Source organism: Pteropus medius, unplaced genomic scaffold (assembly GCF_902729225.1).
Source record: "Pteropus medius unplaced genomic scaffold, Ma_sr-lr_union100, whole genome shotgun sequence".
In the NCBI taxonomy this organism is placed as follows: Eukaryota; Metazoa; Chordata; class Mammalia; order Chiroptera; family Pteropodidae; genus Pteropus; species Pteropus medius.
Window position 1 is genome coordinate 19567606 of NW_024352787.1, and position 252481 is coordinate 19820086.

At 37.3% G+C, this 252481-nt stretch overlaps 1 protein-coding gene, 2 pseudogenes and 1 gene segment (V, D, J or C); 3 read left to right on the forward strand and 1 right to left on the reverse strand.

Annotated features, from left to right (window-relative positions):
• The first annotated feature begins 16436 nt into the window (after positions 1 to 16436).
• Positions 16437 to 213509, forward strand: AMPH (amphiphysin). Its single transcript, XM_039849175.1, has 21 exons — positions 16437 to 16739; positions 97313 to 97393; positions 119607 to 119661; positions 127406 to 127500; positions 130480 to 130575; positions 137065 to 137172; positions 138682 to 138767; positions 147361 to 147436; positions 148149 to 148231; positions 150474 to 150612; positions 151721 to 151849; positions 166177 to 166293; positions 169745 to 169768; positions 171762 to 171785; positions 174600 to 174632; positions 178694 to 178750; positions 182872 to 182997; positions 203572 to 203781; positions 205578 to 205820; positions 207653 to 207754; positions 212300 to 213509. Exons 1-21 carry the CDS (start codon positions 16671 to 16673, stop codon positions 212405 to 212407), a joined length of 2061 nt encoding a protein of 686 aa, XP_039705109.1. The 5' UTR covers positions 16437 to 16670; the 3' UTR covers positions 212408 to 213509.
• LOC120591973 (uncharacterized) lies at positions 112188 to 112305 on the reverse strand (annotated as a pseudogene).
• Positions 184386 to 184504, forward strand: LOC120591911 (uncharacterized; annotated as a pseudogene).
• A 17818-nt stretch (positions 213510 to 231327) lies between the features above and the next one.
• LOC120591807 (T cell receptor gamma variable 8-like) lies at positions 231328 to 232331 on the forward strand. The segment is given in 2 exon segments: positions 231328 to 231603; positions 231719 to 232331. Coding segments are annotated over 2 exon segments (387 nt in total).
• Positions 232332 to 252481: the final 20150 nt, after the last annotated feature.

The window sequence follows — 252481 nt, forward strand, 5'->3', positions numbered from 1 at the left end:
GGAGCAGCGACCTCAAAGCTGTAAGATACACCATCCACCAGAGTGGGAAGGAAGTGGTCATGTCTCCATAGGACCATCTAATGATGAAGCTGCAGGGGGGCCCAGCTAGGTACCTAAAGATCATTGAACAGCCACAAGAAAAAGCCAGTATTGAGTACATCCAGGGCAATGAACTGAGAGCAGCCATCAGCTGCAGTTGTCCACTGGGGCCAAGCAAAACTGATGAAAGTGAAGACGTACATCACTTCCTCACATTCCCCACCAAGTGCTACCCGTGGAAACAAACACTTCTCCCTGATGCTGCCCAGAGATGAGAACACCAAAGCCTGTGGAAATAGAAGCAGAATCAGTAGGAGGTGAGAGGAAGACCTTAGGATGGGAAGAGTTTGGGAGAAGGAGCCATGACTATGATTAAAATAATACTTCACTTCAATTGACTATTTACCTTAATGAGATGAAATTTTAAAACAGGAGTAACTAGAATAGCTGGAAGAGACAAGATCAATATCCAGTTATGTACTGCTGAAACAGAATGGGAGCTCATAAAGGGAAATGAGATCTACTAGGAAAATAATTTTATTTCTTTTCATACATCTGCTTTGTCACACACCTGGCACCATTCTCATTGCTTGTTTAAAGGGTAGAAGATGCTAAACTTCCAATTGACCTGCCTTCTTCAGTTCCCTCTATAACTTTGGGTAGAAACTCTTATGATAGAAAGCCTGTCCTATTGGGCAACATAGCCATATCTAAGACCCATCAAAAAGCAACTGTTATGATGAATAATAGTCTTTTTAGATATCTTTCAATTTTTTAAAATAGAGCCGTCTAGAGGTATTCCCTTTTAGCTGATATCTGTGAGTATGTAAGTGAGAATGGCTGCAGTGGGGAGGAGTTCACTGCTGGAGGGCCATACTTAGTGAGTTTCAAGCCACAGGACTCACCTCCCTAAGCTGTGGGACCACCTCCCCAGGTCACAGACATTGGGCTTAAAACCTCTGAGAACAACTTTGAATGAAAGCAGACTAAACTTTTGGGTTGGTCGCCACCCTAGTCCACATGAGCAGGGATTGCATTTCTGGGAATGCGCTTTCATCTTCTCATTCTAGACTGAGGGAGCCAAATTCATGACTGCTCAAAGAAACTGCTTATTCTAAATCAGCCCTGCCTGGAATCCCTGCCTTTATCCTTTAGTGCTGAAACGTAAGCTCTCCTGAATATGAACATTTCACTATGCCATCATCCCTGTAAATGCTCCAATGAACTTTGCTCTTGATTTATTTATGGGCCATGGAGCTGGTTTCCTCTTTGCTTTCATCGCCATTTCCAAAAATTAGACACCACCATCTCACAAAGTAAACAGAACAAAACTCTCAGCTCCTTGGAAGCTCACACCACCGGATTTATCACATTTGACCTGGGTATGAGCATCTGTCTAGCTCAAACCCAGTCCATCCATTTACTAGGATTTTGAAACCTGGTTGATAATCTTCAGCTCCATTCCAAATTCTGCATCTTGTGTGACTTCAACATTTCTTGGGACAACCCAACAAATTTACTAATTTCTCAGTTCTTTCACCACTTCATCTCTAATGATCTTCTCTTCCTTTCCTCTCAAGATACTGTCTCTCAAGGTCATGGTGTTGGATTGGAGATGGCAATAAATAGTCTTACAGCTTTCCTCTAATGAAGTTCTACACCAATTATAATATAGAGAGGAATAAGGCAGATGGAAATGAATTTCTTGTCTTCATTACAGAAAATAGCCTGATTAGAGATTGTGATTTAGTTGAGTAGCCAAGATTAAGCTTCCTGATAGTGGGAAACCTGAATAAGTACAGGTTTCCTCGTGGGGAAGTCAGAGGAGTAGATTAGAATGCACACTTCCTGGTATGGCAAAGGAAGTAATGGGGAAGGAGCTGTGTACTCACATTTAACTTCTCTCCTTCCCAACTCATCCAGAATAGAAGTGAATGAAAGATTCTGGGTTGTCTCACACCTACATTCAAATGATCGCATACTCTTGGCAAGGGACAAACAATAAAGCAAGTTAATTTCATTTAAAATATATGATCATCAGTCTCAAATGTGCCCTCTGCACTGACCAATGTACTATTACATTTCTCTGATCAACTCACTCTCCTGCTTTCAACAATGACTATTTAAAATCATGCCCCATCCTTCTTTGACACTTAGTTTTCAGCAGATTTAACCATTTCCTATTTTACTAAGAATTGTGAATCCATCAGACAAGACATTGATTTCAGGATATCAGATATCAACTTCCTGATACCAAACCTACATAACCTACCCACATTTGTACCCAGCTGTCCTTGTCCTTGTATACGGCACACACTTTCTCTTGTACCTTGGACCTTATTTGCTCCTGCTATCACAATCATGCTTTTATCAAATATCACTTTTCTTTCTGTGTATTCAACAAGTCCTTTTCAACTAGACCCTTCCTAACACCATTTAAATGTGCTCAATCTCTTCTCTCTTAAAAAATAACCTCCCTTCAGTAGGATGTAATTGGGGAGGGATGTAATTTGTATGTATGGATTTTTCACAATTAAAAAGGCCAAACAAAACAAAACCTTCTTTCAATCTCATTTTTTATCCCACCACTCTCCCGAACACACATGTAGACTTCTTGAAAAAGAGGTCTGTATTTTCTGTCTCCATTTTTTTAATTTCCAATCTCTCCTCCACCTATTCCAGGCTGGATGTCCTGGTTCCACACTCTCATCTCCCCCAGTCGCTCCTCTGAGCAAGCTCTGATAAGATCAGTAATGACCACCCTGTCCTCATACAGAGGATATTGTTCAGATCTTATATTACTGAATAATTCAGTATGTCCTTTAATGCTATTAATCACTTCCGATTTCTTGCAACTCTTCCTCCTCTTGCCTTCAATGCTGCCACATCTGCCTGTTTCCCTTCTACCTCCCTGCCTGCCTACTTGTGGACTCATCCTCTATTTAACCATTAGAGTCAAAGCTTGTCAAGGCCTAGGTCTTTTTTTCAATAACGTTTTCTTTCTAGGCAACCCCATGCAATATCATTTGTTTTGTAACTGCATCTCTAATCTCTTTCTATCCAGTCATATATTAGGCTCAGACTTTACCCTTGAGTTCCAGATGCATACATCCAATCACCTATTTAATATCTTTCCTTAGAATGTTGCAAAAGCACCCCAGACACCTCACATCCAAGACTAAACCCAGGCTCTTCCCCCATAAATATGGTCTTCTGTCAATGATCCCTGTCTCATGGATACCTTATACAACTTTTACTGGCCATCCTCTGTCCCACCAGAGGATCTTTGCACACCTCAATCTAGCTGTGTAGAGTGGTCTTCCTTTTTCTCTTTCCTTAAGTAATTCCAGACATTCTTTATATGTTAACTCTCTCTTCCCAAGAGAAATCCCGCATGTCCCATAAGCTTAGGTGAGCTTTCTATATTATATTCCTTTTCCTTGGAGCAGTTATCTAAATTTAATGTTTGCATTTATTAATTAACATGATTATTTGGTAAGTCTCTGGGGATTTCACTGGATTCTCAACTGCCTCCCCCACAGAACCACCTTTGTTATTGCTCTAGTATGTCACTAGTGCCCAGTGTAGTGCCTGACACTCATGGAGCAGGCATCCAATAACATTTGTTTAAAGTATGTGTGTATAATCATAAATGAATCAATGATTAGCATAATATAATTTACTCCCTATGTAAGAATTAAGTAATTTGGTTGCTTGTTTTATTTTGAAGTCTAGATTGTTTTATTTTGTGCTGCTTTTATTTTGTTGGCTGGCTAATGTCCAGAGAATTATGGATTTTGTTCACATACTAGACACTCTGAAGCATCTGGAATTGTTATAACACTGTAGGCACTGTAGGATAAGATGCCAGGAACCCACTGGTAGAATATTAAGAAAACTGTTATTGAAGAGGAACAAAAGTCCCTCCTGCCTTCCTCTCTTGCTTAAAAGGCCCTCTTGCTAAAAACTAAAATTATATTATGGAATATGGATATTTTGGTAACATGGATGCAGGCAGGTATTTGAGAAGTCGTTATAATGTAGACAAAGGCTTAGTCTATATAAATTTTGGGTGAAAGTCTCTTCTTTTGAGATAGGTTTTAAATTTTGCAATGCCTACTCTTCTAAATATCAAGAATCTCATGAGGAACATGAACATATTCTAAGGTTTACAAGCAGACTGATATCTCTTTTCTATCCATTCCATAGGTTCCCAGAAATATCACAAAAGAGACATCCTGGCAATGATAATAGAGGGGAATTGAAACCAGGGTTAGGCAAAGTATTCTATATTGAGAAGAAAGAGTAGGGAGTAAAACCCAGTGACAAACAGGATGAGGATAACATTTTTATGGCATTGACCACAATCCTGGCACTGTTCTAAGAGTTTAATATATATTAACAATTTTAACATTCAACACAATTTTATGAAATAAGTACTATTTTTTTCTCCTAATTTTAGAAATTAGGAAACTGAGGATGAAGCTAAGTAGTTGCCCCAAATTATTAATGTTTTGCCATGATTATTAACTTTTTTAAACAAAATGAATTTAAACATGAAAAAAGCATACTGTACTCCATAAAAATGAATAAATAATAGCTAGTGGGAGGAAACCTGCCGACAGTTCCAGAATTAAGATAGACTTTTAATGGGATGGTTGTTAACTTAGAGCTTAAGTTAACAACTTAAGCTCTAAGTTGTTTGCAAAGCTGCCTCCTCTGAAAGTTGCTTACATCTTAGGTGAGTATCTATGTCTATGTCATCTATCTATGTCTTTCTACAGATTCTTTCTGAACACATTGAAGATATAAAACAAATCCTTGTTGGTCTGTAAAACAAAATTGATGGACCTTTGTGGGACTGAATTTTTTTTTATTTCTAAAAATTGGGGTTGGAATGGAATTTGGGAGCATGGAGAGATTGTGACCTTACGTTTTTGATCCATTTGCACATAGATCCTCACCGTTTTACTTGGATTCAAGGACTATTTAGGTGATCAGCTATTCTCAGAAAATGTGATACTATAGAAGACCATTCTCCTCTTTGTAAACAGAAAGTGTACAGAGAAAAAATAAAAATATTCCCAATTTAGTTTGACTCACTTCTCAAGTGACATAGAGATCCCAAATTGAAGTGGCTCAATAAGAGACCAAAGTTCTATATGTTAGTGAAAAGAAAAATCTACTCAGAAAAATGCATTAGTGTTGCAAAAGTTGAAGGACAGATGTTTAAGGCATCTGTAACGGTCCTGTGGCAGCTTAGTAAACAAGATCCCAGAGATCTAGATAAATGCCAAAGTGTCTTCCACAGTGATTCTATCATTTTGCATTCTCACTAGCAATGAATGAGTTACTGTTGCTGCACATCCTCACCAGCATTTGGTGTTGGCAGTGTTCTGGATTTTGGCCATGCTTAATAGGCAAATAGAGGTTTGATGTTTTAATTTGCATTTCCCTGATGACATTTGATATGGTCTTCTCATATGTGTATTTGTAATCTGTGTATCTTCTTTGGTGAAAGGTCTGTTAAGGCCTTGGCCTATTTTTCAATTAGGCTATTTTTCTTATTATTGAATTTTAAGACTTCTCTGTGCATTTTGGATAACATTTTATCAGATGAATCTTCTGCAGATATTTTCTCCCAGTCTATGGCTTGTCTTCTCTTTCTCTTGACATTGTCTTTTATGGAGAAGTAATTTTTAATGTTAATGAAGTTCATATAATCAGTTATTTCTTTCATGGATCATGTTTTTGATGTGGTGTCTAAAATAGCATCACCATATCCAAAATTATCTAAGTTTTATCTTATGTTATCTTCTAGGACTTTTATATTTTGCATTTTATATTTAGGTCTGTGATCCATTTTGAGTTAACTTTTGTGAAGAGTACAAGGATTGTGTCTAGATTCATTTTGTGGTATGTGGATGCACAGTTGTTCCAGCACCATTTGTTAAAGATGCAACTTAGGGAATGGGAGAAAATATTTGCAAACCATACATCTGATAAGGGATTAACAGAAAAAATTGCAAATCATACATCTGATAAGAGGTTAACCTTCAAAATATATAAAGAACCCCTATAACTCCATAGTTCTAAAACTAATAACCTGATTTAAAATGGGCTAAGGACATTTAACCAAAGAAGATGTAAAAATGGCCAATATGTATATTTAAAAAAGTTTGATGTAATTAAGTATCAGGAAAATGTAAATTAAAACAACAATATCACCTCACACAATTCTGGAAAGCCATTATTAAAAAAGAAAGCCAACAAATGTTGGCAAGGATGTGGAGAAAAGGAAATCCTTGTACACTGTTGGTAAAATGTAAAATGGTGCAGCTGCCATGGAAAATAGTATGGAGGTTCCTTGGAAAATTAAAAAATAGAATTACCATATTATCCAGGAATCCCACTTCTGAGTGTTTATCCAAAGAACTGACATCAGTCTCTCAAAGAGATATAAGCACTTCCATGTTTACTATTCACAAGGGCCAAGATGTTGGAAACAACCTAAATGTCCAACCACAGAGAATGGATAAAGAAAATGGTATATACATACAATGGAATATTAGTCAGTTTTTTAAAAAAATTAAGGAAATTCTGCAATGTTCACAACATGTATGAACCGTGAAGACGTTATGCTCAGGGAAATAGCCAGTCACAGAAAGACAAATATTGTGCGACTCTACTTATATGAGGTATCTAAAATAGTCGAATTTATAGAATCAAAGCATGGAATGGTGGTTGCCAGGGGTGGAGGAGGTGGGGAAATAGGGAGTTATTAATAGGTATAAAGTTTCAGTTAAGCAAGATGAGTGAGCTCGAGACCTGTACAACATTTTTTTTTGAGAAACCACTACATTGTTTTCCACATGACTGTACAATTTTGCATTCTCACCAACAGTGAACAAGGGTTCCAATTTTTCCACTTCCTCACCAACACCTGTTATTTTTTGTTTTGATAATAGCTGTCCTAATGGGTATGATGTGATAGGTATCTCATTGTGTTCTTGATTTGCATTTCCCTGATGATGAGCGATCTCAAGCATCTTTTCACGTGCTTGTTGACCATTTGTATATCTTCGTTTGGAAAAATGTCTATTCAAATCCTTGGTCCATTTTTTAATTGGGTTACTTTTTTATGGTTGAGTTGTAGGAGCTCTTTATATATTCTGGATATTTATCCCTTGTTAGATATATGGAAAACAAATATTTTCTGATTCCATCATCTGTCTTTTCATTCTGTTGATTTTTTTTGATGCACACAAACATTTAATTTTGATGTGTCTCTTTATCTATTTTTCTTTTCTTGTCCATGCTTTTGGTGAGATAGCCAAGAAACCACTGCCAAATCCAATATCATGAAGCTTTCTCACTATGTTTTCTTATAAGAGTGTTGTAGTTTTAGGTCTTACATTTAGGTTTTGATCCATTTTAATTTTTGTATATAGTATAAAGTAAGAGTCCAAGTTCATTTATTTGCATATCAACATCCAGTTTCCCCAGGTCCATTTGTTAAAAAGACTGTCCTTTCTTCATTGAATGGCCTTGGCACTCTTTTTTTAATTTATTTTATTTTATTGTCAGTTTCAAGTATACAATACATTGGTTAGACATCTATATAGTTTATAAAATGATCCCCCGATTGCTTTTTCTCTACTCTGGCTCTACACCTAGCCATTACATTAATGCTAACTGCATTCCCTATGCCGTGCTCCCCATCCCCATGACCATCTATCAACTACTGATTTGTACTTCTTTAACCCTTCACCCCTTTCTTACACTCCTCCAACCCCTCTCCCCTCTGGCCATCACCAGATTGTCCTCTATATTTGTGAGTCTGTTTTTGATTAGGCTTTGGCATTCTTGTTGGAAATCATATTAGGGTTTATTTCTAGGCTCTCTATTTTATTTCATTGGTTTATATATCTGTCTTTATGCCAGTATCTCAAGTAAGTTTTGGACATAGTACTTTGACTTCAGTGTAAAGAAAAAAATGGTAAACAAATCTTGAATTCTTCTCGATAGGTTTGTTTGTTATAGTGGTATGAATATTATGCAACTATTTTGTGAGTATTGAAGAACTGAGCAAATTATGTTAATATGTTGAGGTTTTTGAGAGCTAAAGCAATATGGAAGATGAAAGTTACAAGCATAAAATGGGGGAAAGGCAAGCAAGAACCTGGGTTGAATTCAATTTAGATGTATCAGTATAAATTTTTTATTTCAATGACACCCAGTCACTGAGTTGCAATGAGCAAAGCCTGAGACCAGAATTTGGTTTTTAAATACAATTCTCCACAAAAAAAATGAACCAGGTGTTCTTAGAGAAATGGCTTATTCAAAGGCTGGGGCAGGTAAAATAGAAGATGAGCCTGGAACATTGTGTAAGAAGGTAAAGTTCTCAAAAAATGATGAAGATATATAAAAAAATGAATGTGTGTTCACTGACCAAATCTGAGATAATTTGAGCATCAAGGTACATAAAAACCATAATAGAGTGAATAAAACAGGAATCCACGAGACCGTATTGATAATAGATAACAAATTAAATATATAGGAAGACATTCCATACAGCAGAATACTGATTAGTAAATATAGTTGCACTGATGGAATTAGAAACCCACCATTTAAAAACCATCTCGGTAAAAATAAATTTAGATAAGAATCATTATGCTCGCCAAATTGGGGGAGAGAGAAATAGGGCATTTATTTGCATAGTCTTAGAGTATCTATGTACAAATGGAAAAATGGTAGTAATACAGTGAAGGAACCTGACAACACAGATGACTATAATTAATTTCATTAGCTAGGAGCAAATGGACCATGTTTAAATGCAAAAGCCTGGGCTTTGAAGAGGACGACCAAGTTAGTATTAAGATACCTTCAGAAACATCTCAGGGAGGCATGGCAACATGGACTGTGAAGAATCAAAAGACGGTATTTTGGAGAGGATGGAAGGACACGTGCTTATCATGTGCTATGAGCTCTACATTTGAACCACACAGAATAGAAGGCTGCCTACTGCTCAGACTCTCTTTCAAGGGCTTATTGCCCATCTCTGAGAGAGTACAGGCTCCAGGCAGCCTCCTGCCCATGCCCGCAGGGTGGGCTCAGCAAGAGAGAGCTGCCTGTTTCCATTTCATACCCCTCATAGGACACCTGCCCGCTGTGACTAGTGGGCAGGTTTGCAATGGCTCAGCTCCTGTCAGCTATGTGGAGACAATCTACAGGAAGTGCTCACAACAGAGTCCCCACCAGACTGTCCAAGGCTTGGTCAGGCCTGCCTGGCAGCCAGACTTCTTGCTCTGCCAACCCTGCTTTCTTTCCTTGCCTTTCACAGGTTTAATGATCTTTAATCGACTTGTATCCCAAATTCAGCCTCCACTTCCAGAGGACCCAACTTGCAAAAGGCTAGAAGTTGGGTTCTGTATTAGTTTCCTAGGTCTGCTATAACAAAGTAACATAAACTGGGCCACTTAAAACAACAAAAACTTATTCTCTCAGTTCTGGAGGCTAGAAATCTGAAATCAAGGTGTTAGCAGGGTCATGGTCACTCTCCTAGCTTCTGTGAGTGCTGTCAATCCTTGGTGTTCTTTGGCATGCAACTGCATCACTTCAAGCTCTGCTTCCATCATCACATTGCTGTCTTCCGTTTTTCCTCTGTGTCTGTCTTCCCATGGTATCTCCTTTCTGTGTGTGTCTGTCTCCAAGTATCTTCTTTTTTAATTTCATTTAATTTTTTTTTAAATAGAGATATCAGTCATACTGGAGTAAGGGCTAACCTTACTCAAGGATGATCTCATCTTAATTTATAGCTTAATTACATCTATAAAGATCCTATCTCCATATAAGGTCATATTCACAGGTATCAGGGGTTAAGACTTGAATTATCTCTTCTGGGGATTGAAAAGAAAATCCTCCTGTATGTTGTTCTCTACTTTCAATATTTCTAGTCACCGAATGTGTGGGAGCATGAGAGTTTCCCCACACCAAGCAACTTTGCAATACAAGCTGGGTGTTCTACAATTTAATTCAGTCCTGATATTATCTGGAGTTAGCATCAGATCCCACAGATTAAGGACCCAGTCCACGTCACCTCCAAACACACTTCAGATCCCAAATCCAGGTTGTCACCTATGCTTCTGACCAACTGGCTGTAAATCAAAGGTTCTTATGATCCCCTCCTGGATTCAGTTAATCTGTTAGAACTGCTCACAGAACTCAGAGAAACATTTTACTTATTAGATCACCAGTGTATTATAAAATGCTATAACTCAGGAACAGCCAGATGGAAGAACTGCAGAGGGCAACGTATGTGGGTAGGGGCACAGAGCTTCCATCCCGCCTCCAGGCCTGATACTCTTCTCACATCTCCACATGTTCACCAACCTGGAAGCTCTCTGAATTTTATCCTTTTGGGTTTTTATGGGTTTTTTTTTTCATTACATAGGTAAGGTTGATTAAATCATTGGCCATAACTAATTGAACTCTATCTCCAGCCTCTTCCCTTTCCCCAGAGATAGGGAGCTGAAAGTTCTAACCCTCTAATAAGAAGATTGGTTCCCCTGGCAACCAGCCTTCATCCTTAAGGTGGTGGTAACTTCCAAAAGTTACCTCGTTAACATAAACTCAGGTGTGGTTGACAGGGGCTTTCTTAGAAATAGCAAAAAACACTTTTATTGTTCTAATCACTTGGGAAATACAAGGGTTTTAGAAGTTCTGTGCCAGGAACAAAGACAAAGACCAAATATATATTTCTTTTTTAAAATGAATTTTTAAAAATTAGTTTCAAGTATACGGTACATTGGTTAGACATCTCTATAGTTCATAAAATGACCCCGCCAATTGCTCTCTCCCTCCCCTGCCCCTCCAACGTGTTAATGCTAACTGCATTTCCTATGCCGTGCTCCCCATCCCCGTGACCATCCATCAGCTACTAATTTGTACTTCTTTAGCCCTTCACCTCATTCTCCCAGACCCCCAAACTCCCCTCCTCGCTCTCCATCACCAAATTGTCCACTATATTTGTGAGTGTGTTTTTTATTAGTTTGTTCTTTTTATTCCTTAGATTCCACATATAAATGAAATCATATAGTGTTTATCTTTCTCTGTCTGACTTAAATACCTTCTAGGTCCATCAAAGCAATATCTTTTCCCATTCCCTTCCTTTTAGTCTGTGTGTGTCTTTAATCTGAAGTGAGTCTCTTATAGGCAACATGTAGGGGTCTTGTATTCCTTTCTATTTATCCACTCTATCTTTTAGTTGAAGCACTTAATGATTTTCCATTTGAGATACTTATTGATAGGAATGTACCATTTGTTATCATTCTTTATTCCTGTTTTTGATACATGTTTTTCTTCTTAAAGAAGTCCCTCCATCATTTTCTGTAATACTGGCTTGGCGGTGATAAATTCTTTTAGCTTATTTTTGTCTTGGAAGCTCTTTATCTGTCCTTCAACTCTAAATGATAGCTTCGCTGGATAAAGTATTCATGGATGTAGTTCCTGGGTCTTCATCTTGTCAAATATTTTTTGCCAAGCCCTTCTGTCCTGCATAGTTTCTTTTGAGAAATCAGCTGCCAATCTTATGGGTGTTCCCTTATAAGTGTTCATGGTGGCAGAAGACAGGGTGAGGATAGGGGAGCAGCCATGTAGTCAAAAATGGGCATATCTGGATAGTTATACTCATAAAATATAGATATGAACAAATTAACCAAAAATAAGTTTCTTGAACCAAAAAGGTCTCTGCCAACATATGATAAAATTAAACATTTGTTAAGAGATTTTGAAGTAGATCACTGTTAAGGTTTGTCCAAACTGGAAAACTTCCTAATAAAATCATCCAGCCATATAAGCAATTATTAGGGTACTCTCGGTAGGTAGCCCACACAAAAATGCTGATTCCCACATTATATGTGGAATTTTTATAGCTTATTCGTGGATAAAAAATAGCTTAAAATATTTTCAGGAACTTGTTCCTTTTTTCAGAAAGAATTGTGGTTAATTTTCATTTTGTTTTGCTCCCTGACCTCTAGTTGGCTTATAAGCTATTAAGTGATATTCAAATAATGCGTTTGGGGTATAGGAATTGTTATGCATCTAATTTGCATAAAAGAATTGAACATGGTGTTGAAATTTGTTAGTTATTAGCCATTGTTTTCTTTAGTGGCCAATGGCTCTGTTTATTTAAAACAAAACTCTTGCCTCCTATTTAGTATTTCAGGATACGTTAGTGATGCATTAGTAATGTAGTTAGGATGTTGTTATTTTTTAGACTCGGTTAAATTAAGAAAAGAAGAGTGTAGTCATGCAAGCTAAATTTAGTAAATATATGTGTAGAACTAAAATGTAAGTAGTTGGCATAATTTGAAGAGTTGACTGCAAATTTATACTTGAATGTTTTCACTTGAAATGTATAAGATAGTAAAAAAATATATATTTTTTACAGACCATCCTCCTTTCACTGAAATTTTAAAATTTGTGAGAGGAAAAATTTCATCTGAGTCTTTAAGCAAAGGGGCAAATATAAGGACTAGTTATAATTTGGTTGGGCTTAAAATTCCAATTAGGTTCAACCAAATGTTTAAAAGAAATGGCTTCTTAAGTATCTACACAGCAAATCATTGAATGTTTTGTTCAATGTTGCTTGGGTATAACATTGATGAGAGAAAAAATCAGTTCCTGGCTAGGGCCACCATCTGCGTGGAATTTGCACATTCTCCCCATGCCTCTGTGGGTTTTCTTCGGGGACTCCTGTTTCTTCCCACACCCCACAGATTCGCACATGAGGTGAACTGGAGTGTCTAAATTGTCCCAGTCCAAGTGAGTATGTGTGTAGGTGTGAGTGTGCCCTGCGATGAAAGATGTCCTGTCCAGGGTAGGTACCTGCCTTGTATCCAGAGCTGCCGGGAGAGGCCCCAGGCACCCAGAACTGGAATAAATGGGTTGGAAAAATCATTATCTTACTTGTTCTTATTAATTGTTCTTAAATGTGTGTATAATTCATATTTATTTCAATATTTGATATTAGAAGTGTTTTGGGTCTTTATTTAGAGGTTTGCTGCTATTTTTGTTACCAGAAGTATGCCACAGGAACTTAACTCTTATTTATATCAATTAGTCTATGGCAAAATTGATTTTGTTATAGAACCTATAGACAACTTTAAGTGAGGCTTTACTGTACAATGACAGAAAGAAGTTGTGGCTGATTAGAATATATAGCACATATATAACTCTAGAGTTAGATACATTAAAAAATGGATCTATAACTGTCCTTCCTTGGGGGCTTAAATTAGACTTAAAAGATTTAAAGATAGGCGAGAATCAACTTTTGTGCCATTAAGACATGGAAAATGAGTCTTGTGATCATACAGGAATAATTCTAGGCTTATTCAAAATTATCGAAACCTGTCACAATTCATATTTTGACTTAACCAATTTGAAATACAATTTAGAAGGAAGGAAGGTGATTTGAAAGTTAAAAGTAATTAATTCAGGAATTCTACGTTGCTTAGATGAAGATCTGGGGTTGGCATTGTGATGCTTTTCATGAACCTTACCTGAATAAACGTTAATTTATAATTTGACACCTAAGCTTGTCTCTGACATTGGGGAGAATTGGGGTTACTTTTCATTAATAATGAAATCTAGACGGAACTGCATGGACCACATTTTTCCTTGACTGACTGAGGAGAAAAATGGATGGCAACTCTACAGAAGAGACACAAGCAATCAAGGCATTTTGGTGGGCAGGGCCCAGTGGTGTTGGAATGAAGGAAAGGCACACACACCAAAGCATCTGTCCTACAACTTCGGAGTTGGAAGTGCCACTGTCTCCCAGAGTGTGTAGGGAGTTCTATAGCTCTCAGGATATTCCTTAGAGACAGCTGCAGAGAATAAAGGGGCTGCCCGATGGGTGGGACTTTGGGCACTGAACACTGTCCACAACCAGGGAGGGCCCATCTGATTAATATATTTGGATCCTGTATAAGATTTTGTGTGAAAAAAGACTCCACTGTATGACATAACAATGTCTTAAAGTCATTGTAGCAGAAACCCTCTTCCCCTCTACTTCCAGTAGCATTACTGCAGAATTATGAGAAGAAAGAGCTAAGGACGGATGCTCATGAGCTAGTCTCATGCATGCATTGCATTTTTTTCAACAAATATTTGCAAAGCATCTATTAAATACCAGCCAACGTGCTTCATCAATATTGCAGAGTGGCTAAAATGAGCAACATGGCAACCTGAAAATGGATACTGGTTTACCTCTCAGTTGGAGTAAAATGATTTAATAACAATTTGCACATGATAACTTTTTAATATGCTCAGCATGTATTCCAAACAGAATTATCAAGAACTGACAAACTTTCCTTTTCTACCCACAACACTGAACTAGATTTGGGTAACTGAATAATAAGAAAGGTTAACCCTTTGCAATTGTATTTTAAAAGATATTCGCTGTGTTCCAAAAGGAGAGACAAAGGCTAATACAGTGGGAACTGATGGCTTGAGGAAGCAGAGGAAAAGTAAACCCACTCCTTGGAACTCTGTCCCTTGTTTGTTAGAGAGGAGGCAGTGATGCCTGCAATGGGAGCTGTAGCCAGGCCCAGCACTGGAGCATATGGGGCTCATAGATAACAGTGAATGTACACTGCTACGCTCCAGAACATTCTGGTGTATTCCAGCATTCTAAGGCTTGTATCCTCATGGTTAAGATCCCAAGGCAGAGCAAAGGTTCTGAAACCTCTTATTTTAGAGAGCTAACTTAAATTCCTGGCTTCTGAGCTGTCTTTCCTACTGAAAGTTGACCAAGAGAGGAATTTAGTTTCCCATGACTTCACTCTGAAGTGATCTCCTTGCTTACTTAGGATGTTGGAAGTAAGGTTATCAAGTCATCTAGGTTTACCCAGGACTTTCCTGGTTTTAGCACTGAAAGTCCCATGTCCTGGAAAACTCTTCATTCTCAGGTAAACTGGAGTGAATAGTCATCCTAAGGAAACAAGAGTCGGGTGAATAGACTGGGTATTTCAGTAACAAACCATCACAAAATTTAGTGGCTTAAAACAACTATCATGTCCTTTGCTCGCCACTCTGTGCTCTGAGTGGGGTTAAGCTGGGCAGTTCTTCTGCTGGTCTTGATGATTATTTGTGTAACTGTACTCAGCCAGTGGGCTGACTGGAGGCTAGGCTTAGCTGGGAAACAGGGGCATCTGTGCCTTGCTCCCTGTCCAAGTTACCTCGAGGCCTCTCCCTTTCCACGTGGCCTCCCTAAGAGGCTTTTTACAGCAGGGAAACTAAGTTCTACATGGAAGCACAGGGCTCCTCAGAGTGCAAAAGCTGCCTGCCTTCTCAAGGCTTAAGCCTGGAACTGGCAGTGTAATTCCACCATATCTTATTGGTAAAAGCCATTCACGGTGCCATTCTAGAATCAAGGTGAGGGGACTACACAAGAAGTGAATACCGAGGGGCAGGTCATAGGGGGCTACCAATGTAGCAGTCTACTCCAGAGATGCAGTGAGATGTTTATATGGACTGCCAGGTGCCTGATTCACTCTGACCTGTTTGGGGGCCACCTTCCTTGCTCTTCTCACACTCTCAGAGAGAAATAAATATGAATAGTTTGCCCGTTAGTCAGAGCCTTCAAGAGCTCTAGGTAGGTGTAGGACAAGTTTATCCCTATTATTCTTATTTCTGCTTAGCGTGCTGAGGATGGTGCATCCCTGTTGAGGTTGCCAGAAGGTCTGCAAGAAGCAGCAGGTTAGGAGGGCTGGGTTTCACTATGCCGATGTGAGGCAATTAAAGGACCCAACTCTTCTCTTCCAGGTAACACTTCTTGGGGAGTGAGTGCCTATGTCAAGGTTTCTGCTCCGGGCAGGAATTACAGAGATCACCAAAGTACAGCACCCGGCTCAAAGGAACTGACCCTTCTCAATACGGAACCTTCCCACCCAGGCTCCCTTAAAGTTTAAACGAGTTTCAGGATTGGTCTTTCCCTCCTTTCCTCTCTACCATCTCTCTATTGCGTCTCTGCCCCCTGCACTGATCTAGTTTCCCAGTCAGCTTCCCTCCTGGGTCGTGAGGCTCCCTAGGGCAGGGCGAGGCTGGTCACTCTTCTTGAACACACGGATGGCAAAGGGTGCACTCTCCGGCTGGGTGGTCCAGCTGGCACTCGGGGGAGACCAACCTACCCACCTCCACTTCAGAGCAGTTCCAATCCTGTTGGCTTCCACGTCCCCCAGACATTCCCTTCCCTCTTCTCTCCTCTCCCCAACCACCTTAAAAGAGCACCTGAGTTGCCTCCGGGCTCTGGCTCTGCTGCTGGCTTCTCTCCCTTTTTTCTCCCCGCCTCCTCCATCACTGTGGGCACTATTTGGCATTTGACTCCCGGCTCCTTCTCTCTCTTTTTCTCCCCACCCCGCCCCTCGTCGCCGCCAGTGTCGGCGCGTCCTGCCTCCGCTCTACCGCTTTAAGCCCGTTCCCCGCCGCTGCGCCACTCCCAGCGCTCCGCTGCTCGTTGCCGCCTCTCCCGCTCCTCCCGCTCCTCCTCTCTAGGTCCTCCTCCTCCTCCTCGCCGCCGTCAGCCCAGCGCGCGCTCTGCTTCTCGCAGCCTCCGCGGACCCGCAGCCATGGCCGACATCAAGACGGGCATCTTCGCTAAGAACGTCCAGAAACGACTCAACCGCGCGCAGGAAAAGGTCAGAAGCTGGCGGCGAGGCAGGTGGCGGGGACAAGGCGGTTAGGGAAGAGGAGGAAGCTGGGCGACAGCGGTGCGGAGCCGGGCCGGGATCTCGGGGACGCCGTACCCTCCGCCGCGGCGACTGCAGCAAGGCTGCACCAGCGCGGCGGGCGGGGAGCGCGCCGGGAGGCGAGATGCCAGGGGCGCGCGGGCCGGTCCCCGGAGGCGCGGAGTCTGGGGGCCTGCCGCTCCCGCACCCCCAGCGCGGCTGGCAGCTCTGCCTGCTTTTCGGGCCGGCGCCGGGCACGAGCAGTCGCAGGTGCGGTGAGTCGCCTGCTGTCCCCGAGCTGAGCGCATCTCCCTTCCGGCGCCCGCTCTCCGCTCGCCCGCAGGCAGCTGGTAGGGACGCGCCTGCAGGTCGGGGCGGGAGATTGCGGCAGCTGTATTTCCTCCGAGGGGATTTCTTGGCTACAGGAGAGCAGCAGACAGGAACATTTTAGCACAGAAGATACCCCCAACATCTGTTTTGATCCATCGGACTGATCGCGAAAAACCAGCAGCTTTAATTCAGAGCCTTGGAGAGAATCCCGGAGTTCAAAACAGATCTACATACACACTTTTTCCTGTCCTTTTTGGTCTCTCTAAGTGTGTCCCTTTTGACGCCAATGCCCTTCTCTGAAAGGTCAAAAATAAATATGACCAGAACCCAATAATTCTCTGCACATTTGTGCACGAAGGAAGGTGTTTTATTGTATTATCATTATTATTTTTTAATCCAAATTGCACGGTTGGGTTCCGTGTTGTTTTACAAGCCTCTCAGTAAATTGGCAATGTTATTTATTTTTCTCACCCAAAGATGTGCACAAATGGATCCCAGATCCATACCGCACAACCCCAAACAGTTGGAGACATTGTATCGGGCACGGGGCTGGCCTGGCTGCCCTGCGACTGTTCGTCATCAAGATCTCGCAGGCACTGAGGTGCTCATTTGTGTCTGAGCAAAGGACATTATATGGTTGTTTGAGCACTGTACTTGAAAATTAACACCAGCTAATGAGCTTCATGATTTGTATCAGTGGAACTATGTTCTGTCTTTCACGTGGCAAGATTTTCCATCTCTGGGTTATTGGGAGTTTAGCATTTTCCTATTTTACTGGAAGTCAGATTTGTCACGTTCATTGTGACAGTGAATTTTCCTCTTCAGACCTAGGCTCAGGCTGCCCCTCACTTCCAGCTGACCTGAAGAACTCAGCAGAAGGGGGCTCGGGGGCCTTTTCCTGTCCACAGGCCCAGAGGTGTGGTGGCTGCCTCTGGTCCCTCCCTCTACCCATGCACAGTCTGGATGCATTAAGAGGATTGTATTTCTTTTAATATCTACCCAAGCTCATCCTGAAACAATGTCATCCTCTCCTGCTGCTCCTTCAGCAGCTGAATTAGCAAGGCTTCCTGCCCTGTTCCAGTCCCTAGTTACATGTCCAGAAAGTAGCCAGAATCTATTGGGATATGAGCAAGGTTATGACATAATTTTTTCATACCTCATTTTACGCACTTGTAGGTGTGCCTTCTCCCCTGCAAGCAATTACTTGAATCTTTGGTCTGAAGTCTGAAGCTTTTCATTAAATCCACTTTCCATCTGTGAAGGAATTTAGTGATGTAGTCTGCCTTTTCACATATTATTTCTTAATCTAGGTCACCAGCTGTTAATATGCCAAAAATAAAGGAAAAGACAATGTAATCTGTCTTACAGAACATTCAAGCCCTTATGAATTGTTGAAAACTCACTTTTTCATTATTAAGGTCAGGTGTATATTATGATTGCAGTTGTGGTTGATAGTTACTCTTCTGTGAGAATGAGGGTCTAAGAAAGCCTTGTGCAGGTCTTCAACTGACCTGCTTTCTTCCATTGGGAAAGTTGCTGATGAAAAATTCCTGTAGCATCAAGTTTAGGGGATTAAGACACTAAGAGGCTGAGAGTATGGGTTTATGCCCCTGGGTGGGTTCTGTGTCCTTCCTGAGCCTGCAACACAAGGGCAAAGGGCACGTGGGAATCCAGGTAAGGCAGCCCAGTCAAGTCCAAGGAAAGCCACTGAGAATGGAAAGCAGAGTATACTGCAGGCTTCATTAGACATCTCTTCTAGTGATTCCTTCTTTTTGCATCTTTGATCTCTTCCTCTTCTCACAATAACTATGCACCACTTATGTTTTTGAGACCCTTTGCTTTTTTTACGACCAAATTTTCTCAAAAGAGAGTCCACTCCCTTGACTTTCTTATGACCTGTGATCTGCCTAACAACTCATATGCATTTTGGGTCCAAATGCACCACTGAAACTATTCTGAGAGGTGACTTATGGCTTTTTATGAGTTTAAAATACATTTTTTTTCTTATTGAAAATCCATAAAGGTACATTAGAGACAGAATGAAATACACATATAATATAAAAAATCCCAACAAATTAGGTCACTGATAATTTCACCACCCAGAGATTTCGCTATCATTTGATGTGTGTCATAGTAGATCTTTTTCCATATGTATGTATTTATACAACTAAAATGCTGGCTTGTACTACAGTAGTCCCTGGTTTTGCTTTCTGTGGTTTCGGTTAACCACGGTCAACTGTGGTCTGAAAATATTAAATGGAAAATCCAGAAATACACAATTCATAAGTTTTATATTGCATACCGTTCTGGGTATCGTGATGAAATTGCACCATCCCACTCCATCTGCCCTTGATATGAATTATCCATTTGTTGAGCGCCTCCATGCTCTATATGCTCCCCCACCAGTTAGTCACTTAGTAGCCCTCTCAACTGTCATGGCTTCGCAGTGCTTGTTTTCAAGTAACCTTTATCATCAAAAGGTCCATAGTAGCTTAACACCGTGTTAGGACACCGCCATTCACCTCACTTCATCTCATCACTTAGGCATTGCATCATCTCACATCACAGAGTCAGGGTGAGTACAGCACAATAAGATATTCTGAGAGACACCACATTCAATTAACTTTTATTATAGCATATTGTTATAATTGTTCGATTTTGTGATGAGTTATTGTTGTTAATCTCTTACTGCGCATAATTTATAAATTAAACTTTATCATAGGTATGTATGCATAGGAAAATAAATGTAGTATCTGTAGGGTTCACTACTATCTGCAGTTTCAGGCATCCACTGGAGGTCTTGGAAAGTAAAGCTCACAGATAAGAGGGGGAATACTATATATGATTTTGTAATCTGTTTATTTCATTTAATAATCATGAACATTCTTCAATACATATATATTTTTTATCAGCATTTTAAATGACTAAACAGTTGGAATGTATGGATATTATCGAATCCTCTATATTTTGGACAGTTTTTAATGTTCCTGTTTATAAATATAAATTAATGAGAAAAATTACAGGGAAAATATTCACAAACACCCTTAAGTATCTCCTTAGGTTAATTCCTAGAAGAAGAATTACTGTTTCAAAGGTATGCTTATTTTTATTGTAGTTAGATTGCCTTTCAGAAAAATTGAGTTAATTTACATTCTCACCAGCAGTCAATGAGACACTTACCAACATCGGATAATAAAATTTAAAACAATCTTTAGCTATATCATTGGAAAAAGCTAATTTCTATTTATTTCATTAGTTTGAATTTTAGAAATAACATTATTTTTTGCATTTTTATTTTTTCATTTATCAATTACGTGTTTATATATTTGCCCGTTTTGTGTTGCATCTCCATCTTGTTATTTATAAGGACAAAAACCATATTAATCCTTTAGATTGAAAACATTCTTTCTTCCTTTTCTATATACTTCTTAATATTTTTGATGATTTTTATGATATAGAGAATGTTTATGTTTTATGCATATTTGCTTAAATCTATTGAATGATTTTGTATGTTTTCTCTTTTGTATGCTGAATTAGTCAACACACAGAAGAGAAAACTTGTAAGTATCAGAAAATTAAATTCAAACTGGCTTAAGGAAAAAGGGAATTTAATTGCTAAAAATAAAAATATGGTTTTGCACATGTAAATTTAAATGAGATTTTAATATGTAAATATATATATTAAGCTATATACATGTTTTTATACATATGTATCTGTAAAAATATATGCATAAGTATGCATGTGTATTATATGTATATCAACTCATTTGATTCTATAAGGTAGGTACTATTACCATCCTATTTTATAGATAAGGAAGAGATTAAATAATATGCCCAAGGTCACACAGTAAGAAGTAAAGCCAGAGTTTGAACCCAGGAAGTCTAATGCTTGGGTTCCTTTACACAGTACTGCCTCTTATACTTATGAAAAGAATAGGGGTAGACAAACTTCAGACCTGCATGGAACCAGGGGCTTCACCAGAGATATCAGGGCTCAGGTGCCTTCTCTGCTATGCATCCTGTCAACCGCATTCTTGGACAAGTTCTTTCTTAATGGCAAGACAGCTGCCAGCAGTTCCAGGTAATAGAATGTCTCTACAGAGAACTTTTCTCAATATAGCCCTCATTGCCCCTTGTGCCTGTCCCTGGAAGAAAAAAGTTCTCTCTGGACAAGGGCCAGGACCATGGGTTAGATTAAGTTTGACTCATAAGCTACTATTGAAGCTGGGCTGGAGAAATTCCTCCTGGGTCCTATGGATTGATGGTGGAGGAGGGAGGAAATTTAGAATACAGAAGGGGGAATGGATGCTGCACTGGCAAAATAAAAGGTGTCACTGAGGCATACTTAAAAAAACCTCTGCCTCATGTTTAAATAAATAATTGCATATTTAATAATTTAATATTTAAAAATTTCCCATTAAATTAATATATGCATAGTTAAATATCAGTAAAAGGCTGTTTATGAAAAATGACAATTCCCTATCCTCTTTCTCCTCAGCTTCCAGTCTTGTTTCCTAGAGGCAGCTATTACTAACCATAATATTCTCAAAAATATGCTTATATAACTACTTCTTGATCTATCCTTTCAAGTTCGGTAAAGATTAGGTAAAGATTTAGCTCTCTTACATTCATCCCTCTAATTCCACATCCTTCATTCATATAGCAAAAACTGTTGATAGCTGAGGATTATGTTTTAAAAAATTAAAGTATAATTTTTATTGAATAAAATATATAAACCATAAATATTCAGCTTGATGAATTTTTATGTGTATGGATATCTGTATAGCTACCACCCAGGTCAACTTATCGAACATTTCTATCATACCAGATACCCATCATCCCCCATGTCTTTCCTGTTCTTCGTCTTTTTATGTTCATACTTTTGAAATTCTATACTGTCATTTCCCTGGTGAGCATCTTTTCATGTACTTACTAGTAATTTTGATATTTAATTTGTGAAGTGTCCATTAAAATTTTTGCCCATTAAAATCTTTTTGAGTCCCTTGTCATTTTCTTACTTATTTGTAGAAGTTCTTTATATATTCCAGATGTGAGTTCTTTGTCAAACATTTTCTCTCAGAAAGTGACTTTCTTTTTTACTTTCTTAATGATGTTCTTTGATGAGCTGAAGTTTTAAATTTTTATGAAGTGGTATCTGAGATTATTTATATATGACTTTTTGTTTTCTCTGGAGTTATTAATTGCCTTTTTTTCCCATTGCTAATTTTAATGCGAACCATTTTAGAATTGTTTGGATTTTCTTCATCAGATCTGTCAAATGCCTCTCAATATTATTATAAAGGTTCAGTGTATCAGATAATGTGATGGTTCTGTTTTTTCCACCTGAAGAACTCCCTACCTCCCTGCACCCACCACTTTTTGGAGTCTCTCCCTTTTTGTTATGATCTAGGCTGATTTTTTTTCTAGGCTTGCTATGTCCTAGGTCTTTCCTTGCCAGTGTTGGAGTAGAGGAAGGGACTTGAACACTCATCAATTCTATATTCCCAGGTTTTTAAACAGTACCCTATTGTCTGTGTTGTGATCGATCCCCACATTCTAGAGTACTTGGTAGAACTAGGTCCTCAGCCTGAGTGTTCATGTGACTGTGTGGTGAGTATTGGCTACTTCTTTATTGGTTGCCCTGTACCGGCACTTTTTTTGTAGTTTCTCTGTCCTGCTCAGTTGTTTCCATTCTTCTGTCCCCTGTTTTTGCTTCTATAAAGTATATTGAACTCTCTCATCCACTAATAATGCCTCTGCTGTTTTTACCTTTTTTATTCTTTTACTGTCATTACTGTTGGATTTTGGGAGGAGATGAAAATAAACCCACGGAGTCAGTTTATCTAGAGCCTTTTTACTTAAATATTTAATCTCTCTGAGATTTATTTATTTTTGTCCATCTTCTATTTGTGAAATCCAGTGGCATTTATTTGCTCTTAACCTTCCTTGACCTCTATGCAGTATTTAAATCAGTGGAGCACTTTAAACATTTTTTAACATTAATATTTTTTAACATAACTCTAGTAAATAGGGAAATCTTTTGTATGTTAATGATACTAAGCACTGTAACCATCAGTTTTTTGGCTTTTGTTTTATAAGGGAGTTAAGCTATATAAATTCCAAGGACATGTCCAGTTTGATATTCTTTGTGCCAGTTTATCTGTCCCAAGTGATTATTATAAAAGAGTCTTAGGTGCAATTTTTTTTTCATGCATTATATCTTCTCAACTAAATTATAGGTGCTTGAGAACAAGGACAATATGTCTTGTGAATTGCATGTATTCAGTTAAAATGTGTTCATTTGATTTTCTATGTTCTTGCTTGTTTATATCCCATCCCTGTAAACACATTGTCTTAAAGCATCCTTCCACCTTATTCTTTATTTAACTTCTGTGAAATTGTAAGGGTTTCACTGTGTAGCACCGTTATTTTCATTGTCATTTTGTAAATGTAATACATTAAATATAATATCCTTATGGGATTTGTACATGGTAGAAACTCCATCAATGTTAGATTGAACTGTGCTAAACTGTCATTTTTGTAAGTCAAACATTCAAATGTTGGTAGAGTCATGTGATTCAACCCACTATTGATTGTGTGATATGGCAAGAAAATAATGTAGTCTTCTTCCTTACACCTAATTATATGACATTTGTTTTTGTGTTTTTTTTTTATTTTTTTTGATTGTTGCCTTGCTGATGCTTACATTTGGTTTGTTCTCAAAGAGGACAAATGTGTCTGTGTGCATGTGCTTGTGTGTGTGTGTGTGTGTGTGTGTGTGTGTGTGTGTGTGTGTGTGTAAATAGAATGGGAGGAGGAAGACCCTGTTATATCCAGAAGATTTTTTCCATGCAGCCCTGGTCCTTGTCAGTACAAGAGTAGCTTATATGACTGTATTTACAGCCAAGGACAATTTGGAGACAGTCTCTTAGGCATATCCAGGGATTCCCCTTTTAAGATCTCTGAAGACTTCCTTGTTGCCTGCTTCTAAATTGTACAAGCTTATACCTTCTCTTCCACTAAGATCATTTTCTCTGGCTATATTGGAAACTGCCAAAATTAAAAAAAAAAAAAAACCCACTTATGAGGACATTCTTGACAACTAAGGTTTCCTTCTTCAAATTTTCTTTTTACACTCAAACACACATATACCTATGCATCATTTTTCATCTAGTAATGAATACAGTAGGGAATCAGAATTGTAAGAACTTAGATTTTAACATTAGTAAAAGTTACTATTCTTTACAATATAGCATAATGTATGTGATTCAGAAGTAATATTATAAAAGTCATCTTCTCAGTGGACCAATACAAATTAAAATCTAAAATCCTCGTATAAACAATATGGCCCACTTTAATACCCATTTGGGGTACAAAATTAGGTCCCATTTATTTGACTATTCAATTAAATTACTTTGACATCCCATCCAATGCATCATGAGAACCTCTTACTCCTCTTGTGATATGTTCAGAAACCCCATGGAGAGTTTCCGTCTCTAAAAGAGTGAGTGGTTTTCATGGTGGCCTTATGGAAAAGGGTCTTAGAAGAGAGTTCAGCATTCACATATCACTCTGTCCCTAGCTGAGCACTAGTAAGTACCAAACAGTGCCCTCACTGATGGTTCTCATGGTTAAGGCATGGGTAGGAAGCCTATCTTCAGGGTCGTCCTCAGCTATGGTCACTCACTGCCACAGCTCCAAATGTATGGGCTCTTTATTAATGGTTTTATTGTTTTCATACTTGCACACATACACACACAGCTTCCCCTGCCCCAAGATTTCCTATGATGCCAGGATTCCCAAGTTAGGGACGTTTTTACCAAACACTCTGCCTAGAGTTATCCATTCCATTCCACTCCACTCTTTTTCATTTTTAAGAGAATGCTCATATGGACATACGAAATTGATTTCAAACCTGTAATTTGAAAAACAGTACCTTAAAGGACCTCTGGCATCTTTTCCAGTAAGATGAATTTCTTTTAGACCATTCAGTCCATCCAATGATGTGTGTATGTGAGTGTGTGTGTGTGTGTTTGTGTATGTGTGGATGTGTGTGTATATGGATGTAGTTGTGTGTATTTGTGTGTGTGTGGATATGAGAGAAAGAGAGAGAGGGGAAGGGAGAGAAAACACACACACACACACATGCTTAAGGCTAGCACCGACTTAATTATGTTGTGGGCATGGACTTGCTTATTTTGCAGGCATTGGTCTTGAATTTAGGAATAATCTGTTTAAAGTGATTTGCATCTTCGAAAGAATCTTAAATTTGCCAGAGACTTTTGTAGCAACAGTCTCTTCTACTTAGTAATAGTTACTAGCAGATGAATGGCATAGGTGGTCCTTAGAAGGGTCACCCATGTTGTGGTAGTACAGTCTCGAAAGTGCGATACCTTTTACACACCCTATAATTCCTCAGTGTCTGAGACATCTGTACAAGAAATCCTGCCTGTTAAACCCCTGTTTCTATAGCAAAATATTAATTTTTTGCTTGCTGTTTAGTGGGTTCTTTTCTGAATCTCTAGGAAAATGATGTCCAGACTTTTCTTTCCAACTCTCTAGGAAACGCTTGTGACCAGGCCCACTAGCATTCTGAAACAGTGAGTTGAGACATACGAGGGCTCTCCTGGGGACCTATATTGGCTCGTGCTTGCTCCTGTTAATCATGGAGATGAATCTAAAAATTAAGTACCTCCAGGGCAATGTTTTCTCAAAGTAAAGTTTGGAATAACTAGGGAGGGGGTGAGTTAAAATGCAGATTCCTGGGCCTAGTTACAAACTTACCAGAATCCCGTAAGGAAGACTTGGGAATACGCATTTTTAATAAGTTCCTCTGGTAATTCAGAGACATAATTAACTTTGTAAAGCACAATGCTTTAGGGAAGAGGGTTTTGTTGAGCTTGGTGGTGGTTATGAGTTCCTAGGTCCACTTCAGGGTTGTAATCTTAAAAGTAAGGCTTTCTACCACCTATGACTATAAATTTATTTCCAGTGAAATAAAGAGAGGAAGGTGAAAGCGGTGCCCTTATGGAATGCTTTAAAAATACCTATGCTTAAAATAGCCTACTTAAATTTCAAAGAAATCAGCCAGTTTAGTGGAGGCCAAATTGGAGATATTTCATCAAGGACCAAGTGGTTTCCTTATTTTTTATAGCATGGAGGGTTGGGTTTTGTGTAATCGGATTCTGTAAAAAACATGATTTTAGAGTAATGCTGGTGAATTCATCAATCACAAGGTAGAAAGACCTGCCTCAAAAAACTGCTGCACATTTTTGGTAGGTGGCAGAAGGAGACGGGGTGAGTTTGGGAGATTTATTTATAATTACATTCATTTCATCTGTTTTATTATGGAGTGAATAGTAATGAGATCGCTTAATGTGCCTAGTAGGGAATGAAACAAAAATCAAAGGATGATTTTGGTCTCCTATGGAAACAGCTTCATTTTCTAAGAACTAGACCATTAGATTCTAAGTTTAATTTTTTAAAAAAGTACTTTGTTGAAGATTTATGTGTCTGTATTCTTAAAGGATATTGCATTGTAGTTTTCTTGTGATGCCTTTGTCTGTTTTTCCTATCTGAGCTTCAAAGAATGAATTGGGAAGTCGCCCCTCTCCTTCTATATTTTGGAAGAGTTTGTGAGGGATTGGTGTTAATTCTTTTAATAGTGGTAGAATTCACCAGTGAAGCAATCTGGGCTTGGGTTTTTATTTGTGAGAAGTTTTTTGTCTGTTAATAAAATCTCTGCTTGTTTGAGATCTCTACAGATTTTCTATTTCTTTTTTTTTTTTCAGTCAATTGTGATACTTTCTAAGAATTTTCTATTTTATCTAGTTTGTTTACTTAATTTGCTATCATACAATTGTTCATAGTATTTCTTTATATTGTAATGTGACTGTATTTCTGTAAGTCGGTGGTGATGTTTTCTGTTCATTCCGGATTTTAATAATTTCAGTCTTCTCTCTTTAGTCTTTAGTCTTCTTTTCTGGTAACTCTACTTAAAGTCTTGTCAATTTTGTTAATCTCTTGAAAGAACCAACTTTTGGTTTCATTGATTTTCTCTATTGTTTTTTTATATTTTCTATTGCATTTATTTCCACTCTTATCTTTATTTCTTCCTTCTGTTTGCTTTGGTTTTAGTTTGCATTTAGTGTTACATGGAAGATTAGATTATTGATTTGACTTTTTTTTTAATAAAGGTGCTTGCAGCTTCAAATTTGTCATTAAGCATTTTTTAGCTGCATTCCATAAGTGTTGGTATTGTGTTTTCATTTATCTCAAAGTATATTCCAGTTTCCTTTATGATTTCTTTTGTCCCTTGGTTGTTTAGAAATGTGTTGTTTTGTTTCCACATATTTGTTGATTTTTCTTGTTTGTGATTTCTAATTTCATTCAATCATAGTTGGATAACATACTTTATGTGATTTAATTCCTTTTAATTTATTGAGGCTTTATAGTCTAACATGTGGTGTATGTTGGAGGATGTTCCACATACACTTGAGAGGAACTGTAACTGTTGAATGGAATGTTTTATATATATTCTATATATGAGTGTTAGGACTACTTAGTTTATAGTGTTGTTCAAGTCTTCTGTTTTCTTATTGATCTTCTATCTAGTTGTTTTATCCATTCTGTCTAGTTGTTTCCTTTTTGAAAGTAAGGCATTTGAGTCTTCAGTTATTGCTGTTGAATTGTCTATTTTTTTAATTCTGTTTGTTTTTGCTTCTTGTATTTTGGCATCTCTTTATTATGTGTATAAATGTTTGTATCTGTTATATCCTCTTTATGAATTTTTTTTGTCATTTTAAAATCTTTCTGTCTAATAACAATTTTTGTCTTAAAGTTTATTTTATCTAATAGTATAGTCACTCCAGCTCTCTTTTGTTCACTATCTGCATGGTGTGTGTGTGTGTGTGTCTGTGTGTGTATTCCATTCTATTTGTGTCTTTGAATCTAAATTGTGTACCTTGTAGAAAGCATATAGTTTGATCTTTTAAAAAATCCATCCTGCCAATCTCTGCCTTATAATTGGAGTGTTTATTTAAATTTAACGTAGTTACTAATAAAGTATGATTTATGTCTACCAGTTTTGTTCCTCTAATCTTCATTATTACCATCTTTGTATTAAATAGATAATTCATAGTGTGCCATTTTAATTCCCTTGTTATTTTGTTTACTATATTTTTTGAATTATTTTTATATTGCTTTCCCTGAGATTAGAGTAAACATCTTAATTTGTAACAATCTAGTTCAGATTAATGCTAATTTCAGTAGTAAACAAAACTTTGTTTCTGCAGATTCCATTTCCTCTCCCCTCCTTTGTGCTGTGATTGTCACACAAATTACATCTTTATATACTATATGTCTATCAGCAAGATTTGCAATTATTGCTTTGTGCACTTGCCTTTTAAATCAGATAGGATTAAATTAACTTGTAAAGAAAACATACATTTATACTGTATTTTACATTTACCTATGTAGTTACTGCATGTTTCAAAAATATATTTTTTATGAAATGGACTCGATTTGTTGAGCAATAATTAGTTCATTCCCCCATTTTTAAGATGACAGCAATATCATAGTAGGAGATATCCAGTGTTAGCACATTTATTACATATAACTCCAGCTAAAACAAAGTAATATAAATTAGTATTTTTAGTGAATTAGCTAGTCTTTAGCTTTATCGTAAATACGTGTACACCTATGCTCTGTTAGACTGTTTGAATTATTGAGAAAAGGTTTCAGACTCCTTGTAATAGTTGTATAGTTCTGTGGTTAGGAGCTATTAGGTATTAAGACAACTTGAAATATATGTAACATTTTATGCTTTTTTTTTTTTTTTTTTGCCCTGAGTCCTCATAGCTTTAATCGGATTCTCAAAAATATCTGTAACCATAAAAAACTTAAGCACTGAGTCTAAAGTATTAAGGAACTCTTTTGGTTTAAACATTTCTATAAACTCTTTGAAGAGCTGAGAGAATAAATTCATTGGCGGACACCAGAACTACTGGCAACGAGGCACCCATTGTGGTTTGTTCTGGTTTTGGTCATGGTCTTTGCCCCTTGGAGACTCAGATTAACTGGATCCCTCAGGATTTAGCTCGATTATTGTGATTGTTTCAACATGAATGTGTGGCACATGCCCTCCACAGCTCCACGTTCTTCATCTCACACATTTAAAGGAATTATTTTTATTTGTTATTTAAAGGATAATAAAATTTCTTAAATTGATTTAGACTTTAAGACAATGTAGCCTACATCTTTCTAATTGCCCATTTCATGGCAACTAGAGATCCAGATGTAAAGGTGGCCCAAGTAAATGAGTGAATCTCTATCAGAGATGTCTAGGGAAAAGTCTGCATTTATCCCCGGAATACATTAGATGAGACTCTGCAGAGTGTAGGTAAAGAACATCCTTTTTGGGGTAACATAGTAACTCCTTTCACCACTAAAGACCCTGCTTCCTCAGATGAGATAGAAAAATCATCTGCATGTATGTATGTATGTATATATGTATGTATGTATGTATGTGTATGTGTATGTGACTGCCACTCAGATGGTCATAAAGCATTTCCAGAACCCAGTAGGCTCCCTTATTTCTCTTCCAAGTGAATACTTCTTCTCCTCTGCTTACTTCCTCCCAGGTAGCTACTGTTCTGATCTTATACCCATAAGTTAGTTTTACCTGTTCTGTATCTTTGTATAAATGGCATAATACAGTGTATACTCTTTCAGATCTTTCACTCATCATAATGTGGATGAAATTTATCTAAGTCGTTGAGTGTATGCGTTCATTCTTTTTACTCACCAAAAATGTTACTCTGAATAATGTCCCATAATTTATTTATCCATTCTCCAGTTGATAGGCATTGGATTTTTTCTGATATTTGGCTATTATGAATAAAGCTGCCGTACATATTCTTATACATGTCTTTTGGTAGGCAAAAGCACTAATTTGTCTTGGGTTAATATCTAGGAGTGGAATTACTGATTCATTGGGGGTAAGCATTATTTAGCTTTAGGAGATAGTGGCAAATAGATTTCCAGAGTGGTGTACCAAATTTATGCTCCCATCAATGATTATGATGGTTTAGAAAGCCTGTATCTTAAATTAAGTTATATTTATTCACTGCTACATCCCCATAGGACTCATATTGTTTGATGAATGAATGATTTTATTTTTATACATCCTTCTCTCAAGAACCTGTCAACATATCGTTTTTAAATTATGTGGTAGGGGAGTTGTCACCATTTTTAACTCATATGTGCAGAGGAAATGTATAGTTGGTATCTGCATATGTGAGGCGTGGGAGAGAGGAAGATTATGGTGCAAATAGTATCATGGTAGCAATCGTTCTTTGGTGTGCTGTATTCTGCCTCCTTTTCTCTGGGAGCAGTGTCCCTGGCCCATATGAGTGGCTTTTGATGCAAGTATATATGGTTCAATAATTTATATTATGCATCCTTGGGGTTGAGCAAAGCCCAGTGTCATGGTATGCTCCACCTGGTTCAGCCTCACCTTGATTTCTCCTGCACTGTACATTCCTGGCTGAACTAGCCTTCGGTTCTGATTCTCAGCTCTTGCTACAGAGTCACAGGGCCACTGCCACATCAACAAGTCATCTCCTTTAACCTGGTGAGTCTTCTGGCCATACTTCCAAGTAACTATGTCTTCACTATATGAGTATCAAAGGCAGCTTGGGGAATCTCAACTTCAGGGTCACTTTTACCTGGCTGCATTGTGCATCCACAGGGATATAGCCGTGCCCTAGGTTCGTGAGAGGGCAGCCTGAGAAGTGATCTTTCTAGAATGCTCTAGGAGTTGAGGGCTAAAGCTCTCCTTTGCCCTGACATTATCCTCACTCCAAAGGGAGGAGAGGAGAAAATTAGAAGACACTTTTCTTCTGCCTCTTTTTCTCTTCTCCATGGAGAGGAAGTCTGTCCTCTTCATTCTATTGTATCTTCCTGCCACACAGCTTGCCAGGCTGTCATGGTTAAAGGGGTTCTCTTTATCCCACTGTGGAAGCCACACTATGAGCTGGGGCTTTCGTACTTTATTTCTCTCTTTAGCATTTAACATACTGAAGAGAGAAATGAAGGATTGTGAGGAATTTGCACTCAAGGCATCCTAGTTCTTGTGCCCGGTCTAGTTTGCATTAAGATTTGTGTGTTCGTTATTTGTTAGGCACTATTACAAGCGATTTACATTAACTCATTTAACCCTCATAGAAAATCTGTGAAGCAAGTGTTCTTATTATCTCTAGTTTATGGATGAGGAGACTGAATTGCAGAAAGAAAAAGATTAGGCAATTTGTTTGAGATTACTTAGCCAGTTAAGAATGGCATTGGAATTTGCTGTTGAAATCTGGTTCCAGAGAGCCAACGTTTTCTGAAAACTTTGTAGTGCAATATTCTTTTGATCAGTTCTGGTAATGTTTTTCTGAAGTGTTGAATTGAGAAAATGTCAGGTCTCATGGAGTGGCTGAGAGTGGGGGAAATATATCATGTGGTCTGATACCTGAAAATGTGTCATTCATTGCTTTATGTATTATCATATTTATATCCCTGAGACCTCTCAGTTACCTTCTTCTTAACTTTTGGAGAAGATATTTTTTATATACTGGTTTTTCTTAAAGTGGCGCAAATTAATGTAACAATCATCTGGTTTTGGTTATATAGTAGTTTTATCCCAGTGGCTTAAATTACTTTAATAGATATGATACTCAGAGTATTTGGGATCTGGGAAGGAAGCATTGGTAACTTGGGGTCTTAGTGCCTCAAAAATGAGTTTGAAAAAATCATAAAGAATTATTAAGTATCTGAAATTATTTCATTTCTTAACAAGATGAAAATCCTACAAAATCTTCACAGCTCACTCTAAAGTTGAGCACCAGGAAAAGTAAGAGAAAGATGTGCCACTAAATGTGATCTCACAAATTACGAAAGAGAGAGCAGAACATGGATGTTTGGGCTGTACCAGATTGACAAAGGGAACTTTCTCCCAAGGGGAGAGTTTTCCAATGCCATCAGTGAACTTGTGAATGTTCTATAATTGCTTCCTAGAAACTTGCATATGCTAAGAATGCTGATTTCCTCTTAATTTAAGCTCACCTGAATAACTCCATTTTCATCTTTCCAATGTTTATCCAGATTCTATCTGTTGAAAAGATTGAGCTCTTTAGTCAAGATCTCCTGGGAAGCATGTAAGGTATTTTTATTCTAATTAGTTGGAAGGCAGGCACCTCAGCATCCATGTATATCAAAGGTTAACCTTGAAGTTTGACCCAAGGGTGGTATTTTCACTTGAATTGTGATGCAAATGATCCACTGATATTGTGTCCTCTGCCCGCGGTAGGCTCTGATGATGCTATTAGGGCACTATTTGGAGCTGGCCATGGTACTTTAGAAAGAATGTCTTTGATAAAAGATAAGCTGTGCTGCTAGACTTACAGAAAGATTTTGCTAGGAATTGGAAGCAGTTCAGGATTGTGGGAAGAGATTTTGGAATTAATCACATGTGAGTTTGAATCCCTACCTATTCTCTTCCTAGCGTGTAGTCTTAGGGCAAGTCTCTCTGAATCTTTGTTTCTACTTTGGTAAAATACAGATAATGATGCTGATTTTTCAGACTACAGTTAGAATCTGAGCTAATAATTTAAATATTGTCATAGTATGTAGTATTTCCATAGCATATAAGTGGTAGGTATTTTTATTTTCTTTGGATTTTAGTGTCTTTTTCAAGGTGACAAATTAATGTTATATTTGTATATTTTTAATCTTCTTTCAGAATGGATAGTAAAAATAGGATCTAAGTATGTACTCCACACATCTATTTGAACCAAATGGGGAAGTGCCTTTTTTAAGCAGAGCACCTAGAACATAACACATTTTTTTTTTTGGTCACACACAAGAGTGCTAAAGAGTTGACCCAGACCGTAGATGGAGACAAACCATTTGACATCATTTGCCTACCCTCAGGTACTTCACAGGCAGAGCGTGTAGCCCTCATCCTCAGCCATGGGGAAATGGACCCATGGACTCTTTTGAAAATCCTGATTTCTGTTCATGCAGAGAACTAACTTTAAATTAGACCAAGATAGACATACACTCTCTCTTAAAGTTCCCTATATATCAATGGTTGTGAAGCCCTTTGAGAAAACTGTACAGATTGTAAGGGAGAACTTGATCCTGTGGGTAAAGTAAGATTCAAAAGAAATCAACTTCACCTTCTACTTAGATCCCTTTTGAAACTCTTGTGAAATTTTCACAGTGATGGTAAAAAACAGTCTTGCTAGTGTCTTGTTTGAACTTAAACTCAGAAGAAATGTGGGAAATCAGATGTGTGTTCTCAGACCTGCGTCATTTGTTTAGGCCACTGTTTAAGTTGTGTAGACCAACCCTGTTTGGGATCTATTACATTTAGTATCAAGGCTCATATCTTTTTCTGTGATTCGACTATTTCATGAGTATGATCAAGGTTTTAATCCTATTACCAACATTCATGAAATAAGGAATTAAACTCTGTTCCAGTCCAGTACATAGGAAATATATTTGAGACACCTGTAGACAAGATGAGCTAATCTAGGTGAGCACCATTTGTAGCCAGTGGGCAGAACTCAGCTGCTGGTTTCATTTCTTCTGGGCTGCTGCAAATAATAATTGCAGAGTTATTACACAAGGTAGGGTACAGAAATTGAAAGAATATTTTCTATTGTGGCCATGCCTTCCACAGCAAAGGCTAGAATTTTAGAAATCAGAGCTGTACACAGGGATTAGTCAGATAATCATAGTTTTGTAGAACAATATGATCCTAGGGCCCAGATAAGAGAAGTTTACCTCTTTTAATATTTTTCTTTTATTGTGGTAAGAACACAAGATGAGATCTACCCTCTTAATAAATTTTTAGATATATAATGTTATTAACTATAGGTACAGTGTTGTGCTGCTGATCTTTAGTATTCAACTTGCTTAACTGAATCTCTATGGCCATTAATTAGCAATTCCCCAATTGGCAATCACCATTCCACTCTTTGATTCCATGAATTTCACAAGTTTAGATACCTCACAGGAGTAAAATCATGAAGTCTTTGTTCTTCTGTGACTGGCTTATTTCAGTTAGCATAATGTCTTCAAGAGTCATCCATGTTGTCACATACTGCAGAATTTCCTTATTTCCTTATTTTTTTATAGCTGACCAATATCCCATTGTATGTATATACCACATTTCCTTCATTCATCCATGGATGGACATTTAGGTTGTTTCCACATCTTGATTATTGTGAATAGTGCTACAATGAACAAGAGTGTGTGGACATTTCTTCAAGATTCTGATTTCCATTCTTTTGGATAGATAAGTACCCAGAAATAGGATTACTGAATCATTGAACCTGATATTCAACTTAACATCTGAGTATTGCCTCCCACAATTCTGGGGTTTTTTTTTTTTCCCTTTCTGTTCTCCTATTCTGCTGCTCTGTCATTATATTCCTTGACTTTTTTCTATATGTGATAAGATGAAATTAAATTATATTTTTATTTACTATATTATTGAATATTTAATGTACCCTTTTTAAAATTTATAAAGTTGGTAAAGATAGATGGACTCATGTTTAAAATGTGGCTCTTGCAGTTCATGTTGTGTGGCTAGGGAGAAGTCATTTAGCCTTTGTAAATTTCACTTTCCTCATTTGTAAAATCTATAAAACATTTAAATTAAAGGATTATTGAAAATGTTAGTAAATAATGCAAGTAAAATGTCTAGCACAGAGCCTGAGACAGACTAAATTCTTCCTACATGGTAGATATTATTTTTAAAATCATGTAAATTAAGCATTTTACGTTTTTCTTAAAATAAAATCTCAGCTAAGTTAGTTTGCATTTTACTTGCATGTGCCCTTTTATGGACTTTTCTATAAGCCACTGGATCGCTTTTATGTTATGCTATTTCCCCCCTTTCACTGGTTTTTGAACAGAGTAAGTTTTTAGAAAATGATTATGCAATAAATATTTTCAGTCTGATCTATAACTGAGCTTCCTTTTTAAGAAATAGTTACTTTATAATCATGAATGTAATGCATGTTTACTTCTGAAAAGCACCTACAATTTTTTAACGAGGGATAACCACTCTCTAAAGGCACATATACTCTATAGCATATGATCCCAATTTTGTTAAAAAAGAGAGAAGTTTTAAAAATTGAGATTATACAGATCAGAGCTTTAGATCCAGCTTTTTTTGCTCCATATTTTTGCTTCTGTACACTTGTAGAGTGTGGTTTTTATGGCTGTAATAAGGATGGACCATTACTTGAGCCAGATTCTTCACTGACTGTGCTCATGGAATTCAAGGGATGGCCTCATACTGTGCCAGATATTTCTGAAAAAATATCCAGAACTGTTCTGCGCCAGTGGCCACTGCTGCTGAATTTGGGTAGGAGAATTTCTGGGTCTCATCAAGCATCAGGAGGATGTCTAGCAGATGTCTCTCAAGTTGGTTTCAAGGGGCTTCATTGGTACTGAGTGAAACATTAATAAAACCTCTATCGAAGAAGAGAGCCCTTGTTCATGCAAAGACGACTGTGCCTTTGTCTTCATGTGTGCAGCACATGTGTTCTTGCTTACTATTAACTGGCACTGAAAATAATTCCTATTTAAGAGTCAAGACTGAAAGCAGGGAGCTGATTTCAGCATTCTGTCTCTCCCTCAGCCTTGTAATTTGATGATTAGCCTCTTCTCACCAGTCATCTTAGCTTTCAAGTGAATGGGTTTGGTGCCAAGAGCCCATGCTCTTTTACCAAAGCTTTGCTTTTGCTCAAAGATTTGCTTTATGAGGATTTAAAATTGACTTGATACAGTAACAAAAAGAGAAAAGCTCATTGAAGCTGCCCATTGTGTTGCTCAGAAAACACATATCTTCTTCATCACCTGTTCTTCTGTACGAACATTCCTACTGTAGGTTTGTCAAGGGGAAATGAACAAATCAGAATGATCTTTGCATGATTTTGATTGCTGATGCAGGCTGGATATGTAGATTGGAATGATTAGGTGCTGCGGCATTTTTATCATGCATAAGAGGCAGGCTAGAAGAGGACTTTAATCTACTGACGATAGCATTGAGTGACCAAGCCTTCCACCCTGATTTATCTCTGTATATGCTCCTTAGCCCTGTTTCTCCAGTTTGATGTCAGTATTGATAATTGGTGTTGGTAGTGACAGTTAGTGGCATCAATATATTGGGGGATAGGAGAGATACGTGACAGAGACAAAACTATCAGCCTTTCTTTTAAGTCTGGGGTTCTTGGGGTTGCTGATCAGAATAATAGTTACTGCTACAGAATTGAAAATGCCTCGACAGAGCTCAAAGTGATATATAAGGAAGTTGGTGAGCTACTCAGTAAAGAAAAGGCTAAAGAAAGGAGCAATAGAGGAAATTTATAATTTAAATTTTAAATATGGGATGATAGAGAGCTTTACCTTTACTTTTACAGTTGAGAACACCAAGGTGCAGAGTGATAAAGTGGCAGATAATCAGAACATCTGGCAGTGGCCATGAGGAAGCATCTAGGAAGGCTAGCCCACAGATTCATGCTCAGATGCTCAGAGGCTTGCACAGCATCACACCTCATGTTTTATGCAAGCAAACACCCATGGAAGCTCTGACCACAGGGATTTTATGAATAGCCCCCCTGCAAAAAATTAAAAAATCACTGATTTATATCAGTCTTTTCGCCAAAGGAGAAAATAAAGTTTTATCTTTTAAGTAATTTTCATAATGCTTTATAAATGGAGTTTTTAATAGCTTTAATGTTTGAACTAACCAGGAATTAGTTCCTCAAAAGCCTAGATGTTAGAAGTCTTATATCCTATTTTCAGTACTGTTAGTAGTATATGCAATTAAAATAAAATCTATCAGGTAAATGATGCAAGTTTCTGATGTTTTTCCATGTAGCCTCTAGACCCTCTGTACTTTCCTTTCATTTTGCACTAAAAAAACAGATGACTTAGCGACATTAGACCATAATTCAAATATAGAAACAAACCCTCGTAGTTTCTATTACCTTCCTTCCTCCTTTGAGCTGTTCTTGCTTCCCTGGAGACCCTGATGTCTCTGGAAGGGCCTTCTCACACTCCTGCTTTTGACTACTATAGCCTCTCTGATGCTAGCTTGAAACAGAGCATAAAAACACTGTGCTTCATTAATGTATAACCCAATGCACATATAACATATTTTAGCATTTTGGGTGTTTTGCTTTGGAAAATTTTTTACAGTGGAGTTTGTAATTAAGAAATGAGGAGACTTTAAGTGCTGGCTTTGTTCTTTGGTATTGGGTGCAGCTTCTATAATTATTTAGGAACTTCAGAAATTAGTAGTGAAATTGAGAAAGTTTCAGTTGGTAGAATTCAGGATATTTTTTTGAATGTGTCATCTTTAAGTCACTGTCCCATTAACAAATACTTTCTGAGCCTCTATGGACACCTGGAAGCATAGTGGTTGCCATGGGAATCAGTCTCATTTTGAAGAGCTGGAGCAGTGCAATGATTAAAAATATGGGGTTTCCCAAAGAAATTGAAAACAAGTGTTCAAACAAAAGAACTAGTACATGAATATTCATAGCAGATTATTTATAAAAGACAAAAGTAGAAACAACTCATATGTCCATCCAGTGAGGAATGGATAAATAAAATGTGGTATAGCCATTCCTTAAAAAAGAATGTTGTTCCGATACATGCTACAACATGAAGGAGCTTAGAAAACATTATGCTAAGTAAAAGAAGCCAGATAGAAAAGGCTACTTATTGGATGATTTCCATTTATATGAAATATCCAGTATAGGCAAATCCATAGAGTCAGAAAACATATGGGTGGTTCTCAAGGGTTGGGGGAGGAAGGATTGGGGTCTTATTGCTTAATGAGTACGAGATTTACTTTTGGGATGTTGAAATGTTCTGGAACGTAGATTGTGGCGATGTTTTGCATGCAGTATAAATGTGCCAAATGCCACGAAATTGTCCATTTCAAAATGGTTAAAATGGTGAATTTTGTGTTATGTGAATTTTATCACAATTAAAAAAAGCAACAAAACAGAAACCCAAAACATAAGTGTTGAAGTTGGACAGACCTGGGTTTGAATTTTGCCTCTACCATTTACTTACCATGTGAGCTTGCACGTATTATGTAGTCTCTATGAGCTTCTATTTCTTAACGTGTAGTAATAGCATTTTCTACACTACCCAATTGTGAGTGAGATTACATAAGATAGTACATACAAGGGAGAGTAAAGGCTCATGATGATGGGGTTCTTTTTCTAGTGACTTTAGGTTGCAAGCACTCCAAATAGCACTGTAAGTCCAAAAGGAATATTGAGTCAAAATTCTAAAATAAAAAGAAATATTAAATACATTCTCCCTTTAGGTTTTCATGGAGAACTAAGTGTGACCTCCAGAGACCCTTAGAAAGTATTAGAAGTCTTTGCTAGGGTCTCTCAGAAAGGTGTCAAAGGGTGGGGGGAGAACATTGAATGATATACGACAGAATGTCCTGGAGGTGCTTCTCACCTCATCTGTTTTTCACCATCCCGTTTAAAATGGTGATGTGGCCCCCGAAAAACTCTGTTCTCTTCCTCTTACCCTATTGTTCCACACCCAAACTTCCATCCATGCTCCTCTGTTGTCTCTTCACCTTTCCTCTCTTGCTCCCTTCTCTCACTCTTTCTTCACTTCATAGCTTTCTTTCTTCTGCTGTGTACCACTTTGTCCTCTGTTTTGGCCTTTTCAGTTCTGCAGCTCTACCTACTAACGCGATCAGCAGCCCCCAAACTCCTCAGACTTCAAAGAAGAAAAGTAATTGTTTTATTCCTGTCACAGGAAATTTGTATTTATGTGGTAAAATATCTTTCGTTAATCTCCACTAGTCTTAAAATGAATCATCTGTGAATCCTTTGTCATTTTTATGAATAATAGAAGTATTAATAAATAAAAATGATAATCTATTTTGACAAATTACCTTGTATCTTCAAATAGAGAAAACCATCAGAAAAAAAAAATGAAAGAAAATACTATTCTTAGAATGAGAAGAGAAAGGAAAACTTCAATGGTCTCTTATTTGCTTTAGGCAGAGTCAGTCCTCACAAGACCAATGGAAGGATGAAGGGTAAATGTAGTTCATGTGGGATAGAGATTTTATTACAGAATTCTTGGTCATAATTATAAGAACTAGGTCTTTGGATGATGATCTCAATCAGATTTCAGGAACTGTAGGGGCAGTTACTGAGGAAACTGAGGCTCTGGGAGGTGAGGTAAACATAGCTCATGACCAAAATATGGCTGAGGCAAGATTCCAAGCCAGGTCATAGGACCCAAATCCTATGGTATCGCAGGCTCTGTGCAGGCGTTGGGCCAGATTTGCTCATCTCTATTCCTATGTTTCCTTCCTTTCTCCATCCCACATCCTGCATACTTCCCAACACAGACGTAGTGGATGTGCAGAAGGAGCAGAAGCTTTGGGTATGGGAGGTTGGAGGGTTTATTATCCCCATTCTCCAGTCTAGGAAGAGGGCCAAGTGGATGGGTCATTTGCTACACACCACCTAGGAGGGTGCCCAGCATGATCTTATGACCCTATTTCTCAAGGAGTTTTTGGGATGCACCCCTGTGCTTTTGTGTGGGTCTTTTCACTTGTTCTCTATCTTTGTCTCTTAGGCCTTGATAGTTAAAGTTTGGCTGCCTGCTCAATGTGTAACTATTTTTAGTTTTCTGGATCTGTTTATTATAGTTTTTTTTTTTTTCTGTGTGTGTATTTTTGGGGACAGTGAAAATTTCTTTTTTATTTAGAAAGGTTTTAGTGCACAAGTGAATGAGGACCAGCACTTGAAGGTTCATCTACCAACTGTGGTCTTTATAAACGACCACATGAGCCCATTCCAGGTAGGTGCAATTGTACTTATTTACCTAGTTTTGAAGCTTTCTGGAAATTCACTTAACATCTTAATCAGCACAGAATATAATTCTGCTGAGCTAATTCTTTCAGCCATATAACCTAAGTCCTTTATGCTTTAACCTTTGTCCACTGAAAAGACATTGCCTGTCCCACATTACACACTGCCATATTTTGTGATATTTTCAAATAATTACTCCATGGTGCACAATCAGGAGGCTTTAGAAACCAACTACCATATTCATTTTAGGCCACCACGGAAATCTGTACATTCGTAGCTGTAACTTATGCCTAGCTTATTACCAAAATGGTTTAGGCACTAGAAAGAATCTGGCTCCCATGGAGTCCAAAGGAGGGTGAGAGAATAGAAAATAATTTTCAGTCTGGTTCGATTAGTGTTCTCTTTTGCTTTGGAATTCTGATGCATGAGAATTGTGTTTTTTAACATGATTTTTAATGTGATATTTTTCTGTCGTATTTTTTTTTTTATTTTGACATAGTTTCAGATTTGTAGAAAAATTGGAAAGTAGCACAATATTCAAAATCAGGAAATTGACACAATACTATTGTCCGATCTTTAGACCTGATTCTTTTGTAGCGCCACATATTTTTAGTCTCCTTTGATCTCAGGCATTCCTCAGCCTTTCTTTGTATCAGGATATTGACAGTTTTGGAGATCCTAGGTCAGTTATTTTGTAGAATGTTCCTCAGTTTTGGCATGCCTATTTCCTAATCACTCTAAGAGTTTTGGGAGAAATAACATAGAAGTGATGCGATGTTTTCAATGTGTCATTTCAGTGCATCACGTCAAAGCCTCAGAGATTATAGTAAGCAGAATAATGTACCCTCAAGATATCCACATCCTAATTTCTGGAGCCTGTGAATATCTTACCTTACTTGGCAAAAGAGACTTTGAAGATGTGATTAAGTGACGATGGGGAGATTATTTTGGAATATCTGGGTGGGCCCAATGTAATCACAAGGCTCCCTTATAAAGGAAAGAGGGAGGTTGGAGAGTCAGAGATGTGACAAAGGAAGCAGAAGTTGAAATGATATAGGACCTTGAGCCAAGGAATGTGGGCAGCCTCTAGAAGCTGAAGACAGTGGAAGAGATGTTCTTGTAGAGCCCCTGGAAAGAATGCAGCCCCTGATATCTTTATGTTAGACTAACAAAACCCACTTTAAACTCCAACCTCTAGAACAATAATGTATTTATGTTGTTTTAAGCCACTAAGTTTGTGGTAATTTATTATAGCAGCAGCTGGAAACCAATAACAGAGATATGCCTCAAAAGCTAGGCTACTGAGATGACATGGAGAAGGGGTCTGAGGGAAGGTTACCTGGTGGTCAGTATGGGCCTCTATGGCCCTTGGAACCCGGTGTCCCATCCTCCTCGATGGGCTCTGCTGCACAGTCCATTGTTGGCCAGTACAGTGGTCCTGGTCACCCTTGGATGACTGTTCTTAACATTTTCCATTATGAGGAGTGTGGGCAGGAGCGAGACGACCAGTGGGCTACAAGAGTGTTTATTTGCTGTTTTCATTTGAGCTGTCCTTTAGATCCACATAGAACATTTCTGGTGGTTTTGCATTGATACTTGCAGGTAATTGTGGTTTTACTATTGGGATCTAAGCAATATACAGGGTTCTCTGCTGCTTTCTGGGGTTCTTTGTAGGATGTTAAGATGACATAGGGAGTTGAGAAGATGAGGAGAATCCTCGCTCTTTGTGAGGCACTATACTTTATTTTCTTCTTGAGAATTGTCAGCAATATGAAGATGCAACTAGGATTAGCCCATATTACAAAAGTGGAAACAGACTCAGAGGGCTGGAGTCACTTGCACAAAGTCACACGGGGGAACCGGGGTTTCAAGGCGGTTCTCTGTGACTATGAGGTCCTGGTCTCTTTCTTATGCTACCTGACCTCTGAGAAAGGAGACTATGTTAATGTTTTTAATCCAGCAAATATTTAATGAGTAGTACTATGCTCAAGACATAGGCTTGAAAAAATAAAAAGATGAATAAAAAACCACTTGGATTTTCAAATATCTTATAAATTTGATTATTAGAATATAAATTTGAGTACCCTAAGTCATGGAAAGAATAACTGTATGAACTGAAAGAACCCTTAACAAAATGGAATTTAAGTTGGATTCAGCAAAGAAAAAAATGAATTTAAGTGGGAAGTTAAGACAAAGGTTTCTTGCCTTGTCTCCCAAGAAAGGCTGCTTCTTATGGGGTATTATTTTAGCAGATCCAGACAAAGGAGTACAATGAGACACCTGATTCTTAAGGATGAGTGCTTCCGATAAGTGTCATTATGAGTTGCGGGGAACGTTCTTACGATAGTGACAGAGAGGAGGACCAGCAGTCATGGCTGTGGACTGTGCCTTGGCATTTGGATGTCTAGACATTCTCTCTCCATTTCCATCGCAACAGGACATGTCTTGCCTGGGCATGGCCAATAAGGTATGCCCCATGCTGAACGGCTGCCTTGGAGCTACAGAGGAGAGCCAGTGGATGACAGGGAGTCTGGAGAGAGATTAGAATCTCACTGCTAATGAGCTTCAAGGAAAAGATGAAAATCAACATAATGAGCAATCATTTATAATGGCCTTTTGAATACCTTCTTATTTAGCAGAAAAACATGCTGTACCTTAGGATCAATGCCAGCATGGGGAATGTTTGTTTATGGTGGTACCTGTCCCTTTACAAATATCTTTTATTTTTTTTTAATTTTTCAATTACAGTTAACATTAAATACTAGATTAGTTTCAGCATAGTGGTTAGACTTTTATATAACATATGAAGTGATCCCCCGATAAGTCTAGTACCCATCCATACCATACATAGTTATTACAATATAGGTCCAGGCTGGCCACTTGTGTGGATTGGCTACTGAAAGAGGTTCTGGTTGGTTTATGATGAAGGTAGGTTGGGGTCTCAGAGAATCACCAGAGTGGGGTGAGCAGTGTTAACCAGGTTGATGGAGACTTAGATTTTGTGCCAATGCCTGCAGGCTGGTAGGGTACAGTCTCAACAAAGGCACAGTGGCACCTGCAAGCAGTTCTGTTCTGGAGAGAGCTGCCCCTCCAGCCTCTGAAGCCGGACAATTTAGTTCTTCTCCATATGTTTCTGGCACTTTTTGCGCTGTACCCCGAAGCCGGACAATTTAGTTCTTCTCCATATGTTTCTGGCACTTTTTGCACTGTTGTCTTTTCATTGTCTGGAGCTTAGGGTGAGTGGGTGTGAGTGAGTGAGTCTGTCCATGAGCCCTTTAAAAGGATGCCTGGGTCTTTCGCAGCCCTCCTTCTCACCCAGACAGAATCTCCCCTGATTCTTACAGCCAGATATTGTGGGAACTCCTCTTCCTGGCACTGGTGGTCCAGGCTGTGGAGCCCAGTGTAGGGCTGGGACCCCTCGCTCTTCAAGGGGGACCTTTTCAGCCAAGAGATCTTTCGATTCACAATTGCCACATGTGGGTGTGGGACCAGACTGTTTTGCATCTCCTCCCCTCCTACCAGTCTCCATGTGACTTCTTTATATTCTTTGTTATATATAGGAGTCCTGTTTAGTTAGGTTTCAGGTGGTTCTAAAAGGTGGTTATTCTATAATGTAGATATAATTGTGATGTGGTTATGGGAGGAGGTGAGCACAGCATTTACCTACTCTGCCATCTTGACCAGACGTGATAAGTGTCTTAATATTTTATCTGAATGTCCTTAAAACAAGATTGAACAAAGAATGTTTAGCTTAAGCTCATTGTTAAGTGTAGATATCGAAGCACCACGTACAGATATTGACAATTTAGAAGAGCATTAAAGGAATTATCCTTTGATCAGGTAGGATTTGTGTCTTAAGTGAAGGAATGGTTTAATATTTAGCATATCTTTTAATATGTTACATTGAATGATAAGAATTACCATGTTTTCTGGGTAAAAAAAAAGTCCAAAGATTGGCATTTTCCTGTGGTTAAACTTAAAAATGTAGCCAATCAATAGGTAATAATTTCAAAAGGTATATAAATGTGTATGATAAAATTCACTACCCATTCCTGGTTAAAACATTTTTTCTTTCTATGACAAAAACTATTACTATTAATTTTATGGTGAACATCATAGCCATTCTATTTAAAATCGGGAATCCCCTAATAGTATTATTTAATGTTGATCTGATATTTCTGTCTAATTCAAAGAGGCATGAAATGGAAGTAATATTATAACATGAATGTGACATTATTAACAGATACATAGACAAATTTAAATATTTAGCTAAAATATAACTATTTAAATCATTTAGTAATAAATTTAGTACTTTGGTACATATGACATGAAAACAAAATTGCTATTTTCTTATATATCATCAATATTTAGAAGACAAAGTAAGAAAAAATATTCTATCTAGCATAACAGCAAAATATAAACTCTGGACAACTCTACTAAGCAATGTGTGAGAATTATATAAAGAAAAGCATATATTGAGAATCATAGCTATAAGCTAAGTTATGAATAGAGAATGCATAGTACTATGTTCTTTTAGAAAGATAATATTTTATAGTTGGCAGCTTCCCAACTTAATCTCAATTTGAAAAAATTCCTAGCATAACATTATCAGATGAATGTTTTGGATTCTTTTGTACCATCAGAGGACTCATCCTCTTCATATTTAATATATTATTAGAGTAAAATAATTAAAAAAATGGGAGCATTTGTTCAAAAATCTATATACATATTAGATTAGAACACAAATCCCGGAAAAAGGCAACCCTTCATGGGAGCATCACTATGATAAAGGGAAGCATTTCAAAAGTATATAAAATGAGTATTCATCAACGGTCATAGAAAAAGCAGTGAATTGGAGAAATCAGCAATTATGTCAAAAATATTTTTCAGATAGATTACGAAAGTGAAATCAAGTAAAAGTATAAAAATTAAAGATGAATATATAACTGAATATGTGAGGAGGATGAATTTTCTAAGCATAAAAGCAGCAAAATAATCATATAGTTTTGATCATGATATAATTTTGTTTGAAATGTATTAAGAACATTAAAAAGCAAATAACTAAAATATATTATTTTTAACATGTGAGCTATTTTTCTACTACAGTTCACCTTTGAACAACATAGGTTTAAACTGTGTGGATTTACTTATACACAGAATTTTTTCGATTGACTCTTGCAGTTCAGTTGACCCTCTCAGTTCAAACCCTTGTTGTTCAAGGATCAACTCCGTGGTTGGGAACTTGAGTATGCTGAGGGCTGACTGTACCTATATGCAAATTTTTTATTGCATCAAAGGTCAGTCCCCCTAACCCTTAAGTTGTTCAAGGGTCAACTGTGCATCACAAGGTCTTGTAAGTCAAAGTGATTTCTTTAAAATTAAAGTGAATTATTTAAAATTAAAGCAAAATATTTGAAACAGTCTAGCAGGGAGATGGACCAATCACTGACTTGGGTGGTTCTTAAAAGAAGCAATATATATGATTTAGAAAGATATGAACAAGGTTGGATTAATGGTAATAAAAGAAATGCATTTAAATTAGGTTTTTATCTTATTTTATTAGATTCTTGAAGATAAAATAAAATAAAAACAACTCATTACCCTTTTGTGAAGGCCCAATCAAAAGCTCATTCTCCCAAATTGCTTGTTGCAAATGCAGTCCTTAAAAATGTTTTCAAGCTTTGATTTGGTAATTCCACTTTCAGGATTATATTACAGTAATCCTCCTGTATCTGGGAGATATGTTCCAAGATCAAGTGGATGCCTGAAACCTTCGATGGTACCAAATCGTATATATACTATGTTTTTTTCCTATACATATATACCTAAGATAAAGTTTAATTTATAAAATAGGTACAGTAAGAGATTAACCACAATAACTCATAACCAAATAGAAGAATTACACTAATAAAATGTATGTGAATGTGGTTTCTCTCAAAATACCTTCTTGTGATGATGTGAGAAGATAAAATGCTTACGTGATGAGATAAAGTGAGGTGAATGAGACTTATTAAGTAAAATAATGGTTACTTGAACATAAGCACTGTGATACCTCCAGAGATGGCTAGTGAGTGATAAATGGTAGGGGAACATCTACAGCATGGAGATCTTGGACTAAGGGATGATTCATGTCTGGGGCAGGGCACGGTGAAATGGTGAGATTTCATTACACTACTTAGAATAGTGTGTAATTTAAAACTTATGAATTGTTTATTTCTGGAATTTTCATTTAATATTTTCAGGCTATGATTGATAAAGGGTATCTGAAACCACGGAAAGTAAAATAACGGTTAAGAGGGTACTACCATATAAGCAAGTTAAAAGCTACAAAGACATTATATATAATAATGCTTTGGTAGGGAAACTTATGATAGTGAATGTTAGAATAAATAGTGTTGGAAAATCAGAGCTTTGTTAATTTGTTAGATCCATTATTATGTTATTATTAAAATAATATGTACAAAGTTTAAAGAACCATTTAAAATATTTCAAAATATTAGACTAAATATAATATATATGTACATATAATTTTATATGTATAAACATATTTATATGGATCTAAGTTCATATATAATCCTATATGGATCATTTATTGTGTACTATATATCAAGTATATATGTCCTTTCACAGTGATTCGAGAGTATTTGCACAAATAATACTATATTAAATGTAGTTTTGCTATACTCTACTTGAGTTGTTACTTAACAGAATTTTTTGTAATTTTTCAAGTGATTGCATTGTGATTATCTTTTGAGTTATTTTCTAATTCTTTCACCTGTGGAGATAGGTGGTCTGTGCGATTTCTGCTTTTAGCAGTGTAGTGAGGTGATCTTTGTAGTTTAAGGCACTATGTGGAAATTAATGGTAGTGAGCACATTACATACTAAAAATCATGTGATACGTACAAAACTATACTCAGAAAAATCAATTTGTTTTATATGCTTCTGTATTAAACAAGAAAGGATGAAATTTAATAAAATGAACTTCTACTCAGTAAGCTAGGAAAGTATAATTTAAGGACAGGAGTAAAAAGGAATAGGATTAAAAGAAATTAAGGAATAAAACAAAATAACACCATAAAACTGATATGTTAAAGTAAAACTTAGTTCTTTGAAAAGACTAATAACATAAATGTAACTCTGGGACTACCAACCAAGGACAAAATCTAGAATACACATCAAGAAAATAAAGAGAAAGGGGATGGAACTACAGATATAGGGCTGATAAATGTACAACATTTACTCTATAAGTTAGAAAATTTTGGTGAAAAGAAGTAGACCTCGTTTTATCAGATGTTAAAACATTACAAACACAAATAATGACTTAAATTACCGACAAAATTTTAGTGAAAGGAAGTGAACCTTGTTTTATCAGATATTAAAATATAAACATAAATAGAAAAATCAGTGGGAAATTATAGAAAGTTGAGCTATAAGGCCAAAGCTATGTAAGAATCATTCAGCAATCTATTGAGGCCAATGACTCATCATTTTTAGGAAAAAATATTGCATTTATTCTATATACTATGTACAATAATAAGTTCACAGATCAAATGCGGATTAATGTGGAAAAGATAAAATGTTCTAAGAGACTTAAGTGAATACATATTGATACTGAGGGAAGGGAAGTCTTTCTGAGCCAGGTACCAAGGCATACACCATACCAGAAAAGACTGACAGATTTCACCTTTTTAAAAACAAAAAGAAGAAAATTTACCACAAACAATATTAAGAGATAAATAAAAATATTTAAAAATTACAAGAGAGCTTACAGCATGTGATATCGTATTCTCGAGTTTTGGTGGGTAGATGTTAATACTAGCTGTTCAGACATTCACGTATCTTCTTAGTATTTGGTTGGAATAGTTTCTGCCTCTGCTTATGAGAGATGATAAAACTATATTTTAATTGTGGAAAAAAATTAAAAAGATAATTCACCCCAGCATGGGAAATGTATATTCTGTTTAAGGAATTCCAGACAATACATTACTTTGAAGTATATCTCTTGAATTAAAACATTCATAATTGACTATATAAAAATGTTTGTTTGTTTTTTACCTCTCACTCCTAGATACAGAGCTGATTCAGATTCATCTAGGTCAAGTGCATGATCTGCTGAACTCAGTGATTCATTGTAGCCCTTGTCCTGTTCCTGTTTGTGGCAAATACTTAACAGAGGGCAATAATTTAACATAATGTAACACTCACTATGATGAACTCCTGTTAAATAGAAATAAAATAATATACTAAATCTATGAATTCCTATGATTGTATATGTCATACAGTTTCAAAAATAAGCAAAAGGGATGACTGAATCTGAACCTTTTATTATTTATTGTATCAAAACCGTAGGATGAATGTTGTTTTTTTTCTGCCTATTCAGTTTACTGTAAGAACTACGTATGCCTTTTAATATTCAGTTAAGATATTAATCCTAAGACTAAAGGTGGAGTAGCATATGTAGAAATGATTTAAAATAGATTTTTTTCATTTATTCTATGACTGTTGTGTTCTTTCTATGGGCTAGGTGGCGTTGGACTTTATCTTGAAGTCAATAAGAAGCTGTTGAAGCAGGAAAGAGATGATTAGATTTTGAGTTTTAAAAGGGCCATTTGGACTGTGGTATAGAGATTGGATTGGGGGGGTAAGTAGGACTTGAAGCAGAGAGATGAATACATAGGTGAAGGGACAGATGATAGAGGTCATCTTCCCAGGAGTAATGGAAAGAGGTGGATAGGATCGAGGGGTTTTTTGGGGGTAGAACTGACAGGATTTAGTATGTGAGAGTGGGCAAGAGGGATAATCAAGGATAACTTCATACTTCTGATTTGAGAAAGTAAATATAGAAGGAAGAAAATTGGACTGGGAGTCTTCTCATCCTCCTTTCCCATCAGCAGTTTCAGTTTCATTTGATCTTGCTCAACTGCACCATACAAACATGGAATTCTAAAGCCACGACATGAAATCACACCTCTGAGCATGTTTCTAAGTCTTGCTCTTGTGTTCCCCATCTCTTAGTAGTGTCTTACCATATATAGCTTTCACCTCCTGTTACCCACACTTCTTGCCTGGGGCCTCTTTTTCTGATAGGTCTAAAAATTCCCTGAGCTTTTCACTTATGTCTAAAGGGCCAGTCCCATATGTGCCAACCTGGAACTGGAACTGAGACAAGAGGCTGGAGAAGGCCTCCATTGACTGCCCCTAGAAGGCGGTTGCTTGTGAACAAGCTCTACCCTTCTGTAGAGAAGCTCTACTCCAGTGGTCCCCAACCTTTTCAGCACCAAAGACCAGCGCTCCTATGAGAATCTAATGCCTGATGATCTGAGGTGGAGCTGAGGTGGTGGTGCTAGCGCTGAGGAGTGGCTGCAAATACAGATGAAGCTCTGCTCATTGGCCTGCCACTCACCTCCTGCTGTGGGGCCTGGTTGGTAACATGCCATGGACTAGTACTGATCCATGGCCCAGGATTTGGGGACTCCTGCTCTGCAGGAAATTCTCATCCCTTCTTTCGCACAAGGCAAGTATTTCCTCCTACTTCCTACCAGTTTTCAAACCTCGCACATTAGTAGCTTCTCTTTTATCCTTATTCATGTCCAAGTTAAAATCGGGCTTTTCTGGATCCCTTGACTTATATTTGCTCTAAATTCTTTTGGGACTATTTTTGCTCCTCTTTGCAGCCTATGCTCTGTATTTGGGCTTCACTGGCAATTCTAATATCCTTTCTGTCCACAAGAGAACCATGTCAGGCCCTGCCCTACTGGCTGTCAAGCTCCTCAACCCAGACTCTGGACACTCTTTTTATACAGCCTGTTTTAAGCATGATCTTTGTCTTCCCTAGCACCTACCACTGTGTATACCAGCACAGACCGAATGCCTGTACTCACCACTCTGCCTGCTACTGAGGGAAAAGCAGGAAGCAGAGGTGATACATGGAGGAGAGGGAAGGAATAAACATGGATATGGAGCTCTGGGGAGCATTCAGCTTCTTTTAGAAAGCTGGGGTCGGATTTAATATGTTGAAGGTATAGCTGGAGGGCTGCTCCCCTCTGTCTCTTCAGAGTTCCTGCCCCAGTTTCACTTGGCAAGTTTCTGTCTTGGAGGGGAAAGGCCATTTGTGTCCTTTTTCTTTTGCACATTTGGTGTCTAACACATACCACTGAAGTGGCCCAGAAGTCAGTCCTAAAATTCTTCCTTCCTTTTATTTTTTTTTCTTTTTTGGTGATTCATCTCATGTTTCATGTTTCTTAGATTCTTTGGTTGTCTGCATAAGCTAGGATGATCATTTGAAAAAATATTGCTAACAAAAAAATCTAGAAAGAATTTAGAATTAACAACACTGACTTTTCTGTCTTGCTCCTGTGAACTGCTCTTAGGTGAAATTCAGCATGCAGGTGTGTTTGTTTAGCTCATTTAGTGTCAGTTTTTAAAAACTACACATTTAAATATCAGAAGATTCCACATAATAATCTGTAATTTGGATTTTTCTGGAGAAATAGGAAGATGTGGCAATATTGGCCTGGCCTTCCCTCCTGGCAGCACACTACTGAAGCAGAGCAGATGTGCCCTTCAGATATGCCCCCTCCTCCCTGCCCAACTTTGGTCTGATCACCCAGAGCCTCAGGTGTCTACCATAAAATAGGCTAATTGTCATTATCTCACACATTTTTTGTGTGTGGATTATGTGCACACAAAGGACCTATCGCAATGTCTGATATGAGGTAGATAAGCAGTAGATGTGAGTTACTGTTCCCCAAAGAACTAGCTTACAGAGGTAAGAGGAGATTGTGTATTTTGGGAAAGTGTTTTGGAGACATTAAAAGAGGTGCTTGGAAGGAGCTTGGAATTCACTGGGATTGTACATTTATCTTGTGTACAGATCTGGCAGAAACCTTGTCATCCTAGACTCTTCTCTCTCTTTCCCCACATCCAGTCCATCAATAAATCATGTCAGCTCTACTTTCAGAACTTGGAATTTGACTACTCACCACTCTCACTGATCTAGGCCACTGTCATCTCTTACCTGGTTCTGGGCCTAGTCTCCCAACATGGCTTCCTGCTTCTGCCTTTGACCCCTGCGGCCTGTTCTCTATACTACCACCAGAATGCTGAGGTCAGAGTGTGTCAGGCCTCTGGTCAGAACCATCCAATGGCTCTCTGTGTTCTCATCACACCCCACAGACCCTCATAATCTGGTTCCCCCTTACTCCTTGATCTCAGTTCTTACCCTACCCCCAGCGCTCTCTACTTTGTCTGTCTCCTCTCTGGGTCCCTTATTGCATCTTGAGCTTGTCTATTATCTAATATACTACATATTTTTCTTATTTGTCTTATTATTTTCTCTCCCTAGTTGCATGTAAGCTTTGGGCAGGAATTTTTGACTGTGTATTCCCTGCTGTATCCCCAGTGTCAGGAACAGTACCTATCACTTAGTGGGTGTTCCACAAATGTTTGTTGATGAAGGAATAAAAGTCAATGAACATGTAACCAAGTAGGATCTAATGTGGCATTCTTTCCAAAGCAAAGCTATAATGTAACAAATTAACACTTGCTGTTTTTATAGAGGCCTTTAGCTCCTGTGACAGAACTGAAAGCAATAAAAGGAAAATTACAGGTCCTTTACAGCGGTCCCCAACCTTTTTGTCACCAGGGACTGGTGCTTCTATGAGAATCTAATGCCTGATGATCTGCTATGGAGCTGAGGTGGTGATGCTGGTGTTGGAGAGCGGCTGCAAATACAGATGAAGCTCTGCTCACTGGCCTGCCTCTCACCTCCTGCTGTGAGGCCCTGGTTCCTAATAGGTCACCTACTAGAACCCGTCTGCAGCCTAAGGATTGAGGACCCCTGCCTTAATATTTTTACTTGATTAAATGTAAGAGCCACCCAGGAGTACCACTTGTTATCCCCTGGTGCTGTGGATGTAACTTTGGTTAATTTGGCAGTGTTGCTCCTTTAGAACACACATTCATTAGAGTGCCCTGGGAGCTCCTAGAGTTTTTTTTCTTGAAGAATGTCAGAGCAATTTAGTGGATATGCTTCTACACTGACAAAATAGATTCTGTTTCACTAGAGTGGAAATACAAAAATAATTACATGTTTACCCATTGTTAAGATACTTTATGATTTCTTTCCTCTTGAAAGCCTTTCATTTATAATCACTTAGTCAACATATTTATTATGTCCCTACTGTGTTCCAAGTGTTCTGTAAGATATAAAGAAGTATTAAAATGGTATCTGCACTTCAATAACTTGCAATTCAGTCTGAGAGGTAATGCAGGTTCATAAGCAGCTGCGAGAGAAGATGTGTAAGTACAGGAAAAGATCTAGCTTAATGGTCACTGAGGACTTAGAATATGCCAGACACCATCCTCAGCATAGGTCAAAGCACATGCCCTTATTTAATCAGCTGTGAGGTTAGTATTCCCTCTTCATTGATTAATGAAGTGAGATGCAGAGAGCTTAAGTAACTGGCTCAAGATCCTACTGCAGGTAGGATCCTGCAGTGGGAGAAACTGAATTTGAATCAGTGTCATTAGACCCTAAGGTCGTTTCTCTTTCCACTCAAACATGGTTAAGAAGGTGCTATGGTTTATAAGGAGGGAAATATGTGCATTGAGAGACCTCAGAGAAAGTTGAATGGGGGGACCTCCAGCGTTAGGGCAGTGAATAGAGAACAGAGGTGGTAAAAAGGCATGCTGAGTACAACTGTGAGGCTGCCTGCAGCTTGGTTATGGGCTTCTGGTCAGCAGGGTAGGAGAAGGGTGATAAGGAGTTGGGGAACTTTAACTGATAGCTTTGCTGGATAAAGTATTCACAGATGTAGATCCTGGGTCTTCATCCTGTCGATCATTTTTTGCCAAGCCCTCTGTCCTGCATAGCTTCTTTTGAGAAATCAGCTGCCAGTCTTATGAGTGTTCCCTTGTAGGTAACTATCTACTTTTCTCTCACTGCTTTTAATATTCTTTCTTTGTATTTAACCTTTGGCATTTTAATTATGATGTGTCTTGCGGGCCTCTTTGGATCCCTAATTTTTGGAATTCTCTGAAGTTCCTGGGGTTTTCTGTCCATTTCCTTCACCACATTAGGGAAGTTTTCCATCATTATTTCTTCAAACGGCTGTTCAACATCTTGATTTTCTTCACGTACACTGATCAGATGGATATTTGGACCCTTAATAGTGTCCCATAGCTCCTTAAATTATTTTTATAGTCTTGATATCTTATTTCTTGCCATTCTGATTGCGTGTCTTTGGCTTTCCCATCCTCTAGATAGGGCATTTGATCCTTTATTTGCTTTATTTCTTTGTTTATTCCATTAATGTGTTCTTCATTTCAGACTGGTTCTCTTTTATAATTTCTATTTCCATTTTTATGTTTTTAATCTCTTTGTTGAAGTTCTCACTGAATTTATCTATACTTCCCCAAAATTCACTGAGCATCTTTATAACCAGTGTTTTGAACTCTGCATCTGTTAGATTACTTGACTCCATTCTATCTGGATCTCTGTTCTGTTCTCTCATATGGTTTCTGCTTCTTTGTCTTCCCAGTTTGGCTGCCTTTCTGTGTTCATTTCTATGTACTAAACAAAGGTCCTAGTCTCCTGGTCTTATTAGTGCGGATTTGTGAGTTAGGTGTCCAGAGGTACAGTCCTGAAAGGGATTCAGCTGCAGGTCAAACTTAGCCCAAGCCTCTGCCCCACCGGGGCCACCTGTTAAGATTCAGCAAGCAATCCACAGATGTTGTGCTTGTAGTTACCTCAAAAGGCCACACCAGAAACCAAGGCCAGCTGCCTCCAGTGTGAGTCTAGGTGCTGCTCAGCAGGGAGCACCTGACTCACTGAGGATATACCTGGATGTGGCTTGGGAGGGGGCCGCAAGTTGGAAGAGGCAGGTTTTCAGGGGATCCTCTGGGCGAGTGACCTCTGTTACCCAGTTTGATGATGTCACAGCTGAGGCGGCACTATGTCCATGCACTGGGAGCGGGGAGGGCTCAACAGGGAATAGAGGATACTGCCGGCACTTCTGTACAGAGCAAGTCTCACCTGGACCCTCACTCTGACAATATCTTCCTGTAAGTTCCTGTGCCCCCTGCATGCAGCCAAATTGGCACTGGTGCTCAGAGTGAGCAGGTCCATCACTGCAAAAATCTGCTCGTGGATGTGGCCCTTTAAGAGGCCTCTGCCACTGCCACTGCCTCTGTCTCACTCAGCAGCTTGGGACTGGACTGCCCTGCATCCTTGCCCCGTCCTACCTTCTGCCATTGCAGGGTGCTTTCTTGAATTTCTCCATAGTTGTATGGCTTGTTCATCTAGATCCCAGGCGATTTTTCCTTGCTGCCGCTCCTTATTTCGGTCACAACTTTGATTGGTCACCAGAGGAATGAACAGAGCCTTTATCATCTACACTATTTTTTTTTTTTTTTAATTTGCAATTATTTTTTTTTTAATCTAGGGAACCCACATTCAGTGGAAAAGATCCAAGAAATAAGGAACTTCATATGTGTAGGTGATTGAGAGAATGGCGCAGATCTAACGTGGAAAGGAAAAGACTCTTTGAGATAAGATGGAAGATATTATAGAAAATGATAGCTAACGGTAATTAATAAGCTGTTTTAAAGTTCAGAGTTTTGAAGCCGAGAAGCCTAGCTGTTTACTTAAGACTATTTTAGGGGCTATATTAGAGTAAAAATCATTCGGGGCTTAGAGAATGAGAATAGTGGGCAGTCACAGTAATTAGGAAGATTTTCTTTTGGAATAGGCTGAAGATACTGAGAGATATCTGTATCTATATAGAGATATATAGATATAATCTGATGTTTTAGTATATCAAAGTAGGGTAATCACACTCTGCCACTTTTAAGTTTCTTTCATTGTTTGAGACATGTTAATTAAATATTTTGTTCAAAGAATTAAGCTCAGAGGACTTTGCATTTCCCAACCCCCATTAAATAACTTGGGTTATAACGGAGTGCTTTCTCTTTTAAAAGCTTTCTTTAGTTAACTGTCAGAGTCTCCCCAAACATCTTTCAGTTGATTTCAGTACAAAATGTTAAGTATTAGAGGTTCTTTTATTATATGGATTTACTCACTACTGATAATTCAGGAAGTTTAAGCTGATAATTTCCCTTGGAAGCACTTCCTCCGAAGCACTTCCAGGGTGATGCCAACATTGTTTTTGATAGCAATGGACAGTCATAACTTCCTAACCTTGTGTCCCACTTGCTCTAGGAAACATTGACACCCAGAGCTGTTTCTTGATATCTAAGGTGGTCTGAAGTGCAGTAAAGGGTATGGCATGGCTTCAGCTCCTTGATTATGTGCCCTCTTAAGGAGTCATTAAAAAGTTATAAAGTTATTAAAGGCCCTCATAGTCTCAGACTTTTACCAGATATCACACAGGTACTCCTCATTCCATTTGTGAACACCCAAGTTTCAGAATAGGTGTAGATTTTATATATATGTGTGTGTGTACATTTATATGATTAATATTTAGGTCAATATTACTTGAGACCCAAGCGTATTATAAGGAAAAGAATGCAGACTTTGAAGTCAGAAGGACTTGGTTTATAATCTAGATTCTACTGAACAAATAACATACTCTCTCTAAGCCTCCATTTCTCCACCTGCAAGTTGATAAAAGTGCTGATTTTATTGGCGAGTAAAGAGACGTATAAAGCGCTTAGCAGAGGATGCAGGGTAAAGTAGGTTAGCAGTGAATGGTAACGGTGAGGGTAATGATGATGATAAGTAAAATTTGGACCTGTGGTCTCGACTTCGGCGTGGTAGAATGTAGACTGTTTTTGTGATTTGAGGCACATGCTTTCACCCCGTACACTGCATCAGCATTAGACCACTCTTTTCATCTTGGACCTTTTATTTTCACATGGATGTGGTAAATGTAGGTGAAAAGATCAGTCCATGTTGCTTAGAGCTGACTCACTAGCAATTAGCACTTTCATATCTTGATTTGTTGCAAGTGTGAGTTACTATCTAGGGTAGTTTCGAAACTGAGCAGATGCTCCTGATTTGTGATATTTCATGATTACTACCACAAGATAGAAGTCTGAAGAAATCACTGTCACTCACATCATGCTGTTACTAAATACCAAATTTCAGACACTAATGGCAAGCTAACAGAAAGCTTATTGTGCTCAAAGACTGCCTTTTAAAAATTCTGATGAGAATGGGATGGAGAGGTGACACAAAAATGGCAGAAGCCGGGTAATGGATATATGAGAGTTCATTATATTGTTATCTGTACTTATGTGTATGTTGGAGAATTTCTATAATAAAAAAATTTCACATTTAAAAAATTCTGGGATGGTTGCCTTTCTGTTGAAATATTGGGAAGTAATAGGCATGTTTTACTCCCATGTCTGGAATTTGTGTTGTTTAATGTATTGTGTCATTATTTGTAGGATGTTTTAAAAGGGTAAAAAAGATGAAAGCTGATTTCAAAAGAAATTTGAGACCATTATCTCAGTGCAAAGAAATGAAACTTAGAAAAAAAATCTCTCAGGATAGCTGTAATCTGCCTCCTTGGTTTAAGAGGTTATGTAAATGAAATCCTCTATGTATCCAAAATTCATACTTAAACATACATTTATATTTAATTTTCTGATCAGGAGAAGTAAGCAGTGCTAAAGCATTACTGAGATTTAGAAATTCTACCATATATGGTGCTTAAATGATGAAGAATGTTCAAAAATAGCCCTCACTGCATTTAAATAGCCTGTTAGAGTAGATAGGAAAATTCCACTGGCACAGTGGACTGTGAGACAATTTAATAGATCCATACATTAAAAGTTTAGGCTAAATTTAGGTTCCCAATGTATAAAAGAACATCAAAACCTAGTATAAAGCATGTTTGTTACATTGTTTCCTTAAGGATGTTTACATGTCAAGAGAATGTATTTTTCTTAAGCCAGGTGTGTGTCTGCAGGACCTGGTATCTCAGGGCTTGCTGTCACCATCAAGCAGCATCTCTTATTTTGAAAGAGACCCATGAGTGCCCTGCCACAGTTAACAGGGTTTGTGCATCTCTTCTCCCCTTCAGCTGAAAACTAATAGTCAACTTATATCTCCTACCCTCTGTCATGCCAACTGGAAAAAGAATGTTTGTTTTCTTCTTTCCCAAGCAGTAGTGTTTTAGAGCTTGGACCTTGAAGTCAGACAAACCTGAATTTAAGGCCCTGGCACTGCTTCTTAATAGCTATGATACTTGGCCTCACAAAGGCTCAGATTCCTCACTATAAATTGGGAATTTTAGTGGTACCTACCCCACAGCTGTGTTGTGAAAGAAAATAAGACACTGCTCTTCACTTAACTGGTACCCAGTAAATGTGTGAATAACTGTTTTTATTATGGTTATGAATCATTGACTTAAAAGTCATAGTGTTTGAACATGCTTTCCAAAGCTGGAAATTGCCATCTTTCTTGGTTGTCATGGAGAATTCAAAGATGTCTATTTTGTAGTTCTTTCTTGGAATAAAGAAGAAATTTTAGTCTAAAACCTGAAGCACGTGAGGGAAATGTAGACCTAGTGGCTATTTTGCCAAGTTACACATATGCCGTTCTACACTGGCCATTTACACAATGGCCATTTTATTTAGGTAGAAGTCCATCTGCTCAGGTCTCTGCTGAGGCGGCAATGGAATCAGGCTGTGTGCCCAAGAGAGTGCAGAGGAAAAGCTTCCAGGAAGCCTGCTGCCCATGAAACGTTGATTTCCCAGGGCTCTCATCACAAACTCAGCCTTCTAAACCCCTAGGAGGTCCTTTCCCTTTGCTACCACATAACGAGATTCATGGTTAACGGCCAAGTTTTGCCCATCAGAGAGAAACAGCATAATTCCTAAGGAGAACTTTAATTTTTGGCACACTACCACCTTCAGGAGAGAAAGCATCAGGGATGGCATTGTCTGCAAAGGATGATGCTAGCTGCCAGTAAATGACTAACCTGCCTGCAGAGACATCTTATGAGTATGGCCACATCTAAAGAGAGAAACAGCTGCCTAATGAAGAGGTTTAGAAGCAATGACATCAGTGCAACATCCATTTTCTACTAAAGGAACCATTTCCTACTAAAATTTCCTGCTGCCAGGGCTCCATGGAGAAATAGCGATTCCATGTGTGGGCAAGAAATGTACAAGATGAGTCAGGAGTATTTTGTGATCCCCTAAAGGAAGGAAGCTATCCAAGACTAACTGGGGTCACTTCCAGAGGACACAGACATCAACTTGAAAGTGTTCTCAGTTGTCTGAGATGTCACATAAGAGTATCAAAGGGATAATGACTACAACATATTGAAACACATCAAATACGGTCATTTGCATAATGACATTTTGGTTAAAGGCAAACTGAATATATGATGATGGTTCCATAAGATTATACTAGAGCTGAAAAATTCCTCTTGTCTATGATGTCATATCATAGCCATTTTAATATTGTAGTGCTAAGGTTTCCAAAATCAACAAGGCTATGGTTGAAATGACAAACAATTTTAACATGAGTATGTATAAGGCTGACATTGAAGAGCTCCTGGAGTGGGTTCCCGGGGAAATGACTAATGAGTTGTTGGAACTGGAACAGGAATGCATAGCTAAAGAAGAGACAAGAGAAAACAAAACTGCAGGAGAAGAAAAAGAACCCCCAAGAAAATTCACAGTGAAGGGTTTAGCAGAAGCTTTTATGGATCTCCACAAGCTTCTTAAAAAGTTTGAAAACACAGACTCTAAATTGAAAGGTTTTCACTAGTTATAAGCAGATATATGACGAAAAAAGGAAACTTAACAAACTGCCCGAACATATTCTGAAAAGAATGACACCTCCTGAAGAAGGGCCTCAGGCATGTCCTTCAGGATGTATCCCAGAAGAAGACATTGTTATCATAGCAAATGACAGCTCCATGCATGTTTTTACCCTTGGAGAACTTCCCTTCTAATGGGACAAGATGTCAAGCGATATTGACGATCCTGACCCTGTGTACCTAAGCTAATGTGTGTGTTTGTGTCTTGGTTTTTAACAAAATTTAAAAAGTAAAAAATACAAAGTTTTAAAAAGAGAAAAAAACTTGTAGAATAAGGATATAAAGAAAATATTTTTGTGTTTTAAGCTAAGTGATTACAAAAGAGTCAAAAAGGTAAAAAAATTGAAAAGTTTTTATAGTAAAATAAAAATTTCACAGTAAGCTAAGATTAACTTTATTATTGAAGGGAAATATTTCTTTATAAATTTAGTTGCAGCCTAAGCGTACAGTGTTTATACAGTCTACAGTAATGTACAGTAATGCCCTCGGCCACTGTACATTCACTCACCACTCACTCACTGACTCACCTAGAGCAACTTTCAGTCCTGCAAGCTCCATTCATGGTAAGTGCCCTATGCAGGTATACCATTTTTAATCTTTATATTGTATTTTTACTGTACCTTTTCTATGTTTAGATATGCTTAGATACACAGATACCATTGTGTTACAGTTCCCTATAGTGTTCATTACAGTAACATGCTGTACAGATTTGTGACCTAGGAACCATAGACTGTACAATATAGCCTAGGTGTTTACACAACAATGAAATCACCTAACCATACATTTCTCAGAACATATCCCTATTGTTAAGCAACTTATGGCTGTATATAAGAACTAATAGGCTTTTATTTATATTATTTATATTATTTATATTTATTAATTTTTATTAAATTTATTTGAGTGGCATTGGTTAATAAAATTATAGATTTCAAGTGTACAGTTCAATAGTATGTCACATGTATATTGCATTGTGTGTTCACCACCTAGAGTCAAAAATAGATTTCTTATGATTCTAAAAAATGTTTAAAAGATATATAAAAATAAACTAATTGCAACCAGGTCATTTATCATGGATTCAGGCAGATGAAGATCAAATTCTAAACCCTGAAAATACAGTCCCACCTCGCAATGACTTTGTCATTATAGAACAGAATTTATGTGAGCCAGATTGATGTGACAGTGGTGATGGGTGGTGGGGGTAGTTTTTTGGGTTAACTTTCAAGGCCTGTTACTCATAGACCATAGGTCTTGGTAGACAGCAAGCAGTGCCATGGCTCAGGGATCCTCACTCTGCCTTCATGGGCCTGCTGCATGGCCCTCAAAGCATTGTCTCTCTGGATTGTAGTTTTGTAGAGGATGTTTCTTTATTAGACCATAAGTTTTCCAGAGGGCAGAGGCTCTGATTTATTATCTTCAGCATTCCCATTGTCTACACAGTGCCTGGCATGTCACAGCACTTAATAAATGTATATTGAATGAGTAAGTACCTCATAGAATATGTCTATGCAATAGAGAGAAGTCATCCTCAGAGTGATTGCAGGAAGCTTCACTATGACTATACATATGTATTTTTCCATAAATACTTTAATGTATTTTTTTGCTTATTATGAGTGTGTCCTGATATTATTTTACTATTTAAAGGTATATAGCTTATGCTCTATTACTGAAATACTTTTTAAAAATCCATTCACCATTTATTTAATATCTACCATATGCAAGACTCTTTATTAAGCACTTTCTAAAGCTTGCTGTATTTGACCTTTGAAACCGCTAAAATCCCTGTTTTATAGATTGGGAAATTAAACTTCAAAAAGTTAAGTAACTTGCCAATGTCACTCAGCTGGGGAGTGGCAGAGCCCAAGTCTGTGGAGCCCCCAAATCTATGTTCTTTTTACTGTTCTGAGATACAGAAATGTAGTCTTGGGCTCATGGATATTTTAGGTGAAAGGGAGCTCTAATGAGTATAATCTCTGAGAATATATAAACAAGACAGTGGTGATTCTTTTAACTTTGACATTTTATAGAAAGAATTCCCTATTCTAATTAGTAATAAACCATGAGATTGCCAATGCATTGTCTACTATTATGTATGGAGAACCATCATAAACTAAATTTCCTCTTAGACAAAATTATAATGAAGATAAAGAGAATTTGAATCTGTGGGCCAAATTGTGCTTGAGTGTGGGATGGTCATATGCATTTTAAAATAAAGTCCTGAATAAATAAGATTGCTTCAAGATAGAGCCTTTCAGGTAGTCATTGATTGCACTGTCTACTTTTGACTACAGCCCTGTGTATCTTCCACACACCTTCCTTTGGACTAAAGTTTTGCTATATGCCAACTCGTGTGGTCACTGTGTCCTCAAGCTGATGGTTGATTAGTAGTTTAAGAAATGCATTAAGCGACTTAGAACTTCAGACAGTGGAACTGGGAGAAGATGCATTGTGGGAAACTATATGGAGGAGCATGACATTCATTCACACTTTTAGTATGTGTACATCTGTCTATCTAATCAGTGGTTCCCAGAGTTTTTGATCTCAGGACCATTTTACATTCTTAAAAACAGTTGATGACCCCAAAGAGTTGCAGTTTATTTAAATTATATTCACTGATATTTCCCATATTAGAAAATAAAAAATTTAAAATATAAGAATACAGAGGCACACATTTCATTAGCTCTCAGCACAAAGATGTCACACGTTATGGAATCTCTGTAAAACTCCACTATACTCTCTTAAAAGAAGAAGGATGAAAATATTTTTGACTCTGTGGACCTATTGGAAGGTCTTGGGAATCCCCCATGGATGCCTGGACCACACTTTGATAATTTCTGATCTATGTATTTTTAATTTCTTCTTTTTTAAACCCACTCCAGTCAGGCTTTCTATCTGACCATGCCACTTAATGTTGCTCTTGTCAAGGTCATCAGTTACTTCTCCGTTGTTAAATTCAGTTGTTGGTTCTCAGCCATCACCTCACTTCTCTGGACCTTTCAGAACCCTTTGACACAAATGGTTTATCATTCACTCATCCTTGAAATATTTTATTCATTTGGCATATAGGGTACCAGACTCACTTCCTCTTATGCTGATTCCTCATCATCTTGACCTCTTAATGTTGGGAGTTCCCCATGGCCCAGTTTTTAAACTTCTTTTTTATTTACATTATTCATTTGTTGTGGATATCATCCAAACTCGTGTTTTTAAATATCACTTATGTATATATATTCTCAAGCATATGTTTCCAGCCTTGACCTCTTTCCTGAACTCCAGATCTGCATTTCAGCTATCTTTTGACATCTCTTCTTTGGTGTCTAATAGCATCTTATACTTAATGTGTACAAAACTGAGCTCCTGAACTTCTCCTGCAAACCTTCTTCTCCCATAATCTTCCTTATCTCAGCAAATGGCCATCTTTCAGGTTGCTCAGTCCAGAAACTTAGAGTCATTCTCAACTCCTCTCTTTCACACTCCTTATTCAGTCCATCAGCCAGTTTTATCTGGTTAAAACTCTAAAATTGATCTGGAATTCTGCTACTTTTCACTACCTCAATTGCTATCACCACCAAAATATTTTGCCCAAGAGCCTCTGAACTGTCCCCTCGTCCCTCCCTTGATCCACTATAACCTCACACAGTAATCAGGTTGTTTCTGTTAAAAGGTGAATAAAATCACATCTCTCCAAACACTTCAGTGACATCATTTTCATTGTAATAGAAAGCCAATGTCTTTAAAAGGAATGCCTGAAGCCCCATGTGACCTGTCCCCTAGCTCCGTTATCTCTTTTGACTCTTTCCCTGGCTCACACCCATCTACCCACTCTGACATCCTTGTGGTACCTCTGGGGTTTTGCTCTTAAAGCATCATCCCCTTAGAGTGCCCTTCCCATATATCTGCAGAATTTACTCTGTTATCAAAAGGGGGGATACCAGGGAACTTCGGGGGGGCATTGGAAAATGTCTACTACCTTGATACGATGGTGATGGTATCAAGTTTGTTTGCATATGTCCAAACTCATCAAATTGCACACATTAAATATGTGCTTTGTGTTCAATTATACCTCAATAAAACAGTTAGAAAAATAACATAAGGCCATTATTCAAATATCCCCTTCTCAAGTGAGGCATTCCCTCCCTGCTTTATTTTTTTTCTCCATGGCACTTTTAACCATTTAATATACTATATATTTTACTTCTTATTAAAAAAAAGTGGTCTGTCTTCTCTTCAACCACAACTGAAAAATCTATTAAGGTAGCAGTTTATTTTATCTGTTTCTTCTATTGTCGTTCAGTGCCTAGAGTGTCCCTGGCATATCCTAGATGTTCACTAAATATTTGTTAAGTGAATGAATGAGTGGGAAGTAAACTATTTCATCTGCTCAGGTTGAGAAAAAACTTATTGAAAACATCAAGGAAATCTAAACTCCAAATTTTCACAGAGTACTTAAAATAATGTGTAATTTAAAGAATATATTTTCAAGTAAGACATGACTTTGATCACAGGTAGGCCCAAATTTTGTGGTGAGTTTAAAATATAGACTCATATTTGTAGGTGCCATGGTTATAAATTGATTTGTAGTGGAGGAACTTCAGTGTGGGATTCTGCTTAGAGAATGGGTACGGCTATTCCAGGGCTCTCAGCCTTATCACATCACCACCACCACCACCATCATTGTCATCCTTTCCATCTATCTTGAAACTTCTCTACTCAGATAATAGCATTGATAAGGAGAGAGACCATGTCAGGCTCCTAAGGTTACTGGCTGAGGGAAAGCCTAGCTACAGGTCTGCTCTGTACCTCAGGGGCATCATGCTTAGTACTCCTGAGATTTTGCGACTCCAGGGTCGACATTAGAGAGTATATAGTCCAGACAGCTATAGAAGCCGGCATTGTCAATAGATGTTATGCAAAGAGAGGGGAGGGTCAAGGTAAAATAATTTGGTAAATAATCAAAGTTTTCCTTTTCCTAGGACCTTTATTTTGCTGTAGTTCATTCTAAATCTCTAAGAAGGAGATACAGGATGCATTGTTTCATACACTTAGTGGAATACAGAACCTTTTGATCTTGTAACATCTCACTGAAGGTATTCATTGGTATAGTAATGCTCCTGTGCTATTTATATATGTTGTATTTTTTCATCTTTCTTTTGGCCTCCAATACTAGGAAATTACATAGAAAGTTCTTGTTATTAAATGTTTCTTCCAAAATGGGAAAAAAGTGTAGGAGGGTATTTTACGTACATAGAATTAGAGCAATGTTGTTATGAGAATCTGGAACAGTGTATGAATATAAGTCATTTTGGAGATTCACATTAGGCTAGCTTTTTACATAAATGTTTATTTGTAAGTCAGAGTTTGATATTATATTTTGTGCATTCTCTTGGTTCTTTGTGCTTCTCTTTCCCTATGCATTATTAAAAGGTTTGATGAAAGAGGAGCTCAAAGTTAAATTCAGCTGTAGGGATTACCAACATTACTTCAGATTTGGCTATAAATATAAAAATATCTTCCTGTTATTAATTTTTATTATCCCTTCATCCTCTAAGGAATTATTCTGGGAGTAAATCATTGATATAACTGTTATTGTACTCATAACACAGTTATTGCTTCTTTTGTAAGAAGAGTTTAGGACCAGGAATTTCTTAAATCTTAGACAACATTAACTTATCTCTTAAGATCTCAGTACATACTAACTGATCACTGAACATAAGTCAAAATGATACACCTCAACTAAGGTAGCCATCACCCGGGAGAAGACATTCTACACTTGATGTATATTATATTATGAAATAATATATTGGAAGTACAGTTGTCACTCATACCTACTTTGAGGCTTAAGAACACTCTTCTCCGAAGAATGGTGCTGGAGAGGAAAGCAAAGTCAGTGGGTGGTGAAGAAGGTCTGACCATGTTCATGCTGGAACCGGTCTTCCAGGGGAGGGTGACCACTAGAGACAGCCCTGGATTGGGGCCAAGAAGAGGCATTTCTATTTCTCCTGCTGTGACACTCAGTTACTCATGGATCACTGCACACTGTAAACCAGCTAGAAGCAAGCGGCGGGCACCAACCTATTCTCTTCTTAGTGTTTTGTAGTCTTTCTAATTATCCTTGTTGGCTTAGAATTGTAATTCTCAAAAGTGCGGTCCAGGGACTCTGGTAGAGCCCAAGACCCTTTCAGGGGCTTTGTGAGGCCAACATTATTTTCATAATAATGCTAAAATATTATTTGCTTTTATCACTCTCATTCTTTTACAAGTGTACATGGGATTTTCCAGAGGCTAGTACCTCAACAGATTGAATACAGAAGTAGATGTGGGAATCCAACTGTTTTCTATTAAGCTAGACAGTAAAGAGATTTGCAAAAATGTTTTAAAAAAGCCATAAGAATCTCATAAAATTTTATTTATGTTGACATATAACAGGCTTATTATTTTAAGTGACATCATAAATATTTAAAATAGTTTTCAGTTAAAATTCTAATATGGTAAATGTTGATAAGATAGAACTTTTATAAACTAAAGATCTTTGTAAAATTTTTTTAGTGTTAGTATGTCACAAATATTGCATGTGTTTTTTAGTTGTTAAATCTGGCAGTCCTTACTGCTCATGCCTTGTTCTGCAGGGAGGGCTTGTTTTGGCACAGATTCTTTGTCTGGGTTAGAGGATGGAGAGACCACAGCCTCCTCTTGCTTACTTATTGACTGCCAGCTCAGCAGGTGGTGAATCCAGCTTTAATGAGTGAGGAGAGCACACTGGGTTGTTCTTGATATCTTTCCAACTTTGCAGTGGTGGGTTTGATTTTTCTCCTGGAAAGAGTTGAAGATTATTTCAGAGGCATCACCCATATGGATGCAGGGCTTCCCTGGTTCCATGTGGCAGTGTCAGCGAGTGATCTCAGCCCAATCTTTGTCATTTATTACTAGGTACAGTGTTTTTGTGTCTCTTGTTACTCATAGCGGGGCCTGCATAGCTGGGGCAGTGATTATGCTTGTTTCCAAAGTTAAGCCCTTGAAATTTTCTAAGAGTTTCTATAGGGATGGATCCCAGGAGCTATCACAAGTATTACTTGATTGACTGACTAATTCATTCATTCATTCATTCATTATTTCTCCGTCCTGCATTCTTTCCACTCTTCCTCTCTTCATTTCTCCTTTACTGATTTGTCTCTTTCTCATGTGTCTCTGTTTCCCTCTGTCTCTCTGTCTCTGTCTTTTTCTCTCATTTGTTCAACAACAGTTCATTGCATTCTGTAGCATATGAGGCACTGTGCTAAGTGCTGGTTTTCATGAGAAAACCAAAAAAGTGATGTTCCTGCCTTCAGGAAACTTGGTCAGTATCTCTAAATTCTTTGCTGTTGACTTGTGCTAATCGAGCTTACAAGGGAATGAAGAATATAAGCCAGATCATCAATGTTTTAGTTTATAGTGGAGGACTATTCTTTCCAGTGGATTTCATTTCTTAGCATCTGGTACTATGGAAAAGGGAAGACTTGTATACAAACCTGTAACTGGCAGGGCTAGGACCAGGACTATGGTCCAGAGAGGAAGAGGGATGCCACAAGAATGAGGTGGTTATCTCTACTGCATGCAGTTTGAAAACCTGGTATGCCATGAGGGTACATTCATTTACACACGATGTGTCTTATTCCTCTTGCTGCTTCTGATTTTTTTTGTTAAATGAGTTTTGGGATGTCATTACTTTAATAGCATTTTTTTTTTTTTTTAGCTATAATAAAGTTTTATGTTGGGAGCAGTATATCTTCTGCCTATTCCTGCTATATAAACATCTTATTTCCAAGTTCCTCACGCTCTAGTAAAGCTGATTTGTATGTAGACTAGAACAGTGGTCCCCAAACTTTTTGGCACCAGGGACCGGTGCACCTATGAGAATTTAATGCCTGATGATCTGAGATGGAGTTGAGGCGGTGATGCTAGCACTGGGAAGCAGCCACAAATACAGATGAAGCTTTGCTCGCTCACCCACCTCTCACCTGCTGTACAGCCCAGTTCCTAACAGGACACAGACTGGTGCTGGTCCACGGCCTAGGGGTTGGGGACTCCTGGACTAGAAGACAGTAAGATGGAAGACCAGAACCCCATACAAATCTTTAAGAAATAATAACGGTAACTACTAGTTGTTGAAAACATATTGTGAGCCTTATATGAATTATTTCATTTGGTTTCTCAAAGCAACCCTGTCAGATAGATTTTATCATTTCCATTTTATAGGTGGGGAAGCTATAAAATGGAAATAAGAAAGGTTAAATGACTTGCCTCAGGTCACACAAATTACATGGCAGAGTTGGAATTCCGTCTCTAAGTCCCTGTTCATAATCATATGCAGTGCTTTGCCATGCTTTCTTTGTTCTAGACACAGGAAAGAGTAGAGATCACTCAGGCATGAGTGTGTGGGGGGGATGTCTGCCCTAATCTTTAATCTTTTCTTTAGAAACATAAATAGAAAAGACCAATGAGTGACCTTCCATGTCTCTTTTTTTTTTTTTTTTTTTTTTGCCTTTTGTCTAAAATGCTCTGAGTTGGTAAATAGGACAAGATCAGAATTGACTAGGCATCTAATTCTCACTCCAGACAATTTCCTGGAATACCCTAGATGGTTCATTCTAGGTATTCTCAGGCAGATAAGTATGAATACAAAACAAAATAATGAATATAGAATAGCAACACATTATATAGAAAATTGCTATAATTTAATATCTGAGGGTATTAACTCAAACATTTGAAGGGCTGTCATGTGAAGCAAGGATTAGTTCTGCTTGGATGAGCTGAACTAGGAGAATCAAGCATGAGTTATAGAGTTTATATGAGGAAGGTGTTTTGTTATGTATCGTCCTCCTTTCTTCCCTTTAGTTAAATTTCCCAAAGTGGTATGAGTTCCTTTGGAAGGTGTGAATTCTCCAGCATTTGATGGTCACTTCATAGGCTTGTTGTGAAGGTATTCTGTTATCAGTTGTGTCCTTTAGAACTGTGCTCTTGCATAGTGCCACATCTCACAGTGTTGAGACATTGTGGCAATCTAGCCCAGAAGCTTGCAAAGTGTTTGTCAACTTAGAAGGTTCCTTGTAAGAGTTATTTAGGGAAGGTGAATAAAAGCTACAACAGTGTGTAGGAGAAGTTACAGGGGTGCCTTTGCTACTGTGTTACCATCAGATTTGGAGAGGATAGGCAGGAAGCCACCATCTCTGTTGGGCTCTGATCCCAGGTGAATGTCTCATAGGCCCAGAGGGAAGGTGGGTAGCAGAGGCTGGAGAAGTGTGGGGCAGGCAAGGTAGAAAGAGCATCAAGCTTCCCTTCGATAACTTCCCTTAGAATCCTGACTGAGATATAGAATGTTCACTCTCCATTTTGTACATTTATAGACATTTAAATAATTAACAATTAATTTTACAAATATTCATGACTATATTTCCTAGGCTAAAATCAAATTATTACAGATAAGACTAAATACTTTTTATTCTCTATCCTCAGTGCCTGATGGAGGGTCTACGTAGAGTAGGGCTGAAAGCACATTTATTCACAGATGAAGGATGCTGTAGGAAACCTAGGACCCAGACTTATACTATTCAGTCATTGTGAAATAGTTTAATAATATTTTTTATTTAGGTAATAGTAATGAATGCCAATTATAGAATTTTGGAACACCTAGAAAAAATAGAATTAAAAACTTACTGGTAGCCCTTCCATGTGAAGGTAACATTGGTAACAACTATCATTCTTTTGTTTATCTCGTAAATGTTTATTTTTATAATAAGTGGCTTTTTTCTTGTCACATTTTTCAGGCCAACTATTCCTCTAGGTGGCAAGGCTGTATGAACATCAGCTGCTGATTGTGAATCTCATTTCAGCTTCCTAAATCTTGTAATTATAGGAAGTCCTAACAAGAGAGCAATAGTTGGCTGGAATTCTAATCCTCAGTGTTGTTACGAGTGTTTGCTTGTGTTTTGAGGACCCTGTTACCTGAGCAGGACCTCACCAGAGGCCGATGCATTCCCTGGCCAGATGCCCTGTGGGAGCAGAAGTCTCTAGCTGTGAGAGTCTGATAAATCACTTTCTCAGTGATTTCCTTAAAGACTCTGTAAGTGTGATGGGAATAACACTTACAGAGTTGCTTATCTCTGTCGTCTCGCACATTTGTGATGTCAAGGAAAATGATAATATATGGGATAAAGTTGGCGTTACCAACTGTAGGAAATAAAGGTGATTCATTAATGTCACTAGGATTCTTAGCTGACTACTCAGGAAAGAAAAAATAACTTTAGATCTTTGCCTTACGCTTTACATCAAAATCCATCTCAGACACAGCATGGCTTGTATTTGGACACTGAGAGTCTAGAGCCCACCTGCACAGGTTCAAATCCTGGTCCTGCCACTTACTAGCTGTGTGACTTTGATCAAGTTATTTCAGCTCTGTGTGCCTCCATTTTCTCATCTGTAAAATGGAGATGACAATAGTAACTATTTTAGGGTAGTTGTGAGAATTAAATGTGTCACTATATTAGTTACTACTTAGAACTATAGTTTAGAACAATATCTAGCACAAAGCAGGTTCCATACAATTACTGCTATTATTATTATGATGATTTAAAGCATTAAATATTTTTACATAAACCATAAAACAACCAGGAGGACATATAAATTAATATTTTAGGAAACCACAAAGACAGATAAATTTAACTACATAATGTCTACATAGTATAGGTTAATAAACAGCAAAAATATGTATCGTATTAAAAAGTAAATAAAAACAGAATAAGTAGTAGCAACATGTCTGACAAATGAAGAGATAGTAGAGGCTTCAAACCCAATTTGGCATGATACCAAAGCTCAGGCCTTGGATTTATGTTTTATTATATTATGGCTGCTATTAGCAAAATGTTTGTCAATTTAGAAGGTTCCTTGTAAGAGTTATTTAGGGAAGGTGAATAAAAGCTACAGTGGGTAGGAGAAGTTACGGGGGTGCCTTTGCTACTGTGTTTCGATTATGCATGTACACTTATACGAGTGTATGTGTTGTGTATACATGTATGTATTCCTTTCCTGCTTGTTCTAGAAATTATTTGTCATCTTACAGTAACATAAAAACTACAAAATAGCAAACATTAAAAATAAGATAAAAGAAGAAAATGTAGAAACAGTATAGAGAGGACTGAGGTTGAGCCATGGTGTAGCTGCGATCAACAGGGCAACGTAGAAAGCTGGAGCAGCTTCGTCATCTAGTGACCATAGCCCAAGTCTGCCTAATTACATAAAGAATGTAGAAATAGGTTTGATACTAAGACTAAAAGGAAAATTTCTCCTCAGAGTCTTCAAAAGAAGGTACTTGTAATGTAATGAACAAGAATCTTGACATCATTTTGTCAATGGCATTACTACTTCTAATTATGATGGTACATTTTGCCCAGCCAAAAGAGCAAAATGTACCATCATCATTAGAGCAGATTATAGGAATATGACTTCTAGAAGTTTAGGATGGTGAGACTCTGATGCATTTCGGGTGCCGCATGGCTCCTGGGCCTGCTTGCCCTCAGATGCCTTACTCTGGGGCAGATGCTCCCCTTCCTCTGCACTTTGTGTTGGAAGTGGCCGGACCCTGCAGGCTACACTTCCCAGACTCTGTCTATTGGCTTCCAGCCAGGACCAGCCAATGGGCAGCACTGTTAAGAGGCTGGAGGGTGAGTGGAAGGGAGAAACCAGAGTATTTCTTCTCTCTCTTCCACTTCACGTGAGGTGGCAACTTTAGCAGTCGCTGTGTGTTCTCCTTGTGTCCAGTTTCCCATGGACTAGCCTACTATGGTGCCAGCTTTTACCAGGTGACCTTGACCCCTTGGCTTATTAATGACATCATCTCCTCCCCATGTTTCTGCAGCTCAGGCATGGGAACAGCTCTCCACAGTTGGTAGTCTTTAGAATACCTCACTGTGCACCTTTGGCTTCTCAGTTTCTCTATGCCTTATGTTGTAAATATGTGAAATGGTTTCGGTTTTTCTGACTCATACAGACATCAGATCTCAAGTGATCTGGTGGGTTCTGGATGATTATATATCATCTCACTAATCAGCAAAGTAAAGCAGGTGAGAAGACTGGTCTCACCAGCTAGTCTCCATTGCTAATGTGAAATATATTACTTATTGTAAAAGTCTTCTTTGGGTTATTTCTTTGAGCATGCTTTCTTCACCAAGGGCTGTTTTGGGTTGAGATTGAGCCTTGCTCGGGGTCCAGGGCCTCCAATTTCCAGGACTCATTAGGGCAATTTCCAAGAAGTCTTTGACGTTAGAATCTACTTGAACATTCATTTGCACTGTGCACAGTGTTATGTAAAATTTGTACTGTCATGGAGAATTACCATTTAGATTGAAAAATGTAATTCAATTGTTTCAGTAATTTATTTCTAAGAAACTTATGACCTTACAAATGTAACATAACTGGAACATTTTGGTTTTCTGTTTTATGGAAATTGCTTCCATTTCTGCATTTATAAAAAGAAAGGACACCTACAGCATATCTCAAATGACACACACATAAAACCTTTCAATCACCTTTGGTGCTGTGGTCTTCCACTCCAGGTGGCACTCATAACCATCCCCTTACACTGATTGCTCTGTTAGGACTGCCCCACCTGCCAGACTCTTGAGCCAGATGCAGTTTTTATCCCAAGCCTTTCTGAATTCTGACCTCCTTGCAAATTTCTTTTTAAAAAAGCACTATTTCATATTTCTATACATAAGCTGTACCAACTTATTAGAAAATTGAAGAAGCCCAATCTCAGTTATTTTTATTCTTTATGTTACCTGGCTGTTTTCTTCCCGTTTCATTTTGAATCTACTTTGCACCAATGGCAGGTACTTCTTTCAGGCAGCTGTTTTTCATATAATGTGAGCTGGCATTTATTTTCTTTTGGTACAAATGTATAAACACAGTAATGTAATATTTATAGTACAAATAGATATAGATACACATATAAACTTAAGCCACAAATATTACAATGTCAGCTAGCACTAGACATTGTTTAGGTGTATAGTGATTTTAAAAATTTACTTTGTTTTTACGCCTTATTGAAATAGAATAGACAATTAATTGCTCATATTTACAGTGCACAATTCAATGAGTTTTTTTCAATTATAGTTAGCATATATAATAATATATTAGTTTCAGTTATACAGCATAGCGATTAGAGATCTGTATAACTCACACAGTGATCAACTCACTAAATCAGGTAACTCTCTTCCCCCTTACATATTTATTACAACATTGTTGACTATTTTCCTTATGCTATACTTTATATCTCCATGACTATTTTGTAACTATCCATTTGTACTTCTTAATCTCTTTGCCCTTTTTCACCATTCCCCCAACTCTCTTCCATCTAGTAGCCCTCAAAATATTCTCTATATCTATGAGTTTGTTTTCATTTCTGTTGTTGTCATTGTTGATTTTGTTCTTTAGGTTCCACATATACATGAAATCATGTGGTATATGTCTTTCTCTATCTGGCTTACTTCATTCAGTGCAATACCCTCTAGGTCCATCAAGGCAATATCTTTTTCCAACCCCTTCCTTTTAGTCTCTGTGTGTATCTTTTAATCTGAAGTGAGTCTTTCATAGGCAGCATATGTAGGGGTCTTGTTTTCTTATCCATTCACCCTGTCTTTTGGTTGGAGCATTTAATTCTTTTCCACTTGAGATTCTTGTTGATAGAAATGTAGATGTTTCCATTCTTTATTCCTGTTTTTTGATACATGTTTTTTCTTCTTCTTAAAGAAATCCCTCCAATATTTCCTGTAATACTAGCTTGGTGATGATGAACTCCTTTAGCTTTTTTTTTTTTTTTTTTTTTTTTTTGTGGGGGGAGGGTATCTGGGAAGATCTTTATCTTGCCTTTGACTCTAAATGATAGATTTGCTGGCTAAAGTAATCTTAATTGTAGATCGAGATTTTCATCACTTTGAATATTTTGTGCCAAGCGCTTCTGTCCTGCAAAGTTTCTTTTGAGAAATCATCTGCCAGTCTTATGGGCGCTCCCTTGTAGGTAACTAACTGCTTTTCTCTTGCTGCTTTTAAGATTCTCTCTTTGTATGTAACCTTTGGCATTTTAATGATGATGTATCTTGGTGTGGGCCTCTTTGGGTTCATCTTTTTTGGGACTCTCTGAGCTTCCTGGGGTTATATGTCTATTTCCTTTACCAGATTAGGGAGCACTCACTTGTCTGGTGGTTGATCTATTTTTGGCTTGGGCAGTGGGAATGACTTGGCTGTGTTTCTCTCATTAGCCAACAATCTAGCCTGGGTTTGTCCACAGAGACGTGGGCCCAGGGTTTCCAAGCAAAAGAAGGCACACCTTTACGTAGGGACTTTTCGAGCTTCCATTTGCCTAAAGTTTATGAAATTCTCTTTGGCCAAAACAAATCACATGGCTAAATTTAAATGCAAGAGACAGAGAAATAGTTTCCACCTCTCGATGGGAAGAGCTGCAAGGGAACGTTCCAGAGTTGCATGCACACAGGACAGGAAGGATTTTTGAGGGCATTTTTGTCACAGTATTTCAATGAGCAGAATTCCATATGAAACTGAAGAACTGTCTGTGGACATACACTTTATTATATTACTTTTGTACTTCAAGTGGACTTACAGTAACGTAAGCAAGGTTTGGTTGAGAGAGCCCAACAGTCCCTATGCAAAATGTCATGGATGTTAGCTGCACAAGGAACTTGAGATAATTCGTAAGTTCAGCGATGTGAAAAATAGGTTATCAGGAGCACAGACCTGGGATTCTAGGACTAGCTCTGTCACTTTCTAGGTGTGTGATACTGGGCCATTTATTCAATGCCTGTAAGCCTCAGTTTTCTCATCTCTAAAATGGCAGTCATAATGGTACCTCTTATAGGGTATTCATGAGGGTTAAATGAAATAAAGCATGTAGCACAGTTCTTGGCACAGTGTAAGCATTTAGAATTAGACATCCCCACTTGTCAGACAAGATGAGACTCCCAGAAGTTCCTATTTAATATGGCTCAGGGATCCAGATGGCCATCTGAGCCTGTTGTCAGTAAAGGCCAACTGAGCATGTTGTTGGGATCCCTTGCTCCCCGTTCCATCTGGAAACCCAGTGCAGCTGAAACCACAGGTCTGTCTTACTTCTAGGACATTCTGTAGAAGCCAGTCTCTTGTTACCCAGATCAAACATTAGATCTGCACCTCTTTGACTTTCACCTATATCCACATTGCAGGGGTGAGCTGTAAATTCGGCAGGCCTTTGACTGCTCTGTCATTTGCTGTTGTCATAATCAGATGAGATGAGGAACTACAGCTGGGTACCTGATTGTGATTTCAGTGGAATGACTGCTGGGTCTGCCCATGGGCGATATTGCAAAATGTGAGCAGCTGGCAACCTGCATAAATTGTGTCCTCTAGGAACCTGAGGAGTCTGGAAAACACATGAATTATACATTCTGACAATGTGAACATGCAAAGGGCATGTCCTCTGTGACTTTAGTTTTTTATGAAACAAAACTGTTCTTGGATTCAGAAGCTATATACATTCCTTACATCTCATGTTTCCTTGTTGGTGTGTCACTGCCAGAATAAATTAAGAGGAGAGACAAACAGAAGAATGCAAAATAAGCTGCAAAATAAGCTGTCACATAGATGCCTCATACAATAACAATTTGTTATTTTCTTTCATCTTTTCCTCTCATGTTGAGCTCCCAAGTCATTGGAGCCCAGAGCGGCTGTGGAGTATCACAGGACTAACACCTGTCACTCACCATCACCTTTTGAAGGCAACTTTCTTTGAGATGTGAAAATTGTTATATAACATGTTTCACCTCTCTTAACCTACGAACATTCCTTTAAGAGAAAACACTTTATGTCTTCTCATCCAGATGCTTACCAACCAGGCATCTCCCTCCTTTATGTTGTGTTCTTTTCTTTCCACTACTCTGAGGACTAAAAATAGTATTAATCGAAGTGTTTAAAATGGTTCCTCAAATGTAATCTGAGGAAAGGTTGGCAATGGAGACTACTTCTTAGTCCAGAAAAGTTTCAATTCTCTGAGTTAGCCAAGATGCAAATTTAAAACTAGGCTTCTAATTGCAGGACTAAATTATCAAATGCTGAAGTCTTTCTTTTGTGTCCCAGTCAATGATATCGGTACAGGTGTACCCCACCTGCCTTTATCATGTTTGGGTGGTATCATATGACAGCCCCAAATCACCACTGCACGCACCTGTCTGCTCACTGCCCTTGAACTGTGTGCTGTGGAATCATTTTCTCTGAGCCATTTGTCACATGTTCTCATTTGGATGGATTTTCTTTAGGATCTATGTTTAGAAAGGTATCAAGAGATACATTATTTGCTTCAGCAGTAAGTCAATGATGAACATTCTGAAAGTGCCTAGGCAGCCTAGTGGTCACCTTGTCTTGCAGTTTTTACCTCTTAAATATTTCATGTCTCTTTTCTTCTTTCTTTTGTTTTTCTTCATATCACTGACTACTTTCTGAAATTATTTTTATTATTTTTTACTGTCTCTTGCAATAGAATGTAAATTCCATGAAGAAAGGGCCTATGTCTCTCTTGTTCATGACTATATCCCCAGAGATTAGAACAGTGCCTAAAATAGAATAGAATCTACTGTACTTAAAGCTACAATAATAGCTACTGTAGCTGTACCTACCACATGCAGTAATATGGACGTGCAGTAATTGTGGAGTGACTGAAGGGATATGCCCATAACTACATCTCACTTTAGTCCTCCTTTTTATTCCTTGCTTGCCTATTACCATAGCCCTCTCATTGTCCCATGATTCTCTCATTTTCTACCTCTCGATCTGTCCTTTACACTGCTGTCCTAGACCATATCATTCCCTTGTTCCACACCTCCTCAAAAGGTCCCCATTGCTCTTGGGATAATGGTGCTTGGAACCTCCATCAGCTGACACACATCTCCTTCCAGTCTCATCTGTGTCATGGTCTGCCCCACACTCTGACAACAGTGAACTGAAGAATAGTATTCTGTACTCACGTTTTTGTTTCTTTCCTCATGTCTTTCATTTGTTTATTCAACAAATGTTGGAGCACTTGTATGTGCTAGACCCCGTTCTAGATGCTGAGGATACAGTGGTACACAAGAAAGAGCCCTTTCCTTCATGAATTTGTAGTGGAATGGGGGAAGCAGGTAAACAAGGACACACTGCATAAATATAACGTTGGATAGTGATATTTTCTGTGAAGAGAATCCGAGGAGGGGAGATGGAGAGGAAGAAGTAGAAGAAAGTGAGGATGACATGTGTTTTCCTTTGCCCAAGCACCTTTTCCCTTTCCTTCTGCCTCTGAGAGTAGCTCCCATTCAGCCTTTAAGATGAAGACCTGGTCTCACTCCCTACAGAAAGCCTTCCTAGACTGCTGGCTCAGGCTGAGGGAGGTGTTTTCCCAGGTTTTCCTCAGTCCCTGGTGTATGAGCTTGTCATGCACAACCAGGTTTTATGCTTGTTATGTTTCTAAATCCTGTGTAAGCTGTGAGGCCCTGAAGGCCAGGATTGAGTCTCATACATATTTGTTTTTCTTTTGCCTAGCAAGGTCTGACATACTGCAGGTGTCTAATAGCAGTAAAAGTAAAACCTATTTACCACAGGGTAACCAAAAGATAGCAGGAATAAGGTAAGATGTTTTATTAAAGGTTAGGATGTTCTTTTCCAGGTTGTTTTGCTCTGTAATATTTTTTTCTAATTTCCAAGGTATATGTATATTGTAGAAAGTGTGGAAAATAGTAAAAATTTTGAACATAAAAGTGAAAAACTCATAACTCCAGCTCTGCTAACTTTTAACCACTGGTAACATATTTGCTACATAAACGTCATTATGTATTTTATTTACATATAAATAAAATAGTCCAATAAGATATATGTTGGACTGTAATTTTCTTATTGTCCTATAATGTTTTTTACACAATAAAATACTGTGAATATTTCTTCTTTTTTTGAAGACTCTGGACATGTATTTAAAATGAATTTATTTATTATTAGGTATACATGATATTGTGAATTCTAATAAGAAATATATATTTGACGTTCATCCCAGTTCCTGGCACAGAGTTCCCCAAACCCTTAGAATTTCCAAAGTGATCAGAGCAACAAAGGTGTCTTTTCTTATGTTAATGAGGTTACTTTTACACCACAACTAAGAATGGAGGCTGGTTGCCAAGAGAACCAACTGGGTAATTAGAGGGTTGGAGTTTTCAGTCCTATTCCGCTGACACCCTAGTGAAGGGAATGGGGCGGGATGTTGAATCAGTCACCGGTGGTCAGTTATTTAATCAGTTGTGCTGGTGCAATGAAGCTTCCATAAAAACTCAAAAGGACAGGGTTTGGAGAGCTTCAGAGTTGGTGAACTTAGATGGTGCTGGGAGAGTGGCATGCCTGGAGAGGGCTTGGAAGTTCAGTGCTACTTCCCAGATACCTTGCCCTATGCATCTCTTCCATTTTGCTGTTTCTGAGTTATATCCTTTTATAATGAACCAGTAATACAGTAAATAGAATGTTTCTCTAAGTTAGTTCTGTGATCCCCCTAACAAATTAATTGAACCCAGGGAGGGGGTTGTTGGAACCTCCATTCTATAGCCAGTTGGTCAGAAGCACAGTTGACAACGTGGACTTGTGATTGGCATCTGAAGCAAGTGGGTAGGGAGACAGTTTTGTAGGACTGAGCATTTAATCCATGGGATCTGACACCATCTCCAGATAGATAAATATCAGAACTGAGTTGAATTGTAGGACAACCATCCGGTGTCGGAGATTTGTTTGGTGGTGTGGGGAAAACACCCCACATCCAACACACATTGGAATTGGTACTAAAATCACTAATATTTTTTTCTCATAAGAGTCCTTAGAACTTAACCTGTAGGAATTCTCTAAGGATACGATTGAAGTTAATTCCTCCAGAGGGGATTTATGGTGGCCAAAGCCAGGCACCTGGGTATACCATTAATGATGGGAACCATGGGTCCATCAATTCGGAATTGCTTTGAATTAAATTCTAAGCTTGAGATTTTGTCCATTTGACCCCACACCCCAGATAGTGAGTGGGGTGTGGGCTTCAAATATAGTGAGGCCAAACTTAAAGGAATGGGTTTATTTCCACTACCCCCAGTAGCAAGGTTAAACAGATAATTTTTTAAATGTTCTCCTTCTGGGGACAGGTATAGTTCTAATTCATCACGTCATTGCAAATGTAGCCTTTGGGGTCTCAGCCTTATGCAGGAACGAGGAGAGAAAGGTATGGATCTCCTGACAGACTCCGCATCCTGGGCTAGTCATGTTTAAGCTTTATCTCTGGCTATTCCAACCACTGTAGCTATCAGGAGAGTGGAAGATGCCCTCAGGGCTAAAGTCTCAAATCGTTCTCTTTGTCCTCTTGGAATTCCTTACTGCTTACCAGCTTAGCAATACATTGAAAACAATGTTTATTTTTTGTCTGGAAATTTGAGGTTGGGATATTGTTCTAAATTTCTAGACTACCAAAATGTGGGAAATAGAATTGCCAATAACATATATAGTTAATAATTTCATATTTTTGGACATTTAGTTTGTCTCTACCATTTTGCTATGGTAAGTAAAGTTATAATGAACATTCTTATAGAGATATCTTTGGAAATATCTCTGATTAATTCCTTAGTGTAGTCATAGATATAGAATTGCTAAGTCAATGAGTATGGACATTTTTAAGGATTTTGATAGATGATACCAAACTATACTCCAGAAAGAATGAATGAGATTATACCCTCTCAGCAATGCTTGTTTATTTAGGCTTCTAAGAACATGACTGAATTCTTCTGAGGCTTGTATATGGGGCAGACCATAGGCCCTGGGTTCCGTGGGTAGTGACCAAGTCTCAGATTTACTCAGTCTTTTATTGAACACTGGAGACTACCAGAAATCATCACTGACACAAATCCACATTCCCTCTTCTTCTTCAAAGGGAAAAAGGCTTGGTTAGGCTTGATAATAATGCCTAGAACATGAGTCTGTGCATCTTCTTGGTGTGAGAAAGCCAGGCCCAGCCAGATGGGCAAAGTGGAAGAATATGGATAATGGAATGTGGTGTAGCCCTAGGTATGCAGGTCTCTACCACCTCCAGTGTGCTTTGAAAAAAGCTTCTTCTGAGGACAGAAACTCTTAGGAGAACCAGAGCTCTTTGACCGTTAACTTCAATAAAACTCAGTACTCTTAACTTGTAAATGACCTGTTGTTTATTTTGTAGCAAAAGCAAAACCCTTTCCAGCTTCAGAGTTGGAGAATGAGACTTTTAGCAAGTGGTCTGGTCACCCGGAAGGCCTTGCCTTCGAAAACCACCAGGCTCCATTTTATATCAGTTTGAATTTGGGAATTTTATTTTATAGAAGTCAAATTCTGACAGGACTCAAGATTCCCTCAGCTTTGGCAAAAGCTCATGACAACAGTTTCTAAGGTCCTTCATCAGTAAATATCTGGTACCTTTTCTTGGGCACAGACTTGTTTTACAACTGGGGCTTTAGAACTTCAACTCAGCATAATACATATTTAAATGAACACTAGTTGCTGTGCATAAAAATGGCGTTTTTGGACCCTCAGCAAACTATTCTGAGAGACCAGTTTTGTTCTGTGTCTATGTATATGTGCATGTGTGCTTTAAAACCGCAAACATGCTACCCCTCCCCCAAGAGTTCTGGATGGGACACAGGGACAGTGATCACCATGACCAGGAATGGTCCTGTGCCATCTGCCAGGGCCTGGCAACAGGCAGAGTTCAGCTTAGATGGTTCAAGAGGCGATAGTGAATGGAGTGTTTGTACAAGTGTGGGAAGTGTTAAAGGAATCAACCAGAGACTAATAATGACAGAAAAAAGCTGTAACAACTAGTAGGCCTAAAGGGGCAAGGGGAGAAAATGGTGCAGCCAGACCTAGTGAGAGTTAGAGTCATAAAAAAAGGGTCTCTGGACAGGAGCTACAGAGGTAAAGGGACATAAGCACTGCCAGAAACACAGCTCAAAACTGGGACAGAGCAGGGCTTGGCCTTTTCTTTCCTCACCCGTTTTGTCTCCTGCTGGTGCCTCCCACTGGCCCCAGAACTTGGAATCAAGGGAGCTTGGGCGATTCAGTCCATTGATTGGGTCGGTCCTGCAATGCACATGGATCTGTAGAGAATGGACATGGGGCTGGTGTATGCTTAGGTCTCTGGAGGTCTCCATGTGAGTGTGTTACAGACATGATTTTATTTAATTAGTTGTCACTTAAATGGTGAAAGAGCAGTGAGAAGAGGAGGAAAAGGTGAGAAAGCTTTAGCTCATTATTTGAGCCTGGTTTGCATTGAATTATTCATACAAGTCAATTAGTGATATTGATGCATGTATCCTAGTAACCTGAACTAAGCCTGGCAGGGGTTACAGTGTAGGGATTCTGTTTGGGAACAAGTGATCTTCATGCCCCTTTGTGGGGCCTCTGGTAAATAGATGAATGAGAAGGGAGACTCGTGGTTTCTCAGTGATTCATCCAGGTGATAGAGCTTGTGCTAGGCTAAACCAGGACATCTAATTACTTATGTTCCTGAAAGATGGTTCACTTCCGGGTATTATGTAAATTTGGTATAAAGAATAAGCTTCAGGCTTTGCCCACATCTGACAAATCAGATTTCTGCAGACCTGCTATATCAGAAGCCTGCCAGGCAATTCCTGGTGTTAGCCAGGTTGAGGAGTCCTGTTTTAGAGGTGCCGGGGTTCCTGGATCAGATCTCTGTGGTGTGGCTCATTGTTTCCCCTAGTGCATGTGGTAGCACATCAGTCCTATGAGATACTCCTTTGACAAAATAGTTCTCTGATCAAAAAAATTTTGGACAACAACTACATTCCACATCTCCCTGTTGGAGATTCAAAATGTACTTGGCATATTGCAGCCATATGAAGTCATCTAATTTCCTGAATAATTTTATTTAAGAGTGAGCTATTATTTATATTTGTATTTATTTAAATTTACATTTTGTCTTTCCAACTAGTTATATAACCCTTTAGTTTGGCCCTCCACACCCAGAAGAGTGCATCTGTACAGTCCATATTCAGAAAGAAGGTTCATTTTAGTTGCTCAGGTGTGTACTTAAGACCTGAGTATGGTACAGACATTTCTTTTCCTGTTTCCTAAGTTTTTAGCTTAATATTTTGTAAGCAGCCTAGCTGGGATGTGCAGCTTTGCATCCTTCTCTCTCTCTCTCTCTGTCTCTTTCTCCCTTGCTCCCTCCTCTTCCTTCAGGATTTCTTTGGCTCTTCCCCACATTCTTAGATCATGCGTGAGAAGTGGGGATTTGAGTTTCTGAGATCCTGCACATCCCTAGAAGAGAATTAGGCCCTTCACATTTTTTAGAGAGATACTTCTTCAAAATAAAACTTCCTCTAGCTAATACTGGCTGTTTTTCACAGCATAGTTTAAGTATATTTTATGCTGACAAAGTCTGTCATGAGATTACGAATAAGAAACGAGGAGGAAAAGGAAAAGAAAAAGCAGTGATGAGGAGAGAAAATCCCACTTGCTACAATAATGTTTAGAGGAGTCAATGCCTATTGTTATTTGCGGATACTGAGCACAGGGCTAAACATGATGTCCTGTTGACAGCCCGGTGCTGAGTGAGCATTGGCTTACTATTGCTAGTTAGGTTTTGGAGGAAGAAGCAAAAATTGGTTCAGTGCTAATGATGCTATGGCATGCAAACTACTGGGTTAAAACATATTATTTTACATAAAAAAACATCATAGGACATTTCACATAGGATTAGATTTGCTCTTACTTACAGCTATGATTGTCTGATGTTAAAATCCCTTGTTTGCAGCCTGGGTTACTTGAAACATTGGTTCTGAAATCTAAAACCAGATACTGCTCATCTGGTTTCAGTTATTTCTGCATGGAAGGGCAGGTACATCTATCAAGGGATTTGAGCAAGCCAGTTTCATCAGTGTGAAGCTGTTGAATGTCACTGAGCCTGAAATTCAAGTTTAATTCACATATCATGGACAAAAATGTGACTAATCAGAATAATTCTACTTCCTATGGAGTGATTTGCAGAATCATCTTTTTATAAAAATGTAATTGTGATGACTTCATTAGAATGCAAATTAAACTGCAAAGAAGCAAGTCGACCATCCAGAACATTTAACCATTTGGTAATTTTTTTAGTCATCTGCTTTCAGAGAAGGAGGGAAACACTAATCAAAAATCATGCATTCATTTTATTAACCAGCATTCCAAGTGTATCCTATGGTCAGAGTTTACAATTTCAATCTGATAATCTTGAATTTTTTCTGCATCTACAACATTTCAGAATAATGACTTTGGTTCTTTTACTGACCTGTAGGATTTTACATTGGCTTTGTAATTTTTAGATCAAGCTTCCCAAACTTACATGTGCAGTTGAATCACTTGAGGATGTTGTTAAAACACAGAGTCCAATTCAGTGGGTCTGGGATAGGCCTGAAATTCTGCACTTCTAGCAAGCTGCCAGATGAGGCTGATGCTGCTGGTTTAAGGACCCACTTTGAGTGGCAAGGACTTAGAGAAGATAACGTAAACAAGATGAAAAAAACTTCATCAAATAATTAGTTTTACTTATTGCTTAATAAATTCATCAAGATGGCTAATTCTTGAAGCTATGGAATAATGAAATTTGAAAGCATTTATATATTCTTTCAGTTAACCTAGACATTATATTGATCAGACTACAGTACCCTTTCAATTTTCTGGCTAATTAAATATAAGAGATTATAAATTATTACTTTAATAGGTATATAGGAGCAGAAGGAAAAGAACTAACATTTTACAAAGCAAACTCCTATCTAGATCTTTTTAAACAGAGGACAAAGAAATACTTCTATAGGATTGCATATAATAAGGCACGGAACCAGTGTACCAGTGAATCTAAAGTAATTATGAGAATGCAGAGGTTTTATCCTAGGAACATGGCCGATTATTTTTCCAAAAGCGCAGTCTTAGCTTTTTTCTATGTTGACTTCTATCTTAAACCAGGGCCCCCTATGGGATTTGATTTCCCTGGGGACATGGAAAAAGACTTTCATGAAGCTGATTTTTATAGATGTTCTTTTATTTCACTGTGCTCAGGATTTAGTAGTACTAAGGCCGAAGATTTTAAGTGAGACTACCATTTTAGTGAGACAGGAGAATGTCTTTTATATTTACATTTAAATTTTAGAATTAGCTTGTCAGTTTCCTCAAAAATGCCTGCTCGAATTTTGTTTATGAAAACCTTGAATTCTCAGTGGAGGAAAGTCATCATCTTAACAACATTGATGAAAGGATGTTCTGCAAACTCATGTAATAAGAGTCCTGAACCTTTTAAAAGGAAAACAGCTTCTGCCCTTTGAGATACCTTCTTCAACTGAATGCTGAAAACATCTGACTAAACACTTTTTAGTGATAATTATCCTTTGCCAACTGCAGGGCTTACGTTCCTGAAAAGTGTCCTCGTTGGCAAAACCCCATTGTTGTGGAATTGGTATACTTAGACTTGCTTACTGTGCAAATTGCCTCTGGTAGGACGAATTGTACTGGTTTGTTTTTACAGCATCCCTCCAGGATGACACAACTGGCACTCTTCTAGAAGTGTGGGATTGTTTTCATTCATTATTTGTCACTGTTGAGAGGTAACAAGTGGGGATTTTGAGCTAGGAATTTTAGACCCCAGTTCCATTCCAGGATGCCCTTCAGAGAGTGTTATGGGAACCCACAAGGGATTTGGTAGAGGACCTTAAGCTGCTAACAGTGGAGGCTGCTCCGTGCCTTTATCTCCAGGCCTGCAGAAAGAAGAGGGAGGGAACTGTTATCAAAACTCAGAGAGAGGAGATGTGATTGTTCGAGGGACCACCTGAATGGGAGAGGGTTGAGGCTGCTGTGATGGTGGCTGGCAGGGAAGGAGCCAGGGGAACCAGTATCCCAACCTCTCCCTTCTCTCATCCTTCCATGTCTTGCTGGTACTTCCCATTAGTTGACTCCAGGCAGAAGCTAGAGTGCCAGGACAGGATGCAGCCCCTAGAGTTTCATTTCCTGTCATGCTGAGCAGGAGGAGAAGGGTGAAGTGTAGATCTGGAGGGGTAAATACAGAGTATGTACCACAGAAGTGTCTGCAGATGGTATGAATAGCTAGTGAAAGGCTGTTAGAGAAGCAGCTTTCATTTATGTAAGTATTGTGTGAATATTTTCTTTCTGTTGTGCCTATGCTGTGTCTCAGAATTCAGAGCAGTGGTTCTTCATCTGATGGAAGCTATGAGCCCCTCCTAATAGAAGGCACATCCATATTATATTAGGTGTATAATCTCAGGTCATTCATGGACACTTTGGAATCTATCCATCCACACCAGATAGCCCCTTGCCTAGGGAGAGGCCATGATCACTTTTGTTTGCCTCAAGAGAGATCCACAGCCTGTCTTTGTGTTATTCAATCTGCAGATCTCAATTGGAGATGCTGTGTTGCTATGATTGTTCCTGTAGTTGTATCTTCATCAAAGAAAGAGAAATATACCTCTGGGGAACAGTCGTAGAATCATAAGATCTCAAGGTAGATGTGTGCCTCAGGAATCATCCACAAGCCCCTTCAAATAGTTAAAGATTGTTTAGTATTGTGTGTTAGCACGTCAATAATTCTAAGAGCTAATATTCTTGGGCACTTATTGGTGGGCATTGAAACAAAAGTTTTACATATATTTTATCATTTAATTTTCACATCTACACTATGAGTTAGGTACTAGTATTATCCTTAATTTAACAGATGAGAAAACTGCCATAGGAAGACGAAGAGCCTTGCCAAGGGCAGATTCTGAGGGACAGCACTGGGGAGTGAACCTGCACTGTTCAAACCCACACCCTCTTTGTCACTTTGATATGTTGCTTTATGTCACTTTGTTCTACCCACAGAAAACATTCACCATTTTAGCTCTCGGCTGTTTTTTTTTAAACTACTCCAAAACCAGAAAATTTACAAGCTCAATGGAGCATATACCTGAGCTAATCAATCAAGAATTAATTCCTCCCACAATCTGAATTCCTCTGTCTCTTAAATTTGTTTATTTTCTTTAGAGAAGTCTGCTATGAACAAAGAGAATCTCCTTACAAATGACCTGGAGATTTAGGATTCCTATGTAATTCTGCACCTGTTTTTGTAGAGAAGACCTGAGAAGTCCACGAGATGTGTAGGGAGAAGAAACTCAAATTGTGTTCCTTTGAATAGTAACCTTATAAGATATAAGTGGATGTCATGTGAGCAAAAATTTGTAAGAGAATCACGGTTAAATAATGTTACACAAGTTTCTTTATTGCAGGACTTCTTGGAACCTTTAATATGTTCATAGTGATAGGGAAAACAATGAAAAACTTATGAATTATGTCAGGAGGTTGCAATTGACTATTGTCAATTTTCCATCTCAATGTAAATTCATTTCAACTTTCTTTATTCCCTATATATGTGGGTTCTTTGAATTCTTGGAACTGGTTGTAACAGTTTAGCAGTTTTCTTATTAGTTAAATAAATTAAAAAATAATCTTTGACACATACTCATTTTATATTTTTATAGACATTGTGATTTTCCTATTTTAATCTTTTAAAAGTATTCTTTAATAATCTAATGAGGGATATATAGTTTTTAGTATTTTTCAAACAGATTTGATCCTGGAATTTTTTTTTTTTTTGTATAGATTTCTGACATTATTTCCCACAGAACATACTTTGGGAAATGCTGCTTCAGAAAGAACATGGTAAATCAGAAGGGCAGCTGAAAACTAAATCTCAGCCTTATGTAAACTTAAAACATCCTTGCAAAGTAGGAACGGGCAGGCATTTTTATTCTGATTTTGCTCCTGATTCATATAAGGTACAAAGCAGGTAAGCTCAAATTCCTACAAAGAAACAGTACTTAATCCTATCTATTACTAAAGATTTTAGGCCAGACCGGAAACACACTGCCTTACTGGTTTTTTTAAGCCATGCCTCAATTTGCTCATCTCAATCCACCTACTGAAATATAGGAGAAAGATTGTTGACAGAGTTAGAACAAAACTTCCAAAAACCTTTCCTGTGATTTCTAATTAGCAAATACTCTTGGGCATGTAAACTGTGACCCGCATGAGAGGGAAGTTGGCTGCATTTGTTGAAAATGTATTTTGGGATGCAAAGATTACGGGCTTAAAGACCTCCTGAAGGTGAGTGGTGGCAAGAGCAGGACCTTTAGTGTTGTTGGGTCAAAACAAGTTTAATGAGATTGGACCCTCGGGGCAGCCAGATGGGGAGAGCTGTGGTGAATCCAACTCTGCATTATGTTCCCTGAGAGTTTATTGCTTGTCCTAAAGGAATGATCTTGTCTTGATATCTATGGAATGAAGTGAGGTTGTTTCTCCCCCGCCCCCCCACCCAGTGACTCCTGTGAGTCACTCTTTGTGGCCTGATCTATAATGATCTCATAAGGTAGTGATGTCCTTCTAGGTCTTCTGCTAGTCAGAAGCCAATTGGAAGTTTTCTTTCCAAGGGAGAGTAGCATGGGGAGAATATATCTTATATAACCTGCATTCATTACCAGGGTATTTGAATGAATATAATAAACTATTGTAGATGGATATGGCATCAGAAGGCTTTCATTTAACAAAAGTGTGGATCAAGCAGTTATAATAGTAGCATTCCTGCCAATGTGGTATAGTTAGTGAGAGGGTAATATGGAGGGAAATGACTTAGTTATCAAGGGAGGAGATTGGCCACCAGGCTATATTTCTTTCCCTGTTGCTATCTTTAGAGAATTATAGCCTAGTGGTTAGAAGTTGACTCTGGAATCAAACAGCTTTGACTCTCAGCCCAGTAACATACCAGTTCTGTGACGGCAGTCAATTACTTGTCCTCTCCAGTTTTCAGTGTCTACATTGGAAAAATGAGAATAATCATTATAACCTAACTCGTAAAATTGTTGAGAGGATTAAATTCATTTTTTAGATATAATGCATTTAGAACTGTGCTTGATCTATTTTAAATTTTCATAGATGATAGCTAATAAATTAGGGAATTATGGAGGTATCAAGGTAGGACATTTATACAGGAGGAAGAAAAGCTAGAACATTTTTTTTTCTTTTTCTTTTCTATATTCCCTTTTTCACCTGTTTCATACCTATTAGGCCTAACAGTTCCCTTTTGCCGTAGACAATTTACATTCCCAACTGAAATCCTAGGTAGGATTTTGTGGACTCTGTTCTACCTAAGGCAACCTCTAACTTCATAGTTGTACTGGAGGTCAGTGTTTTCAAATTGTGGATTCATCTTCACTGTACAGTGGGTAACAGAGGCCATGGAGATTGCCTGAGGAGTCTGTATAAAGGAATCAGGCACAAAGCTGTGCCTGAATTCTTGGTATAGGGCCCTCCCTGGCTTCATAGCCACATGCCTTCGCAGTAGCTCCTCTACAGCTTGGCAGACATGTTTTCTCTCAAACATGTGGCCGGTGGTAAATGGAAGAATATCTTCCTTCCCCTACCTAAGAGTATGAGGATTAAATTAGCCTGTGCAATATTGACGTAAGACAGCACTCTGTCCTTAAAGAAAGCTCCGGAGAAGCAAAATCCAGTTCCTCTCAGAGCCTCAAGAGATGACTTTATCAGACTTTCACATCACCGAATTTTGGTGTAAATGTTGTATTCTGGTTTGGATACTGGCGGTATCATGTTTCATAGAAAAGTAGTTCTGAGACAAGGTGAGCCAACCTGGAGGGAGAGAGCAGGCACCTGACTACCTGCAGGAGAGGAAGGCATTGGATGCCAGGCCTCATGATCCGTTCTTCTTTGCCAGATCAATATTCCTGAAGCTGTCTTTTTCCAAATGATTTTCTTTTTTTGTGCGTAAATCAGAAGACTAAGATATTCTCAACTTTAAAGACTGGAGAGGATAGAAGACAGAATTCTGGTACCTCAGCAGGTAGATGCATTATCAAAAGCAGCTTTGGCCAGTGCTTACTTTATTCTCATTTTGGGGGCTTCTCCCACACTATTTCCTTTCCAGGCTCTTGGACTTTCTTTCCTCCATGGATTTCTAATACCCGGTTGCCTCTGTCTCACTTAGAATAAACCTGCTCATGTCTGAGACTTGTATTTTCTCTTCACTATATGTTATCCTCAAACCTTTTAAAGTCCTCAGGTCGGTCAATCAGGAGGCAGTGAACATTCCTTCTCATCTATTCTTGCTTACCTTTCTTAAAGCATTTCCCAGAATTAGCAGAAAGGCTCATGCCAGCCTCTGAGAGCCTTTGATGATGCAATGGCTAATGTACTGTTGAAATCTACCAGAGCAGGAGTGGATGGCATTATGGCACAGAAATAAATCCCACAGAGAGCCGGATGGAGGTCAAAGTGTAGGAACTTGATGGGCACATGAACCACACCAAAGGATGTTTTATCTCATTTCTCTCAAATTAGGTCACATTAAAATCACTTCTTTAAGTCTTGAAACTTACCCAGAGGAGATCAAAGGATTAGTGTCCTGAAGTTTGAAAAACAGTGCAGTGTATATCTATAGGCCTCTTCAAGACAAGTAGCCACTGTACTTGCATGCACTTGATGGCCTCCCTCCAGTCCCAGGTTATGAAACTTTGTACAGTGTCAGGGAACACTTGATAAATGCCCTCTTATTTGCAGATAGATAGGCAGGTATATGGACAGAGGAGTTTATGAATCATCTGGGCGTGGGCAGAATGGAAGACCAACTCTCCATGTCCTGCCCAGAGAGTCCATGGTCATCTCATGTACCTGGATTCAATGAATAATGTATACAGAATTTTATGTGCTTTTTTTCTTCTTTTAAAAAATAAAGACAAAGTGTGATGAGAAAGGTGCCTCCTTGTTCAGAGAAGATTAAATAAATAATGTGATTCTCTTCTTGACTTTTAGAGTCTGGCTTAAGATAGCATGAATCACCCAGAGTAGAAGTTTATCTAGTCTGAACCTTCATTTCATGCATGAATCTCTCTAAGGCATCCCAGTACCAATCCTGCCGAATTCTTTTAACCAGTACTTTTGTCCCAGTATCTAGCTACACATAGCCTTCATCTCGAATTACTTTATTGTCTGGATACTTTCCTCTTATCAGTTTCCCACTTCTGATCACGGAATTAGTTTTTTCATTTGGGGTCACACCTCATCATAGGTTGAGCTTGCTTTGATCTTTACCCCGGATTAACAGAAGTCATTTCCGTGTGGAAGGGAAGATTGTGAATTTTTCTTTGACTTAAAATGCTAACTACTTTTTTGAAAGTTGCCAAAGTGGTATTCCATTCCTTATTTTAGAATATTAAGAGAGGTCACTAATACTGTAATAACTCTATATAGTGCCAGTTGGGTACTAGACCAATCAGGGGATCACTTTGTAAATTATATAAATGTCTAACCACTATACTATATATATGAAACTAATATAAAATAATATTGAATATAAACTCTAATCAAAAAAAAATCATGCATGTCAGAAGAAAATGTTGTGGCTCAGTGTAGGTTGGTGTGAGTGGAGCTGCTACCTGAGCCGTTGGGAAATTTAGCCCCTCACTCTGCTGCAGCAATTAAGAAAAGTACAGGGTGACTGGATGTGCCGTAAGCAGAAGACTCAGCCACTCCATCTGCACATCACATTCTGCTCAAAATCATTGAAGGAGTTACATCAATATTTTAATTGACCAATATGAACCGTGAATATTATTTATCAATATAAATAAATTGCCCCCAAAGTATAGTTTGCATACAGTTATCCCCTTTTTATGACTAAATCTATTTATTAACATAAGGAATATAGTTTTATAAACCATCTTGCTTTCATTGTCCCTTTTTGTAAAGCATCAAATGATAACTCAGGAATCACCGTCTCATGGAGAACCACATTCTTAGCAGAAAACCAATAAAAACAAAGACTTGAGCAGTCCTTGAACAATTCCCCCACCCTCAAGACCCTGCACACCTGCCATTTTCCCTTTAATTGCGTGGCCAACTCAAGGATGTGTGCACGCTTTAGTGTCTGAACAAGACAGATGTTGCAAGCATCCTAATTCCTGTTTTTACTCTGTCGTTTAATTATCTTTTTTTGTTGTTGTTGTAATCCATGCGATTTGGGGAACCACTTTATGTTCTTTGCTGGTACAAGGCAGGGTATAAGTAGATATGATGGAAATCATGGGAGACAGCAAAAAATATTTCAGGCTCTTCAGCAGCCAATATTGGAAACAGACAGGATTTCTAACTCCAAAGCAAAGAAGACCCATCACGAATGAGAAGAGGACAAGTCTGGTAGAGAATGAAGCCTGCGCTGGAGGCCAAGAGAGTTATGTTGTGATATAACCCTATGGTAGCCTTTGAAGTTTATGAAAATGGGACCATTCATTCATTCATTCATCCATCCAGTTAACAAACCTTTACTGATCACCTACAACATGCCAGACACTGTGCTATGACTGGAGATGGTTAAAATATGAGTGTTCTAAAGCAAAAAAAAAAAAAAAAAAGTTCAAAAGAGACCTATTGCAATGATATTGCCATAAAAAATAAAATAAAATACTAAGAGAGGACAATTATTCTCTTACTATTATAATAGTCAGTATTTAATTTGCACTGGACTATGAGGATTTGAAACTTGATCAGAATTTTTGCTTTGCAGAATGGGAAACTGCCCAAATCAAAGAGTTCTAAATATTTAGGGCCCTTACTTGGGCCCATTGTATATGAGCAATTACTCTAGAAAATGTGAGATGTGCATCATTGGAGCAGCCCTTGCAACCCAAGCTGAGGAACTATTTTAGGAGACAGTGAAAGAGGATTTTAGATGACATATTCAAATTACCGCATTCCTGCTTTTCTTTCCTGTTTAACTTTTTAATTTGCCCGTGTCATGATGTCTTTTAAGATAAGTTTAGAACTTCCGAACTCAGGGCTGAGATGAGCACACAGCCAGCCCTAGAGGAATATTTCAGAATCTCATTGAAAAGAAAAGCAGTTTGAAAAAGTTTACTTAACTTAGAACATTCTTTTGAATTTGAAAAATAGCAACAAAAGTAACAACAGAAATCTTACTGTTTTAAAATAGTAGAGTGTCAGTGCAGATGAAATTATCATTGAAGGAGAAGACCTACTAGGTCCTGAACCAAAATGCCTAAGGCACAGCATTTTCTTCTTTTTGCCTGTAGGTGATCGATGTGTCATGTCAAAATCTGAATATTAGACGTATGAATATATAATGATCCTCCTGTGCTATCAATGCTGCCAAATTGTTCAGGCTTAATTGGTATTTTCTACATAGCCAGTGGAGAGGTGAATGAGAAGCCACTTAAATTATAAACTTGTCAAATATTGTGACATAAAACAAGGTAAAAGATAGATTTTTGTCATCTCATTCTAGGTTCCAACATCTTTGGTGCCTGAAGATATTTTCTGTGTATCATATCAATCTCATCACCTATGTGGAAACTGCTGGAGAAAAATCACAAAACTATTAAAATGTGGGCAAGGGCACATCCGCGGTTTCTTCCTCATCTGGGCCTTCAGTTCCATCCAAAAGTCCTGTGGTGTGGTTCTGGGTTTTACCTTTCCCAGTCCCACATCTAAACCATTTCCCTCTCCCTTCACCACAACCTAGATTCTCTGCAGATCATCTCCTCGGCCTCCACAGCAGAAATCTCAGGTCATCCAGTCTCTTTCTGTTCCTCACCCTATTCATCTCCTAAGCCATTAAGTGCAGTATATTTACTTCTTAAGGACTGGTTTTACCTGTTCCTTAGTTTAGGCTCTGTCATTTATTGTCTAGACTATTTAAATAGCCTCTGGTCTTACTCTTCAGCCTTGCTCTTTTCTAATCTGTCCTTAGCCTTGTCACCAAGGAGGACAATTCTAATCCTGTGGCTGCCTCCAGGGGAATACTTCATTGGCTCCCCATGGTCTATGCAAGGAAATTAGAGCCTTTAGTCTTACAGACTAAGCCTTTCCATAATCTTCCCAGTTCCTCAACTCCCATCTCTTGCATCAAAACTGTCACATGATCACAGTCCCTAGACTGCAGCTTGCTTTTCTACATTTCCTAGCAGAGTGCTTGGCATGCAGTCTTCAGTATGTTAATATTTAAGTTAGAGACAGAATTGAACAGACATCCTTGTCTTCTTAGTACTCATTGTGATTTGCATTTTTCTAAAGGGAAAATGTCTAACGTGGTAAATTTATTATGGATTCAAGAATTAGAAGATATTTGAAATATAACTCATTCCGTTCACCTGTTTAATGAATAAATCTCTTCTCTAGCACTTCTAACTATTGGTTAAGCGCAAATAACTCCTAGGATAGTGTGCTTATTACCTCTAACAACAAATTAAATTCCAGAAAACAATGATAAATGTTTTATGCAAAATTTTTCTTTATATAGCTTTTATCTGCTGATGCCGATCCTTCAGATATTTAAAGACAGCTGTACTCTTTTCTCTGTGGTTGCCTCTTCTCTCCAGTAATATACCAATTGTATCAAATCATCCTCCTACCTAATGGTATCAACTCTCTTGCCTTTTTGGGACTCCCTTAGCTCGCTCCAAGTTGTTCGCGTGTGTTTACCAATCTGTCCACTGCAGAGACGTGTTCAGGACTGCTCTCCTGGTTGCTCTCATGCTTATTAGTGCAGCCTGAGATTACAGTAGGTCCTTTGGCAGCAACATCATTTTATTGAGTCATTTTGACTAAAGTCATTCCTTATTTCTACTTAAGGGCAGAAACCATGTATTCCTAGCATCCATCCTGTTGCATTTTGTTTAAAAGTTGGTACATAAATCTGGTACTTGAGTAATTACATTTTTGAGCTAAATTTTATCCCTGCTGAATTTCATCTTGTTGGAGAAAGTCTTTTTGTGAAACTTGGTTCAAATAATGTAACATAGCCAATATCCTCCCTAGCTTTTTGTTAATGTAAGTTTATGCCATTGATGAAATTATTCAATATGATTAAATAATAATATCTGTAATAATAGTAGATATTTATTGAACATTAAATATATGCCAGGCATCATAGCTCAGCATTTCCATATGTATCCTCGGTAGTTCCATACAGTACTGTGAAGTAGATACCGTTAATACCCTCGTTTTACACATCAGCCATGAATCAGGTGTAGGTCCCCGAGGGCCGCTTCTGAAATCTTTCTTCTAGTTGATATTAATTCACACATCAGTATCTTTTGAGGAGAGTCTTTCAACCAGTTATGAACAAATAAACTTACTTGTACTAGAACCTAATACATAAATCTTTTATATACAAGATATCAGTATAATAAACTCCTGTGTATTTATCTTTATGATTTTTCCTGATTAGTAACATAAAACCATTGAGAAATTATAGAAACCATACAAAATTGTAAAGCAAAGATAATAATGACCCTGAATCTTACCATCCAGAACAACCACTGTTAACTTTAAAGTATTTCTTAGCCTTCTTTTTGACACATATACATAATCTCATGTTTCTTGTCAATTCTTCCCTACATACAGTGCCCAATTCTTTCAGAACTGTGGCATTATCTGCTGCTTTTCAAAGAGACTCTTCTATAAGTGAGGAGATAATTAGTTAATATGAATGATTATTTGACTTTAATATTTATGTTACTGGATCTCTTCAGCTTTTTAAAATAATAAATTTGTAATGAGGAGTAATATGTGTTTTGTATTATTCATATGTAATGTTGGCTTATGAAATGAAATTGAGTGATGTTGAGTAATTGGTAATGTGAGTGAATCTCTATTCAATTTTATTTTAAAAATGTATCTTTGTTTATTAACCACCATATGCCTTTCTATCTTTAAATGACTTTCTAAGGACTAGGACCTCAGTGTTTCACCACTCGTCCAAACCACTGCTCTTTCTGTTACACTCTGCCTCCCTTGTATAAGAATGTCAAGAAGGCATTGGGCTTTGTGATCCTTTTTGAAAAATTAGGGTTTGATTCAAGAAGCCATAGTAAGACTTAAAAGAGGGAAGTAACATATCCAAAGGGGCATGTTAGAATAGAGAGTTTGGGAAAATGAAAAGGAAGGTGATAATGGTAGAATCTGATAGTTCAGCAAGGTAGGTCTTTAATCTCAGGTAAGAGATTAAAAATACATGGACGAAAAGAAACATAAATTTTATTATTATAAGAAAGCTCATCATGGTTTTTCATGGTCAAATTGAATATGTGAAAATAAAGGCAAATAATTCGGCAACTGTTCTGGATACCACTTTCTATGACCACATTAAAATTTTGATATCTAGAGAAGTTTGGCATTTATATTTCAGGACAATATTATAAGCATCTATTTTTTGGATGGATCAGCCCTTTGGTCCTGTCTTTGTGAGGAAGGCACCGTGAGGACTGGTTTAGAAGTACTGGGTTTGAATCTGGGTTCTGCCACTTACAAGTTGCCTGACCCCTCTCAGTCTCAATTCATTCATCTGTAAAATGGACATGAGCAAGCTAGTGTGAGTATCAGCTGAAATAATAGATGAATGTCCCTAATATATGAATGGCATGGAGAAGGTTCTCAGCAAAGGCTAGATCACTTCCTGCCTGTGTCCCATGTCTTTCCCACCTCTCTGTGGCTGCTGCAGTTAGGCAACTGATATTGAGATGTGGGTGTATAACTCAAGGAGCTTGGATTCTTTATTACTTCCCTTAGAAGAGAAAGTGTGGGCTTATAAGGTCATTCAATGATAATTCTTTTATCTCTCTTTACACCCAGGATCAGCTTTTGTTATTTTGCTATTTTTTTTAGTTATACTGTACAGTTGCTAGAAACATGAAAAGCAAGGAATTATGATTTTAAATTTATATAACAGACTTTCAGCAAAGGGTCTGCAGAAGATTCCCTCCACTGTTGTAGATGTGCAGCCTAGGAGATGTGCTATTCTTAGAGTAAAGTAGCTTGTAGGAATTTTGGATGATTTTATGAGAATAAAAGTTTGATGTATAAATCCTATTTGCTTCTCATGAGAAGGAAAAGACTGGATGTGGGTGATGACAGAGGTATCAGACCTCAGAATGGGGATTTTCCTGATGGTTTCCAGTAATCCACTTACTGTGTGGTCCAAAATAAGTTTCAGATAGGAGTGTTGCAAGAAACAAAGAGGTAACGTGTAAATCACTTTCTGCAGTTTTGGCACATACTAGTTCCTCAATAAATGTTTGTCTCTTTTTTTCCTCCCACTCTCTGAGAAAAGAGTTCCTTTTCACTAACATGTAAGTTGTAGAACTGAGCATTAGACTGTTGCTGCTTGCTCATTAGAGTTTGATAGCCTACTCTGGCCTTTGTAAACTGCTACCATCAGATGAGGTGTTGCTGGTTCTCAAATGACTTTATCTGATCTAGAGAAATTAAAAATTTATGAATTAGTAGATTTTAAGAATTAGGAAAAAAATATGTGGTAAATACTAGGTGTCTTTACCCTGATACTTTAGTCCCCCGCCCGCCCCCCCCCCCCCCCACCTTTGTTTCTGTGGTAGGAGATCGTTTGGGAGAACTTTTTAAAAAAAAACAAAATGCAATAAAAAAATTCTTCTTAAAGTTATTAAACTTAGAATGAAAATATGGGAGTAGATAGGGGGAGACCGTGTAATAGGGCCAAGAATCACTATGTCACTGAATTTTACTTCTCTTGCAAGCAGCCTGTGTAATTTTGCTTTGCCTTATCTTTCTTACAATAGTAATAAAAATAATAATAACAATACTTTGCATTTGTATAACACTTCCAAGTCGATCTTGTTGTTAAAGTGTGATTCTGCAAAAGCTAAAGACAAAGTTTTCATATAAACATGAAATAAACATATGTCATAGATTTATTCAACTCGTTAAATAGTGAGACATCCACTGAGATGTTAAAACTGATTCAAAGTGTATTTGAGGAGCCGAGTATTTATGGACTATTTAATAAAGGGATTTTAGAATAAGATTGGTAAGTTAGATCCAAAATTGATAATGTCCTACAGGATCGTCAACTATAATCTTTGGGGTTAACTTTTCCATTGGACAGAAACTATTTGCATTTATTCCAAACAAAAATCTTCACATTAACTCCTGTCCCTATGGAATAGTAAATAGCTCAGACAATAGGAAGTTAATCAGAAGTGTAAGTCCAGCACTGCACCAAGGACACGCAGGGATCTCTTTTGTCTCTTCTCACGTTTTAGGTAACTTTTCTCACTCTGTCTTTGCGTTGAAAGGCATCATCAAAACTTGTTAATTTGTACAAGGTTATGTCTTTGATTTTAGGAAACAAAGTATCATAGTCTGATATAAAACCTAGCCATAGAAAGTGCTTTGTGTGAGTGTATGTTTTAATGACCAAATGTTTATGTTTAATAAAAATATATTTAGTAATGCCATAGCGTATGTGTATTCTGAGAAGGTAATGTTTATGGAGTTTTTTATATTACTGAATAAGTTAGTGTTTTAGATATTAGATATGGGAATATTGAATAGTGAACCCAATTGTGGCTCTCAGGATCCTTCTGCTCTCTCTTGAAGTAACTGTCTGTGGTATCTCTAAGAACAGCTTCTCCTGGTACCAGTCCTGTGCTCTAGAACAGAACTACTGCTTAGTCCCACATCCATGATGAGATTTCCAATGATCTGTGCTTAGGCTACTTCTTTGGCTGAAATGTAGTCTGACACATTCCTGTCTGCTGAAAGTTCCAACACAATTGAAATAGCCTCCACAGAGCATTCCCTGAACTCAGCTGTAAGGGATGTTGTTAACAACACTTTGCAATTCCTCATGTTTCTTATTATATGTTGTCTTTGATTTGTTATCTGTGAATCTGACTTTGTCTACTCCATTAGATTATAAATTTCTTAAAATTAAGTGCTGGGGCCTTGTTTTATTCGTCTTTGTGTTTCTGGATAACCAGAGTTTAGCATGGGGCCTTCTGTAGCCCAGTGCCCTTGCAGGTGTTTATTCAGTTGATGGGGATGTCAGAAGATGGTGGGGGGAGAACTTACCATGTACCTGGTTCCAGTAATTCTAATACCATCCCTAAAAAGTGAATTAATACATTAGTCAAATAACTTTGGCTTGCTGTTTAACAAAAAATTGAGTACCTATTATGTATCAAGCATTGTTCCAGATGCTTTGGATAAAAAGAGAAGACATAGCTTTTATCTTTAAGTCATGTGCAGCCTACTGGAGGAAACAGATATGTAAATTAATAAATGCAATCTAGCATGACATTTGTTCAAGGTCACATAGCCTGTGAGTGGTGGAACTGTAATTGAAACCCAAGTGTGTTCAGCTCCAAAGCCACCAAAGCCAAGATGCTTCCAGAACAGAAAAACTAGCTGGGCTAAGAGTGAAGTCTCCTCAGAGGAGCAAAATAACAGCTTTGCTCTTCCTATCATTTGAAACAATTATTAAATCAAACCATTTTGTTTTATTTGCAAACTAGGTCCTTCAGAAGCTTGGGAAAGCCGATGAGACAAAAGATGAACAATTTGAAGAATATGTCCAGAACTTCAAACGGCAAGAGGTAAATTGCACTTGTTTAGTTTCTGGAGTGGGAAATGGGGTGATTATGTGTGTGTTTTAGCATATCTAAAATGCTTTAAGATTGAAGAAAGAACTTTATTAGACGTGGTGTTAACCTGAAAGTAATGCCTACTAGTTCTGTAGATTATGGAGCGCAAAGGACAAGGCAGTAGGCACTGCAGGAGAAGATTTACGTTTTAGAATCTCAGGAGATTAAAACATTGCTTCTCTGGAGCTTTTCAATATAGATTACTGAGCTACAGGAAAGATGATGTTTTTGGTGATTTATATTCCACTAAGTATTAGCAATAGTTAGATACTTTTGGCAAAATTACTTCAATTGCTGCCTGCTTCAAGATCATGCATTCTCAGTAGGGATTATATCTCCCCCATGAGGCTGAAAATTGGTTCTTGGTGGGTGAAAAAAATCATATTCTTTATCATGTAAACAGATATATACTCTATCTATGGCATTAAAATTTCATGGGGGTGGTGATATTAGGGAAAAATCTAAAACAGCTCCTTAGGGGAGGTGATAATGAAAAAAAGGTCGAGAAACACGATTTGTGATATTTGTTCCTTAAGTGGTCTAATAGACGCATAAATTTAAAAAAAACATGTTTTAAATTATTTGTTTATATCTCTAAGGCTTGGATAATTGGCTAGCATGCATGAATGCCAGGGAGAGGGAAGCACAAGTGGGCTCTCTGAGGTTAGAAGCTTCAGATCTGGAGGTCATTCTAGAGGTGGGGCGGGAAGAAGGCTGGGCCAGCAGGCTCTGGAACATGGGGTTTGGACACGGGGAAAATGTAAGGACATGGATTTACTTTCCTGTTGTCATTGGAGCTACCAGTGTCCACAGAGGAAATTGTGGCCTTAGGGATGAGTATGTGAGAGAAAAGAGAGGAGTGTTAGAGAAGAAAACAGTAATAGAGATAAAAATAGATTATGTCCAAATAACCGAATAATAGATTTATGAAGATAGAAAGGGAATTCCTAGAGAATGTTGGATCTAGGTCCACAGAATAAGGTGTCTCCCAGTCTCCTCCAGGAGAATAGATTTTCCATGTCTTCTGATGTTCTCATTTATTGAGTTCTTACATACTCTCTTGTGCAACAGGATAGATAATGTCCATACAATAGGAAAATGTTCATATAGGTCATTGTCTTGGATTGCAGTAACTTCCCACAGAAAAAAATTTGTCAAGCAGTACCCTGTTAATTTTCAGGACATTCCCAAATGTTTGCTTTAAGAGATTGGATTTGAATAGAAGTGACTCATATTTAACCATTTTTCCAACTTGAAAATTTATACTCTATCCTTCGAAACCTAGTTATCCAGCTTGGTGTGTCCCTATGGAGCGAATTAGTTCTTTACTCTTATTTTTTCCTCCATTACTTTTATGGTATTATGATGTTGTCAGCACCCCAGAAGGCTAACCTTGAGAAGCATCAAGTTCAGAAATGCGTTAATGACTAGGAAGCATTTTGCATTTTGCAGTTACAGTAAATTATTATTTCTCTTTTTTGGACTTTGTTGGAACCAGGTTAAGATTATTATTATTTTTTTTTTTTGTCTAAGGTACTAGAGAAAAGTACAGTTGACTAAATCATCAACTTCATCGGTTAAATGATCTGTGCCACAAGGAGCTGCAGCATGGGGTGACTTTATAATGCTACTCTACCATCTATTCCTGTGTAGGAATATCAACTATTTCATTTGTATAAAATGAAAATATATATGATTTATACATTTTCAAATAGTATGTTATCATTTTTGAAGATCAACACCTTAGTTCTCTCAAGAATATTAGCATATTTCAAGATCTGGGTAAAACATCAAAATTTGGGGAAATTTGCACAAGCAATTTTACTTTATAAAAGTGAAACAAATAGATTGGAAATGTAGAAATAGTATTTATCAGGGAATCTTCTGACTCCCTTTGGTTCTCTTTGAAAATAATTTTGCATCAAAAATATCTTGAATTGCACATACTCATTTCAATGTTTTTTATTTGTTTATGTCAAAAAAGTAAATTTATAGTCATTTTAGTGCGGTGAGGAGGAATGGTCCTTTAACTATCTGTATATTAGAAGGAGAGAAGGACAAAAGGAAGGGGGTGGGAGGAGGTATGGAGAGAGATTTATTAATTTTTTTATAGAAGCATATTAAAGCTTGGGAGGAAGAGCCAAACTGACTTTATTAACACTCTATATTGGGAAAATTGTGTCCCTTTAATCCCCAGTGTGTATTTGTGACCAATTCAGCATGGGTCACTGAAAAAGATGAGTTGTTTACATAAAACATTAATCTAGGAAGTAAGATTGCCCAACATGTGGTGACCTCTACAAGGCCTATGATTTTAGTATTAACATAATACCCGAAGATACTATTTACAATATGAGACAAACCATATTTGAATTTGTGCATTATGTTACAGTCATCTGATAACTCTCAATTGTACTTAATCAAAAGTAGCTTATTCTAGAATGCTCTAGAAAGAATTTATCTTGCTTTTATATTCCTTTTAATGCAATCATAAGGGTTGTCGTAATTATTGATTTATTTCCTGCTTGTTCATGTTGGAATCAAAGGTGGCAGAGGGTCTGTTTGAACTCTAGTTGAGGCTTAGCTTATATTTTATTCCAACCCCAAATTTTCTTTTTGATCCCAAACCTCTTTTTTCTAAAAGGTGGTTTGTGTTGGACCAAGAACATGGATAATGGGTCTGTACATACTCTCTCCATTGCTGTAGTTTTTGTGGTCTAGCTTTTATAAACTGCTCAGTTAGGAAAAGAAGGAAACAGTGAACTCCTCTACCAAGAATTTGGGATTTTCTGTGACGATTTAGTGCTACGGAGAGCAAAGATTATAGAAATCCAAAGGAAGAACAAAGTCTGACTTCAACATTTCCTCCCCAGAGGTTTATTTTTCTTTGTATTTTTCGTCTCTTAACCAGTGTCACTAACGAGTAGCAGAATTGGCTGGTGTGAATATTGGCTGCTTTCAGTGCACCTGGTTGCTGGCTGACGGATCTGTTAATGATCAGAGAAAAGGTCCCACAGTGGAAGGAAGAGCTTTGGCTTCTCTCCCTCCTTCTTGTTAATAACTGCCCCCACTAAGCCATGCCTATGACAGCAAGTGTGATTGTCCCCACTAAGCCATGCCTATGACAGCAAGTTACTAATTAAAACAAGTAACTAGTAAGCGAAAGGCTGGTTGGGCATCAAAAAACCGACTATTTGATCATTTTCAGTGAGTACAGAAAGGTGCTACAGAAAGGTACAATCTGAAAACAATGCTTCAAATAAAGGAAAAGGGAATATCAATTCTCACCATCTGCAGAGCTTCTCATTCTCTCTTTTAAATACCATAGCTGTGTAGTTCTGCTGCTTTTCTCCATGTCTGCCACCAAGACACAGCCTAACTTTGGTGTTATACAAATGAAGAAGAAAAGGAACATTGGGACCTTGAAATCCTCTCCAGTGGTGAGAATTCGGAGGCAGTGATTCCAATTATTAGGATAATCCACTGACTGAGTGCTGGAGTCATGTCTTCTCTCTGATTGCTCCTCAGCCCAGGGATACTGTCTGGCTGCTTTCATCTTTTAATCTCCACGGGATCCAGGATTTGCACATAAGCTTAAAAATTTGTTAAACTTGAAGTGGAACTGGTGGCAGAAATCATCGTTTCCAACACATTCCCAGAGCAGGTTTTTATTTCTGGCATTGAAGAGATGTTGAATATTATATGAAATTTGGTATTCAGTTTCACAACATTTTTTAGTACATATGTACATAAATAATTAAAAATAAAACTTACAGAATAGATGTTTTAAAAAAATATAAATACAAAATATACTCCCACATTGTGTTCACATGTAGATAAAATTTTTATTTATAGCAAATCACATTTACATTCTGAAAAATTTTGCAATTTGCTTGAACCAATAGGCCCAGCAGATACCTTAGGACTTTTTTTTTTAAACCACAGATAACCATGATGTGAATATGAATATGTTACTGTATCCACCTTTCATTATATTAATAGTGACTTTTCTCTGAAATAACTGTTGCCTTGACTACATGTGAGCCCATGAGGTCTCTTTTGGGTAACGATCCGGTTCTAAATGCCAGCATCCTAGCCCAGAGTGTGGAGAACCTCATTCAGCCAACAGAGCCTCCTGTCAGGTCACTACACCTTCTGGACTCTGAGTCAGAACCTCAGGTGGTGGGTTTTGTACCCACCAGAACAGTGTTTTTCAAATTGACAGCTCCACCAGAATCACCCAGAAGGCCTGGGTACAGCATAGATTGCTGGCCCCGCCCCTGGAGTTTCCAATTCTATAGGTCTGGGGTGAGGCCTGAGAATTTGCATTTCTGACAAGTTTCAAGATGATGTAAATTATGCTGGTCTGGGGACAACACATGGAGGACCAGTTCTTTGTTTCTATTCATACAGTGTTTTTTTTCCAAGCACTTCCTCTGACTAGCTCTTGAAACTTCTCATTATATGTCTGGTGTCTATTTTTAGTGTTGTCATGACAAAATATGGTCATGCTCTGACTTACCTGTGATCTGCATATCTCAAATCTGCTATGAGGATCTTATCTTTACCAGGCATGATTTTGGATGCAGTGGCAGAGTTCCCTTCTTCCCAAGGTTGTTGATCTTGGAAACTGATGCCCCTGGAAGAGATAAAATATGTGCTGCTTACACCTTAATGAGTTTAATAGGCTCTTCCTAGGTACTCGGGCTTAATGGGGGGAGCATATAGAAAGCATTAGAACTCTAGATGGAGGATCCTGAGAAAAAAATGAAAAGTACTTATCTAGGGTCAGATAAGTGCAGCAAATATAAAGCCTTGAAAATGAAAAGATCTTTCAATGCAGTTGAATTAGCCAGTTAGCTTCATGTGCTCATTCCTAGCAGGATCACCACAGAAGTGACGCTGTGTTCTTTCCAGTCCCCGACATGAGAAGGCACAGGACATTGATTTGCACTGTTACTACTTTGTCAGCTTTTATCACTTGGTTAATAGAATGCTGTCTTCCAAGTTTCTCAAGTATAAAGTTTTTGTAGTTTTAAATTAAGTAATTAGTAAGTATTTGGTGAGGATATACTTTGAGACTATAAATATCCTGTTTGTTATCAAACTTTCACCTACTAGTTTTCTCATTGAAGCTTCTTGTCTGAAATCAGTTATTACTCTGATGGTTGCTAAATGGTGATTTTTTTTCTAATTCTTTCTGCATTTATTAATTAGCCTTCTATTCTATAGTAAAACTCTCTCTTCTCTGTTGATTAATTATCTCAGTATAGACTTATAGATTCCTATTTTATTTAATGAGTTATAATACATTATTATTAATTTTGAAATACAATTGCCCAAAAATTGGCCAATGGAAACTCTTAGGAGTTGACTCCTGTGTTCTTTTCACATATCCCCATCATTCTTTTCTTACTTTTGGGTACAGGATTTTCCAGATTCGCATTATGCTTTTCTTACCCACCCTTGGAATCAGTGGTTTCTCCAAGGAGTCTTGTTTTCTGTTAGTGGATAATGGCATTTAGAAACCAAGATCTGGGTGCTAGGTGAACTCTTTGCTTCTAGGGTATTATGCTTCTAGGCCTTCTAACAGAACAGAATATACCCAAACACACACACTCACACACAGATTTATATACATAGACATCTATATTTTTTATTTCTCATCTATCTGAAGCCACGATTATCTCCTGCTTTACTTGAACCTTCCCTCTTCCCGTATTTATACCTCCTTTGAGAGTGAGAGTTCTGGCTTCCATTATTTTCAATGTATGTATTTATTTGTGCAGTCCCCTTTATGTAACCTGTCTTCTGACCATGTGGGCCATCTCTTCATCTCCTGTGTTGCACCAGCCAAGAGTGTTTTCTGCTCTCTGGCTATGGGCTGATTCATATTCGCCTGTACTTTTCTCCTCCAGGCCCATTGGCCAATACTCACCACCCACTCAGCACACCAGCTGAGAGTTCCTCCTTGCCTAGTGGCATGCCTGTTAAGAGTTCTCTCTACCCTGGCTTCTGGCACCATGCCGTCTGAGAGTTTCCCATCACCCCCAATAACTCTGGCAGTGCAGCAGTGGAAATAACTCAATTATTGAATGTTGGCACCTAATGCAGTTTTATAATGGGGGTCTATTAAAACATACATGTCTATGGAGTATACTAAATGATAATCATTATTAATGTCCTAAAAGAAAGTTAGCAGTTATATAGTCTTTTGACTTATTGGACAATCTGCTTTTTACACTGTAATAGGATGATACTCATTAATTAAAATGTAAGGAAATTATAATTAATTATGTAAAAATGTAATTAATTAAAAATGGTTTATTTGCATTTATATTTAAATAATTAAAATGTGGCTCTCTCACCTTATCAGGAATTTAAGAGAGATGTAGTAGTAGTAAGTTTCACAGAATGGTAGAATTGACCCTAATTACCCTTGTTCTTTTATGGCCATTGAGGGAAATCACAGTAGAATTCTCAATGGTAGGATGAGGGCTTAGTTGTGCCAGGGAAGCTCTGGTACAAATTATGGGTTTATTATTTATAGAGCATATTCCTCTTGTTGTCTATTTTAATGTGTTTATCTAAAATAGACATTATTCCAGGTCACATATTTGAAAAATAAAATCATTTGTTCAGGGTGAGGAGAAGGTATAAAAATAAAATATTTAAATTATGTTAAAAATATTTAAAATTATGTTTAAATATTTAAATTATAGGTCTCTTTAAGATCACAGTAGTCAAAGTATTTGAAATTCAGTGCCATGACATTAATTAACTATGTTATAATCAGACAGTGGGACTGTCTGATTGTCTTCATGTTCAGTTTATTGCCCATTGGTAGACACCTTTTAGCAGAACACACATGCTTTAAATTGAATCAGTCTTACCTTTGGGTCCTTTATATAATGAACAAGGCTGTTAAATGGTGAGTGTTAACCTAAAAATAAAAGGCCTTTTAAAGTGAGAGGCAGCAAGCATTTATTGATCAATAAGAAGAGCTACTTTGGAAGCATTGTTTCAGACAGAAACCCAAATGATGTTATCATTAGGCAATAAAGACACTATATTTATGAAATGAGGAAGGGGAATAATTACATCAATAGAAGAAGGCAAATAACAGAACATAGTGATATTCATTCTAAACAGTGTTTTTAATTTTCGGTCCAGTAGTCTTCAGAACAATAGTCATAATAACTGCTTTCTTGATACCTTTGCAAACAGTTCTTTTGTGAGACATAAGGTTCTCAGGCCCAGTCCAAAGGTTATTTTGTCCTGTTTTAACATTCTAAAGGCTTGAGACATAAGTCATACAAGGCAAATCCTCTGGCATTGCAACTCTTGCTCCATTTTAAAGTGGCTTCATTTATATTATTGCTTACAAGGGAAAGGAAAGTGTTTTGATGGTGGTTGAAGACTCACCAAGGTCTTAAGTGGACATGACAGATGAAGAGGACAGAGTTCCAGTGACATTTCAGCAAAGTGTATGAAAGGGAAGCTCCTACTGAAAGTAACGCTTCATATGAAACCTCTCTAACAGAGAATGAGTAGTCTGTAGATCAAGAAAGGAACATAGAAATGGAGTGGGTGATAATTTTTCTTTTCCTTTAATAATGTGCAATAAAGCAAGACATGAATGCATAGAGAGGTGTGTTATACTCAGTCTGTATTTATCCAAAAACCTCTCTAACCAATAAGCTTTGCCATTCTTAAAAAATATGTCTATTCCACATATACATCTTAACACAAAAATGTCTCTGACCTTTATTCTGGGATAGTTCCCTTAAGTTACCCTCTTAAGAATATGTATTTTCATGACTTGGAGAGAGTTCTTCATTGGTCTTTGTCTTTAATCAGTTCCCTGCTCTGTAGCAGGAGTCCCCAACCTTTTTGGCACCAGGGACTGGTGCTCCTATGAGAATCCAGTGCCCGACGAGTTGAAGTGGAGCTGAGATGGTGACGCTAGTGCTGCAGAGTGGCTGCAAATATAAATGAAGCTCTGATAGCTGGCCCGTCACTCACCTCCTGCTGTATGGACCAGTTCCTAACAGGCCATGGACCAGTACTGGTCTGCAGCCTGGGGTTGGGGACCCTGGCTCTACAGGACACAGGTAATTTGTAGCTTCAAATTATTTTGGGCTCACATTCAGAGCACTAAACCTTTCTTTAGCCATATCCTGATTTGGTCACACTACCCTGTATAATATTTAGCAGATACAGCCTGTCAGTTGTGCAAGTGGCTTTTTACTTTACATATCACATTAAGAAGGCTGCTCAGAGTTAAGGTGCTCTGGTGTAATTAAAGGCAGAAAGGAAATTGGTGGAGTGAATAGTTGGTGATCTGTGTCTGATGGTGTCATTTAGGGACTGCTTGCTTCTAAGCTCTTCTTCCACTTTCTTCACTGCAAATGCTTCCTTATCATTGGACTGTCCTTGCCTGACTGGCATCTCCATCTGTCCAAGTCCCTCCCATCTTTCTTTAACGTCAACTTACAAGATATTTCCTGCTTATTGTATTTCTAGTCCCCTCAGCTAAGATCTCTCTTTCTCTGTGTACTCTAGTAGTACATTATTCATGTTCATTAAAATAGCTTGTCTCAGTTTTCTTATATGAAAGTTATTGTGTATCTTTGTCCTCATTAGATTATAAAATATTTAAAGGAAGACATCTTGTCTTAGTCATTTAATAAAAATCTTCCATACACTCTAGCACTTGCTAGGTGTTTAGTGTATTCTTCTTTGTCACACACATTCTCTGTGTTCACTCTTTATCATGGATATTACATGCCTCCTGACTCATTCAATATCAAAGCCCCTCTTCATTGTCATTTATTGACCTCTTTTATTTTAACTTTTAGCAGCAAAATATCCCTTAGAGAATGTCTTACATAGCCTGAACTTGATTCTAATATGTGTTGTAGAGACTAGAGCAGGGATCTGGTCCCTCTGTGGATTATAAAACTGCCCTGGTTCCATGCTACTTCATATCCATCTGCTGTGACTTGTAGGATTTACAATCTTTTAAGAGCTTTACTAACTTAGTATATAAGTAATTTTAATGTTTTTCAATCATCGAATTCCAATTATGTTCTTCAATTTGTAGATTTTTAAAAAAGTGTATTGTGTTTTGGAGCAAGCTCATTTTTTTCTACTAGGATATTTTTACCACATATATGTAATTGATAACAGCAACAGCTACTCGTTTCTGAGAAGCTTCTGAGAGAATTGTGAGTCTTTTCTGAATTTATGCTAGATTTCCATTAAAATTTAAATTTAATAACCATACAGAATTCTATAGGAGAATTTGTATATGTCTGCATTTCTGGAAATAATGTTTACCTAAAGGTACTACTAGTTCTAGCTAGCTAGAAGTTTCTGTGAAAATTCTGTAATATTGGAAACTGTCTTAGTGTGCAAATATTTTCCAACATTTAAAATATTTTCTCTTAATGTCAACTTTCAAGGGCATTTTTAGGTTATTTGATAGATGACAGCATTTGAATGCCTGTTTATAATAATAATATGCAACTATCTAGACATCTATTTGCCTTATATTTATTGAATATCTTCTGCATGCCAGGAATGGATCTAGGTATTGGGTAATCTTCACTGAATCAGACACACAAAAGTTACTGCTATTGTGGATCATATATTCCAAAACAGGGAGCAGACAGTAAATAAGCAAAACACAATAAATAAGCTGATTATACTGTCTACTAGAAAATGATGAGAGCTATGGGGCGGGGGCGGAAACAAGTAAATAGAGAATAAATAGAGCAAGATGAAAGGTATCAGGAGGCAAATTTCAAGTTTTGCTTCAAAAGGGAGTGAATAAATAAGACTTGTAGCTGGGGGAGGAAGTGAGGTCAAGAAAACATTTTCTTAATATGTCAGAAACATATATTTACTAATAGGACCCATTTAGTAGAAAGGAAAATATGATGAATCAAGGAGGAGATAGGATCTGGGGGGATTGACTTGAGCCGTGAGCAAGATACTTCATTGAAGATAACAGGTTGAAAGCCAAGTATAACTTCCCTCTGGATAAGTGTCTATCAAAAGCATTTCTTGGCTGACTCACATATAAGTATTTAGTGTCTATTAAGCACAAGGCATTGGAAACAAAATGATAAACAACTCAGACATATTTCCTGTCCTTATTAAACTTGTGGTCTAACGTGCTAAAGTCTTTTTTATTTTAAGTAATAGAAGTAGTAGAAAAAAGACAAAATTCTGAGATGATGTTACTGTCCTATCATGTTACATTTTGGTTTCACTGGTTAACATTAACACATGCATGTATTCTCACCCCAATTGATAATTTTAGAAAAAATGATTTCTACATCTTCCCACAATCTCATTTCCAGCTAGACTCTGCAGGCTCAATGGATGTCTACTGGTTGTTACTGCAAAGGCTTTTCCTCTGTAGAGCTGCTTGAATGGTATACTCGATGTTCATGAAATGGTTATATGATTGGCTTTGAAATTCTTAACTTTACTGATTTGTATTGTTATGTTCACTGTATGGCAAAAAAGTAAGAGATTATAATTTGTCCACTAATCCCCTAGTTAAGACTGTCAGTCTCTTTTTTATATTATTCTTATGGAAAAATACGTATTGTACATATAGAGTCTTGATTTAGAGTTTCTTTTTGATAAGTTTAACCCACCACAATTGCCAAATCAATTGACTTCTATGGGAGGAGGCAGATAGTAGAAACCAGTAAATGTCACAAGAATGTGCTGGCCCCTGTTCTTCGAATTTCCCTTCATGTTTTATGGTCTCTTCATTTATTTCATTTATGGCACATCCATTAAACCTCCTCCATTAGGGAGTTGCTGTTGATGGTGCAAGATGGAGGAAAGAAACTGAAAACGTTCATTGGAGAACTTGTCCATCTTTTGTCTTCTTTACTTATTTCTTTCATTCCATCTACAAGATATCTCTTCGGCTATGGCCTACATAAATAAAAAGCTTTAGCCGAAACCTAACTAAAATTTGACCCAAACTACCAATGTTCCAGGCATCACTGTTTGTGCCATTCCCTATGGAGCCATTTAAGAAATCACATCTAGTGGAAGCTCTTTATGTTATTGCTCTAAAGGTTTCCTTTCATCCAGCCTATTCTGCTACTTATCTTTAACTGTGTTTTACTTTACTATGTTAATTAACTGGGGAATGTTTAGCATCTCATCCCTCAGCATTCATTTCGAGACCTATTCTATATATCTTCTACTTCTTGTGAAGTGAGCTTATTAGCTAGTTTAAGTGCTCCTCTCTAAATAGTCCCCAGATTGACTGTACTGTTCTGATAATGGGATGTAGAGAATTAAACATATCTGTCCTCAAAGCCTAGGGAGACTTCTGAAATGTTGTGAACATCTGCATAGATGAGCTGCAGTTGATGCTCAGATTTGCATCAGTATTGTTGGTTCCCATTGTGTGCAATGCTCTTACTCATAAGTTACTCTGTAGATTCCCATGGCTGATTTTCCACTGAAGTAGAAACCTAAGTGATGAAGATGTGTTATCAGGAATGTCTATGGTAACTGACTGGAACCTGGAGGCAGACCTTTTTTTATTATTATTTATTATTATTCATGCCTATAGCATCTGATCTTCCTAGGTGGTCTCCCTTCCAAGTACTAACCAGGCCCGACCCTGCTTAGTTTCCAAGATCAGACATAAGGCTTGTTCAGGGTGGCATGGCCATAGACCATGGATTGTGGCTCCACTGGGGTGCGAACCCAGGATCTCTGTGTGTAAAGCAAAGATACATAGTATAGTGATTGCACTATACTATGGAACACATCCTGGAGGCAGACATTTTTAAGGGTCTTTTTGGCTATCTCATACTAGAGCTACATACTGGAGTGTCCATCGACACACTGGTGTCAGTTAAATGATAGACACAGTGAAAAATTATAGTAGGTGTGCCCAGATAACCATTAGAAACAGCTGGAGGCCTTTTAAAAATACTGATTCCTGGGTCTTACTTTACACTTCTGAATCAGGTCACACATTTGACAGTGTCTCTGAAGAGTCAAATGATAGTTAACAACTTGGATGCAAGCCTGAGATTGCACCAATATAGTAAATTCAATGGTTTCCTTAATCATCTATTTGAATGTGTTCCTAAATCTGGATAATTATAAGAATTTTCTCAGGAGCTTTAGAAATTTATAGATTCCCAAGCCATACCTGGCTGGCTTAGGTAAAAGAAGTAAAGTCTTTTGCTAAGACTTTTCCACAAGTAGGCTTTGGCATTTGCAAAGTGTTTTGTACACTGTTTCACTTGATTCTCATAGTGATTATAACTATAATTCTGCTTTCTGTATGAGAAAACTGAGCATATGCCACAAAAGCTTTTAACTTGGGAATGATCTTGATTATCCTTTTGGCCATTGGTATTCACTGCTTTTTTGTTTCCTCATAGTCATTTACTATATTGACTTGGTGTTTCTCATATGTATTGTTAGGCAATTCTTATATGTCTGCATAAATTATTTCTGTCTACTTTAGGATCATTTATTTCTGCAATATTTAAAGACATAAAAAACCTTCTGAAAAACATAAATTAAAAACAAGGAAGCATTCTAAATTTCCCAGTAGCTTGTTTTGGGGGAATTTTTGTGTATTCTTCATAAAGATATTTCTTTGTAATATGATGTCGCAGACTTTGTTAAGTCAAATATTTATGAAACACCCACTCTTCACACAGTTTATCATTTAAAAAGTATCAGGTAGAGTAATAATAGTGACATCCAACATTTACTGAATGCATACTGTGTTCCTGCTTTACATGAACTTATGCATGCCAGAAATGGATCTAGGTATTGGGTACTTTACATGGACTTTACATGTACTCTCCCTCAGATTTCATGAGAGCCTTCGGAGTGAATGGTATTATCACCTTTATTTTACAGCTGAGGAACCAGAGGCCTTGAGAGGTTAAATGACTTGCCCAAGGTTATACAGTTAGAAGGAGTAGAGGGCAGATTTTAAAGCCAGGCAGTACAGTCCCCAAAACCACTAACTTAACCACTGTGTTATATGAATCACATTGAATGTACTCTATGGAATTGTGAGCTATTAAGAAAAGTAAGTGAACTATTAATATTTTTATTTGTATATTAGGACTGTATCATGAGAACACAGAAAATGCTGCCTTTAGTTAAATTATTCTCCTTGATCAGCAGTTGATTCTTCTTGGATGGCTTCATGAATCATCAGCTGACATACATGCCTTTGCAGCCTGGGGACATAGAGGACAGTGGTCAAGCATTTGGTCTCTTGAGGCAGACTACGGGATTTAAGTAAGAGACTACCCAGTCTTCGTGTGACCTTTGGGCAAGTTTTTCAGCCTTTGTGCCTCAGTTTTCTCATTCGTAAGAATGTGTCAACCTCATAAAGTTATTATAAGGATTATGGGTTAATAGAGCTGTAACACTTAGAACAGTACCTGGAACAAAGGGCCCACTCAGTGTTAGACTTTGTTATTATATTTCTATATTAATGTCTTGCTTTGAGGACATTGTTATGACTGATTGTATCCCCCCTAAATTTATATGTTGAAGTCCTGACCTCCCCAGTACACCTCAGAATATAAGGAAAAAGGGCCATTAAAGGGGTAATTAGGATCAAATGAGGTTATATAGGTGGATTCTAATCCAATATGACTAGTACCCTTATAAGAAGTGAGAAAGATACAAAGGATGAACACATACAGAAAAAAGGTCATGTGAGGACACAGTGGGAAGGAGACTGTCTGCAAGCCAAGGAGAAACCAAACCTGCCAACAACACCTTGGTCTTGGGCTCCAAGCCTCCAGAACTGTGAGGAAATAAATTTCTGTTGTTTCAGCCACCGTGTCTCTGGTATTTTGTTTTGGCAGTCCCAGCAAACTAACACGGACATGATAAATGTCAGTTTAAAAAAAAAAACATTCTGGATGTTATATGATGACTGGAGTAATGAGAGACATGGCACTCCCTTTCTTCTCAGTAATGCATCTCCATAACTTGACATAGCAGTTGTTCTTAGAAAAACACTTACCCCTGTCCATGTTAGAACACTGTAGCTAGAACTGGTATCCATATCCATAGAAAGGGACACTGAACAATAAGCCTCAGGGAGTGTTATTGTTGGGGTGTGGCTACTATGGAATTTCCCTTAATTTCTGGATTAGTAGTACCCTCCCACCGACACACACACACACACACACACACACACACACACACACACACACACACACACTGTACTGTGCTCTAGGTATTAAGGCAAAGGTTAAAAATTTATTTATATAATACCCCTAATGCACACACAAAAGGAAAAAAAAATTGGAATGGCTTTTTTAAGGGTCACAAACTCTACTACCTAACACATATCTTCAAGTTGTATACAGCCTTCATGCTGTGGTGAATTTAATGGTTCTAATGAGGCAGTTCCATCCCTTTTCACACCTGGTAGATTAGATTTTCGAAGGACCAGAATAGAGATCTATATAAACTCAATTTAGTTGCCTTAAGGGAAATATATGGAAAAATTACACATATAATTACTAACTAGCTTTCTAATTTTGTTTTGTTGAAAGGCAGAAAGTGTATGTGTGTATACACACACACACACACACACACACACACACACACACACACATATATTTAGATGAGGCAACCCTTGGCTAACCTCACAGATTGTAAGGACCTTGTCAGCTTACAATCCCTTATTTATTTATTTTTTTTATGCCTACAGCACCTGGTCTTCCTAGGTGGTCTCCCATCCAATACTAACCAGACCCGACCCCACTTAGCTTCCGAGATCAGACGAGATCGGGCTTGTTCAGGGTAGCATGGCCATACACTAGAAAGTATATTTGATTTGGTTTTAAGCATAGGTGTTCTCGGAGTTGATGATAGGCATAATTGGATAATGAGTAAAACTGTAGAAACTGAGATGTTCTCTTTGATATCTATTTGATTTTTTCCATGCACCACTTCCTACCCCAGTCAGCTCAGGAATATGATTTCAAAATCCACTTCGATTTCCTGCTTATATTATATCTTTTGCCTTCATAGCTGACAGAAAGAAATTTTTAAAAAGAAGAAATTGTTGTATGAAATCAGCGTGAGTTTCTTAATGACAGCTCCTGTTACTACAAAGGGCTTAGAGCAAGGAAAAAAAATGAAAATTTTAGAGACCTTGGTGCTTTTACCTTTGAAAATCTCTTGTCTTCCAATTTAACGGCATTTGAACCTGTGATAAGGAGAGCTTTATATCTTAGTAAAGCAAGAGTGCCTGCAGTGTTCAGCATCCTAACGTTGTCTTTGATCATAAGTGGACTCCAATATTATGCCTTATTAGCCACCTGTTAATCAAGGTGCTCATTATGGCCTCATTAAATTTTATCTCCTTGAGTATCTAATTTTCTTCTAAGCTTCAAAAGTAATAATAATAAAAAAACACTAACATTGCTTTCAGGATTGAGTGAACCTTCTTGAATCTTATCCAAAATTGAGCCAATTTTAATTTGATATATTACTTAGCCTTTTCAAAAGAAAAGTGCCAGTAAAGGCAGAAAATAATGTAACAGTGGGAACTTCTGTAGGCTCGTGATCACAGATGAGATAACAGGACTTACCTCTCTGAAATCACAACTTTGTGAAATTATATCTCCTCAGATCCAGGTTTTATATATCTGTTAGTATTGTTAGCTTTCCACCTGAGCCCCCTTCTAAACATCAATTCAGTTTTTGAGTTAGAGAGGAAATTTAATGAAAACATTTTTCTGTATTGTGTATTTTGTTTTCTTTCTGCTATCTTTTTCTTCTTTTTAACAAAAATTAGCTGTGAATGTAAATCAATACTACATTTACTATATTTTAACAAGTCAGTTCTACATATTCAACAACCCATTTCTTGTTTAAGAGGTATTAAATATTTTTTTAATTTCAATTTTTCAGTTAAAGTTGACATTCAATATTATTTTATATTAGTTTCAGGTGTACAGCATAGTGGTTAGGCATTTATGTAATTTACAAAGTGATCCCTCTGATTAGTCTAGTACCCACCTGACATCAAACATAGTTACTACAACATTATTGATTGTATTCCCTATGGTGTATTTTATAATTACCAATTTGTACTTCTTAATCTCTTCAACTTTTTAACCCAGCCTCCCAGCACCTCCTCCCATCTGGCAATTATCAGTTTGTTCTCTGTATCTATGAGTCTGTTTTTGTTTTGTTTGTTTCTTTATTTGGTTCTTTAGATATTAAATACTTAATGCTTTATGGTGATTTGCCAGAACTGCATAATCTTACAAATAAAATCCACAGGCAGGACTGCAGTAATATATGCCCTTGCCCAGGAAGGAGTGTCATGCAAATGGTATTATGTGAACATGGTGCCCCTGAATTTGCAGTGGTTGCTGCCCTGAGTTCAGTTTTTTAGAAATTACTAATTCATTTTATACATGGTGTCTACAATTCAATCAAATTGATGCCTCAACTATGGCTTCTTTCTTCTAAGCAGAAGTAACTAAGTTAAAAGTGAGCTCACAAAACTGTACCTCCTTTATCGGCTCCTGAAGTCCTCAACATAAAGTATTTAGTAGTATTAATATATATTTTAATGCTTCAGAATATAATGTACCTAAACAATAAACAACTTGGCTTATTAATATTCAAATATTATTCATTACAGCTTAATACAGCCCTGTTTTTAAGCCCCAATACTAGAGTCTATTTACCATAGAGCTAGGATTTTGAGACACTCTTCTCGTGTGTCAGTCTATGGTAGCTCTTCTTACCAGGAAATTGGCTCACTTTGGAGGACACCTGTCTGTAACTCTTCTACTCTTCTATGATCTCATCAGAGTATAGCAGGAAAGTTTGATGCAGTGGCATTTGTACCTGGTCCTTTGACACTACATAGATAAAAATTTTTAAGTTTCAGAACCAATGATGTGTCTGGGATCTGTCCAAGGTTCTGAAAGAGAGACGCAAATGAGAGTTCTCCAGGTGCCCAGCATGTCTGGAACTGATCCCCTTCTTCCCCCACCCCCACCGCACCAAGATACACACAACACACACTCATCATCATCATCATCATCATCATCATCATCATCATTATTTATTATTATTATTATTAAGAAATTGGTGCTACTGAGGACCAATCTGGAGTAAAACAATTTGGAAATATTTAATTATGTTTGGAATTTAATTTGTATTGAGTAACACAAGATTTCTGAGACCTTCCATGATTATGTGCCTGCTGCATTCTTTCTCTATTTAGTTAGATTTTAAACTTCACTCTAATCCTTGTGGGAAGGATATCATGAGCAGTCCTCATAGGAATAGGGAAGAAAGCAACAGCTTCAAGATACCACTCTGGAAGAGAATAAAGGGATTCTTATGACCAGAGGCAGTGATTCCCCGACCTTTGTAACATTTTAAAGTCATATGTACTTTTTTTTTATTGTATTCCTGTTAATTTTTGATATCTTCATGATGAAACTCAAAATGACCCTGGCTTGTTTTTCAGGACAACCAGGAAGTAAGGAACTGGGGAGATTGCTTTCTTCTCCCCAGCCCTGCAAAAGTGTGATTGATACCCAAGGGAGGGTGTGGGCAGGAGTAGTTTTAATGAGGAAGAAAAGGCAGGCCTACTCTTTCAGGCTATATGGGAAGAAAGCTGGGCCTGGGAGACTGTCTGGGCTGGAGAAGCAGCAGTTCTTAACACTGATAAATGATTTAGTTGAAAAAAATAAATGAAGAACCTCTGACTAACACCAGAGTTATTATACTATATGCCAGGGCAAACAATTTTGTAGATGGCAAATCCTTCTTGAATCTTGTCCAAAAATGGAGTCTGAGTTAGGAATCAGACAACTTAATTATGATAGAATCGTTTGTTCCCAGGTTGCTCTAAGCCCTGAGAAGAGTGTGACCAGGAGTCAGAATAATACTTTTATCTTATTTTGTAGAGAAATAAAAAAATTGAAGAGAAAATACATGCATATAGTACCAAGTTTGTAAAATTTTAAGTTTCTTTTCTGCACACACATACATGCATAATTCAAGGTTACATTAGTGAAATGTTAATTTTCAGAGGAATTTGGAATAAACTTCAGATTCAGTGAAATTGGAGCAGCGCTATAAGAATTTATTTCAAACTTAAAACATCTTTATGATTCACAGAATAATTATGTTAAGAAAACTTTAATATGCAATGCGTTTTGTGCAGAACTACTCTGTGGCATGTTCTGAGAGAAATTTTCTCTCAAGAAATTTTCTGACTCTTTTTGATTCAGGCAGAATTTAAGTGAAATTTAATATGGTTATTACCAAATGATTTATGAACCTTAATACTCATGAGGAAAATTAAGAATTTTAGTAATTGGAAAATAAAGTTATTTAAATTGTCTCAGTTTATCTGTTTAAATTGAACTTATCTATTTAATGCATTCTTGTGAAATTTGAACTTTCTTCCACTCTTATAATATCTAAAAATCTGTTCTGGGATTCTTATTTCATTTTTAAAAAATGTTTATTTTTTTCTCTTGGGCTAGATGAATGTAGTGTGTGGATTGGAGCCTGAATTATTTCATTCCCTTTCTTATTCTGAAAGAAAAAACAACTTGGTTGTGGGCTTAATTCGACATGCTTTATTCCTTAAATGTTTAGGAAAAGAAAAGAGTCTCCTACTACTCTTTGTCTAGTTCCAGATATTCTGGACAATTATGGTGACTCATAACCATACCATAGTTGACTTTGTATTACTTTCTGAGGGAAAAGTATCCTTCTGGGTGAGAAGTGAGCCCTGCCTTAGCTCAGTGCCTCTCATACTTTTTCAGGGAAGGACCAGTAGGAGAAATCTGAAAGCAAGAGACAGCTGTGAAGTTCTGTTTCGTCTTGATGCAGTTTTTATTTCCACATCATAACAGTTGGCTTAGTGGTTATAAAATAATTGCTTCTCCCCTATTTAATCCCCTCCAACCTCAATAAATTGATGTTCTAGAAAGGCGCTTTAGGTTTATTTTGTGACTGTACATGCCCTAAACAAACCATTAAGTACCCCCAAGGCCTATACTTACCCATTTTGAGAAATGTTGCCTTATGGGATTCCAACCCTATTTAAATCCTAATTGCACATTTTAGAGCTGCAGGCTTTAAACTGGTCTAGGTCTAGATCTGTCAGGTAAATCACGTCTGATTACAGATATTATCCTCTCCAAATTATCTGCCATCTCTTGGGACAAATGATTCTGGGCTTTGCTGTCTTCTCTCAGTGCCATTTTACCTCTTTTCATCACTTGACCAGCACCGAGACTTCAGTTTGCAAAACCATCCACTTTATCTTTAACCTTTTCAATTTAATTTCTTTTCTGAAATGTTTTTGTAAAATTGCCTTTAGTTCTCTCCTGCTCACTATTCCATTGCCGTTTTTTTCTGTTAAATTTTAGCCTTCTCCATTTTTCAGCATTTCCACTATTGATGGTGCACCACTGTGTCAGGCCATTTGGATAGGTTGTGCTGTTGTAGCAGTATCTCAGTGTCTTTCAACAATGGATAGTTATTTCTCAATTATGAAAACACACGTGGTAGATGTACTTCATGTTCCCTTTACTTTATGATGCAGTCTGGAGAAACAACCCCTATCATATAGGTAGACCTATATGATGACCCTTACATCTTCTGCTCAGAGCAGCACATATCACTTCCACTCACATTTCACTGGCCAAGTCAAGTCCTACAGCCAAGCTTGATGTCTATAGGGCAGGAAGTATAATCCTCCTCCCAGACAGATCTAATAGGGAGATGCAGCATAGTTATGACAAGAATAAAATATCTCAGAACCATAGCTTTTCAGCTATTTCTGTACTCAGAATCTAGCACAGTACCCGTCACATAATAGATATTCAGTAGGGGAAAACCTATTTCCTTCTTCCCAAAATTCTTACTTTTCATGATGGTATTGAGGACCTTGGCCTGATTCTGCCTGTTTCTTCCCTGGATCCTCTTCATCCTCTGCCTTTACAAGTGTTTATTGTCAACATTTTCTCTTTGGTCTCTATCCTTCCAGATAGTTTTCCACTGCATTTGATGTTTTAGAAATCCATCTTTTTTTTTTTTTTTTTAATTTAGCTCATGGTAGTTTACATTCACACTATATTTCTGAATGGCTCAGCAAGACAAGGGAAAGCTAGAATTTTGATTTTAAACCATACTGAGACATGAGAAAGGGAGGCAGTTATTTAGAATTTTGATGATTTCTGTTTTGCCATTCTGAATAAAACTATCCTGGAAATGAATGAACCCTAAGCTTTTATCTGATAATACCTGGGTTTACAAAGCTGACAAAAGTAGCTTGAGATTAGTGCAGATAAAGAAAACCTCACCTGAGCTTTACATAGATTTCATAGAAATAATGTCACTATACCTGCACTATACCATACAGAAAAAATTCTCATACAGAATTCCTTTTGGGGTCCAGCATAGTCTTGAACACTTCTTTTCAGAGTTTCTTTGAATTAATCACTGTCTTTAAATGCGATGGGTATTTTGTGTTTGCTTTGTACTCCAAACATCTTGAATGGCTGTTAGCTAAATGTAATCTTTGCAGTTTTTCTATTTAGATATTTTAGTTCTCATATTAGATTGTAATTTACTAAAGGAAGTAGGTTTTTTTTCCCCTTAATCCCTCCCCCTCCTTTATGGTAAATACTGACAAATGAATGTGACTTAAATATGACTATTACAGTTGTTATATTATTAATAGTATTATATATTATTATATTACGTGTATTATATATTATTATCTATATTATGATTCTAACTCAATGGTTAATAATACATTTAATAATATAGCAACTATAATAGTCATATTTAAGTCAATCATTTGTTATATTTCATATATAAAATAATATATATGATATTTAACATATATTATTAATTATCAAGGTGGAGTTATTCAGTATGCTAGTTCCCTGCAATTTTGTTAAATGATTATGCAATTAAAGTGTATATATTTTTACATTTTCAGTTGCAGTGTCATAGCACACACTGTGGGTGCCCTAGCACCTACCTTTTCTGAACCCACTAGATTTATTTGCAGCTGCCAGCAAGGGCAGCTCTTTGCCTGAGGGTTTTTTCTGGTTACCAGAGATCTCTCTACCCCTGTATGGACATAATGGGGGTATTAATGTCCCTCAGGAGCAGCCCCCAAACAGTGACTGACAGGAGTTAATAGACAAATGCCCCAGCTCCCTTGCCCCTCAGGGTGTTTGACGCTGTCTCCCAGAGTTCCCCGGTGGGAGTAAGACTGGTTGCTCACCATGGAAACTTGCTTGATATTGTACCCTGTGATGGCTTTTCCAGTCCCTGCTTCACTTCTGCATGCCCCTATTGCCATTTCCTGGGTTAACTCCATATTAAGCTATGATCTGATCCTAGTCTCAGCATCTCAGAGTTTGTAAGAGTAACTCAAACCAAAACTAGGATTCATATGTCAAATTTACATTTTAACAATTTCTCTATTTCAGTAATGCCCGATAGAAATATAATTACAAACCATGTACATAATTTAAATTTTACTAGTGTTTCCACTTAAAAAGTGAAAAGAAACAGGTGAAATTAATTTTAATAACAGTTGTTTACTTCAATATAGCCAAAAATATTATCATTTTTAACATGCAGTTGATATAAAGCATGTTAATGAAATCTTTTGTACTAAATCTCTGAAATCTGGCATGTAATTTACACTTACAGTATACCTCTATTCAGACTAGTAATGTTGCAAGCACTCAAGAGCCATGTGGCTAGTGGCTACTATATTGGACAATGGTGATCAGTTCCCTACCATTGTAACCCATGTGTCAGAATTTAGAGACTTTCCAAGTCTTGAATATATGGGAGACTGTATGGTGAACCACAGTTTCCATTCTTAGCAAAATTGTATTTGCCTTGTCCTTTTCTTTTAAGCTGAACAAAATCTCTAAACATCTGGACTGATGGGCACCTTGTTTAGTCTGTGTCTACATATTTATGTTCTTTTAAGAATGAGCCTCTGGCAATAATAACTCTGAGACTTACTGCTTTGTACATATTTGTATGTAAAATATAGGCAAAATGCTTAATATCTCTGCTTTTGTGTGTTTTTTAGGCAGAGGGTACAAGACTTCAGCGAGAACTCCGAGGATATTTAGCAGCTATCAAAGGTAATGTGTGTGAGTTGCTTACTGTATGTTACCAGGCACGGGTTGATCTTGGAATTCATGAGTGACAGGATTGAGAGTTAATTATAAAACCGTTTGGCTTTCAGGCAAAATGGTACTTGAGCACAGGTTTTGCATTCTACCCGCTCCCAAATTCCCACTGAATATGAAGCAAAGAAATGAGACCAGGCGCAGAGGTTAAGAGAGAGTAGTAGGGAAGTGGACTCCATCTCTGCCTGTGGTAATCCAGCTCCCTGCACAAATCCAGGTACACTGATGGGTGTGATGGATCACAAGGCAGATTTTGAGATCAGTAGGGAGAGAATGGATTGTCTGACAAGGAGTCTTGGGTAACCTGGCCAAACACTCAGAAAAAGGTGAAATTCCCAACCTCACACTCTACTCCTTCTTTCTCAATTCCAGATATAGTAAAAATTTAAAAATGTGTACAGAGAGATGTTCTAGATTACTAGTATAAAATACAATAAACTTAGCTTTTAGTCTTGGGTGACAAGGTCTTTACTGGAGTAACCCAAAAAACTGAAAGCATAAAGGAAAGAGAAAGGTTGAGAGAGATTTGACCTTGCAAAATGTATATACATATGTTTAAAAATATTATATTGACAACACACTTAATGAAAATGAAACAAGATATAAAGAGCTCATTAAGTCAACTAAACAAGGATCAATTAATTGAAAGAAAGAATGGGTAGACATATGAAGAGAAAATTAGCTGAGGAAGAACAATAGATGGGTAAGAAATTGGAAAATGCTTATCCTCACAAATGATTAAAGGATATTAAATAAAAGCAAAAGGGAGATGCTGTCATTTTTCTTTCAAATGTTCAAAGACCAAAAAAAAAAAAAAAAAATCCTACCTAGCATTGCCAAAGCTGTGGGAACAGATCCCTTTCAAACACTGCTGGTAGGATAGCCTTTCTTGGTGAACAATTTGGTAAAAGTCTTTAAATGAATTGTTTGCTCAGCATGCCTTTTGACATAGTAGTTCCATTTCCAGAAATTTATTCTAAGAGTTTCAGTGTCTGAAATTTGATTACAAAGACAGTGATAAATAATAAAATAATGAAAATCTTAATAAAAATTAATCATAATAATAAATTTAGTGAAATTGATTTTTAAACTAAAATATAATTAAGTTATATGCAAGGCATGTAATTTTAATCTTCATGACAACTCTGTGAGGCAGGTAGTTTTATCACCTTTTATAGATAATAAATTTTATAGATAAGAAATTATGGATAATTTTATATATAAGAAAAGTAAAGCACAGAGTGTGTCTAGTAAACACCAGAGCTAGAAAACATACTGTGATCTGTGTGTCTCCTAAGGCCCTACTTTTATCCACTCTCTATACTGCCTTTGAACTAGATGACCATTGGTAGGGCAGCAGTTTCACAAAACAAAGTTCATTTATACAATGGAATGATGATGACTTACTATTACTTTCTGATGAGCACTTATTATGTGTTAGGCTGTGTACTAAGCATTTTAGACATAAAACCACCCAACACAGCTGTATGGTAAATGATATTAGCCTTATTTTATTTTTGCAAAGAAAAGTCAGAGAATTTAATTTCCACAAATTCATAGAGTTCATAATTAACTGTGCTAAAAGAATTAACCTTAAGTATTTATTATTTATGATAATTCAGTCAGAAAATAGAAGGCACTCTAGGTATTTCTTTAATTATTGATTTAAGATTTGATAAGATTTAAGACAAGAAGTCATAAATTATTTCAAGCACAGGATTTTTTCTATCTTAGCTGATTTTTTAAGAAGTGAATACATTTGTTAAATGAATGAGTAAATTAGATCTCTTTCCCAAGTCTATATATTTTGGTCTATTTTACTGCCTTAGTATGGAGAATGCTGTTTTAAAAAACTGGCATAATTCTTGTCCTTAAGGTGAATCCTCTGAGTAAAGCATTAGCTCCACAGAGGCATTGGATGCACCATCAAAGCAGCCTTTCATTCCACTTCTGTTTTTTATTTTAAATAAAATTTATTAGGGTGACATTAGTTAACAAAATCATATAAGTTTCAAGTGTACAATTCAATAATACATCATATATATGTGTATATATATATATATCTATATCGATCGATCGATAGATATATCTTTTTTTTCATTGTATGTTCACCACCCAAAGTTAAATCTTTCTATTACCATATATTTGACCCCCTTTACCCATGTCTATTCCCTTCCCACTCCACTTCCCTCTGGTAACCACTAAACTGTTGTTCATATCCATGTCTGTTTTTGTCATGTTCATTTGTTGCTTTCCAAAATATACAAAGAACTCATACAACTCAACAATAAAAAACAAGCAATCTAATTAACAAATGGACAGAGGACCTGAACAGACACTTCATTTTACTTCCAAAGACCACATCTCCACTTGAAGGAAAAAGGACCTAACATCAGCTTTTCCCCCCAATCATCCCATTTGCTGTTTGAGTGATATTAACAAATGATACTTCATAAAAGAGATCAACGTTGAAATTACTTTGGCCAGTGCTGGTTGGAATGAATTTTTAAAGAGGTTACTACAGAGTTTATCAGAGCCCTTAATATGTTAATGTAATCACCAGAAGACCTAATGGGGTAGGCAGCATTTCCCAGTTATTTGACTGTGAAATACTTAGTCTTACAAAGATTTGGAGTTCCTCGGAGCACATTTTGCGTTTTGAGAACACACTTAAAGACAAGGTTATATATTAAATAGATCACAATTTGCATTTTCAAAGTGTTTTCATGGCCAATTTTTCTGTTTTTCATAAAAATAACTCTAACCAGCTAGTTGTACTATATTGCAGGCAGCATTATAGAGAAATGAGATCTGGCCCCGAAGAGTGAGGGGCCCTGGGTCTGGTCCCAGGAACAGCAGTGGAAAAAATCATCCATCTTCTCAGCTACTTTAGTTTCCTCATCTATAAAGGGTTCCATTTGCTCTTAGAAGCTCCCAAATCTCTATCACTGGGGTTCTGTGAAATTGGGTTCAATGAGCTCTACTCACCATCACTAATCTCTGGGTGGCATTCACCTCTGTAGGTCTGTATTGTTTTTGCTGATGCTTCGGCTTTGCAAGGTAGATCTTATGCTCTCATTCACCTTAGCAGCAAACATCACATTGAGCCTCATTTATGTTCTAGGAGATTGAGATGCAGGGATGAACAGGACACAGTTCCTTCTGTCCTGGAGCTCACAGTGGAGATGAGAAAAAAGTTGGATAAACAAAACAGCCAGATATGCATAGTAATATGTATTTTAACAGAAGTGTGCATTGTGTACTGCTGCATGAGAAGGCTGTGTATGCAAAGCGGCCCCCAAATGCTGAAGGAGCTGAGAGACCAAAGAACAAGGCAGACAAGCCCAGCTTATAGATTTAGAGTTTAATGGGGAACTCCCATACTAAAATTGGCTCTGGGCTACTGTAGGACAATCAGATCTCTGCATCTTTCACCCTCTAGACCATTCTTTTATCCTGGCTTAGAGATGGGCCTATGTGCTAGGAAAGGAGTGTGTGAGTAGTCAAGAGGAGACCAAAAGACCAAATACCAGCAGGTACCGGCACCAGGCTAAGTTAAGGGATAGAAAACATCTAGGGCTTCTTGCTTCAGAGGAAGGAGTAACAAAAACTCCATGAGTAGCCCAAAACATCTCTCCACATTCCAGAATCCATCCAGGTATCAAAAGTCTGGGCTCATTCATTCAAGATAAGCTAGCCAGTTGAGTTCAAGATGGAGTCAGCTTTGTCCACACATGTGCCATCACAATGAGAATAGACCCCCACTCTACTTAAGGGACAGGATACCAGGTCAGGAATTGTCTTTCCTAGGGACTTACACCTGAATGGACCCAGGAAGGGGGCATACCAAGTCATCAGGTCATAAGATATGCCAGAGAAAGAGGTTGATGTTGGAAGGACTTTCCAGGTAGAAAAGAAGCAGCAACATGTACAAAGGCCCAAGGAGCAGGAGGGAACATGAGCTTTTTAGGGAACAAGTGTATCAGTGAGGGCAAACAGGACACTGAGATGGATGAGACACAGAAAGGTAGGCAGCATTTGTGTAGAGATGTACTTATGTGTCATATCATATTGGGAGTTTATTAGCAGTGGGGAGTTTATTCAGTTAATGGGGAAAAGTGTCCTTATATTATTATAGGCAAGAGAATGAGTCATATGATAGATTAGCATTTTAGAAAAGTAATTGTTGTGGTTGTGTGAAATTCAGGCTAGAGGAAATGAGAGTCTAGATTGATAATAATAATAGCCACCATTTATCGAGAGCTTATGTGCTAGGCACTTACATAAACTTTTACTATTTTATTTTATATAATTCTCACTACAACCTATGGCATGTACTATTATTTTTTAGTAATGTACCTTTGGAAAAATGAGACTTAGGATAGGTAGGTAATTTGCCTAAGATCTCATAGGTGTTATATGATAGAACCAAGATTTTAACAAAGTCGACTTGATTGCGAATAATAATCTTAATTGTTATGCCACATTGCCTCCAAAAATAGTTTTCATTATGGCTGATATTTGAATGTTTGCTGTACTTTGCTCAACCATTTATGTGGATATTTTATCTAATCTAAATAATAGATAATGGGTGCCTAATCGAAGACTGTGGTAGTGGGCATGGAAGGAAGGGACTTCTTTTGAGAATCAGGCAGAATTGGCCTGTCTTGCTGACAAAGTCAGAGTAGGAGGATGCTTATAGGATGATTTCCAGTTTTCTAACTGAGACAACTGGGTGATATTCATGAGGATTAGAAAAAGAAGTAGGAGCAGGTTTTGACAGAAGAGTTCCCAATTTCCTTTGAATATGTGAAGTTTGAGGTACTGGTAGGACATCCGAGCAGAAATGTCAAGTAAGAACCTGGAATTAGGAATCACGGGCATGTGGGTGGTGGTGGAGGCCAGACACAGGGATAATGAACACACAGGATCATTCTCTAAGAGGAATGTGTCCCCACTGGTATAACTAATTGTATGTGACTCATTATGTATCAGCCTGACCCCAGAGGTAGGGTTGACTGTTCTTGAGCTGCCTCACAATCTGCTGTTTTCCCTCACTCCTGTTCTCCTCTTTGAAACGGTAGGGAAAAGACTTCCTTTCACCTGAGGCAGCTGCTGCCTTCTTAAATAACTCACTTCTAAACAATGGGCAAAACTTGCAATATTTTTAGATATTTTAATGCTCCATAGCTGCTGCTGGTTATTATAATAATATATTTTAATTGATGTTACTTTTAACTAAACACATACCCTCATACCGCCCAGGCAAAGAAGACTCGTAGCAGTGCAATCTATGCAACAAATCTTAGAGGATTAAAATAGAAGCTCACAAATTTGATTGCAAATGCAAATAGAGGTTGTTACAATAAACGCTTTGGAGAAGGTTTAAAATTTTGAAGAGGGGGAAGTGGTTCCTATCCAGTAGTAAAATAGCAATTTTGTGAAAATCACTAATCTTTTAAGAAAATATTGGATATTAGATATTATTAAATGCCGTTTAGCATCTATTCTGCTCTAACATTGCCAAATTGCATTGAAGGGAACTTGAGTTTTAGCTTTTTTTCCCTCTTTTATGTCCTGTCAGCAGAGTAAATTCTAAATCCTTGAAATCTCTGCTAGTCTTTGTGCTCCTTAAGAGCAAAGCCTGTGGTCTTGTTTACTTGTGTACCCATCAGAGTACTCCCTATGAAGTGTTCTAGAAACAATTATTATGTCAAAATGGATTCTTTCCAAATTATCCATCACTACTTAGCCACATAACAATTAGTAGTTATTTTTGGCTGTTAATAGATATATTACTGCAACATTGTGCTTTTAACCTCAATGAGTAAGGACTCATATAATTTTATTTTAAGCCTACATTCACCATTTTATTTTCACCACAAAGATTATTTTTCCTATAATGCCATTGTTTCTTTTTCTTCCTCTTAAGACATTAACCTATCTATATAGCTGTGCATAATTTACATCAGATGTAAGACAGAGCTTTAAAAGAAAACTTCAGAAGCTTTTTGGCATCTGAATTACAGAATGGGGTCAACAAGCAACCAACTTTTGGTATGAATTTGAGGGGTACATTCTTAGTATAGATTTGCTTGTACTTAGGGTGGGGTGAATTTGGACACTCAAGATCATATTGCTACCACCTCAGCAATGACAACATGTATAAGAGAGAGCATCCTCACTTGATTAGATTCAAAGTGCTAGGGGAAAGATACAGGTTTTTGCACTACTTTTTTGGCCTTCTCTACACCTACTTGATTCTTATTTCATCAGATACCCCAACGACTTGAGTCATCACTATTTTTTCCCTCTCTAGCCTACTTTTCAGCTGGTGTGGCTATGTACCCTTTTTTAAGGGGCTCTTTTAACATGCTTACTGCTATACTGCATGGGGAAAAGGGTACAGGGTTTCCACTTCACATGGCCCTGAAACACGTTCAAATCTCTAATGTGCAAAGACCAAATGTATATCTCCGTTTTATCAGGGGAAGGAAAGTGAGGATGGTCTGTGCCTAGAGAGCGAAAAAGTGCTATGAAATACCAAATTATATGTTGACTTTTATAAGACTTCTATCATTTCAGACACCTTCCTTTATTTTGTTCTTTTCTCTCACAATCGAACCCAGAAGTAGTTCCCTTAAATTCAACAAACACGTGGTTGAGTTTAGAGTGTTGCAGCTTTCAGTTTAATGAAAACCTCCATCTTTGACTCATTGGCATTAAGTTTATGAAATGCTTTTTGTTTTTTTGTTTGCTTCTAATGATGCCACTTGGATTTTTCTCTCCTCTTCCTTTATCCAGCCCCTTTTCATATTCCCTAGTGACAAAAGCCAAGAAACCAAATCGGCCAGGTCTCACTTTCCAGCTGTTAGGGAGTCTGCTGCCAGAGAGGCACTTCTCCAAGTCGCCAGCCAAAGAATTCACCTTATTTTTTTCTCAGGCTGAGCTGTCTTCATGGTAATCCACACATTACTTTCCACGTTTTGAAGGAGGAGCGGCGGGGAGACTGGGAAAGACTTGGTGATATTTTATATCACCATGTGGCACTCAAAAAATTTATATCTTTCCTATTATTAATAACCAGTTTTTTTAAAACCTGGCAAATGTACTTCTAATGAAAATTCTAACCCATAGACTTAAGAATGCTAAGCCTGATTTAAAACTGTCTATATAGCTTCCGATAATATCAGAAAAAGAAAAACTTTTTTTCTTTTGAAAAATTTTTAGGCCACTTAAGCTACTTTAAACTGAAATCCTGTTGATTTTGCTTTGGCCTGCTTCTAAAGTCATTTAGGATTAATTTATTCTTAGAACTCTGTTGTTTTATGAACAAGTGTTCTAGGTGTCCTATGCATTTATGGTTCCAACATGCCATTTAGCAAGTGACAGCACACATAATAAGACACAATTTTATTGTTGTTTTAAAAATAGAATACCTTGTTGATTTTATTAAAACCTAATATCTATCATTATCATGTAAACTATAAAAAATGCACAATGTAATCAGATAAGTCTTAGAGACCTTCAAGTGGAGATGTGATTACAGATACAATTATCAGTTGTGCCCGTCACAGTTTTTCCTTAAATATCTAGTGAGTGCTCAAGATTTTTCTCTCACTTGGAAAAGTGAAGGAAAGAAGAAGAGACTTCTCACCCATTTATATCTAATAGGAATTGTTTTCTCCAATGCTAGGCATGCAAGAAGCCTCGATGAAGCTCACCGAGTCTCTGCATGAAGTCTATGAGCCTGACTGGTATGGGCGGGAAGAAGTGAAGATGGTTGGCGAGGTAAGAGCCAGGATGACAGCACACAGGAGGTCTGGTGGGGGGCTTCTTTGAGGCTCCCACCAAGTTTTGTGCACTCAGCCTATCCCTGACTCCTCTTAGCACTTCTTGGCCTTCATCATGATAGGACACTATGTACCCACAAGACACCATGCAATTCTGCTATCCAGAACATCCCAAATTCAGTTATTAGTGAACTGATTATAAGACCACTTGGATGGAAAGCTGCGGGTTCAGGATTATTTTCCCTCCAAATAAGAATAGCATGTTTTTGTCCCTTACCACACATCTGAACAGCCTATTTCAGCAGGAGAATGGGTACATAGCATGCCGATTTTGTGTACTGACTTCACCTCTGCACCCTTGCTTTCCCCATCCCTTCCTGAAAGCTGAGACAAGAGCTGGGAAGGGCACCTATTTCGCTTAAACGTCAGCTAGTCCATTTGCTGGTCTGCAGAGCCTGAGGACAGATGCAGTCGGCCTGCTAATAGGAGTTTAACTTCTGGAAGGCTTTGACCCTAGACATCTACTAACACCTGAAATCCAACTGCTAGCCGAGGGCCATATGGAAGTGATCAAGTGGGTATCACTCCTTTGAGAAAGGTAGGATGGGGCGGAGACCAAGCACGGCTCTGAGTGATGTTGGACGAGTACTTAAACCTTCTCAGGCTTTAGTTTCCTTATCTGCAAAATGCAAATAATAATTGTAACACATTTAAAGATTTTGTACTCATGTCACAGACATAGTGTGCACAGTGCATGTGATTATTACTGATAGTAGAAAGCCATCTTTCAGGGTTTTCTCATGTCCAAGTTCTTAAAACAAAGAGCAGTTTATCACAGTCCACTTCACGGGAGCTCATTGCTGCTCATTTAGGCACAGAAGACCTAGGAGATGCAGCCTCCACAGCTCAGGGGAAGGTTTGAGATGTGATGAGCTGACCATCTATGTAGGCTGTGGAAAGATGGGTTAGTGCAAACCCAGGCTACTCCATGAAAATTTTGGCATTCCCCACTTTGATCTTTATAATCTAGTTACGACTGAGAAAAAAAACAGATTTATTTATGAGGAAAGCTCTTATTAGTTCTGTTACCTCTTGAAAATGTTCAGGATATGAATTTGGCAAAACAAGCCTCCACACACCATTTTCCAAAAGCAATTATTAAGTAATTGTATCTTCTCACATTTCTTCAATAACAAAAACACTGTGTTCTAACATAGCGTTTGATGCTTGACTCATTTTGTAAATTTCTGATTAATCATGTATAATTGAAAATTTGTCATGAAATGAAGATTTTTTAAAGAGAATAATAGACACTTCTGTTACTGGCTTTTTAGAATGCTGTACTATATTCTTTGTGTGGCAGGTGCCACTGTTGACATTTATTCTTAAGGAAACAGCTGCTGTCCTACTTTGGTCCTTGTGGCTGCCAGGAGTTTTGGAATCTTCAGTTGCAGATCCAAGTATGGGTTCTTCTGATGGTGAAAGAACTGAACACTGCATGTTCAGAGGGTCTACTCATATCAGAAGAGGAGCCTTTTTATACAGAGGATTTAAATTTTTCTGTTTGCGTAAAATTTTTTATTTGAGATCTGTAACAATTAGGATTAGTTTTTAAAGTGTGAAAGAAAAAAAAGGAAACACCCCCCCCACACACACACACACACAAGTGGTATTCAACAGGATAGAAACTTACATCTCTTCTATAAAAGACTTGGGAGGTGGGGAGCAGAGGCATGGTGGAGCCACGGCATCAGGGGGCCATTTTTGCCATTCTTGCTGCCTCCTTCAGGTTCAAGATGGTTCTCTGAGCATAGCCATCAGCTCCCATTTCTGCATTCTAGTCAGCAAGTAGGAGGACTCAGGGAAGATAAACTTCCCTTTTAGGGACACTTTTCTGAAAGTATATCTCATTAGCCAGAACTTAGTCTCGTGGCTACAGTTAGCTGCAATGGAGGCTGAGAAATATAGTCTATATACTAGCCATGTACCGGCAAAAACTGGAGATTCTATTACTAAGAAAAAGAAAGAATAGATACTGGGGAATAAGCAGCAGACTCTGTCAGGAGACCCTAAATGTCGTAACAGGCGAAATGTGGAGATTATGTTCTTTCACACCTGCTATGTGCCTGGTGAAGCACATTCTGTGAAGCACTTTACATTGTCAACTCACTTAACCTGAGGAAATTGAAATTCTGGGGGGTTCAGTTTTCCAGTCACACAGCTGGGATTTGAACCCTGTTCTGGAGGGGCAGCCTGTGTAATAGATCGTGAGCTTCGAATTCAAGGAGACAGACCTGGGTTGAAACTGGAGTGTGTCATTTATCAACTGCATGACCTTTGCCAAGTTATGTAACATCTCTAGGCTTCAGTATTCTCTTTTGTATAGTGGTAACAATAAGACTTTCCTCATAAAGCTATTGTGAGAATTAAATGACCATGAATACTCATACTCGTAAAGTATTTACCCAATGCCCAGACAGTAGTAGTAATAATAATACATAGTATTTATTGTGTGTTTATCATAATTGATACTCCATAAATGGCAGAGCCTTTCCCAATATGACTAAATTTTCTGCTTTCCCTGTAGAAGCTGAAACAATGGTTTATTGTTTATTTGAAGCAATCCATGTGGGATTCTTTACAGTCTCTTAGCCCCAAAGGCCATCTCTAGGGATCTGGAGACATTTTGAAGCTTCTATATTCTTTATTAATGCAGAATCAGAAATATACTTTTTAATGAGCTGAGCCTTTAGATAGCCTATATTGTAAATTAAAACTGGTAGCCAAATTGCCTAAAAATTTTATGTGTTATTTCAAAAGATATTAAAAAAGATATTTAAAAAGTCTTTTTAATATCTCCTACTGGGCAAATATTACTTATCTAATTTTTTAGTTTCAAAAGTTTTTAGAAGTTCAATGAAATGTATCCAATTAAACTAATTCAGTAGTTATCTCTTTATTTCTCCTTTTCTTTCAGAAATGTGATGTTCTGTGGGAAGACTTCCATCAAAAACTAGTAGATGGGTCCTTGCTGACACTGGATACTTATCTGGGCCAATTTCCTGACATAAAGGTATTTTACTCTGTGTCAATAAAGGGAAGGATTGAATGATCCCATAAATTTATTGAAACATGGGAAATCAAAAGTCAAATAGACTTGATAAATTTTCATTTATTTAAGTATGGGATTATTATCCTGTTCTTCTCAGTTTTAAATGAAATGTAGTTACAGAAATCACATTTTCCCCTTTAGTGAACTGCTTCAGCTTTTATTTTTCTACAGAAGTCTTTTTAATCCTATAGATGTAAAATCTGAAATCAGATATCAAAAAATTCCAATCTTCTTTATATTCAAACCTTTTTATTATATATAGCATTTGATAAGAATTTCCATTAGAATAAGCAGTGATCAAAAGCAAAGGAGTGACTTCATTGCCCTTGTGAGAGCAAAATCTGATCTTTCCTTGTGTACTGTTTATTTGCTTATGTTCATAGCACACCTATATATTTTTTCTCTTCTTAAAATTTTCAGGTTTAAAGTGAAGTACAATTAATCCTTGAACAATGTGGGGGTTAAGTGTGCTGACCCCCATGCAGTTGAAAATCCATGTATAACTTTTGACTCTCAAAGACTTAACTACAGTTGTCCCTTGATGCTTATGGGGGATTGGTTCCAAGACCCCTATGCTTACCAAAACCTGTGGATGCTCAAGTCCCTTATATAAAATGGCACAGAACAATTCATATAGTCGACCCTCTGCATCTGCAGATTCCTAGCAGCAGATCAAAAATACTGGGTTTTGTCCGTAGTTGGTTGAATCTGCAAATGCGAAACCGGAGGATATGAATAGCCAATTGTATATTTATTGAAAAATATTTGTGTATAAGTAGGCCTGTGCAGTTTAAACCCATGTTGTCGAAGTGTCAGCTATATTAAGATATAGCATTTCAAATTATGTTTCATCTGGATCTCAACAAATCTTTTCTAAAACATTTGTTCTGTGTGACATTTGGATCCATTGAAAAGAAAATATACACGTGAAGGTTTGAATAGCACAGATTTGGAATTGACTGTAGAGGTAAAGATGATTATTAAACCACCTGGGCTGTATATAACAAATGTTGCATTAATAGAGCTGCTCCACTATCCCCATTGTTTTCCCCACTCAAGGTGGAGTACCAGGGAAGATAGCCACATACTGTCCTTTCTGTAGGGTGAGAAGGCCATTAACCAGCATCTATGGGCATCTGTAGCATCTTATAGGTGACTTCTGATGTGAAGTTCCACTCTTACCTGGCCATTGCCAAACACTAGAGAACTATCTGTAGTAATGTGCACTGGCCTTGGCCATGAAACATAGTGAAGCTTCTTGGCCAAAACAATACTCATATCAATAATTTAGTTTCCTCAAGCCCACATAGAATGCCTAACACTGTTGGCCAACATCCAAAATGTGTTTTGGGACACCAGGGGCACCAGACAGGAATCATCAGTAGACCAGACTAAATACATTAGTTTTGTTGACAAAAAGGCACAGAGAACAAATCCAAATGATGGATTCTCCATGCTGTTATCATAATAGGCAGCATAAGGCTTCATTGAGCTATTCCATAAAGTAAATACATCCTAATTAAAAGATATGTCAGTTTTTTAAATTTTCTGGGAAATTAAAAACTTGAAAAAAATTTTAAATTCTTTAATATTGCATGTACTAGCCTATAGGAGATATGTTTTGGGTTATCTTCAAATTATTAGATAGACATTCCAATTTTATCTTGGAATTTATAGCATTTGTGGAGCAAACAGTCTCAGAATCATTATAACACTTCAGAATATCATTTACTGAATGACAATTTAATCTTCATAAAGATCAATTCTCAATAAATCAGAAGTGACTAAGGGAAAATTTTCTTACTTGAAAATTTCAAAGTAGCTTACAACTTATTTAAATTATTTATGTAATATATATTCATAGTATAACTTAGCTAAACCAATGAAAGTGGTGATTGACTAAAGAACAAAACATTTGAAAAGTTGTTGAGCTTCAGAAACAAAAACAGTATCATCAAAAAAAATGTGAAGGACCTTAGTTATTATGGTATTGCCTAGCAATAGTTATTTGGAGGTTGGCCATATTCTCTAGGAGCATATAATTTCAGAAGGCAAATACACAGAGAAGTACCTGCATTGAAACATGGAGAGATTAAAATAAAATCATAATGGATCATTTCAGCTAGTATTTTCTATTTGTTCCATGCCAGAAAAATGAGGAACTCAGTAGAACTTTTACTTAAGCTGTCCTTTTTTGGGGGTCCATGGGTTAGGTCATACACAAAGATGATCTTCCAGTTACTGAACCATCTTTACACTAGAGATTTGGGAATATCTAGGTTGGTGCACTAAATATAAATGAAATATATGTCATGGTTTTACCTACATCACAGAAAGAGGCTGAAACAATTTCTCTCTTTCTCCGAAGTCACATTTAGAATGTCATAGCATATACATATGATTTTAACCAAGATAGAGAATGGTTCTTTTTGGGAGGAGGGGGGTTATGTGTCAATTTATTTGTTTATTTATTTAAAAATTATTGAAGTGATATTGATTAATAAAATCAATAAGTTTTAAGTGAACATTTAAACAATATGTCATTATATATGTGTGTATATATTCATACACATACACATACACACACATATACATAGTATGTATATATATATATATATATATATATATAGCATTTTGTGTTCACCACCCAAAGTTAGATTTCCTTCTGTCACCAAATATTTGACCCCTTTTACTCCTATGTACCTCCCCTCCCTCACTTCCCTCTGGTAACTACTAATTCACTGTCTGTGTCCATGAGTCTCTGTCATATTTGTTTGTTGCTTTCATTTTATATCCCACATATGAGTGAATTGTGAAACTGTTACATTTGATGAACAGTTGAGGAAATAGTAGTTTAACTTGGAAATGAAACAATTTGAGATTAGGGGAGAATAGCTATTTCTAATATTTGAAAGACTTTTTATGTGAAAATATGCTTAAGCAATTCTGTGTTCCTTTATTCAGTGGATAGAAGTTAGAGTGGGTATAGATTCAATTACTACATAAACTTAGAGTTGAGTGATTATATAATGAATGGGTTATTGATGGAAAGGAGGATTATGATTAAGAAGTTTCAAAGCATGGAACACAATTGACTTCCTTCACTCCCGTTAAAATCAGCAAGCCATGTGTAGTTAAAACTTCAGACAAGTTTCCAAATATTTACTGCAGCCCATCAGTGAGAGCTATGGAGTACCATTCATGAGGGGGTGATGTTTGACTTTTCCAACTGTGATTGGCAGGGCACCCGGGTGTTATGGTTCTTGTACAACACTGGTTCTTATACAGCACTGACATCTGAAATCAATGTTGTAATAAGAGCCAGCTTGTCACTAACTCAGGCTTACAGCTGTGAGCAGTTATTGTAAAATGTAGTTTAGATTCTATCTTGAGGCTATGCATGAGCAACTAAGCATATATTTACAGCAGTGTGCCAAAATGAATCCTAAATTGGGGCTATTATAAAAAATTTTTAAAAATACAATACGTTATTTTCTTTACTGCATAAGGTCAGTGCACAATGGGGAATTTGAGGAAATTTTAATTAAACAACTTGGTTAAATTATTCACCATTAAACTAGTAAGTTTATTTAATTAAATTTACTCAGTTAGATGGTGAAATAAGAATGATATCTTTTTATACATATATATAAAAGCTAAAGTGTATTAACTTTACTTAGGAGATTTGGTTCTTTTCTTCAAGTTTCCCACATATCAGGTAGGTAAGAAAATAAGATTGATTTGTTTTTCCAATGCAAAAATTCCTGCATCAAAATGAATGATGGCCTTCCAAATAGTTGCTTCTACATGGAAAGCTGTACTCTGTAATTGACTTGTCAATTATACAAGAAAGTGAGTCACATTATTTACTTCTTGTTTTTAAACAAAAAATGAGATGACCCAGTGCACTCTTCCAGCTTATTCACAGACTTGGAAGTAACTGAATTTTGGCTGTTTTCAAAAATCAAATCCATCTTCAAAGAATCAAGATTTCCTTCTTGGAAGATATTAAAGGAGAGCCACCCCCACCTGGACCCCCACAAGTCCATAAAGCAGAGCTTCATAAGAGTTTGTGTATAGTTATGTAGGAATAATGTTCCTTTGGGAGTAACAGCTAAACATTTGCTAAAATAATTAGTTTTGTCAGCTCGTAGGCATACTGTCTCCACCATACGTTACTCAAGGGCTTCTCTCTACCCTGCCTGGGCTGATTCATGCTTCTTGATCTTCATGCTTTCTAGTACTCATTTATTTTTATAGTTCCACTTAATATTAAAATCCTATGCTGTCAATGAATTTGCTCAGCTTTTGTTTTCTGAAAAAAAAAAAAAAAGCTTTATTTCACCTTCACTCTTGGAAGATATTTTCACTGGGGATAGAATTCTGAGTTTGTAGGTTCCTTTTTATGTTTTATTTTTCAGTACTTTAAAGATACTTCTTGATTGTATTATGGCTTGCATATTTTCTGAAGATTAGTGTTCTGTAATTCTTACTTTTGTGCATTATGTTTTTCTTTATTCTTGATTTTCAGCAGTTTGACTTTAATGTATTTAGATATGTGTTTGGTATTTATCCTTCTTGGGTTTCTTGGATCTTTACTTTGATGTCTTCATTATTGTATAAATTTTTCAATCATTATCTCTTCAAATATTCTGACTTCTATTTTTGAGACTCCAATTACACTATCTTGACCATTCGATATTGTATTACCTAATTCTGTTTTTTTTAACTCTTTTTTTCCTCTTTATATTTTAATGGGAATCATTTCTCTTGATCTACTAAAAAGTGCACTGTTTCTTTCCTTAGCTGTCAAAGAAATTTTTTCCCTCTCATATCACATTTCATTTTTATTTCTAGAATTTCCATTTGATTTTCAGTTGACTATTAAAGTTTCTATATCTCTGCTGAAATATCCCATCTATTTATATATATTGTCTGCCATTTCCAACTGGATACTTTAACATATTAGTCATAGTTATTTTAAAATTCCTATTTGATACTTCTAACATCTGGGTCATATCTGAGTCTGATTCTCTTGACTTCTTTATCTTCTCTCATGGGTCATTATTCATTTTTCTGGCTTTGTGTTAGGCAGAGTTTACCTCATATCTGGGGTTGGTCTTCAACAGGAGTTTTCTGCCCCTGCCCTAGTGGGAACCCACCTCTCCTTGTTATAGGAATCATATCTTGGACCCAGGAAGGTTATATGTCACTCCTCAGTGGGTAGCAATCTGCCCTTCTATGTAGCAGTTATCTCTTCATATATCCTAGGGGCCAGAGGGGCTCCTTTCCCTCCCCAGAGCCAGACTGGTTTTGCTTCTACTCCTCCCCCAGCAACAGTGGATCTTTTCTTGGTCTCCGTTGGCAGGAGGATTTGGCGCCTCGAGCAGCTTAAAGCTCTTGCTTGGTAAGAGAAAAGGTCCATGGAGTTGGGCAGGACTTTGTGCCCATCCCCAGCAGTCAGATCACCTCATTCTCACTGGTGCCGCAAGGAAATGTCTTGTCCTCAAGCTTTCTAATATCATCCAGTGGAGGTCCAAGGAAAGAGCTTGCTCATAAATGCAGTTTTGTGTCTTGGACTCCCAGCTATTCCAAACTACATGTTAGCCTACACTAGGCATTTAACAATTTGTTAAAATTTAGCTGACTTTTTTTACCCACTTATATAGGGGCCACAATTTTTACCTGTTCACTGCCAAAAGTGAAATGGTTTGTGTGTCTCTTCTCTCATTGAAACAACTTGTCCCTGTTTAGAATTCAGATTACTTTATTGCCTTGTGACCTCGGATCTCTGATACAATCAAGAATTATGTTTTTATAGATTATTCAGCTTTTTTTTTGGTTAGTGTGGGGGTAACATTCTTTTCAGCTCTCTATGTCCTAACTGAAAGCAGTAGTCTCTAGAAATAAATATATTTTTAGTTTCTCAGACGGTTCTAATGAACAAAAGGATTGAGGATCACTTCTAGGAAAGGGGATTTTTATTCCTAAGAATTTGCTTTATAAATATAGAACTGTTTCATAAATCTACATTATAGAACTGTGGTTAGTGCGAGTGTTATTAGAATTACAAAGCCTATCCTAATATAGTCTTCTAGCTTGAAAATGGAAAATTTGAAGATTTAGAACTGAGCCGAATAGAGGGTATAGGTTTATCTGCTTTCCTCAGCCAGTTCTGGAGTGTTTCTGGTCTTTAACTACAAATTCTGCTTTTTACTCTTCATGACTGATCTAATTATTATCAGAAGGGAAGCTGTTTATCTGAGGATTTTTACACAAAGGATCGAAGGCTGTAGTCTGATTTCCAAGGATCATTTGTTCACTGAAATTCCAGTTCACCTTGATCTCCAGTCAAGATCCTCAGCTACTCTGGATAAGAGAAGCATTCTAACAGTCAAAGAAAATCTGCGACCATGACTCTTTCTTAATGCATGTGTTTGCCATTGGCAGAACCGCATTGCAAAGCGCAGTAGGAAGCTGGTTGACTATGACAGTGCTCGCCACCATCTGGAAGCTTTACAGAGCTCCAAGAGGAAGGATGAGAGTCGAATATCTAAGGTAGGGTTTGATCCAACTGTTGACACCACTCTATATTCTGTGACCTATATTAACTTTGCTTTTAAAAATTAAATGTTTCCTTTTCAAAGGAGATTGGAATCAGGATAGAATTTAAACTGAAACATGTTGCTTGTGGACTGCTTTCCAAAATTTGTAATTAAAATAAGGTTTTTCATATTATTATAGCATTCACATGGGTGACACTGACTCATACATTTTTATCAGAATAAACTTTGGCCCCCAACAACACTGTATGATCAAAGAAAGTAATACGTGTTTCTGTACTTCTTTCTATGGTTGTAGTCCATACTTGATGCTAAAATGCAGATTCAGATAGTGAATCAAGTTTGAAAATTTTAGACATAACTTGTGATTGAGAGTACAGACATGTGCTAGACTTGCATAACATTCATTTTGTTTTAGAAAACCCATTTCAATGGCTTTTACTGTATAAGTCAGTCATTTACAGATGTCAATTAATTGATGACATCTGCTGACTATTCCATTTGCTTCCAGTCTTGCTTCCTCCTATTTGCCTACACATAGCTGCCTGAACGACCTTTCTACATCACATATCTAGATATGTTTCTCCACTGCTTAAGTCTTTTAATGGCTCCCATTGCCTGTAGAAAAAATTTAACTTCCTTACCACGGCATATACAACCTTCTCATTTTGGTTATGACTCACCTATCCATCCTTATCAACATTCAGTGTCTTCTTTCCTCTCCTCTCCTTCTTCCATACACATATACTAAGCTGGTGCCTCCATGACCTACACATCACTTCTGAGCAGCTGCAATAATAGCTGTTCTTCTTGATGTGAGACCTCATAGATGTCAGACACCATGTTCAACACTCATCTATATCACCTTTCCTTAATACTTACAAAATCTGTCAGATGGGCACTTTATGGATAAAGTATCTGAGATAAAAAGCAATCTGACAAGTTGACAAGGTTAATAAACTAAAATTCTAACCCAAGGAACCACTACCTTTATGTATTACAATGCCTTATCCCTTCTTTAGCAAACATTTGCTAATTCTTCAAGATTCAGTTTAAATATTACCTTTTCTATGGAACCTTTCTGTTCTCTGTACCATCTCCCCCAGGAGATGCTCAAGAACAGATTAAAGGCACTATCTTGCAATTTAATTATTTAGGTTTCCCATTAGACTGAGAATTTCTTGGGGAAGCATCCATATTCAGTATCCAGAGCAGAGCAGTGTATGATATAGTCAGTCAACATATTTTTGTAGAATGTTTGAATCTGCCAAAGACTGTAAGAGCAACCATTATAATCAATTCAGTTTTCTTCTTTTAATAAAACTTATTATTTCACTTTTATTGAAAAAATTATGCAGATATTAAGCAGACTAAATTTTTACCTTCCCAAAATGTTTCCAGGATGCCATAAAGCTATTCCTATTAAATGTTTTGTTATATATAGAAATGGCTTGTGTTTGTGTGATGTTTTTTAGTATAAACACATGTTATGTGTCATTTTTAGGCAGAAGAGGAATTTCAGAAAGCACAGAAAGTGTTTGAAGAGTTTAATGTTGACTTACAAGAAGAATTACCATCATTATGGTCAAGGTAAAGATGTTTATGTACAGGTTGTACATATCTCTTTTAGAAGTTCATGAACAGTGAATAATCCATATCTTGTCTTTGTTGCCAGTGATGGTTCAGCACGGTCCAGTGGAAGTGTTCTATAATCTATGTTTTCCAATAAGGTAGCTATTTGCCATATGTGGCTGGCTGTTGAACATGTGGAATATAGCTGAATTTTAAATTTAAGATATTTTGTTTTAATTCATTTAAATTTAAATAAACTTATGTAGCTAACAGCTACTATATGGGATGACACAGTTTTAGACCTTGATATAGTTATCAAGTGGAGACCCAAATCTCAATTAGAGGAATTAGGAGAACTTCTCACAACCTTGAACTTTACAAGGATACCCTTTTAGTTCTTGACAGAATTTCCTTTATTCCAAGATGTTATCTAGACTTCTGGCTTTGATACTAAGCCACTACTTTCAGCCCTGAACTACCTATTCACCTGAACTTCATTCTTATTTTAGATACTAATTATTCTTATTTATAGGTACTTTTCATTTCTTATGGCATCAAGTGCTTCTTATTTATAGATATTCTACATTTCTCATGTAGTTAAATGCAGTTTTCCTACTCAGTGGTAGAACCAAGAAGTTCTTAGGTGGAGTGGGGCATTAGGTCTCTCAATTTCCATCAGCACCTCCTATGCCACCACCCTAAATAAGCAGAATTGTGCTTGCCATGCAACATTGCTTTAAGTCAAATCCTCTGACCCAATTTACAACCAGATTGTTTTTCCTAAAACCTTCCTATATTAAAATTCTAGAGCTTCTACTTACCTTCCAAAATTATAAGCATTTTAAGGATCAAGACTGGAATTTGTCCATTTTGTGTTCAGCCTTAGTGCTGTTGATTTTTTTTGTCAACAATAGGCACTCAGAGTTTAATTTTGAATTATTGAAATATCAAGAGAATATTTTGGTTAATTCATTATAAAACTAGCCTATAGGACATGTCCAATTCACTGTCTAGCCTTAACCAAAATATGTGTGAAATTACCTCACTGCTCATCTGAATTTACCTATTCTTTCAACATCTACATTTCTCTTTTTTGGATACTATCATTCCTGGGATCAAAATTTTGGAGCCATTAACTATAGGAAACCAAAAAACCATCAAAGAAAACAATTCATTCTTTTTCTGTTTAGTCTTCTGGGTTGATTTCCCTCTCTCTATTCTCATTGCCACCACCCTGACCCTCATCATCCTCTTGTGGATTATAATGGTAGTCTTGCTCTCACATTGCTGTCTTTGAACTCATCCTGTACACCTCTTTATTCAGAAGCTCCACTGTAACATCTTGTCATTGGCTTAGGAACTTACTGTGTGTGGCCAAGGAAGACCTCACCTCTCCCCCGAAGAGGATTTTGAACAAACTGAATATATAAACTTCTAGGGATACAGATAAGACAAATATCTATAATTTTAATTTATTTAGTCATTTATACCATTTAAAATCACAAATTATATGAAATTGTGTTTTTAAAGAAATATTTTTTTACACTCACATTTTAAGAAATACTTATATCCAAATCTTTATATATATCTTTGGCATCCATGTCTTTGTACTCATTAAAGACACTCATCGGGTCAGCCAATAGTTCTCCAGAGCTTGTCTTCTCCCTCAATAGATATTCCATCTGAAACACAAGTTGTCATTTGCATAGAAGTAAGACAGTTTATTTTCATTTCTCTTTTGAAGGAATTTTTTGTGATCTCAAACATAGTTACTCCATTGCTTTTTAAACTGATCTTTTAAAAGGCTCGAGCACCACAATGTTTAACATGTCCAATTATGAGACAGTACTCCTGGGAAAATTGCCAAAATTGTCAAAAGTCTGGTACATATTATTTGCCTTATATGTATTGGATATGTAACATTTTTTTTTATTGCTCTATCTAAAACTAACATTGATTGATGTAGTTTCTGGTTTATGTGTCCTCCCCAAATAGTACTTGTTATTCAAAAAAAAAATTGTCAGAATATCTTGAATTTTAAAGACTTTGTAAGGACTTAAACACAATGGGAATATTTAAGGGACAAATTTTAGAGAGACATCTTTCCAAAGGTATATATCTGGTCATATACAATATAAATGCTTCAGTGCTTTTTAATCCAGTCTAACTTCTTATTGCAGCACTCAATAGCTGTTCTCAAGTCTCATTCTCTTTATGTTAATCAGATTCTGTTCTTTGGTCAAAACCAAAGCTTAGGCCTTTTTTATATACAATGTGTTCCTTGACTAAACCCAGATTACTCAACCACAGTAGTGTAAACTGTGTGTGTGTGTGTGTGTGTGTGTGTGTGTTCTATGAAAGAGAGAGAAATCATTCATTGAATACTTTCTATTTGCAAGGCATCATTCTGTATACTTTACATGCATAATCTCTCATCACAATTATAGATATCCCCATTTTACAGATGAGGAGGATAAGGGTTATTATCACTTAAACACCTTGCCTACGATTATAAAGTTTATAAATCCTAAAGCTGGCCTAAGGCTTAAAGTTTGTAAATCCTAAGCTGACTTAAAAACACTTCTGTGGTTTTTCCTATAAATTATGCTGTCTGTATTTAGGGCTTGTATTCAGTCTTTCATAAATAAAATTGATTTCATAAAGTTATTTCAAAAATACATATATTTTTCTCCCAGCCGTACTGCTCTACCTTTAGCCGTACTGCTCTACCTTTAAATTGAAGTTAATACTTTGTATCTTCTATGCCTCCCATGGTGATGCATAATACTGGACATATAGTTATGAGTATTTATTAACTGATTTATTCATGAAATCCTGCATGAAACTATTCATAACCATTGAAAATGTTGAAAGAAGTGTTCCGTATATATTGTTATGTCCAATTGGTGTATAGTGGTATTCAAGTATTTTCTTATTGACTTTCTGCCTACTTGTTCTATTCATTATTGAAAGTGAGATATTGAAGTCACCAACTTTAATGGTGAATTGTCTATATTTCTTCAATTCTGTCAGCTTTTATTTCATGTATTTTGAGACTATATTGTTAAGTGTTTATGTTTATAATTGGTGTATCCTCTGATGAATTCACTGTTTGATCTTTATAAAATGTCCTTTGTTTTCAATAACTAATTTTGCCTATTTTTGTCTGATATCACAATAGCCACTTAATTCTCTTTTGATTACTCTTTGCATGAGTGAACTTCTTTTACTTTCCACTTCTTTGTGTCTTTGAATCTAAAGTGTGTTTCTTATAGATAGCATATAGCTAGATTGTGGGGGTGTGTGTGTCAACCTCTGCCTTTTAATTGGTGTGCTTACTTCATTAATTTAATTACCAACAAAGTAGGGAATATGTCTACCATTTTATTAATTGTTTTTAGTATGTCATATCTTTTTTGTTCCTCTGTTCTCTAATTATTATCTTGTATAGAAAACGATTTCAGAATTTTGGGTGCATAAGGGAGAAGAAAAATGAAGTACTACCTAGAGGGAGATATAGGTTCAATTTTAAAAGAAGAAGTATTAGAGTATGTTTGTTCCAAAGGAGCTGAAAATTTATAACAGATGATAGAGAAGTAATCCCAAAGAAGGAAGTATTCCAAAGAGAATGTTTGAACTAAATTTTTAAAAATGATTAAAATCACAATTTAGTGAAAAGGATTTTCTAGGCTGAGGTAAAGCATGAATAAAGCCATGGAGATTGGAGCAGATGTGTGGGTTTATGGAACTTTATTTAGTTTGTTGTAGCTGGATGTCAGAGTGAAAGTGTCCAGGAGGAGAGTTGTGGTGATTAAGCAGGAGAGAGGCAATGGTCAGATTCATTTATAACTCATTCAGCAAATATTGATTAACCACCCACTACGTGCCAAGTACTCTTTTAGGTGCTCAAGATCTTGTACTAAAGGTTTTTGTTTTCTTGGAGCTTCCATTGAAGTATAGGGAAAGGCAATTACCAAGAAAAGAAATTAAGAATAAAATATTTTTTAAAAGTTTAATACAGAAAATAAAACAAGATAATTTAATAGAGAATGACTTGAGATGGGATAACTAGTATAGATGGGGAAGTAAGGAAAGTGTTCTCTCAGAGAGATAGATAATATATGAGGAAAAGAAAATTTGGGGAAAATAACTGAGTTTTATTTTATATATGTTGAGATTGAAGAATCATTAGGAGGTCCAAAAGGTCTAATAAGCTAACTAGATCCTGAGTCAAAAGAGGTTTGAAAGTCATTATTATATGGGTGGTGGTTGATAACATGACAGTTGATGAGGTGTAGGTAGTGAGATAGATCACATGGCAAGATGAGAGCCAAAGACAACCTTCGGGAGCACCAGCATTTAAGGAATGTGAAGACGTACCTGCAGAGGAGCCTAAGAAGAAATAATCAGAGATGTAAAAGGAGACAGGGAAGGGACCTAGAAGAGCAGTATCTCAAAAAGCCAAGAATAGAGAGAATTTTAAAAGTGAGGAAGTGCCAGGAGTATCACTTACAATAGATCAAGTAAATGAGGCTAAAGATGCATTTTCTTTGGTGAATTTTCAGAGAAGTTCCAATCATTGGGGGGTGGGGGGTAGGGTGAAAGCCTGATTACAAGCCTTGGAGATTCGACGAAAGATGAGGAAGCAGAAATAGTGGATATCATCAGTTATTTTGAGGATCTTGGCTATTATGGGTATGAGGAATCTTAGGAGATGTAGGGGGATGACAGGGCAATAGAAGCCTTTTAAAATAACTTTGGTCATTTTGAGAAGATAGAAGTGGCAAAGGTGAGATGATTTAGGACTGAATATATATGGGGCAGGTAAAGGGTGAGGTCAGGGGGTGAGGATGTTGACAGAGCTTGCCAGAGCATGTTGAGGGGTGTACCACAGGGTTTGCTTGGTAGAGCAAGATGTTGAGCCTGAGGGGACAATAGCCTGGTAAAAAAAAGGGGGGGTCCGTTATCTCAGATGAAAGAAAAAAGTTAGACTCTATAATTTAAAAAGCACTTATTGAGTCAGGTACTAGGGGAGCGATAGCAGGGGGTTACATATGAATCCCTCCAAAATAAAAATAAAATAATTTTTAAAAAAGCAAACAAATGATATTAATTCCACTCTTCTTTCTAGAAAACTAGGGTCCTTCTGACATATGGAGCAGGTGTCAACCCATCTGTACCTGCCTTCTGTTTAAATCTGTCCTGTTTTTCAGGGCAGCCTAAATTTGTCCTCTCAAACAGTTGTTTGCATCTGGTACAAGGCTCATTAATTCCCTCACCTCTCAATTCCTTTAGCTGTTTCTATCAGATCTACTCATTTAAGATATTTAAGATATTTACATATATGGCCTTTTGTGATAACTTTGACATTTACGTTCTGTCTTGAAATCTGCTTTTTTCTTTTAACCAGTATGCTCCAGTATGAATGGAGCATATGTTCATTAATCAGCATCTACTATGGGATTGTTAGTTCCTGGAGACATCTTAGCCCATCACTAGGCATGCACCTAGAGTTGGATAGGCCCTTTGTTTAGTAATTGAATGAAGACAGTTATGAGGAATTACTGCCCAGTTGATTGGGGTTCTAGAAAAGGGATCCTGGGTTGCCACTTAAAGAGCCCAGGAAGACTATGCAAACTATGAGTTGCGTCCCTTTGTACAGGGTTGTCAGGGAATCTGTAGTCTCTCACCTATCCAGCTGCTGCCTTAGTTAGCTTCCCAAACACAGGCCCAGACCCTCCCCTTTCCCTTGTTTCAAACATGACCAAGGTCTGTAAATAACCATTGCCTGCAAATAAACACTGTGCTTTGTGGTCTGGAAGGTCTGCATCACCGGGCTCTCATCTTCTGGGTTTCTGGTCTGACTGTCTCCAGTACTTACTATTTCCCAAACAGATTATGCCAGGATTTTCTTTATTAATACATGTTTATGTATATGTATATTCATATACATATATTCACATTAACATGGATAGAGAGATATGTATATCTCTACATGGATGTAGAGATATGTATGTACATATACATATGTATATATGTATATGTATATAATTCTAAATCAAAATATGTTACAAAATATGTGAAATTTGGAACGCATGATCACTTGTAGATACAAAACATTAAGATTAAGTGAAACATTTGTCTTTCTCTGCCTTATTTCACTTAGCATAATGCCCTCGAGCTCCATCCATCTCATTGCAAATGGCAGGATTTCCTTTTCTTCTCATGGATGAATAAAGCATGCACACAATAATATTCTTTCTATCTATCTATCTGTCTATGTATCTATCTCATCTTCTTTATACATTCACCCATTGATGGACACTGAGTTATATCTTGGCTATTGTGAATAATACTGCTGTGAATGTGGGAATGCAGATATCTCTTTAAGATCTGGAATTGCTGGGGTCATATGTAGTTCTATTTCTAATTTTTTGAGGAACCTCCGTACTATTTTCCATGGTGGTTGCACCAACTTACATTCCCACCAACAATGCCCAAGTGTTCCCTTTTCTCCATACTCTCACCAACACTTGTATTTCTTATCTTTTTGATGATAGCCATTTTAACATATGTGAGGTGATACTGTGTGATATATGTGAGTCTCAAAAAAAAAAAAAAAAAGGCAAACTCATAGATACAGAAAATAGAAGAGTGATACCAGGGGCTTGGGGTGGGGCAAATAAGGAGAGGTGGCCAAAAGGTACAAACTTTCAGCTATAAGATGAATAAGGCCTGAGGATGTTATGTAAAGGAGGATGATACTTGATAACACTGTATTATATAATTGAAATTTGCTGAGGCAGTGGAACTTGAAAGTTCTCATCCACACAAAAAGATAAATGTGAGGTGATGGATGTGTTAATTAATTAGACGGGAGAATTCTTTCACAATGTGTATGTATGTCAAGTCACCATGATGTACACTGCAAATCTCTTAGTGATTTTATTTGTTAAATATACCTCAATAAAGCTGAAAAAAAGATGAAAGAAATACAAATAAACTAGTCTTATAAAGTTAAAAAAAGATCGAATGGAATACAGCAGAAATTTAGGGCAAGGTTAAGTTATAGAAAAAGCAAATCTTATTGGTGAGATGGATTTATCACTCAACTATTCTTTTACCTCTGAATCTCTAAAATTGGACTTCTAGCTTTTATTTTGTTACAATTACAAACCACCTAGTTCATGAGAAAACACAAAAATAACACTATGCATGCTTAAGGAAAATTTCTTGGCAAACATTTCATGCTTTTCTATTGTGTTTTCCTCATTTTGGTTCCAAATACTGGTTCTCTGATTATTAATTGCATGACCTTGGACAGATAACCTCTCTGTGCCTCAGTTTTCCTGAATATAAAGTGGGAACCATTACCTTGAGGATAATTATGAAAATTAAGTGAGGGAACATATAAAAGTGCTGAGATGGCTGTTCTCTCTAGTGACTTTAACAATGATGGAACGTTTGTCCAAATCTGCTTGTTGAACTCCTACACACAACAGAGTACAGCTAAACTCCTCAAAAATCCCTTTTCTCTATTTTTTTTATCTCATTGTTTAAATAAGAGGCATGCCTACTGTGTACAGGCACATTCCTGTTCCCCAGTAATAATTGTTCTTATCATAAACTCCCTGACTAGTGTTCATCCCATATTTTAGGCCTATCTGATGTTTCTGGTATGTAAGTCCTTACTTGCTCTTGATTGAGATTTGGAATCTAATTAACCAATCAGGACTCTGGGGTTATTTTTGAGAATGTTATTGAAGCAGAAACATGAATTAAATCAAAGTATAATTTACTCAGATTCAGAAAGATTGATTTAATTCAGAGCCCGAAGAGCCCTCATTTAGAGCAGAGGGAGCTCATTGAGGGTACTGGGCTGAATCCACTGGGCTGACTGGTGTGCTTACTGTGAGGGAGCTAAACAGATGAAGAGATTTTGCTCATGTCACAGAACATCCCGCACCCCATGACTTTGTTTTACAAACATGTTTGAGATATTTGCAAATGGACAGCTTGGATTTTTATTTGCTCAATGAAGGCACACTCTTATTTTATCTGAATAATTGTAATTAATTTGTAGGTCTTTTATTTTCTTCTGTTACACAAACTTCAGAATCCAAATACATGATATCAAACCAGACCATTTATATTTTATAAAAATTAAAAATAAATTATCTCAAAACCATTATAAGGTACATATCTAAAATACAAATAAATTCTTAGGCAGTGATTCCAAAAGTGTTATCTCTGAACCAGCAGCAATGGTATCATATAGAGCTGATTAAAAATGCAAATTCTGAGTCCCCATCTCAGACCTACTGAATCAGAAACGAACCTCCAGATGATTCTGAAACACACTTGAGTGTGAGAACCATTGTCTTGGGTTGTTAACTACATTTTAGGAGAGGTTGTGCTTTATGCCAATAGATGTTATTTTTATCCATATTTTTGATTAGGAAGGTTGGGCATGTCTTGGGTCAATTATCCTATTTAACTCAGTGTTACTCAAAATTATATAAATAAAACCTGCTTTTAGTATATTTCATTACCATTAATAATACAATTTTGCTGACCGTACTTCTTTCTTCCTTGTATCTCCACATGATAGGCGAGTTGGATTTTATGTCAATACTTTCAAAAATGTCTCTAGCCTTGAAGCCAAATTTCATAAGGAAATTGCGGTGGTGAGTAATGTTTATTTTTACTTGTGGAATATAGAATAAATGAACATTTATTCGGGAGGCAAATGAAATGGCATAGCCTTAGGCAAAATATTCACTCACTTGCATGTTTTTATTTAAGAGTGTATTTTTACTCTCAGTAGTATTTCTATAAATTTTTTTGTGACCACTTAGTACTCTATGTCTTGCAAAAATTTTAGTTTGTGCATATACAAAAATGCTTTCATGAATCATTGGCTGGTTTTATTTCTTTTCTGAATTTATTTTTTTCATTGTCACAATCTCACAGGTTTTTTTTCTCCAGTCAATTTTTAAAGTTAGAGTTCCATGTGGTGCTTTAGGCTGAGGAAAAATTGGTCTTCATGTATTCAGATAATCAATAGTATGATCAACTCGTATTTTCTTAGTTTAGCAGAGTGGTCGTATGACTTTATTTCTAGTATAGTCAATGTAAACAATAATTTTTTGTTTTCTGCCCTGTACTGTGGTTAATAAATATATTTTAATATTGTTTTAGTTTATTTGTGTTCGTGGCCTTTCAATTTTGACATGAATTTTAAATTGGACCATATACAGAATTTAAATTATTTTGAGACTGTCCATACTATTATGAGATACTTAGCATTTCAATAAACAGTTCCTTTTGGGGGGCAATAACCTAATTAGGCACCAAAATGACTTGCAGCTAATAGACAAGTGGCCTCTGTCTCATTAGCTTTGCCACAAACTGTATGAAGTGATGATGAAACTGGGTGACCAGCATGCTGACAAGGCCTTCACCATTCAAGGAGCTCCCAGGTAGGCCATGTTCATCAGAGCCAAGTTTGTGTCTATTCACCTTAACGAAATGCTTGTTGCAATTTATGAAGTGTGTACCAGCCAATACTATTTTACTCATACTATAAAAATCTAAAACAAAGGAGCCTTTCCTTGTAGAAGCTGACACCAGCCTTAGTTCTATGCTTTTATATTTACCGTTAGCCTCCAAATTTACCCACCATGGGCTTTTGCCATTGTCAAAATTGAATTGACTATCTGCCTATCTCTTTTCCATGGGACTTGAGAGCAATGGTATAAATTTTGACATATAATTTCTTGTTGTGCACTTGTTACTTTCTTTGGAGAAGAAATTAATTCCCCAAACTCACAGCAGTTAGTCCTGATAATTATTGATGGTGATGACATCTTTAATGAATCCATTTTAGGAAAGGAAAGACAAAGTATGTAAGACCTCACTGTCATCTTACCTCCTAACTCCATCTTGCAGATATTGCATTGTTTTGCTTTTATTGCACATGGTTTATTTTGAGTATGCCAGTCAAATGCACCAAAGGCCCAGTGATCCATAGGAGAATTGTCTCTGTCTCCACAGTTCGGCTTCACACCAGCTTTCTTCTGTGATTTTGAAACCCCTTTTATTCTATCCTTCTCAGACATAATATACTCAGGAAATGCAGGCAAATGAGCCTTAGCCTGGAAGTTGAAAAGACCCAGTTTTCAGTTTTATGACTCTAGTTAACATGCTTTGCCTTTCTTGAGTAAGTCCAATAACTTCTCTAGTTAAAGATCTCATTTTTTTAATCAATAAGAAAACAGATGCTATTGAACTAAATGGCTTTATGGTAGTATGTAGTCGTGACAGTCTATATTTGCAATTTTAACATCAATGTATATACTTATACACACATATTTATACAAACACACATACTCTTACACATGTACCACCATTTGCATGTGTCAGTGTTTGGATCTCACTGGAGATAGCTAATATTGTTATTCTTTGCTCTTTGGATTAGCTGTACTGAGCGTGAAGTGTATCTTCTCTTTCTCAGGGAAAGAATGTTGCCTAAAAGAATATATGAAAGGAGTGCTATTTCCAATACAACTAGAAACAAAGGAAGAATTGTAATATCAAAATAACATTTGGATGTTTTAGAAATGAAATACATCAAAAATTAAGGGTTGCTCCCTTATAAAGAGATGAAAGGGACAAATGAATCTGAAAATTTCAAAGTTGCTGAATCAGATACAGTGAAGAGAATGAGGCCACTGGTCACTTAACAAATCTTCCTTTCATTTTTTTTTCCAATGTTCCTCTGCAGAATGAGGTGGTGAGTGAGCTCTGCAGGATCTATCTCTATTAAGCATAGATTGGGGCTATGCTTCTGACAGAGGCCATGATTGTTGGCACATAGCCCCAATCATGTGGTGTGTTCTGTTTTCTCTACAGGACCCATTACTTTGTAGACCATGCTGCTTTGTACATGTTCATTTATTTTGGGGTGCTGATCCTGTTTTCTCAATCTATACACTTGAAATTCTTAGCGAGCAGGGTATGTCCCAAGAGTCTTCTTAATCATTGCATTTGGACTGTTCACAGGCATCTGGGCTGGTGCCAGGGATGTGGTAGATTCTTGGTAAATATTTCTGACTCTTCCATCACATAATTTGTTAGCACATTTCAAGGTGCCCGAGATGAGTCTTTGTTCCATAAGGTATAGAAGGAGAAACAGTTAATGAATTAATTTCCACATGTTATCAGAAAGCACTCCTTAAAATCTTAATTAACACTATCCTACAGATGCCTTATAACATAAAATTTATAATTTGCAGAGTAAGTTTTTCTCTAGTTTATGACAGCATGATTCTCTTGTAAATCAAAAGTGAAATTATTTTAATTCAGTTTATGTTTGGATGATTCTTGCAGAGCCTGTTTGGCACAGTGGAAAGAACAGGAGGTTGCATTACTATGGCCTAAATTCAGATCCACTAAATTGCCAAGTCACTTTAGAGATTTTTAACCCCTCTGCAATCATATTGTGATGATTAGGGATAATATATAAACAGGGCCTGGCACATGTAGTAGTCAAGAAACATGTAGTTACTACAACACTGTTAATGCTATGCAGAATTAACCTGGAACGGGGAATAGATAACAAACAGTACCTGTTATATCAGGATGTCTCTGGGATGGGGGCCTCTGATAAATAAGTACTACTCCTTAGAAGTTCCTTTGCTTAAATCTTGTGTGTTCATCTAGTGATTCGGGTCCTCTCCGCATCGTGAAGACACCATCGCCACCCGAGGAGCCTTCCCCCATCCCGAGCCCGACAGCTAGTCCCAATCATATACTAGTGCCTGGGTCTCCGGCACCAGCACGGCCTCGGTCACCTTCACAGGTAGGAAGAGATCAAATACATTGGAGCGACCAGCGAGATGACCTCATCTGGGAAAGCCCCACAAATGCTGAGGCATTGAGAAGAGTTTCTGGTGGGAGACTTTGAGGCGGGAGGCTTTAGGCATTATGATTGTCACTAAGGAATCGACTCATTTTTCTTATATGGATTTTTTAATTTTCTCACACACCCTATGCTTGAGTGTGTAGAGACTGTTCCACAATTTTAGCTTCCTCAGTCTTGTATGGTGTCCTCTCCCATCTCTTGTTCTCAGAATCCTTTCCTTCAAGGCTCTGTTTAGTCCTACCTACTCCATGAAACCTCCCTCCTGTAGCTCTTTAAGCGAGTACGACCAAGAAAAGCTGTTATGTGTATATGACATTTCACATTTTTTTTTTATAACCCACCATATTTTGCATATGAATATACACTCAATAAGAGTATAGGAAACAAATGATTGAAAAAAACAGTAAGGGCCAGAGAAAGGTAAATATAGAGAAAAATTGCCATCCTTATCTCCCCTACTTTGAGTGAAAATGAAATTTCTATAAGAAAATTTGGAAGTCCAGCTTGAGCTTTCATGTGTGTGGTTGAAACTAAGGGAAGTCACAGGAAGACATATGTAACAGACAGAACTCTATAAAGTTTTTACTTTAGAAAATACTGAAGAGGAAAATGAAATGTATGCTGCTTACATGTGGTCTAGTTGATTCCAATGAAAAGCTTGCTTGATTTTAATTTTAAAATTCTAATTTATTGCTGAAGTGAGAAATAACTTTCAGTTTACTTCAGAGAAGGTATTGTCTCAGTTTACCTTAGAGGCATAGGCACCTGGCCTTGCAGCCCTGTGTGTAGCCCTTGTGTTAAGACGAAGGGAACCCCTGAGCCTGAATTTTTCTCATTGGACCAGTGCTTGTCAGTGCTCAGAGAGCCACCCAAGCAGAGAGCATTCTTTGCCTGAATCATGTAGGCTTATTTCTATATGCATATATGAATTTCTATCAGTGATCAGTCTGTCATCTCAGCTCTGTTCACATGACATTTCTACATGTCTCATACATTATCTTTTGGCTGAGTTAACTACTGTTTGTTTGTGTTTAATGCTTTGTAGACAAGGAAAGGGCCTCCTGTCCCACCTCTGCCTAAAGTCACCCCAACAAAGGACCTGCAGCAGGAGAACATCATCAATTTCTTTGAGGACAACTTTGTTCCAGAAATCAGTGTGACGACACCTTCCCAGGTGAGTTCCTAGTACAGAGGGGGCATATCCATGAAGTACCATGGCAGAGTGACTCTGAGGGGTCAGCTCTAAAGAAAGTGACAGACGTTAAAGTCAGCAATATAATTTTAGTTACCATTTGGATTTGCTTGGTATGTCTATAGCATTCTCAAATGGGAGATGTATATATTTCAAAATAGTGATGTTATTTTTGATTATTAAGAATAGTACATACTTATTGTAGAAAATTGGGAAAATATCAAAAAGTATAAAGTGAAACATTTTAATAATCATTTAAATCATACTTTGGTTTATTTTCTTTCAGTCTTTTTTCAACCAAGTATATATTGATTTTGCACCACAAAATTTAAATTTAGATTTTATTATGTATTCCTGACTTTTCTACTTAATCTCATTGAGCATGTTTTTGTGTCATAGTATTATCTTTTCAAAAAAAACTCTGTTTAACCAGAGCATTCTATTAGATGTATGTAGCAATCTCTAATTGTGACTACAGGTGGCGTCCAGTTGTTCCACTATATCACCAGCACTTTGGTGAACATCAATGTATATGAATTCATGTCTGCATCTTCTGTTATTTCTTTCATATTGCATCCTAGTAAAGAATAGGAAAATGAATTAAAGGAGGTGAATATTTTTAAGTCTTTTGCCCTTCAGCAGGAGTAAATGTATCCATTTACATGATTTGGCAAATGGAAACATCATCATTCCCCCTGCTTTCAGAGACTCCTGGATGCGGGTGCTCCACCTACAGTTACCCTTAGTGGACATGTCCCTGTGAACAAGTTGGTAGTCCACTTTCTTCAAGAATGGTCTTGACTTTCAGAGCTGCTCTAATGTCATCAAAGCCACTCTTTGTTTTAAGAGTGTAAGTCCCCAGAGAAGCCATGCCAATATCATTTTGTCTCAGTGTCCCCAGGGTCAGAAATAATATTTACATTTTCCAAGAGGTACGAACACAGTACTGTAATTACTGAGCACATAGCACATCAATACACCATCCCAATTACAGTCCCATTCTATTGATAATAACAGAAGTAATGTACTGATATCAGGGGGCTCAGAAAATGAAAACTCAGAAATAATGCAGTGGCAAATCATAATTTGTCATTCCTTTCAAGTCCATTTATCAATAGATACCATGCTTTTAGTTAATCATTTTCCTTCTGTTGTTTGTATGAGATGCTGAATTTGGTAAGCTAACGAGAGCTTGAAATGTGATTAGCAGCTTCTTTGAGGAGGGAGAATTGCATGTTTATCAGTGCATGGACATATTATGCCTGTGGATACACAGACACCACCAAGAATAGCTGTCTTGAACCAAACGATCTTACACAGCATTCAGTGTTGCCCTGGCACTAAACTTGAGCAGTTTTCGTTTCTAGGTTGTGCTGCCCTTTGTATTGGCTAATAGCTCAGCTTCATTCTCTTTTTTGCTACATCAGTTTTCAGTTGAGAGTGTTTTAGGGCGATAATACCTTTACTTTCAAGCTGCTTTCTCCGGGACCCTCCAAGAACATCCAATTCTGTCACAAATAGAACATGTGGTCATCTGGAAACCATGTGTGCTTAGCTGTCTCCAGTTAGCAGTTGAGGCAACTGAAGTAGAGAAAACATGACCTGTAGACTACTTGTGAAGTAAAGATGGAGTTCAAGAGTGTTCTTTCTTTTTTAAAACAGTTTTCATTTGCAGTTTGCTGGCTCATAGATAAGGATCCTTCATGGTGGGGAAAAAAAAAGAGTCAAAACACTTTTTAAAATCATAAATGCCAGAAGAGGCCCATTAGGGCTTCTAAGAGCATTAACTTTGCTGGTATTGCTGAGTGAGCATGATTGGAAAAGTCAAGAGTTGGGGACGAGGGAGAGGAAGTACCTTTCAAAACAGAGCCTTCTCTAGTTGCTGCTGCTGCAAGGACACAATTAGGTGGTAGAGCTTCTTGCCCCAACTTAGCTAGTCTTTATGTACAGCTCCAAGGCTGTTGAGAGGGAAGGAAAAGCACCTTTTATAACTTACTGGCTGTATGTCACATCCGTGAGCCTACTAGGCAATTTTGTAAGAACTACCCACCAGAGACATTACGGGAGTACATTTAGGGGTTCAGCTTCATTTATATAGTTTTCTTTTAATCCGGGGAAGAGGCAGAAAGGGGTTCTTTTTTTTATCATTTTTTCCAAATCTGAGAAGCAACATTCCTCTAGCACCAGGGTCCCCAACCCCCGGGCCCCAGACCGAAATAGGTCCGTGGCCTGTTAGGAACTGGGACGCACAGAACAAGGTTAGCAGCAGACCAGCAAGCAAAGCTTCATCTGTATTTGTGGCCACTCCCCAGCGCTAGCATCACCACCTCATCTCCATCTCAGGTCATCAGGCATAATACTCATAGGAGCACCAGTCCCTGGTGCCAAAAATGTTGGACCACAGAGCATGACTCAAAGCATTTCCATTGACTCAATGACTGTTGGCTTCATGTCATGATGTCAAGAGACGGAGTGAAGCAGGATTTATATTTCAGTCTACTTTTTAGCTTATCAAGTGATACAATCTAGCTTTATTGTAAATTTCAGAGGCTGCCTTTTCCTGAAGCAACTTAATCCGCCCCACCCCCCACCACTTGCCGAGTTGTGTGTTCCTCTGTAAATACAGATATAGCCATTTTGTGTTGCTTCATTCCTTTTGGGTTCCACCCAGCAATTTCTGATTCAGCAGGTCTGGGCTGGGGGCTGAGAATCTGCTTTTCTAACAAGGTCCCAGGCAATGCTAATGCTGCTGGTCTTGAGATTTCACATGAGAACCACTGTTTTAGACCATCAGGATTCCACATGGTACAAGTTTGTGGCCATGAACAAAGTACCACAGTGAATTAACAGATTTTTTTTCCAAAGAAATATCCAACTGAGTGAAGTGTATGTTATGATTAACCATTCATAATTGCTCTACTTAAAAATAATGCAACTTAAAATGTTCCATATTCAGGATTGTTGTACTTACACACATGTGCTTATGGTAGTAGCTGTGTTAATCAGATTATATGTCAAGTTACATATTATAAGTGAATAGATTGTCTCATCTGGATAGTAATGTTTTTAGACATGCACAGAAAAATGATAAAGTAAATAAATAGAAATTCCAGGAGAAAATGAGATACCAGCCTCCAGGAAGCAGAGTATTGAAAGCTAGAAAGCTGAGATGTATTGAAAAGATTTTCTCCCAGATACATATATTATAATAATATAGAGTGGTCCCTTTGAATTTATTTAATATTTTAAAACCATTTAATCAATCGTTCTACATTTAAGAGATAGTTTATGTCCTCAGTTCGCTATTTTTATCATATGCTTTATGGGGAAGAAAAACATTTGTATTAATCCTACTTTTAAACTCAAAATATAATGTTTAAAATATTTCTCATCTCTGGTGGCTTTGGGTGTCTCGTACACCAAGGCTAATCACAGAGATAATTCTCTCTTGAATGTGTCCGGGATTGGAAACAGAAATCTATCAGACCTCCAGAGCCCTCTAATGGTCTCAAACTTTTAATACATCATAGACTCTTTGGGAAATACCCTTACCTGCTTAGTTATAGAGAGATGCCAGGTATCCAGACCAAAGGACTGAACTTGCTTTTCTGGTCCTATTTACAAAAATAGGACTGCCAAAGGACAAATCCATTGTATTGTTCCCTATTTTTCCCTCCCAAGAACTTAAATGGAAAGAAGTCCTTTGTGTGTGTGTGTGTGTGTGTGTGTGTGTGTGTTGTGTGTGTGTGTGTGTTCCTGCATTTTTCATCTAGTCCCATAAGATACTGTATAAAGGGGGTCGTTGATTTTTGAGGCTAGGAGGGGTTGCATCTTCTTTTGCTTTTTCATGGTTCATGTCAGCATGTTCAAGGTTCTGAGTTCTGCAACAGAAGCCATTTGTATAATTAGAGTTTCTCAAATAGTCTCCCCTTTACCCCAAAATACCCTGCTCCTAGAAAACAGGTGTTCTGGTGAAACACTTTGAAAAGGAAGTTTTAAAAGATATTATGACTCTGGAAACCAAATTTATGGCATATAAATAAGATTTTAACAGGAAAACAAGACCAAAAAAAGGCAATCATGCATATGTAAACATATCTATACATTAAGTTTGTATATCTATACATTAAGTTTGTAAACATATCTATACAATAAGTTTGTATAAGTTTGTAAGCATGCATATGTAAACATATCTATACATTAAGTTTGTTTCTTTTTTTCTCCAAAAAATGTTTGGACTGCTTTCTATTCTGACATGATGACTTAATGTTAATTCTGATGTTCACCCTCCCTTCCCACCAGGACTTTCCCTACCTATTGTGGCCCTGAGCAGATATTTTTGGAATGGGGCCTCTGTCCTTAAAAACAATTTGAGACACTTGAAATATCAGCATATCAGCAACATTCTGGTCACTAGTGTCATGGGATTCCATAAATGAAATGCCATGCTGGCCAGTGGGAGAAATCTGCTCACCACCACATTCTTGGAAGCAAGCCTGGCCATCACATTCCTGGACAACTGGGTGGATATGAGTCTCAGAGTTCTTGGGGCATATGATGGGGCCACAGCTGGTTCCCATACCAGAGGAAGACTTAGAAAGTTTCAAGAAAGGTGCTCAAATGTATGGGCCCCACCCTGAGGTGCAGGGCTAAGGGCAGGGTCTATGCTTGTCCATTTTTTCTGGCATAGAAGAAAAGATTGCCCATTTTAGGATTTTCTTTTTTAATAAGAGACACACCCAACTATTTCGCCTAAATCTTTTCCCAACAATGATGTTTCATATTTTATGTCTTTGATATAGCTTTCTCATTTACAAATCTAGAGGGATTATCTTTAGAGCATCCAAGAGATTTAGAGCAAGCAAGAGATTGCTTGCTGTGCTAGAAGGCAAGACAACACCAACTTTAAATCATGTAACTGTCAGGATCAAGTTAGCACCATTAACTTCGCTGCTCATATCTCTGTTTCCCAGCCTAATGCTGCATATTGCATTTTAAATTCATGAAATCATCCTATTTTCCCCAGCCAATCAAACTGAAATAGATTTTGAGCTTGCAAAATAAGTTTATGAAATGACTCTTTTTATCTGTGCAATCTTAATGAGGCTAGCCTACAATTAGGTGCACACACACCACTCACTTCCTGGGTAATGGCCACCTGGTTTTAAATAGCACTGTGGCTTTTCTTTTCAATGCAGCATATATCTGGACCAGCCAGCTCTTCTTTAAGTTGATATATTTTTCAAAGTAAACATGTTAACATTGTTTTAAGACAGAAAAGATTAACTAGTAAGATGAAAACCGAAGGAGGAAAAATACACAGTGCATTTCAAGCCAAAATTTAGTTTATTGCCCTTGTGCATTACCCACAGCATTCCTCCATTCCTGGAGCAAGGATAACCATGAAGTACAGTTTATCATCTAAAGTTCTGAAAATATTTTTAAATCATTGTTATGTGGCCTCACACCTTTTAAGATTCTCAGACTCCAGAGATTCTAATGATCCTAGACTTTTTGCATCTTATAATCCATCTCATAATGTGGACTCATTTTGAGTTTTTATATTTTTTATGTGGTTTGAGATATGGGTTATGGAGTGGTAGTTAGCTGGCACAGAGAGGCAAGCAGGAGAAGGTGGGAAGGGAGAAACAGAAGAATGAGAATGAAATGAAGATGAGGAAGCATGAGAGTGTGAGTGATAGTGAGAAAAGAGTGAGCCACACAACAGAATGGGAACACCTACTTATTCATACAACTTAGTATGTTATATGCAACATCTCATTCAACTTAAATTTTACATCATTTTTGTGATTTGGGAGTCATTATACCTACTTCAGAGATGAGCACATCAGTCATCTTTCTGCCACACTGGTGCTTTTAGTGCAGACAGGGACAGCAGGATGCTGTAGACCATATGTGCCGGCATTTTAACCACCTGAAGGATAGCAGATATTAGACTGCCGGTAAATAAACAAATCTACTTTAACTGTTTTTATCCTTAATATTCAGGATGTACGTTCTCTATCATGTTGTCTAGACTTCTTTAGGTTGTTACATATCACTGATATTATTGGTAATACCAGGAAGTAGTGGTAAGAGGGTCTTCACTCAACCATTTTGGACATCTCTCCATCCATTAGTCATAGCAGAATCCCATTATAAGCATAGGCCCTACCCACTTTCCCTGCTGTCTCTATTCTCATTACTGTCAACTTTTCCACTCCTCATCATAGTGTATGTAAGGGCAATGAGCATAACCCATTACACGCTACACTAAGAATGACTTTGCAATCTAAAACTTGTTTCAATAATAAACAAACAACCTAGGGAAATAGTTCCCTAGCATGTTTAGTTTATTGTCATCTCATTTGGGCATTACAGGATTGTTTAAGTGTAGGTAGGCACATAAAGTGAATATGGCAACAGAAGAACAATTGACAAGTGTAGGGCATGGGTAAATGGGTCTTCATTGTGCTATTTTTTTTAACTTTGCATATAATAAAATAAATACTTGACAATATCATTTTAAATGATTGAAAGATGTCCTATTCTAAGATTGCAAATATAAAGCTCTTGAACCCTGTAACTATAATGTACCATTATTCACATTAACTGCAGTGTACCATCTGTAGTGGTCTTATCGGAAGCTTCCAATCACGAAGTTAAATTTTCTTAGGCCACTGCTTCATCATAATTGCTGATGAAATGCTAAAACTTTACTTACTGTTAGAAATTGTAGTTATTTTGTGCTCCTGCAATAAAAGTTATTTCAATTACATGAAAAATAACTCCGATTGGCATTTTTTCTAAAAAACTTTATTTAACTTTTCTGTCTTAAGCTTCTTTATCTGACTTCCCCTGCCTCATTAGCAGTTGTGAGTTAAGTGTCCAACATAATACTTGAGACATAGTAAATGTTCTCAAAATATGTTTAATGAAAGAATAAAAATGAAAAAACTCTTTGGAAAAAGTAGTATTTATGGCCTCAGTGTATTCTGGCTCAATGTAATATCATATTATAATTAAGAAATCATGCGTATGTGTGTGTGTGTGTGTGTGTGTGTGTGTTTGTGTGTGTGTGTCTGCATGCAGCCCTGGGGATGATTTAGAGACTATGTTTTACTTCTAAAGTTGAAATCTCTGTTACCTAATGTGTTTATAAAAATAATACCCCCAAATACTGCATGGTTAACATTTAAAAATACTAAATTCCAGAGAAACAAAAAGTAAAAATTGAAAAATATAATCAATTTCCTAGCCTCCCCCCCTCCGAAAAAAACACTCTTACTAATTTAATTTGTATAATGTCACAATTTTTTTCTTTTTGACTAGTAATTGAAATCTATATTTTTGGAAATTTGATCATTCTGTATCAGTTTTGTAACTTACAGTTTTTTTACTACAAACATCATAAATATATTTTCATGTCAATTTAATATATGTCTTACCATTTTAAATAGCAGCAGAGCACTGTATTATGAGGATGTGCCATAGTAGGTTTAACCAATTTTCTATTGTTAGGATATTTTCTGGTGTTAATCAAGTTTATTGAGGTATGATTGCTATACAATCAACTGTATATATTTAAAGTATATATTTTGATAATTTTTGAAATATGGGTACACCCATGAAAACATACCAGAATCAAAATAATGAATATATCTATCATCTGCCAAATTTTCTTTGTGTCTTTTTGTAATCCCTCTCCTCATCTGCAAGTAGAGCACCATCTCCAGACAAACACTAATCTTTCTAGGGAATTGAGAGAAATAGTTACAAACCATATATCTGATAAAGGGTTAATATCCAAAATATATAAGAAACTCATACAACTTAACAGCATAATAACTAGATTAAAAATAACTGGATTAAAAAAATGGGCGAAGGACCTGAGTGGACATTTTATCAAAGAAGACATAAATATTGCCAACAGGCAAATGAAAAGGTGCTCAACATCAGTAACCATCAGAAAAATACAAATCAAAACCATAATGAGCTATCACCTGTTAGAATAGCTATTATCAAAAAGACAAAAGATAAGTCTTGGTGAGAACATGGAGAAAAGGGAACCCTTGTACACTGTTGGTGGGAATGTAATTTGGTAAAACAGTATGGAGTTTCCTCAAAAGTTAAAAATAGATCATATGATCAAGCAATCCCATTTCTTGATATATATCCAAAGGAAGTAAAATCAATATCTTGAAGAGATCAGTGCACTCCCATGTTCGCTGCAACATTATTCACAACATTATAACCAAGACATGGAAACAACCTAGGTGTCTGTCAGTGGATGAANTATATATATATATACATGTATAAATATATATATACATGTATATAAATATATATATACATGTATATATAAATATATATATATTTATATATATATATACATGTATAAATATATATATACATGTATATATATATATACATGTATAAATATATATAAATATATATATTTATATATATTTATATATATATTTATATATATACATATATATTTATACATGTATATATAGAAATATATATAAATATATAAATATATATACATAAATATACAAATATATAAATATATATATACATGTATAAATATATATATTTATACATGTATAAATATATATATAAAATCCATGTATATATACATGTATAAATATATATATATAAAATCCATGTATATATAAAATCCATGTACGTATATATATATATATATGTGTGTATATATATATATACATATATACATATATATGTGTGTATATATATATACATACATATATATATATATATATATACATATATATATATCTGTGTATATATATACATTTAGGGAGCTCTTCATTCCTTTGTATAGATCCATATTTTCATCTGGTATTACTTCTTCTGCCTGAAAAAAGATGTCCTTTTACATAAGTTGTAGTGCGGATCTGATGGTAAAGAATTATTCCTTCTTTTGTGTGTATGAAAAAACCTTCACCTCAGTTTTGTTTTTAAAAAATATTTTCTCTCAGTACTTCAAAGATATTGCTCCATCTTTTTGCTTGCATTATTTCTGGTGATAAATTTGCTGTTATTCCTATGTTGCTTCTCTGTAACTGACATGTCTTTTTTCCTCTGACAACTTTTTCTTTTTTAATTTTATTATTAGTTTCAAGGATACAGTACATTGGTTAGACATCTATATAGTTTATAAAATGTTCCCCCTAAATGCTCTTTCTCTCCTCTGGCTCTTCACTTAGCCATTATATTAATGCTATCTGCATTCCCTATGCCGTGTTCTCCATCCCTGTTACCATCTATCAATTACTAATTTGTACTTCTTTAATCCTTTACCCCTTTCTCCCAGCCCCCCAAACTCTCTCCCCTCTGGCCATCTCCAGATTGTCCTCTATCTCCGTGAGTCTGTTTTTGATTAGTTTGCCCATTAACAATTTGTTCTTTTTGTTCCTTAGATTCCACATGTAAGTGTAATCATATGGTATTTATCTTTCTCTGTCTGATTTATTTCACTCAGCATAATAACCTCTAGGTCCATTCGTGTTGTTGCAGATGGTAAGATTTCATTTTTTTTTAATGGCTGAGTAATATTCCATTGGTTATATGAACCATAACTTCTTTATCCAATCATCTGTTGATGGGCCTTTAGGTTGCTTCCACATCTTGGCTATTGTAAATTGTGCTGCCATGAACATAGGGGTGCCTAGATGTTTACATATTATTGTTTTTGTTTTCTTTGGATAAATACCCAGAAGTTCAATTGCTGGGTCGAAAGTATATCCATTTTTAATTTTTTGAGAAACTTCCAGACTGTTTTCCATAGTGTCTGTACCAATTTGCATTCCCACCAACAGAGTATGAGAGTTCCTTTTCTCCTCGCCAACACTTGTACTTTGATTTATTGATGATAGTCATTCTGAATGTGTGAAGTGATATCTCATTGTGGTTTTAATTTGCATTTCCCTGATGATTAGTGACCTTTAGCATCTTTTCATATGTCTATTGGCCATCTGTATTTCTTCTTTGGAGAAATATCTATTCAAGTCTTCTGCCCATTATTTAATTGGATTGCTTGATTTTTTGTTGTTGTTGAGTTGTATGCATTCTTTATGTATTTGAGATATTAACCCCTTATCAGATATATAATAAGCAAATATCTTCTCCCATTCAGTCAGTTGTCTTTTTGTTTTGTTGATGATTTCCTTTGCTGTACAAAAACTTTTTAGTTTGATGCAATCTAAAAAGTTTGATGCAATCTCATTTGTTTATTTTTTCTTTTGTTTCCCTTGCCCACAGAGATATGTCCAAAAATAAATACCTACTAGCAGTATCAGAGAGATTACTGCCTGTGTGTTCTTCTAGAAGTTTTATGGTTTCGGGTCTTATATTGAAGTCTGCCTGAAACTGTCTCCAAAAAGAGTGCACACAGTGCTGGCACTTGCCTCAGATGTTTGGCCCTGAATCAGTGCAGGGCGTAGCAGCCATCCAATAACAAAAGCCCCGGGGCAATCTACAGGTTGGGTGGGGTAAGCTGATCTCCTCAGTCCAGTGCTTCCATATTGGCCCTGTGAGAGGGATCTGCATGCGCAAGTTGGCGAAGTCTGTGGATGGCTCCTGCGGAGGCCTGATAACGCACAATGGTGGCTGCCCATCCAGCCCTCGTTCTGGCACCAGGAAATGTAGTCTTTCTCTGTCTGAATCTTGTAGGAACCTCTGACCCACCACCAGTGCTCCAGGTGAGCGTCCACAGGCAAGAGAGCCTGTATGTGTGGGCCCTTCAAAGAGGTGTCTAGGGTTTCAGTTTCTTTCCATCTCACCCAGATGACCAGAATCCCCTCTGGTTTTCACTGTCAGAATTTTTTTTGAAACTCCTCTTACCTGGGCTGGGAAGCCCCCGAATGAGGCTAGGAATCCTCTGTCCTTCAGGGGGAGCCTCTGCAGCCTCATTCTCCCTCCTGGTATTCCTCTACCACCCACTTGTGTGGGTCCAGCCCAGTTCATGACTTTGCCCCTCCTACCTGCTTCAATGTGGCTCCTTCTTCATATTATCAGACATACATGTTGTGATTAGCTAGACTTCAGGTGATTCTCCACATTGATTATTTTATATTTTGGCTGTAATTTCAATGTGCCATTTTCCTCTTGATTTCCATAAATTGTGTTTCCTCTGGCCACTTTTAAGAATTTCTCTTTAAAACTGGTTTTGAGAAATTCAGTTATGATGAGTCCAGGTGTGCTCCACATGCCTCCCTTCCTCATCCAGTGGCTACTCAAAGCTTGTACTTTCAGGGTGAATGGCAGGAACATCAAAAAAGCAAGTCAATCGTGCAAGTAAATTTCAAGCCTTTGCTTACATTACATTCGCAAGCATCCACTGGCCAAAGCATGGCACATGATCAATCCCAAGTGAGGGGATAAGGAAGTAAACTCCATCTATCATGAGTCCATGACAAGGTGTAAGGATTATGCTCAGTTGCACACCTATACTAGAAGAAGTCCAGTACCTTGACTGTAAACTTAGATGTCCCTAGCAGAAGACACGTCATGAAACAGAGCGCAGAAGATTGTTATAATTGGTAATATTTTTCCAATGGATATTTTCTCCCACTGTGGTTTCCATATCTAGTCTCCTTTCTCAGGAGCACATTTCAGGTCACCTCTTCCAGACTTTTGATAGTAAAACGTAACTTAAGATAAAGCCCCCCAAAAGCTTAAGAATATTGAGACCATATCAGATCTACTCTAATGGTGATTTACTGTAAATGAGAAAAAATGTTAAGGGAAATTATATGTCACTGTGTTTCAATATGATTTATGAGTGCTTCTCTGCCCTTTTATAAAAGAATACTACATAAACAGGTGGCCCTGTTTGCTTTTTGTGTAACTCTATCAAATTACTCTTTGATGTGAGTGCCTTAAGGGATAACTCTCAAGGTTAAGGGAACAAAACCAAATAGACATTGAGCCTGAAGAAGCCAGCTACACATTTTGAAGGCAGCAAAACTGGTATTATAGGTACTTGATGACAATTCTATGCAAATGTACATAATTATTAATAGTAATTACCATTAGTTGCCATTTCCATTTGAACATCTCATATATATTATGTACACTGCATCTATTGTCTTTATTACTTATGGTAATCTTACTAGGTACTTTTCTCATTTTATGCATGAAGAAATGAAGGCTCAATGAAGATGAATTAATTGCCCAGAAACACACCTAGCAAGTGGCAAAACTGGTGTGCACACCCACATTTATCTCAATAAAAGTCTCAGCAAGCCCATTATAGCTCCTTTTCATCCATGATCTTTAAGTTTCCATTTGTTCTTCCTTAAGGGGATTAATTAAATTTATAAGGGAATGATGGACATATTTGTGCTGCCTAAATTTTTGTGAAGGATTTGCAGAACATTGAGAACTCCTCTTCAGATCCTCAGGGTCCCTGTTAGAGATGTGGGTCCCAGTCTCAGCAGTAGCCGGGAATAGTGCTGGTGTCAGAGATATCTTACTGCAGTCCTGCCTCAGCTGCGTTGCAGCTCAGGGACCCAAGGCAGTAGATAACCTCATTTAGCCCAGTTTCTTCATCCCCAAATGAGGAAATGATGCCATCTGCCCCTCATTTTTTGGAAGGATTAGATAAGGCAGATAAAATACAATTTGGGGAAATATAGTAAAGCAATTCTTTAAAGGCAGTAGTAGTGTTGTCATCATCAGACCACAACAGAGTACACTAATATGAGTTAATGTTCATATGTATTCAGTTCTTAGAACAGTGCCTAGCACATTCTAACTGTAATATGTCTTTTTGAAATATTAAAAATATTATTTGTACCAATATAAAAGTAGTGAAAAACAAAACTCATCCAGATTTTGAATAGGGGCCAAGGGAATCAGTTAACAGTTTTGTGATTGTAGATTAAAGAAAGAGAAATCTCAGAAGAGCATTATCCTTGTGAAATTTAAATTTAAATATATGAGGAGTAATCATACTGTAAAATAGATAACTCAAGACCAATTTCATAATATATAAGCAGATTTCCTTCTACAATCAGTGCAGGTATACTAAAAAAAAGTACCTGTTACACTCCCAAGCTGTCTATACATTTATAGGTTTAAAAATTTGGAGCAATTAGGGGGATCATTTTATAAACTATATAAATGTCTAACCAAGTACTGTATACTTGAAAGTAATTAAAATAAAAAAATTCTACAATTTTTTTATGTTTATGACCAATTTAATTAAAATAACTCCTGTTCTTTAAAATATTTCTCTAAACATGTGTTCTTATATAATACTTTATTTATTATTGTAATCTTAATTTTTTAGACAACAGATAGTCAAAATTAAAGCTTATATCAAATACCAAACATATATAACTCGAATTGTGTGAAAACTAACCCCAACTCTCTTCACTGTAGTATAGTTTATGGGGACTTTATTTTGGCTCTGCCCCTTACTGCGTGACTTGAGGCTGGGTTAGGCCAACTTCAAGCCTGTATTGTTTTTCCTATATCACAATACCATAATAAATGAACAAATGTTAATGTTTAGATTTTAATTTTTTTACTATTATGGTAGCAGCACTTTTGTTCCATGTTTTATTTGACTTACCTTCTCTCTATTTCAAGAATGTTATTGGAATGGGAGCTCATTTTGTAGTGAATGTTGGAGGAATATGGTTCTCTATTTTTTCCTCCCTTTTTTCACTCTCCATTCCTCATATACACAGTTAAGACAAACAATATTATGGAAGGAGAATGGCTTATATAATAAATAAACCCAGGTGTAGGGTGCCTCTGAGGAGATGAGGCAGGTGGGATGTGGTCACAGTAGACAATTACCCCTTTATTTTAATATAGCTTCACATCTCAGCAGTGAGTTACTGTAATGGGTCCAAGCCTTGGCCCATTTTATCCATCTGATCATCTGTAATTCTTGGTATGAGATTTATGAACTAGCAAAGAAGGAGATTTCTTAGATCTTGGTGGCATTAGAATACATCTTTCAGATATTGTTGGCTGGACTTGGAGCTGGACAAAGGACAGGAACTAAAACGTGGGCCACATTCTTAGGTGTCTTAGGCTATGCTTGGCAAGAATTGGTATCTCCTCTCTTATTACATTTAGTTAGTGACTCTGGAAGCACATGGATGAGCCACCTAAATGGTAAACTATCAAAGCATGTTTTAGGAATATCAATTGATATGAGAGGATTAGGCATGGATTATCTCATGAAGCCTTATCAGATTCAAGCTGTTACATGTTTTGCTTTGTTTTGTTTGTTTTGTTTTGTTTGTTTTGTTTTGCTTGAACAGAATGAAGTTTCTGAGGTGAAGAAAGAGGAAACTTTGTTGGATCTGGACTTTGACCCTTTCAAGCCTGAGATAGCCTCTGCAGTTTCTGCTGGAGTGACCCACTCACCTATGTCTCAGGTATCAAGTGGTTTTTATGTTTGGCGATGCTATATCATAAATTTTAATAAGCTCAATAAGGCAACAGATGCACTTCAGCTACCCCTCTCCCTTTCAAATGACTGTCTTCTTTTTGATTGACAAATATTTCCTACTGGGAAAGAAGGGTATAAAGGAGACTTTATCAATATCAATTATTCTAAAGCCCCCCTGCCAACCTCCCCATTAATGTTCTCTATCCATGGGGCTGGAATAACCATACATTCCAATTTCCCAGGAATCATCTATCTCAGAGTAATTATTAATAACACCCTTTTTTATTTGCACTCAAAAGTACTTGCATTTGGATGATACATTTTATAACTTCTCTAAATAAATTTCTTTCTTTTGGCTTTGGGTTTAATCTTCTTCCAGTTTTCTCTACTTTCCTTCCTCATACTTTGCAAATTAAAGCACGTTTGAAATAACTTTGAGATTATGCCCCAGGAGAAATCTTTTTCAGTCTTGATAGTTTTGAACTTGATGATGTTCTCCTGACATTGCAGAAACTTTCTTAGTAGATCTTGATTATGTCTTGATGCAGAATTGGGCTTAGTTATCCAAACCTATCCTTGCTCATCACTTCTTCACTCTCAACATTTTTCTCATTTTAATAGTTATTGCAATAGCATTCCCTGTCAGAAGAATACTGGTGGTGGATGCTATAAGGACCTGTGGATGATTCCTCTGGAATATATAGTTACTTCAGAGTTGTCTATGTTCATAGAAAGAAGTTAACTCAAAATTTAGGTAAACAGAAGTTATTTATATAAGTATTTTTGTTGTAGTCGAGGCCTCACATTTGAATTTAGGAAAATCCAAAGATGCTAGAATATACTTCAAATTAATTAATGAAGGTTTATTGTGAAATGCAAGATAAGAATTGAGACCCAGCTCAATTTTCTGGTCTTTAAGCCTTCTTGACACCTTACAGTAAACCACTGGGGAACAGACAGCTCAATATAAACCTCAATAAATAAAACTTTTCTTTAATCCATCCTTTGTTCTAGATGATTGGTTTTCTATAGGCCTCCCTGCTGTAATATAGGAACAATAGAAATCTGAAAAGTCAATACAGCAGGAAATCAAGTAGATCAGACACTAGCCTTAGATATATTTTGCAAAAATGGAGCTCTTAGATGAATATTTTAGAAATTTATATTAATTCCCTTTTAGAGGATTTGTGATGTGCATTAGAATGTTAAAGCCTCCAAGAAGTCCTGCAATTAAAAGAATAGCCTGTTTAGATTTGTTTAACTTAAGAATTTCTCATTTATTTGACCATAGAAATCAGTTTTAATGAAACTTTCTTAACATTCATTGGAATATGCTCTAAAACATACTTTGGGAAGTGCTAATGTAATGGTCAGCAAGTTTGTAGGTTCTGCCTTGCTTGCCAATAAAAGTAGAAAATGAATGTAAATGTCATTCAGAATATTTCCTTCTCAGGACTGTCGTGTAGACAGCCAGCAGATGTCATAGGACTTCCTCTGCCTTACTTACCAACATTCATTACTTTAGTGGCAGAAGGAAAATTCTGTAATGGATGCTGTGATGATCAGTGCGTAAGATTCCACAGCATTTCTGTCTGCAAATTTGAATCAAGAGAGAAACCTCTTTTATATCAATTCATTATTAAATTAATCCATAAATCATGGAACTTTGTGTGGATTTAGGACTGAGACTCTCTCAGAATTTTTTTTTAAAAAAATGACTTTGGTTAAATCTTCAAAAGTTTAGTTCTGAAGAAAAGCATTACTGCAGTTAGGAAAAGCTGTGTGTGCCCCTGTGTTTGTTCTTCCCTGGCAGGTAATAAGCTGCTCTGGCTTCCCAGTGGCCATAATTGAGTCACCTCACTGCAGAGTTGTCCTGTCATCCAGGTCTAATCACATCTCGAATCACATCTCTCTTCTTTTGCTAAGAAAAATTCTTAGTCTGAGATAACAAAAAGAATAGAGCCATTAGATTCTGCTGGCCTTTCCCCTTCACTCAGTGACCTACCGTACCCATCACCTGATGCCATGTTTTAAACCGCTGTTCTTGCTGCCAGCAGAACACCTCCCCTTGTGATCTCTGCAGTGTGCACATGAGCTAACACATCCTTTCACAATCCTGAGGATTGATAAACACGGCATTTCACATCACTGCCTTCCTTTGTAGAAAATACCACTGGGGACTGCATTATGCAGGGATGTGTGGTAGCTTTTTGGAGCTGTGATTCTTAAGGGGCAGTGAAGCAAGAAAATATAAACTATCTGGATAACCAGAAAATGTATAATAGATGCAAAGGTGTCCAGGTACAAATAACTGTGGCTTTCAGTGGAGCTGTTCTACTCTTCTTTCTTAGTCATTCTACAACTAAATGCTAACACAGAGACCAACCAGGCACACAGCAATGCAGAGTGGGTGGGATAGTACAGTTGGAACAGGCCCAGAACAAGCAGGTGGGTTTAGTCAGAGCCACAGGACTTAGAAGTACAGAATTCAAACGGTATATTTGTAGTCCTATCTAGAAACTGTCATATTCTTAAGATGAGAGTGTCATGCTCTCTAATTTTCTGTTCACATTTAGTGATTCAAAACAAGTGCATAAACATGGATCAGTTCTAGTCACAAAGACATGAGCAGAAAAGGATGTGGCTTAGCATTAATTCTCAATCACAGAGGAAATAAGAGAGGTCTCCCCCACTTTCCTCACAGACAGAGGAAGTCATTTTTGAACCATGTGGATTCATTCCGCAGATCAATAAGCTTTATAATTAAAATGTCAGTAATAATTATAAATCATTTATATGTCTTAGAGGGAACCCTACTAATTTAGAAGATTACCAATTAATTGAGCTGTGTATTACTTAATTCACCTTATTGAAGAACTATTTTTCTGGTGTTCACTTACCATCAAACTGGTCATAATGCAACCTCTTCAATTTGGTGTGAGAGGAGAGAAAATAGTATTAGCAATGATTAGGATCCACATTTCCTCAAAGACTGATAAACACTAATGTCTGGACACCTTGTTTACTTTGTGTGTGTGTGTGTATGTATATGTATTAAAGTAAACTCATTCATCATGTTTCAGATATAATTTTCCACTTTTATAGCAAAAGACACATTGATTAGATCTGTGCTATCCAATATGGTAGCCACTAACAACATTTAGCTATTTAAATTAAATAAAATTATGTAAAATGAAAAATTTGATTCTGTTACACTAGCACATTTCCATTTCTCAATAGCCACATGTGACTTGTGGCTACCATATTGAACAACACAGATATGGAACATTTTTATCACCAAAGGAAGTTCTACTGAACAGTGTTGTACTAAATATCTCAAAATGTTTATGATTTTATTTTAAGAACTTTTATCATCTCACTATATTTTACAGTCTTGGGATTTGTATACTAACATATTTTTGTTTGTTTGCTTTCAGACCTTGCCCTGGGACCTATGGACGGTAAGAGTACTAAGAACTCTGTATTTTGATGCATCTGGATCCCTAGAAATTTGGAAACCTTGTTATATTTGATTTCATCTGTAATAGAAAGGAGACCCAAACATTTTTAATAATAATGTAGTCTCCTAGAATAATCTCCATCTCCCTGATGGTTCTGAGTATTACCAGCACCTGGAAGCAATGGTGAAGAAGAGAGTGTCAGTGGTCCATACTCCTGGATGAGCAAGAATTTGGTGTTGTGCCCCTTTATGCTTCTTCCTGTGACTGTTGGCAGCTAGAGGAAATGTTGTAGTGAAGGACATGCACATTTGTTATTGTTTTTCAATAGAATATAAGAAAAGTATGGGTGAGAGAATGTAAGGCATGGGCTACTCTGTACAGGGAATCTTCTTTTTTTCATTTTTATTTTTAATGATGCTTAATAAGAATTTGAGCTTTAAAGCCAGACAGCCCTGGATTTGAGTCCATACTCTACTTCTTATAACAATACAATTTTGAATGATTCCTAAAACTCTTTAAGCCTCAGTTTTTCTCATCTGTGAAATAAGGGTAATGACACCTATTGCAGAGGATTTTTTGAGGATTAAGTGAGATAATAGTTGTAGAGTATTTAGCCCAATGCCTGGTATGTATCAATAAAAGGTAGGTATTACTACTAATGATATTTATTCAGCTAATATGATGTGCAAGGATGAGTACTTTCAGAATTTTGAGTTGGGAAAAAGACACAAACAGCACTTTGTGTTGATAGCATCTGTGCTGTAAAATTAGGAGACTGGCTGCATCCACTCAGAGCTTTACCTCCCTTTAGGTAGAGCCTTTGTGTACTGTCTTAGAACAGCCTTGGTTACGTGGTCTTAAGAAGTCAACTTGAGTTTCATGTTTTCTTCTTTTTTAGTGAGACAGCAGCAGGAAAGTTTGGTAGATCTAGCTATTTATGAGCCTGTGGTCTGAACTGGCATTGCTACTTTTTTCCCTTAAAACAAGATCACTGCCTCCTTCCCTACCACAGCAGCAGATTTATACTATACCGCTTAGGACTCTTAAAGCTCCATGGAAAGCTCTCAAGAGAAAAGCTAAAAAATGTTGTTTGAAAACATCCTGTATAGTGAGCTGGTTTGACTTTGTATAATCACAAAAAGGATTGACATCCAGGACATTTGAATTCTAGCCTCGACTTTGTTTTAATTTTCTTGGAGATTAAGAGGACGATGCTAATTTTTTGTTATTTCAGTATTTCATATCTTTAGTTGCAGCTATACCACATCTTTCCTTCCCTGGCTTTGGGGAAGGAGATGGTAACAATGAAGGTGCTACCTATAAGGAACATTGAATAATTTAGAGGACAAACCTGCTAGGAATGGTAACAGTGACAGGATTACAAAACAAAACAAAACATAAAACAGCTTCCTGAACATATGTACTTGCATTTCTTGATCCTCTCAGCTAGCCAGTATTGTTTCCTTTTGTCCAGACAAAGTTTCTAGACTGCAAGGAGAAGCTGAGGAGAATCCTTCAGGCAGAGTGGCTGGTATCAGATCATCCTCCATCTGAAAACCACCTCAAAGGCAGAAACAAATGCAGGATGAGTTTGGGGAAGATTTTACTCTGGTATTCAGCTGGAGCAGATGATACTGTGTAATTTTGTGACTGCTAGGGCTTAATGTTATTCTCGGGTTAGCAGGCTTGCTTATTTATTTGAAACTTTGCATTTCAGAATCTGCTAAAACAGAAGTCAGATAATAGCCATAAAACATTCTTACGGACACTAGAAAATGACAAATGCTTTCTTCAAGTTTCAATTGTGTAGTCTTAAATAGTGTTAGAACAAAACTCATTCCTATCACAAAGAAGTTGTAAAATTTAATCTCAAACCAGTGAAAGCCACAATATTCAGCAGAATGTCGACTCCAGACAGCATAGGATTTTTACAGTGCTAGTGAATTTTCTTTTCTTGCCTTATGATTCTGTTATTTCTTTTTTACTCATACAGACAAACACTGATTTGGTACAGCCGGTAGGTAAATATCCGGAAAATTCTGGATATTTTTTGTATTTAATATGCATTATATACACAGTATATTATCTAAAATGAGCTTCTTTTCTGTCACAGCATTGCTTGTCACAGATTTAACCTTACGCCATTTAATTTAAATACTCTCTAGTTTTGTAAATTGTTGCTACCTGACTCAAGAGCTTTGTGTTTCTCATCAACTCTTACCATAATCTATTTCATCTTATGTTTTTTTTGTTTGTTTTTTCCTTTGCTGTTATGCACACTCTAAAGACTGACTCTTCAAAAAGTCTTTCCCTTTGTAACTTGATCATGGAGGAAACTCCAGACAGTGGGTTGGCTGAAGAAATTCAAAGATGTCAAATTGATCTAGGTGCATTTATTTGGGGCCCAGATGCTAGTACAGACAGTGTCAGCCAGGAAATTACCCGCGATGGGTCTCAGGAAGACTCTGCATGTCTCTCTGAAGCAGAGCAAGAAATGAGATTATCCACTGGGATGCTTCCTTCTGCTGACTGGCACACTGTAGCTGAACAGGGGAAGTGTGTCCTGGGGCCTGCCCCTCTGTGTGGAAATGAACAACTGTCTCCAAAGCTTGTGCTTGCGGTTGAATTTGCCATTGCGGCTTGTATGGAAATGGAGCAGCCTTATGACTTACCTGACTCTGAGAAGCCAGCCATGGAAACTGGTGGCCTACTTGAAGAAAGTGAAGAAGTTGTTAAAAAGTCAGAAGAAGAGGAAGAGAAACAGAAGATAGAAGATTCTTTGTGGGAAGGTGTGGAGACATGTGAAAAGGTAGACATTGGAGCTATTAATATCAAGATCCTAGAAGGTACAGAGGAATTAGAAGAGAAAGTGTGTGAAAGTACAGGACACAGGGTAGAAGAACTTAAGACAGTAGGAAAGCAGGACCAGGAGACCTTAAAAAGCAATAAAGAGGAAACTAGGAAAGATCTAAGAGTTAGATGTAAGGAGAGTATAAAGACCAATGAAAAGTATTTCGAGAAAATTGACATATTAGAAAAAGACATGGAAAGGATAGATACGGTGGATGAATTTAGTGACAGAGACAAATGACTAGATGAGAGGATTTACATAGTAATAAATGATTGTGAAATTATAGAAAGCTTTAGAGCTAAACCTGAAAATTACACAGATATTTTGAAACCGCCTCTCCAGACTGACTCTGTATCTAATATTGAAGATGCCAGCCCTGAGGGATGAGATAGAAAAGACATGAAAACATTTTTAATAGACCCTCTTAACTGTGATATAATATATCATACAGCACAGGGCAGTGCAGATGATAAGATTAAGTGTGAGGCTGTGTTACATGCTCCTGGAGGTGACAAGGATGAAAATCAGGCTGTTGTTTTATCAGTAAAACATGAAGTAGCAGCTCAGTCTAGGACAGATCTCAATTATTCTCTGGAAACTAATGCAAACAGAAGCAATTGGTGTTTATGTAAGGCAGAAGATTCATTAATAGAGGGGTCTGAAAGTATGGTGAGTGGGAACTGTAGTCATACCATTACCTTGCCAGGAATTGCAAAAACAGACTCTTGGGGAACAGATCCAGGTCAAATATTGCAGCCAAGCTTTGATTTAGCAATGAATAATATGGATAAATTGGAATTCTCTGGTATACCAGATGGCTAAGGAAGTAGATTTGCCAATTGGCTTGATTCTATTAACCACTGGCCTATCAGAAATATGGGAGCCATAGACAATTGCTGGGAACATTTAGATATAGTTGAGAGCAAAAAAAGGCTGGAGGTGGATTTATTGGCAGATATATGGGAGGAACAAGCCATTGATAGCTGTTGTTGGGAACAAAGCCAAGAAAAAGTTAGACCACTGGTTTTGGGAACCTCCCAGGATGCTAACACCGAAAGTTCTGCTAGTCCCCAAGACAATGGCATCAACAACTCAGATTTATCTGAAGATGAAATTGCTAACCAGAGATATGGAATGTTGTACCAAGAAATAGAGGCTGATAAAGAAGAGGTACTTATCCTAGTGTGTAGTATAGACTAGCCAAAGACTTCTGTAGGTTCTGTTTTTCCTGATATTTCCCGCCCACTTCATTTTTCATCACTATCTTCTCTGAGGCCTGCCTCATCTCCTTGACAGATTGTCATTCATATACCTCTTATCTCTTGAAATCTGTTCAAACCAAATAAGTTGACAAAATAAGTTGACAAAAAACAAAAAACTCCACAAAAAAGCAAAAACACGTAAAGAAGGATGATTATGTTGGAACTAATGAGAGTTTATTTAATCACCCATTTACTGTGTTTATATTTTATACTTTCATTTTTACTGTTCAAGTACCAAAAATATGTAGAACAGACTAATTTACTGTTCCTGAGTGATTACCCCAATAAAAACACATTAAATGCTTCTACCTGAACCTACTGAAATTGTAGAATCTCATAATAGGTGTTCGTCAAAAATACTAATAAAATGATGTGTTAGAGAAATACTGGAAATGCTTCTTCTAGATTCTATTTAACCCCTCATGGCATTTCTACAGAATTATCTCCTCATTATTGAAAAAGTGGATTTTGGTTAGCACTGAGCCACACACCAGCAGTGATTGTAAAAGTAATCTTTCTTTTTTTTTTTTTTGTCAGCCTATTTAAAATAATACAGTATAGCCTTTTGCATTTCCTAAGCACTGCCGTGCACTACACCCTTTTGTATTATTTTAAAATTTGTGGTAGTCTTTACTTTCCAACCTGCCTAACAGACATTCACTGATTCTACAAAAATAAATGAAAAAAATAATGTACTCTGATTTCCATTTCTATTTAGGCTTCAGGTGGTTCATTTAATGGATTCACCCAGGTAAGAAACAGATTTATTATCTATTTACTATCAAAATCCATCTGTTGAAAATAATGCAAATTTTTAAAATAAGGACCTCTTGCAACTGGTATGGCATAATGATTAAGTATGTCTGCATAAAACTTCACCCTACTACTTACAAATTCAGTAATGAAAACAGTAATAGTATCAACATTGTAGAATGTTGTGAATATTAAATGAGATATGCCCAACAGCACATACTAAGTCCTCCATGGTGTAGTTAGCTGTTGTTAATGTTATTAGTTATACCACAGATTTCTTCCTTCTGCTGATTCCTCTCCTGAATCTAGAAGTTGCTCTGATCTTAGAGATCCACTAGATTCAGCTTGTTGGAAAAGAGGAAACAGGATTGTTTTGAACTAATGAAATTGGTCTTTAGAAAATATGAGATGTTTCAGGAGCATTTTTCTAAAGATTCATGTAAGAGTCATACAACACAGAAACTTCCCTCTTCAGTGGTCCTCCAAAAAGGAACCATTGGAAGATCAGAAATCACAGGTTGGCTCTGGCCAAAAGGCAGTATTTTCCTTACAAGTCAGTTAGTGGAAGAGGAGCCACAAGATGGACTATCCCATTCACTGTATATGTCCCAACAAGTGGACAGTTGTAACCCATGTAAAGGCGGACCACATGTCTATCAAGCTCGTGGAATAAGTTCTGAAAACTTCTTAAAAGGAGACTTCAAATAGAAGCTCGTCTGTGATGAATGCTTTGTTTTAGAATATTAGACATGAAAATTTTCAAATTTTAACATTTAGAATTTCTTGATTGAAAAGTTTGATTACTTTTCCCATGTTACCTATGAAAATATAAAACCCACACACAAACCCACACCTAAATACAGATACACGCAAACACAAAGAGAGATGACAGTTTATCTCTTCGAAGACAACTACATAAAAATCTTGAAAGTTTGGGTCATAAGAATTGTTTTTCATTTCTCATTTTTAAATTTTGTATTTTTATCAGTTATAAATGTGCAAAATTTAAAAAGTACAAAATTTTATAAGATGTTTTTTGTTTAAAAACTTTAGACTATCACATACCCCTTCCATTTCCTGTTTCTTAGAGGTAAATATTTACACTTCCTTTAACAGATTCTCTGGTTTCACCCACCCACGTGTGCATGACTTTCTTATAATGCTATTTTTTGATATCTAAAGCGTTATCTATTGACTCATCTCTCAGGAAAGTGAGGACGTAAAGCACTTTCAACCTCCTACCTTTGCAGTCCACCTTGCTCTGATATAGTTCCGCCATCGACAGTCTGTAGGAATAATGATATAAATGCTATTAGTCCCCAATTCATGAAGTTTATATTTCCTTTTATGCCAACTTTTTGTTTTCCTTTGAGGAAGTAATTGTAGTGTCTTTTTGTTTGTTGGTTTGCTTAGTTTTCTACTCTGATTTCCCCATACTCTGTAGTTAGATAAATCTCCTCTCATTTTGTTGGAAAACAAATATTCAAACAGTTTTCTCTTCTTGAAGAACTTGACTGTCTGCCTTCTGGACTGCTCCAGTCTAAACTGAGGACTCTGTGTCTATGGCACAGCTGATTCCACAGGTTCTCCTGTTACGTCTGCCTGGGGATTTCCTTCACTTCTCTCTTATGTCAATCCACTCTTCTCTGGACATAAATCTTCCTCATTTAAGTTTTAATTTCACAAATCAAAATATGTCTTCATCCACAAATATAAAGCACATCCTTCCATAGCTTCCTGAGAAAAGTGTGCATGTTATACATCTGAAAATGTCTTTATCTATGTACATATGGACTGCTTGTTTGGATATTATATTAGAAGTTGTAAATTGTTTCCCTTAGAATTTCGAAGCCATTGCTCCACTCAATTCTACCTTCTAGTGTTGCTACTGAGAATCTGTCCTTTTGATTCTTGATATTTTGTGAAAAAATATTCTCCTTCCTTCTGTCTGTCTCTCTTTCTTTCTCTTTCTCTTTCTCCTCCTTCCTCCACCCGCTTCCTCTCTCTCTCCCTCCCTCCCTCCCTCTTATACACCCCTTCCACTCTTTTTTTCTCTGTTTCTCTCTGGAAGTTTGTAGAATTTTTTTCCCCCAGAGTTTCTGAAATTTTACAGAGGTACACGACGATCTGAGTTTATTTTCATACATTGTCCTAGGCCCTTTTAATCTAAAAATTTATGTTTTTAAGTTTGGGGGATATTTTTTATTTATCAATGTTTTCTCTTTTGTTTTCTTTGTTCTCTTATCCTGTCACACTTCTCTTTTTCATATGTTGGCTTCCTGAGCTAGTCTTCTAATGATTTTTCTTTGCTATTTCCTTTACTTTGTCATCGTTCTCTGCTTTCCAACTCTTCTAACAGACTTTTATATATTTTTCATTTTCAAAAGCTCTTTTTGTTTACTGAATATTTGTTTTTAACAGCATCCTCTTATGTCATGGATAAGCCATTGTATCTCTGAGGGGATTATAATCATAATTTTCGAAGAATTTTTTTCCCCTGAAAGTCTTTTTTTTTTTTTTGTCTGTTTTGGTTTTTTTTGCTATTTATTTTCTCCTTTTGATATTTGAGACTTTTCTTACATGTCTGGTGATCTTGGCTGTCTACTCATACTAAGAGTAGGAGACTAAAAAGCTGGCAGGAAACTTGTAGAGGTAAGTAGAGCTCATTAACTGTGGGCATTGTTCTAGAATTTTCCGGCTTATTTTTCCTGTTGAGGAGCCCCTGATGTCAGATTCGTTAGGCATTTTTTTCTCGAGCTGATCAAATTTCTCTGGGGAGACTCTTCTGGTCCCCTGTACAAGCCTGGCTGCCAGTGTAATGACAGGTTAATGAGGAAGAAGTTAGGGATGGGGGAGAGAGGGGACCATGTTCTCAATATTTGTTAGGTAAATGCTCACTTTATCCAGCTACTTTCCTAATATGCCCGGGTATCCTCCAGACCTTCTATTTCAGCCTCTATGAAAATAACTTCAAGTCTTGTGCTGGAGCAGAAAGGCATATTGCTTGGTTTTCATGTAGATGAGAGTATCTCATGGTCTAATTGCTTCTATAATAGACTTTTCAACCACTTCTCCTGTCTTTAAAACCACCCTAACTTCCATTTCCCATAGTTCCCACTGTTTCTGAGTAACAAATTTGGTTGCCTTTTAGCATTTCTTACACCTACCTTAGGATACAGATATTTTTGTTTCCACCAAGTTACTTATTGTTCATTTGTGTGCTTTTTGATTTCAAAATTTTGTTGCTCTTATTTTTCTCCCCATTATTATTATGCTTATGGTTCTATGCCTTAAAATTTTTTCTTTGTAAAATTCCCTTTACTGTTCTTTAGTTTGAATTCTGGAGGTAACAGAGGTAATTGCCTATGTTCAATCCACCAACTTTAACCAAACATTATTGGCTTATCTTTTCTGTCGGAGAGCCTTTGATGTCAAATTTTTAGGTTTTTTTTTTTTTTTTAAACTGGTTATATTTCCAAGGAAAGACTCTTTAGGTCTTTCCTGGCTAACAATATAATGAGAGATGACTATTCCTTTAGAGATCACTGTTTCCTTAGATTATACCAGCTTGATTTTAGGTCGTTAGGTCAATGAATTGTATAAAATTTTTAAAGTTATGGCTCATAATTAACCTGTAGAAGTTACACTTAGGTGAGATAGTAAGATTGAGTTTCCAACACTTAAAAAGTGTTGGAAAAAACACTTAAAAAGTTTAAATCTGTAGCTTAGAGCAACTAAATTCTAAATCAATGTAGATGTTCAGAAAAGAAGCTGCAGACCAAAGATACCCCAGAAGACACGGCCCTTTACTTAATGTCTCTCTCGTCAGATCCTCATTTTCTCCTAGCTCAGATTTATATTTAGAATCACTACTGTTAAAAATTACTTTTGTATTTTTTGCTTTTTTGATTATAATACAAGGAGACTTTCAAAAACTTTATAATTTGTTTATTGACATAATTGTTGGGAGCTAATTTAAATACCTTTGTTGTTGCTTTTTTAGCAAATTAACTAGAAACTTACTACTTTTAAATCTTCTGTTTTCTCCCCAATTTTCAGCCCCAGGATACTTCATTATTCACGATGCAGACAGACCAGAATATGATCTGTAACTTGGTAAGTTGATTTTGATTTGTATTTTTGAGAAGTTGATAGTTACTGCTGAATGTTCTAAGATTGATGATTCTAGGTTATCTAGAGCTTGAATATTCAGAATGTGGTTTCTGAAGCTCCTTCTTTTCTAGAAAACAGGAAGGAAATCTTCTAAAAAATCTTAGAGTGTGTCTTTGAATGTGGTTGCTTCTAATTTATAAAGGCACAGTGATCCTAGCAAAAGTCTCATAATTATGTGCTTCAGTAGAACACAATAAATTCATCAAGGACACGGATGTTTTCATGTGACTATAAGTTAAGCTACAGAACTGAAAATGAAATTGCCTCAAGAATTCATCTTTCAAAATAGATCCTTGCTTCTTCTTGAACTTGAAGCTGCTTCATTTCTCATTTCTTTCCTTCTTTTTGTGAGTTATAGAAAAAAAAATAATGCATAGTAGAGATGTGATTCCTACTTTAAAGAAACACAAGATGAGAGAAAAGCTTAACTAAAGAGTCGGGAGAAAGCAGAGTTACTCTTGATGGTAGAAGAGATTCCTACAAGATGGATGTTACAATTTTCATGGGAAACCTTTCTAGTAGGAGCTTACCAGTGAAATTGAATGAAGACACCTTGAGTGATGATACTTGTGAGCTTTTCAGTGATATACTATAGAGGATTTTGGCTCTTTAAGGATTAGTATACAAGGGTTATTCATAGCTCACTGGTTTTCCCATGAGAATGGTATACAATTATCCCAGTTCCTGGCTTTCACGTTGAAAGCTTGGAATTGAGTTTAAGTAGAATGAATTTTTCCTTTTAGATGATTACACTTCTAAGTAAGGAATTCTGTTCTGGGAAGTTTGTATTAAAGGTTAATTTGATATTTTTCACAGGCAAGTGTATCTCTAATACCTTGTCATAGATTGTCATACTTTTGCCTTTTGGGTAACCAAGTGAAATGTGGAGTCTGTGGACTTTGAATAAAGATTTCAAATGTTTCAAATACAAATTATATTGGTGTTAATAATGGAGCCAGAGAGACTCATGTTTCACATTCATTGGTGAGTCTCAGCCTCGGTGATGATGGATTAAGCATTGTAACGATGCTGGAGGATGATAGTCAGTTGTGAATGGGTTAAGAAAAATGGAGAAATTCTGGTATAAAGGAAAGACAATGGGTCATAATTAAACTCAAACCAATTACTCTGATGTAAAAGTCCAGGCACAGAATCCAGTGTTTTTAAGTTTCTCTGAACATCACTAACCCCCACAGCTGGTTCTAGGGGCTTACATTGCCTATCCTTCTTTTCTCTTGTTATGTAGTTGCTGAAACAGACACCTCCTTTCCACTGAAGAACTTAGCTTCACTATGCCCAGCATTGCATTAGCTTTGGCATTGGCTCTCCATATGGAGAACTAGGAAATCACAGTGATTATACAAGATCTTCCCAGGATCAGGACAGTTTCCCAACATTTGGTCATTGACTGTACTGAGTGAGGTAAAGGTTGAAGTTGGTAGTCAATGGCATACCTTCCCAGACTGCATGTTATAGCCCTTTAGCACATTCCTGGAGTTCAGGTATAAACCCTTCGAATCTGCCAGTCTTGCTCAGGGGTCAGAGTTGCTTCCACGGCCTTTTGCACTTCTCACCAAATTAGCTCTCCCAAACTCAGAGAAGCAGGACTATACAGCAGATGCCATATTGGAATATGACTAGACTCTTAGCCCCACTTTCTTTCTCCATCTCTTCCTCTGTTTGACCTTCCTTCCATCTTATCACAGAAGATACCGGAACAATGTGGGCCAAGTTTACATTACTCGTTTTTTCCTAACGTGAAAATTCCATTTCTGAGTTTCTGAGTTAAATCATTGTTGTGGCATCCTGCTGCCACCAATAATGATCACTACTCAAGCAAACAATAAGAAATCATTACCAGTGCTCCTCAGTGGGAATGGCAAGGTATCAACCCATTTGCAATGTCTGTCAAGGGAGACATCTTATAGTAAAAAAAGTGATTGAAGCAGGATACAATTCCAACAGGACTATTTTAGATCTTTCCATGGGATTTCATCCACAATTTACTCTTGTTTTTCTTTCTACCTTGACAAAATAATTACAATTTTACATTATCTTCGAGTGACTAGAAAGGGAACTTCTATTTCCAAATTTGAGTAGCTGATTTTATGTACAGTCATGCTGTTGTGTTTCATCCTTACTCATCATTCAGTGAGTCATTTTAATCCCCTGGAATTTAAGTTGTTAAGTTGCCATGCTGTGTTGTGACTTATGGTGATATAACTGATCCTACCTCCTCTTCATACTATGCCTCTGTTGCATTGTCTAAATGCATTCAACTCATTTGTGAAATCACCCTACTTATTCTTGCCTCATATAAAACTCAAAATTTCTTCAGACTTCGAAGAAACTCAGACTCTGATGCAAATAGTTTTGGTTATTTTTTTTCATTTTAAGCTATCTTTACTTTTCTAAAAAAAAATGTACAATGATATATATATATTTGACTTTTCGTATGAAATCTCTTGGCTCTTCATCTGGCTTCAGACTTTCTTCATCTCATGGACTCAGCCCAGAGAGGGACAGCCATCTGCATATGGATTTCTTGGTGCTTTGTCAGATTACCCTACCTGTCCTTCTTGTGTAGGTCATTCTTGTGTAGATCATTTAATACCATACTGTCATAGAAAATCACTTTGATTTCCAAAATGATAAGATCTTACCCTGAGAGCTTATAGAATCTGTTTGCTGCTATGAAAACTTGTTTCATTACAAAGATAATTCTTTCGAACAATAAAAGTGAAATCTTTTCCCACAAAGAACTCCTGAGAGCATATTAGAGTGAATTTTATTTTATTCTTTTTAAAAAATTGTGTCAGAGCATCTCTTAAAGGTTATACAATCCCATATAAACATCAAATATCTGCACATGCATCTACTAAGATGTCCTTCCATTTTATTCTGCCTTTTAAAGAGAAGGCTGTGTGTGTCATAATGGGGGGTTTGTTTAAGTGACAAAAAAATATTTTGTACATTTAACCAATGCTAGACTATTTATTATTCATTTTCTATAATTGCAGCATAACTTCTCCATCACTTCCGTATGGAACTTGTCATGTACATCAGCTTAGGTGGACACACAGAGCTAGAGGTGGCTTTTGATTGCTTATGGTGAGATTCTGACAGAAGTTACTGATTTCTACAAAGTATCAGTGATTTCTTACTCTACTAAGAAAACACTTTTAAACTCTTTTAAGTAAATGTTCTGATGGAAAAGGATCTTAACGTGCCCTCTAAAAGCTGCCCATTTAGTGAAATAGTGAAATAAATATGCTTGTTTATATTAATCAAAATCGAAAAAGAGGGAACATTTTTCAGTAGTGGTGGTAATATCCATTGGCAATGGTGTTTTTAATGATGTGTTATTATTTAATATTGCTAATTTTAAAACTAAAAAAAGTCTAGAGCTAAGAGATTCCAGGGGCTTGATTCAGCATATAATTGGAATCAGGGTGATATCTATGCATAGAAGTCACAATGGGATGAAAATACCTCACTGTTGTCCATGTGATTAGAAGGGTCTAATTGGTACCATGGAGAATACTTCCTTGTGCAAATTAATGTATTTTGATCTGAATTTTGGAATGACCCCTCAATTATTTGGTGCAATATATATCAAAAGAGCTGGGAGTTCTCAGAACTATGCTCTTACTCCTTCCAGCTGGCAATAGTGGGAGCTTCTAGGACCACCCCCCTCCCTTCTCATTAAATAACATAAAGTGCCTGAATTTCAGCATCTCTTATAGATGTCATAAGGAAGTGAATAGTCAAAATGTTGCAGATAATGAATATGAATAGCCAAAATGGTAAGTCTTGGCCTAATTTCAAGGGAAATGACAGTCCTCGAGGATGCTAAAAGAGAAGTTTATAGAGTCCATTTCTAGACTTTCCAGTTCTGTAAAGGCCCATGATGCCAAATGTATAAAACTTTTTTCCAGGACAGTCTTAATGAAGCTGCTTGCCTGTAGGATGATGAGCAAAATCTTAATTGTCTGGTGTTTTGTAATGCTATGTATTCATATGTTGAATCTTTTTTCTCTAACCTTCAAAACAAATAATCAAAGGCTGAATCTGAACAGGCTCCAACCACTGAGCCAAAAACAGAGGAGCCTCCTGCCACTGCAACATCTGCTGTTGTGCTGGACCCTGGACTGGACACCCAGGCTGAGGAGCCAGTGGAAGAGGCAGTGGTGAGTACCACCTCCATCCCACCTCCCACCTGCCACTCCTGCCACAAGCCATGCTCATTTCTCCCTTCTCATTCATGCTTCACTTGGGCCAAATAACTTCTATACTTGTCATGGCTCCCCAGGTTCAAACAACCTGTTACTTTGACAGTGAAACTCCACTCTCTTTAATTTTCTTCTTATAAAAATATATTTATTTTTATTTTTTAATTTATTTTTCAATTACAGTTGACAATAATTAGTTTCAGGTGTGCAACATAGTGATTAGACATTTATATACCTTATTAAGTGATCACTCTGATAAGTCTAGTATTCACCTAACACCGTATATAGTTATTACAATATTATAGACTATATATTTTCTGTGCTGTACTCTGCATCCCCATGACTACTTTTTAATTTTAAAAAATCAGATTTATTGAGATATAATTCACATACAATAAAATCCTCCTTTTTAGGTGTACAGTTTGTTCAGTAAGGAAGATATCCAAAGACCTGATCTTATGATCTAGAGAAAACTATGGTATTAGCTACAGAATTGTTTATCTAGGATGCATTGATGCTTTCTGATACTCTCCTATTCATGGTAGATAGGTTGTAGAATTCTCGGATAATCAAAACTACTAATGTGATGTTCTACATATGATTGCTGGAGATGTGCTTTCAGTTAGAGATGAACCTGAAGATGATAAACAGAAGGATAATAACTTTGTCGGTCGTGTCTACGTATTTATTTCTTACAATATTAGTTTTGTAGGTTGGTTAAGGCTCGATGAAGGATTGAAATCCCATTTTACAAATATATAAGGGTTCCTACATGTACAACCATTGCTCAAACTCAAATCTGGTGCTTGCTCTTTTAATAAGTTGGACATTGAGAATGTATTTTTGCAAGAGTGGAGACCTATCTGTTTGCCTGGAAACCTGCTCCTGCCATGCTCCAAGCAGCCCTATACCACACTATATCGCAAACTGAGATGAGCCCTATATTCACCATGTTGAATTGGATAGTGTAACACTCTTGTGAAAGCGAAGAGTTATACAAAGGAAAATTTAATTCAAAATATTTATGGAGAGTGAAAAGTTTATTTATGAAATGCAGTTAAAATGTCTCCCAAAAATTTCAGTCAGGGTGCCATTTACTACAGCCTTCATGGAATCTGTACAAAGAGGAAAACCAGTCTCCCTATTCCCCAAAATTGCACTGCCTAGAAAAGATAACTAGAGAAATAAAACATATTTCTCGTTGTTGGTGCTCTAGATCATTTTAGTGGGAAAAGAATAGGTCATCTTTCAAATCCAAAGTTTATTAATAGAGTAGAAAAATGAATAATAGGGAAAGGTATTGATGGAAAATACAAATTAAGAATGACTCAAGAAAAATGATTTCAGTCTATGGCCATGCCACCCTGAACAAGCCCAATCCCATCTGATCTTGAAAGCTAAGCAGGAACAGGTCTGGTTAGTACTTGGATGGGAGACCACCTAGGAAGACCAGGTGCTGTAGGTGTAAAAAGTAAAAAAAAGTCGGGAGAGGGGTGGATTGTAAGCTGACAAAGTCCTTGTAATCTGTGAGGTCAACCAAGAAAAATAATTTTATTTTCCATTTAAAGATATAGAGTTGGGCCAAGTTCTAAAGGAAAAACAAGAGATGTGTTCCACTAGATTGAGTCCCCCCTATGCTGCTGGTTGCCCAGACTTCAGAATGGAAAGTGCTGAGGCTCCATGCTCCAATGTCAGGGTTTTTCTTCTAAACTCTCACTCCTAGATTCACTGGTGATCTCGATAACTCAGTGCAGATGAGGCGTTTTCATCTGCGGTCAGATTATGGTCTGTCCATCCAGCTGAGTTTTAAGATTATTTAAGTAACAAAAGAAGAGAAAGATACAGTTGAATTTTTAACTACTGTTATAATTAAGAGGAGAATTGGTTTTAAAAAGGACATGGACGATGCCAGGGTGTCAAAAAATATATTGATTTAGATATTTGTTTAGAAATTGCTCCAGTTAGGAACAGTTTTGTCAAAATTTTTTTCCAGCTTTATTGAAATATAATTGACAATTAGTTGTTCATATCTACATTATACAATTCAATGAATTTTTTTTCAATTATAGTTGGCATACAATAATATATTAGTTTCGGTTGTACAGCATAGTGCTTAGAGATCTATATAACTCACAAAGTGATCACCCCACTAAATCTAGTACCCCTCTTCTCCCTTACATACTTATTATAGCTTGTTAACTATTTTCCCTATGCTACACTTTATATCTCCATGTCTATTTTGTAACTATTCATTTGTACTTCTTTTCCCTTTGTCCTTTTTCACTATCCCCCCAACTCCCCTTACATCTAGTAACCATCAAAATATTCTCTGTATCAATGAGTTTCTGTTTTTGTTGTTGTTTATTTTGTTCTTTAGATTCCACAAGTACGTGAAATCATGTGGTATTTACTTTCTATATCTGACTTACTTCATTCAACACAATACCCTCTAGGTCTATCAAGGCAATATCTTTTTCCATCCCCTTCCTTTTAGTCTGTGTGTGTTTTTTAATCTGAAGTGAGTCTCTTGTAGGCAGCATATGTAAGGGCCTTGTTTTCTTATCCATTCAGCCACCCTATCTTTTGGTTGGAGCACTTAATTTTTTTCCATTTGAACTACTTGTTGATATGTATGTAGTTATTACCATTCTTTATTCCTGTTTTTGATACATGATTTTTCTTCTTAAAGAAATCCCTTCAACATTTCCTATAATACTGGCTTGGTGTACATAAATTCCTTTAGCTTATTTTTATCTGGGAAGCTCTTTATCTGTCCTTCAACTCTAAATTATAGCTTTGCTGGATAAAGTATTTTTGATTGTAGATCCTGGGTTTTCATCACATTGACTATTTTATGCCAAGCCCTTCTGTCCTGCATAGTTTCTTTTGAGAAATCGGCAGCCAGTCTTATGAGTGCGCCCTTGTAGGTAACTAACTGCTTTTCTTTTGCTGCTGTTAAGATTCTCTCTTTGTATTTAACCTTTGGCATTTTAATTATAATGTGTCTTGATATGGGCTTCTTCGAGTTCATCTTTTTTGGGACTCTAAGCTTTCTGGGGTTGTATGTCTATATCCTTCACCAGATGAGAGAAGTTTTCTATCATTATTTCTTCAAATAGCTCTTCAACATTTTGTTTTCCTTCAGGTACCCCAATGACACAGATGTTTTTACATTTAATTGTGTCCCATAGGCTCCTTAAATTATTACTATAGTCTTGGCTTCTTTTTTCTTGCTGTTCTGATTAAGTGTCCTTGACTTCCCCATCCTCTATATTAGTGGTTTGATCCTTTTCTTCATCCACTCTGTTGATTCCCTCTCACATACTCTTCATCTCACATAATGTGTTCTTCATTTCTGATTGCTTCCCTTTTATAATTTCCATTTCTATTTTTATGTTTTTTTAATCTCTTTGTTAAAGTTCTCACTCCCTAAGTTCATTGAACATTTTTATAACCAGTGTTTTGAACTCTGCATCTGTTAGATTGCTCTACTCCATTTTTCCTGGATCTCTGTTCTGTTCTCTCATATGGTTTCTGCTTCTTTGTCTTCTCATTTTGGCTGCCTTTCTGTGTCTGTTTCTATGTACTAAGCAAAGCTCCTAAGTCTCCTGGTCTTTAGCATGACTTTGTGTAGTAGGTGTCCAGTGGCACAGTCCTGAGAGAGGTTCAGCTGCAGGCCAAGTTTAGCCCAAACCTGTATCCCTCTGGGGCCACCTGTTAAGATTCAACAAGCAATCCACAGATGCTATGCTTATAGTTGCCTCAAGAGGCCATGCCAGAAACCGAGGTCAGCTGCCACCAGAGTGAGTCTTGGAGCTGTTCAGCAAGGAGCAAAGGAGTCATGAAGGATACAACTGAATGTGGCTTGGGTATGGCTGTGAGTTGGAGGAGGTGGAGTTTCAGGGAATCCTCTGAGCAGAGTGACCTCTGTTATCCACTTTGATGACGTCTCTGCTACGGCAGCAGCTGAATCTATGCACTGGGAGTGGGGAGGGTTCAAGAGAGGAACAATGGATACTGCCAGCATTTATGCCCTGGAGAAAACCTTGCCACCAGTCCTCGCTCCAACAATTCAATGTACCCCTGTAATTCCCTGATGCCCCGCATTTAGCTGACCCAACACTTGCGCTCAGAGTGAGTCCTTCATTGTGAAAGCTCTGTCGTGGATATGGCCCCTTTAAGAGGAATGTCTGCAGCTTCTGGCTTAGCTGCCATAGCCTCTGTCCCACTCAGCCATTGGGACTGGACAGGCCTATGTCTTTACCCCCTCCTACCTCCTACCACTGCAGGGCCATTTCTTATTTCTCTTCCCAGTTGTAGGGTGACTAGATCCCAGGCAATTCTGCTTCCTGTTGGTTCCATGTTTCCCTCACAACTTTAATTTGGTCGCAAGAGGGGATGTACAAAGACTCTATCATCTACGTCATTTTTGAGCTTCACTTATGTCAAAATTTTATTTTGAATAGCAGTCCAGACTTCATCTTCACCAGTGCTTTTAAACCACATTGACTCCATGCCCTAGACTGTTCAGTGTAAGACTTAATGCCATATGTCCATGGTTTTGAGCAAGGGTGTTCGATGCTGTGTAATAGAGTCAATATATGAAATAGCCAAACTAGTGTGTTAAATACAGTCTCAAATGTTGATTCTCCATGATCCCCTCTCAGAGTGCTGTGGCTACATACCTCTCATATCCTTCCTTATTTTAAGAAACTTAGGTAAGTAAGTTTTTGTTTTTCCGGAATCCAAGTTCATTGGATTTCCAATAAACAATATTAGTAGCTACCAATTATCAAGTACCTATTATAGCGTACCTACTATTATATAAATATTTATAAAAGATTTATACTCTTTTTAACCAATATCGATATTAAAAATATTTAATAAACTCTATAGTACAAGCATCAACCATCACTAAAACCAGCTTCCCTATGTTGAGTAAGAAGATATTTAGAAGAATTCTTCATTCTTAAAATCTTGTCTCCTAAGTAAATGCAATTTAGAGAATAAAAAATTTAGACTCCTTGTGAAATATAAAGCAATTTGAAGAGTCTTATGAAGGATTCAGGCACCTGCTGAGACCCAGAGGTGATGTAAGAACACCAGATACAGAGCTCACCATGTGAGCCACCCTCTCTGAAGAGAAACAGTTTAAGCAGTTAATTTCTCCATCCTCATCTAGACTGAAAAGTACTAGTAAGAGAAGGCTGCTAACAGCAGTTCAACTTGCCTAGTGCTCATTAAAAATAACTATCTTCCATGTTTTTAAAATTGACACACTTAGACTTACTCATGTTCTCTCCCCTCTAATTAAGAAAATAATATATAGAATGTATTTTTTGTTTTCTAATGTAGAATTATATTTCTTTCTTCTGGTCATGATAATCTAAGATAATATTAGGGCTGTCTTTTCTTTTAAAAAGTATCTTCTGTTGCTAGATATGTGATATTTAGTTGTAAAGAAAAAAAAACAACGTTGTGTCCCAGGCATTAATTAACAGGCTGGTCGTGGCTGTCATCAGTCAGGATTGGATTGACATGACCTTTTGAGGTCATCCTTTTGCTGCTGAAATGTCAACACACTGTTATTACTTTGAGTCTTGACAGAACACATTTCATATGAGGTGAAGTTTGTGACAGTTTTTCATTGTTTTTTTTTTTTAAAAGAAGCAGATGTAATTTCAAACAGGAAATTTTAGCATTGGTTCACAAAGAAACTTGGGGCTTTCAAGAAAAGCTTATAATTACATTTTGTTTTTTGTTCTATAATTAATTTTGTTCTTAGTTTTCCTACAAAATCAAATTTTACCAGTATATCTGCAGGATGCATTTTAAAAATCAACACTTGCTATTCTTCCAGATGTTTCCACATTATATAAATAATGAAAATTTTCTTTAGAAAAATTACCAATATTTGTTTTAGATATAGATCAGAAAATTATGTTAACAAGCAGATAAACATGATTTTTACATTTATTTCATTGTCTTGCAGAGAGTTTCCTTCTAATTTTCTCTAAATTTCTGTCAGTTTCAATATTTTGTTCAAATGATATGAACTGGACTGATGCCTTTTTTGCCTATTATTTTTAAATAAATAATGCACTCAAATTTAGGACTTGCATAGTTTCCAAAAAATATATAAATGGGGAAAAAACTGAAGTAAAGATGTTTTTAGAATTGTTGAAAATCATGGAAGATGAAATATACATAATATACATATGCCAGACTATTGTATATCGAGTTCATCTTGCTAAGAATGTTTCTTCCTGCTTGAATAGAATGCATGTTTCCTTCTTCATTCAGTTGACGAATATATTTGAGTCCTCTCTAGATGTCAGGCTGTGTTCTGGATCTGTGATCTGAATATGGTGAAGCAGTAAGTAAATATGCCTCCTGCCACCATAGTTTTCAGACCACTGGTGGATGAGGCGGATATTACAGTGGTCGGGGCATCCTTCTATGTCAGTCAGGAAACAATATTTGAGTTTTCTTCTTGTGCAGAGTATACATGAGAGTTCGGGCTTACACTATGTTTATAGATGCGAGCTCCCAATATGTCAGAGGAAGACACTGAAGATCAGAGGAAGCCAGAGGAGCTTAATTTCCTATTTCTTGTCTGCCCTTCATTATCATAGACTTATTTTCAAACTCAAATTGGTCACACTAAAGCATACACATACACATACACACATGCACCTTGGAGGTGATGTAATTTTTACCTTTCTCAGAAAAAAAAAAATCACAGAAATGGTTATTTTATTTAAGTTTGATTGTGTTCCTATTAGTAACTAATTTCATTTTCAATGCCTCTTGGGCCAACCAAATGGCATTGTTTCTTTTTTGTCCCATTGTCCCCAGCACAGAGGAGGGTGTTTAATACATGCCCAGTAAATTCTAAGTCTTTAATTTGTTGATTGATTGACACTATAATCTAGGGGTCTTGAAAGAGACTGTAGCCAGACCTCTTAAAATACAAATATTTAGATGAACCATTTTATTTCTCTTTATTTCCATTCAGATAATTCACTTTTTATATTTAGATGCTGTTTATTGTGATCAAAAGCAGTGCCAGCTGTCTCATTATGCTGCATGGTAGCTGTGTGACATCTGAGCCCAATTGCCTCATGTAAAATAGGGTTAATAATAATTTCCTTCAAAGTTTCCTTTGAGGTTTTAGAAATAATACATATCACTAGTTCAGCGCCTGGCACATAGAGGTTCCTCAATAAATGATAGCTTGATGATATCATTATTATTATCATCATCATGAAATATGGTATTCCCCAAGATAAGCAGAGGGCAGAGAAATCTGTAGTCTGTGGAGAAGGCAACAGATGTGGAAGATAACCACATTTTTTAGTTTTGTCTCATGTACAAAATGGTAAGAGACTCTATCTCATTTAGGTCCCCATCAGCACAGATTTCCTTTTGGTTCCTCAAGAAGCTATGTCCCATCAGAATTCTTTGTCCTTTCTAAGACTTGCCCTCTTCAAGGGATTTTTATACTGGGTCCATTGATAGGGAATTTTCCTACCTTCATTTTCCCCTCTCTGCCAGTTTTCTTATTTCTCCTTTAAGAGGATCATGCCTGAAAAACTCTATGTTCTCTTTCTACTCTCAAATATCTATAGTTTATTACACTAAAAAAATAAGAATTTCTAAATCATTTGTGGTAATGAGAGCACCCTTGGTTTATAATTTCTTTTCCAGCTTCTATTTACTGGGTAATTGGAGTAACAAATCATCATGGAGTTAGTTTTACTTACCAATTCCCTGGACTATTCAAAGGCTGTAAAATCCGGGCTGGCAGTTGGACCTTCCAAGTATGACTGTCAGCTACCTACCCTTCCTCGAGATTCAGGCCGCATGCTGCCATCTAGCTGGATCCCATTATACCTATGGAGGTATATGTGGTTCTGGGCAGAGTCAGGTTTGGAAGTTTTGCCAACAGAACATGGTGACATTTAAGATATTTATAAATCACCTTTTTTTTTTTTTTTTGGTTTAGTCTCTGGGCGTGTCTGGCAGCCCCACCTCTGCCTTCTGCCAACACAAGTCTAAATCCATTCGTAAGAAGACAATTTGAATAGTGGCAGCAAATGCTTTAGATATCATTTAGATAAGAATTTAGCCAGGCAAGGTAAATTTTTATTGAGCTGTAAAAGCATTTTCCTTAAACAACCTCTTTTAAAAGTTATTTGTGATTTCTCATTGAGACTATCTTTTATGGCTTTTTCAGAAACTAGTACTTACTCATGTCCCCATCTCTGTGAATGTGCAGTACACGATATTTACCTTTGCTTCAAAAGGTAAATCTGCTTTTCCTGTCCACTTCTCTCATATACTTTGCAAATAAATTTCTAATTAAAACTTTAATGTATCATTATTGGATATTCTGCCATGATTTTTAAAAGCCAGATCAACCAGAAATTCATTAACTTTGGCATTTCTGCAGAAAATATTAATTTTTAAAGAAAGAATGGAGCTGATGCTGAGAAATATTGCCATGGCAACACAGCTGCCAGCAGCTGAGTTGCACTGGGACCTAGCTGCTGAGGTTTTATGACTGGACTGCAGGCAATACATGGAAAGTAGATTGAAAATATGATTGAGATGAAGGTCAAGGGAAAAAAAACCACTAGATTCCTTGGAAAGGAAGTGCATAGATGTATCAAATTAAATTAGTAATACCAGGTGCCACTTTGAAAGGAACACCAGGGGAGACCCAGTGTTCCAAGAGAAAGCTTACCCCTACAGTCATGCTGAAGGAAAATCAAGACTTTCAGTGTTTTAAGTATAGTTCATGTGAAGAGGAATATTAGCCACCAGCCTGTTTTTAGTACAGGAATCTTCTCTTCAGACCATAATGACCCTGACTGCCTCTTGGACTTTTCTTTGAAATAGATCCTCAAGAAAATTCTGTAATATTATATAAATGTTAGGATCCCCAGGCAAGTCAAGACCTCAAGTAGGATCCAGAGTATGGATGAGCAGGAAAAGGCCAGGATTACCACTGTGATATTTATCTCCCTTTGTTACTTTCCAGGGAGAGTCAGGGGATCACTCCAGCTCTGATGCTAATTAGTGGAAGAGACAGAACTAAAACTCAGATCTCCAGCTCTGTCTCCAGAGCTACTCCAGAGCCTCTCCATTGTATTTCTGCACTTGTAAAATGCGAACATTGGGTTATAGGAGCCCTATGGTCCTTCAAGCTTTTGCATCGTATTAATCTCTAACTTGTAAACATAGCTGTGCATGTCCAAGTGCCAAATTTCTGAGTGTTCTCAGTTGTAACTCTAGTACAATGGATAAAGCCAGGAGAAGATTTTGTGATCTTTTTTTACACTTTCCCATCCTGTACATACCTTTCTAAACAATGAAATCTATAGAACTAATAGCAAAAATAATGTAGTGAAATTTTATCTAATCAATCTCTTCTTGATAACTTTTTATCATATGATTTGCTATTAAGAGAGATTTTATGATATGTTTGCTTAGGTGCCCAGATACTACATATATGAATAAAGAAAGATTTTATTTATAATCTATAAGTCTTATCTTAAAGAGTAGCATTCCAAGAGTGTAAGTGAATGCACTGGCTATTTATAAGAACACATGTGCCTTCTTCATCAAAGAGCCCTTGTTAGGAGTTGTCAGTAGGAAGCAGTGGGTCTGTGGAGGTAATCCAGGTCTCAGGATCACTGAGGAACTCTCGGGTATGAGAGGTGCATTGTCATCTTAGATACAGGTTGGTATGGAAAAAAAACACAGAATTTAGAGTTAGACAGACTTCCAATTCTGGTTTACTGACTGCATGAGTTACTTCTACTTTAATTATTAGCTGACTTATCTAGAAAGTGGGAATAATACCTAATAAGGTTTTTCGGTGAATAATGTGTCATAAATGTAAAACATTTGGGATAGTGCATGGAAAATTGTAGATTCACAGTCAATGTTAGTTTCCCTCACAGGCTACAGAATGTGCATATATTGAAACTGTCAAGCAGAAGCCTGTCAGTGGATCAGAATTATTATCTTCATGTTTGAGGTGAATTGGTAAGCCTAGAATTCAATGATTTTCAGTCAAGTGCCCATGCCAAGAGCAAATGTCAGGAAGATGGATATTCTCTGACTTTTTGTCCTTTAGTCATCGAAGAACAGCATTTTGGCTAGAATTAAAAATCTGTGTATCTTATATTCTTTACTTAGTGTTTGTGTCATTTACCCCAGGAGCATTTTAATGAAAATGAAATGCATCCCAGAAGCACTTAACTAAAGATTATATGAGAAAACTGAAAGCATTAAAGAATAAATCACAAAAAATTATATCAGATTCCCTGTTACTAGATTTTTCATTTTCATGCTCTTTGCTCTTAAATATGCAAAGAAAGTCAAAGCTTCAATGGTACTGTATTCTAGAAATATTAGACTCGTCCAGGAGAATTGTACAGAATTGTACCAAGCTATGAAAACATCTTTAAATTATAACTGAGCTTAGTATTAAAAAAATATGAGAGATTTTTACCCATCCTCATTTTAGCTAGAAGACAGCTAGTATCTAGCCCCCATGAGTGTGGAAACATCTTTCTGAATCATCCAGGTCATCTTTGGCCTGCTGCTACTCTCATACCAATACATCCTTTGACACATATGTTTGGGGGATTCAGGATAGATAGTTGTGTGTAGACACTTGACAACACCCCCCCCCCACCCAGCTCCTGTTCTGAAAAGGACATCTAAAAATCCCTACATGTAGAGTAAAATGGAACAAAGAAAATGTTTCCGTGTCTACTGGAAACAGGCCTAGAAGATTCCATGTAATTTTAGGTAACTAAACAAACACATTTTTAAAAAAAACATAGGGCCTATATGTAGAGCAATACAACAGAAGGAAAGGACTACATAATACAGAGTTAAAATTTTCTTTAGAGAACAAACAAAAATTACCAAAAGTACAAGGGAAAAATTTGAAAATTTTCTTCCTTTTGTTGTCAAAAACATTCAAGACAGCCTTGATTGTGTGAAACAAGAAATGAAAGATGAAATAATGCAACCACATTGTGATAAAAAGAGAGTTGCTTATGAGGCAGATGAAAAGGGAGTTCGATGATGTAAAAAAAGAATTTAAGAGGAACAATGTAATACTAGACTTAAAATTTACATAATTTTGTATAATTAAAATTTATATAATTTGTATAAGAGTGGTAAAGACCAGAGACAGAAGCATACAGAATTGATTTTGTGACATGAGGGTACACTGGAGTAGTTCTCCCAACACAAAAAGGAAAAGCACAAGCAAAGGTAGTAGATGTGGGAGCTGAAGACTAGAGACACAAATCCTGGATAATTGCTATTCCTAAGGAAGAGGCTGCAAAGAATGGAGTGGAAGCAGTAGTAATCAGCATAACAGAAAAATAAAAAAGCCGGGGTGGGGGAGGAAACAGCTGAAATTTTCCTAGTGGAAGGAATTCCTGCATGCAGATCATAAGAAATCACCAATGAAAAGTAAAATTAATGAGAGACTAGCATCTAAATTTATTCTTTAAATTTTTTTAATTCAAAACTTACAAAAAAAATTCTACGAGCATCTTGATTGGGAGGAAAATGCACTACAAACGAACAATAATCAAGAAACCCTCAGACCTGTGCTTCCCCATACTAAAGTCCAGAACTATTAGAACACATACATATTTTGGGTGCAAAAAAGAGCACATTGTGGCTATTCTACCCTAAGGCAGTAATCAGTCAGATATTAAAGCAGCAGAAAGACATTACCAAGTATATAAGGTATATAGCACCCCCATAGAATTCCTGAAAAGAAAATTTTGAAGATATATTGTGATTGACTGAAAGATGAATCAAAATCAATGTGGATAGCTAAGAAGATATGATAAAGCAAATGGCCCGACATGTCAATTGGAAATCTTAGGTGGTGGGTACTTGGATGTGTACTATATGGGTTTTTTTAAATTTTCCTCTGTGTTGATTTTTATCCATAAGAAAATGTTGAACAAAACCCCCAAAATGTCTTTAAGTATAGGACATCATAAATAAATAAAGGGAGCAGTGTTTAGCATTTAATTTACTTAAATGTATAACTTAAAAATTGTTGTAAATATGGTTACAAACCAAGATCTTTCCCATAGTGTTTATAACATTTAAGAATGGAAACCTGTTTTCCAGTCACGTTAGTGGAGTCAATAAACTCTGTGCTTGCCTCCTCTCATGACCCCATCAAAATTTTAACTAAACTACAGAATAGACATCATTAGAAGCCACCTGAACTCTAGCTGAACAGAAGTCCTATAATTGGGAATACACACAGAGGCTGCCTCAAGACTGGTAGGAGGGGTGGAGGCACGAAACAGGCAGGTCTCAGACCCACATGTGGCAGTCAAGAATCAGGAGGAATATCTTGGCTGCAGAGATCCTCCTAGAGGAGTGAGCAGTCCCAGCCCTACACTGGGCTCTCCAGCTTAGAGTCTCAGTGCTGGGAAGAGACGTCTCCACAACTTCTAGCTGTGAAAACCAGCGGAGATTGTGGTCAAGTGAGATGGAGGGCCACTGGAGTCACAGATATTTCTCTTAAGGGACCCATGCATGGACTTACTTGCTCTGATACACTAGGGCATCAGCCTGAAAGGTGCTGGGGACATACCAACAGGAACTGGGTAGTCTGGCTTCAGGGCAAGGGATGGAAGGGTGGCTTTCTCCAAGACAGAAGTGCTGGCAGAAGGCATTGTACCTTTGTTCAGTCCTTTACATGCAGACACAGAAGGCCGCCATTTCTGATTCTCCATCGATCTCACTAGCACTGGTCGCCCCATCCTGGAGATTCCCTGAGACCACGCCCCACCCATTTTGCATGCCCATCTAAGCCATTTCCAGTGGATTTTCCACAAAAACAGCCTATTTTGACTCAAGCTATGGACTTTGACAAAATCTCTCAAAGATTCACAAAACCTAAAAAAGCAGCATCTGGCCTTGGTGTGCCCCCTAGCCCTTACTTAGCAGCCTCAAGCCCACCACTAGCGGTAGCCAGCCTTGGTTTGGAGCTTGGCCTCTTGAGGCCTATCCAAGCCCAGTGTGGGTGGCAGCCACCTTTGGATTGATTGATGGCTCATGCCAAGTATCCCAGGGCATGGCACAGGCTGTGGCTGAACATGGCCTGCAAGCCCAGTGGCCGGCTTCAGTGTGAGCCAGAACACCACCCAGGGCCACATCTGAGGATGATACACCCGAAGGGCATACTGGTCAGGCACCAGAGGCCTGTTAACCCATTTCCCATTTAGAAAAAAAAGTACAGCTTTAGAAAAAAAGTACAGCATGCTGCCTGAGTTCATGTAATTTTACATAGACCTGCTCTTTGAGGCTGACGCAAATCTGACTGGTTTTCAATGTGAAAATAAAATATAAAAACTGTTCTTGGAGTTATTTCTAAACAGAATTTGTCTCTAATCCTAGTGTAACAGAAATGTAAACTGGATTTATCAAAGGAATCTTTGGCTAACTGTTCAAGAACAACGTAAACATCATGCAAAGGAATGCTACATTGTCTAGGATTTGACATTGTCAGCGATCGAGAATTTTTGTTAGTGGAAATACCACCACTAAAAACAGGATGCTGTAAATAGAATGATGTCATTTGTTTCCAAAGACTATGGATATACTAGAGCAATGCGAAAATAATAAAAGTGAGACATTTCGTGGTAAATTTTTGAGGGTAAGGTTAGGATTGTAATCTGCGAGTTATCTCAGGGTGAATGCTGCAGCTGCAAGTGCCACTGGCGAGTATTCTCAGGGCAAACAGGAAATGGGTTAAAGCCAATCCTCCTATGTAGGGTCAGCCCCTGCATAACAGCTTCTCCACTGTAGTCACAAGCCAGTCTTCACAACCATTCAGCCTGAGGGTCAGTCCCTCCCACTGATGTGCAAACAGCAATTAAAGCTCAACTACAACAGGAGGGCACACACAACCCATACAAGGGATACACCTGGAGCACCCGGCTCAGTTGACCAGGGATAATGCACTACTGGGCCCCATAGGATATCTACTATATGAAGCCACTCTCCTAAGACCGGGAGACATAGCAGCCCTACCTAGAAACAAACACAAGGAGGCAGCCCACATCGGAAGATAAATATGTCCCAAATGAAAGAACAAAACAAAGCTCCAAAAAAAAAAAAGAACTAAAAAACATGGAGACAGGGAATCTGCCAGATACAGAGTTCAAAACACTGCTTATATGTACATTCAGTGAACTTAGGGGAAGAGTAGATGAACTCAGTGAGAATTCTAACTGAGCTAGAAAACATAAAAATGGAGATCAAAAAAAAACATAAAAAAGAACTAGTCAGAAATGAAAAATACAATATGTGAAATGAAAACTACCTTAGGAGGAATCAATAGTAGATTAGATGAAGGAGAAGATCAAATCAGTGATTTAGAAGATAAGGTAGCAGAAAACAATCAGAATAGCAATAAGAAAAAAAATAAAAAATGATAGTTTAAAGAGTCTCTAGGACAACATCAAACATACTACCATTTGCAACATAGGGATACCAGAAAGAGAAGAGAGAGAGCAAGGAAACCTGTTTGAAGAAATAATGATGGAAAACTTTCCTAACCTGACGAAGGAAATAGATGTACAAGCTCGGAGTCCAAAGAAAATGAATCCAAAAAGGCCCAAGCCAAGACACATTATAATTAAAATGCAAAAGGTTAAAGACAAAGAATCTTAAAAGCAGCACGAGAAAAGCAGTTAATTACCTACAAGGGAGCTCCCATAAGGCTGTCACTTGATTTGTCAGTAGAAACTTCACAGGCCAGAATGGATTGGCATGAAATATTCAAAGTGATGAAAATGAAGGACCTCCAACCAAGATTACTCCACCCAGCAAAGCTATCATTTAGAATCAAAGGACAAATAAAGAGCTTCTAAGACAAGAAAAAGCCAAGAGAGTTCATCACCACCAAACCAGTATTGCAGGAAATGTTACAGGAACTTTTTTGGAGGAGGAGGGGAAGGGGGAGGGGGAGTAATATTAATAGTAAAATAGCAATAACATATCATTGGATAAATGTGTTAAATGATCCAATAAAATATAGGGTGGTTGAATAGATAAGAAAACAAGACCTTCATATATGCTACCTACAAAAGACTTACTTCAGATTGAGAGACATAGAGACTAAAAGTAAAGAGATGGAAAAAGATGTTTCATGAAAATGGAAATGAGAAAAAAAAAAAAAAAAAAAAAAGCTGAGGTAACAATACCTATACCAGACAAGATAGGCTTTAAAACAAAGGCTATAACAAGAGGTAAAGAAGGACCCAGAAATTCTACTTCTGAGTATTTGTCCAAAGAAACCCAAAACACTACTTCAAAGGGACATGTGCATCCATATGTTCATTACAGCATTATCTACAATACCCAAGATATGGAGGCAACCTGTTTGTCCATCAATGGATAAATGTATAAAGGAGCTGGTACATATACACAATGGAATATCACTGAGCCATAAAAAATAATGAAATCTTGCTATCTGCAACACCATGAATGGACCTAGAGGGTACTGTGCTGAGTGGAGTAAGAGAAAGATAAATGCCATATGATCTCACTTACATATGGAATTTAAAGAACAAAATAGCCTGATCTCATCTGATCTTGGAAGCTAAGCAGAGTCGGGCCTGATTAGTACTTGGATGGGAGACCACCTAGGAAGACCAGGTGCTATAGGCATAAAAAAATAATAAAATAAAATAAAATAAAGAACAAAATAAACAAAACAGAAACAAACTCATAGATACAGAGAACATTTTGCTGATTGCCAAATGGGAGCTGGGTTGGGTTGGTGAAAAAGGCAAAGGGAATAAGAAGTACAAATTGGTAGTTACAAAATAGTTATGGGGATGTAAAGTATAGCGAAAGGAGTATAATCAGTAATATTGTAATAACTATATATGGTGTCAGATGTGTACTAGATTTATCAGGCTGATCACTTTATAAGATATATAACTGTCTAATCACTATGTGTACACCTACAACTGATACAGTATGCCAACTGTAATTAAAAAATTATTAAAATCCAAAATAAATTTTTTTTAAAAACCATGTAATAGATTCTCTTTTTCAGGGCTATCATCCTTTAGTCAATAATTTGATTAACTTTTTGAGAATAAATATTTTTTCTTTGTATATTTTTACTGAGTTAAAGTAGATGGTCCATGATAATTTTATTAAAGATTTCATAAGAAAAAAGTTATTAAAATCCTAAAAAAAAATCTGGAAACCAACTAGTTTCCAATGATAGGAGTAAAAAGGAAATAATTTATTATGTAGTCATTTATAGAATTTTTATAAGAAACATGACCCATGCTTTATAAAATAAATAGACAAATAAAGCCCCTGTATGCATAGAAATGAATAAAAATAAATACCTCAAAATGCTACCATACGTTATTTTTTGTTGTTATTTTTAAACCTATGGTATTTGTTATTTTTTAATCAGAAAAAGACCATTTTGACTTGCCCTATAGATGAGTATGGAATTTCATACTAGGGACTCTTGACAGTTGTCCTTGTTCATACCAGTTACATGAGTCTCCAGCTGCTTTTCAGTCATTGTTCAGAGCTAATTTTGCCAAGAAAGCAAATGAGGAATAAGTAAAGCAAATCAATAAATTACATGAAGCCCAGAGATTATAAATTTTCTTGTAACCAGTCACTACTCTCGCTTGTCTGGCACCATCCTCTGGAGGGACTGACTAGTTTCTTTCACCCATTTGTGCTTCTCTGCTTTGCAGGATACTGAGGTTGTTGTTGAACGTTTGATGTTTGAAAGGACTGTGACATGAATATCATGACCATAGTGCTTTCCACCAAAGAGATTGTTGAAGCAGAAGGCATACATGAAAGCAGTAAGATTTTTAAGATAAAATGATAAAGTGAGAGCCGCTCACCATCTCAAAGATGGGTCCCATGCTGATCTTTGTGATTTCTGTGTGCAAATTGGCAATAGTCAGGGCGCTTAGGCCTCATAAACTTTGTGCACACAAGCAAACAACATCTGCCTGAGGGCAGAGAGAAATTTTTTTTGTTTTTCTTTGCTTTGGATGTTTTTCGCCATAAATATATTTGGCCAATACAGTTTTCTCAGAAGATAAGATGATGGTATATCTCTTAACATTTGGAGTGAAAAGAAAAATTTAATAACATTGAATATCAAAAGCTTGGAATACTTTCAGTAGTTTCAGTTCCCTGGTCTCCCTGGATAACACTTAAAAAAAATAAAACCAAAACCAAATAGCAGTCATTAATCATTGTGTTTTTCCCTAGCAGGTATAACATCTAAGGTAGCAAGTGGAGTCTAGAAAATGTTTTACTTCTCTAAATCTACAAATAGCTAATAAGTTGAAATGCATAAAAATAATAGAGGGATAATCCTATCATTGAAAACTTTGCAACCTTTCCTTGACTTTGTATGGATCGCTAACACCTAATCCGAGCAAAAACAGATCCCTGTTTTCCATTGTGTTGTTCTGTTATTGCAGTCAGTAAATATACCATGGAAATACTGTGGTAAGAGCAGAAAATAGTGGAACAGATTCCAGACATGAAGGGAGTATTGGGGCACCCCTAATTTTCAGAGCAATTCCAGAGCCAGAAAGATATGGGGCAATCTAGGCAGTGGACAATCCTTTTCTATTTCTATAATGTTCTCAGGCTCTATAAAAACAAAGTGTTGATTTTGGCTAGAGAAACAGAATCTTACTGCTAATGGACTCAGGGAAGGATGGAGTAATGTTAACTTTTTACTCTTTTCTAAGTAGGTCATTCAAATTGTTTGCCTCTTCCTCTCTGTAGTCAGAGTGACAGTTTCCTTGACACCCTGACTCTACCAACATTGTTAATTTCAATATTTTGGTGATTTTTACTTGCCATCATTCTTATCAACAGTTTTCCATGTGCTCTATGCTGTGTGTGTGTGTATGTGTGTGTGTGTGTGTGTGTGTGTGTGTGTGTGTGTGTGTGTGTGAGATCAAGTAAATTGCTGACCTACACTTTACTCCTTTGAAGTTAGGGTAAGTTGGAGCACAGACACACGGAGCACTTAGCCTCCACCTGCTGGTGCTGGCACCACAGCAGCCATGCTGCCAGGTCTAAATCAGATCCAGCCAATGATGCCTCTTGAAATCATTTGGCAATCAAAGGAAAGGTGATAACATGTAAGGTGATAAAATTTTACTATCTTGTGATAGTAAAATCTGATAGTAAAATACAATCAAATTGATAGGTATATAGTGCACTGGAGACAAATCAGGAACTTATTATTAAAATTCTATGTGTATGGAGAAAGTTAAAAAATTACCTTTGAGGAATACCATCAATGCTTCACAGAAATTCTCTTCTAGAGCTATATCAATTCAGTTGAAAGTAAAATCCAATTATTAATAGTATGTGCTTGGAACATATATGTATGGAAGGATTTATGTATAATCACACTAGAGGAATAGCCTGTCACATAACATAGTGGCTACTTTTTGATCTGTAGCAATTGTATGTGTGTACGTGTATATGTAGTGATTTTCAGTACACTGTTTGTTCACAATGTCTGCATGTATATAGAGCCTATCTGGTTTGAAGCTGTTGAAACCAGTTCACTCCATAGATACTATTTTCAAGACAGATGGAAATCATAAATAACTTAGAATTATAACAACACAGCTTGCTTTCTACATTTTAGCCCATATGTCCACTGTGTGTACATTGTCTTTATGTATAGTTTCTGATGTGGAAGAAACTGCTAGGTCCTTAGGATCCTGGAGAAAGCCTGTTAATTTCTCCAACAATAAAGCTACAAACAATTGTTCAGTGTTCTTGGAATTAAGAAACTCTCCTAATTTATATTCTGATTATTACTCTCAACAACAACAATAGCATCCATGAAAAGCTCAATGTTTATTTAAAACAGATGCAATTATGTTAAATTTTTAAATATACTTTTCATTATGGAAATGTTCAGTCATTCACCAAAATATAAATCCCCATGTACCTGTTACCCCACTTCAATAATTATCAACATTTATGATTCACTTCGAATAAGTATTCAGATAAAGGGATTACTTTTCTGAAACCATGTACTTTAATGACAGGGTAGAAAAAAAGAAATAATGCTACTTTATGGCTAGTGACTGCATTTTGAATCATTGCACACTTTGGAGAGCCAGATTCTCATAATAAGAGATTCTCATAAGGGAGAGAAGTAAATTTCTAAGAATATGAGTGATTCTTAGCCATATAACAAATAGTATGGCTTTTAACATTTTTCATCCCCAAAGTAAAATGTTATGATGTAGAAAAATATATTCTGCAACAGATTATTTTTACTTAGTCTATTACCTGTAAATTTGAGAGGAAATGTTTTTAAAAATGCCTTGCCGTGGCTGCAGGTATGTGGTTCATATTCTCCATCTCCTGTTTCTGATGCTCAGTGTGCAGGCAGGTACTCTCCATCTCCCTTTTCAGTGTTCTGGGTTTGACAGTTAATATGTGCAACATTAGGACTTTCCTGACTTAATAGGACAAACTGAGTAGAATTTATTTGATAAAAGAAAGGAATGTCTAATACTAATCATATCAAATAGCAATTTCAATTTTTGAAATATGTGATATTATATAAGATCAATCCAATACTTTCCTTCTTCAGTCTTTCTGATTTTAATCTCTCAAGCCAGACCTGCCAAGCTCATGCTAAGTCTTATTAAAGACTTGGACTCCATGACTAATTTGTTCAAAACTAAAACTTCTGATTGTACTTTGTTCATTTCATTATCGAAGTTTTAAATATTTCTTAAAGTTCTTTTGACCATGTCTAACCTTAGAAACAAAATTTTCCTTTGTTTTTTCTATTTTATTACTCCCAGTATAGGACCCAAAATATGATTTGATTTCTGATATAATGTATCAAATAAATAATGTCTCATGATAAAATGCCCTATTTTTTTTTTTCCATGAATGTAACTTAGCTTCTGGGACCTTCCCCATGAAGATTTTAAAGTTTATACAGAAACACAGTTTTTCTAAATTCTGACTTTGCATGGTGAGGAAGCTTTTCTTATGTAGCTTTCTTCCATGATCCAGACATTGGGGCCAGGCCCCTTCCATTTTGTGATGTAGATGTCTTCTAGGACCTGGTTATCATCTGCTTTCAGGCAACAAAATAGAAATAGCTTGTGGAGGGGACCACCCACACCTTGAAAATCACCTCTCAGGAATGGCATATGTCATTTCCATTCAAGTTCCATTTGCTACACCTAACTGCAAGGAAAGGTAGCATTCTTGGCTGCCAGGAAGAAGAGCAGTCCGAATTTTGATGAGCAGATGACAGACTGCTGCTGTACCTGAATCCTGGGCCTGGGCTTCACAATCTGATGTGCCTTAGCAGAGGGGAGAGAAGTGAAAGGTCTGAGTCTGACTCTTATTGAGGGCCATGGAGATACAGACATGGACTGTTTGGTTTCTGTTTTACAGATCATACCTAGCACTGTTGCTGATGGGATTGTTGGGACCTTATTGTCAGCAGGAGAGGGAACCCCAGTGGAGGAAGCAGAGACAGAGAAGGCAGCTCTTCCTCCTGGGGAAGAAGCAAGCTTGGAGGAGACCAAGATTGATACTGTAACCACAGAAGTCATAGATAGTGACAGATCGCAACCAGAAGAAACTGAAACAGCAGCAATTCAGGTAAGTGTCTTAGTGAAATGGAGGTTCTAGGGAGATGGCACCAATTGGAATGCTCTATTAGTTAATAGTGATAACTCTTTTGTATGCAGAATAGGTTTGTAGACATTTTGTGGGATACTTATCCATAAAAGAAAAAAAATTCTCAGAAAGAGTGGCTGCAGCATTCTTTCAACGTCAGCATTGTGGGGTTCCACACAAGCCCCCAGTGCTACGGCAAACTGGGCTTAAGCATGGATGGAGAGAAAGGAAATTATTGAATAAAGTGATGAGGCAAAGGAATAAGCACATGACAAAAAGGATGAGAATAGAGGGAGGAAAAGGGAATATGATAGAATAATAAGGTTTTGTGGATAAAGTGAGAAAATAGCCATCAAGTGCTTAGCCCAGTGGCAGGCACATGCTGAAAACCCAGTATTGGTAGTTAAATCATATTACTATGATTACTATTTTGTGGTTGTTATTAAAGTGCCCCAAATTCACCCCAAATTAGGCTCCTTTCACCAAAAGCCCATCCCCATTTTCCTTTCAAAAGTAAAATGGGTCATTAATCACATACACAAAGCTGGACTCTCCCCCAGCTCTTCACATCTTCAGAGAAGCGTTTAAAGACAACACATCTATCTATTCCATGACTGTGGGAGCCTCAAACCCAGTTGTGAAAGGAAGGACAGCTCTTCTAACCCTGTGTTTCATTCCTCTGTATTCTAGAAGGTAACAATGAAGAGTGGGCTTAATGTTATGTTTTCCATTTTCTGGTTATTTTATTCATAGTAAATTTCCCAAAATCTCTCCAGGGTTACTCAAAGTTTAAACCTGAATCATCCTACTAGAAAAACAGCAGGTCGTATTGGTATTTAGAGAAAAAACATTCTATTTTTTTGACATTTTCTTGTCACAATGGCAGAAGTATTTTTGTGTCTATTGTTAAACTTGTTGAAAGAATATATTATTTTCTCCAAATTGAAGAATAGAAGTGCTATGTCCCCTGATATCTGAGGAAATAGAGAACTTGTTTGAGAGTCAATAAACATCTCTAGACTTCCATTATGCAAGGGAAATTCCCTTCCTTGCTCATTTTTGTTAAAACATAAAAAGAAGATCTTGATCCTTTGATTCTGCTTTCCCAATCGATAGAGTCCTTGGAGTGGTGGGTGGGAATTCTAATCCCTTAAACTGTGACTGCAGCATAGCTCTGATGATTATCAACAAGTAAAAGACACATAGGTTATCTCCAAACACCTGGCCTCCACATTGTTACCAACAATAGTTTCTGTATTGTTCTGGAGTCCCATGGGACTCTGGGACCCTGGGGAAAAGCAATCACAGGAGGTTAAATGTCAGCTTCAAGTGCGTGTTAACATTCAGTGGGACGAGAATTGACCGCTGCAAAACTGATACCACCCTTGGACCACTACTAAAGCATTTCCTTTCAGTTCTGTCTCCCTCTGCAGTGTCATGACTCACCATCCCTCCCTGCAGTCTCCTGTCCATCTTCCAAGTTTACATAGAAACCTCACTCTTACCAAACTGGAAGAATGTTCAAAGATCTAGAAATTAATCCCAATAAGGGTGTTTGTCTCAGGAGAGATAGATAGAAAGGAGGCCACATCAGGACGAAGGCCCTTCAAAGCAGGAGGCCCAAGAGCCAGAAAGCCTGAGCTGGGTTTGGGGAACAGCAGGTATTTTGTTGAATGAGGGAGGTGGGGAACGTGAGAGCCAAGGAGGATGCAACAGGGAGGATGCAGACATCTTGTCTCCCACACACGTACAGCACCACCACATTTTTCTTCCCTCAGGAGAAGATCATCCCTTATGTTGTCATAGAACCTGCCTCCAACAATGAAGGGGAGGGAGAACACGAAATAACCATAGGTGCAGAGTCCAAGAAGGTGACTGAAGATACAGCTCTTCCGGGCCCCACCAGCGAGACACCAGAACTGGCCACCGAGCAGAAGGCCACTGAGGACTCCCAGCCAGTGCCCTCCGCTCCGTCTGCAGGCGAGGCCTTTCAGGAAGTGCCTCCTGGCTTTCTCTACAAGGTCTTAACATTTTTAATTTTCTAAATCTGGTGGCTATTTGTCCTTCCTTTGCTTCGAGGCCTTTTGGTCAAAACTTGGGTTTTCCAATTTTTACTTTTGCTGTTTGCAATTCTTTCTCTGTACTGTTTTCCCCTCCATCCCAAGATCATATATTAACATGGTAGGATTTCCGTGCTACTGGACAAGGAAGAACTACAGTGATGTCTTTTTATATTTTAGCAAAAGATAATTAAACAATATGCCCCTTGGTAGAGAACGGGTTAATGGCTTCCACCTAGGTGCCCTCTCAATCTCTCCACAGAGCCCTGTGGGTGCTTCCAGCCTCATCTGCATCGGGCTGGATGATATACCTCTGGAGGACAGGAAACTCAAACCATCCACTCAACTCTGGCACCTTGTTACAGTGCATGACACAGAGCAAGGAGCCAATAAATGTTTTAAAAGTGACTAAATATGTTAATGGACTTGTAATAAAAGGAATTAAAAAGAGGCCTAAATTCATGCGCAGAAGGTTTTGCTCAGAGAGACCATGAAGTGGCTACTCAAGCCTTCAGAAATTGAAGAGTCCTAATGAAAATAAATAAAGCAAACAGGCAGGCAAGCAGTAAATAAAAACACAGGCTTAAAGCAAGTGTTAAAGGCAGCTAATCCTCCCTAATAGAATATGGTTGGGAATTTTAAGTTCTATAATTTGATTTTACATTTCAAAATTCAGAACTTGTTCTTTTAAAAAGTGTTAATTTTTTTGTGCATGTGGAGATGGGATTGAATAGTAATAGTCATTCTCTTTTTCATCTTCTCTACTCACTAGAGAGCAGCTGCTACTTTGCTCCCTCAGATGGGGATGGGGTGGATGAATTATGCGGAAGAAAAATCAGGTGGCGAGTGAGGTCATGTGTCCACTGTGTTTTGTTGGAATTAGAGTACAAGAAATGGAGGATGCCATGTGCCACTCAAGGCCAGGTTGGCTGGGCCATTGCTGCCTGCAGTGCACACTGAGGAACACCACCAAACCTCACTCTCCCAGCTTCAGTTTTCTCATCAGAAAAGTGGATTTGGGAATAAAATAGTCATTTCAGTGCTGACATTTACGATTCTGCATGCAGAAAACGCATTTTAAAAGATGATTGATTGTTTACTGTCATGGGTGAGGTTGAGGGGACGGAAATGAGAGAAATAAACCTGGGTATGACTAGATAGTTATTCAAACTGTGTGCTGGAGGTTCATTTTTCTATCGTTTCTATTTTTAAAAAAGAATTTTATAATCAAATTTCAAAGAAATCTTTCAAAAAGAAACAGACCAGCGTGATTAAAAGGTAAGATAGAGAAAGAAGTTTATTTACGAAGAGATTAAACACAGGGTTTAATTAGTGATTCCGTTATAATGCACAAGTGTTTTTCAAAATTATTAATTATTTGACAAAAGTTTTGGTTAGAGAAGCATTCTGCTAGGAATTCTTAGTTCAGTTTAGAAAACAAACAATAATAAAGCATAAGTGATAATAAAATGCAAATCTCTAACAAAAATATAACAAATTAAAATTTAATTAACATACGACCTTTCATCTCTAGCAGAAGATATTGCTTTACTAAGTATACAACCAAATGGCTTCAGTATCATTCTGTAGCATCTGTTTTAAGTAAACAGAGTAGGATTTCCTTTTGTCTTCAGAGGCCTTCTCCTCCCTTGGGGTGTGATACATATCTTCATCTTTTTTTAATCCATCTTGGAGATGCTTTTAAGATTGTCTGAGGATCATCTGACTAGGAGACTTTGATTTTACCTCTATTTTTCTTTCTAACTTATCAGTCCTTTTGCAATATTTCACAGGTGGAAGCACTTCATGATTTTGAGGCAGCAAATTCTGATGAACTTACCTTACAAAGGGGCGACGTGGTGTTTGTGATCCCCTCAGATTCAGAAGCTGACCAGGTAAAGGATGAGATTGGAAGGTGCTGCAGTCTGTATTTGCTTTTTCCTGAGGATCGGTTGGACACAGTGACTTCCTGAAGACATTTTCATTTTCTGAGATGCTGCAAGGCAGCTTTGAAAAGAGCTTAAGGGATTACAATCACAGCACACCAAGAATTACAGGTTTTTAGGGTACCTCTTTTGGGATGCTGTTAGAGCGTTTATTTTTTATACGAATAGATGACCATTTCTTATTATATATCTACTCTCTAGGTATGTTTTCTCTGAAACACTAGTCTTCAGGAAATGCAGACACTACCCATGTGCACTAAAATTCCCCCTTCAAAAGTAGTTGCCTCTGTAGGTGTGGAGACTGACAAGGAAAGAACATGAGGGAGCATCTGGGAATGGAAATATCTTGATATTTTATATCTTGATAGGGGCATCAGTAACACATGTGTGTGCATTTGTCAAAACTCACTGAACACTATACTTAATCCTTGCATTGCACAGTATTTAAATTGTATCTCAATTTTGAAAGATTCTTTGAAAAAAAAATCACCTATGGGGAAAAAAGTTACCTCTGAGCACAGTGGTCTAATGTTAAGGAACTGAGAACTCCATTTTGCTCTTGTTCATAAGATTTGTGTCCTCTGAAATGTAAATGTGCCTATTAACATGTTTTTCTGGAGAGAAGAGCTATAACTTACATAACATTCTCAAAGAGATTTATGAGCCCTTCCCCCAAGTAATAAAGTCACTACTTTTGAAGTTAAGGCTTACCTGTCCCATGTTTTGTTCTTTCTCTTACCAACATAGATCAGGTGCTGGGTCAAACAAAAGAGTCTCTACCACAATAAAGTTAAATTAGAAATTAATAATAATAATATCTATAAAAGCCCCCAAATATTTAAAAAATTAAAAAATACACTTTTAAATAATCCATTGATCAAAGAAAGCACAGTGTAAGTTAAAAAATATTTCATAGTGATCATTAATTTCTAAGTTTTCAGCCTAAAGATAAAAAGAGATCAAATGAAATGCAAAGTACATAGGTGGAAGGAAATAAAAATGAATCCACAAATAGATGTAATAAAAACACACAGTAGAAAAATTAATAAAGCCAAATGGTAGTTCTTTGAGGAGATTAATAAGATTGTTAAAATCCTTCAAATATACTTTAAGAAAAAAAATTTCAAAGTGTAAATTACCAGTATCAGGCAAAAGTATCTGGTTATCTCAAAAACCCCATTCTCAACTTATAAAATATATGAAAGATATGTTTTAAATATATAAAACATAAAATATAAACTTTCATTTTTATTTTTGCATTAACCATAAGTTACCTTTTAAAGAAATTAAGAGGCAAAAGCCTTTACCATTTCCCATAGTGCTGATCTGCCAGCGATAATTCCTCTCAGCTTTTGTTCATCTGAAAATTTTATTCATTTTTATTTTTAAATATATTTTTTCTAGAGAAAGAATTCTGAATTGACTAGTCTTTCAACTCTATAAAAATATTGTTCTGTTGTTTTCTAGTCTCTACTCTTTATATGACACCTAATTTTTAATATAAACACGTATATTTTTTCCTGAACTGATTTTAAGAATTGTGTATTTTTGGTTTTCATCATTTCAACTGTAATGGTTTAGGTCTTGTTTTTTTTTTATATATAGTTTTTATGCTCGAGGTTCACTGAGCTTCTTAGACTTGTATCCTGATGTTTTTCACTAAATTTGAAAGAATTTTTGGCTGTTATTTATTAATTTTTTTCTCTTTCCCCTTTTTCTCCCATCTCCAATTATATACTTGTTGGACTTCTTGATGTCTATAACTGTTCTTTTTTTGTTAAATATTTCTCTCTGGTACTCAGATAATTTCTATTGATCTATCTTTAAATATAGTGACCCTCTCTTGTGCTACTTTGAATTTTCTGTTACTCTTATCTTATGACTTTTTCAGTTAGGATATTATTTACACAGTTCTGTAATTTCTATGTTGTTCTTTTATATAGTTTCCATTTCTTTGCTGAAATTTTCCATCTATTCTTATTATTACTATCTTTTAATTAAAATACATGAACATATTTATAACTGCTTTAAATTTCTTAGTGCTAATTCCCAAAGCTGGGCCATCTCAGGACACATTTCTATTGATAGCGTTTTACTATTGAATCATATTTTCCTATTTTTTCTCACCTCTAAATTTTTTTTTTAATTGATACTGGACAGAGTAGGTAATCGTAGAATCAGATTTTGTTTTCTATCTCTGAAGATTATTTCTTCTAGTGGGTATTCAAACTACTGGATAATTACCTTGAATTCATGGAAATTTGTTTTATACTTTGTTAGGGTGGGTCTATTTCAATTTGCCTCACTCTTAGATAAATTCAAAGTCCTGGCACATTGTCTCTACCTTTAAGACATGGCTTGTCTGGGCTTTCAATAGAAATTCCAAAAGGTTTATAAAGTCCCCTAACCTTGTGGGACTTGAACTCTAAACTCTGTCTCCCCTCCACTGGCAGTTCCTGAATCTCTACCTCCTTTCTCAGCCTTCCTGCTGTTGCTTTCCTCAGGCTCCTTGGGGTGCCCCTTATGCAGTCACAGCTTGGGGGCAGCTCAGGATTTCAGGGAAGCATCTCTGCATATTTGGGGACCTTCTCTGTAGCTCTCTCCTTTTCAAGATGTCCCCCATAAAAATATAGCTGTTCTGGCAGCCCTCAACTCTATCTGAATGCCCCATATCACACAGATGGAGAAGAATCCTCAGGGGGAAAGCTATACCAACAAAGATCTCACTCAGTACAGTACACTATTTTCAAGAGTTAAATATTCTCCAAACCCTCCCTGCTTGTAGTCACTCTCAGTGCCTTCAAATAGTTGTTATATATGTACAACCCCACTATAAAAACATATTTTGTAATGACTAGTTATTTTTATATATAAATAGTTGTATGTACCTATACATATACATATTAGATATATATAAATATATAGTCATTCTAGTGAGTTGTGCTGTGTGGAAGCATTTGTCTGAGACAAGCTATTTTTACATTTTACCAAAACTAGAAATACTTAATCTACCACATATTTTAAGAAGTTAAAATTTAACTTTCTATATTTGCCTCAGTTAAAGATTGATATTGGCTAATATCTAAATTGTATATCAGAATATATGTTTTGGAATATTTCTTGATTATGTGCCAGTTCTTTACAATTTTTCTTTATTGAAACAATTTTAAAATGCATGACCCTACTTGGTGCCATTAGATTTTTTTTACTCATCGTAAATGAAGTCAAATATAAAATATAGACACTTGCAGGGAAAACCTTACCTTTTATGTGCTCATTACAGGTTTAGCAAATATTTAGTTATCCCCTTTTACTCTAAGTATAACTTTGTCCTTCACATATATAACATAATAATTTTAAAGAGGATACTTTTCTTCATCAGCTAGGATATTATCAGTTATTTTCTTGAGTCATCCTTTTCTCAGTGTTCAAAAATTGGCCTGTCTAAATCCTTATATTTCTTGTTTATACAGCAGCATCAATTTATAGTCTCAGATTATATCAAAAGGGAATGTATTCAGCTTCTCCATTTAATTTTTGATACCTCATTTTATCTGATGTACTTGAACTATATTGGGAATTGGCTCAGATTAAATCTGTCCATCTCTCATCTTAAGTGGGATCTCTTTCGTGTATTGGTTAACATAATAAAGATAGTCATTTCCCAGTAGTTTTGCTTCATACAGTCTGTATGTTTCCTATTGTTCCTTCAACTCAGCTTTTTCCAAAGACTTAGCTTATCTTCCATAGGCCAAAGGCAGATGGCAGCCTCTTTCTCAATTTTACATATCATCTCCCATGTTGTATGACCACATACAGATGGATTCTTTAACATTTCTTTGACTAAATTTCTTCATTTCTATGATGATGTTTCTATAAGATGTTTATGAGGAATTTTAAAATGCATGACCCTACAAACCGCTTTGTACTTTATATGAAGTTGAAAAATTGGATATAATAGCAACAACAAACAACAGTAATATCAGGTAACATATATCTGTTATTATTTGATAAGCCTGACAGTTTATAAGTGGTTTATAAGTGGTTATTAGGGTTACATGGTATGAACTGAAGGACGGAGTTCTTATTAGCAAGTGGTTCAGGATGAAATATGAGAACTTCCATGGACTTGTTGGCACTATATTGTAACCCAGGGTCCTCAAGCCTTTTTTTCATTGTGACCCATAGGACAGGAAGCGTTCCCATGTAAGACATGCTTTCACATGGTGTTTCTCTCTTTGTATTGACTATAATTCTAATCCTTTTCTCGTAAGAATTCCTGTCATAATCTGGTTAGCATCAATTACCTATACTTTATACAAAATTGTAATATTAATATCAACCTCAATTAGCCTTCCCACTGATCTCAGCACAGAAGTTTGTATGTAATGTAACATCCTGATGCAGAACCACAACACTTAATTAAACATATTATTTTATTGTTGGCAGTTTATCCCAGCAGCGGACCTTGAAAGCCCTGTCTTTGTCTTGCAGGATGCAGGCTGGCTGATAGGAGTGAAGGAATCAGACTGGCTCCAGTACAGAGACCTTGCCACATACAAAGGCCTCTTTCCAGAGAACTTCACCCAGCGCCTGGATTAGGGCCAAAAGTATTGTAGAAAGAGCCTGGTTACTGAGTTTTTAAATCTTCATGAAACCCTGAAGAGTTCACTTTGCTATTACACTCTTAATGATTTATAGACTGATGTCAGACAGTGCTTAGAAGGATATATCAATGGAGCATGTGTACAAAAAAAGTGTAAAAAAAAAAAAAAAAGGAGAAAGTCCTCACTGGTTCCCATGTTATTGAGAACAGGTTTGTTTGTGCTTTGTCCAAGCTGTAGATACTCTTGTACTTGACTCCCACCCGTCAATTCTAAAGTAGCTTTCTCCGGACCAGAACCTTAATTTCTCTATGGTATTGAGTGGCTGCCCTGCAGGAGAGATGATGAATTATCCAGTAGTACAAGATTATCTTATTCCCTAGCACAGGTGTGAGCACGTGCACACTCTCTCTCCCTTTCAGGTTTACTGTGTTTAAAACTAAACTGCTGCAAAAATTTTCAATGTTCTTTTCCAACACATCTCTCTCTTTCTTGTGGAACTAGCTCGTGTGACTATGTGCCTGTAGAGATAGTCACACAAGCTAGTTCTATCACTCCTAGATCTACGTGTATGCACAAAATGACATATACATAGTTACTTTCTTTCCTTTGTAGCTCTTTGCTTCTCAAGTGTCATTGATACATGCATTGCTCTTATTCTGTCTGGCATTACAGTTGTAGTTTTGCCTGAGAGCAAAACCAGACATCTCATTGCCAAAAGAGTTGACAGTATCTGTGTTCGTAATGTGCATTTTTCAGGGTGCGATGACAAATAGCATGTCAGAGCTGCTGCCCCTTTGGAGAAAGTAGCCTGCTTCTCTAGGGCAGCTGTGGCTGGAGACAAGCTAGCTGGGATGAGCAGCTAACTTCTTAATTTCTGCCTTTCAGAGATTTACTAGATGATGGGGCATATAAACTCACTCCAAAAGAACACTTAAAACAGCTCCTCTATATTTCCACCTCCTTATATTTATGCAACTCATCTTCACGGATTGTCCTAAAATAAGATAGGTGATGTATGCTGTATCCACAGATCATCTGTAACGATGTTTTCAGTGCTGTGTCATTCCAAATAAACCTTTGGTCAGCTCCAGCCATCATCCCAGTTCCTTCTGATGAGTCATTTGTTTTGGAAAGCTTGTCTCAGGTGGATGCACTACTTGAAACAGTTGATGTTGCAGTTGTTATTTGTGCAGAAATCTGCTTGTTCCTCTGGGTTGTGCTCCACAGTGCCCCTCTCTTGCCCCAGCCCCTCCATTCCAATCATTGCTGGTCACTCGGTGGTCCCTGCTGCCCAGCAATCACTATAGCACAAATAACAACTGGGAGGCTGTGGCCCCCAGTCTGTCTATCATAGAAAATCTGACGACCTTCATAATCAGCAATTTCTTCTCACACCAGCCTCATATTTTGGTCACTTTTCTTTCTGACATGTTTATGTTTGTAGGTACAGAAAAAGAAAAATAGATGAGATGAAATAGAAAAGTCAGTTCACTGGATCATTGTTTATGGAAGAGAATTCTTAAAACAAAAATCTTTCATTTGGTTTAGACGCTTTTCTGCCAATATAATTCTGTGTACACAGTGGAATGCGCATTATTAATTTTTTAAATTTTGATATGTATTTCTGATGCATGGTTTAACTTCTAGTGGATTACTGATTTTGATATTTCAGTGTTAATAGGGAAATACCTATTATTGACCCAAGGTATTTCCAGGAGCTAATTTTCAGGGAAGTTGGATCATCATGAATGCTAGTCTAGTGCCAGAAAATAACATGCACTGCCCAGTGGCATAACTAATAATTCAGCAAATAACGTGAAGCATTGTATTTATAGTAGAAAGCCATTCCTGACATTGAGAATATGTGTGAGAGGTTGAAAGCTAAGACTGACAAAGTAGTTCTTATTATAAAATACACCTAATGTTCTACAAAGATAATTGTCGTGTCTCCTGGAGCAGCTCATCTGAAATTTGACTCACATTCCTCCCCACAGCAGCTCTCAACATGTACAGTTTCCAGGACATAGCTTGTTAGATAAGTTTAGCCTACACCTGCAACATTCCTAGATGAATTCAATAAGTTCTTCCAAAATGGTATATTTTCAATTAGCTATTTTGTCCTGGTGTATAACCTTTAAAAAAATTTAACACCAAATAAAAGTAGTCAGATTACTTGTTTCAGGAATTTTCAAGATCCTAGATTTTCCAAAGCAGTGAAAATTAAAGGGATGAGGGGGTAGAAGATGAGATAGTGATATTCTCCAGAAATATCCGTAGATATGGAGTGAACATTCATTTCCATTTCAGTGGATTTTCTAAGGGACATGTGAATAGTTTCAAGGACTTCCTCTGGTTACTAGTTTGGAAGTTCCTTCCACTTTCCTTTTTTAGTTAGTCTAATTCAAGTTCTCAGGCCACCAAACCACAGTAAGCACATCACCTGGTCATTTATTGTCGAGTTCGTAGCTATGCTTTATTCCAAAGGGCTTTGACCTAGGAAGCCCTATATGAGCCTCTTATATTTTACAAACCCAGTGGCACTCATACCTTCAAATAGTTTAAAGGACCTCCAAAGAATCAGATAAAGAAAGCCTGTGGTTTTAATTAAACATAAACCTTCTGGCATTCCTACCAATATCACATGTAGACATGCATTTAAACCTGAGTGATGTATATAATTGCAAAGCAAAGCCCTCTGACGGTTTGCATTTTTAACACTATCTCAGCATAGACAGGGCCCTGGGAAGAGTTCCATGCACCATGTGGTCACATTGCTTCCACCGTGGTCTGCTCTTTGTGACAAAGCTGGCACAGCTTTTGAGTGAACCAGAACACCACATCCATCCTGTCTTGGGTTGCCAGGGAGAGTGTGCAGGTTCAGAATTTGGAGCCCTTTGAAGAGGCCTATAATCAAGCTATTAGAAAAATTCCAGCATGACCCCATGGCCCATTCTGATGGCCCATTAAAGAAAAGGCCTTTGGGAAACTGCTCAAGTTACGATAAATCAATGAGGTTAAAGATGACTGGAGCTCAGTGCTTTATGCTGCACAAATTGCATGGCCAAACACCTCGAAACCTTAGAAATGGACTGATTTGTCTTCCTAGGACTCTGCTATTTTCAAAGGAGCCCAAGCTGCCTTCTGGTTTTTACTTGAAACCCAACAAAAATCTTACAAACATTCTGTACCAACCCTTAGAGATGAGCCGATTACACAGTTTTCCTTACATGATGGTATAGCTCCTGCCTTCCCAGCATGATGCAGACTCTTCCTGGGACTCAAAGCAATTATAGCAGACATTTGGTAGCTGCATGGAGAAGATAATAACCAATATTCTCTTAGCAGATTTAGAGAATTGAGAGCCAAGTGGTTCTAGTCATCCTTGACCACTGCCTGTCTCAGACCTTCTTGATAATTATTTCATCATGCAGCACCAGGCTGAGTGAGCCCTGGCTGTTCACGGGCAACACTCCTCAAGGTACACAGCAAGAGTGCGATAAACTGTTCACAAATACTAGAAAAAAATAATGCTGGCATAAGCTTAATAGTCCATCCAGATAGCTTGTGATCCATTATCCATCCTTTTTAAAAATTACTTAGTGGCAGCACATGTTGATGTTTTTAGTTTAAAAGTGAATCAAAACTACTCTGAAATCTGTGCAAATGGAACCTTGAAGTTTTTTTTTAAAAAAGATATCTAAAATTTTTCTTGGTTTCGAAAATCCAGTTAATTCCCAGTCTCCTAAGATCTCAGGTCCAACACTCAGGCTGTATTATTCCTCTAGTCTGGGTCAGAGCTGTGTGGTTATTCAGCCTCCCCAGCTCCCACCGTGGCGGATCTGCTGCTAACTCTAGACAACCACTTCCTGATGTATTGTAATGCCACAGAAAAACCTGTGCAGTGCAGGAGCTCCTTGTCTATAGGACACTGCCACGTGGCTGATGCCCTTATACACTCTCCCTGTCAGTAAATACCATTAAATGCCGTCTTTGTGCTCTGTTCTCCAAAAACCTAACAGTGACCACTAAGTGATTTCTGTGACATTTGATGATGCCGCCAAACTTCTCCAAATTCTAATATTCCAAGATATTGATTTTCCTTGTTTTCCTACCTCTCTGATTGTTCTTTCAATGTCACCTTTACTAATTTTTCTCGTTTCTTCCAGCGGATGCTGGAGTGGGGTGTGAAGCAGGACAGTATCAATCTCCATCCCTCAATTTGTATACTAGATGACCAGAAAGATTTCCTTTGGAATATCTGATTATTGCACCAAGTCCACATGCTGATTTATTCATTAAATATTTGCCAAGCTCTTGCTAAGCATCAGTTACTATGCACTGGGACTACATTTACTAAGACTATACTCATGGAACTTCTCTCAACACCTCACCGCAGCATACCACAGAGGATTCCTCCATCTTCAGAACCTTAGGCTTGAGACTTGGGAGCCTGCTCTGTGCTTCCTTTTCCAGATTACAAACACTTGCTTCAGTCTTTTCCCTCACAACATCATGAGACCCTGCACTTTAATCCCTGCTACCTGACTTAGGAGTGGATGGCACCCTGCCAAGGAAGACCATTTGATTCTTCTTGCCTCCCTGATCTCCCTACTTCCCTTCATCCCAGCTTGCCTGCACTCCTCAAACCATTTTACAACCACTGATGTCAAAATCTCATCATCCTCTCTTTGTCTACCCCATGCACCCCTCTGTCTCACACACACACTGACGATGAGTATCTATTGTATGTCATATCAAATCTCCATGCCTCTGTTTGGCTTTCAAAATCCTCCATGTCTTTACTAATACTTGTCTTCTGCTTCCTTCTGCTTCCTTCTGCTTCCTTCAGACAAGTCTCCTCACTGTCTTAATCTGCCCTCCCACTGCACCTCTACATTCTGCTTACCAGGTTACAACCTCCCTCTCCTGCCCTCCCCTCATCTATTTGCCCCTGAAACTCCTTCTTCCCTCAAGACATAGCTCAGGTCTCACTTCCTCAACAAAGCCTTCTCCATCAGTCCATTCCTCTGCTCTCTTAATTCATTTAGTGTAAAACTGATAACATTTAGCCCTTCATGTCCCTGACTACCTAATAAGCTCTCCATAAACCTTCTTTGTATTCTGGATGCAGTCCTGAGACCGTATATACAAGTTTGCCGAGCAAATGAACGAGAGCGTATGTGATCAATTAGTTCAGGGAAGTCCAGAAATTCTAATCCCAGGATCAGCATGGACTGAAACCTAAAATTCAATCTAAGAAGAAAATACAGAATGTTCTTGTGACATTAAAGAGGGGAAATTTTCTTAAACAAGACTCCAAAGTACATGGCCAAAAAAGTTTGACTATAAAAGTTTTTACTTTAAACAAAGTTAGATGATAGACATGCCGAGGATATTTGTAACAGCCAAAACTCGCAAAGGATGACTATCTAGAAGACATAAACACATTCAAGTCAACAAGAAACCAATAATAATAATTAACTTTAATATAAATTTAATAATTTAATTGTTTATAATTTTTATATTTATAACATTAATAAATTACTAATGTTAATAGTAAATATAATAACTAACTTTTTTTGCTTGTTCGTTATTTGTCAAATACTCTCCTAAGTATTCTGCATGTGTCAGTTCATTTAATCTTCATAAACCTTTGAGGTAGTTGCTATTTTTACTTTTTGCTAATAAGGGAACTAAGGTGCAGTGATATGAAGAAACTTACCCAAGGTCACACAGCCAGTAATTGGCAGGGCCAGGCATGAGCCCAGATAGCCTGATTCTCACATAGGCTTTAACCCTCCTTTTTGCAGTACCTAAAGGATAAAATAGGCAAGTCTCCAGAGACACTTCGATGGATACCAGCCAGAAAAAAAGACCCTCAGCTTCCAATAATCAGACCAGTGCCAATAATTTCATAAAACAATGAGAAACTGTTGGATAGCCATCAGGTTGCTAAAAATTAAAATGTTGAATAACACAGCTGTCGGAAACCAGCCGACCAAGTCAAACCAGGTCCCTGAATGAGGAAGCGGGGACTGAGAAAAAAGAGAAGACAGACAGGGTGCAGGAGGGAGAACAGATCTCACAACTGTCTCTCTCGAGTTTATTTCTTAGGCTCCTTTTAATACATATTCTGTTCCTTTGTGTATCCCAAGATAACATAGTTAAAAATAACATCTTGAAGATCAAAGTACAATCAAAACTCCCTTCGAAACTCCCTTCAACTCCCTTCGTACCTCCTGTTTCTAATCTTAATCTTCTTCCTCCTGGAATTCCTCAGAACCAGCCTTTTCCCTTTTATATGCAAGCAGGCCTCCCGAGATAATCCATGCACTCTTTTGAATTTGGAGAGCTTTAGCTCCCTACAATTCCCCCTTTTTTACTTTATAGTAGACTGTGCCTGTCTTAGGTGGCTTCCTGGGAAACATGGAGCTTACCCGTCATTGGAACATGTATTCCATCATACAGGCCCTGTCTTAGGTTGTCCAGTTTCCAAGAAGTCCTCACCTGTCTTTAACTACCAGCCACTATATTGGGGCATTTTTATTTTTTAATTTTATTCCATGTATCTTGGAACCAACATCTCGCACTGCTCGTATTGCGCATTTCAACAGATATGGCAATAAACACAAGATGACTAACATGAAACAGGCTAGAACGATAACAGATCCTAATAAATGAGTAAATGGTCCCCAAGTAGGGACTAAACCTTGTAAACCCTTTATAAATTCTTGCACTGTTTGATCAGTATTTATTTGTAGTTCGGGAGCTTCTTTTAAGGCTAAAATGTCTCGATGTAATTGAACTAAATCTAATGACATATTAGCATTGTGCCAGATCCCTTGTAAATGATTTTTTATCTTATCCCAAGGATGGGTGGTACTATTATACCTTTTTGGAGTTAAACAAATCTGTCGATATTGTACATGGCAACGTAAGTGGGAGGACAATTTTAAGGCTTGAACTTCTTCTCCCCAAAAGTTTACTGTTTCATATAGTGCATCTAATTTTTGTTCAATTTTTTCATCAATACTTTCTTGAGATCCCATAGCTAATGAAACATTTTTTGTCAGATCATTAACAAATGTTGCATTTTGCTCAGAGTTGGACAAGGATATGGCAGCAGTGGTGGCTGTAACCACCAAGGCGACAACCGCAAGAATACCTGCCACAACAACAGCCACAGCCCCTTTGAGATCTTCCTAATGCCATGTTAATCTCTTGTAAAACCTGTAACCCATATTCATCAAACCAAGGGCCTGTAAGGTTAACAGGAACCATTATAAATGGCGGTTGTATAAGCACGAGAACAGAAGTGTTAGCAGGAGTAATACAATTAGACAGCTGACAATTATTACAAGATACATTAAATTGATTAGTATTATTATCTACGGTAATATTGAAATTTCCTAACAATAATATATATGGGACATTAACACAAGTTCTAAGGGCATATGAGAATCTTTCTCTTGAACCACTACTGTGTGAATTGGTCCGAGATTCATTAGTCATGCTAATACTCATTGTCACAAGTCCGGCAGCCAGTTTCCAAATATGAGTCTGCCAAGCGCCAGAGCTTGTTTTCCAGAGTCCAGCAGATAAAGCAGTCCCAGTGTCATAAGGCCGAGAGAAGTCCCAAACAGTTTCATTAAATCCTGTTACCCGGTACAAAGTGACATCCTCTTGATGACAACGATGCCACCATACTGAATCTTTTTGCACATGCCTCTTCGAGTGACAAAGTTCAAACGGGATCATATCATTGTTGCTTACAGCTTCGCCATCAGGAGCCCCAAGCATAACAGCCCCTCCTTTCTTAGGCCAAGGCTGCTCCATGATATTCAAACACCCAGGTTGGGAAGTAGAATTGAATAGAAAACAAATAGGTAGTCCTATTGCTGATCCTGAAAAATTAAAATTATCATATACATATTGCTGTTCCATGGCTAATGGCAATCCTAAAAGTCTAGAGTTATTAGGAAAAACCTGGATCTGTGGCCCAGACCAAACAGTTGGATGTAGTACCGGAGGTTCCGGGATGTAAGCCCAATGCACTGTGGCATAAGCTGTTGGATTAATCAGTATTCCCATCAGAAGCATAATCTCGATGTTCATTTTCGGCATGCCACACTAGTCATTCAGGCAACCAGCGTGCTCCATCAGCTCCCTGCGGAAAAACACAAACATGCCCTCATCCCCATATTAATACAGGATCTGGTCCATTCCATTGTCCGGTTAACGGATCTTTCCATCTTACAGTGGCATAATTAGAAGTAGCAGTGGGATGCCATAAGCGCTCAGCTGCAGAGTGCCCTTTGGCACCCAAATTTAAAAAATTTAAAATGAATAAGGCATGATTTAAATAATTTTGTGGAGAATAGGGATATAACTCCCCCTTTTTTATTTTCTCAAGTTGAGTCTTTAGAGAGCCATGGGCATGTTTCACAATGACTTGACCTTGTGGGTTGTAAGGAATACCAGTTTTATGTTCAATATGTAACTGAGAGCAAAATGTTTTAAAAGCGGCACTAATATAACCAGAGCCGTTGTCTGTTTTAAGAATTTGAGGACATCCAATAGCTGCAAAGCAGCATAAGCAGTGATTAATAACATGTTTAGTAGCTTCACCAGTCAAAGCAGAAGCAAAAATGAATCCAGAAAATGTATCTACAGTGACATGTACATATTTTAATCTACCAAATTCAGGAATGTCCATCTGCCAAATTTGATTCGGCATCAAACCACGGGATTAATACCATAATGAGGAACATGAAAAAACTGAGGGCAAGTGGGACAACTTTTTATAATTTGTCTTGCTGCTTCTCTGGTGAGATGAAATTACTTTCTTAGATAAGAGCTATTTTGATGATGTATAGCGTGAGACTGTCGTGCTTGTTCAACATTACTAGTAAGCAGACGTAGGTGGGTGGCTGCATCAACAAGTGCATTAGCCTTAGACAAAGGACCAGGGAGATTTGTATGAGCTCGAATATGAGTCACATAGCAGAATTCTTTTCTGTTGTGTATGGCCAATTGAATTTGCGCCAATAATGAATGCACCTCAGAATTGTGGGTAGCAATATAAGGTACAGTCTCCAATATGATTAAAGCTTTAGCTATGTATTGACTATCAGTATATAGGTTAAGGGGTTGTTGAGCAAATATTTGAAAAACCACAGCAACTGCCCGCAATTCTACAATCTGAGCAGATGCAGGGGATGTTTGTATGACAGTAGGATTTTGGTTGTCAACAGCATACACGGCTTTTCCATTAGAGGAACCATCAGTAAGTATATTAAGAGCATTCTGTATCGGGGTAGTCTTAATTATGCGAGGAAAGATAAATGATTACATATTAGCAAACTGTAAAAGTTTGTCACCAGCATAATGATTGTCAATTTTTCCTGTATAACATGCAAAGGCTATGTTCCATGAGTCAGAATTTTGAAATAACCAATTTAATTGCTGTTGAGTAAAGGGTACTACTATGATATGTGGCTCTTTGCCAAAGTACTTCCTTGACTCTTCTCTTAACAGCTGCATGAGAGAAGCCACTGCTTCATGATATGGATTGAGAACTTTAGAAGGGGACACAGGGAGGTGGATCCATCGTAAGGGTCCATGCTGCCACAAAATGCCAGTAGGTGTATGTTTTGTAGCGAGAACATATCCATACCACTCTTGAGTATAATCAATATATTGTACCTGCTGGGCAGATATAGCGGATTCAACCAGCTGTAAAGCTTCTCTTTCTTCCTGTGTCAATTGTCTAGGTGATGTAGGAGATGCATCGCCTTTTAATATATCAAACAACAGTTTTAATTCTCCAGTGGTAATCTTTAAATGAGGTCTTACCCAATTAATGTCCCCCAGAAATTTTTGAAAATCATTGAGAGTTTTTAAATGATCTCTTCTGATCTGTATCTTTTGAGGCATTATCACCTTGGGATATAACATGTATCCCAGATAAGTATAAGGCTCTTCCCGTTGTACCTTTGCAGGGGCAATTTTTAGTCCCCAATGTTCCAATTCCTTCTGTAATTGATCATAGCACTGTAAAAGTGCAGGCTCTTTTTTATGAGCTAACAGGATATCATCCATATAATGAATTAAATATACTGTTGAAAATTTTCTCTGTATGGAAGCCAATGCTTGAGCCACAAATTTTTGACATAGTGTAGGACTATTGGCCATGCCTTGTGGCAAAACTTTCCAGTGATACCTTGTCATAGGTTCTTTAAAATTAGATGAAGGCACACTGAAGGCAAACCGCTTACAATCAACAGGGCATAAGGGAACAGTATAAAAACAACCTTTCAAATCAATAATGATCTTATAAGTATCTTTAGGAATGGCAGCCGGAGAAGGCAACCCAGGCTGCAGTGCTCCCATTAGTTCCATTGTCTGGTTTACAGCCCTTAAATCTTGTAAGAGTCTCCATTTTCCTGATTTTTTTTTTATTACAAATATAGGAGAATTCCAAGGGGAATTAGATTCCTCAATATGTCTGCTCTCCAGCTGTTCCTGTACTAACTGCCAAGCAGCTTGTATTTTTTTCTCAGTCAAGGGCCACTGATCCACCCACACAGGGTCCTCGCTTTTCCAGGTTATTGGATCTGCATGGAGTACAGGTTGTTCAATGACCCTTGTCAAAAATATCCAAGCCCTGTTCAAGGTGTCAATGGCATAGGCTGCAAAGGGTTAATTATTCCTTGATTATATCTCCCCATCCCCTGAAATGGGAGTTGTCCTTGATCAAACATTTGTTGAGTAATTATCTTATTTGGGCTGTGGAGATATACTCCCATCTTTTCCATAATATCTCTTCCCCAGAGGTTAACAGGTAATCCTGGAACAATATAAGGTTGGAACATCCCTTTATTGTTATCTTGATCTTCCCAGGTTAATAAATCACTACTTTGCTCAGGAGTGGTTTGCTGCCCTATTCCCTGCAACTGTGTCATAGTAGGTTGTTTAGGCCACTGCTGGGGCCAATGCTACAGAGCTATAACAGATACATCAGCTCCTGTATCTGGTAACCCTATGAATTCTTTTCCTCTAATTTTTAACTTGAGTTCGGGTCTCTTGGACCCAATAGCTTGGATCCAATAGAGATCAGTTGAGCCAAAACCTTGTGTACCCCTTTGCTTACTATTCTTAGCATGACCAATTGGATTTGCTGGCAGGATAATAAGCTGTGCTATTCGTTGTCCTGCTTGAATTGCAGAAATTTTAGAAGGGAACCCAGTCATAATTTCTATTTCTCCTGTGTAATCAGCATCAATTATGCCAGGATGAACAATAATTCCTTGCATGGTAGTACTACTTCTTCCTAATAGCAATCCTAATGTTCCTGATGGGAGAGGCCCCCACACTCCTGTAGGTAGGGCTTGAATTCCCATTTCAGGGGTTAAGACTGTGTAGGTAGAGGAACTGAGGTCCAGTCCTGGCTGCCTGAGGTTGCCCGGAAAAGTTCTGTAACAGACCTCCCTGGGGATTTTCCCTGCTGAGGGATGAAAGTTTGCATTGCCCCGTAACATTGTGCAGGGGCCCCGGGCAGGCCCCTCCATCCGTTTCCCAGAATAGATTGGCCTGCCACATTGGTCTTAGACTTACAATCTCGTGCCCAATGCTCTCCTTTTCCACATTTAGGACACACTCCAGACACCCTTGGGATATTGCCCCTAGTGGGACACTGTCGAATCTGATGGCCTGATTTTCCACATCCAAAGCACACACCAGCATTAATCCCTCTTCCTTTCCCATATTTTGCTTGACCTGTTAATACTTGCTTAATAGATTTTCCTTGCAGTGCTGCAGCAATGGCTATTCCTTGGGTATAAGAAGGCCCAATGTCCGAGCAAAGTTGGATGTAATCTCCAAGATCCCCTTTCTTTTTAAAAGGTCTAATTGCAGCCTGACAAGCAGAATTAGCATTCTCATAAACTAATAGTTTTACTAGAATAGTTTCGGCCTCAGGATCACTGATAAGCCGACCCGCTGCATTCAACAGTCTATCAACAAAATCTTGAAAAGGCTCATCAGGTCCTTGCCTAATCTTAGATAATTCTTCAGTCTTTCTGTTACCATAAGGTAGAGATTTCCAAGCTTCTTTAGCCGCAGTATTGATCTGGGCATAAGCGCCAGCAGGATAAGTTAATTGGTTTACATTTTCTTTATATGGACCTTCACCAGCAAGCATATCATAAGTAATTCTATTATTGGCTCCCCTGTTTAATTTAGCAGTCCTTTCACAATGCTCTCTAAAAGAAGTATCCCATAATAAAAAACCCCCACCGGATAAACAAGCTCTTGCCACAATTCTCCAATCCCAAGGCGTCAGGGCAGAAGCCGTAAGTCCTTCCACCTGAGCCAAAGTAAATGGAGCAGTAGCTCCACATGGAGCACAAGCCATTTTCAATTCTTTTAATACCTTAAAAGGCAAAGGCTCATGTCCCTTGATGTTTTGCCCTTGTTGATCATGCTGATCTATTACTGGAAAAGCCATTTTAAAATCTCCGATATTGTCTCCATTAGCTGCAGCTATTCTAAGCCCCTTCTGTAAGCCAGTCTCAGAATAAGGGACCTTAAATGCAGGAATAAGTTGTCCTTCAGAATTCAGGCCCTTAAATTTCACTGGAGGAGGGTCCATACCAGCTATAACTGTGGGATGTAAAGGATGCAAAAAATCCTCTGGAGTCAGAATTTTACTTGGAGTGTCCATAGCAGGTAGTTGCAGCAGTTTACCGCCTCCTTGTTTCCCGCTTATTTGCACAGTAAGTTGCTTAAGTTGGCGCTTAAGCTGATCAATTTCTTTATGAATGTTATCTGGTACTGCGGGTTGGGCAACGCCTCCAATAGCTACAAGTGGAGCTGAATCTTCATCAGGCGAATGATATCTAGCAGCCTCCTCCTCCTCCTCATCAGTAAAAATGGATTCGAAAGGAGGGGAGGCATCGGAGGGGCAGAAGGCACAACCCCAGCAGCCTCAGATTCATCATACTCATGAACAATTTTTGTTTTAAGTACAGGTGACATTTGTTCTTTAATCTGATCTCTTTCATGCCTAGGGTCTAAAGAATCTCTAATCAAAGTCCAAAGCCCAAAAGTATCTACCGGAACCTTAGTAGGTCCGTGGGCATCATAGTAATCCTGTAACTTTTGACCCACTCTTAACCATGTCTCTAAATCAATTGTCCCTTCCTCAGGAAACCAGGGACAAAATTCTATAAATTGCAAGAACTTCATTAACTGTTGCTGACCTACTTTAGCTCCTCTAACTCTAAGCATATTCTTAAGCATATGTACAAATAGCAGTCGACTATTTCCTTGGCCCATTATATTTTCCCTTTCAGTTTCTATATTACAAAAACTCCTGCGTACTCACCTTCACCGCCCACGGCTTCTTTGGCCAATCTCGAGTGCACTCGTCTTGCGGTGGGTCCTTGCTATTTTCCCCCATTTTCAGGTCCCTGTTCAGGCGCCACTTGTTGGAAACCAGCCGACCAAGTCAAACCAGGTCCCTGAATGAGGAAGCGGGGACTGAGAAAAAAGAGAAGACAGACAGGGTGCAGGAGGGAGAACAGATCTCACAACTGTCTCTCTCGAGTTTATTTCTTAGGCTCCTTTTAATACATATTCTGTTCCTTTGTGTATCCCAAGATAACATAGTTAAAAATAACATCTTGAAGATCAAGGTACAATCAAAACTCCCTTCGAAACTCCCTTCAACTCCCTTCGTACCTCCTGTTTCTAATCTTAATCTTCTTCCTCCTGGAATTCCTCAGAACCAGCCTTTTCCCTTTTATATGCAAGCAGGCCTCCCGAGATAATCCATGCCCTCCTTTGAATTTTGGGAGCTTTAGCTCCCTACACACAGCCCTGGACAGGATTTAGTGAAAATATGCCTGTGTATTCTATGTGTCCAGCAAGTTTGGGATTACAGTCCCAGGAAATACTCTGGGCATGAAGAGACCCTCTGAGGTGTCTGTCACACATTGTTGGTGATAGCCGGGTGTGGGCAGCAGTTAAAGTGCCTGTGACTGGGGAGTGGATGAACACAACACAGTGGCTACAAGCTGTGGAGCAATGAGCAGCAGAGAGGAGGAGTGAATTAGGTGTACAGACAGATGTACAGACATAGATAGATATGATGGTAAGCAATTTGTATAAATGTAAAAATACATTAGTCACAAACAATACCCTATAGTTTCCACAGATGCTTAGGCTTGAAGAACATACATCATACACATTAGACTGAGCATTCATGAGGGAACTGAAATGGGGAATGAAGAGGAAAAAGAATAAAATAAGTATACGAAATTATATAACATAACTGGCACAGATTCACGATGATAGTGTGCCGTGCACTGAGAGATCTGACAGAAAAATATGAGAACTCAGGTTAAAAACCACAAGCCAAAAAAAACAATAAATAAAAAAATATATACCATGGAGAGACTCAGAGCACTGATTTCAGGATAACCTGTTGAAAGCTCTAATTTAAGCTTTGAAATGTAATTTATGACAGCCCATAACCCTTCAGTCTTAGAGAGTGGTTTTAATTACTCAATTAAGAACAAGGTGACACAAGAGAATTTATTCATTTTCTTCAGTGCTTGTGGAAAATGAGGCATTTTCTTTCTTCAGGGAAAAGCCACACACACTGGCTGCCAGCTGACACCTAGCTGGCCCTGACCATTGTGCACTGGTCTTGGAGTTGTCCTCACCCTAAAGGCAGTGTTCTTCTCCAAGACAATTGAAGCAAACCTGGAATGGGGATGCTACCGCATTTAAGAGCCCTGGATTGATTCAGGGACTAACACAAACCATGGGGAGCTTAGTGATATAAAAATGAAAGGAGATGTGAGAATTTAGTTTTTAGCCAAGAGATTTTCTAAACCATAAACAGCTACCCCATCCTTCAGACAGGCATATTAAGCATGCTCTTGATAATTAGGATTTTTAAAAACCATGAAACAACAAAAAAAAATTTGGCAGGGCCAGGCATTATAATTAAAAAAAAATTTTTAATTATAAAAAACTAAAGTTGAAGCATAGTGGGGTGGTGCAGACATCTGACGAATTTCAAATATCCCCAAGAGAATTCTACTTTGTATGCATATTTAGATTTACTAAGGGTCTTCTCTTTAATTTCTAGACAGGACCAGGACCATTTACCTGTAAGATTCAACACAATCAGCCTTTGAGATCTACTGTAGTTGTGTTCATGTACCTGTGTGTGCACATGCGTGTGTGTGCACGCATGCGTGTGCACATGGGCTCTCTTAACGGATCTGTTCACAACCTCCCTAGGTGGGATTTTGAGCATTGCCTTTATACTGGCCTGAAATAAGTTTGCTGGAGTAAGGCACTTGCGCAGCATTCAGGGTAGGTAACAAAGCCAAGGGCTATACATGCCCTCACAAGACTCTTAGGAATTAATGTGTTTTTGTCAAGGAACATACCCAAATAGAACATTCCTAGAGCAGTATCAAATCAAGAGGAAGAAAGCAACATGAATCATTTTTGAATAAAAATAGAAATGATAAGCTTCCCTTTTTCTTTCTGCTACATCTGTTATTTCAATATCTGAAGTACCAGTTTAATTCAGAATCACAAATTATTAGATCTGGAAGAGACCATAAGTATTACCCAATCCTATTACTTGAGACTAGGGAAGTGGGGACCTTGCTTACCTACAACTATCACGCACGTTTAGAATACAATTGGATAAACAGGTTTCCTGCCTTGCATTTCGGGGCTCTTTCATTCATTATGCTGAGTCTTTGATGTTAATAGACCTCAAAGAGGCTCCAATACAGAGAAAGAGGACATGTATAACATACCTTCAATGGCCAGGAGGGGGTGCTAGAAGTTAGCATAAGTAACTGAGTAACTACTTTTTAAGCAGGAATCATGGAATTGCAAACAAATAGGGAGTATAACAACATAACATTTTGCATTCAAATGCAACAGCCCAATGAAAAGAGAAATTAATCCCTGGATCACAAATAGCCCAAAGGATTACGAGCACAGGCTTTGGGGACTGGCAGACTTGGTGCAAGTTCTTGATGTATTCTTTACTAGCAAGGCCACCTCCCTAAGCCTCTGTTGCACCTGCAAAATGGAGATGAGTAATCCCTAATGCTTGCAAGGAAGAGATAAATATGTACAGTCTTTGACATTCAATAAAGGATATTTGTTGTCATTTAATGGATTGATGATTTCTGTTACGATCTTTAAAAAAATTAGTCTTTTCTAGAAGGTGATCAACTATTAGCTCAAAAGTGCTTGAAGAAGTTTCTATTACTTTTTGAGGTCCACCACTATTAAGTAAGTGAATGCTCCCCAAGAATGTCCTGTGCTCTTTGCTTACTGGCACATGAAAGTTATTCTTGAATTTCTATAGTCTTTCTGAAATTTTCTTCATGGTCCCTTACATTTTATAGTTTAAAAAGAAATTGTGTATTCATTGAATAGGTTTTTGAATTTTTTAGAGCTGGGTTTGAATCTAGGCTTTACAGTTCTTTTCATATTCTGGTGGAGTAGGTTTTACAAATTTTCTTTCCACTCTAGTGTGATGGCAATTTTCTTCTTTCTTATTTTAAAACCCCAAGACTTCTGTTCCAGCAAGGATTTTCCTGGACTCCAAGGCACTTGAGCTTGCTTCCTGCATAACAACCTAGAATTCTCTGCTTTTAGAGCATCACATCCCCTGCACACATAGCTCCTAAGGCAAAAGGAAAATCAGCTGAAGTCCCCTCCCTCCCTGACTACCCAGCTGTCTGTTATGACAGCGGAAAATCAATCACCTGAGAGAAGCCAAAACAATGACTCAGAGGAGCATTTTTCTACATTTTATTATGAATATTTAAACATATATCCAAATATATTTATAAAAGTAGTGGTTAAAAATCTGTATATGCACCACTTAAATTCTACCATGATTTTACTGTACTTGTTTGATCACCTATCTATCCATTGCTATATCGAAGTAAATAGCACATATTAGCCCATTTCCTGGGGTGGGGGGCTGTCAAATAAAATACAGGCTGCCCAAGTAAATTTGAATTTCATTTTTTTTCCTTTACATAAACAGAATCACATTCTCTGTTAACTTTTTTTCCAACAGTTTGTAAGATTTACTGATATTGTTGTAGTTTACTAATTCACATTGTTATACAGTATTGCACTACATGCATACACCATACTTTTTTCTCTTTCAAGTATTAAATGATGGATCTTTACACTTTGGGGAGAAATTATGATAAAGCTACCATGAACACTCTTGTCCTTGTGTCCTGGTGACACTTGCACACATTTCTATTTATGTCTCATAGTGGAAATGCTTAGTCATAGTGTGTTTAAATACTTTTCAGTATGCTTATTGCTCCTTTTTTTGTGTGCAATAATTGTTCAAGTCTTTTATTTTTGTCTATTTTTCTATCTTTTTCCATTTTGCCTATCTTTTTTTTTAATTTCTAGAATGTATGTTTTTTTAAAAATTCAATCTATTTAAACAAACAAACAACAACAAAAAACAGTTCAACAATTTCTCCCACTCCCCACCACTTCCCTACTCTATCTCTGGTAACCACAAATGTTTTCTCTGTATCTATAAACTTGGTTTTTAAATTGTTTTTTAGATTCCACATATAAGCATATCAGAGAGATCATATGGTATTTGTCTTTCTCTGTCTGACTTATTTCACTTAAGATAACACCCTCAAGGTCCATCCATGTTGTCACAAATAGCACGATGTTATTCTTTTTTATGGGTGAGTAAATTCCATTGTATTTATGTACCAGCTCTTCTTTGTCCATTTGTCTATCCATGGGCACTGAGGTTGCTTCCATATGTTGGCTTTTGTAAATAATGCTGCAATGAACATGGGGAGGGGGAGTGGGTACATATATCTTTTCAAGTTAATGTTTTTGTTTTCTTCAGATTTATACCCAGAAGTGGAATTGCTGGGTCATACAGTAGTTCTATTTTTAAGTTTTTGAGAAACCTCCACACTGTTTTATATAGGGGAAATTTACATTCCTGCCAAGAGAGCAAAAGGGTTCCTTTTTCTCCACATCCTCACCAACATTTGTCATTTTTAGTCTTTTTTTAAAAAAAATTATTTATTTAAATTAGTTTCAAGTATACATTTTTAGTCTTTTTGATAATTGCCATTCCAACAGGTGATATCGCATTGTGGTTTTGATTTACATTTTCCTGCATTTCAGATAAACAACAAATAATTATTTAGTTTGGGTATGTCCCAAAATTGCATAGCACTCTGAGCTTTTTTTCCTTAACTAAATCTGGCAATCCTGTATGAGGTATCATTTTTGCTTGAAAACGAACAGAAATCCTCAAACACATTGATCCATCTTCGAGGTGTAACGTACATAGCTACAAGACACAATAATACACACACACACACACACACACACACACACACACACATACATCTATTTACATTTGAGGAGAATCAAATGTAGACCAGCATAACTAATCCTAATTTTTTTAATAAAGCAATTTCAGTGCTTATCAGGTTTGCCATTGGTTGCCTCAAAGGTTACTTACAGATGTAAAAATGAAGTTGTTCGGGGCAAGAATAAAGATGTTTCATCGATGGACAAGACCATGGCAGAAGCATTAATGTGGAAACTGAATTTCCACAGGGAGGTTAGCCTGACTTAGGACTGCTCACCCCACTAGGGAACAGGCAAGCTTTGTCCATGGTTCTCCTTCCCACTCAGTATGCTCCATGTTGGCACTCCATCTGCTTGCAGTTCAGTGCTCTCAGAGCTCCTGGCTACTCTTCTGGAGAGGGCCTGCTCTCTGCTTGCCACTGGACAGGACTTAAAAAATGGGTTGAAACAGAGAGGCATGGCTCCTCCCCTGGCTTCCCCCAGCATCCAACCACTCTGGGTAATTAGGTTAGTTGTCTCATAAAAAAGATTCTCAGTTGTTTCCATGCCTGTAACATCTGTCCCAAAACTCAGCTCTAAGGCACTACCTTTTGTCTTAGGGATTACTTTTTTCTGTTTTTTTGTTTGTTTGTTTTTGAGTAAGATTTGAGTTTTGAGAGAGTATTCTGCATCTCTTATCATCTGATCACTTTTTTTTCTAAGGCCCAAGAAAAGAAAGCATGCTGTGGATTCCAGTTCTTTTTCTAGCTTTCCTGGCTACTGGTAAGTGTATGACATAGATGCTCCTGGGATTTTTTTCTTTTGGCAGTGGGAGGCCAGACTAAGGAATTACTATTACCCCTTTCTCATTATTTTTTTGTTATTGTTCCCATTGCAGCCACTCAAGTATCTTCCAACTTAGAGGGGAGAAAGATATCAGTAACCAGGGCGACTGGGATGATTGCTGTATTCACTTGTGATAGTCTTCAAAAAAGTGTCGACTACATCCACTGGTACCGATACAAAGAGGGGATGGCCCTACAACACCTTCTCTACTACCATTTCTTCAGCTCAAAGGTTGTAGTGGAAGGGAGAATCAGTTCAGGGAAGTATCATGCTTATGAAGGTACGGGAAGGAGCTGTAAATTTGTACTCCGAAATCTAGAAGAAAGTGATTCTGGTGTGTATTATTGTGCTGCTTGGGAGAAGCACAGTGATTCAGACCTCCCTAGACTGTACTGAAAATTTTGCTTGTCAAGAGTAGGCCAGCCCCACCACACTTCCTGCCCAACTCCACTATGCTCTAAACAAAGAGAAATATTGAGCTCAATGCCCAGCCCCCACCCTTACATCCTACTGGTCTTCCCCTTTCCCCCAATAGCCATAGAACTTTCCTAATGACTGAACTCCCATCTCCAGGCCTTAGGCAAGTGATCTGGCAGATAACATATTTTTTTCAGCTTTCCTAGGAGCTGGTGGAGTCCACTCAATCTGCTTCCTAGGACAGACAAGGTCACCTAGAGTTGGTCTGCTAGGGGAGATATTTAGGAGAACAAAATGGGAAGGCTAGTTATACTGTCGTACTGAATCACTTATCCAATCATTATCCAGAGAAAATGGCTGGGAATGGAGCTCATTCATTACTCAGGAGTATGAGAAGAAAGAAAGAATGAAAACTTTGGACATCATGAAAACCTCAAGCATTATCTGATTTCTCTTTCAAACAATTTCCTTCATCATAACCAACTAGGGTGCTGTCCTTACTGTAAAAATATAGGGGAAAAAAGTGATTGTTGTAAATATGCCAACCACTGTATTCTACACCTACACCTTCTTTTGCAGTTCAGCCCATAGCCAGAATTGTTCTCTTAAACAAGTAAAGCCAAACTCCTTTCCATCCCTATCCCCAAAATTGATACAACCAAGTCTTAAACTTGATTGAGCCTTATCAGATTACTTTTTCTCAATAATTAAAATTAAAGGACACTTTGCATTAACAATCAGACAGTTAATAGTATCTATTTAAATTGAAAAGTCATATTGGAAAAGTTTGTGGCTACCAAATTAGGCTGTGTTTAAGGACATAAAATTAATCCAGATAAAGAGGAAACTGAAAAGATGGGAAGGCCAGTGGTACTCTTGTACTGAATCACTTATCCAATCATTATCCAGAGAAAATGGTGGGGGATTATCATGTTGTTTGGGGAACCAGCCATGACTATCAAGGGAAATAGATTTGTAACAGTTTTAAATTTCATGTTTTAAAATCTCATTTGTTACTAATATAGAGAAATGCAATCAATTCTGTGAGGGTATGTGTGTACTGTATCCAGCAATCTTGCCCAATTATCTTTATTAATTCTAATTTAGTTCATTGATTCTTTTCTAATTTCTAGGTATATAATCATATAACCTACAAATAAAGGCAGTTTTGTTTGTTTCTTTATAATTCTTCTGACTTTTATTTATATTTCCATCCTTAATGCATAGGTTATGACATCCAGTATAAGATTTAATAAAAGTGAAGATAACTGGCTTTTTTATCCTAATCTCAATCTCAAATAGAAAGCTTTAAGTATTTCACCCTTAATAACTTTACTATTTCAAATCCTTCCCTCCATATGTATGGTGCACCTTCTTATTTATTCAGATTTTATTTTACGTTTCTTAGTAAATTTATATAATTTCCCCTAAAACAGTCGTGTGTGTGTGTGTGTGTGTGTGTGTGTGTGTGTGTGTGTGTGTGTGTTTAGAACCATTCCTAGTGTCAAAATAAATTCCTAGGGCCAAGAAGGAGCCACTCCTGCCCAGGGTGCCGAGTCAGCAAACCAAACTTTTGTTCCTATAAGTGCTCTGCTCCTCCAGACACGCAGTCTATTCAGTCAGGCATGCCCCAAATGTCAAGCCAGCTCTGGGCTCTGTATTCACTTCCTTGTTCCTCGATCTTTCTAGATAAGGTCAGATGTGCTACCTTAGCCAATATGCTGCCTCTTCTAACACTATAAAACTCATTCTTGCTCCAAATTTTTCAGGAACCATACTCTACTGCTTGTGAGGCACTGTACTTCCCCAGTTCATGGACTGTCTTCCTTTGAATAAAGGACTTCACATCCATTACTAAATTGTTTTAGCTTTGTCATTTGACACTAGGAATCTTATACTTTTTGTTGTTATTATACATGATAGGGATAAAAGGGAAAGAACAGGCTTGGGAGCTTCAAGAACTTCAACTACATCTTTACAGTTCTCTCTTAAAATGTAAAAAATCTGAAAGAAATGTGGCAAAGTGTTAAAATAGGAAGTACCCCTAAATTCGACAAATCTTGGATTTTCTCAGCTTTTTAAAGGAGTTCTATGTGACTTCCATCATCTGTTGACTGAGAATACCGGTGTGTGCCTCAAAGAGTTTTGTTATTTTCAAGGGTTATAAAAATGAGGTTAATGTTTGTTAAAGGGCCTAGCCCTGTACCTGATATATAATGGGTGCTCTGGATGTAGTTGATATATTCACTCACGTAAGGTACACACGCTAGAGAGGAAGGAGCGGGTGTTCTAATCTGCCTCAGCTGCTCGTGGTCCTTGAATATTCAATGAGTCACCTGCGTTTTGGGAGTAGTTTTCTCATCTTTAAAATTAGAAACAAAGAGGCTTCTGGAATGAAGGGTTCTCCTTTTATCTTTAAGTTTCTAAGCTTCTGTGAATCCTTAGCGAAGTGCGAATATACAATATGCTCCATATGACTTGGTTTTTAAAATGGGGTTACTAAATCTAATAAAAGATAAATGATTTTTTTTAAGGAAAAGCATTTATTCATCACACAGTGTTATAAAGATGTAAACTGGAGATACAAGAATGAATTTAATCCACATTCTTCTCATCAAAATATATCAATAGCTTTCCTCATTTTGGTTTTCTAAGCTTGTCCATTTCACTAATAATTGTCATTGTGTGTACATCCAATTTATCCCATATGACTAAAACGAAGAAGTCAAACTAGATTAGCTTTCAGATTCTATGATGGCGAAGAGTGTTGTTCCCGGGCAGATAAAGCATGCCAGAGTCCCAGAAGTAAAAAATTCAGGACTTGGATCTTTACACATCCATCTGCTTGAGTCTGAATCTGCTCTCACCCACCCACACATCTCAGGCTGGCTGATTCTGGTTCCATTAGGTTTTATTCGTGGCAGCAGCAGAATGATGGAATGAGAGGGAGAGCTGCTCCCTCAAGCAACACCTTAATCAGAACTCTCCAAACTCCACATGAGTGCTGAGAGAATTGCCCTGGCTACTCTTTGACTGTGCCCTGCCAGCAAGTTCTTCTTTATTATTTTTTTAAACATGTATCATAAAACATGTATCAAAAAATGAACATAAATATGGCTTTCAGTGCTATCTAGAGAAGAGCATAGATACGGCACACTAGGAAGAAAAGTAGAGAAAAGGAAAACAAATGTCATCTGTTGAAATAAATTTTTAAGCCCAAGGTGGAGCTGCTCCGGCCCGGGGTGCCAGGTCAGCAAACTGAAACTTAGACAACTATTATGTTACTGGAACTGCTGCATTTGACCAGAAATGCAGTATCTCCAGCCAGCATACCCAACTGCCAAGGATCTATAATAATTTCCGTGTTCTAAATAAGGTAAGATATGCAACCCCAGTCAATCAGCTTAAACCAAATATTCTTTCCTTATTCCCTGATTGACGTGCTAGCCTTATAAGTAAATCTCCTTGACCTCCCAGCCAATCCTGCCCTGTTTCCATAATTGCCTCTTCTAATGCTCTATAAAACCTCTTTTACCCAAACATCCCTTGGGAACAGTGCTCCACAGGCTTCGGAGGCACTGTACTCTCCCAATCCATGGAGTGACTAAATTATTTTAGTTTTGTCATTTCATATGCTGAAAAGAGTATCTGGTTGAAGGTTTGGAGCAGACCTTATTAAAATCTATGGTTAGTTATTGCCAACAGACTTTAATTTGAGCCGAAATTGAATAAAAATGGTTATACCCTTGAACAACACGGAGGTTTGTGGCACCGACTTACCTCAAAGTCAAAAATTCACATATAACTGTTGACTCCCCCAAAACTACTATTGACTGGAAGCCTTACCAATAACATAAACAGTCACATTAACACATCTTTCATATGTTATAAATATTATATACAATAAAGTTAGGTGAGAAAAGAGAATATTATTAAGAAAATCATAAGGAAAATAAAACATATTTACAGTATTTGTTGAAAACAATCCACTTATAAGGGGACCCATGCAGTTCAAATCTGTGTTGTTAAAGGGTCAACTGTAATAACAGTTGAGAGAAATATAGTTTTTAATGCTGACATGAAATAAAATTTATTTTTATGAAACAGATGGTTGTGAATTTTTGCCTCCCAAAATAATATTTTGTTAATGATGAAAATTTACAAAATAGAGAAAAACATATAAAAAACAGTTCACCCAATTTCTCACCACCCAAATTTTTCACTGTCTATATTGAGGTTTTGGCCACTTGTTTTTCAGTGAAAAGGTCACCACAATTGTCACTTTCTTTTCCACTTAACTTTTTACCACAGCTGGGTTGGGAATCTGCAGAAGATATGAATGGCAAAATAACCTTTTCATAAAGTAGTTCATTAGCTTTTTATTTGGCCAACACCAACCAACTTAGTACAACCCCAAAGCTTACATGTGAGGATACTTCAGCCTTAAATATGGCTTATTGATGAGCATGTCAAGTTTTCAGTGTGTGTGTGTGTGTGTGTGTGTGTGTGTGTGTGTGTGTGTGTTATAGAAAATGAGGTCAGGAATTGATGTTACTGGAACTGTAGGTGGTGAAGAACCCACAATTTCCCCAAGCCAAACCCCCTTTCCTGGTCATTCCCACTGTCTTCTCTTCAGGGACATCTGAGTATAACTGGAATAAATAATTAGCATAACTATCCCAGGAGACCCTGGGTATAATTACCATAACTGAAAAGAAATCTTCAGTTCAGTTGAAACTCAAAGCTGTATCTATTCCTCAAAGCTTCATTTCAGATATATTTCTCAGGTGATCCTTCACAATGCCCTGTCTACCATTTCTGAGGATATGCTGCTGAAACAAGATGACTTGGTCCTGACCCCTGGCCATTGCTACTATGGGTTCAACTTAAGCTTCTTCCATTGGCCACACACACACACATACCCCTGATTCTCCAAAACTGTATCATTCTCTATAATTTACACTTTATGTGGACCCAAAAAGTCATCTCATACAGCCAGTCCAGTTTCCCCCACCATATTCTAAGGATTTTCTATATGTGTGGGATTGGGCTACATGCTTCGCTCACTTTATCCTGTTATTCTCCATGCAATCCCATGAAGCTTCTTTATACACACAAGGAAAAGGTGATGAAATAACTTGCGCAAGATTACAGAGCTGTCATCTTATTTGGGGGCATTTGAAGTCTTCTGCTAGGATTTCTGGGCAAAATGTTCCACTGCTGGCTCAGACAGGTGGCTGTGTGTTTTGGGCAAGAATTGTTGGTTCATGACTGTGCCTGCCTCCAAACCAGCAGCATGCTCATTACTCTGTTAGTATCAAGTGACTAAATGAAGCATGAGATTTGTCTAGCCAGACCTGGCTTCATATCCCCACCTAGTTCCCCTTAGGTGTGCAGCCTTGGAAAAGTGATTTAAAATACCAGCCCTGCTTTCCCCATTTATAAACTGAGGATGTTAAAATTTATCTCACAGGGTTATTTTCAGCATTTAATAAAACAGTGAGCATAAATCAGTTAGTGCCAAGCTAAAGTGTAGTGAATGTCTTATCAAGCATGGCTACTACTGCTGTTGTTATTCCACCGACAATCTTTAAGCGTTTCTCAGAACTCTCACTATTTATCATCGTTCCCTTCATCTGTGGTCAGACTCCTGCCTCCTCTCTCTCAGGCCAATCCGTCTTTCCTTCCCCTACTTCTCTCCCTAGTTACCTTCTTCTGCCACCCTGGGAAGCAGCAGCTCTAACCCTAACCTGGTCTCTACCACCCACCAAGGCAGGCTTTCTCCCAGCAGTTGGAGTCGCAGGTCCCTCTGAGCTTCTCTCCATGCGCAGGATGCAGAGCCAGGCTGGGCCGCCTTGCCCTCCTGTGAGTGCTCCGGTTTCACGGTAAGTGCCCCCTTCCCCCGCGCGGGTGGCACAGGGGAGGTTGTGGGCCTTCTGGCTGCCCCAGCTGCACCGCTATCTCCCTCGCCGGCGGCGGGGCAGCAGTCATGCTGGAACAACTCACCTCTGTGGTTGCGCATTCGGGGAGCTGAGCCATTCTACGGTGTGTGGCCCGCACCACGGTCAGCAACCTCCATTGCTATAGTCACCAGCACAAAAAGCACAGACTCCCCGGGATAACCAGGACTGGTAACTTTCGCGCCAATATGTCCCTTGGGTCGCCCTGGGGTCATCCCTTAGCATTCTGGACTCTCCTGGACCGTCCTTCCGCAGGTCCTCTGTAGATAACCAGATAAGACTAAAGAGCCGCTAGGATACAGGTTGGCGAAGACCCAGAGAGCTGTCTAGATGGAAGGGACCTTTCTAAGGATCATCCAGTTCACCGTTTCTAGGCATTTGGAGGAGAGCCTGTGATGCTCATTCCAGCAGCCACTAGCCACATGTGGCTACTGAGCACTTGAAATGTAGCTAGTCTGATAGATGAAGCTGAGGAGGGCAGCATATGTAAAACACTAACCGTATTTTGAAGATTTAATACAAAAGAGTGAAATATCTAGAAATTTTTATATTGATTGCATGTCGAAATGATATATTTTTAATCTCTTGGACTAAATAAAAATAGTACTAAAATCAATTTTACATGTTTCTTTTTTATGCAACAGCTAGAAAAATTTTAATATGTGGCTGGAAGTGGTGACTCAGATTTACTTCTGTTGGACAGCACTGTTATATACTGACAGTTTAAGAATCTGACCATCTCCCTTGAAAAATGCACAAATAAAATAGTGTAGCAATAATTTCAAAGGTGAAAGATTCCCTGGAGACTTGCCACAAAATGGTTGAAAACTGAAACTGGAAGTCAATTCCTGACCCCAGTTTCTAAGTTGTTGCCCCACCCATTGTTATCATTTTGCGGCACGGGAGCCAGCCATTAGAAGCACAGGAAAAATATTGCCAACTTTTCAGTACCCTCATTCATTGGCATCTCTGCCACTCAGATTCATATTGGTAGATAATAATCCTCATGGCAGTGTGCCGCAGTCAACCCTGGATGAAACACCAGGCCTGCTACCTTCTACCTCTCATTGAATGCCACCGCATAATGGGACTGGGTGGACCTCTGTTCTCTCACCTGTAAAATGAGGTGGTTGAACTGCTAAAATTATGTAACTGTGATTTCAGTATTGAAGCAAAATTATACAAATCATATATCTCTATATTCACTACCTTCTTAGAAAGCCAGTCAATTTCTTAAAAAGAAGAAAAAAGGAAGAAAAGAAAACTTGTGTTATTGATCCTCCAGCTCCAACAGGAAACTCCTCTGCTGTTATATGTAGAGAAGAAAAAAAAGTTCTTTGACATCAAAACTGAATTTAAATGCCATTTCAATTGAAAATTCAAAGTTTATGTATAGCTTAATATCTTCAGTAAAATTATTAACAAAAGTAAAATCTAAATGATTTTAAGAAAATTGGTCCTTCAGATTCCTTAACTTTCCTATCTCCTTGACAGGCCTTGCTTACGGAAGAGCCCACCTACCCTCTCTCCACACACACCTACTGAAGTGAGGGTAAAAGGGGCTGAAACTTACTTACTTTGCTCTGTTTTTGAGTTGTTCCTTCATTTTGTCTTCCTCATTGTCCAATAAAACCAAACACTTTCCTTTCTTTGCACTCATCACAGTGCCTGACTCTACAGGTGAGTGAATTCTGTGAACTGGTGACAATGAGGGGTGTGGCCAATAGGAGGAACTAGCTCTCCATTCATTTCCTTACAGAACATCATTCACATTCCTCCAGCAGAACCCAACCCATGCCTCTGCTATGAACCTTCACCCTAAACCCCCATCTTCACCTCTCACTGACTCCTGCTTTGTAATTTATGAACTCTTTGACCTTGAGCAAGTTCTCAACTCTTCTAGATGTCAGTTTTCTCATCTCTAAAACAGAGAAAACAACAATGCCCAAAATTTCTCTCTCTCTTAATTATTCCACTTGATTTTAGTTTCAACCTCTGGATGTCAGACAAGCTCTTTTCTGCATGAAAATCCCACGGAAGGATATTTAGAGACCAAGAGTATATCTTTCTTGAGTGATTTCTTCTTCAAGGTAATCACGTCAGATTTTTAATCATTTATTTCTAAAAAAAAAAGAAAAAAATGGTCTCAAGTTATTCCACTCTCACTGTCGCTTGCTTTTGGAAGTATTCTGGCTAGTCTGCTTCTTAAAGGAGGGATTCAGCATCTAAGGTCATGTTAACTAAGGGCAGCATGACAGTGTGTAATAGTAATTACTTTCATTTTTTTGTGGGCTTGCTCTGTGTCAGGCACTGTTCTAAACATTCTTCCTGGGCTAACTTGTTTATTCTTCACAAAAAAACGATAAAGTAGGTCTGATTTTATTCAAACTGGATATAAGAAAAATGAAGGAGAGAAATATACAAAAAGCACAGGCATTGCATCTGCTTTTACAAAGACCCCATAAATGTTATTTGTAGAGTTAAATAAACTGAATTTGTGGAACTAAATATGAAAATGACTACAAAGTGCTTAACACATTTAAGGCATTCAGTAAGTGTCCATTACTTGGCAACTTTTTAAAAATTATATTTTAGAGTATGATGTTTCATTGCCATCACACTAACAAGAAATACATCAATGTCCATTCATCTACCCATTCCTTTGCTTTTATATTCATTCAACAAACACCTGGGAATAAAAGATAAATAAGACATAATCTCACTATCCTAGGAACTCTTACCAGTGTCTAGTAAGAGAACAATGAGTATATAGGCCACAGCTTGGGCAGGAAGTGCTATGAGAGAGGAAAGCACACGGTAACATTACTAGAAAGTACTTGGAGGCATGTCCATCCCTGACTCCCTGGGTAAGGGAAAGCTTTCCGGAGGAGACAGTACCTGAGCTTAACCTAAATGATAAACAGGAGTTAGCTAGGAAAAGTGGAATACACAGCAGCACAGAATGGAAAAACTTCAAGTTAAACTGTAGAACTGGATCATAGAATTCTAGGTAGAAAGTGGCTGAAGATGAAAAAGGCAGGGAGGTGGTGGCCACATCACAGAGAGACTCATAGCCTAAGAACTCAGACAAAGGGTGTAGCAGGGAGAAGAATTTGAAGCAGGGAGACCAGTCTTGATCAGATCGATCCTGTTGTCTTGGCTAAGTTGAGTAGGAGTGGCCGAGATTAGAAGCATGGAGATGAGTAGTGTGGAAGCAGGAAATATTAAAGAGGCAGAATCTACAGGAATTAGAATGTGATAAATTAGTTGGAAGGGAGAATTGAAGCTGACACTAAGGTTCCTGGATTAGACAAAGTAGATAGCAATGCCCTTCACTGAGATAGGAAGAAGGGATACATTGGAGGCAGGGAATAAGTTCACTCTGGGCTACGTACAGTTAGTTTGAGGTCCTATGTCAGACCTACTTGAAGATGCCCAGTAGTCATATAGAGCTCAGGAGAAAGGCATGGAGTAGAGATGAATCTGTAATTCCCTCCTATTATCCCTGTCTCCCCTCACCTGCAGGGTAAGAAAAGCCAAGAGTGGATAAGTAATCACTCAGGCAGAACAGGTAAAGTGAAAAGAAAAACTTGAAAAATGGCAACTTTTGGTGGTTTGGGGAAGAGCTATCTGTAAAAATACCTTAGAACAGATAAAATGTCTTGGTCTAGAGAAAGAAAAACAGACACACACATACACACACACACACACACACACACATACAAAAACCCATCAAGAGGAATCTGTTTCACAGAGGAGAAGCTGGGGTTCAGTAGAGATATGTTGTTCAGATAACTAAGGGAGAGGACATAAACCTGAACCTTAAACAGAAGCAAAGAAACTGGAATGGAGTATTCAGGCCCCTGAAGGTGGCCAGTACCACTCTATGTGTGTGTGTAGCTTAACAGATATAAACAGATTGATGAACCAATGTCTTTCAAGCTGGTTGCAAAACTTCTCTGTGGGCCCAATGATGCATAACACAGCCCAGACCATTCTCTGTTTTTCCCACCATCTCTGTCCTGACAACTCTCTGAGGTTATTAAGGATTTATTTTGTGAAAGGCAGTGAGATAAAAGAGAGAAGACCAAGATCATTTGAGAGCTCACCATGATTAGATGTCATATCATTGCATCTTTATTACATGCAAAGAACTTAGAATAATGCCTTGCATATAATGAGAACTTAATGAATACTGTTTGGAAAAATGAGTCATCTCAGAGTCCTAAAGTGGCTTCTGTACTATGTGGTCTGATCTAAGGTGAAAGACCTTGCACTACTGCCTTCGCAGAGAATGGGTGTGCTAACAGTTGGTGAGGACACTCCTTCACAATGAAGTATGCAATCCTTGTTCACTGCACCAATGGGAAGTCTGACCTGGTTGACTCAGCCAAGTTACAGTGGTCTGAAATTTCTCAGCATGGTTCCAGGCTGCCTTAGAGCAGAGTGCAATTTACTTAGACATACTGTCAGAGTTCCAAACATAAACTCTGGTAGTCCTTGGGCCTTGTAATTTGTTTTCCTCCCCCCAATTCCCTATGACAGATATTCTCTAATTTTGTAATTTAAAAAAAAATTCTAAGGTTTTGGCTCATTTACTCTCCTCCTTCCTTTTCCGCCCCCAGTGTGGGTGTATGGTGTAGTTCACCTAGAACAACTTCAACTTTCCAAAAAACTGCCAGCCTACCTGGAATGTATAGTATTTCATGTAACAATTTTTACAACATCTGTATATTGGTATCAAGAAAGACTTGGTCAAGCCATGCAGCACCTGCTGTACATTTCATCTGACAGTACTGTCATTTGGAATCAGGCATTACAATGGGCAAATTTGAGGTAGACAAGACACCTGAAACTTCTGTCTACCCTCACCATTCACAACGTAGAGAAACGACATGGACACCTACTACTGTGCCTTCTGGGAGACATTAGGGACATATCATTCGATAAATGGTCACTGATTCTTCACTCATTATTATGAACTGGAAAACCCCAGTTACCACCTATGTTCTTTTATACAGTTTTCATAGGGGTGACTTCATGTAGAGTTTCCAAATTCTATATTTTTTGAAGAGGAAGCTTTGAATAAATATGTATAAATGATCAGCCTCATCTTTTCTATGATTTCCTCTCTTCCCAACAGGCTCTCTCCTAGCACTCATATTTATTTATCTGGGTCAACCCCCACTCAGTCTATTTTATTTTCGTCCGAGATATATATACCACATTATTTCTGTGACTTCTTTTGTACTAATCAATTTACATTACAGTGGTTTTTTTTTGATCTAGCTATTTCCTTTTGAAAAATGGTTATTAGATTAAATGTTATTCACTTTTCTAGGGGTTAAAATATAACAAACACGTCATGATCTAACCACAGGCATAACAGACTAAAATAATATATCAAATGCATGCCCTGCTGTGGGGATATTTGATTTTGCACCAAACTTATAAATACTGCCACTTATTGAGACCAAGTGAAAGTCTACTTTGGATTGGAGTTTGAAGAGTAGGTCATTTTCTGGCTTAAGATTCCATTCATCCAACAGTTTGATTGACTCCTCTGAGCCAGGCATTGGGCACAGCGAAATTACAAATCTCACATGCTCTGTCAAGGCTAGAGTTTGCTTCTGTAAAGCTTTTTTTCTGTTAATGGGCTGCCATTAAGCAGAAAAATGACCGTCTCCAATTTAAATATATCTTATGGTTATAAATTTCTCATGAATTCTGGTTACACATAGCTCAACTCATGGTTCACAGTTTGTTATTGTTATGTTTTGCCAAGACAAATATTATCTTTGTTTTCTTCATATGCAATCTTATTTATATAAGACATATAAAAGTAGATTTGCTCTGGTACAAAGAGTTGAGGTACAAATGATGCTTAGATTTGTCTTTTCAAATAGCTCTTATACTTTCTGATTCTTTAATAGTTCAAAAATTATCTGGCTACACATTTAGTATAGCAAAGTGGTTAAAACCTAGGTCTCCTGTATCACAGAAATCCAGGTCTGACCGGGGCTCTGACACTAAAGATGTGGCAAGGCCAATAGCTTCTCTAGCCCAGTTCCTCACCTGTAAAATAAAAATCCCCTTAGTTACCTTATGGGTTGTTGTAAAGGTTCTTGAGATGATGCATAATAAGGGTTTGGCCCGTGCTTGGCACATTGTGAGAGCTCAGTAAATGTTAGCTAATAAAAAACAAAACAAAATAACAACCAGCATACATATACGTACAGGAACACACACACATAACACATATATATACTTTTGTATGTTCAGGGCTTATACCACATCTGTCAGAGTATGGCTGACTGTTACAGTTTAATTGAAGAGAGATTAACTAAATATGAAGAAACTCTCATGAGTAGTTATCCCATATCTGTTTAAATTTAAGTTTTCAACCATGATTCCATGTAGTTTTGACTTACACACAGCTGGGAAGGACAGTGGCCTTGTACATGGAGTAAACAAGCCCCATTAGGGGAGAAACAAGTCCATATTTAAAATCATTTACTCCTCCTGCCTGTCTCCTTTTGGCTAACGTGAGCTTCATCAGGGACACTTTGGTCACACACACCAAATGCAAACCAGACCTAAGTAAGCATTTGCCAATTAAATGGTTAGTCATGTTGCTGATTCGTAGAAACATTAGCATCTTGTTAGAATGTATAGCATTAAATGTAATAGGGGCTCGATTAATGTCTATTGAAGCAAGATTTATATTTTGATTATTATTGAGGCACTCACATTACCTATTGGGTGGGGGATTTTGTATAGATGGATGCCCAAAATATCCTGATAATTTTGGCTCAACTTATTTTCTTTCATACCTGAAATGGGTGAGACAAAATTAGTCTGTAGAATAGAAGCGGCATTACGTTATCTAATTAATGCTGAATAAAGCCTAAGAAAAATCTTCAAAATTACTATTTTCATAGTGAAATTATTAGTACTATGGGAAAAGTGAAGTCTGTTACAAAGGAGTCATCCTGTAACAAACGTAACTCAAAATATTGCTAGGCCCACCTGGAAATCCATGTTGTCTGTTTTGTTTTGTTTTGTTTTGTTTTGTTTTGTTTTTCAGCCCCATGAATGGGTTCAGAGAGGCAGGCTGTGGTAGAGGAAAGGGAATAACTTTGGAGTGATCCTCTCCCAATATTGGGATTGCGAATATTTTTTCTGTCGTTTTTGTAGTCCCTAATTGTGTAATAGAAAACTTTGATTACTTTTGAATTTTACTTTAAAATTTATTTTTAAAAAGAATTCATGTTTCATAATATTAAAAATATCTCTGCATATTATTGAGTTTTAAAGACAACATGTGAAATTTTATGTTTAGAAAGCCCTGTAATGGGCTCTGTTTTGACCATTTTTTCTCCCCTCTTTTCTGAAAACTTTTGTTTCGTTTACAAAGCAAAATCTTGTTTTCTCTCTCAACTGCAGCTGATCCTGTCTGCTAAGTTAAAGATCGAGTTAACGCTTTGAGCTCTCAGGGTAGCTTATCCGGCTTGTATCTTTCTCTCTCCTTTTCCCCAGGCAGTACAGATAGGAAGTATTACAGATAGTGGCAAAAATAGTCTTCTTATTAACACTGCACTATGACTTTCTATCTTCTCTTTTGTTCGGATGCAGATGCAGTAATGAGATTTTCACAAGCAGAATTGCACACATTGTTGCACACCACCGAGGTTTCTTTCAGCAAGGTTGTTTGACACTTTTATTGCCTGAGGAGGTGATCCTCTATCTTTCTCAGAAGGCTGCTAGAAAAATCAGCCTCATGAGATCTTCACCTGAAAGTGAGAAGATAGTCTTTCAACTAGGATTCTGTGTGTCCTCTACTTTAGGGACACGGATTTCTCACCCAGCAAAGGACAAGAGTGGATGCTGAGGGGCAAAATGTGCAGACTTTGCTGAATGTCTTCCATTTTCCCCTCAAGATCCACTCTCCACGTTTCTCTACCCTGCTCTCTGTCCCAGGAGGTGAAACCCTATACGTTACTCTAATGGGCATCTTTGCTCTCTGATTTCCGGCTACTTTTGGCCAATGGAAATTGAATTTCAAAGAAACTAAGACTGTGTCACCTGATAAAAGCATTCCTTCCTTGGGCATTAGAATTCCCAAACCTGTGGATCCAGGGCCCTGGGGAAAAGAAATAAATTCCTCCAGTGGGTTAATTGGTGTAAAAGAATAGCTGATTCCACCTCCACCTCTTCATTTCTGGACATTGGCATTCTGGCTATGGGGTAGATGGCACTGTATGTTGGTCACTGGGGGAAGATACAGCTAACACAAAGCCACCTGTTGGGAAGGAAACCCTGACCTTAGTCTCCTCCCACTTTCCAGTTTCCTGCTGATGCTTCTGTCAACTGCTCTCATACAGCAACCAGAAGATAAGAAAGATCATTAACATGGTCCATGAAGGTGAAATTTGTAAGACACAGTAGAAAGTAAAGAGTGGTGGAGAGTTCATCTGGAGGAGCAAAAAGAAGAAATCAAGCAGATGGTCATATCAGTGGGTTATGTTTGCCCCCAAATGAGTATAAAAAGTTAAAGAGTAGGAAGATTTTATCTAGTTTGTTTCATTTCACTTTCCACAAAGCCACCAAGATCTTATCTCTAACAGAACAGGAAATACTGCTCTTCCTTCAGTAACAAAACAGGAAATTAGACAGTATTGAGAAATTATTAAATTCTGTACTTTTCTAGTTGATTAACTGAATAGAGAAGACCATGTAGATTATTTGTAATGCTTTTGTTCTTGAGTTAAATGGTGAATTCACAGGTATTTGTTGACTTATTAAGTAAATTATCAACACATAAATAGAAGAAAATAAATAACATAAAAAGATTTATGATTATATTATTTTGGATATAAATGATTAGAGTGCCTTATGAATCAATATTATGATTAATCCAATTCTGCATTCTTGATATTCTTTAAAACAATAAATAACTATAAAGTAATGAAACAATTCCAGATCTTATTAAATAATTGAGACTAGAGAAATGCCTCCTACTTTCATAATGTCAACTAAAATCCACACCTCCACAGATAAAATTGATCTATCTCTTTCTGTAGTTCCTTAATTTACTTTCTGGCCACCTTTGAGTCAAAATTTAACTGTTTCTATCACAATCTGATCAACTATTCTACTTTAGTTCTGTGGCATTTATTTTTTTAATTTATAACTTAAAGTTACAGAGTAATTACCAAAAATCTATAGTTATATTCTGAAAGTGGTAAAATTAGAATCTGCAGACAGCAGATTTCTTTGACTCTACTTTTCTTCACTTAACCAATGAAAAATAAAGAATTCGTTTATATGTACAGATTTGAATATACATCTGTTCTCTCAAAGAGCTCAGTTCTATATAAAAATAAATAAATATGATTTAATGTTCTGTTGAGAGTATAATAATAATAGCTATTATTTATTAAATATTCCTCATGCTAGACACTGTGTTAAACACTTAATATACTTTATGTTATTTAATCCTAATAATAATACAGAAGAATTATTAATATAATCTTATAATCTCAATTTTATAGATATTTTATAGATACAAATATAAACTTTAATAAATGAAGTGACTTGATAATAATTAAAGCCGGGATCTGAATCCAGATCTGTCTGATTATAAAATCTGTTCTTGATGCCAGAAAGATGAGTAAGACAAAAAGACAAAAACAAAAAGTTTTTGAAGGAGATATTATAGGAGAAAACAGACAATTTAACCATCTATTATATGCTTAGTGTTTTGTTGTTTTTTGTTTTTTTTTACCTGCAGCATGAGGTTCTCTTCTCTAGAGTCACATGAAGTTATTTAAATCGATGCCTGCAGTGTTTACTTAGAGAATCTTCAAAGAATTCTTTGCAATTTAATTATGCAGTGAATTTTTTTTTCTGACAGTAGGGTTCTAGAATTTTTTTTTTTACAAAAAAAAAAATGGACATAAAACCTATTTATTGAGCAAAAGAAAAGCATCAAGATGGAACACAAAGACATGTTTCTTGATTTTTGCCTTTAGTGCTGCACTCCCCCACTCTCAACCTGCCAGAGAGTATAGAAATATTATCTAAAGGCAGATGGAAAAGAAAATAAAGGACTGCTAGGTCAATCATGGTGACTGAATTGAACATTCATGTTAGAAATGGGTTCTACTTTGCTGAATTTAAAATGTTCCTGGGCACACTCATGACTTCACTGGTAACATCCCAAGAGTTGCTCAGAATTGGAATAACCTTAAGTGATGAGAACATGAGCATTAGAGCCTATGGTAGATAGAAGATGATTGTGCTCAAGCTTAGAGAGAACAGGTTTATAGAGGAGGCAACAGTCATATTGTAAAAATTCAAAATTGAATCAAGGATTTTTGGAGGCATTTTGGAGGCTTCTAAACAGAGCATTAGTTGACTTACTATGCACAGTTCAGAAATTTGTGATGCAAGTGTGTCCTTTTTCATTTTCGATACCCACTTTCTCTAATATATATAGGTGCCCACACAGGATATAAAGCTACTCAGTTCAACATTCCGAGATTCAGTCTATCTCTCAGCATCGGTTTAAGGAAGGCGCATAGCATAACACCTGACATAATTCAGAAGCTCAGTGGATTCTATGACCTTCACCTCCTTCCTCTCTACTTTGTGCCTTTGTTGAAGCAGGCTGAGAACAGAGCTGCTGTTGAGAGGCCTAGTTTTGGATTTGGATCTATATGATCTTAGTTCTTTGACTTGAACGATATCTATAACATCTGCAGACAGAGGAGCTCCGACCTTTGGTCATAAACTACATTCAGACTGGATATCTGAGAAGCATAGAGAATCTGTGGGGACACTGGTTCTGTGGAGACCTTCTTTAAAGAGCACTATTAGAAGTGGCATGGCAACCTCTGTACTCTTCTTAAAAGGTGAGGAGGCAGCTCTTCCACCTCTACACCAAGCAAGGGGATTTCCCGGGCCTTGGGACCATGGGTCTGTGTGGGAGGTCATGGAGGGTCTTGAAGGTTTGGTGGGCAGAGAAACCAGTGATGACTCTCAATTTAATAAGTCAAAAGGTGACATCAGATCATAGCAGATTTGGTAACTTGGATCAACTCTCCTACTGAAATCAACTAAATTAATCTTAATGAAATAATAAAAATAAAAAAGAATCTTCATAAAAGTTTCTCATAGCCAATAAGATAGTAAGGTATGAATAACTTTTACTTTAGTAAATGGACTGGTTATTTTGGCGTCATATCATTGTAGGTAAAGTTCCCATATGTTGCTGACCAATTAACAACCTTAGAAATGACTGCTCTGCGTACCAGACCCTGAGCTACTCATTTTCCCTGCTAATACTCTGGGAGGCTCCCTCCCTCTCCTATTTCAGGTATACTATCTACTCCTCAGCCTCCTTTGGGGACATACAGTGTCAGCAGACAAGATGTTATGGCTACAATATTTATCTGTTCTTCACTCTGGGAATGTAAATTTGTTTCCCTATTTCCCAGATTGGTTGAGGGAGTTTTCAAAAACTAATGTTTTATTTCTTGATTTTTTTTTTTTGTTAAAAATGCTATTATTTTGTTTATAATGGAAATTGGATAGAGAAAATGAAAGCAACAGAATATTTTTACTTCAGTAGCAAGAAGGAAGCATATGTTTTCACTGTATCCAGCTATAACTTTTTACACACACACAGATACTTACAGATAGCAGATCAATCTTTTGAAAATCAGATATTTACTTGAAAAACAAACAAACAAACCCTTGTTCAAGGTCAATTATAGGCAAAGAACTGCAACCACAAGGAGCATAAAAATTCTTTCTGCTCCTCTTTGATCTCCAGGGTAAATTTCACAGAAGTAGACACAACGACTTAATATAATGACCCCTACAGTATCAATGGAGCCAAAAAAATAAGCACACACACCTCTTATCATGACTGCGACCACATCCTTCCCAACATTAAGCAACCTCATTCTCGAGTCTGGACCTCAGCCCTGGCTATGCCTCAGCCTTAGGCTGTAGCACTTCCTGTGCTTTTCAGGTTGATGCCTCAGTTTCAGAGGAAAGAGGAAAGGGAGTCATATGGTTATCAATTGTACCCTGGCAGATGCCAGTAACTGTGCCCCCGAATGCTCGATTTGACATTGTTTCCTATTAACTTGAGTTCTCATTTAGAGACTAAGTATGTTGAAAGGCCTGATTATCTCAGAGAGAAGAGAGCTCCATTCTTTTATTTCCCAGCAATTTTCAGTAATTATGAAAAGCTTAGGCTGAAGGTACTAGCAATGAACAAAATGGAATGCATATTTCACTCCCACAGCTGCCAGATAATGTGCTAGATGTCTTATGTGTTCAGAAGCTTATGTGAATCATGAAGACCTTGCAATTAATGTGTTTCATGGAAGAAAGAATTAATAATTAGATGGGAACAATAATCTTTCCAAACAAATAATTTGTGCTGTTTCAATTGCACAGTTGGGCCACTTTGAATATTCTAGTGTTTATGAACTTTATAAGAATATACTGTGACATTCGTGGGCAAATATGGGTTGTTCTAGACTTGCTTCCCAGCTCGGCAGAGCCTGGTAAGGACAGAATGAGCAGTCACTCAAGGAGCCATGGCTAAAGTGTTGCTTTGGGAAAATGTCTTTCTGGAAAGTCTTCCCTGGACCCTTTCCCCAAATGGAGAAGGAAAGACTAAGAAAGTTACATATCTTCTCTGTTTTGTAAACTTGCTTTAGCAGGAAATACCATGGGCGGGGTACATGGAGAAAGTTCAAAATACCATAGCCTAGACTTAAATACATAATTAAAATATGCAATGAGTATAATGTTTTGGAAATTTGTAGCCAGAATACTTTTATTCTCACACATAAGTCAGGTCCCCTACAGCCCTTCCTCTGTTAAGAATAAACCATGAGATTTACCACCCATAGAAGGAGATTTATCTCCCATAGAAGAAGATGGTGACTGTGACCAAAATAACTTTACTTTTTTATTTTCTTTTATTTATTTTCCCCACATTTATTAAGATATAATTGATATATTACACTGTGCAAGTTTAAGGGGTACAACATGTCCATAAGCAACAAAAGCAAAAAATAAACAAGTGGGATGACATTAAACTAAAAAGCTTCTGCACAGCAAAGGAAACCATCAACAAATGAAAAAGCAACCTATGGAATGGGATAAAATATTTGCAAATCATATATGGATAAGGGGTTAATATCCAAAATATATGAAGAATTTATGAACTCAATAGCAAAAGGACAAACAACCCAATTTAAAATTGGGCAGAGGAATTGAACAGACATTTTCCAAAGAAGACATACAAATGACAAACAGATACATGAAAAGGTGCTCAACATCACTAATCATCAGGGAAATGCAAATCAAAACCACAATGTTTTATCACTTTACACCTATTAGAATGGCTATCATTAAAAAGACAAGAGCTAACAAGCATTGGTGAGGATGTAGAGAAAGGGAAACACTTGCTCACCATTGGTGAGAATGCAAATTTGCACAGCCACTATGAAAAACAGTATGGATTTTCTTCAAAAATTAAAAATAGAGCTACCTTTATCCAGCAATCTCATTTCTGAATACATATCCAAAGGAAATGAAAATAAGATCTTTAAGAGATATCTGCATTCCTATGTTTATTGCAGCATTATTCACGGTAGCCAAGATATGGAAACAACCTAAATGTCTATCAACAGATGAATGGATAAAGAAGATGGGGTATATATACAACAAAATATTATTCAGCAAAATATTATTCATCTTGTCTTTTGTCACAACTTGGATAAACCTTGAGGGCATTATGTTAAGTGAAATAAATCATATAGAGAAAGACAAATAACATATGATTTCACTTATATGTAGAATCTAAAAAAGCCAAACTCATAGAAACAGAGAGTAAAATGGTGGTTACCAGAGGGCGGAGGGAAGTGGAAGTGGGAGATAATGGTCAAAGAGTACAAACTTCCAGTTATAAGATTAACAAATTCTGGGGGTCTAATATATAGCATGGTAATTATAACTAATGAAACTATCATATACTTGAAAGTTGGTGAGTTCACTTTCTGAGTTAATCATTAGAGAGTGGGCTTGAAAGTAAGGTTTAGTTGAAAAACTAAAGGGTTTTCTAAATTTTCAAATCTCCTATTTAAAGGTCAAAGGGCAAGCCTGACAAACTAGGAACACAGAATTTTACTAGAGATCTGGATACAGATAACTGGGGATGTGATGTCAGAGAAGTCAGCATCTGCCCTAGAGGAAGGGATAGCACTGCTGGCTGCTATATGTTGTAAGATAAGGAAGACACAGTAAGTGAAGGTGATTTTCTGGTTCCCTTGCCTCCAAGGGTCTCATCCAAGAAAGAATATAGAAACTTGACAGAAAACCAAAGTAGATGGAGGGAGAATCTGAGAACA

What these genes read in the sequence shown, in the direction of transcription:
- AMPH (XM_039849175.1), top strand. Translation starts at nt 16,671, where the DNA reads ATGGCCGACATCAAGACGGGCATCTTCGCTAAGAACGTCCAGAAACGA. An exon ending in ACACTGATTTGGTACAGCCG is followed by an intron (nt 171,786 to 174,599) that starts GTAGGTAAATAT and finishes ATTTCTATTTAG; the next exon opens with GCTTCAGGTGGTTCATTTAA. An exon ending in CTCCTGGCTTTCTCTACAAG is followed by an intron (nt 205,821 to 207,652) that starts GTCTTAACATTT and finishes AATATTTCACAG; the next exon opens with GTGGAAGCACTTCATGATTT.